Source organism: Galleria mellonella, unplaced genomic scaffold (assembly GCF_026898425.1).
Source record: "Galleria mellonella isolate WM207_F2 unplaced genomic scaffold, CSIRO_AGI_GalMel_v1 utg266, whole genome shotgun sequence".
NCBI lineage: Eukaryota > Metazoa > Arthropoda > Insecta > Lepidoptera > Pyralidae > Galleria > Galleria mellonella.
The window spans coordinates 2,373,256-2,607,919 of NW_026442061.1; the positions used below are offsets into that span (position 1 = coordinate 2,373,256).

General features: G+C 36.0%; 10 protein-coding genes and 1 non-coding gene across 15 annotated transcripts; 7 read left to right on the forward strand and 4 right to left on the reverse strand.

Moving 5' to 3' along the window:
- Positions 1-540: 540 nt before the first annotated feature.
- On the forward strand, positions 541-26,934 carry LOC116412913 (protein bicaudal C homolog 1). 3 transcript variants are annotated; one of them, XM_052895203.1, is made up of 20 exons: positions 541-820; positions 1,068-1,212; positions 1,712-1,755; positions 1,837-1,906; positions 2,594-2,673; positions 3,674-3,736; positions 4,273-4,422; positions 5,510-5,623; positions 6,666-6,791; positions 7,378-7,596; positions 8,360-8,528; positions 9,006-9,431; positions 11,120-11,205; positions 12,452-12,557; positions 15,961-16,089; positions 16,745-16,887; positions 19,489-19,611; positions 21,141-21,276; positions 21,763-21,882; positions 24,224-26,934. In XM_052895203.1, the coding sequence occupies exons 1-20, from the start codon at positions 740-742 to the stop codon at positions 24,322-24,324; spliced, it is 2,631 nt and encodes an 876-aa protein (XP_052751163.1). In that variant the 5' UTR covers positions 541-739; the 3' UTR covers positions 24,325-26,934. The 3 variants fall into 3 exon arrangements, with proteins under 3 accessions (XP_052751163.1, XP_052751164.1, XP_052751165.1); XM_052895204.1 differs by having other exon boundaries at positions 542-820; positions 15,982-16,089; XM_052895205.1 differs by having other exon boundaries at positions 542-820; positions 15,985-16,089.
- Positions 26,935-28,841: 1,907 nt separating this feature from the next.
- LOC113516134 (uncharacterized) lies at positions 28,842-30,031 on the forward strand. Its single transcript, XM_026900507.3, has 2 exons — positions 28,842-29,287; positions 29,423-30,031. The coding sequence occupies exons 1-2, from the start codon at positions 28,946-28,948 to the stop codon at positions 29,846-29,848; spliced, it is 768 nt and encodes a 255-aa protein (XP_026756308.1). The 5' UTR covers positions 28,842-28,945; the 3' UTR covers positions 29,849-30,031.
- A 971-nt stretch (positions 30,032-31,002) lies between these two features.
- On the forward strand, positions 31,003-33,932 carry LOC113516099 (uncharacterized). Its single transcript, XM_026900465.3, has 2 exons — positions 31,003-31,675; positions 32,039-33,932. The coding sequence occupies exons 1-2, from the start codon at positions 31,328-31,330 to the stop codon at positions 32,450-32,452; spliced, it is 762 nt and encodes a 253-aa protein (XP_026756266.1). The 5' UTR covers positions 31,003-31,327; the 3' UTR covers positions 32,453-33,932.
- Positions 33,933-34,702: 770 nt separating this feature from the next.
- On the reverse strand, positions 34,703-57,114 carry LOC113516254 (macoilin). The gene is made up of 12 exons (XM_052895206.1): positions 56,847-57,114; positions 54,401-54,542; positions 53,180-53,306; positions 50,904-51,184; positions 50,180-50,302; positions 48,633-48,756; positions 48,135-48,263; positions 47,902-48,050; positions 47,030-47,208; positions 45,938-46,190; positions 44,846-44,975; positions 34,703-41,722 (listed from the first exon to the last, which is right to left on the reverse strand). Exons 1-12 carry the CDS (start codon positions 56,924-56,926, stop codon positions 41,550-41,552), a joined length of 1,890 nt encoding a protein of 629 aa, XP_052751166.1. The 5' UTR covers positions 56,927-57,114; the 3' UTR covers positions 34,703-41,549.
- A 1,655-nt stretch (positions 57,115-58,769) lies between these two features.
- Positions 58,770-64,152, forward strand: LOC113516053 (recQ-mediated genome instability protein 1-like). Its single transcript, XM_026900398.3, has 7 exons — positions 58,770-59,027; positions 59,121-59,308; positions 59,780-59,876; positions 59,958-60,070; positions 60,204-60,338; positions 61,302-62,011; positions 63,979-64,152. The coding sequence occupies exons 1-7, from the start codon at positions 58,948-58,950 to the stop codon at positions 64,126-64,128; spliced, it is 1,473 nt and encodes a 490-aa protein (XP_026756199.2). The 5' UTR covers positions 58,770-58,947; the 3' UTR covers positions 64,129-64,152.
- Positions 64,153-65,027: 875 nt separating this feature from the next.
- On the reverse strand, positions 65,028-79,647 carry LOC113516297 (ubiquitin carboxyl-terminal hydrolase 16). 3 transcript variants are annotated; one of them, XM_031908728.2, is made up of 7 exons: positions 79,497-79,647; positions 78,401-79,318; positions 74,173-74,296; positions 73,347-73,497; positions 71,313-71,478; positions 70,858-70,956; positions 65,028-69,960 (listed from the first exon to the last, which is right to left on the reverse strand). In XM_031908728.2, the coding sequence occupies exons 2-7, from the start codon at positions 79,293-79,295 to the stop codon at positions 68,288-68,290; spliced, it is 3,108 nt and encodes a 1,035-aa protein (XP_031764588.1). In that variant the 5' UTR covers positions 79,296-79,318; positions 79,497-79,647; the 3' UTR covers positions 65,028-68,287. The 3 variants fall into 3 exon arrangements, with proteins under 3 accessions (XP_031764588.1, XP_026756497.1, XP_052751167.1); XM_026900696.3 differs by having other exon boundaries at positions 71,313-71,460; positions 79,497-79,646; XM_052895207.1 differs by lacking the exon at positions 70,858-70,956.
- A 1,293-nt stretch (positions 79,648-80,940) lies between these two features.
- Positions 80,941-120,364, forward strand: LOC113516258 (Golgi-specific brefeldin A-resistance guanine nucleotide exchange factor 1). Its single transcript, XM_052895208.1, has 30 exons — positions 80,941-81,490; positions 83,132-83,250; positions 84,914-85,022; positions 85,496-85,669; positions 91,072-91,171; positions 92,199-92,416; positions 93,496-93,676; positions 94,147-94,315; positions 95,331-95,963; positions 96,568-96,718; positions 97,207-97,442; positions 98,024-98,232; positions 100,255-100,417; positions 100,977-101,247; positions 101,879-102,027; positions 103,106-103,232; positions 103,589-103,713; positions 103,856-103,983; positions 104,399-104,645; positions 105,084-105,225; positions 105,772-105,878; positions 106,101-106,296; positions 109,501-109,622; positions 110,150-110,231; positions 110,663-110,748; positions 111,494-111,679; positions 112,198-112,944; positions 113,303-113,402; positions 114,621-115,036; positions 116,720-120,364. Exons 1-30 carry the CDS (start codon positions 81,190-81,192, stop codon positions 117,257-117,259), a joined length of 6,534 nt encoding a protein of 2,177 aa, XP_052751168.1. The 5' UTR covers positions 80,941-81,189; the 3' UTR covers positions 117,260-120,364.
- LOC113516316 (U11 spliceosomal RNA) lies at positions 88,619-88,749 on the forward strand. Its single transcript, XR_003402233.1, has one exon. It is a non-coding gene; the product is annotated as a U11 spliceosomal RNA (small nuclear RNA).
- A 2,361-nt stretch (positions 120,365-122,725) lies between the features above and the next one.
- Positions 122,726-157,339, reverse strand: LOC113516117 (frizzled-10). Its single transcript, XM_026900488.3, has 2 exons — positions 156,985-157,339; positions 122,726-124,247 (listed from the first exon to the last, which is right to left on the reverse strand). The coding sequence occupies exons 1-2, from the start codon at positions 157,159-157,161 to the stop codon at positions 122,868-122,870; spliced, it is 1,557 nt and encodes a 518-aa protein (XP_026756289.1). The 5' UTR covers positions 157,162-157,339; the 3' UTR covers positions 122,726-122,867.
- A 57,258-nt stretch (positions 157,340-214,597) lies between these two features.
- Positions 214,598-229,485, reverse strand: LOC113516001 (activating signal cointegrator 1 complex subunit 2). The gene is made up of 13 exons (XM_026900329.3): positions 229,269-229,485; positions 229,114-229,191; positions 228,202-228,353; positions 227,777-227,957; positions 226,971-227,168; positions 225,210-225,460; positions 224,509-224,676; positions 223,810-223,950; positions 221,960-222,273; positions 220,753-220,990; positions 219,297-219,459; positions 218,264-218,421; positions 214,598-217,678 (listed from the first exon to the last, which is right to left on the reverse strand). Exons 1-13 carry the CDS (start codon positions 229,290-229,292, stop codon positions 217,522-217,524), a joined length of 2,223 nt encoding a protein of 740 aa, XP_026756130.2. The 5' UTR covers positions 229,293-229,485; the 3' UTR covers positions 214,598-217,521.
- Positions 229,486-230,620: 1,135 nt separating this feature from the next.
- LOC113516150 (uncharacterized) lies at positions 230,621-231,857 on the forward strand. The gene is made up of 2 exons (XM_031908822.2): positions 230,621-231,130; positions 231,533-231,857. Exons 1-2 carry the CDS (start codon positions 230,846-230,848, stop codon positions 231,815-231,817), a joined length of 570 nt encoding a protein of 189 aa, XP_031764682.2. The 5' UTR covers positions 230,621-230,845; the 3' UTR covers positions 231,818-231,857.
- Positions 231,858-234,664: the final 2,807 nt, after the last annotated feature.

A 234,664-nucleotide genomic window follows, 5' to 3' on the forward strand; every position in this document is an offset into this window, starting at 1 on the left:
ATTATTACAGACATGTCTATGGTAATCATCAACAGATATATTTCTTCTGCTGAGCACTTTTACGAATACTGCGTATCTATATAAATATTATAATTAAATAAATATGTTATTTTGAATTTATAGTTAGTGATAAAAAAATCTATTTTATTTATTTGTACTTCATACATATTTAACCAAATATATATATTTTTTTTTAAATTATTAGCATTTAATGGGTTGGCGCCGTCTCGGCGGTAACATCTTTGGCGGGAAGAATACTCATTGGCTGAGAATAGACAGGCTTATAAATGCGTTTCGTTAGTACTAGAAACTAAAAAGATGTAGACAGGTATCTATGATATTCATAGTAATTACCTAATATGTATTATATTCCACATATTCGTATGATACAATTCTAGTATTTATATTAGTACATACAAGATATTTTGTGTTATATACAATATTTTTAATTAAGTGTAAAATATTTTCCCTTAGGGTAGTTGAGTGGTAATATAATGACATAAATTATGAGGTTTATATAAATCTACCCTCCCTTTTAAAGTTCATATTTGATTGCTTTCACCATTTTTCAATTTATTCGGATTCGGTAAAGCAATAAGTGAAGTTGTTCTGGTACCAACACATAGTAAATTTTTATTCATTTTATAATTATGTACAACATAATTCTATTTATTAATTAAAGAAATTTATAATAAATTTTATTGACTACAGCATTACATTATATATTTTATATTATATAATGTCTTCCACAAACTTTCTAACAGTGAAAACGCATTTATCGGAGTTCAAAAATAATTCGGACAAAGATACAGTTAGTGAGGTAACTTTTATCATTTTATTAATATCAGTAAAATAACTTTTCATCTAAACTCTAATACTAAAACAAAATTAATCAGTCTAACTATGTATAAGGTCGGCCATTTTGAAAAAATATTTGTCTTTAGAACTTATAGCAGCGTGGTGATAATAATTTTTAATATAAAAATAAAAGTACCTTGTCACATTTTCGTTTTCGCTGTAACTTATTATTTATTTTATGTGTTATTTAGATTTATTTATTATTTTAGGCGTCCGAAAGTGGAACTAGCAACTCTGTGACGTCAGCAGAAGATCTCCAAAAATTAGCGGTTATACTTGGTTTAAACAGCGCTGATGATGTATATCAAGAGCGATTTCGGGTTGATCGTCGCCGCTTGGAGACTATGCTTGCAGGTACTAATTATATCCATGGATAATAATCTATCAGATTTTAATGCGTGGGTACCTTCTCCTGGCTTCAAACAACTTCAAGTAGAACTGCTTAATACTTGTACATATATATCAAGTGTAAAAAAGTTCAGGAACGTGTCGGTAATATAAATGTTTGTAAATTAAGATCTTAGATGGTAGAATATATCGGCAACACAAGTGACACCACCCACCCCTGATGTAGCATGTTTTACTCTTTTTTTAATGGGTAAAAATGGAATGATAGCTCCACCAGCGCTATCGATATACGTGGCGGGAGGCAAGTGGAAGATGATACGTGAAGATTAATTACAGTGACTTCCAGGAGGATCCGCACGGAGATGTACTTGATAGGGTATATTGCTAGCAATGGGAGTGTTAAACTAATACTAATAATTCCTTGTGGGGGTCGACGACTTTTAACTTTAGACGAATGATATAATTTTTACATATATTTTTCTAATATTTTTGTTTTTATTTATAGAGAACTTGGAAGAATCACAGACGGCTCAAGCATTCTTTCATCAAGTAAGTATTATGTGTTTGCTATTGTAACTAAATAGATTTTACTTTATTTTTATTTAACGATGTATTTTATTTTAATTTAAGGTCATGACTGAAACTAATACCCTTGTGAATTGGCCCGCTCGCTTGAAAATTGGTGCACGTTCGAAAAAAGGTACTATTTATATAACTACACTAAAATCTACTTTGAAATTCTCAACTAACAAAATTACTCGTAATTCTTAAAATGGCTAAAGATTTATAAAAAATAACAATATGATATTTCACTGAAAATTCATCTTATACTTAAATGAAACAAAATTTAATATTTTATAATTTATACTTAAATTATACACTATAAAAACTTAAAAAAAAAATTGTTAATCTTTTTTTTATTAGGTACTTGGCAGTATTTAATTAAACAATCTGTCATGTTTTTTAATTAGCCATTTAAAAAGAACGCAGATAACATTAAACTTACATAAAAAATACCTATATATTTGTATTACAATCAGTGTGCAGCATGTTCAGGGTTAAACTTTGGCGCCAACGAGACTACGTTCGTAGGCGCCAGTTTGGCGCTCTTTCCAAATTTCGTATTTTGCGTCCGCATGTCCGTTACAAAAAGTACATGTTTGCTCTATATTTTGATATTTTGTATATATATAAACAGTTTACAATGGTTTTTACAGAATTTAATGATGATTTAGTGTACGACCTAATAAAAAAATTCAAATGTAATAAATTTATTGAAATCACAGATACACTAGGTGAGTTCGTAACTTTGTATTTTAGACGATACCGTTTTGCGAATCGAATCTTACTAAAAGTGTTTATCTAATTAAGTGCAAAATTGTGTTAGATCCCCACGTAAGAGTCGCTGGCCGACCTGACGATGTGAAACTAGCACGAGAGAAGATCATGCAGTTACTGGACACCAGGGTAAGTACTTAACATTATTTTCACTTCTTCTCGGAAATATTAGATGTAGGAGGGAAATAAACCAGTCAAATTTTACAGTTAAATTAATAAATAATATGTATTTAATAGAATCTTGTTTTGTTTTTTTATTGATAGATTTGATTTATAATTTTTGAGATATATCTATAAAGAGCAAAACTTTTTTTTGCAAAAGCAGTTTATATATATTAATTATTGAGTTATTGATGCTGTTTGTTTTCTTACAAAATTGGACGCATTAGAGCTATCCATATAAAAGCAAGTGCTATTAATATAATGATTAATAATGGCTACGGATTTATGGTTTTAATTCGAGTTTTTAGCTCTTTTGTCTTTTTTTTTTAGTTTTTGAATACACATTATGTTGTAACACAATATGCAGCGTCTTAGGTATAGCAACCTGATTCTCCTAGTCGTCAATAAATAACCATTGATGACTGATATTCCTATATAAAAGAAACCCTAAGACTGTCCGTGCTCCTTAGTAGGTGGATAGACTTAGACCTATTTTTCTATTTCTATGTGGTTTTTAAGAAGTGGTGGCAGAATGCGATGGAGAGGAAAAACTGATATGCATTGTTGTGCTTTGTTCAGAGGTGGAAGCATTTTAAGGAGATCATTACCGGGCAGTGGGATACCAACAAGCTATAAAATTAATAATAATAATAGGCTTGTAGTTTGTACATTATACTATTTCAATGTGGATTTATTGTATAAGCAATTTCAATAAATTGATAGTCATCGTCTAAGTCTATAATACCCACAGTAGCATCGAATTATAAAAAAAGTATTTATTGCTTTATCTATGATCGCACCCTAGTTCGCAATTTAAATATTTTAACATAAGTTGCGTATTCTTAGAAATGTAGACAGTACCTACTTGTTTTAAAAAACTATTGGCGATAGATAAATAGGTAGTGCATTAGGTGCTTGTAATAGTTTAACGACAGTAGTAGGTATTTTAACAATATCTTATTTACAGAGTAACCGTGTTACAATGAAGATCGATGTTAGCTACACAGACCACTCGCATATTATTGGAAAGGTAATTTTTTTACTAATCCCTGATGGTTCAGTACCGTTAGCCGTACTGTTATACGTCTTTCATAATAAAAGGTGACAGTTGCGATTTGTGCTAGATATTCTCACAGATAGTATTATTAGTAATGAATTTTTTTTTTTATTTAAATAAATTGTGACAATAAATATCTAAATACGTTATCTTACTATTATAACAAAATATATACTATACGATACCTGTACATGAGAATTAGGTATTTAAGAAAAAATATGGGGAATTTTATAAGACCAATAGATGCCAAAATAACTTTTTTTTTTTATTTTGTCTGTCTGTATGTTTGTTCCGGCATCACGCAAAAACTACTGCACTGAAATTGAAGGTCTAACTTACAAAATGGTGTGGGATTAATCTTGATACACCATTTAAAAGAGTTTTTTTTTTTTCATTGGTCCATATATACGATGTATTAGCCAAAAAGTATATAAAAAACAATAAATAAATAGGTTAAAATTATTCAGTATGCTAGATTTATTTTTTATTTTTAATTTATAACCCTGTAGGGTGGTCTTACAATCAAGCGTGTTATGGAGGATACCGGCTGCCACATCCATTTCCCAGACTCAAATAGAACCAGCACTGTGGAAAAAAGTAACCAGGTGTCCATAGCTGGTGATATGGAGCGCGTGGAAAGGGCTAGAGCTCGTGTTCGGGTATGAATTGCATTCTCACACCCTACAGTAGAATAGTGATGTTCTGAATTATGCCTGATTGTCTCAGCCAGATTAGTCTCTGATTACTGAAATCAACAATGTTGGCAACTACAGATTCCAGAACCACCTCAAATCCCAACTCTTCTGGTTAATGACCGGTCCGTTCAATCGACATCAGACTTTAGCAGATCGAAAGAAAAAAATCTAAATTTTAATTTTTGATTTTACGTTAAACTTCAGTTTAAGGTAGGAGAAGAGAACTTTTTGGTAGAGCAGAAGCTATAATCAAGTGACTCCGAAAAGTGAATCTGTCTAATTTTCTTGGCGCCTTTAATTTTAAGGCAGGGCATTGCCCCTCAATGCCCTCCCCCCCTAGCTACGGCCATGACTACGTGATTATTGCTATATCTTAAGACATAGCAATCTCTTGTGTCTAAGCGCTACCTACATAATGACACACGCTTTTGCACTTTAGTAATATATTATTTTGATTCAAAAACCAAAACACTGAACCGAATTTGATAAATATAATAGGTCCAATAGGAAATTCATTTTTCAGATAAAAATAGAATTTTCCAAATCGGTTTATAAATGACGAAGTTAGGAGGGTGAGGTAATAAACATAAAAATACAACCGAATTGAGAACTTCCTTAACTTTTGAAATCGGTTGAATAATTGAAACAGATCGGTGACAACCAGTTGTATATTGGCAATAGTATTTATATAAGAACATAAGATAACGAATTTCACTGGAAATAACCAAGAAAGTGTTGCGGGAAGAGTTGATACGACGAGATTGGTAGTGTACGTCACTATATATTTCGAATGATTAACAATTTTAATGCAATAGTTATTTTTAAATTTTCGCCTTGTTTACACATATTTTAAATACACTATCGGAAATTAACGTGATGAGAATTCGTCCTGTCGTGACCACGTCGTAGTGCAAACCACGTCGAAGCGTCGACAATAAAGAAGCAGGTATGTAGGTACTAATTTACCTGCAAAAAAATCTCATAGTGTTAAGTCCCAATAGTGTATTTGAAATTTTAATGCAGTCGAATGACAATGTATTTTAATATTTAGGCGCTCACACCTTTGATGTTCTGCTTCGAGCTGCCTATAGTGGCACCCTCTCAACCGTTGCCCGATATCACCTCACCCTACGTGCAGCAAATACAGGAACAGTATAATGTACAGGTTATTATCATATTATAATATATAAAAACTTTATAAACTTCTTCCGTTTTAAAATTATAGACTCAGAGGGAGACTTTGTATAAAAGTCGTTTGCTTGGCCACCTCTGTCCCATTCGTGTTTCTACCGTAAAGTAGTTGTGTTTCAGATTGAAAGGTTTTTTTTTTTTTGGTGGAAATGGTTACCCCGCCTGCGCTAACGGTATACGCTGGTCAGATTGAAGGGTGGGATATGACAGTGAATTTACAGGGTACAGAGGAATAACACCTGACTCCTCAGGAATGGCAACGTATGGGAGGTATCATGGGCGAAACAATGTACTCTGTTATGTCCATGGCACTGCTCATGTCTATAGGCGACGGTTACCACTTTCCATCAGGTGGGCCGTCAGCTTGTTTGCTATTCTAAGTTGTATAAAAAAAAACTTGACAATAACGTAACGGCAATTAATAATCCATCTAGAAATATAAAAGAAATATTTTTCAAAACTTTTAATATTTTCCATAATATTTAGGTACTCGCGATTGACAGTCATAAAAAAGTGTGCATTTATTGTTCTTTTTTTATATTACAAAAGTGACAAACAAGCATATGTACAGCCTGTCTGATGGTAAACGGTCACTGTAGCCTATGGACGCCTGTAACACTAGCAGTGTCACGTGCACGTGCGTTGCTGACCCTTTTTTTTAACGTCTGGAAAATGCTTTATGCAGACCCATACACCTTGTGGGAGGTGAATGGGTACTGTGGAAATCACCCCATAAGGTGGGAGTGTACCCACCAAAAAACCAGACGATATACCCTCGAGGTGCCTTTTTTTTCCTGCCATTATTACTATTGCTATCTTGATACAATACTACTCTAATTTCTTTAACCTGTCTTAATTCATCCTGTAAGTTATAATCTGCAATGGTGATTATTTTCTAGAGGTAGCCTGGCCGGTACTTAATAGGACGAATATTTACTCTCAAACATATATTTCCAAACTTTACTAAAGGTACACAGGTTTACAGACGATAATAATAATAATAAATTATAATGCAGGTGATGCTGCGTAACCGTCCAAAGCTGCACGCGAACCTGCTGGTGGTGAAGGGAGTTCAATGGGAGGTGCAGGCCACTATGGAGGCGACCAATCTGCTCATGAACTATATGTGCGGCCCGCTCGCTGTAAGGCCACATCTTATGTATATACTAACTAGCTGTTCTCGACTTTGTCCGCATGATTTACAATAAAAATTAGGTATTCTGTATTCAATCTTATTAATATTATAAATTTGACAATCTAAGATGTATTGATTGATCGGTATAGAAAAAAAAAGAAAGAAATATTTATTTAATGTTTAATTTCATACAATTATAAAATTATTTAACAATAAACAAAAATGATAAAAGGCACGCTGCCCGCTGATAATTAATGCTCCTCTCCACTCAGGGTTTGCTTGAAGAGAACTCTTACAGAGTTAAACTCTCCTGTTGTACATCTTTATTTAATATATATTATATGTTTGTATTTTTTTGTGTACAATAAAGAATAAATAAAAATAAATAAATAAAGAAAAAAAATGAAATAGAAAATAAAATGGTTTCACTCAGCTATATGCCATGTTCTTTCGTACACGACGATAAAAATCTTTCTATGACTATTTAAAATGGGAAAAGTATTCCAAATTTAATAATGTTTAGTTATATCGTTAAGGAGCAAGGAAAACACTGGCCATTTAAAAAAAAAAACTTTTTTATTTTTTACTACCAGAAGCAAACACTAGTGCAGATGACGTTGGAGATCTCGCCAATGCATCACAGCGTGGTGGTGGGGAGGAGTGCGGAGCAGCTGAAGGTGATCATGAAAGGCACCGGCACCCAGATCATGTTCCCGGACGCGGACGATCCCAACATCCCGATGATCAAGAAGAGCTGCGTCACCATCACCGGCCAGATCAAGGATGTGTACGCGGCGAGGCAACAGCTCGTTGTGAGTTCATCCACCAATATGTAGAATAGAAACCACTAATTGAAGGTTGCCTGGAAGAGATCGCTAAATCTAAGCTAATATAAAATAAGCTAATCTCTTCCAGGCAACATTGCCCATTGTTGCCTCTTTATATTGCTTTTAAATTAATTATTCATTATATTTGTGTACATATTGTTAATTTTTATAATCTATATCACTCTTTGAAGGATACAATAAAGAATTTTCATTGATCAGAAGGAGACTTCTTAGGTACCTCTGTCCCATTCCCTCTAACTCTACTCTGTCCTCAGGAATGCCAACGCAAAAGTATCATGGACTTCACTGTATATTCTGTGATTCCATGGTGCTATTCATATATATACATATATGGGTAGGCTGTGTAAATCTCATTTAAGACGTCATGAATATATTGCAAATGATTGTAATCGATAAACATTTATTCTATTCTATGCTATTCTATTCTATAGGCGATGGTTACCACTTTCCATCAACTACTTAGGTACTTACTTTGGTAGGTATCTTACCTATTTGTTATACTTCAAAATGACAAAAAAAAATATAATAAACCTTATAAACTAAACATTTTAAACGCACCCACCAGCAAAGTACAAGCAAATCCTTAGGTATTCATATTTTTCTATATAATTTAGTAGCCGCTTTTACCATAAAGTAGACAGTCCACTCGTTTGCCTTCCTAACATTAAAAAAAAACTATATTCGAGCAAAAATATTACCTCTGATTCTGAAGCCTGATTGACTACAGGGCAGCCTCCCCCTGGTGGTGATATTCGACGTGCCGGAGGAGTCGTGCCGCATCGACAACGACGCCGCGACCAAACTGATGCACAAACACAACGTGTACATCAACATACGTCGCAAGCCCAAGCAGGGCATCGCGTCCGTCGTCATCAAGGGCATCGAGAGGTGTGCCGGTGAGTTTTTTTTTAATTGATGACAGAGTGGTAACCCCGTCTACGCTATCAGTATACACTGGCGGGGCACCATTGAGAGATGAAAGGTGAGGATAAAAAACTTATATCAATCTAAAGAATCACATATAAAATGCTATAAAAGAACGATTAGTTGAATTTACTGGAATTTTATAAAAGTATTAGGTACGTTTTTTTTTTTTATATAACTTAGAATGGAAAACAAGCTGACGGTCCACCTGATGGTAAGTGGTAACCGTCGCCTATAGACATGAGCAGTACCATGGACATAACAGAGTATACTGTTTCGCCCATGATACCCCCATAAGTTGTCATTAATTAATTATCATTTAAGTATATAATACAATATAAGATCGGATTCATGAAGAGTTCCAATAGGAATGACATACGGGAACTACTTAGAAGCGGACAACGTCGCGGAAAATGGCTAGTGAATAAAATTAATTATTTCTCCAACAGGTGACGTCTACGAAGCGCGGCGCGAACTCCTCGGCGGGAAGGAACCGTCCGTCACCGCCGAGATACCGGAGTCGTACAACATTCCGGCCATAGCGAACAACGCGATGCCCAACTTCGGCGTGTTCAACCCGTTCTCGCCAACACACGCGGCCAACCTGGCCAACTCCCCGTGTTCCCCATACAACATACAGATAACTGATTTGACCAATTACGCAAACATTGGCAGCCCAATGTTTGGCCACAACCCGCCGACGCCCGGCGGGTACCCGAGTCCCATGTCTCCGGTGGCTCTCACGCCGCCGGTGTTCTCCAACACTTGGATGGTACCATCTCCTCAGCCAAGGTCCGGTCAATTTCACTACCCGAACATGAGTGTACCGAATCCGAATAGCATTATGTACAAGAACCAGGGTGGATCGTGGAACCGTAAGTTATTTTTTATTATTTTAGTTTAAAACTTTAAATTGGTTGGTATAATAAAGATAATTAACATTATGTCTTATAAAAAAAAAAAAACAATTTCAATTGTACCAATTTTGATTTAAAAACTAAACTACTGAGCCAATTTTCATAAAATATCTATGGAACTAATATAACTTGTGTGTAAGTATAACTTTTCAGATAAAAAAATATTTTTTTATACAACTTAGAATGGCAAACAAACTGACGGCCCACCTGATGGAAAGTGGTAACCGTCGCCCATAGACATGAGCAGTACTATGGACATAACAGAGTATATTGTTTCGCCCATGATACCCCCCTACGTTGCCATTCCTGAGGACTCAGGTGTTATTCCTCTGTACCTAGTAAATTCACGCCATATCCCACCCTTCAAACCGAAACACAGCCATGCAAACACAACTGCTTCACGGTTGAAACACGAATGGGACAGAGATACTCAAGCAATCGACTTTTGTACAAAGTCTCCCTCTGGTAAAGTCCTTGTCTTTTGCGAATTAATATTCTAACTTTTCACCTTTAACCAAAATATACAATCTCGCCTGATAACAGATAGATACCGCAGAGTTACGTATACTTACGATGTAACAATAATCACTCAAAATTTGCTATTGCAATAGATATTATTAATACTGTTTTTATTGGTAAGAAATTATTAAGATTTAGTGGTAAGCATACCTAGCTACTAGAAAAAAAGAAAAAATAATTAAATCAAAGAAGCATGCGACTCGCACAGTAGCACACAAAACAAGAACAAAAGAAAAAAAATAGTATACAAATAAAAAGCGTTTCCTGCTCAATTAAAGTCTAAACAAAATAATAAATAAATTAATAAAAAGTAGGACAACTCTCGAATTTAATATCGATATCAAACCGATATATTGCCAATGACAATTTAGTACTGCACTCATGAAACAACAATTAGGAATTAGGATCGATATGCAATAGTTTGTATTAGCAAATTATACTAATAGGTATCCATTAGAACAATGCTTTTTAACTACCAATATTTAATTTACAAGGCATGATAATAGACAATAAGTTAAACATTCAGGGTAATATTATTAAACATATGTATCTAAACACAGGGCCTACCATGAAATGTTTTTCGAAATTTCGGGGACGAACGAAACAGAAATTTGATGTTAAAATTACATAATACATGCCGTTTAAAATTATTAAAAATGTTAAATTATCATTCCTCTGGACTATTAGGATAGTATTTATGATGAACGAAATGTTAAGCTCCATTTACTGGCTCGATTTCGGAATACGAAATTGAGCCCGAAAATTCGGAATTTCATTTCATGGTAGACCACCAGGTTAAAATCTGTCAGTGAAATAGAACATTTAAAAAAAGAAAAAAAAAAAGAATTGAAATACGACAAAAAAATTTGATCTGTCCTATACTTATTTTTGCTTAAAATAAATAAATAAATAATCTTTTACCATCAGACAGACTGTGTGCATAAAAATATGCTCATGACTACAACCCTAAAGGACTAGTCAGTAGTATTGGTAAAATGTTATCGTCATTTGCTAAGTTTATTAATCCAACGTGGCAGGCAACGTCCATACACTTAACATTAGCAATAAAATACGAAACCCCCATAATCCTTATACCAAATTTTATTTAATCAACTTTTTCTATACAGCTATGAACAACGCGGAAATGAACAGCATGCCTCAGCCGGTGATGATGCAGCCGCCGTACCAAATGCCAGCCGATGGCAGAGCTGCTGTGAGTCATACATATTATTCTACTCATAATTTTTTTTTTAAATTTTTTTATACGACTTAGAATGGCAAACATGCTAACAGCCTACCTGATGGAAAGTGGTAACCGTCGCCTATAGACATGAGCAGTATCATGGACATAACAGAGTTTACTGTTTCGCCCATGATACCCCCATGCGTTGCCATTCCTGAGGACTCCAGGTGTTACTCGTCTTCCATTTCCATTTACCACTCTTCTCATAAGCTCCTGTACCTTACCATGTAGGTAGAGCATCTCAATATAGGTTCTAATTCCGAAATCTTGCGTTAGCGAACATATTTTGTTCTCCTACCCAACTCTTACAACGTTCTGCAAATGAAAAAAAGTGATGACATAATACACAGGCAATCACTACAAAATAAATAAATATGTACATGTATATATTACAGTAGGATCTCGATTATTCGAATATTCGATTATCCAGACTTTATTATTCACAGCCCTAATTACGTCTAAATGACGAATGTAAAACCTTTTAATAATGAAAAAAAAAATATTGTTCGATTTTACTTTGAAATCGATTATCCGGATTTTCGATTTTACGAAATACCCCCGATTTTGTTTGATTCAGATAACCAAGATTCTACTATATATTTATTCTATGCAATGCGGAAATAAATAAATAGGTATATACGTGGTGAAATTGATACTTAGCTAGCATTTAATTTTTTTATAATTATTTTTAAATGTAAATACACCGTTAAAAATACTATTTCATCCTATTTATTTTGAATTTCTTTATCAGAAGCCTTTTAAATAGCCTCTGGGTCTATAAACCACGAGCCTAATATTATTAGGTAAGGGGGGAAAGGGATTGTTGGTAATGCGGATTATCAGTCCCATTGCTAACAATATACCCTTACAGGTCGACCTCCCCGTGGTCCCTTCTGGAAACCATCGTGCTAAATTCTAAGTGTATTTATCACGATGGGCTAACTGGCCTGTCTTTTCATCCTCACCTATCATCCCTCACTGGTGCCCCGCCAGCGTATATCGTTAGCGGGTTTACCATTTCATTATCATATATAAAAAAAATATTAGGTAAACTGTATCTAGGCTCATCATGCCAGGGGGCAAGATAGTTAGTAATGGAGACTAGCAGCCCCATTGCTAGCAATATACCCTATCAGGTCGACCTCCAGGCGGTTCCCTCCTATAAACTTATGAGATGGACTTATAATAAAATTAACACCTGATTCATGTTTCCCAGCAAACGACGTTGAACCAGTTGCTGAACTGCAGCTCGCAGGCGAGCAGTGGGTACCAGAGCAACTTCACAGGCAGCTCTGTCTCACTCGACACGCAAAATCTTTCCGGTCAGTTTTACAACTCTAATATTGTCTACATACATACATAGGTACATGCATTGTAACGAACTTACTGTGTTACTTCATCTGGACACTTGTATATTGCATTTTTATGTATAGAATAGAATAGAAATCATTTATTCAAATAAACTTACATTGAAGCACTTTTGAAAAGTCATTACATTTTTTTTAATTTACCGCTCGTTCGGAAAGCTGTCTCATCACAAGAAGAACGAGCAAGAAACTTGCGTGATGCTCTTTTAAATAATTTTATTATTATTTTACATTTTTAAGTTTAATTGTGTGAATACAAACCACCAATTAGCACTAATTCAATTAAATACTCAAAAAGAAAAAAAAATTGAATACATAACCAACTGGTTAAACAATTAATAAGAGGAAATCAGTCATAGTGATTAGAGCAGACCAGTCCCTACAAGCAGCACCCGTTCACGAGTATGACGGATGAGCCAGCCATCACTGCGCTCGACCATATTTTAGGGAGCCCAATGACCCGGCCCACCACGCCGCCACAAGTCTGGACATTTTAGTGAGCATGACTACTCAAAACACTAGACCACGTCAAAGCTACTCACAATTGCCATCTGATAGTTATAGTATTCACATTTTACATAAGAATGCATGCGGCAATTAATACAAAAAACCGCTACGCTTTCATATTTCTAAAATTAATCAATTAAATCAAGAAAGCAATGAGAAAATAAAATTATAACGTTTTATGCTAATAAACTAATTATTTACTTGATATGTTGTCATCTATGAATTCGTCTATCCTGTAATAGGCTTTCTTACATAAAAATTGTTTAATATAAGATTTGAATTGCCTCTCTGTCAGATTTAATGCAGATTCCGGCAGTTTATTATAAAATCTTATGCAATTACCATAGAATGAATTACTGATTTTGTGCAGACGGCATTTAGGTAAAATAAGCTTATTTATATTGCGTAAGTTTCTACTTGTACAGTCTTTGAGTTTTTTAAAACTCGCTAAGTTCTTCCGTGTATACATAATATTTTCATAAATGTATTGTGAAGTAACTGTGAGGATATTTGAGTCTTTAAAGCACTGACGTAATGACTCTCTTGAACCCATACCATAAATAGAACGTACGGCTCTCTTTTGTAAAACAAATATAGTATTTATATCGGCTGCTTTACCCCACAGCAGTATGCCATAAGACATTATGCTATGGAAATAACTAAAATATACAAGTTTAGCCGTCGCCACGTCTGTTAATTGCCTAATTCTTCTAATTGCATATGCAGCAGAACTGAGTCTACTGGCCAATTTTGAAATATGGGGCCCCCATTGTAATTTCGAGTCCACTGTTATACCTAAAAAAACTGTATCATTAACAAAATTTACTATTTCGTCATTAAGCAATAACTGTGTATTTATTAGTCTTACATTAGGAAGTGTAAATTTTATACACTTTGTTTTGCTGGAATTTAATAATAGGTTATTACATGTAAACCAATTTAATATTGCAGACATAGCACAATTTACATCGTCTAATTGATTACTTTGACGTCCAATTTTAAACACTAACGAAGTATCATCCGCAAACAGCACTATATCTGCAATTTTCTCTACCATAAAGGGAAGGTCATTTATGTAGATTAAAAAGAGAAAGGGGCCTAAGATTGACCCTTGTGGAACGCCCATCTTAATATTAGCTCCCTTAGATTTTACACCGTCAATATCTACAGTTTGAACCCTATCCTCTAAATAAGTTCTCATTAATTTTAGATCATTATCTCTTATACCATAATGTTCGAGCTTGTACAAAAGCGTTTTATGATCCACACAATCAAATGCCTTTGATAGGTCACAAAAAACTCCGAGTGCATCCTGTGACCTATAAACTGAGGGCCTACCGTGAAATGTTTTCCGAAATTTCGGAGCCAAACGAAACAGAAATTTGATGTTAAAATTACATAATACATGCCGTTTGGAAATATTAAAAATGTTAAAATATTATTTCTTTGGACGTTTATGATAGGATGTATGACGAACGAAATGTTAAACTCCATTTATTGGTTCGATTTTGGCATAAACAAAAACACGAAATTGAGTCCGAAATTTCGGAATTTCATTTCATGGTAGACCCGCTGTATTATACACTTTTTCGAACTAATATATAGGTTATACCTATATATGTTGATTGTAAAAGTAAATAAATAAAAAAAAAACAAATATTATATCTTTGTAAACAATATAATAATTAAATACAACAACAAGCCTATCAAAACAATCGTATGACGAGTAGCGATCAATTTATTTAATGATTAAGGTCCACCAGTCATCTCTACTAATGATGGGCAATATTAGTTGTCTGATGATTCAAGATCAAGGACGCCGAACCTTGAACTAGGCGCGTGGATGCGGCATCATGATGAATTCATTTTTTTTTTCATTTAAGTAGGTTATTTATGAAATAAAGTATGTTTATTTGACACTTTAATAAGTAGTCTTTAGTAGTTAAATAATAATAATAATAATTTTTATTCAAGAAAGATACAGTTGCATAAGTTACAATTTACAATTTTTACAATTTATATTCAATGGGGAAATATCTGCATTACCATCAGTCCCAAAACTAGGCCAGACCTGTATCTTGGGGACTATGAACGCGATTACCAATTTAGTAAATTTTGATTACAAAAAAATAAATAAATAAATAAGGAAAACTATGTGATAATGTGAATGTGTGTGTGTGTGTGTCTCTGTGTGTGTGCTCGCGCATGTGTGTTGTGTATAAGTGAGTGAGTGCCTGAAAGTGAAGTGAAGAAATGAAGTCTTGGTGAAGTCCAGAAACTTCTAATATATAATAATAAGGGAGAATAATAATAATATAATAAGAAGGGAGATAATTAAAATCATAACAATCCAGGACTCGTTCCTTCAGAAGGTGATTTAGTCTACTAGTCAAGTGGCATAGTGGAGGATTTCCTTTTGAACTTGGCTTATGCAGTCAAGAAAGTCTTCTCTTACTCAAATAATGATAATGTTAGCTCAAACAGTGTCCTGAAGACAATTGCTGATAAAATGGACTGTCCCATCCTAAAATATTGGGTGGGACAGATTATCAATGTAAGAGCGTTATGACCGCTCATTTACTAACATAGGTTAAGTCAATTTGTAACTAACAAAATGGGCCTTATGTAGTCTAATTAAATAAATATTATTATTATTATTAAATACTATATGTAAACAAAATTTCATGAGAATTGATTGAGCCGTTATACTGCCAGGAGGCAACAAACTCATTAAGAATTTACTGCACTGATGCTTTATTCCTCTACTTGCTATTGTATGATGTACTCTCCCATGAATTCGGATTAGTATATTTTATTTCGCTAGTCCTGTACGACGTTGTGTAATGATTAGTGTTGACGGTGACGGTGGCAGCAGGTGGCGAGGGCAGCAGCGTGCCGAGCGTGGCGGCGAGCGTGGCGAGTCCGTCCGTGTCGCCCATCAGCGTCGGCCGCAGCCCCGCACAAGACGATAGACACCACGGTATGTCCGTGTATGACTCGCTACCAACGTAAAATAGTACGGGTTTTTTTTTAATGGATGATAATGGAATGGTAACCTCACCCGCGCTATCGGTATACACCGGCGGGGCACCAGTGAAGGATGATAGGTGAGGATATACTAGGTCAGTTAGCCCATCGTGACAAATTCAACAAGAATTGTTCACGATGGTTTCCAGGGGGAACCACGTGGAGGTCGACCTAATAAGGCATATTGCTAGCAATGGGGCCGTTAAACTCCTACTACTAAACAATCTCTTCGCATAAGACGGGGAAATAGTCCACCATTACCTTGCACAAGGTATAGAGTTTTATTTTGAGTTAAAGTTTTACAAAAACGTTCGCGTTTTGTTTTGTCTGTCTCACTTTTTTTTATTTATTATATTTACCGTTTATTGGCCACTGCTAAACATAGGTCTCTCCCAAAATGGAAGGTTTCGCTAGTAGTTACAACATTTGGCAAGCAGGTTGGTAACCACAGTTAGACTTTTGGTGATGTTTCAAGAGGAATGCTGTTGCCCACCCCTTGACCTTTTTGAAGTCCATCCCTCATACGACACACGGGTAAAGAAGAGGTGGCCCTTTCTCTGTCGAGATCACACAGCTTTATCACATAAAGTTTTTTTTTTTTTTTATAGAAATAACAGAACTGGCAAACATAATCTCCGACTTGCCGCTGTCGGAGCGCCGCGCTGTTGGCTGTGAGAAGAAAACTCTTGAGAATCTGAACAAGCTCTCTCCGCTCACTGAGTACAGGAAAATGAGAGCCGAAGCCAGTAAGGTATGCTTATGGTATTTTTCTATATATATATATATGTGATAAAGGCAATCCAGCTTATTGTCATACACATATTTATTTATTTATTTATAGGATTACTAACATAAAACACAGCTAAACATTTCGATACAATACACTGGTAGATTAGATCTAACTGTTCTTACATTTATAGGCGACCACAGCGTGCCTTGTGTTTGATAAACATTAAAATATAATTAAATTATTAAATGTCATTATATGAGTAAAGATATTAACAATATGAATAATAATATAATATAAATAATGGAAATTGCATTTAAATTATTATAAATTATAAACAAATACAATGTAATGGCTAGGTACATCAACATTTTAATTTAGCCAAGAACACAGAGGGACTATCGTTGTGAATATCAAGTTCGGGCTTGGTTTTTACAATATCGTGATACAGACGCGTTTTGCGGACGATAAATGATTCACGACCCACGTTTGTTTTTATATGGATAGATAAATATTCTTCACTGTTCCTTCCAAATACAATTATCAAAACGTTTATTATATCTAGATAGAAAAAAAACTTTAGAACAATGATAAGGACAATAAAGGGCCCTTGCCCATTAAGCAAACATTTATACAAAATAGAATCCACAGACAACCCTCTATGTAGAGGCTGTTTTGACGCCGAAGAAACGGCTGCTCACGTAATCCTAGAATGTGAAGCTGTGGCCCCTCAACGTTTAGAAAGTCTCGGAACGGTGAGGTCGCTCCGTAAGACCTGTGAAGATCCCAGGAAGCTTCTGTGCTTCTGGGCGGAGCTTGTTGGCTGTACTAGCCACGACTCATACGCACAACGGCCCAAATGAGAGGCTAAGCGCGGAAAAGAGTCCAATCTACATTACATTACGTTCCTTCCAGATGGTTACCGTAGTAAATGTTTTAAATACACTATCGGGACTTAACACTATAAAAAAATGAGAACCATGACCTTTGTCCTGTCGTAACCACGACGTGGTACAATCCACGTTAAAAAGTCGACAATAAAGGAGCAGGTATGTAGGTACTTACCTGCAAAAATTTTTTCATCGCTTTAAGTTCCGATAGTGTATTTAAAATATGTGTAAACAACACAAAAATTTAAAATTAACTACAGCAGTAACGTTTTTTTTTGTTTTTTTATACAACTTAGAATTTACTTAGAACTTACCGTCACCATCATCAGGACTTTTAATGGGCGTTAATATTTTTTTTTATACAACTTAGAATGACAAACAAGCTGACGGCCCACCTGATGGACAGTGGTAACCGTCGCCTATAGACATGAGCAGTGCCATGGACGTAACAAAGTATTCTGTTTTGCTGATGATACCCCCCGTGCGTTGCCATTCCTGAGGACTCAGGTGTTATTCCTCTGTACCCTGTAAATTCATGCCATATCCCACCCTTCAAACCGAAACACAGCCATGCAAACACAACTGCTTTACGGTTATCATAAACGCAAAAAAAAAAACAAAATAAGATCACACTTTGAGCTTCCCTTAATCAGTTTATCCCAGATTCAGTTAATCAATCCTGAGGATAAAAAGGGATCCATGATGATGATATGTTATATTATTACTCTGTCACTTCAGTGCACCAATATATTTTATGGGTATTAAGAAATTAAGAAATCTATCCAGATTTCTGAATTCCTGTGCCACAGATTTTTTATCTAGTTTAGAATCAAGTCTTCCACAAGTTTTACAGTATCATCTATGCATTTATACATATGTATATAGTAATATTGTTTTCATGTGGCTGATTTTATTCTGAAAAATTTGTGGAAAAAATAAATCTTATCTATAAAAAGATTTGTAAAATTATTAACAAGGAATTAAGATTGACAAAAGCGAGTTTAACCCTATTAAAATTTCTTCCAACAAACCAGCAAACTATGAGGTGAATTGTTAATAATTGTGGCGCGTGCATTAGACAAGCACTTGACCTAGCTATTGCGAAGCAGAGGTCGTAAAAAATAAAATATGGAAAACAGCAGGTCAGCAACTAAAGTTAATGAATCGAAATGTCCTACCTATACACCCTTGGCCTTAATGATAGGGCCAATTTTCCTCGAATGCACACTTGTTTGAATGCCGATTATTTATGTTTTCCTCTATACTTAATTTACAATTTCCGTAGCGCAATATTGGAATTTGGAATTGAACCAGTGAACCTTGTATGACCATTGTCTGTCAATATCAATCGAGTCTTTATCTAATTTTATTGGTAATATAAAATGCTAACTTCAAAGCATCAATTACTAGAGGGAGACTTTGTACAAAAGTCCTTTATCAAATGACAATCTCCTTGAATGTGGTCAACTTAGTCAAGTGTCTTCTCAATGTTTGAACGAACACTTTGGAGCAGCGATTATAAACTAAATATTATTTATAAGTAAAGATAAATTAATATACTAATATTCATTTATATGAAATAAACTAGAAGTAACAGATTTTCATGTCTATAGGCGACGGTTACCACTTTCCATCAGGTGGGCCGTCAGCTTATTTGCCATTCTAAGTTGTATAAAAAAAAATATTAACGCCCATTAAAAGTCCTGATGATGGTGACGGTATTGTACTTGTGCAGGCGATGCGCGAGACGGTGGGCAGTGGGTACCGCGTGCCGACGCCACGCTGGTCCGGCTACTACTTCAGCCACACCTCGCCCGGACCCATCAACTTGAAAGACGACACCGAAAACAACGCCACGGTGAGCCAATACACTTTGTACTAACTGGACAATATTGTTTTATTTTTTTACTAGGTTAAATATTTCAAAAACCAGAAAGTTTACAGCCCAGCTGATGAGGGGAGAAAGGGATTGTTAGTAATCACATCGACCTCCACGTGGTCCCCTATGGAAACCATCGTACTGAATTCCAGGTATATTCATTGCAATGGGCTAACTAACCTGCCTTTCCATTCTCACCTATCACCCCTCACTGGTGCCCTGCCAGCGTATACCGTTACCGTTACCATTCCATTATCATCCATTAAAAAAAAAACCCAGCTGATGAAGTGATAATCGTCGCCTGCAGACATGAACTGTACCATAAACATTCCCTTATACATTGTCATCCTGAGGTTTACTTAACCTTAGAAAATACGTAGAAAAAAACCTAAGAAAGTACTTAGCTTTCGATGGCTTAGAAATTAATTCTCTAAAGTGATGCGCAGCTAATATTTCACAGATAATATTTCATATTTCTTTATAAACCAATGTAACAGTTTTCGTCACACAATGGCAAATCAATATTTACATTTTAATTTTGAAATTAATAAAATAAATAATAACAATAATAATAACATTTGAATTGTAAAATAAAAATAACATTACAAATTAATTACAGTTAACATTATAAATTAGTTAATACATGTCAATATAGTGTTAACTATATACCAATAATGATGACTTCAATTTATAAAATTGGAATTGTCACACTTCTTACAGTTAAACATAAATAAATAATAATGCTATAATTTAATATTAGCATTTAGGTATTCGGTCACGTTGTAAAAAGAATGTTGTTCAAAATATATCTTTATTTTATTTTTAAATTTGTTTCTCTTATTAATATAATAAACCTTTCCACTAATTTTGTAAAAAAAATCTAGTACATTTATATATATTCTCGTATTTAGAGTTCTTAGTAAACTGACTTGCCTATTGCACTGTCAACATACAGTCCCAACTACGAGGTTAAGTGACTTAAAAATATGGGTATCTCTTATGAATACACAGACACACAGAGTTTTCGCATGATCACCTTGTAATGATAAACAATCCACCTATTTAAATTGCTTGACAAATACAAACCAATGCTCTCTACAAAGGTTTTTTTTTACCACACAGGGGGCAAACGAGCATGAGACTCACCTGGTGGTAAACGCCTTATGGCTTTATGTCAGCCATCTATACAACTTGTCACTTGTGTACGTGAAAATAAATAATACATACATACATATCTGTTACGCTTGTCTGCCATTAGGGTAGGCAGAAACAATGGAACGCCAAATGCTACGATTCAAACAAATAAGTAAATAAAAATTAAGAAACTGCTATAAAAAATATAGTTAATGTCACTTGTGACGCTGTACAGATTCTAACGACAGCCTCTATTCAATAATCCTAATTATTCAGGCATTTAGAAGTTATATTGGAATAAAGAAACTCACAAACGTGAATCCTAAAAACATTATACACTTTGAGCAGTTGTGTAAAAATAAAAATGTTTTCAGCCTGAAAAAGGTTGGAACAGACCGGAGCTAGTACGGCCTAACATAACGGAGCCATCGAAAACACCACCTAGCAAGCCCTGTCGCTACCAACAGCTGTACGATCTGCTGCGAGATATCGGCCTGCAAAAGTATATTGGTAAGTCGTATATGTAACCTTGTGTCTCCGTGTCCCGTTGCATGTGGTCCCAGCATAGAATATCCCGTGTGATCCCGGCAATGGAATAGGCCACCGCTACCTTTCACGTGAGTGTCGTAAGAGGCAACTAAGGGAGGGCGAGGGATGAACAGCAGCATCCCCCTTAAAACATCCAAAAAGCTTAATTTCCGTTGCTAATCCACCTGCCAAGCGTGGCAACTACTGTCAAAACCCCACTAGGGGAGGCTTATGTTCAGCAATGAGTAGTTAAGAGCTGATATAATGACATGTAACATTACCGTATAATTTGGTTGTGAGTTTGTCATATCGTATTACGTATTTACATCTGTCTATGGCGACATAAAATGAGCCACTACTTCCTTTCCCGGATGAAGGATGAGCAGCAGCGTCCCTCTTAGAACATCATACATACAAAATCTATAATACTTGTTATTATAAAAGAACTAATTAAAATGTGTTATTCAGATCTGTTCAAGAAACACGAGTTGGACATGTCGACGTTTGCATCGCTGAACGAGGCGGACCTCGTTGAAATCGGCATATCGGCTTTCGGCGCTCGCAGGAAGATGCTGCTCGTCATCTCTGGTGAGTTACTGGAGACTCCCTTAATGAGATTTTAACAGAGGGACGACATTAATATCGTGTACATGGGTATCTCTGTCCCACCTGTGGTCTACCGTAACACAGCATGCCTGTGTTGCAGTTTGAATTTTGTATGTATATCAATAATTAGTAGTACCGCATTCGAATGACACCTCCCTATGGTTGACTGGGAGAGAATGTTTTTAGCATTAAGGCCGCCATATACACATATTTGTACTAATGAATAAATAAATATATTTTTTTTTAATATCAAAAATTGTTGTTGGTTATGATAATTTTGTATTCGGAATAGATTTTATATATATATATATATATATATATATATATATATATATATATATATATATATATATATATATATATTTAATTTCCGTTTTTTTTACAATGTATAAAGTATCACACCTTAAAAGTGGGTATTGGCTATCCACACGAATATTAGAGATTGATTGATATTGATAGGCACTATAAATATTTTTCAAGTTAAGTGCCTTAACGAAGGGCGGAGTGGAGTATCTACGCAATACTGTGCATTCGTTATCATGGTATTACATATACCGACGTGAATTAATAAAAAAATACAGGTACTTGTTCAAAAAACATAGGCCTATAATGCAATACAAGTGGTACATCGTTCTTTATTTGTGAAGTATTGCATGGACAAGGTTACTTTATACGTGAATTTCAGAAGCAGAAAAACTAATAAAAGAAACTATTCATAGATGGCGTATCAAAATAAACATACACCAGATTTTAATATAAACCTTGAAGACTGCAACTGTGTAAACCATATTCAATTTGGCGCAGTCGTTTTTGCATAACACCGGAATATACAGACAAAATTTTTAAAACTAATTGTTTTAGCACCTATTTTTTTTAATGGGTGAAAATGGTATGGTAACCCCGTCTGCGCTAACGAGATACGCTGCCGGAGCACCAGTGAAGGGTGATAGATGAGAATGAAAACAGGCCAGTTAGCCCATCATGATGAATTCATCAGGAATTAACCATGATAATTTCCAGGGGGAACCAGGAGGAAGTCGACCTGGTTGGGTATATTGCTAGTAATGGGATTCTCAGTCTCCATTACTAACAATCCCTTTCCCCCCTTTTGGCACCTATTTGTCATATATTATATAAATTTTACTTAAATATCTCCCACGTACATAATTTGAGGTCCACGTACTCAATTATGCTTAAAAGATTAAGCGGATTTGATTAAATTTGGCGCAAGAATAGGTTCAATTCTTAAACATTTAAATTACCTACAAGAACAAAACCAAGGTAAATAGCTAGTTATGAATGAATGACTTATAGTATCTACATATATAGTGCACGGGAAGAGTATTCATTATCATATCAGCTTTGAACTGTCCACTGGTGAACATAAGCCTCCCCCTAGGGGGATTTGCCAGTAGTTGCCACGTTTGGCAGGCGGATTGGCAACCGCAGTTAGGGTTTGGAGATGTTTTAAGAGGGACGGTGCTGCTCATTACTAGCCATCCGTTAGTCGCCGTTTACGACACCCACGGGAAAGGAAGGGGTGGCGTATTCTATGCCGGGACCACACAGGAAGTGTATTAGTTTGATGAAAATTGTATAATCGGGTGCAAGTATGTATTTTACGGTCACATGACATAAATAATTTCATACACGTATTAAATTGTGTGATAAAAAATGTTGCCAACATTGTCCTACCTAAGACAATGAATAATTTGCATATAATATCGGTGTCGAGTTGACACAAGTGGCATTTTATTTTTGTACACAAACTTATACTTTATTTTTAAACGAACAATTACAGAATGGTAACCCCGCCTGCGCTATCAGTATACGCTGGCGGGGCACTAGTGAGGGATGATAGGTGAGGATGAAACCTTGGCATTTCATCATGACTAATTCAACAAGTCAAGCACGATGAACTCCAGGAGGAATCACGTGAAAATCCACCTGAAAGAATATATGGTATTGTTAGATAGAGTGTTAGGTTGACTGGAAGAAATCCCTTTTAGAGATAAGTTCGCCTTTGCTAACGTTATTACTGTTATTACTAACTTATTGTTGTTACTGTATGTTTTAGATATATATATATATATATATATATATATATATATATATATATATATATATATATATATATATATATATATATATATTATTGCAAAGGACTTTCTGCCATGTTGTTGTGTGTGTGGGCCTAATGCCCATAAGAACTAATTTTTAACACTAATTGGTAACCCTAATTCTCTAGTACATTGTATCGAAATTTACTCGCAAGTTGGTGATGCTTTAAATAAATAAATAAATTTTTATATATCTGTTACAGAACTGCAAAAACAATCGAACGCGTTCAAGAAGGCACCAGCGCCAGGCAAACTCATTAGTTCACCGCCATTCAACACCTCGCACGCACAGGACAAGTGGTAGTCAACCGTCGCCCGCAACCGCCCGCCAGCGAGCCGCACTTGAGCATTTGGGTTCTAGTAGGTATTATGTTAGATTGCTCGCCAAAACAGTTACTCGAAAATTGGTATAAACTACTTCTGAGACGAGTCAAGACAATATAGCACGTTCACTTAATGTATGACACTTCAGCGAGATAGGAAATACAGAAGAGGGCATGATAGTATCCCTTACAGTATTCACTTAGTGCCTGTACACCCTATGAAAAGCTGAAGACAAAGTGAACGAGCTATGCCACCTCAACTTACTTTATGTAAGACAAAGTACCTAAACAAATTACGAGCTAAACATTTTTCTGTGACAAATTTATGACAAATTCACGTCGTATTGATGCTAAAATCCTTGGGGAAACTACTAAAATACTTTTATACCTATTCAAGGCAGAAACCCATCGTCATAAAGTCGATAGAGCTGATTGAATTTCAAGAATAACACTTGACTCGCTGTTAGGTTTGGACTTGTAATGATTAACAAATACCTACACTGAAATGACCAGTGCTATTGGGCCTCACAAAAGTTATCGTAGCACGACACGGCACGATTTTACCATAGCGGAATGTATGTGTTAATTTACCGTCCACGGTGGGAAAAGCGTCCCCATATAATAAACATACATTTTACTTCACTATACTTAAATCATGTTGAACCGTGTTAAGATTAATTAAACGTAAATAGTTTATCAGAAAGGATAGAAAAATTACAAAATTAAAAAAAAAAAGGAAATTTTGGATTATTGAAAGATTGGGGATATACCAAAATTATGCGGATAGTTCGTATACCGTGTTGGTACTGTTGTGAAAAATTATGATGGATTAAGTCCTTTCTGCTAATCTACGTCCAATTGTAAAAGTCCAATTGTTTCCTTAATCTAGATCCTAATTGCTCACCTCGGTGTTCTAAGTCCGGAGATTTCAAGACTGATCATATCGAGCTCGTAAGACTGATCCGATGGCTCGAAAAGAGCAATGATCGTTAGCAAGCTAGAGTTTAAACTGAATGGATACTTTAATGAATAAGTCTATTCGAATAGCTACCATAAGACTGATACAAATAAATTTTATTTTTCAGTCACGTGTTCCCACTATCTTTACGGTCCATTCGCATCGAACGCGATGCGACGCGACTATTGTAATTCATAATAATAAATTTAAGTTTTCTTTTGTGTTTGGTAATAAGTAAACCGAGATTGCGTGGTCATTCGCGTCGCATCGCCGATGTGAACTGATCTTTGCTGTAAAATTATTGTAATAAGACTATTAAAATTATATTAACTCGTCCGGAACCGTGGCTGCAACGAATGAGCTTGATGCTATTATCGGTGATTCGTTAATTTTCTATGAGGTTTTTATAAAATGTAGTTATTAAGTTATTTTGTTTTGTTTGTTTTTTTTTAGAAACTTTTATGATATAGCTAAAAGCGATACGACGATTAGATCTCTATTTCAGACAATTGTTGAAGTAAACTGGCCGAGCGCCGTTAAAATTTATCTGTTATTTATCTTTATAGAATTTTAATCGTAGTTATTAAGGAGAGCATGTTTTATTTTTTGATTGTACAAAACTGAGCATTTTATGTGTAATTAACTCATCGGACAAGATATTATATATGTATGATTATTGTGATATTCGGCTTACCTTTTTATAATTTGATTATGGAGTTATTACAATGTCAGGTATTCCTACATTTACAATTTTTTTTTTTTTATAAATACACACATATTCGGCCAACCAACGTATTCCTTTTGCTGGCATATTTTTTATAATATGATTTATAAGGTAATAATTTGGTATTGGCGATTGACCTATTCATAAAAATCAGCACATCAAAATATATTTGTAAACTTTTGGACAGGCAATGAAAAGAACTTGAAATTTTTTGACTTGATTTTAAACACGACGAATTTACATTTTAGTTTACAGCTGTAGGTAATAATAACAAGAAGGGGAGACGTTTCGAACATAGTCACACTATTTACCTATAGCTGGATTATTTTAATCAGTTAACATTTTATATGAATATATAATATATATATATTAATATCACAAATCATATATGTTTTTGTATTTGATTATGAATTTTAGGTTTATTTTTTTTTGCTGCGTGTGCATTTTCGATTTTAACCCTATTAACATGCTAATTTATTGTGAATGCCCTATTGTAATATGTTATTGTAGTATTATTATTAGTGAGATTTCATTGTAAACTATTGGTACATAATATTTGTGATCGCTTGCTTTTTATAACCTGTTAGTTTTTACATCTCTATCAACCATGGAATTATGTATCAGTTTGTTTACTTTCTATCGTCTTTTAGGATCAGAAATGTATTTCTTTTTAATCATGAACTTGTGATTTTGATCAATCTTTTCTTTTTTTAAATTATGATTATGATTTACATAGACTTTTTAGTGATTATGAAATATTATCTGTAAGTGGAAATTAATTTAATGAGTTGGTCTAAAGTTAATGAGTTTTTAAAGCGTTTGCACTAGCGGTTTTGTTATTTTCTAAAAATATATAAGTGAGTTTTTGCACGTTTAAGTTTTTCTTGTACGATTAAATTTCAGAAATTTTCTACGTGTTTCATTTTTATGCCTTTCCCCACGATAGCAATTATTTTTGAAGAAATTGCCGCAAGGGAGACAATATTAATTTCTTTCCCAACACGATTCCTGGCTATGGCCCCCAGAGGTATGCCAGGTAATAACAGCTTTACATCATAATAGACCCATTTACATATCGATCAATGCTATATAAATTTATATGACGGCTAAATAATATGCTTCTATAGGGCAGTACTTACGTAATAAACTCTTAACTAATAACTATGAAAATCTTTTCGAAACAGGTTTGCATTGTAACCATACTTATCCGATACACTTCGTATACGTGCACCGTACTTACGTATTACTTAACCATAAATATCTAAAGAGGAGATGGATTATTGAATATTTTATATAGGAACAGAATGTCGCTACACTGTCATATGGCAGACAACAACAACTTAACACGACAATTTGATAATACACAGTCTTAGATTAGATAATCTCCAAACAAATGTTTCGAGAAAAATGGGTCAACTTTTTCATACAATTTTGCGTGATAAATAGTTATGAATATTTCCTTTATAACTTCTATATTTATTTTGTTTTATAATTTATTCATATTTTTAATGCGTAAATACAAACTTAAACAAACTTAGCCTAATTATGCCTAACAAATACGATTTCAGTGATCTAATTAAGCCAAATTGAACCAAACTTCATTAAATAAATTTAAAGCTGACCTAATTTAGCCAAATTTGTTTAAGCTACTGGACTCTACACTCAACTGAAATTAATTAAACTGACTTACTGATTTGGTCATGTCACATTGAACATAGAATTTAGTCGAATTTAGAGTTTAAAATTTAGAAAATTCACAAGTAGTTAAATTGGCAACACAAAATTATTCAAAAACGATATTCGTATCGAAAATTTGAAAATAGGAATACTCAAATTGAGAATCTCGTTTTAAAGTCGGTTAAATATAAATGTGATTGCCCTTGCGAATGACGAATGTGGCATAAAAACAGATTTCTAAGATTACTAAAATCCAGTAGATCTCACGCTGATGTTTTAGGGAGGACGCTACTGCCCATACCCCGAAATTAGTCGCTTACCCACAGAATAGACCAACACTTGAGAGTACACTACACGGTCAATATTTCCTAGTATTGGCCTATTCTATGTCGGGACCGTTATACACAATATTATACGGCCGTATAACCCTACCAAATACAGATATAACCTGCTTGCGTACATTCTACATAAACTATCGACACAGTATATTATCTAGTAATGTAAAATTTGTTATTGACAAATAATTAACGTATCAAACATTTTTTATACACTAGTCTGCTATGAATTGAGAAAAATAGCAACTTATATAGAAACATACGTATGTTTCGTCCTAATTTTACTAATTATATTTACATAAGAAGAAATTAGACAACCATATGATTTATAGTTTTTATTTTATCATCCCTTCTATATAATTCCTTGTTCTTAGATATTAAACATCGAACGTTTTTATTTAATCACTCTCGATACTAAAACTATTTTAACATTTAAATATAGAATCTTTTTTTATTAAAAATAGAATATAGAGTGAGATTTTGAATTCATCAGTAATAAAGGAGCTCTTGTTTTCATGAGTTATGTCTAGAAATAACTTTAAGCACCCTTTTACAAAAAAATAACTATATTAGAAATATTACGTAGCCTCTACTACGTCCTTCGCGGAATGTAGCTAGCATGTGTACACGACAGGGTAGGTCAATTCGCTGCTACATAAGTATCAAGCGTCATTCATTATTAGTTACCTTAAGTAATGTTGTTTGAAATAGTATCTGAAAAACGTTTTCAGATGCAAATACCTATAACCCAAAGACGTAACACCTTTTCTATTGCAGAAACGCTAAAAAAAAAACTGTCAAATGCAGTGTCAACCAATTGTCAGAAACTACCAATGAAAAAAATGAAATTGCAAAGCAAAATATTTGCAATAACATTTTGTATTTCATAAATAAACTAGTAAATAAAAATGCGTTGGAGTGAAGCAGTCACTTTAGAATTTGTGAAAATTTACTTAAAACATGAATGTTTGTGGAATCCGATGCATCCAGGTTACAAACTAAAATACCAAAGAGATAAAGCTTACACCGATATTTCTACTGAATTTAAAGCAACTGCAGGTAAAATACTTTCGATTCCAGAGGTAAAAATTAAAATTAAAAACCTACGTACAACATATGTTCAACAAATACACAAAATACTACAGAAATCGAGTCCAAACTCAATTTATGAGCCGTCGTTAATCTGGTTTAATGAAATGGATCGATGTTTGAAAAACATAACAACAAACAGACAGTCTTCTTATAGCAATGTAAGTAATTGAAATAAGTTGTTTAAAATTAATTACGTTCGTCAATTATATTTTAAACATTTTTATAAAATTCTCATACTTAAATATTATAAATTATTTCCTATATTGTATATTTATATATGTATCAAATTTCAGTCTCAGGAGTCTGCTGAAGTAGATTCTTCTTGCCAAATATGGGTGGACCAAGAACTGCAAAATGGGATTACAGAGGAAGTAAATCCTGATCCTTTAATATCACAAACTGATGATGAGTATGATTCTACAAAAGCAGATGATTCTTCAAAAGGTGATGATACTGTTCTCAAAATAAAAAAAGAGAGAAACACACTAGCAAGCTACAAAAAAAATAAAAAGAAAAAATTTAAGCACAGAAGCCCAGTTCAAGATTATTCCACAGATTCAAATTCAGAATGTGTGGCTAGAGAGGATGAATTTGATATATATGGCAAATATATTGCAACACAATTGAGAAAAATGGATTTACAGAAGGCTCTGAGACTTCAGCTTGAAATACAGAATCTTGTGAGTGAGGCCAGAATTGCTGACATATCTAGTGATTAAAAACAAAAATAATTGTTAATTTATTATCTAAGTCAATATTTTTCTATTGTTTAAAACAAAATATTTTCAGTATTATATTTGTTGTTAATTATAATTGTAATTATGTAATACTAAAAGCCAAAGATTGTCTTCGAGATGAATGTAAATTTTGTAAACTACAAAATTAAAATGCAATACTATTTACCTGATGGCATTTTGAATCATGGTATCATACAAAATCTTATAAATAAATGGTGTCAATGAATAAAATGTAGTACATGAATTCATATTCTTTTAAATGTCTATCCAAGTTTAATTCAGTGGTAAAAACTTGGATTACAGTATGATATTATTGATCTATATTCTGAATTTTATTTAAATACATTAGCATAATTGATTAACAAATCAAAACACTTGGAAACATTCAGATTAAAAGAAATCAGTTTTGTAAATCTATTGTTTACAATAATACCTTCTTCTTGCTTCTTTGAATTTTATTTTTAAATGGGTTATAGCTATATTTATTGTATTTATATTATTATTCTATATAAGAGTCCCCAATAAGTACTGACACGGTATTGCTGGCGTCTCTATAGACGTTACCATTTATCATTATCCGTATTAAATGTATAACGTGTTTTAATATTATTTAAAAGTAATAAGTGAACAACGGTCGATGCTGCCTCTGCATGATAATTTAGGAACTAAAATTATTATTTTTATTTAGTTCTAATTTTCCCAATAGATTGTAAATAGCGCTGTTTGTCGAAGAGAAGATTAAGAAGCAATCGTGCTGCATAATATTTCTTTTACAATTAGCGATAGTTTGTGAACGGCGATTGTTGATTGAAATGAATAATCTAAAAAATTAATCAATTGATTTTAAAAATGTTCACTTATAGAGGAGCCACTTTATCAACGAGTAACATAGGCTATATATTATCTTGGAAAATACTTCCCCTGTTAAGCCACGTTCTAGTTATAAATAATTTACGAGATTATTTGTAATTTCATTCAGGAAATTATTTTTTTAACAGTTTATGGTTAATAAATTCACGTGTTACAGAAACTAAAATCTTGCAAATGTAAACGTACCCATGTCTATTTGATAATAAATTTATACTCTGTGTATTATAATATGATGCGAAGTGCTAGTGACAGATGACATTGTAGTATATTTTGACACTTTCAGTAAATAAAATAATTTTACTTGTTAGAACCAAATTTAAAGTCGTACATTATATTAATACATTATCCTAATAAATATTTAATTGAATTTTAGAAACTTTCTTATGATTTTAGTATACTGTCACCCTTATCATACTATAACGCGCTGGGTATAAGATTTTGTGCATCTACTAAGTACTATACTACTAAACGTTCTACCTACTTAGCTGGCTAGGGTACTTGCTTTGCTTACATAGTATTTAATAATTGTGATTTGTTTTGATTCTGTTCCATAATAATAATAATTTACTATAATTGAAGAGAACATAAACAATGAGGTGGAGCGAAAATGAGACTTACCACTTTGTTAAAATATATTTGAGTCATGAATATTTGTGGAATCCAGATCACCCGTGTTATAGGATGAAAAATAAAAGGCAGAAGGCGTACAAAGATATAAGTACAGAATTTAACGCTGTTACGGGTCTAGTTCTCCACGAAATTGAAGTTAAAATGAAAATAAAAAATCTAAGATCAACATACGTACAAGAATTGGCTAAAATAAAAAATAGATCCTGTCCCGATTCGGTGTACACGCCGGCAATGAAATGGTTTGCAGAATGGCATAAACATTTTAGTGTTATGGGAAGAAGTAAATACGACGTCGATATACCCGTTAATGTAAGTAATATATGTGTCCAAACATCCTAAGTATTGTATACTCGACCTATAGTCTCTACTACAATTGCTGGGTTTTATATTATCATAATTCTATAAAAAGCTATCATACTAATTCCAATCCCAGTGAACAGTTTTGGCTTTTTTTTACAACAATAGAATACTATGGTACTTAATAAAATTAAAATGTATGAAGGTATAACACCTTAATAAAGTAGAATGACAACACTTGAATACTCAGTGATGACTTTATGGTACTGTTCATATTTGTAGGTGACAATTACTACTTGTAATCAGGTAAACTATTATTATTAATTACTATTTCAAATTGCATAAAAAATTATAACCTAAAATTTCTTAAAATAGGATGAAGATGAAACTCCAGATGACACGTCACAAAAAATATGGGTGTCTACCGGGGAAGACAATGAAGAAGAAACCAGTATTGACCCATTTTCTGCACAGAACCATGATGATTATGTGATTTTGTTAAAATCGGAACCAAAGGATGAGTATCAAAAGCATCAGTCCGATTTATGTGATCTTAACAATAAAAAAAAGAGCCGCAGAAGTCCTAGTGAAGATAACTCTGATAGAACTTATAGAGGTAGTTTAGATTCTAATTTAGATTCACACATCAGAGAGGATGAATTTGATATTTATGGAAAATACATTGCCACACAATTGAGGAAGATGGATTTACAAAAAGCTTTGAAGGTCCAATTAGAAATACAAAATATTGTCAGTGAAGCAAGATTATCTTGTTTAGCCAGTGAGTGAACAACAATGCCAGTTCACTGTTTTATTATTCTTCAATAATAATTTTCATGGTGATTAATTTTGAAAAACTATTCTACATTTGGCTTAACCAAAGAGAATTTTATTTTTATTTTATAGCATTTTCCATTATATTTTGTCAGACTTAAAAAATCCTAATGTATTATGACATCACATCTGATGTCATGAAAATAATGGAAATAACACTTTTATTAATTTATTTAAAACATTTTTTAGTATTTATAAGCAATAAATATCAAAAACAATTTTATTGTCCTTCAATATTGTCACTATGGTCACATGATCATGATCATGTTAATATGATAAGTTCAAAAACGAATTTCATATTTCTACCTATATCTATCTATAGGTAAAATATAATGTCATTTAACATTTAAAAAATATGTGACACTTAGCTGTTTAAATGATAAAGTTGGTTAAAAAATAGACTTTTTAATATATTATATATACATTCAAATTTTACACAAAAATAAGTTTAAAAAAAGGCATTGCAAAGTGATGCCCTTTTATAGAGGTATATAATTGTACAAAAATTAAAAAAAAAATGAAGTATAAGATTTTAATATAAAAATTAAAGAAAAAATATTTTCACTCTATTTAAATATTAAAATTCTTATGATAAGTATAAAATGTGTCATTTGCATTGTATTTTATGTGATCTGTACATATTTTGCGATGGGAACCTTTTATCTCCAAAGAAATACAAGAATGTAATATAAGAATGAATTTGTTTCTAATGTTAACTAATAACTAGCTGATGCAGCAAACATTGAGCTCCAAGTGTAGATATCAGAATATAATTTGAATGTGATTGTAATATCACTAGACTGGGAGGAAAATTGCCAGTTATGAGGTCCACAGAGCCCCATTGCTTGCAATTTATCTTATTAGGTTAACCTTCCACAGGGTCCTCAAACCATTGTGATTTCTTTGACCCTACTTTATCTTAACCTATCATCATTTACTGATACTATGCTAGCATATACCAACAGCGCAGATAGAGTTACTGTTCCATCTATAATTTTTTAAAAATAGATCCATTGTGTGAAAGGTAACAATTTTACTTACAAACCTGTTGCGCGGGGGGGGGGGGGAGAAAAGGGATTGTTAGTAATGGAGACTTAGAATCCCATTGCTAACAATATATCCAACCAGGTCGACCTCCTCGCGGTTCCCCCTGGAAACTATCATGATTAATTCCTGATGAATTCATCATGATGGGCTAATTGACCTGTTTTCATCCTCATCGATCACCCTTCACTGGTGCCCCGCCAGCGTATCCCATTAGCGCAGGTGGGGTTACCACTCCATATTCATACAATAAAAAAAAAATTGTTGCGCAAGCTTCATTCATTGTCTATGATTTTGTTTAAATTGTAAGTTGCAAACTTATAATATGTGTTATAGCAATAAGTAGGAGTGTAAATAAATAGATATAAGTGCAATAAAACGATATACACAAGTTTGATTTTTTTTTTATTGCTGTTACAGCATTTGTTTATAATTCAAACAAACATCGCTTACATTTCACTATTGAAAATTCAGATCGCTTGTACCAATAGTTCCATCATCGTCGCTTCACATCTGATCAGGATATATGAACCATGAAAAAATATATCTCTGTACTGCGGACACTTCAGTTGTGTTATTATGAGAAATAAAATCTTATGACATCGATATCTAAAGCTAAAATTAAGTACTTCGTTTAGGTTCAAAATAAAGGAAGTGCGACTTAAGTCGTCGGGGGCAATTTGATGAAATATACATGTCATATATAAATATTTTCAACGGCCGGTTATACTGCCTTGATGTAAATGCGCCTAGAGTTGCCGCCACCAGAGTTCGCTTGAAACAAGTTCTTATTAATATAATAAAATTGTAACTGGACCATGATTGTACATGGGAGATATTAAAAAAATGTAAAAAAAAAAACTAATATGTTCATAAATTAGAATGAGATAGCGACATCGATACTCTTGTTCTGTCACATGCGAGCGCTAATCGGAACTAATCATTAGATAGAAATACGTACTTCTAGGTAGTAGGTATAAAATAAAAATTGTTGGCAACGGGTTTGCTATTTGCTAGCAATTTACTGAAATGACTGAGCGTTGCTATAATATCATTCTTTCACATGTAAAATTACTCGACTCTTGTAAGCGGCAGCTCTAGGATACATTTGAATCTCACTCTATTTTACAATTCACGGCGTACATTATTTTTTATTTTTAATTTAATATAATTCTGGCACAAAACAGACTAACTTAAAAAATAATACAACAACCATAAAGGTCGATTCATGTCTCGCAGCGTAGACTGTAACCGAGTATCGACCTAGTTAATAGTAAGACTAGAGTGGACGACACTATTCGCTGTCGCAATATCAAACCAATACAAATCGTTCTCGTTACCATTTTCCGATACAATAGTGTGCGTCGTTTCGTATTCGTATTCTAAGTCATTGTGTACCAAACGGAAATATGCCCACCGCACTTTATTATTAAACAATGAACTGTATTTGTATTGCTTTAAAATATAAAATTCAATGCAGCCATCGTTTCTTCGTGCGTTTGCCTCGAGGCTATTTCCGTTTGGTATATGTTCCGTTTGAGCATTATTATAAAAAAAAAAGTTCCATGTAATATTTTCTGTAAACATAAAGGAAACTTGTAAGAAGACGTCATATATTTTAAACGTAATGATGCATTACACTCAAGTTGAACCTTTATTAATTAATATGTATGTTTGACAATTACAATATTATAAATTCATTTATTGAAAAAGAACCAAATTTTAAACTTTATCAGTTAATTCTGGATACTCCATAAAAATAATATAAATCAGCGTCTTCATTAAATATATACTATTTAATCATGAACGTACTAACGTAATAGGTTTTTAAAATATTTTAGTTGGAAATAACAAATTAATTAACTGTAGTTCTTTTATAATAAATTTATAATATCGTAGCAACCAAATATGCATAAAAAAGTACGCAGTATCAAACTCATTTCACACATATAAGTCCAGTACATTAAAGGTACATTAAAAAAAAAAAAATTACCAAGTCATATCAAACCACATGAGTTGAGTCGCTAGTGTGAGCTTGGATTTAGGTGACGACTTTTAAAGTAGTCAATATACATATTGCGGTCGATTCTGAGGCGTCATATCTCCAAAGTTTAGAGTGCAAACCTATTTCAAATTTCAATTTGATATCACAGCGACATCTTTAAAATTGTTATAATTTTAGTTTATGATGATCGATAAAAAAGTATGGCATTATATATATGAATTTGATCATAGAAGACTTATTTTCTTTTACCACCCATTATTGTCTACTTATGTGTCACAAAATTTACGAAACAGGACACACTCAGCCTAATACAGGAATCAATGTTAAACTTTGTGCATTTACATACTTTGTTAATAAATACATTTTTAGTTTAAATTAAATCAAAATAATAAGGTTAGAGATAAATTCATAGAAATTGCATATCAGAATCGGCCCCATTGTATATTGAAAACGTAGCTGCGCAGAGAGGAAAAGATTGTTAGAAACAGTATTATTAATGGGTATTGTTAGCAGTATACCGTCAGGTCGATATTGCGCCAATGTATACCGGAAACATAGGTACTAGGGTTGGATAACATATAGCAATATCTATATATTGGGGGGAGAAGGGATTGTTAGTAATGGGGATTAGTAGCCCCATTACTAGCAATATACTGTCAGGTCGACCTCCTCGTGGTTCCCTCTGGAAACCATCGTGATTGGTTTATTATTAGATTCGACACGATGGGCTAACTGACCTACTTCATCGTCACCTATCCTCCGTCACTGGTGCCCCGCCTGTGTATACCGATAGCGCTGGCGGGGTTACCATTCCATTATCATCCATAAAAAACATCTATATTATGACCCAATTAGGAATATGTTAAATCTCTGTTATCCAATATTTAATGTCGAAATTAAAAATCCGATAGAAATTTATATATATATATATATATATTCTTTTTCCGCCATCAATGTCCAAAACAACCCAATATATAGATATTGGAGCGGTACCAACAACATATATGCCTAATAGGCACCATTCTATCTTCATCCTTAACCTAGCTGCGCCTCTAGCGGATGGTATCGGAAACTGAGAATTTCATACAGACATGAATGCGACCGTAACATATTGCATACAACTCACATTAGCCACTCAGTGCTCCCATCGTATTATATCTAACACACACGCTATTTTAATTTACATGTCCATGTTTAAATTAAACATAAATAAATGCAAAAGTGAAATTATTTTTAAACATTTTTAAAACATACAGGGTTAGTTGTAACGTGTCAACCAACTAGAGACACCAGTGTTCATGACATTAAAAAACTTTCCTCAAGGAATATGAACAATTTTGAACCATTCGTTTTAACTGTATCATCGTGTGATCTGAATATATATATATATATATATATATACAGATCACACATGTGGAGACGTAAAGAAGAGACCTTTGCCCAGCAGTGGGACACGATATAAGCTAGTGAAACGTTCCTTGAGGGAATTTAGTTAAGTTATATTAAATATTTTACTGAACTAGATGTCGTTTTGCGAAAGTCCATATCACTAGTTAGTTAATTAGAATTATTTTGTTTATTTCCGCTACTATTGCGTATGCGTGTGACTGCCAACACTCGAAGATTGACTACTATTATTATTTACTAGAAGTTCTATAACTTTCCAAATTAGCTATCAATCTCCGACCGCCATTCAGTCCACGCACATTTTGCGACATAAATTTAACCTGTAAACGAGGCATCTTCCGATAAATTAATAGATTGGTGCTCAGAATCTAGCGTCCAAATATGTACTTTAACTAGTTATATTAAACTATTGCTTGATTTGAGATTGGTATGACGTTTCATTTAACCCTGTATAATCAATTCAACATAAAATTCCAATAGAAATAATTTCAAAACCGTTAATATTATAGGCAATTTATAGGTTATTCCAACAAACAACATATTAACAACATGAACACATTAAAATACTAAAGTACTCCGTCGTGTATGATACCATACACAGACTGGAATTATGTCATGGAGGATTAATGGTGTAACAGTAAATATTTTGTATGTGTAAACAACTCGCTAGAAAAAGTAATTTTATGATTGTTTCTTCTAAATATACAAATATAAAATAATTTGTCTCTGCTTTTAATTATAATGCCTAGAAATTTTTTATTTATTGAACAATTTATTTTAAGGTGGGGACAGACTATGAGCATGTACATGTTATAGAAATTAAGTTGTGGACATTACATACATTTCTGAACTGTCATACAATGCGAATGCTCTTGGTGAATACCCACCTTAATACCAAATGACAACGAAGACAAACGTGAGTGAAATATTGTAATAAGTCAACATAATTAAGTTTCCGGGTAAGTTTTATAGTAAGTTTGAAACGTTTTAGCGGTAGACTTGACAGCAAAAAAAAATTCTACACATTAAGTGGTATTTCCAAATACAAAAATGATCACTGATCTCATTTCAAAATATGTATAGGCTATAATTTTTTTTTTTTTGGGAGGCCTCTTATGGGTACGTTCAGACGTCTGTAATGTGTAATGCGACTCCTGCGAGCATTACATGTAATGTTCGTGACGATGTTCGCGCTCGTCGATTACATACACAAGTCCAGACACAGCTTAACATACTGGTAGGTAAAGCCGACATAAATCATTACAAATTCGGTAAATATAAATAAAAATTATCGACAAATAAATTCCATTACTACGTTTCTTTAATTTTTAATGAAGATTAATTCGAAAATATGTACACATAAAAACACGACGTAGTATGTGTCAAATTACACTCTTCCCATACTAACCATTGTCAAATTTAGTACAACAAAATAACAATGTCATGGAATTAACAACTATTAAGCTGCGTCCACACAAACATTTCGTCGTATTACAACATCGTAACCAATCTACAAATCTTTGCAAAAAAAAAGTTATTTTGAACTACTATACTATATATACTATACTAATGCTACAATATATATATATATATATATATATATATATATATATATATATATATATATATATATATATATTGTAGCATTAGTATTTATTATATTAATAAGTAGCTCTTCTTTCATCAAATTATTGACATTGAAGTATTTGCCTAGTACACATATCACAAGCTTTGTTTAGTTATATTTAGCTGGATAACGTTTAGTTTATCGTGTGGTTAAATAGTGCTGTAGATAGTAAATATGTAAGTTCAATTATTTATCACAAATTCAATATTTTTTTTTATATATATTTATCACAAAATATTTAGTTACGATTAAATTATATAAAATAAACAACGCGTACTGTAATATCATAATGTAACTATTACATTTTATTGACGTTACAATGTTACGACACGGCGACGTGTACATGTATGGACGCACCTTTAAGTTGGTTGTCAATTTAGTAAGTTTCAACAACAATTAAGCTAGGCGTCCCACTGGCATTATTAGCAACATTGATATTGTACATTAAGCTCGCTTTGCGACTGGTCAAAATTAACTTGAATGCTTGACCTATGGCCGCCGCGAAAAAGTTACTATTATAATAAAATTGTAACAAGACGATGTCTGTACATTGCAAATATAGAAGAAAAATTGATATGAGAAGTCTCAGTGAGCTCCGACGTCTGTCGACGTTTTCCCAAGAGACTACAGCATGGCGTTCTTCAAAAGGGCGGTGAAGAGAGTCGGCAACGCGCGCGTAATACCCCTGGCTACCATGACCGCTTACCATCAGGTGGGTCGTATGCTTGCTCGCCACCTCAGTGGTATAAAAAAAAAATCTTAATAAGATCAGCAGATGCCAAAACAAAATTTTTCTGTCTGTATATTTGTTTGGGCGTTACACAAAAATTACTGCACCAAATTGGATTCGGTTTTCACTATTGTGTTCCTGAAAGTCTAACTTAAAAATTGATGTATGTTTTATCTTGATCCATCAACTAGAACCGATCTATTTCTTTGGTTTTCATATTCTGAAATGGACGCGTACAAAGTACGAGATAAAAGGCTAATTTATAAATATATATTAATATAATAATGTAGTAAATTTAATAAAATTTAATTTTATTTGTATGATAAAGCAGTAAGAATTTGTAGAAGCGTTAATATCCTATTAGTTTCAATTATTGCATACGAATTTTACTTCACAGTCTATAAAATAACCGTATGTTGAAATACCATAAATAAAACAATAAGGTATTTACAAAATATTTCCGATAATCTCAGTATTTGTGGCTCCATCTATACGTAACAAGGAGTGAATTTGAACTCATCTCGGGCAACGTTAATGTGGGGGGCAGAGACTACTAAATTATTAATGAACAGTTTTGCTTAACTCAGTACCAAATGTTTCTTTATTTCAAGTAAACAGTTACATAGACAATAGATATTCTTAGTGCCGCGAAACTGCTTTGCAGTTTGTCACAAAACACATTAAATGTTTTGTCTTCAAAACATTCTATGTTATTACATGAACCAAGTATATATTATTTATTTATTTATTTAACTCTTTATTGCACAAAAAAAAACATAAAAATAAACAATGCCATATAAACAATTCAACTGAAATACTAAAACCAAGTATGTATTTGTATTGCTATCTCAAAAATACCATTTTAAAGTCTGTATTGTTCAAATTATATACTTTTTTGTATTAATTTGAAATTACGTACATATATCAATGTTGATATTATTACGTACGCGAGCCGCACGTGGCCCGGTGTGACGTCACGTTAAATATACCGATAAATTTCGACTAAAAACGTCAATAAAACTACAATTACTTAAGGAAGAAGACTCGTATCAGATCTTATTTTGTACAATTTATCACATAAATTTAAAAGAACACTCACAGGACTGTAGTAGCGATTCGTTACCCTCCATAGACAAGAATTAGGTTTTTTTTTTTTCTAGAATTCAACTCCTAATGCTGGTATAAGTGTTCGTATCAAAAGCTTATCGAAGTGTGGCAACATTGGAGGTAACTGTCAATTTTTAAAAACAATAAATAGGTTATTTGGATAAATACAAAAATATAGATGATATAGATAGCGCTTCATTAGGAGTTTATTAAAAAAAAAAAAAAAAAAAACAAAGAAACATATTAATCCATATATGAATGAGTAATTTCAACATTTGAAGAACTCTGATATATACAAAAACGAAAATAAAAACTTAATACCAGAAATTAAATGAAGACAATAGCTGTATAGGCTTAGACCTTGTACTTTCCCTATTGATAGGGAAAACAGAACCGAAAAAAAGTGATCTGACAGCGAACTAAAATGTTAATTGTAAAATAAGATTCTTATTAAACTCAGACTGAAAATAGAATTTTGATGGCTAAAGTTAATAGTATTTGAAAATTAACTGGTAATTCCGACGTCGTACACTTCGGTAAGCTTTCGTGCAAACGCCATTAAACAATGTTTGTATTGGAAATAAAATGTGTAAGTACCTATATAAACAGTTTCGAATACGTGTCACCTGCGAGTATTGAAAAACATGATGATTCAACACGTGAGAATTTGTTGGGGTGTTCATGTTTTCCCTACACTTGTATTACAAATATTTGTAGACACGTTCTAATCAATTGTTCACACCATTGTCCTTCTATACAAATCCGACTAGCTCTTTAATAAGGACCAGGTAGCTTATCATTGCAATTATTTTATATATGAAAAAATAAATGCTCTTTGTACGTAGACAGTTAAAAAACTATCATATATCTATGCAGGCAGTATCCCACCGACGTTTGTATGGACAATCCCACGTAGGAGCGCAGCAAGCGTAATCACAAAACCACATTAAAAAATAATAAATTAATTAAGAAAAAAAAAACGGGGAACACTGTCAGTTTGCGTTTTTAGAAAATAAATGAGATCAGAAAAACGCCCTTACGAGGACACTGTGTGTGGGGCGCGGGTGTCGTCCGGCGTCCGGCGTCCGGTATCCGCGGTCCGGATCCCGTCGTCCGTAGTCCGGTGTCCGGTTCATGCGTCGGAGCAGAGCTGCTTGGGCGTGTAGACAGAGGCGTTGGGGTCGAGCGGCGTGTCGAGCCGTAGCTTCGACACCGCGCCGCCCATCGACACATACTCTGTCGGCATCACGGCCAGCATTTGAGCTTTGAGTTCCTCGATTTCTTTCTCTTGTCTCGATATTGTGCCTGGAATAACGTACATATTGTCATGTGTGTTTGTCCAATGATTGGACACAAACCAAATGTTTGTATCAACTCAAAGATCAATGGATATAACTACACAGTAGGTACGGTTAATATTGGTACTGCTAATATTGGATTCTTTTGGATATTGATGGCGGGAAAAAGGTCACCCATTTTGATATCGGGGGTACCGGTCTATATTAATTTCGAACGGGTTCTTTATTTCGGCATTAAATATTGGATAATAAAGATTTAACATATTCCTTATTAGGCCAATATATAGGTATAGTACATTACTGCAGCGACCAGCAACTGAGATATTGATCGGACGATCTCGATGACTCGATCAAAGGACGATCTCGGACGACTTCAAGCAGTTTCACCGCGGCTTCGGCAATAGGTGGACGAAGAACACCGAGGGGTTTTAGCCGGTAAGAGTCCGGCAGTACCCAGATATCTCCTCCGAGGTATGTGGGTCTACATGAAGCATTTCCCCTCGACAAAAAAAAAAAAAGGGTTGGCGCGTACTTACCTTCCTGTATGAGCATGTGCCGCTTGGCGTCGCCGAGCGCGGACAGCAGGTCGAGCTTGACGCGCGTCTCGGCCGACAGCGCGCGCTCCAGCTGCCGCGCGCGCTGTCTATGGATATTGGCGCGTACTTACCTTCCTGTATGAGCTGTGCCGCTTGGCGTGAGCATCGAGCTTGACGCGCGTCTCGGCCGACAGCGCGCTTGCCGCGCGCGGCTATGGATATTCGCCGAGCGCGTCGAGCGCGGACAGCAGGTCGAGCTTGACGCGCGTCTCGGCCGACAGCGCGCGCTCCAGCTGCCGCGCGCGCTGTCTATGGATATTGGCGCGTACTTACCTTCCTGTATGAGCATGTGCCGCTTGGCGTCGCCGAGCGCGGACAGCAGGTCGAGCTTGACGCGCGTCTCGGCCGACAGCGCGCGCTCCAGCTGCCGCGCGCGCTGTCTATGGATATTGGCGCGTACTTACCTTCCTGTATGAGCATGTGCCGCTTGGCGTCGCCGAGCGCGGACAGCAGGTCGAGCTTGACGCGCGTCTCGGCCGACAGCGCGCGCTCCAGCTGCCGCGCGCGCTGTCTATGGATATTGGCGCGTACTTACCTTCCTGTATGAGCATGTGCCGCTTGGCGTCGCCGAGCGCGGACTTGACGCGCGTCTCGGCCGACAGCGCGCGCAGCTGCCGCGCGCGGTCTATGGATATTGGCGCGCTTGACGCGCGTCGCCGAGCGCGGACAGCAGGTCGAGCTTGACGCGCGTCTCGGCCGACAGCGCGCGCTCCAGCTGCCGCGCGCGCTGTCTATGGATATTGGCGCGTACTTACCTTCCTGTATGAGCATGTGCCGCTTGGCGTCGCCGAGCGCGGACAGCAGGTCGAGCTTGACGCGCGTCTCGGCCGACAGCGCGCGCTCCAGCTGCCGCGCGCGCTGTCTATGGATATTGGCGCGTACTTACCTTCCTGTATGAGCATGTGCCGCTTGGCGTCGCCGAGCGCGGACAGCAGGTCGAGCTTGACGCGCGTCTCGGCCGACAGCGCGCGCTCCAGCTGCCGCGCGCGCTGTCTATGGATATTGGCGCGTACTTACCTTCCTGTATGAGCATGTGCCGCTTGGCGTCGCCGAGCGCGGACAGCAGGTCGAGCTTGACGCGCGCGTCTCGGCCGACAGCGCGCGCTCCAGCTCGGTCGACAGCGCCGCGCGCGCTGTCTATGGATATTGGCGCGTACTTACCTTCCTGTATGAGCATGTGCCGCTTGGCGTCGCCGAGCGCGGACAGCAGGTCGAGCTTGACGCGCGTCTCGGCCGACAGCGCGCGCTCCAGCTGCCGCGCGCGCTGTCTATGGATATTGGCGCGTACTTACCTTCCTGTATGAGCATGTGCCGCTTGGCGTCGCCGAGCGCGGACAGCAGGTCGAGCTTGACGCGCGTCTCGGCCGACAGCGCGCGCTCCAGCTGCCGCGCGCGCTGTCTATGGATATTGGCGCGTACTTACCTTCCTGTATGAGCATGTGCCGCTTGGCGTCGCCGAGCGCGGACAGCAGGTCGAGCTTGACGCGCGTCTCGGCCGACAGCGCGCGCTCCAGCCGCCGCGCGCTGTCTATGGATATTGGCGCGTACTTACCTTCCTGTATGAGCATGTGCCGCTTGGCGTCGCCGAGCGCGGACAGCTTGACGCGCGTCGGCCGACAGCGCGCGCTCCAGCTGCCGCGCGCGAGCTATGGATATTGGCGCGACGCGCGTGGCGTCGCCGAGCCGACAGCTTGCGCGCGCTCGACAGCTGCCGCGCGCGCTGTCTATGGATATTGGCGCGTACTTACCTTCCTGTATGAGCATGTGCCGCTTGGCGTCGCCGAGCGCGGACAGCAGGTCGAGCTTGACGCGCGTCTCGGCCGACAGCGCGCGCTCCAGCTGCCGCGCGCGCTGTCTATGGATATTGGCGCGTACTTACCTTCCTGTATGAGCATGTGCCGCTTGGCGTCGCCGAGCGCGGACAGCAGGTCGAGCTTGACGCGCGTCTCGGCCGACAGCGCGCGCTCCAGCTGCCGCGCGCGCTGTCTATGGATATTGGCGCGTACTTACCTTCCTGTATGAGCATGTGCCGCTTGGCGTCGCCGAGCGCGGACAGCAGGTCGAGCTTGACGCGCGTCTCGGCCGACAGCGCGCGCTCCAGCTGCCGCGCGCGCTGTCTATGGATATTGGCGCGTACTTACCTTCCTGTATGAGCATGTGCCGCTTGGCGTCGCCGAGCGCGGACAGCAGGTCGAGCTTGACGCGCGTCTCGGCCGACAGCGCGCGCTCCAGCTGCCGCGCGCGCTGTCTATGGATATTGGCGCGTACTTACCTTCCTGTATGAGCATGTGCCGCTTGGCGTCGCCGAGCGCGGACAGCAGGTCGAGCTTGACGCGCGTCTCGGCCGACAGCGCGCGCTCCAGCTGCCGCGCGCGCTGTCTATGGATATTGGCGCGTACTTACCTTCCTGTATGAGCATGTGCCGCTTGGCGTCGCCGAGCGCGGACAGCAGGTCGAGCTTGACGCGCGTCTCGGCCGACAGCGCGCGCTCCAGCTGCCGCGCGCGCTGTCTATGGATATTGGCGCGTACTTACCTTCCTGTATGAGCATGTGCCGCTTGGCGTCGCCGAGCGCGGACAGCAGGTCGAGCTTGACGCGCGTCTCGGCCGACAGCGCGCGCTCCAGCTGCCGCGCGCGCTCCGCCGCCGCCTCCAGCGCGCGCGCCTGCGCACAAGCACGCAATCTCAACTCACCAATACTCTTGTTGATATTGTAAATGTAAAAGTGAGTTATGTTTGTTTGTTATATCTTAGAAATTTAACGGCTTATTTAATCATGGTGATATTCGGTATACATGGACTATATGAGATGAAGAAAGACACAGGCTCTTTATCTCAGTCAGTGTACATTATATTTTGATCATTCGAACGAAGTCAAGAATAATAGCCAGTTGTAATTTAGTAAATGTGGTATAGATGCAGAGGGAAATCTGGTTGTATTTAATGACAGATTAATTTTGGTTAAATTTTATTAATTTAATTAATATTTTAAACTGGATCTTCACTACAGTGTGAATGTCATTCCATTCTCAGACTAATAAAATATGATTACATAAGTAACAATGCATGTATTTACACAACAATTCAGTCTCATTCTGATCAAATTTGTACTGTGTGTAAATAAGCATATTGAATGCAAAACATGCTATAATGTAGATTTGACTTTAAATTAAACAACTCATTTTTCTAAATTTAAATATTTGTAATATGGAATTTATTCAACAAATAAAATCAAGTTACTAAAATAGCATAGTATATATAATCTGTGCCGTATAGTCCCGGCATAAAATAGGCTCGTCTCTTACAACACTCACAGGAAAGGAATGGGTATTCTTTTCCTGTGAGTGTTGTAAGAGATGAACTCAATGATCGAGGGATAAACAACAGCATTCTTTTTAAAACATTACCAAAGGCTAGCTGCGGTTGCCAAGCGTGACCTACTGGCGACACCTCCCTTGTGAAGGAGGCGTATTTTGAGTAGTTGTGAGTGGCGGGGTGGTTTATTTTTTATACAACTTAGAATGACCGTCGCGTATAGACATGAGCAGTAGCACGGACATAACAGAGTGTACTGTTTCGCCCATGACACCCCCAGGCGTTGCCACTCGTGAGGGCTGAGGCCGCTACCTGGTCGGTGTTGCGCGCGAGGTCGCGCTGCGCGAGCGCGAGCTGGTCGCGCGCGCGCTGCACGTCGCGCCGCAGCGCCGCGCCCTCCGCCTCCAGCGCCGCGCGCCGCGCCGCGCACCGCGCCGCCTCGCACTCGCCTGCGCCTGCGCCTGCGCCTGCGCCTGCGCCTGCACCGGCACCCGCACCACCACCTGCCATCCGCGCCCGCGCCGCCGGCTGCTCGCCCGCCGCGCTCGTCCGCCTCGACGACACCCTGCGCACGCGTACACTGTATATGATCCTTCGAGCCGGATAACACTATCTTCATATTCATATAAATATAATATATTTATTTATTTATTCATTAGTACAAATATGTGCACATGGCGGACTTAATGCTAAAAGCATTCTCTCCCACTCAACCATAGGGAAGCGTCAGAATACACGAATGCGGTACTACTAATAATATATATTATTATTTTTTTAATTTCTTCAATTTATCTCAATACTAATTCTTAATACTTGCATGTTATATTATAAATTTGTATGTGTAAACTTCTGTTGTATGGTGAATAAATAAAATAAAATAAATTAGTTAGTTTGATGGCTATGAAGAATTAATGCTCGCTCGTCAATTATTTCTACAAACGATCTGCTCGAATTTTATAGCCGATTGCAAAAAAAAAACTATAATAAAAGAAAAAAATATTAACCAAAGTTATCACCTCTAATCTGATAAATTACGAGCAATATGAAGTAATAAATATATAAATAAAAATAATCTATACTGTGTTGACGACCATCATCTAAAATGTAACAAATATTATATATAAAAATAACGTATTACAATGATCATTCGCACACAGTAAAATCTATTAATCAAATTTTATATTATTAACTTCGATTTCAAATAGTAAATATTTTTTAACTTGACAAAAATAAAATGGATGAAATGGGATAGTAGACAACGTTTTTCTAATCAGCTAACATTAAATAAAATAAACTAAAAAGCGTCTACATTATTATGATCCTTCAAATCGGATACATATTACATTTTCTCATAAAAAAACATTAAATACATTACAAAGTAAAAAATGAGTACTGAGCACTGACTTGTGCTGTAGCGCAGCATGCGCCTGGCGCAGCTGCGCGAGGTCGGCGCGGCGCTGGCGGTCGGCGGCGGCGGCGGCGGCCAGCGCGCGCCGCGCCTCCGCCTCGCTGCGCAGCGCCGTCGCCAGCTCCGCGCGGACCCGTTTCAGTTCTTCCGAACACTCGCGCGCTTCCCGCTCGCGCTGTGCAACATCACAACAATATAACTAGTGCACTATTCGACCGATCATTGGGTGCCGGAGGATCCACATAGAAAAACCAAATTGCATATATATAATTCAGTAGTCACAATACGCGGAACATCGACTATTTCGTCGATGAACCACTCGTGCCATATCACCAATCTCGAACAGCCGAACATAGCAGCTACATTCAATGTATCTTTGATCTTATGACTACATACAACGCGAGTTATCAATACAGACCATTGTCCACCGCGTCACATAAAATGCAATGCGATATTGTCCGTCTTCCGTTTAATGTCTGTTAAATGTCTACTGCTGAACACAAGCCTTCCTCATAAGGGGTCTTTTGCCAGTACTTGCCACGCTTGGCAATCTGGTTGGCAAGCACAGTTAAGCTTTTACAGATGTATTAAAAAAGACGCTGATGCCCATCCCTCCACCATAAGCTCCCTTTGTCGCCTCTTACGATACCCACGGGAAAAAAACGTGTGGTCCATTCTATGCCGGGACCTTCACTTAGATCTACATACTATGAAACACACATCGAGCGAGAATATTTTGCGGCGTCAACGTAATGACCGTTCTACGTACCGACAGTAGCAAATTATATGCAATTTGATATATTGGAGATCCGTCACAATGATTGTATCAATATGGAGCCTATATCTTTAGTCAGTATTCCCAACTTACCAACTCGCGTTCTCTTTCCCTTTCTCGCTCCCTTGTTTCTCGTTCTCTTTCTCTATCCCTTTCTCTTTCTTTCTCTTTATAACTATTACACTCTTTATTTTTTACACTTTCTTTTGTACTTTCTACTTCTTTAACTATTTGTTCTTTTGCTGAAATAGAATTTTAATATATTAATCAACAAGAACAATAATTAATTGTTTTATTCTACTATATAATTAATTAATACAACTCACTTTGTTCTGTACTCTTATGACTATCGCTACTTTCCTTATCTTTATCCTTATCTTTATTTTTACTTCTTCTTCTCTCTTCTTTTAATGTACTAGCCTCTTTTTTATCACACTTTGAAGATTTGGCACCACCTAGAAATTAAATTCTATATAAAAAATAAGTTGAGTTATATTTAAATACAATATAAATAAAAAATTTAATGTTGAGTAACAACTAGATCATAGAATTTACTAAGAAACCTATTTTAAAAGTGAAATTTGAGTACATGTTTAGAACATGCAGGTTAAAAAGTAAGAAGCAGGAAAATAAAAATTACAGGCTGATTCTAGAAGTAGAGGAGAAAGGAAGTTAAGGAGTTAGAGAGAAAAGGTGAGAGGAGTTAAGGTAGAAAGGAGGTACATGTTAAAGAGAAAAGATGGTAGAAATTATAGTGAAAGGTAAATAGTAGTTAGGGAGAAAGAATGGTAGAAGTTAGGGAGATAGAAGTGGCAGCAACTAACCGCGAGCGGGCTCGTGCCGCTCGTCGTCGGCGGCGGCTTGCGTGCCGCTGTGTGCGTGCGTGTTCGTGTGTGCGTGATTGTGCGTGTTCGCACTACACTTGTCTCGCGCCGACTGCTTTTCTACCTGCAGATATGATTACAAACAATATTTACTATTACAGTATTGATTTTAGTCAATATATTTTTGTATTTTTTTTTTATACAACTTAGAATGGCAAACAAGCCGACGGCCCACCTGATGGAAAGTGGTAACCGTCGCCTATAGACATGAGCAGTACCATGGACATAACAGGGTATACTGTTTCGCCCATGATACCCCCCATGCGTTGCCATTCCTGAGGACTCAGGTGTTATTCCTCTGTACCCTGTAAATTCACGCAAAAATAATAATCAATTTATTACAACAAATTAATAGTAAGTCCAGAGTGTAATGGCGTATTTATGATTATTTCCCGTGAGTCGCATGGCACTTTATGGAATCTTCGACATATCGTTGTTAATGAATGGAACAATTCTGGGTTGGGTATGGAAAATATGCGTATAGTGTAAGCAACTTATTCGTACCAGTCGTCCAATGGACACATTTAAACAGTCTAGACAAGACAAGCCCAAATTAAGGAATCCAAATCTTTGATTCACATATGACATTTTTGAACATAAGTGATTACTCAATATTTTTTTACCCTACCATTCGATGGTAGAGATTACTAGCAATACATCCTATCACGTCGGGGGGGGGGGGGGGGGGATTATTAGCAATGTAGACTACCAGTTCCATTGTTAGCAATATACTGTCAAGTTGATCTCCTCGTGGTCTTCTCTGGAAACCATCATGCTGAATTGCAGGTGTATTCATCACGATGGGCTAACTAACCTGTCTTTTCATTCTCATCTATCATCCCTCACTGGTGCTCCGCCAGCATATACTGTCAACCTTGTCATCTATCATTGGTGCCCAACTAGTTCATACCGACAGACAGGTTTTTTTAATAAATTGTTGTACTGTCTGGTTGGGTTTTTTTTAATGCTCGAAAATGGAATCGTAACCTGCCTGCGCCGTCGGTATACACCGGGGGGGCACCAGTGAGGGCTGCTAAGTGAAAATGAAAGAGCAGGTCAGTTAGCCCATCGTGATAAATACAGCACGATGGTTTCCAGGGGGACCATGTGAAGGTCGATCTGTCAGGGTATATTGTTAGCAATGGGACTGGTAGTCCACATTACTTACAACCCCCCCTCCCTATCTGTTTGGGTTATGCCAATCGTGTTGGAGCACTGATAGTTTTTTTTTTTTTAACGGATGATAATGGAATAGTAAACCCGCCTGCGCTAACGGTATATACTAGCAGGGCATCAGCGAGAGACGATAGGTGAGGATGAAAAGATAAGTCAGTTAGCTCATCGTGATAAATACACTTGGAATTCAGCACGATGGTTCAGCAGGGGGGAGCACGTGGAGGTTGAGTTGGTTGGGTATATTGGTCCATTATTAACAATCCCTCTCCCCCCCCCCCCTCCCCCCAGCAGTGAGAGTGCGCGGCGGCGACCTTAGCATGTTCCGGCGGGCAGTGTCCGTTGTGGTCGAGGCGCAGGCAGCGGCGGCGCGCGGCCGGGCCCGGGCTCTCCTGCTCGCAGCCGCCGCGCTCCGCCTCCTTCGGCTGCTGCTGGCTCTGCGGCCACCACACAAAACATTTCATTCACACTGTTGCGGTAACGTTGCAACTATTTATGAATTTTAAACGAGAAATACAAAAATCACACTTTTGAATTGAAATTTATTGTTATGTTAGAAAACTGCAAAATTCTAAGGAAATATATATATATATATATATATATATATATATATATATATATATATATATATTACAAACTTTAAAATTTGCTTAGATCATTATCAATAAAATCTACAAATATTGGTAGCAGAGCGTGAATACGACGTCGTATACACATAAAATATTCTATGTGTTAAGTTAGGATATAATCTACCCATATATCAACTTTCGTTTAAATCCGTTCAGTATTTTTTTTTTTCATTCATTCATCCATCCATTTATAAGAATCGGCGAGACGAGAATGCTTTTTTTATAATGGGTGATAATGAAATAGTAACCCCGCCTGCACTAACGGTATACGCTGACGGGGCACCAGTGAGAGAAGATAGATGAGGACGAAAGCAGGTCAGTTATTCCATCGTGAAGAATTCCACGAGAAGTAACCACGACGGTTTCCAGGGGGAACCTGTTTAGTAACAATCCCTTTCCCTGGGCGCACCTGGTCGAGCGCGGACTCGGGCAGCGCGTCGCGCATGAGCTGGAAGTAGAAGTCGTTCTCCTTGCGCACGTGGCGCTGGCGCCGCAGCCGCAGACGGTGGCCCACGTACGACTTGAGGCCGAAGCCCAGCGTGACGGCCGGGTAGCCGACGCAGTGCGCCGCCAGCGGCCGCCACGCCTCCAGCCCGGCCTCCGCGCCCGCGCGCGCGCGCAGCGCCGTCTCCACGTACACCACCAGGCAGCACATCGCCACCGTCGGCAGGCACACGCCCTTGTCTGCGACTGCAAACAGATCATATGTTTTTAATTGGATGATAATGGAATGGTAACCCCGCCCGCGCTATCGGTATACGCTGACGGGGCACCAGTGAGTGATTATAGGTAACGATGAAAGCAGGTCTGTCAGCCCATCGTGACGAATTCCACTAGAATTAACCACGATGGTTTCCAGGGGGAACCACGTGGAGGTCGACCTGATAGGATGTATTGTTGGCAATGGGTAACAATCCCTTTCCCCCCAACACCGATCATATTGTCTTCTCATTACACATTCCACGTTGTAGTGGAAGCAATTTATACGCAAGCAATTTCATTAAACCAAAGATTTCGAAATAGAATAGATGGAATGCATAATTCACATAGTGTGTTGCTTGTTGTATTTATGCCATTGCCAATGCGTTAGAGAGGGATAGACATAAAAACGCATCTACATTTTGACAAGTCTGTAGTAATCAAATTCATCAAGATATGTCGCTTGGTTTTATTGGCCGTATAACCCTACCAAATTCAAATACAACCAGCTTGCATACTTTCTACATAAACTGTGTCGAATATATAATTTAGTAATCTAGTAATATAAAATTTATTATTGACAAATTAATATGAACAAAAATTTTACATAAACTTTTTTTATTCATTAGCCTGCTATGAATTGAGAAAAATAGCAACTGATGGTGTATCTTTTGTCCTATTTTTAATAATTATATTTGCATAAGAAGATAGAAGACAACTATATGATTTGCAGTTTTTATCATTCCTTCTATGTAATTCCTTGTTCTTAGGATTAAAACTGATTTATTCATTAAAAGTATAAATAGAACAGATTGTTACTGGCCAGTACTTATAATATTATTAGTGGCCAGTACGTGAACATAATATATTACACACGTTTTGAGCACTCATCACATGTACACGTTCATCACCATAGAGAAGCGACAGTGAATGATTACTCGATACATTTCGTATGATACTATCTACACTAGTCAGTGAATGATTAGACATTTTAACCACAGACATTTAGATTAGATTACAATTGCATTAGAACCTTTAACGAGTTCATTATGACCACACTAAAATGTATGGAATACCATCTCTCGTCAGACTAATGGCGAGACAAATTAAAATTTGTCTGCCAACAAAATATCCATGACCTGCGCAAGCTACTAGTGACTTTCTACCGGAGAATACTTTCACCACCGATATTTATAATTGATAAAACTGTTTTATTTCTTACAGTTAATAAATCCTGGACAACAGAATATGGCCTTTACAACATGTCTACTTCATCATAGTCTACTAAAGGCCGTAAAGACAAAATCTGTTCCCTTCCAAGAGTGAAATTTTCCTTTATAAAATGATTCTTTTACTATTTGAGTCACTTTCTCTATAACAAAATAAATTCACGCTTCAACTCCTGTATACGATTTATTAAATTTTGGATGGAAAAACAGGGTTCGTATGTTCCTTCTGAATAAGATATATTAGGAAACTTGTCAAAAAATATATTAATATTTTTTGCTAATTAATTTTAAATAATTATGTATGTTATATACATTAACTTATTGTAGTTACTATATTTAAATATAAATTTCCCCATAATACTCAGGGGGGCTGAGACTGTGCCCCTTAGCATATTAAAGCCTATTAAATCACATCTTAACCTATTTAAAATTATAATCTTAATACTAGTACTGTGTAACTTATTTAAACTACAGTTATATTTTTTTACAAAAATAAATTTCTTTTCATTTTCATTATCATCTTTCTCACCCTTATTCCAATTATATTAATTTTGGTATCGGCGTAATATGTATCTATCCATATTACCTTTGGTTTTGGCCTTAAGCTTTACGATCGTACTACGATCTGTTTACATAAAGTAAAAATTATACTGTAGCTCATCAGTATGGAATAGCACTAATAAGATGAATTAAAAGGTAACAGTACTGATTATCACTTATCAGCCACTGGCCAATGTGTATGAGCTTTAATACTCACATGTGTACCAGACGTACTGTACCCATACATAGGTACTGGCTGCGAAGAATATATACTGCAGTGGTATGAAGAAGAAACATATCATGTCGGACGTGAGCGCTATGCATATGAAAAACACTGAGAATGCCTGAAACATAAGAAAAAAAAAAGACTATTTAAAAAGAATTTTACATCAAGCAAAATCGTGTTGATTATGACTATTTTGCTGCACCATTGTTTGTTTGTGAACCTTCCAAATATTTACAATAACTTATGGAAATATTACTGAAAAATGTATCTTAAATTGTAATATAAAAAGTTTAGTTTCACAAATAACATCGCCTTGCTGAATTTTGTATTGTTATACCTAATACTTCCATAACACTTGATACTTGTAATCAATCCAAATGTTTAAATAAACAATAACAGACAAACAAAACTCATATTCAAAGACTAATTTCATAGGAAAATTATATTATGTGATTTACATTCCAATAATTTTTTTTATTTTTGTATTTATTGGAACCATAAAAAAAATTACAATTGTAAGGGTAGTGTACGATAACAGCCACATTAGTTAAAAATAACTGTGTCGTGGCTGTCAATGCGCACCTCCTCGAGGCAGAGGCGCTAGCGTTTCAGTAGAATAAATAAAACTGTTAATTAAACAAAGAAAAAGCATGTACCTACATGTAGCACATATATATGTGCCCAACATACATATAAACATTTAGACATTTAGTTTTACATTTTATTATTTTATTCCAATATTTATTTCTAAATTGTATATATAATAACCATATTTTCATGTATAACGTTAGTAAGGAAGCTTGCGTTAATTTGGAAGCTTGCGTTAATTTGTAAGCTTGCGTGATTTATTATCATATCAGCAATTAATTGTCCACTGCTGGGCCTGCCCCTTAGGTTTTGCCAGTAGTTGCTATGCTTGACAGGCAGGCTGGCAACCGCAGTTAGGGTTTGGTGATATTTTAAAAAGGGACACTGCTGGTGGCTCTTTCTATGCCAGAACCCCAGGGCGGCTGCAATGATATATGACAAAGGTTGTCTGGAAGAGATTGCTTAGCGATAAGGCCGCCTTTTGTATCACTTCTCATTAATATTTACTGTATTTGTTATTTCTCTTTTTACTTGGTGCAATAAAGTGTAAATAAATAAATAAATATGGACTTCCATAAAATACTATACTATATAGTTCATTAAAATAATCTGTGTGCAACTTACAAGACCCTGATATTTGAATGAGTCATATACTGATCTCAACATCATCCAAAATGGCCAGAGGAATTCGAATCTGAACTCTAGCATGTAGTCTGCCATCACTACAGTTGCCCACAGCATCACGAACTTCAGGTACAGCATGGAACTGAAAGATTTTCAATGTATGGTATGTGAACATAAAAATAAATATACAAGTAGAATAGACACTCTTGTTCAATTCAATAATCCCATTATGAGTTTTGGTCAGAGTATGCAAGCAACAGATGATGCAGTGTATGTGTCTCTCTTACTGTCGCTAGTGTGGCATGAGTCAAGTCTTATCTTAAAAGTATTTGTCAAATGATAATCCTCATATCATATTGCTAGCATAATAAAAATAGCTAGCAATATACCCTATTAGTGGTCGACCTCCATGTGGTCCCCCCCTGGAAATCATCGTGCTAAATTCTAGGTCAGTTGGCCCACCGTGATGAATAATCACAGTGTCCATGGGTTAGTACACTCACTTTAAAATTTTGGGTACTTCTTTGGATCCCCAAGCAAATAAAACAAAATAAATTAACCACTTTTTTTTGCCATCTGATGAAAAAAATGGTAGTTGTCATTTATAGACATGAATATTATTATGGACATAACACAGTATACTGTGTCACCTATAATACCCCTCATGCATTATCACTACTGAGAACTAAGGTGTTATGCCTCTGTAATATTATATTAATTGTTTCATTTACTATATGAGTGGGTCAACACCACCTATAACTATTTCCAAATTTAGTTTGATAACATTTATTGTTGTTGAGATAGCACTGTGACAAATGGTTAATAGATTGCTATAACAAAGCTGCACCATAAGGGTTCTTTCATACCTTTTTGGTATGGAATCCAAAAAATGAACTTGTCCATTTTTGTATGAATGAAGAACTCACCGTTCATATCTCTTTATACCAGGGGTGGCCAACCAGTCGATTGTGATCAACCGATCAATTGTGACTATTACTTCAGTTAATCTTGGCAAGGCAATAAATATAATAGTTTGCTAATCTAGTGAAAGATGCTCAGACGCAATACTCATGCTAAGAATAATTTCAGTTTTATAATAATAATAATAATTTTTATTTCGGACTTTTTTGGTCCATTAAATATTTATTAGTAACAATATTCTTAAAACTAATGTAAGTAAATTTACAATACTTATGTTTTTGCTCTTAATAAAATAAAAAATACTACAATAGTATATAATTGTATACTGAACTATGTTGTTTCATTTGAGATTTTAAGAAGTATATAATTGGCAGATGGCATAGGGTTTTATTAGTAAACAGTAGATCTTGAATCTAGTCAAGTCGGCTACCCCTGCTTTATACCATGAATACATTTGTATCATCAACAAATGCACAAAAAAGGTTTAAAAATACCGAAAACCAAAGACATTATTATCAGCTCATTACATGTGTGATGTTTTATCTGCTAGCCAGCCCTCTAAACAAATCTTTTGATAGAATCGCTATCACTAATGAATCCATAAAATAGAAGGAGATGGTGACATATGAGCACTGATCAAAATTATTCTGTCGATAGATTCATTTATACCTTGTCTAGGGGAGCAGGTCCCCTACAGGATACATAATAATTATTATTATATCAATTATTAAAACAAACTGTATCCTATAGTTTTGTTTATGTCAACCACAGTAAGTTTATAGTGTTAATATAATTATGATCTATTTGTACACCAAATTTCACTGAAATACATTCAGATATCTCTTTTTAATTAATATAAATTTTAATTATTTACTTGAAGTGTACTTTATTCCTTAAAACTAGTGTTAGTATTCATTTATGGGGATAAAAAAAAAAACTTTTTTTACTAGTAAAAAATATGTCCTACGTGTTTTATATCCTTTGGCTTTTTTCAAATAACATTAAATATACTTGTAGTAGTATATGTTATTAACATTCTGTAAACAATATAATCAGTGTTTGTGTTCATTTTAATAAAAATAGTATTTATTGCATCATTACTGTGAAACTCTGTAAGAATTATTTACTAATTAAATTAAATCAGTAAATACCTGTTAATAGAAATGTGCTTAGAATAGATTCAGTGGAAGAAGTGTAAAATATCACAGTTGCAACAACACAATAATAAATGCTGTGTAAAGTGAAAATTTAGACCGTGGGAAACCAACACATTGCCGATGCTAGAATTATCAGTAGTAGAGATGTGAGCGAAAACACGTTTGATATACATTTTTAACGGGTTTTTACATGGGAAAAAACTAAATAAATAATCGAAATTAAGAACAGATGGTTCACACTACCTACACACATTTTATATCACAATTATACCATCACAGATCTTCAGACCTCTATGGAACATATCTAAAAAGCCGAACCGAATTAATAATCTATAATTACAACATAACAAAAATCCGTAACCACTCACTTTCCATACATTCCTTCCGTGATTTTTGTGCGCTTCAAGGGGCGCCGCATCTTGCCACTCTCGGCATTTCGTCTCTTCATATTTTTTCCTCCACTGTGTAAATCTCGATTATTGGTTCTCTGTTCTGAATATTTAATTACAAAGATACATTTATAACAACAATTTTCCACGAAATAAATAGTGTCTTTTGTTGTCAATCAACCTATAGGAGATTTAGAGGGAGATGGATAAATTTACCAGCGTGCGTACTTTCCTATATTCACTTCGCTTACGAATTATTTTTTAATAGTTGTGATCCGGCTTTAGATACTCGGTATATTTTTCTTACGAATAATATAAGTATTACCAGTATACAAAAAAAAACCTTGCCCAAGCAAGTGTTACCTATACGAGTTTTCATATGTTATAATTCATTGCCTGTTGATTTGTACATATACCCTACTATTTAGTGTTATAATTGTTGTAGGTATGGGCACATTAAAAACCAGTGTAGATCAATTCCACATTGATATAAGTGTGGTCAGACTTCAGAGCCACTCTGGAGAATCCTGTTCTATCCACGAAGAAGACTTTTACTGTTGTTTATGCCAAGGTGCTCACTAGATTCTCCTAAATTGTCCTCTCTATGACCATTCTGTTCTTTTCAATTCCCTCCTTTCCCTCCGTATTGCCTTACTTACTTCAGATTCAGCATTATTGTTTCTTAATAATTTAGAAGAATGTAATTTGATTTCCTCTTTTATTCTTATCAATAATATTAAGCTGTGAATTCTCTTAGCTTATGTACTTTAAATATACATATGTATTTATAAGATTAAATATATAATAATATAATTTCTGTTTAGGTATCTGTCAGTTTCCTTAAATTGAATAATGGATAATTTATTCAACTTTTCTGATCCTTATCCTAAATTCTGTTATTCAAAACTCCCTTTACTGAAATGCTTTTTCCCAAAGAACCGTGTCCCGTATAGTATCGGTTCTGGGCCATGGCGAGTACCGACATAGCTTATATATTATTAGATAGTGCATCACCTATATTGATAGAATATATCGTTCTTATGAGCGTATTTGGTGAGGATACCTCGTTAGCAAAAACGATAACTGCGTTATATTTGGGTGGCAGGAACCCATTTCATTTGTGAAAATATCGCCTATAACTTATCTGTGAAATATTATAGGTTGACCATTATCACCGTCAAAATTTAAACTTTGAGCGGCCAAGTCTCTGGAAATATTAACATATTTAGTCGTTATGGCAAGGAGATTTAGTGATTTAGTAAGTTCTAATATCTGCATAAATGGGCTCGAGCCGTAAGCTGTTGCGCTCACATAGCAACTATTATTTGGTGATTTGGGTATACAAGACATCTGACACAGCCAATAAAACTTACATCAACAGAAATAGAAGACATATTTTTAAAACTTCAATAGTTCTGATGAAGTATCTTCACAGAGATAAATTTAAATTAAGTCATCAATGTTGGGTTACTTATAAACATACGCCCACTTTGAATAACAATGAAACTATTTTTTCGTGACTGTACTCGTAAACCCCTAACCATTAGTATACTATTCAAATACAAGTCGAGTATACTATACTATAGCCCAAATCGGGACACGGTTCTTTTGTTTTTGGCGAATTCACTTTATGCCGTGCCATATGAAGAAAAAAAAACATCTATTCTGGATCAGACCCGCGTAGAATATTTTATGGATTATTAATAATTTACACTTCAGTTTATTAGAATTTTTATTCATATTGGTCCTTAGATTTTGCAGTCATATCAAATTGAAATGTAATTTTAGAGATAGGTTTAGAGAAATAGCGCCTCAGAATCGATCCCATTCTCTTTTCTTTCTCTTGCATAGACTGCATTCGCCAAAGCCCTTTCTCTTTCTATGATTCTGTAAAATGACATTTTTGATTTATCGCCGCTAGCTGTCAGCTTAGGCCAAAGGCTTAGGCTTAGGCTGTCAGTCGTTTTCGTTTCATTTTTGTATTTTACAAAATGTTCAATGGATTTGAATCTTTTTTTTTTTCATTAGTGATTATTTCCAATAATTAAATAAGTATTGTTAATAACAAGTGAATTCCAAAATGAATAGTGCTTTAGTGGATTTAGTACGTAATTATTTATCGTCACATTCTATGTTTGTTGACGATGACTGGATAACTGGGTAAGTTTTTTTTATTTAAAACTAGTTTATACTAAAATAATATTTAAAAAAAAAAATATTAAAATAATTCTTAATGATACGTATTGGTTACAGGTGTGTGGAATTTTTGTCAGGCAATAATTACAGTGACCAGGAGATAAAAAACTCGGCAAGAGAGCAGTGGCTGCTTAATGATTTAAAGGACATTTGCCCCGGTTGTTTGCCGCCCAATTTGAAGGATATGAAAAAAATACAATTAGATGGAAGATATGCATTACAAATTAATGCTGTTATAGACATAGGTAAAATATATGACTGCAAGTCATAGAAGAAAAATGTAACGTTTTTGTTTTTATTTACAATTTAAATGGAGAATATTATTATACTATTACCACACTGGCCAGGTGGTTTTTTTTAGGGCTCCATATTCAAAAAGCTACCTTATTTGAGATGGTGCTGACCAGGTGGTTTTTTTAGGGCTCCATATTAAACTGGTACAAAGAAGCTTCTTTATTTGAGATGGTATAACTTTGTTTATCTGTCACAGTGCTACATCACAGCAACTATTAATGCATTTTGATTTTAAATTTAGAATAGTTATTGGTTCACTTGAAATAGCAATCCAATAGCAGTAGTTTCCAGAGGTAACCGTATGGAGGTCGACCTGGTTGGGTATATTGCTAGCAATGGGATTCTCAGTCTCCATTACTAACAATCCCTTTTCCCCCATCTTAAATATTGTATACACCAAATAAAATTAAATCTTAATGTAGGTACACCAGCATACCAACAATATTTGAAACTACAAAAAGTTAACATGGAAAATATAGAAGCAACTATAAATAATGATGAGAAAATACCTAGTCATAGGTATGTGTTACATTTTCCATAAACATCTATTAGATTTGCATGTTTTTTTTTTTATATTTCATCTCATTTTCCAACTTTCAGGATGTTAAAATTATATCTGACGGATGGTGTGCAAGATATATCAGCCATAGAGTATAATCCGATGAGAAATTTGAGTTGTGATATTACACCGGGTTGTAAAATCTATGTAAAGGGTAGGTGTACATATATTATACTATCAGGAATTGCAGTTTAATTTTTTTTATACAACTTAAAATGGCAAACAAGCTGACAGCCCACCTGATGTAAAGTGGTAACCGTAAAAAATATGAAGTTTTATCATTTCAGGCCCAGTGGAATGTCGCCGCGGTGTGTTGCTATTGACAGAAAAGAACATAGAACTCCTCGGCGGCGAGGTGGACAGCATGGCTATAACCAATTCAGTGGCAGGCGTCATCACGTCCAAATTGGGTCTGGTAAATGGTAAGCATGTATACAGTTTACATCACCACCCGGATGTATTAACTTTACAAAGGTCGCAACTTGAAATCTGGGAAACACTGAAAAAATGGGTGTCAATTTATAATTTCTACTAACTCTCCACTGATAGAACACACTGATAAATAACTAACTCGTCCCCTGGTGGATTATGTACGGAAAAATTTTCATTGTTAAAAAAAGTTTGGATAAAAACGCTAATAGTTCAGAGCCATTGTGGTGACACAGTGGCTCTAACCTATTAGCGGTTTTATCAGAAATTTTTCTTCTTCTATTCAGCATATTGCTAATCTGTTCCTTTTTAAACAATAGACCAATGTACTATTTGGGGTGTCTATTTTTTTTTATTCCAGTTATGTTAAGATCTTGATCCATTGATTCAGTTCCTTGAATACCATGTCTTTTCAGTAATAAACTTATTAATTTACTTACCAGAGGGAGACTTTGTACAAAAGTCGTTTGCTTGGGCACCTTTATCCCATTTGTGTTTCTACCGTGAAGCATTTGTTTGTATGGCTGTGTTTCAGTTTGAAGGGTGGGATATGGCAGTGAATTTACAGGGTACAGAGGAATAACACCTGAGTCCTCAGGAATAGCAATGTATGGGAAGTATCATGGGCGAAACAGTATACTCTGTTATGTCCATAGTACTGCTCATGTCTATAGGCGACGGTTACCACTTTTAATCAGGTGGGTCGTCAGTTTGTTTGCCATTCAAAGTTGCATAAAAAAATTATATATACTGTAGCACATAAGGTTTAGAATTAGACATGTTTTCTAAATACATTGTTTTATTGCAAACTAAAATAACGTTTCTTTTTATAAGTACTTATAAAATATTAGGTGACGGCGTGTGGACTGTATGTTAGGATTACATATATTCCTTTCTTTATTTACCTTTATCAACAATATACCATAAATAGTTACAACACATTCTGTATGTTTTAGATACTGGACACACTACACAGAGTACCATAAGGAGTAATGCCACAAAAGTGCCTAACACAGCGTCACCTGTCAATGCAGTTAGAAACGAATTCCATCAGTCAACGTTTGATGCAGCTTCTACAGAAACGAGAACCGCTCCCCAAACCAACTTTATTGAAGACGACTTCGAAACAGATATATTATTAGCTGAAGTAGACGCACAGGTTATAGAACATTCAGGGAAAAGGCCATTGAATGGAGAAAATACTAATCCGGAGAAGAAAATAAAAATTGATTCTATACCGAATAGAAATGATGATTTTCCCGATGACAATGATATATTTTTCGATGAAGATCTAGATTACCTGAGAGATATGGAGGAGGAATTAGATGCAAGGGATAATGAGATTCAAGAAGTTAGACATAAAGGTCCTATTACTGTGTGTGCAGACCCGTTTGTTTATATAAAGCAGATAAACGAATTGAATGTAACAGAAAGGGCCGGTAGAGTTTTTCGGGTAAAGGCGCAAATTATAAAATTGTTGTCGAAACTGTCCGTCGGTAAGGAAGGCTGGAGTTTACGTTGTACCATTGTAGATGGTACAGGTTCGTTAGATGTGGACTTTGCCAGTAACGTACTGTCAGAATTAGTCGGATTCACTCCCGAGGAAATGCAATCGATTAAAAAACAAATCGCCACTAATCCTGAAATGAAAGAGAAAGCAGTTTCTGTAAGTATTATATTAGTTCTTAGTATTTTAAGCATTATAGAATAGAATAGAATAAATATTTATTGTAAGCTGTACATTACAATTTCTCGTAAGATGTTATTAATGTTTTAAAAGAAAAAATAGCCTACCAATACGTCGGGGGGGAAAGGGATTGTTAGTAATGGAGACTGAGAATCCTATTGCTAGCAATATACCCAACCAGGTCGACCTCCTCGCGGTTCTCCCTGGAAACTATCATGGTTAATTCCAGATGAATTCATCATGATGGGCTAACTGGCCAGTTAGGCCTGTTTTCATTCTCATCTATCACACTTCACTGATGCTCCGCCAGCGTATCCTGTTAGCGCAGGCGGGGTTACCATACCATTTTTATCCTTAAAAAAAACCATACATCGGGCATACAATAATTACAAAATTAATTACATAACATTAATTATTTTACAATCAGACAATAAAATCGTCAATAAAGTTGAAAACAAAATAAAGCACGTCAATCAACAGTCACAAACTAACTCATGGACACCATTATTAATGATAATTTTATATAGTAATTAAATTATTTATTATATATATATATACATATATATATATATATATATATATATATATATATATATATATATATACATATATATATATATATATATATATATACATATATATATATATATATATATATATATATATATATATATTCATATATATATCAAATTGTAAAAAGCATTTTCAAGTAGCCATTTTTTTTAATAAATTGTATGTTTTAAATTAAAATTATAATGAAGTAATCCTATCTAAATAAATCGCCGTGTGGTCCCAGCATAGAATGGACCACCTCTTCCTTAACCGTAGGTGTCATAAGAGGTGACTAAGGGAAATTAATGGTCGAGAGATAGGCAGCAGCGTTCCTATAAAAATCACCTAAAGCCTAATTACAATTGCCACGCCTGCCAAGTTTGGTAACTATTCAGCAGATAACAGTTAACGGCTGATATGATGATGATGATGATGATGATGTGCAGGTAATTACTTGATTATCACACTATTAATTAAACAGTTTTTTGGGTGTGCAATGTTTTTATATAATAAATTTTCTCCTTCTTGTGGGATAGAAGCAATAAGCGGCCATTGGATGATTAGTAAATTATAGTTACATCCTTAAATTATTTTACATTAAAGTAATAAAAAAATCATACAAAAAATATAAACTATCCCGTGACCTATGTGGCTGTGTTTCGGTTTGAAGGGTGGGATATGGCGTGAATTTACTGGGTACAGAGGAATAACACCTGAGTCCTCAGGAATGGCAACGCATGGGGGGTACCATGGGCGAAACAGTATACTCTGTTATGTCCATGGCACTACTCATGTCTATAGGCGACGGTTACCACTTTCCATCAGGTGGGCCGTCAGCTTGTTTGCCATTCTAAGTTGTATAAAACAAAAAAACACCATATTTAAGACTTTTTATTATATTTTCTTATATCAGCCGTTAACCGTCTGCTGTTGAACATAGGCCTTTTCCACAAGGTGGGGGGGGGGGGGGATTGGGTGACAACCGCAGTTAGGCTTTGGTGATATTTTAAGGGAAACTACTGCTTATCACTCGACCATTAGTCTCTATAATAAGCTATAGATAGAGAATTATAATTACACCAATACACAATATCAGTAATAATATAATATATAAAAATAAGACTTCATTTTATTACTGACTAGCGACCCGCCCCTTCGCACGGGTTGCATATTTCATCACATTAGATACCTCCATAATTATTAGTGTTCCTCTACTATATTATGCATGTATTATAATACATATGAACCTCTTGAATTACTCTATCTATTTAAAAAAACCCGCTTCAAAATCGGTTGCGTAGTTTTAAAGATTTAAGCATACATAGGGACGGACAGACAGCGACAGCGACTTTGTTTTATACTATCTAGTGATAAGAATTATTTATTCTTTTCAGGCTCTGCAAAAAGCGAAAGATACCCTTCAAGTCCTATACTGCATAATAGAGGTAACAATGCAAGAAGTGCCAAAAATCACATCATTAGTGCCATTTGAAAATTCTCATGTAGATTTGTTAATTAAAAGAATACAAGACAGTGGATTATAGTAACAGCATTTTAATTTGTATTTTTTAATCAACATTTGCAAACAAAGAAGTTTTAGGATCATAAATTCGTTTTATATATTATACATAGTTACACTCACTCCATTCTCCAATCTTTTGATTAACTTTTAGGTCACTACTTCATATGCGTTTATTTTAGAAGTAGAATCAACTAAATATGACACTTCTAGATGGCGTATCAAAAGGTAACATACACTAGTTTTTAAGTAATACGTTCCGGAGGTTTACCAGAGGGAGACTGTACAAAAGTCGATTGCTTTGGTACCTCTGTCCCATTTGTTTTAACCGCGAAGCAGTTGTGTTTGCATGGCTGTGTTTCGGTTTGAAAGGTGGGATATGGCGTGAATTTACTGGGTACAGAGGAATAATACCTGAGTCCTCAGGAATGGCAACGCATGGGGGGTATCATGGGCGAAACAGTATACTCTGTTATGTCCATGGTACTGCTCATGTCTATAGGCGACGGTTACCACTTTCCATCAAGTTGACCGTCAGCTTGTTTGCCATTCTAAGTTGTAAAACAAAAAATAAAAAAAAAACTGAAAACTACATCCAATTTCGTGAAGTAGTTTTTTCGTGACGTCGGAATAAATACAGATACAGCCTATTTTTCTAAAATTTTTTTGGCTCATATTGGCTTTACTAAGGACTTTCATATCTCTTTTTCTTTAATATGATGTCTGTCATCATGCAGTTACAATTTTATAAGGGCAATAAAAGCCAACATAGCAATTTTTATAAAATTCGTCTGTATGTTTGTTCTGGCATCACGTAAAAATTACTGGGTATCCAGTATAAATTATGTACAATAAAGATTCTACAATACAAATAACATTTTAGGGACGACGTCACGACGTCTGCTACTAAAGTAAAACACAATAGAAGTTTTAAAACTATATTTTATTTAATACACCTGTTCATAATACAATAATAGTGTTGAGTTTCAATGTACAAAAGTTATCAAATAATAATTAACACAGGCTAATTAACGATACAAGACGTATTACAATGACAAAATAAAAAGTTAAAAGAAACATCCTTTATAACGAAATGCTTAACAACATTGGTCGTTGCTGCTTTTACGAGAGTTCGCCATTAAAATATATTATTCGTTATGAGCTGATCGTAACCAATATCGTTTTAAAAATAATATCTTTCAAGTACGATATTGTTCATAAAACTTATGGTAAATTCGACTAATGACGCCGGCGTTTCGTTTCACAACGTGATTAGTTACACGCGGGCAAAGCAACTAAATTGAGCACTCACCATATATATATACATATATATATAAAAGAAAACGAAACACAATTTACATAATTAAAACTTAATTGAAAACAATAAAAGCCGGTCTATACTTATGATTCATTTTTGAGTAACAAGCAAGCGCATTTTAGTGCAATAATTCCTAAATTAGGAGGATTTTTCAGAAGGTTATTGTCGAGTGTGGTAACATTTTCTAGGCTGACCGTACATTGACTGTTGCAATTGAAATATACTTTAAGAATCTTATTTGGGGCACTGCTTGGACAATGAAACAGAACAGAATGGATGCTGGAGAGGCAAATTTATTGCGTTTACATTCATTAGCAATAGGTATTAAGAAGAAAGAAATATATTTAAAGTAGACTGGACTGTAAATTGTGTGATATTGAAAGTTAAAAATGTTAGACCAGTGATTCTCAACCACTGTGTCGCGGCACTTTTGTGTGCCGCCAAATTTTAGAAAATATTTAAAAATTTTGTCATAAACTATTTATGCAGTGTATCCCCTTAAATTGTAGTAAGTAAATATTTTTTTTTTCTTTTTCTTTGTGTGCCGCCAAATTTTGAAATCGTTAAATATGTGCCGCAACAGAAAAAAGGTTGAGAATCACTATGTTAGACAATATGCGATCAGCCTTAACTGAGGAATAAATGATACCTATGCAAATAACAGTAAATAATGTTCATCGATGACAATTAAATAAATAGATTTATGTACAATTACGTGATGGATTTTATAGTTAAATACACAACGATAATGCATTAGGTAAAATGTATTATATAGTATGTAGAGTACAGTAACTCATACTTCGTCAATATGGATCGTCACTTACACGTTAAAGGGAATCTCGTCTTCCCACAAATCTCGTGTTACGTTGCAGGAGCAACCGTACAAGAACTTGACGTGCTATACAAGTATACCATATTTACAAATAAATTTTGAATGTAGAATTCAAAATTGTATCACGGATTGAATAGGAACGCTTTAATGTAAAACAATACATTTAAATAAATATTAAAACAGCGTTGTTTAACTCTTTTTAATGTTTATTATTTAAATGGATGCGCTATCGACTGTCCTCACGTAAACCTTTCTAAAGTGATGTCTCATTAGTATACAATGGCCCAATTAAATGTATTATAATTATTAATAATAATGGCTTAGTTGAGAGTGAAAGTTTAATTTACAGTTGGGTGACATTTTCGATTTAATAAACATACCAATACAAAGGTTAAAGTTTAATCAATCTTTAATAAAAATGCATTAAATATTCGTTGCAACTTGTTTGCCATTGTGTTGTATAAAAAAAAAATGAGACAATAGAATTGAGAAACCTTTTTTCCTTTTATGTTCCGGCGATCAGACCGTGGGTGTGCCTTGTACTACTTCCACCCCTCCCCCCCGGCCCTTACATAAACCACCACTTCACAGAGCAGCCTAGGTACAGGCTGATTGTACACATGATTAATATTGAGGTAATATTATTTCAAGTGATTTGATTCAAACTGTATAGCACCATAGATAGGAAAAAGGAATCAATCAATCGTTTATGACCTACATATTTCACATTATGCTGTTGGCAGGGAAATGGAGTTTGACAAGACTGCCTAGACAAGTGCTGAATGGTACCAATTCTAAATACGTACACTTTCACATTAAAAACTGACACAGCTTTTAACGTGAAATGGCCTTTATGACTACAGAATGCCATATTGAATCGAATAATGTACAGTTATAGAGAGGAGCTTATCTCCAGAATTGACGTGCACGTATGAGACCAGTTATGAAAATAGATGAAGTAAAAAAAAGTTCTTAAGAATAATCTCCTTTCGTTCCCTATGTTTACATTATAACTGGTCTGACGTACAGGTAGAAGACAGAATCGGTTTAGCCTGCGTTAAAATGAACTAAATAAAATTGTGATGTTCTTTCTAGTTTCTAGCTTAGATGTAATAAAGTTTATTTTACCTTGACAGGACTGAAACACAATCATATTTAGATATATAATTAATTGTCAATTGACAAGCATAGCTGTACATTAAGTCTATTCATCGAATTCTCCTCATTGACACCGATTGGAAGACCACCAACCCTTGACATACTAAATCGCAACAACAAACGACAAACTTAATTATTGATCTAAACAAATAAATACATTAAAACAGAGCAAACTATACATACCGCGTGTTACATTTAAACTTATAAACATTCTATGTCATATTTATTAAATATGAGAATTAACTAAATGACCTAGAATACATTTTTGATACGATTACAAATCAACGTCCAAAAACACGTTACAGCTCCGATAAATAACGCGGTAAATGCAAATTTCATAATGGAAGCCATTGAACAGTGAATGCTTCACCAGTGACCTGACAATCAACTGGTGCATACGTAAAATGTATATTAGTAATGTCAATAAATACTTTGGAATATTGTTTTTACAGTGTTTATTAATATATAAATACATCTGCTATATTCATATTGAGAAACATTCATATCAACAATAACCAATTGTTTGATGAACAAAATCGACAAAACTATTAAAATGTTGAATTGAAATCCGATTTAATTATTCATTAATTGATCAACACAAAATAGACAATTCACAACAGCAGTTTTAGGGCCCAGTGTTTCAAATATAAATTAATTAATAAGGAAAAAAGCCAAGAAAAATTTAAGCTATTTACAGAGCTGCTAAAACATATAAATATATGACGTCATGCGAACTTAAATACATGTATTCCATCCTAAGCGTCAGTCTTCCACTTAAATGCCACTCCTCGAAAATAAAAACGGTTAGGCCACTCGGTCTGCAACTGGTCTCGGTCCCACGAATTAGTGTCACCCCGGAGACGGGAGCCCGGAGGCTCAGTAGATCCTCTCGTAGAACAACAGATACGCTTGCGCATTCAACACCTTGTCCTCGCTCACCTCGGTGACCATGCTGTCGGATACATAGTACCACTTGCCGGACGGCGGCTCGGCGGCGGAGGCGGGCCCCTCCCCGGACTCGTACCCGGACAGGTCGGACTCGGAGTCGCCATCGCCGTCACCGTTGCCCGCGGCCGCCGGGATGTTAGCGCTCTTGGGCAGGAACCACCAGCGCGGGTCCGAGGCCCGTACCGGCTGCCGTACCTTCACATAAGCGACGTAGTGGCCGCCATGCATGCCGCCCGAGTGCTCCACCACGCCGTACAGAGAGTACAGCAGCTCGTTCTGCCCACGGGCCACATTAGGTAGCTTCTTCAGCTTGTCCATCGCGCAGAACGGCGCCAGATCCAAAATCGTGGGGAAGTCGACGTGTTTCGACATCTTCCTGAACATGCACCGCGGCCCGATCTGGAACCTCTTGAGGTGCAGGATTAGGATCGCAGGCGGGCTCGACACGAGGAACCGCTTGGTAGCATTTGTGTACACCGTCTTACCGTCCTTGCCGTTAATCCTCTCGGTGCAGTTTTCGCAGCCGACCTTATTGTTGCCCGTGAGCAGTTCCAGTGCCGTAAACTGGCTCAGGCACGACTGGATGCTGCACTCGTCCTCGTCGCAAACGTATCGCGGTGAAGACGGAGTCTGCCGCGAGTACGGGAGGAAGTCCTTTTGTAGCGTCTTCTCTATCTCCACGTTGTAGACCTTGGGCCGCGGCGGCGGCGGAGGCTCTGGCACGGTCTCAGTGGACACTGGCGACGTCTGAGTCGGCTTCTTGGTTTTAGCATCGTCTATTATAAGTTTCAGCTCGTCTACCTTGTTCGCGATGTTTTGGTAGTAAGTATTTAAATCGTTCATGGCTGCATCCTGATTTTTGTTCTCTGGAAGCGACTCGTAACTACTCTCCCCGCTGTGTTCTAGTACGTTCTTGCATCCTTGCATGCTGATCCCTCTAGATACTACCTCATTGGAATACTCTGTAGTCAGTGATCTCCTAGAAGGCGGCCTCTCTAGTTCCGATCGCCTCGACACCGGCCTCTCGAATTCACACTTCACTGGGGACAGGTTGTTGTGCTGTGGACTAGAGAGGTCCAGATTGATCTCGCTCGACAGTGAACTATGGCTGCCCAGTTCCTTGCCATTGATGGGCGAGTCGACGTTATCGACCGTTTCGGTAGAATTATGCTTCGTCGCTTCCGGACTCGCCACCCCCGAGTCGGGATTCGATAAATTTTCTAATGATATTAAGGGTTTGTGGTCTAAAGGTGTAGCTAAAGTTGACGTGGACGAGTCTGCGAATTCGACTCGGTCTTTATTAGAATTTTCGGGAGTACTGTCCGTTTTCTCCTTATCTAACACAGAACTGTTGAAAGAATTTGAAAATGTTAGCGTTTTGACGGGTTCATAGGGTGATTCCATGTAGGTGGCGGCGAAGTTGGCGGCGGTTTGGGCAACGGCTGGCGTTGATGCTACGTGGTTCTCTTGTTGGCGGGGCATGTCCTCGAGGTTGTCTTCCACGTCAGCGTCCGATTGTTCTGAGGAAGACTTACCACCATCCTCCTTCGTAGCACCATTGGTTTCTGCGCTAGCGGTCTCTTCTTTGGATGCAGCGTTACCTGTAAAATGTGTTATTTTATTATTGTTATACCAGCTGTTAACTGTCCACTGCTGAACATAGACCTCCTAGAACCAGAACCCCTAAACAAGGGTTTTGCAAGTAGTCACCATACTTGGCAGACGGGTTGGCAACCGCAGTTAGACTTTGGTTATGTTTTTGTATGGGGGACACTGCTGGCCATCCCTTGACTGTTAAGTCCCCTTAGTCGCCTCTTACATCACGGGAAGGAAGGGATGGCTCATTCTATGCTGGAACTATACAGCAAGAAAAATATTATAGTTAATCTATTATTGTTAATTAATTAACATGAGAAAAATAATTTAATCTAGTATGTTTTCTATGACTAGAAAATAAATCCACTTTAATACATATAATAGACGCTCGGTACGATTGTAAATTAAGTTACCAAACTGTAATAACATTAACTATATAAATAAAATCTTAGTAATAATATGTTTAATTTATATGTTCCAGGGCTGACGGCCCACCTGATGGAAAGTGGTAACCGTCGCCTATAGACATGAGCAGTACCATGGACATGACAGAGTATACTGTTTCGTCCATGATACCCCCCATGCATTGCCATTCCTGAGGACTCAGGTGTTATTCCTCTGTACCCAGTAAATTCACGCCATATCCCACCCTTCAAACCGAAACACAGCCATGCAAACACAACTGCTTCACGGTTGAAACATGAATGGGACAGAGGTACCCAACTTTTGTACAAAGTCTCCCTCTGGTGATTTATTATTATTAATTATTATTTGAAAACCTCATGCAAAATATACTAGCTAATGCATCTGTGATTTACAATTGACACACAGGGTATTGATTTTTTTTATAAACATATAAATAATTCTTATATTATGTAATAACATGCAAATATTAGTACCACCTTTATTTTTCCGCGCGGCTTTCCTTGCTGCGTTTCTTTCTTTCTTCAATTGGTGTTTTGATGGTTTGTTTTCGTCTTGCATATTGTACATGTTATCCTCTGAAAATTATATCTCTTATGTAACTAACATTCACCTGATCATAAGACAGGTTTTGAATATGAGGTAAAATAAAAAAAAAATTACAATTAGTTTTTGGAATAGATATAATTTCAACTACACTTGAGTATTTTCAGAAACAGTAAAATAAAACGGCACGCAATTAACATTTAAAAAAAAATCTTTATTATTAGTTTATCTGATAACAGATAATAAAATGGGGTTCTTTAATGAGGAAACATACAAAAACAATCGGTTATTAGTATATCTGGTAAGAGATAACACAAAATAGATATCATTTTTAATGACAAACATACAAAAATGACACAATTATCTGCAATTATTTTATAGGACTAACCATTTGGCGCTTTCCTCCTGACGACGGCGGGCGGCTGCGGCCGACTAGCCGCCACCGGCAACGATAGGTCCAGGAAGTACTCGGCGCGGTCCGACTGGTTGTAGCAATCCTGGCATTCTAGCGTTGATACGAGGAAGCCGCGGAACACCTGTACAAACAAATCGGCCTATTTTTATATTTTATTTGTTTTAATGATATTTTAAGAGGCACGCTGCTGCCCATCTCTCGCCCTCCGGATACGGATTGTCTTCCATAATGCTAGGGAGGCAGATTTTTTTTTTATTTTACATATACGAATTTTCTGTCTTAATTAATTCTATAAATTAAGATATCTTTATGAATATGATGGTGCGATTTCATGTATACAACCAATAGACAATAACTATTAAAATCGGTTCACTTTCAGTGATTTTTTTTTATTTTTTAATATTTTAAGGGCTTTTACCTTCTTCAGGTATATCAGTCCTATTGTACCCTGAACTGATTTCTCCAACAAAACTTTATCTACCTTCCCTAGACGCGGAAAGAGAAGAATTAATGGGCATCAATAATTTACAGAGATGTTCAAAAATTTCTGGTTTAAGTTCAGCTAACATAGTTTGAATAAGACCAACATTCAATTTATTTAAGTTAAAGTGGCGCATGAATTCTTCTCATTCCTTCGTGTTAATACGTCACTCTAATAGAATATGATGCACATCATCGATGGTACTACAAGTTTGACAATGGGGTGACAAGGACTTTCCCATCATATGTACAAATTCATCACTTTCAGTGATGTAATTACCTTAACCTTCAAGGTCGCCAATTATTCTATTAGTGATAACAATTGTAAGCATACTATTATAATATTTTAATAGTATTATTATAATTCATTTATTTATTTAAACTTTAATTCACAGTGAAATTCTATGTACATTTGGCATACTTAACCCTTCATTGCATGATTTTTTTTATTGGTGAAATAATTCAAAGTGATTAAATTCATATTTAAAATTAAAGGAAAAATGGTTAAAAAATAAATTTAACAGCTATGTTTTTTTTTCTGCAATAGACATTAAAAGGTATCCAGACACGATCAATTTAAAGTGAACTTGTTCTTTTAAATAATTTTTGGGCATTCAATGTTATGATGGCAATTTCCACCATTATGCAAAGGGTTAACACCGGTCGATGTTCTTTACCAGTCAACTATTGGGCAAATTGAGAAATAAGTAGGCGATACATTATTGAATTGAGAAAACATAGGAAAAATTTATATATATATATATATATATATATATAATAAAACTGTAGTGGTCGAATGTTTGTACGTAGGGAAAAACGCTGAAAACCAAGTCAGAGTGATGTTAGAAGTTAAATAGAACACATCCAGAATTTTTTTAAATTTTTTGTTTCTCCGTCTGTTTCTACAGGCTAATCTCTGAAACTGTTGACCATTTTAAATGAACTTTTGCATGGTGGTACCTTATATTCCCAATAAACATTTTAGATACTTTTAAACATGGAAAATTAAAGAGTTCCCGTGGGATAGTTAAAAACCTATACCAGCTTATACAGCGTACACAACCTACTTAAGTAAAGTTATTTTGTCTTAAGGCAAAGAGTGAGAACGGCATGTCATTTGTTATTTTGGTCCAGTATTCCCGGACATAATAAATAGGCAAGTACATACATCGATACATACTAAACAGGAATAACATAAATAGTATGCGAACAAAGTCGTAGGCATCAGTTAATTCTTATAATATTCATTTGGGGGGAAAGGGATTGTTAGTAATGGAGACTGAGAATCCCATTGCTAGCAATATGCCTAACCAGGTCGACCTCCTCGCGGTTCTCCCCTGGAAACTATCATGGTTAATTCCTGATGAATTCATCATGATGGGCTAACTGGTCTGTTTTCATTCTCATCTATCACCCTTCACTGGTGCTCCGCAAGCGTATACTGTTAGCGCAGGCGGGGTTACCATACCATTTTCACCCATAAAAAAAATAATGTATTATAAACATATAATTAGACATATTACGTACCTGTTCCGGCCGTAGCATAGTATCAGAGGCCTGCTGTCCGTAAAACTTAACTTTCTGTTTGACCTCACCATCCACTTTGGCGGGATCCACCTTGGAGTTCATGCCCAGACTGCTCAGAATTACAGACTGATAACGACGTAGGTCTTCCGATCTGCAATTACATATTACAAATTATTGAGTTAACGTTGATATTTTATTTATTTATCCCTTTCAGACCTGAACGATACGGGCGTGAGTTGTAACTTTAAAAAATTCTAAAACCGCGCGCAATTCATTTTTCCGCACTAAACTAGCCAATAAGAAATCATTTTAGTCGAAAGAAGTTAAAAGAAAAGTTATTTCTTTAGAAACTAAAATCGAAATTTTGGATCGCTTACGAAAGGGAAATAGATGTTGCAAAATCATATAACATGAACGAAGCTACAATAAGAACAAATGAAGATTTTTATTTTTATTTCTGTGTACACCTAAAAATATTGAAAAAAATCACAATTGTTAAATAGCAAAATTATGCATTTTCTGCAAGCTTTTCGATTTACACGGTTTTGACTTGAAAATTTTTAATTTTAGATTTACACGTTTTTCTCAGGAACGTATCTACCGTGTAAATCGGGGGATAGGTGTATATATATTGTATATATAACAAACCTCAAAGCTTTTGAATTTCTGTAGGAAAATAAATAATGAATAACAGAGCGTACGCGAGGTTGCGCGCACAGAATAAATTTGATATTGTCATTCTTTAAAAATATATAGACGTTTAAACATTTGGTTGAATATTTTACTTACCCATTTCCCATAAATTTTATAAATCTGTAACGCATACCTGACAGCTTCGAGCAAATGCCGCAACAGCTCATGTGCATCGTGCTGATCACCACCATCGAACTGCGGCAGCTTGTTCACCAGCGCCGACAACAGTTTCCGGGGTGTGAACACGCCACCTTCGCCTGCAAATTTTTTTGGAAAAACAAAAATTATAATAATTACGGCCATTACATTACATCAGTAGTTACAACGAAATTTACATAATACACAAGCAATGAAATAAAACCTTTTTTGTTTCAATTTTATGGGGTTATATTGTGAACCTATTTTCAACATCAAGTAATTTCATTGACAATTGTAAATGTTAACGTTATAATGATATTTGGATATTCAGATGCGGGTTAATCAATGCCGATTAAACAGCTAGAGGTCAGACAGGTTTGAATGGCATTTGGTCACAAAGTACATTCTAAACTACAATTTTTTTTATTATTTTTTTATACAACTTAGAATAGCAAACAAGCTGACGGCCCACCTGATGGAAAGTGGTAACCGTCGCCTATAGACATGAGCAGTACCATGGACATAACAGAGTATACTGTTTCGTCTATGATACCCCCTATGCGTTGCCATTCCTGAGGATTAAGGTGTTATTCCTCTGTACCCTGTAAATTCACGCCATATACCACCCTTCAAACTGAAACACAGCCATGCAAACACAACTGCTTCACAGTAGAAACACGAATGGGACAAAGGTACCCAAGTAATCGACTTTTGTAAAGTCTCCCTCTGGTAATAGTATTATTATTATTCATTTATTTATTTAAATCCCTCTGGTAAAATATAAATTATAAAATACAATATAAAAACTGCATGAAACAAATAGTAATACTTTCGTGTATATAAATTAAAACAAAAACAAGACAAACAAGAAAAAAAATCGTAATAAAATTATGATTTTTTCAACAATCTGAGTTCTAGAAGATATAAAGAATATAATAAATACATCTATAAATATTATTCTATGATGCACTTTTGTTGCATTATCATAGGCTACTACAAAGCCCAGCCTAATATTGCATAATAACAACATAATTTCTCACTTTAATTATGACAAGATAAATTTAGTTTAGAAAACTTCAACAAAAATAGACTTTAATTAGCATACTTTAGGCAGTAATAATTAACTACTGACCTTGCGAGACGAGGCTATGATATGAAGTGTAATAATGCATAAAACAGCTTATCTACCTACTATAACTAAATTTAATGCAGTTTTATAACTAACTAGTGGCCCATCCCGGCTTTGCACGGGTGGACATTTTTGCATTTTAAAAAGTGGCCATTAAGGCTGCACACGCGACGTAAGCTTAAAAATGGAGTAACGTGTTCCGTTTTCCTAACATTTCCCTTCACTACTCTGCTCCTATTGATCGTAGCGTGATGAAACGTATACTATAATCTGCCCAGGAGTAAGAAAAATAATTGTACCAAGTTTCTTTAAAATCTGTCGAGTAGTTTTTGTTTCTATAACGAACATACAGACAGACAGACAGACAAAAATTTACTGATTGCATTTTTGGCATCAGTATTGATCAGTAATCACCCCCTGATAGTTATTTTGGAAATATATTTAATGTACAGAATTGAACTCTCTACAGATTTATTATAAACATAAATAGATATAGATAAGTGATGACCTGGGGTTTATAATAGTGTGAATTGAAGGTAATTATTTTTCATATAAACAGTAGGAACTTTCATTTACTCTATATTTGTCAAGTGTGGTGTCTAGTTTCTCAAAATTAATTTTATTGTTTATTATTATTAATAAATTTTGTAATATAATACTTAAATATTAATAGTTTAAAAAGAACATGTAATATATTGAGACAACTAATCTTTTATTTTTTATTGTTTTTTAAAATAATTAAATGTTAAAATATAATTTAATTACATCTATGGTCATTTAGTACAAATAGAAGTGATTAAAAGATCTAAAAGACAGGGAAATCATTTGGGGAATTTTGGAGCAAGTTCACATTGACATGAAAGTGGGTCACACTGAAATAAACATATGTAGGTTAGCTAAAAATTAATGGCACAGAAAAATATCTTTCTCAATGTCACATATATTGTTTAAAATCAATATTATGAGGAAATGCTATCAACACCATCAATATAATATTAATTAATATTAATATTTATAATAACTCTTTGTATTCTCTGTACAATTAATCTATGCTAATATCATAATTGTGAAAGTGAATTTATTTATCTGTTATCACTTAGCATTTTAATCAATCACGTGATCATTGAAAAATGGTATACACATACTGTACAAGGTGGAGAAGGACACAAGTTATTCTTGATGATGGTCAATGATAATATCCTTGTCTATGTGGAAGAAGTTCGCAGGTAAATTTATGCCTTTTCATACTTGTTTCTCCTTTTACTTATTATTATTTATTTATTTCAATTTCTACATAAAATAGCTATAACTATCGGTGAAAACTGTATTAAATTGAAGTTTAGTAAAGTTTCAACTGTCATTTAGATATTTGTTATAGAAGGTGCAAAACAATATGTAATAAGTTTCGTATAAACAGATATATATATAATGCTCAATAGGCAGAGTAACTAGTTTAAAAAAAAAAAGAAACAAAATGTAATAACATTTAATAAAACTTAATCATTTTTGTTGAGGCTGTATTATTTTATATTTAGTTATTTTAATAAAAATACATGGCACGATTAAACAATAATATTATGAAGATTAAGTTAAAAATTAAATGTAGCACTTGCAATCAAAAAAGGTTATCAATGTTTACACTATTGTGTAAACTAGATTTTTTTTTTTATTCTATCACATAACATTTTATTATAATCAAATAATAACAAAGTAGTATAGATAACAGAAATTGAAGTCCTTTGTGAGACAAAGGTCTTTGTAGTAAACAATGTTATTTCCTGAAATGCAGACTTTGTTTTAAATTTTATTTACATTACTGCAATCTGTCTTAAATGATGAGTATTTATGATAATGGTGAAGTCAGTTGATAGTTTGAGTTCAAACATCTTACAATTTGCTATTTTAAAATGTAGTGGGTAAAAAAACGAAACAAATAGTTTGGTAAAAAAAATTTGCTATTCAAGCCAAGTGTGTTTCCGTTTACCCATGGAAATAATACTATGAAATAGCAATTTTCTTCTGTTGTGTAATAATTATAAAAAAAATATATAAAATTCTAGTTGTATCCTGCGACTTCATCCATGTGAATCAGTATATAAAAAATTCTGTGTCAAGTTAGAATATAACCTACACATGTATAAAATTTCATTCAAATAAGTTCAGTAATATTGACATGAAAGAGTAATAAACATTTATTCATCTATCCATTGTTACAGATTTCAAATTTTAATATTAATAGGATTAAGGAGCTCTTCCCATATTAATATTCCTTTACACTAATTTTAAAAATCACTACACAATTTCAATGAATATTTGTAAATGTGTATTGTTTGCTGGGATGTGAGAATTTTTGTCACTGATAAGAAAAAATGAAGAGTTGTATGTTTGAAAACAATGTTTGCCCAGTCAGTCAGTTAATAATTACAAAAAAAAAAATTGTTCAAAAATCAGTCAATTTTGTAAATAATATTTTTTAAGTAAAATCCCTGTAATCAATTTATAATATGATAACACTTGCTAGCTTTAAAACCTGTGTTAAGTCCTATTGTTTCTCCCTTTAAGCACTGTTTTCTTATGTTTTTTCTTCACTTTCCTCTTATATGTGTGCTATTTACTATGTAGGTATGTTTATGTATATATTTATTTATTTATATGTGTGTATTTTAGTATATAATAGTGCATCACCTACTCTTTGTTCTTTTTCTTAACACCCTCTACTCAAAGGTCATCTGGAAGAGATTGCTTAAAGATAAGGCCACCTTTTGTATCATTTCACATTAAAATTTACTATGTTCATTATTTTTGTAATGGTGCAATAAGGTGTAAATTAATAAGAGAATTTATTTGAATCACTTAGTCTATCATATCAATAATTGAAGGTAACACACCAAAATATATCTATCGAGATAAAAAAGTAACATAACAATAACAAAGCCTATTTCACACATAAAATTAGCTGTTTGAAATTTTATCTCCTAAACAGATAATATTTTAAGCATACCTATATTAATACAAGAATAAACATAATATGTTATAGTATAAAATAAAACTTTCTTTTTAAGTAAGTGAAAGTAAATTAATATTCACAACATACCTGTTTGTAATTCAGCCAGTGTTTCAGCTAGTGTACGGGTCAAGTTACCCCATTCTGCTAACTGTCCAGTTATTGGTGGCAGATCTATCTCCTTCATCTCATCTCCTTCCCCTTTAATTTTTAACTTTCCACCAGGTAGTGTGAATCTTTCGCCTGGTGTGGCCATCTCTTGCAATACTTGCAATAAATATGGTGTTTGAACTAAACACTGCATCACCGAGTTAAAGAAACATGTATTACCTAAATTTGATAGCCCTCTTACACGGGGTAGATTCATTGCAGTCGCTTTGTCTTTAAGTTTATCAGATTTAAATCTGAAATCTGATTGAATCAATGAATCTGACTTCAATGGCTCTGAATTTAATATAGGCTCCACAGGCAATACTAAATCTACCTTTGGTCTACTTTCAAATGGCAGCTCTATGGGTGGTAAAGATTTTGTGTTTCCACTGGGCATTGCATGCTTTTTGAGGTACTCTATGCACTCATGGAGTTTTTTAGAGCTGGATGGTATCACTTCATTGTTGCAGTCGTAACAATGCACCTCCCATGTGGTGGTGTTGGCCGTGAGGGAGTGTGAGTCAGAGTGGGGCTTATTATAATGATTTAGAGCGTGCTTGTTGCGCGCTCGTCCGCACAGTTGTGATCCACATCGCAAACACATCCATAGTGTTAGGTCTTCCTCGAAATCTGGGTCGGTAACCTCTGTTTTGGAACTTGCCTTACATTCAGCGCATTCTTTCTCGAGCCCACTTGTTTTCAGTGTTTTCTTCAACCCCGTGAGAAGGACAGCTTTAGCGACGTGAGGACATGCGGATTTGACATTTTCATCACAAGATTCCGTAGATTCATCGCCATTCTCTGTTGGGTCGCTTTGTCTCTTTTTTTTAACCATGGTTGCGTTGACTCACAAATTGCCTGCAATACGTAATGAGATACGTGGTATAATAATAACTGCATGAACACAAAAAGAGAAAAGTGACAAATCTGTGTCGATAGCCATTGCACGCGTGACAACGCACATTCATCACTAAAAGCGTGCAGTAATCTAATATTGATGCCAATAATCTATAAATAAATTTTATTCGTTACTTACAATTACATACGACGACAAGGAACTACTTTAAGTGTCAAGAAATAAAGAAAAAATATAATAGTGAAATTTTGTCACAAAAGTAAACCACAGATGTCAGCCATCTTTAAATTATTAATGTTGCCAATATTTTCTTTATATTTGTCGTATAAAAATATAGGCACTTTCCATCTATGGTCTGAAAATATTCACTGCAAAGTGTAAACAAGACAAAAGAGAACGTTTAAACAAAAGTGTCTTATTTGCTAAATAAATTTAATATTAATTAATAATGTAGACTGAAAAAATTAAAACCTCAACTAAATAAACTCCAGTTGCTTACTCCACGTTCATTTACTGGCGCACTAAAAGTTGTTTAACGATTACTTAAATAACTCCTTAGTATAGTTTTAAAAAGTCCCTCTCAGAGTCAGTTAATGGTTTATAAGGGTTTGTTAATGACAATTACTTATTTTGTTAATATTTCAATCAACAATTTCAATTGTCACTGACTAATATCTTATTAATGTTAATTTAATGAACTTTAAATGCGACAGTTATTCTTTGTTATCATCACTAGGTATAATTATGAATATCGTAAAACGGGGTTAATAGAATAAGTGGGATTATTAGAAAAAAATTAAAATAAATTTAAAGTCTCTTTTGATGTTTGCTGTTCTTCCTATATACTATAAATGATATTTTAGTGCAGTAAACATTTTTTATATATTAAGGCAATAATTATCAAATGCCAAATATATTTCAGTCTATGTGAAAACGTTTTTGAAAATGGTAGTGCAAAATTTTTAAGTATTTTTCATTCCTTATAGCCATAATTTTTTGATGTATTGGATAGATATTGACTCTGAGAGGGTCTTTTTTAATCTAACTAAGGCGTTACTTAAGTAATTATTGTGATTTTACGAAATAAGACAATAAAGAATTATTTCCGTATTAACATATATTCCATACAAATTTTAGACCACTGAAAAAAACAAAAAAAGAACTATATTCGATTTGTTTTTTAATTAATAAATGACTCTGAGTGTGGCTCCAAGGGCTATCAAAACTATTATTATCAACTTAATAAAATCTTTCTAACAATACTTCTCTCGTTTCTATTCACGCTAACCTTTGAGTGTATAGAAAATGAACACATTTTAAAAAATTTCAAGAAATCCATTTCATTTTAATTTAGACTATTTAGTTAATAATATATAGTCCAATTTTAAAGATAATGGACCCGGATTGTATGCAGAATTATCAAACGTTACTATACAGATAAAATAATTTGAAGAAAATTGAAATGAACTTTCAAATTGTTCGTATTCATCCCTTTCTATGGTAGTAATCGAGAATACACATAGACTAAGAATAGTGCGTGCGGTCTAATAGCGATCTTACAGAATAGGTAACTAATCGTGTACCGCATAACGCCTTCTTGTGGTAACATTTGGAACTATATATTTGAAACGTCAACATGACATGATCCTGAGACGTGAATCGTCATGAAATCTGTTAATCAAATCGTGATTTTCCATTGATTTTTGTTTATTTTATAGTGTAATTAGTCGAAATAAATCTAGAAATAACGTCTATAAACTGTGACACTGCCTTTGGTGTTCATTCATAATGTAGTTTTGAGGAAAATCATTTGGAAATTAAACTTCTATGAACTGTTTTGATGTTAGTCAGTTCTAGTTAGAAAACCATCAGAATGTCGCTACCAGGCAATGGGATTTTTGTTGTCCAAGGCGAGATGTGGATGCTCGTTACCGCGATGCGGCGGAGTACTCGTTGGGGCTCTCACTCTTTTCCCAACGAAGAATATGATGTACTAATGAGAACATTTCAGGACCTGAAAACTATATTGAATCAAGTAGAAGACCTGAGGCTCTTAGATCCGGCGACTTACCTAAGTCCCTTTCTAGAAGTCATACGAAGCAAAGAGACCACTGGCCCTGTCACTAGTTTAGCACTCTCTGCTATCCATAAATTTTTATCTTATGGCTTGATAGGTAAGTTGCAATACAATATTGCTATATTTATCTAAGCTAAGCTACTAACAGATCCTACTTTCATACAAGAAGAGAGAGAGATCTATTAACTCTCTTATTAATAAAACCTATAATCATATTTTAATTATAAGACTGTTTTGTCACTTTCTTACAAATTAGGAATATAGTCCAAAAAAAGACTACTTCAACAGCTAAAATAGTTTAATCTTTTTTAAAAATTTTGTTTTTATATATTAATTTTTGTAATAAATTCTATTTAATCTTTTTATTACACATCAGTATAATAAATGGTACATTCTAATGATAGTAGGTAAGAAAATACACAAATTCAAACAGTTAACCTTTTGTATCCTTCAATATAGTATAGTATAGTACAGCACATGATTTGAACTTTCTTATAAACTAAAATAATATACAACACTTCAGATAACTAGAAATCCAACTCCAATTCAGAACTACCAAATAAATGTCAGCTATATATAGGTAAACTTCACTTTGCTCGGGCATTTATATCCTCATCATGCTGTCCATGAGATTAGACATTAATTAGTGACTTGATGCACCAGATAGTGACACTCTTATACTTATTAATTATTATATTAGGAAACATATTAAACAAACAAATATTTATGTGTTTAAAGCCCTGTTGTATGTTAATAATAATAAATAAAAGGAGCCTTTATTCAGATATTGCTAAATCCGTCCTCAAGCTATAGTGAATCATTTACAGTTCATGCAGCTAGACTATGGAATCTTTTTTACTGCATGTTCGTGAAGTCAATTGTTGAATATATTCAAGAGCAAATTAAAATTGGATCTTCTGTCCTCATGAACTTATCATGTTTGTTATGTATATGTATGTATTTTATATAGGTAGAGATATTTTATATCTATATTATATATAGATATACCCATATGTATTTTGAATGTAAAGTAATATAAGTTACTTTGTATATATGTAAACAAATTTATTATTTTGTAATAGAAATAACTAAACTGTTTCCCCCTCTTATTGTACACACACTGCCTGTTGGTAATTAATGCTCCTCTCCACTGAGGGTTTGCTGGAAAAGAACTCTTACAGAGTTAAGTTCGCCTGTTGTACATTTTTATTTAATATAATTTATATGTATGTAATTTTTTGTATAATAATAATATATGTAATTATAAATATATAAATAAATTATTACAAAACAGATATTTTTAGTAAGTATTACATTATAATACTAATAATAACCCTTTATTTTATTTATTATGCATATCACTGACATAAATTAGTTTTCTCTGTTTGCCACTTAGTGTAGGCCTCTTCTAACCTTTTTTAAATATACTATTGACTTAATGCAATGAAAAATTGCAGGTAAATAGTATCTACATACTCCATTGATTTTAGCAATAAATATCGGCATATAATGTCATAAAATTGTGTATTTAAAATATGTATTAGAAACCAGAAAATTTAAAATTAACTATGTCCTCAACATTTTCCATGTCTCTCTGTCCAGAGTGGTCCTGCACTTGTTCTCTCCAAATTGTTTTTCCTTCTCTTGTGTGGTGTACCTCTGCCGTTTTTTCCAGTTTTTGGTTGCTGGTGTTTTGAAAGTGAATAATTGTTATTAATCATTCATTTACTGATTACAGATCCAACACACCCCAGTGTGCCCGCCACTGTGGAGGACATAGCTGATGCTGTCACGCACGCGCGATTTGTGGGCACCGACCACTCTTCAGATGGGGTTGTTCTTATGAAAATATTACAAGTGAGTTCAAAGTTGTATCCTTAGTAGAATAAATAGCAGTTTACATACACTATTTATTCTATTTATGTAGGTCTTCCATCTTACTATAGTTTGTTTCAATAGATTTAATGAAAAAATAAACAAACCTATTAATGGATTGAATGTTTATATTTATTTAATAATTTCTTTTAGATAATGTTTCTGTGGTAATTTTATCAAAAAGCTATCTTTTCATTAAATTGTATTGAAAGAGTAAAAAAAAAGTGTGTAACAAAAGTTGAAAGTGTATTAATATTTTTAGAACATATTTAATTTTTAATTATTATTGTAATTGAAATAAATTATTATATTTATATATTTAAAGAAATTATTAATTATTATTCTAATAATAATTTACTTAAAACTTTATTCCACAAAAAGAACATTAAGCAAAACCAGTTAGTTATATTAGTTTAAAAAGTAAACCATTGAATCAATCTGGATAAAAATCAATTTGAGAGTATATCCTTATTATTACAAAAGAATTTCTGAAATTGGTTTATAAATAACATGCTTACAAGATAACAAACATAAAAAATATAACACAATTGAGAATCTCCTCCTTTTTTGAAGTCGGTTGAAAAGTAACTCATGTATCACTATCCATGTACAAAATGACATTCAAATCCATGTAACAATTTAGGCATCATTAACTAACAAAGATCTAAACATTTTCCCATCTCATTAATATAGGAAATGGGAAAAGACAATGGGGAGGACAAATCAAAATATGGGAGGATGATTTACCTAAAGGATGGAGAAAGTCAGCTAGGGATAGGGGAAAGTGGAAACAGTTGGGGGAGGCCTATGTCGACAGACAACCTGACCAACATAATGGTTGCTAGAAAGCTAGCTTAGTAATAAGTAGTATCTAAGTTAAAGTAAAAATGTCAGAGAATAAAGGCTTTATTATTAATATAGTAAAATTGTAATTTGACGATGTCTGTACATGAGAAATATTATATGAGAGGCCTTAATAAGAGCATTCTGGCTCTATGAACAATAATTTTTAGAAATTTTCTCTTGAGTATGTTTGTTACGTAAAAACTACTTGCTACCAAATTGGATGCGGTTTTCACAGTTATATTTCTGCACGTCTAACTTAAAATCTTTCATATGTTTCATCTTAATTTGCCATCGAGTAGTGGTCAAAATGATTATTTTTCCTGAAATTTACGCATATAAAATAGCGAGCAAAAGGCCAGTTCATAATAGTAGGATATTATAAAATTATATTCGAAATTCTACTAATTGCCTATAAACCAGTATTATAATAGACTTGCTGTGTGGTTTCGACATCGAATGGATCACCCCTTTCATTCCTGTAAATATTGGAGAGTCGAGAGAACAGCTGTTTATGGAGAGATGATGAATAATGGGATATTATAAAGTTATATATGAAATATGTAAATGCAGTGTATCCTTCACTAGATGGAGTGACAATCTCAAATGCATTGCAGGGAGTCAGTGGATGCAGGCGGCTCAGGACCGTTCTTTATGGCAGTTTATGGAGGAAGCCTATGTTCAGCAGTGGACATATAATGGCTGAGATGATGATGATGATGATGTTACGAAATTCTACCAATTGCCGATAAACTATTATCATAATTGACAAATTCTTATTTATATATACATTTTTATATAGGTTCTTCGCACATTAATGCTAAGCCCGGAAGGCGCCATGTTGACTGACGAGAGCGTCTGCGAGATAATGCTCAGCTGTTTTCGTATTTGCTTCGAAACCCGCCTAACAGGTGATTATTATAATCCTTTTATCGCAGTTTTATTTTCCATTAACAGCTTGCACAGTAAGGATAATGTTGGATTATATATTATCTTGGTTAGATAAGCTTTCATTTTATCATTTCTTTTTTTCGTAAAGATATAAAATTGCCATATTTAAAAATAAGGATGCTGTAGTAGTTTTTATTATGCGTCTGCTTTCTAAACATCTTTTACTGATTTAGGTGTTATCTTGCAGAAGTCTATATAACAGGGCATTTGATAAGAATTATTTTGTTTAATTCCAGTATAATAAATGTAATCAAGTAACCAGTTATAAATATCTGTCAATATTCTATTCTTAATATAAGAAAGGTGTACTGAAATAAAGGTAGTTTTATGATTAATTAAATTATTTTTAAATTATTTAAATAAGCCACTTATAGATCCAAATGGTTGATGAATAAACATTGAGTTTAATTAATTATTGTATTTACTTTTTCAGAATTACTCCGCCGCAATGCGGAGCAGTGTTTGCGGGACATGACGCAGCTGATCTTCATGAGATTGCCGCAGTTCCCACCAGAGGATGCCGGAGCTGCCAATTTCACCACAGTAGGACTCTCGCTTAAAAAGAGAGAGAAAACCAGCAAGAGAAAAAATATAAACACTGCAAGCAGTAAGTTTTTGTAAATAATATTATATTAGTTTAAAACCTTGTCATGTATCGCTAGGGAGAGAGTTAATTATTAATTATGTGGTCATTATCCATTACTGGACTAATATATAGATATTATAACTACAATATATAAATATTGCAATATATTACCCACCTGTACCTATATGTTAACTCACCATATGGGCCATCTATGTTTTCAGATTTTGTTTAATTCTGCACAACTAATAATTTTACAAATTTACGCATTATTAATACTGTTGTAAATAAGAAACTACTATTTTTATATAAATAGGAAACTATAGTTACATGGTTATTATTTGTAAAATAACTAGCTGACCCCGGCAAATGTTGTTCTGTCTTATAATTTTTTTCTGGATAGCAACATTCTAGTCACCTAGCGGTATAAAATATACTTTACGACCCATTCTCATAGGGGGGAAAGGGATTGTTAGTAATGGAGACTAAAAATCCCATTGCTAGCAATATACCCAACCAGGTCGACCTCCTCATGGTACCCCCTGGAAACTATCATGGTTAATTCCTGATGAATTCATCACGATGGGCTAACTGGCCTGTTTCCATTCTCATCGATCACCCTTCACTGGTGCTCCGGCAGCGTATCCCATTAGCGCAGGCGGGGTTACCATACCATTTTCACCCATCAAAAAAAAGACCCATTTTCATACCTACCAAATATAACAATCTACAAAAAAAACCGGTTGAGCCATTTCGTAGGAGTGCGACCGCAAATACTACTTTCACAAATATGAATACAAATATGAGATTTATAATTGCAGTTAATATATTGCATTACAATTAATATATATATTTGCAAAAAAAACAACAAACAGAAATACAGAAAATGTACAACACCATCTATTGTTGTGATTCTAAATTAAAATTAAAAAAATAACAAAAATATATATAATTACTTCAATAAAAGAGGCTGTTTGTAATATGTGTTGGTTCTTATATTATTTATTATATTATATTGTAAATAAAATTACCGTCTGTTGACTTGAAGTATATTATGTATTTTTTGTTCTATTTCAATTGTTTTTAAATATTCTTTTTTATAAAAAAACTACAATTGTCAAAGTATATAAAAAGGTTAATTTTGAACATATTCCACCTAGGAAAAGGTGTAAGAGAATTTAACAAATTATAAAAATACTTAAAATAAATTATTATCTACTAGAAATAAAAGTTAACAATAATATTTATACATATAAAATTAATTATCATGTGATGTCAAGTAGATCAGCTTATTAATATGTCTTAAAAAGGTACCTCCAATGGTTTTTTTTGAGGCAGGAGAAATCGATAGTTGAGATGTCTTCTTAATATAAGAATGAGGCATCGTATTATATGCATGAGTATACTTAGCTTTAAGACTTTTGAACGCATCTGATCTGTAGTTTGTCTGCTTAATTTCCATGCCATTCTTAGGGAACTCTCCATCTTAATTAAATATATCAATATTATTTCAAATATATCAACTTGCATCGCATTCAATGTATGTAATAATTGCTGTAATTCGCTGAGAAAATCCTTGATATAATCTCTCGCAGTCGTATTGTAGTTTAAAATTTTTTAATAGTGATTGACATTTAACATTTTATTTTCATATCGTTTCTCGAGTGTCATCCAAGCGATTTCAGAATTATCCTCCTTGATTGGTAACTTCTCCCTTTAGATAAGGTTTCAAATAGTAGAATTTCTCTTTTTCTGATAAAGTACTACTTTTGTCAATTACAGAGAGGGATAAATTTTTTAAATTATTTTGCTCTCTTACCTCACCACTATAACTTGGGATGATGTGTTGTGGTATGGCTACTTGTTTTACTGGATTTATTGAAAGAATGTCAGGATTCATGTTTGGAGTATTCCATGTCGTTATATTTGAGAATTCTAAATACAAGGCTGATGTTTCGTAATATTTTCTTTCAAAATTATCTATTTCTGTTGTATCAGATTCCTCACCTTGTAAAGTTTCTATGTCTATTTGAACTTCCATATAATCATCTAATAGTTTTTCTAAATTTTTATATCTAGATTTTATTTCATACAGCTTTTGTTGGTTGTTTATATCGCTGATGAATGTATAATGGCGCGTGAGAATGCCTTTTAGTGCTGTGCGTTTATCAAGTAATTTCTTTAAATCGGCCATATTTTTTTATTAATTGGTTATTATCGTATTGTATGTATTGTATATATAATGTAGGTTACTTACGATTGTGTGATCTATTGATCAAAGGTTTGTTGTTGGGATTGTTTTATTCTTCTGTTGATATTTTTTTAATTATTATTTATCCAATTACGTAGGCTATCGAAGGACCACTTATTTATTTTATTTATTTACACTTTATTGCACCAAGTAAAAAGAGAAATAACAAATACAGTAAATATTAATGAGAAGTGATACAAAAGGCGGTCTTATCGCTAAGCAATCTCTTCCAGACAACCTTTGGGTAGAGGACATTAAGAAAAAGACAAAGATTATTATTTATGTTTGTAAAATATGATGATCCTTATTATCATATATGTTATTATCTTTATTATTATTATTTATTATATTATATTGTAAATAAAATTACCGTCTGTTGACATGAAGTATATTATGTATTTTTTGTTCTATTTCAATTGTTTTTAAATATTCTTTTTTATAAAAAAACTACAATTGTCAAAGTATATAAAAAGGTTAATTTTGAACAGAGGCTTTAATTATTTAAAAAAAATTAATCACAAAAATTAAGCTCACATGTAATTTATCTTTTGATTATAATTAAAAATAAATATTAAACATTTTTTTCCAAACAGTTTTTGCTTCGATTTTTTTATTTGTAATTTAGAATCATAACACTAGATGGCGCTTTACAATTTCTGTATCGCGCTATCGTTGCTTTGTATTGAAATGTATTAGTATTATCTTAGAATTTTGCCAGTTCAAAAAAGGGTGTTTGCCTCTTCGATGGCACACGCACCGGCAACGGTGCGTGGGGTATGGTTATCAAGACATACTCAACATATTATTTTTTGATCAGAGAGGCAGTTGGCTATCCTTATGTACCGGCGCCTCCTATAATTTTCACATATCACTATCAAGTTTAGACTTCAATATTTTAGAATTAACAGGTCTTTTGTGAGAATGGATGTTAAGTGTTATATAAAGATATTTTGGATCCATCTTTTAATAAATTTAAAATTGTTTGTAAGAAATACTTATTAGAAACAACAGATAACTTGAATGACAAACATGCATTGTGTTAGTCGATCATGCTTGGGCTAAATGACCATGTTATTTTAGATATACTAGATTTAAATAAATGTATTTTTTTTAATGAATGATAATGGAATGGTCACCCTGGGTGCGCTTTCGGTATGCGCTGGCAGGGCACCAGTGAGGCATGAGAGGTGAGAATGAAGGCAGGTCAGTTAGCCCATCGTGATAAATTCCCAGGGGGAACCGCGTGGAGGTCGACCTGATAGGGTATATAGCTAGTATTGAAGCTGGTAAATCCCCATTACTAATAATCCCTTTACCTCTATACGTAATGTTAATAGAGATGTAATACATTGTAATTGTCAATTTTCAGCGTTTCTTATAGATTATTTAAAAAGTTCTCTGCTATCGAATTATATTTTTTTTATAATCTTCATTGAAAATTCGAATTTCGGTCTTAAAAATGTATTTGAAAAATGTTTAAATAAAATATGAAGTAGGTAGTCGAGATTCGTTCCGGATTTGAAGCTGAGAGTGTGTTGTTATTATTATGAAGAGAGCGTAGCATGTTTTGGCATATTTAAAATATTCTTTAATCACTCCTTTTAATCTTTAAAGTCAACTTATTAGATACCAATCACTCTAGCTTTATGCCACCACACAGTATTTGTCGGCCATTACCAGAATTCAATGAAATGTCAATATAAAATATATATATACGAGGTTTGTCCGGAAAGTACGTATAAAAGTTTTTTAAAAATTTTATTTTACAATTATTCAGGTAAATCAATTTTATCCCCTTCAAAGTACTCCCCCTGTGACATAATGCACTTGTGCCAACGCCGTTTCCACTGTGAGAAGGCTCCTTGAAAGTCCTCTGGTTGTAGGTTTCTCAGCTGCCCCGTCGTAGCTTTTTTTATCTCATTTATGTCCCCCAAATGCCGCCCCCGAAGTACCAATTTGGTTTTTGGGAACAAGAAGAAGTCACACGGGGCCAAATCCGGCGAATAGGGGGGTGTTCGGTCACCGTAATGGAATTTTTACTCAAAAACTCACGGAACGATCTTGGCGCAAATTTTTTTCATTTGAAGTTCGTTTCTTAGAACTTCGTGGACCACGGTTTTGCCCAAATTAAGCTCTTCAGCCACCTGTCTGACCGTTAAACGACGGTCCCCATTAACACAAGTTCGAATTCTTTCCACGTTTTCGTCGGAATGTGAAGTGGAAGGACGTCCTGAACGTGGGTCATCTTGAACGCTTTCTCGGCCCTCTCTGAATCTTTTTAGCCACTTGTGGACGGTTGGTTCCTTCACAGCATCATCCCCATAAACTGTTCTGAGATCGGCAAAAATTTCACGGCCATTCTTGCCGAGTTTCGAGAGAAACTTGATTACGACGCGCTGCTCTTCAACGGAAGCGGGCTCCATGCCGACGGGGTTTCGTTAAGAGGTAACTTCACAGATGGCGTGACAAGCCAGTTCGCACCGCACGGCGGTCAGACCAGAACTGAAGCATTGTTAGGGACATAAGGAAGGGGTCCTGCGCTTACCTGGCCTCCCCACTCCTCTTTCTCGCATTCCAGAACACTTTTATACGAACTTTCCGGACAGACCTCGTATATATATATATAATTTTTATCTAAGTGTGTCAAAAAAATTTTTGTCATAGATTGATATGCAATATATTTTAGGATTATTGTTTTATTTGCCATATGATATTTTCGAAATACTGCACTTTGTCTCACTGTATTATTTATTTTTTATGAAGTATTTTTTTTTTTATACAACTTAGAATGGCAAACAAGCTGATGGCTCACCTGATGTAAAGTGGTAACCGTCGCCTACAGACATACGCAGTACCATGGACATAACAGAGTATACTGTTTCGCCCATGATACCTTCCATGCATCGCCATTCCTGAGGACTCAGGTGTTTTTCCTCTGTACCCTGTAAATTCACGCCATATCCCACCCTTCAAACCGAAACACAGCCATGCAAACACAACTGCTTCACGGTTGAAACACAAATGGGACAGAGGTACCCAACCAATCGACTTTTGTACAAAGTCTCCCTCTGGTGAAAGAAGATCTCTCCCTCTGGTGAAGACACATGTGAAAGTAGCTTAAGGAATTTTGTTTCCTGCTTGTATTATGAATATTTTATATTGACTTCCATTTCAGATACAAATTCTCTGGAGAGGAAACCGTCGAATACAGATCAGCCAAGTGCGAGCGTTGCGGACAATGAGCAGGAAAGTGAGGGGAAAACCGAAAGACATAGGTAGTGGTAATACTTTTATTTTTTTATGCAACTTAGAATGGCAAACCAACTGACGGCTCACCTGATGGAAAGTGGTAACCGTCGCCTATAGACATGAGCAGTAACATGGACATAACAGAGTATACTGTGCCGTCCATGATAGCATTCATGATTAGAATAACCTGTTCTTAAATATTACTTGAAGTGACAATAAGTATATAGTGACAATAAACATATAGTGACAATGAACATATAGTGACAATAAGTATATATTTTTGACAGTAATACTATTTCTGAACCGATTTTTAGTTTTCTTTCTGCGATCGATAGAGTATAGTAATGTGTTGGTTGAAATCAAATGAAATATTATATATAGCTTAGTAACTACTTGCTCTGTGGTATGTAGGTGTATTGCTTGTTGCGAAGAAAAATCTATAAAAACGTGATTATATCTTTCTCAGTATGCGTCTATAAATCGCTTCGTTCTTTATCTCTTTCACACTCTCTCCCTCAGTCAGTCATAAATAAAGCGACTTTAAATGTAAACGCACAGATATACGGTTTTTAGTAATATTTTAATAATAATATATTCTTTATTGTGCACCATAGAGATGTATACAAGAAGTATTTATACAGAATGTGCATATACAAAAGGCGGCCTTATCGCTAAAAGTAATCTCTTACAGACAACCTGGCATAAAGAATGGATAAGTAAAGAGAGAACGGTAGATGGCACAAGTAAGACACAGTAAATACAAAAAAATAACCAAACAAAATACATAATATTCTAAATATAATTTACATAAAAATGAGATTACAATACATATGTTAAACATACGTATATAATATAAATAAGTTTTACGAGGTACGCTTCTGCCTATCCCTCGACCATAAAGTTCTCTTAGACGCCTCTTACGACACCTATGAGAAAAATGCCGGAAGCACATGACAGATGAATTGCTTATTAGAACATATTTACAAGACAGAAGTATATGAACTTATAATTCTCCTATATGAAATTATAATTACATTTTTATATAATGTTTAGCCAAGACAAGAACTTAATAAACGAAGCCGAAATCACGATCGAACCTGTGGACCAACTGGTCAAGAGTCCGGTGAAGAAACATGGAAGGCACTCATCCATGGATCTGGCAGCCAACGGTAACACTTCCATCACGCAACTGCTGGAGAAATGCGTAGCGGACAGCACGGAAACTCCTCAGCCAAGTGAAGAGAAGGAGGCGAAAGAGGAAGTCAAAGATGGTGAGTTGGTTTAGTTATTGGTATATGTTCAGAGAGCAAGCCACACATTATTTTTTATGTGACTTAGAATGACAAACAAGCTTACCTTTTTTATGCGACTTAGAATGGCAAACAAGCTTACTTTTTATGCGACTTAGAATGGCAAACAAGCTTACCTTTTTATGCGACTTAGAATGGCAAACAAGCTTACTTTTTATGCGACTTAGAATGGCAAACAAGCTTACTTTTTATGCGACTTAGAATGGCAAACAAGCTTACCTTTTTATGCGACTTAGAGTGACAAACAAGCTTACCTTTTTATACGACTTAGAATGGCAAACAAGCTTACTTTTTATGCGACTTAGAGTGACAAACAAGCTTACCTTTTTATACGACTTAGAATGGCAAACAAGCTTACTTTTTATGCGACTTAGAATGACAGCCAACCTTACTTTTTTGCTTAACAAACAAGCTGACGACCCACCTGAAGGAAAGTGGCAACTGTAGTCTATAGACTAGAGAGCATAGCTCTATGTACATCAAACATAGACTAATAAAATTGTCAATTTAACTTTTGTACAGTCTCTCACCAGAGGGAAACTTTGTACAAAAGTCGATTGCTTGGGGACCTCTGTCCCATTCGTGTTTCTACCATGAAGCAGTTATGTTTGCATGGCTGTTTCGGTTTGAAGGGTGGGATATGACGTGAATTTACAGGGTACAGAGAAATAACAACTGAGTCCTCAGGAATGGCAACGCATGGGGGGTATCATGGGTGAAACAGTATGTGTGTGTATTGCTATGTCCATGGTACTGCTCATGTCTATAGGCGACGGTTACCACTTTCCATCAGGTGGGCCGTCAGATTGTTTGCCATTCTGTCGTATATAAAAAAAAAAGTCTATGTACGATTTACAAGTATCAAAACTGTCAAATAAAATTATCCAAATTTCTCTAAGCTGCTAATAGACACGAACAGTACCATGGTCATAACAGAGTATACTGTGTCACCTATGATACCGTTCATAGTAATAAAGATACTTTATATGAACTACTCCATCTGGGAATAGTTTCAAACATACTTTACGTAATTATTGCAGCGGAAGTCCCAGAGCCTGAGGAGACACCTAGCAGCCAACAGGAGACAACCCCTCAACCAGCCGAGTCTGGTGATCAGAAGTTGGAGGAGTACGTGAACCACCGCGGCATCAGGTTCACGCCGCAAGAGGAGCCGCCGCTCCTGCAGCCGTACGGGCTGGTCTGCGTTCGTGAACTCTTCAGGTATATTTTTTTTTATAATACAGTAACTTTTTTGGCCACTGCCTCGTACGCGTTGATTTCAGAAGTAGAAAACATTATGAAATAGACTTTGTTCAAAATTAACCTTTTTATATATTGACAATTGTAGTTTTTTATAAAAAAAGAATATTTATAAACAATTGAAAAAGAACAAAAATAAAATACATATAATACTTGAAGTCAACAGACGGTAATTTTATTTACAATTAATATAAATAATAAATAATACCTATATACAACAAGAACCAGCACATTTTACAAACAGACTTCTTCTAGATGGCAGATAGATAATAAAAATGAGCTCCCTGCCGAGGTTTTCTTAATTTATTACATTAATTTTGGTGAAAAACAAATTGATGAAAAACTTATGAAAACAACTGTAAGTTAATTTCAACTTTATGTTAATAAAAATCTCTTTCCTTTACTGCTTGCTCACGTGCTATTATCCACAGGTTCCTCATATCCCTGTGCAACCCGCTGGACGCGCAGAATACGTCGGCCATGGTCCACCTGGGGCTGTGCCTGGTCGGCACCGCTCTCGAAGTGGGCGCCGACCAGATAGCCAACTATCCCTCCCTTTTGTACCTAGTCAAGGATCCGCTCTGCAGAAACCTGCTGAGTGTAAGTATTGAAGTTAACATGTGAATAGATAATAAAAAGTTTATATGTATGAATTGAAACATAATTATCCAATAAAAAAATTCTTTATTGCACCACTTAAAGAATAAATATATATTAAAAACAAATATTATATATGTATATTACAAAGATAAATATATATTCTACTTATGAAGTACAAAAGACAGTCTTATCGCTAAAGCAATTTTTTTCAGACAACCTTTGGATAAATTGGATCATTATAATAAGATGAATAAGTGTTAATATAAGAACTGAATCCAGTTTACAAAACAAAACAAAAAACAGAAAATTTGTATGATTTTTTATTTTTTATAAGAGAGATTTTCAATTTGTTTGCATTATTATTAATTTTTAAATTTTTTTTTTTTTATATAACTTAGAATGGCAAACTAGCTGACGGCCCACCTGATGGAAAGTGATGAAAAGTAACCATCGCCTATAGACATGTGCAGTACCATGAACATAACAGAGTATACTGTTTCGCCCATGATACCCCCCATGCGTTGCCATTCCTGAGGACTCGGGTGTTATTCCTCTGTACCCAGTAAATTCACGCCATATTCCACCCTTCAAACCGAAACACAGCCATGCAAACACAACTGCTTCACGGTAGAAACACGAATGGGACAGAGGTACCCAAGCAAACGACTTTGAATATTAAAATTAATAAAGTAGCAATAGGGAGATCATATGTTTTGCTTCAATTTTGCAATACAGCAACGTTTAGGGTACAAATTTAATTAATAAAAAAAAAATTAAAAATTAAATAAATTAATAAAATGTAAAAGTAAATTTTGTGTGTTTAAATTGATTATTAAGATTTTTTTTGTCATTGTCATTAATAGAGTTTATTCCTCTATTGATCCTGAATTTATTTTATCATCTATAGGGTCATTTATAAGGCTTAATCTTTTTTTATTATTCAGCATCCAATATTTGTCAAGATAAAACTATTTACAAAACGAAATTCAATGTAACTATGTTATATTTTTTACAGTTACTAGACACAGAGAGAATTTCAATATTCGCTCTCGACCTACAAGTCTCTTTCCTTCTCTTCGAAGCGCTCCGTTTCCATCTGAAATTCCAAATGGAGGCGTTCTTCAAAAAAATTATCGAAATCATATCGACAGACACCACAAAAGCTATATACGAGCTGAAGGAAATCCACCATTTAGCTTTGGAAAGTCTGGCCCAAATGTTTAGAATACCTGGACTGTGCGCTGAATTGTATTTAAACTACGACTGTGACATTTATTGTATGAATGTATTTGAGGAAATAACGAAATTGTTATCGAAAAATGTGGTGTCGTCGACGGCTTATAACATACATACGTTGTCTCTCGAAGCGTTGCTGACCATAATAGAGGCAATAGAGATCGGAAGCCAGGCGAAAGACGAGTGCGAGAGCGAGACGCAGATACAGATTCTTGAGGAGGAGAAAGAGAAGAAGTACGGGCGAGGAGGCCACGTGTCACTAGAGCTGGGGGGAATGGACGAGTCGGCTGGCAGCGAATACGCCGCCCACGATATCAGCGAATACTTTGTGGGGGGCAGGATGGGTCGACACAAGCCTTATACAGATCTGCCCACGGAGGCCGAGTTGGATAACATTAGGAATTTGAAGAAGGTGAGATTTCTTTATAATTTTTTTTTCAAGAAGTGCGACCAAGGAATTTGTATTTATGTGAATTGCTACACAAGTTGACTGCCCATCTGATGGAACGTGAGAACTGTCGCCTATAGACATAAGCAATACTGTGGACATAACAGAGTATACTGTTTCGCCCATGATACCCCTCATGCGTTGCCACATTAAAATACTATAAATACTTTTTTTTTTATACAACGTAGAATGGCAAACAAGCTGACGGCCCACCTGATGGAAAGTGGTAATCGTCGCCTATAGACATGAGCGGTGCCATGGACATAACAGAGTATACTGTTTCGCCCATGATACCCCCCATGCGTTGCCATTCCTGAGGACTCAGATATTATTCCTCTGTACCCTGTAAATTCACGCCTTATCCCACCCTTCATATCGAAACACGAGCCATGCAAACAACTGCTTCACGGTAGAAACACGAATGGTACAGACGCACCCAAGCAATCGACTTTTGTACAAAGTATCCCTTTGGTGACATTTACATTAAATAAGTATTTATTTAATTGTATAAATAAGGAATTAAGAATCAAAGGTTTATTACATAACATTATGGAACTCCTCCATCCAGTGGGTGACACAAGGCACTGAGCTGTTCAACCAGAAGCCGGAGCGCGGCATCGAGTTCCTGCAGGAGCACGGCGTACTCAAGACGCCGCTCGACCCGCGGGAGGTCGCGCTCTTCCTCAGGGAGAACCCCGATTTGGACAAGAAGATGATTGGTGAGTCGCTAATTGATACATCTTGGATCTTCATCATATCAGCTTTTAACTGGCCATTGCTGTACATTAGCATCCTTGGAGGGTTTCGCCAGTAGTTGCCACGCTTAGTTGGCGGATTGGCAACCGCATCCAGCACGCTAGATCGTAGTCGGTTATCTGTTTGTCCAAGGTCATGGCCACGACTGACACCCCTAGTATGCACACTTTATTATAAATGTACTTTTTTTTAATGGATGATAATGGAATGGTAACCCCGCCTGCGCTAACGGTATACACTATCGGGTCACCAATGAGGGATGATAGGTGAGGATGAAAAGATAGGTCAGTTAGTTCATCGTGGTGAATACACTTGGAATTCAGTAAAATGGTTTCCAGGGGGGGGAACATGTGGAGGTCCATCTGGTTGGGTATATTGCTAGCAATGGGGCTCTTAGTCTCCATTAATAACAATCCCCCGGAATATAAGCCGTGATTGTTTGTGCACCCAGGCGAGTACATCTGTAAGCGGTCGTCGCGCGGCGAGGCCGAGGCCGGCGAGGGTGGCGAGGCCGGCGAGGCCGAGGCGGAGGCGGCGCCGAGCGTGCTGGGCGCGTTCGCGGACAGCTTCGACTACACCGGCCTGCGCATCGACCAGGCGCTGCGGCTCTACCTCGAGACCTTCCGCCTGCCCGGCGAGGCGCCGCTCATCTTCCTCGTCATGGAGCGCTTCGCCGACCGCTGGCATGTGAGTCGCTCGCCTGCTGCTGCACACCCACAGTAGTGGCCTTACATTATGTACTCGTAGTGTAGTGACTCCATAGAAATGCTTCGAGAAAAACAGCTCTTTTTCATAAATTTTTTCGTGATAAATAGTTATGAGCGATTCCTTTATAATTTCTATATTTTGTCGTATAAATTTAATGCATCTTTTTAATGCGTAAATATTTATTTTATTTATTAAATAATACGTCAAGATGCATTTTGTACGTATATATATATATATATATATATATATATATATATATATATATATATATATATATATATATATATATATATATATATATATATAGGATACTGATAAAAAAAACAAGTCAGCTAATTTGAAAATTAGGTTATAAAATGTTGACCCGTTTTTGAGGCTCGATGCTCTGTTTATATAATCTAAGTTAGTAGTTTATATGTTTTTTTTTACACTGTTCTAGAGTATTCAATTATATAAACGCTTTTAATAATAATTAATTACTATATATTTATTGTCCCCCCAATGGGGAGGTCTATGTTCAGCAGTGGACACTTAACGGATATCATGATATTTACCTACAGAGCACAAACGGCGAGCCATTCGCGAACACGGACGCGGCGTTTCGTCTCGCGTACGCGGTGATCATGCTCAACATGGACCAGCACAACCACAACGCGAAGAAACTCAACGTGCCCATGACCGTCGACGACTTCGTGAAGAACCTCAGGGGGTGCAACGGCTCCGGCGACTTCGACCAGGCCATGCTGGAGGCGATCTTTCACTCCATAAAGTGAGTCGGTCGTTATGATATTTTATTTATTGTTTTAAAGTCGCTTTCAAGGTAGAGAATTTGCTGTTTTATTTATCACACTTTGAATCTCACACCAGAGGGAGACTTTGTACAAAAGTCGATTGCTTGGGTACCTCTGTCCCATTCGTGTTTCAACCGTGAAGGAATTGTGTTTGCATGGCTGTGTTTCGATTTGAAGGGTGGGATATGGCGTGAATTTACTAGGTACAGAGGGATAACACCTGAGTCCTCAGGAATGGCAATGCATGGGGGGTATCATGGGCGAAACAGTATACTCTGTTATGTCCATGATACTGCTCTTGTCTATAGGCGACGGTTACCACTTTCCATCAGGTGGGCTGTCAGCTTGTTTGTCATTCTAAGTTGTATATAAAAAAAATGAATTTGTTTATATTTTTTAATTTCAGTTTTTTTTTTTTGCTTTGATAAATTGATAGTTCACCTGATAGAAAATAATGTTATGTAAACAAAAATAGTATGAAATTCACAAAATTATAATATTATTAATAGTAGACTAATACATTGCCATTGAACAAGTTCTTATTCACATCCTTAAGAATAGATATGTTTTAACTTAGATTAGGTTTTGTTAAGAATTGTAGCTTTAATAAATTTCGCCTGGCAACAATATCGTAAAAAAAAGTCTTGTCTGTTGTTATCGAATGCGTCGGTAGAAAGTGCGTTCGTTGTCGTCGTTCCCGTTTTCGAATATTATCGCGCGCGTGCATATATTGCCGCGAATATCGTACAAATTAATATATATCGTTTCGTATCGCTTTTAATTATATCACACATAACCAAGAGGCTGATTGAGAGGAGGGCATTGCACTGCTGGTCGGTTCAAGGCGGTGGATAGGTAACCCGGATCTGAGGGTAAGTTCGAACGAGCCAGAAGTACTGGGAAGCCTGAAGCCAGAACCGAATCCTGCTAACTACAAAGCTTCAATTCAGTGGTCTCCACCTTCATTATTCTCTTGTGTTCATTATTTACCTACCATCATCGTAGTAACTACATACAGTCTATTGATAACCGTTGCCGGACGATTAATTTAAATTTGTAACATTTTATTAACAGGTTAACAGGTTTATTACAAAAACAATTAGAAAATACAATTAAAATACATTAGGATAAGGTATAAATTGAACTATGGACATACAGGTATAAAAGGCGGTCCTATTTCTGGGGCAATTTCTTACAGACAACCTTTGGTAAATGGAGGACAGAATAAATTGGGATAGAATAGAAATAATATAATTTAGATTGTTTTTCGCATGTAATTGTTGCATTGATGCTTGTAACTCTGTTGATACGCGGGTGGGTGTAAGTGGATCCGCATGGGGGCGTATCGCCTTATATTGGTGCGTAGTGTAGCGTGTCAGCGTTAACAAGTCTTAAGTCTAACTATTTATTGTATACCCAGTACTGTAGTTTTTATCATTTTTCATCCTAATCTAATATATAAAATTCTCGTGTCGCGGTGTTTGTTACCAAACTCCTCCGAAACGGCTTTACCGATATTTATGAATGTTTGTGTGCATATTGGGCAGGTCTGAGAATCGGCCAACATCTATTTTTCATACCCCTCAATGATAACAGTGACCCACCTCTAAATATTTTATTTTATGACATTTTTTTTTTATTTTTATTTTATTATGACTTAGCATTGAAAAACACATACAAATTCGATCAATCCCTGTCTTTTAATCGCGATTTTTATATGTCGCAATAGGGTTACAAGATGGCAATTGAATATAATAATTGCAGTAGGATAAATTTTCATGTATAGTTCTCGAAATAATGTATATGTTAAAACAACGTTTGCCGAGTCAGCTAGTAGTTATATAAAATATGAATACGCGTGTCGTGTCGGCCTTTAATTGAGGCAGAATTTTATAATACCCATTTATAGTAACCATATTATCGTTTAAGTAAATATAAATGTATGGTATGTTGGTTGGCCTTAAATAAATAAATAAACGATCGGCGGTGGTCGTGGGCAGGAACGAGGAGATGGTGATGCCGGCGGAGCGCGTGGGGCCGGTGCGCGAGGCGTACCTGTGGCGCGTGCTGCAGCGGCGCGGCGCCGCCGCCGGCCGCTACACGGCGGCGCCGCGCCGCCACCACCACCACGCGCGCCTCTTCGCCGTCGCCTGCCCGCCCACCGTACGTACCTCGCCCGCTCGCTCCGTACCTCGTCCGGCTCCTGCAGGACCAAATTGAAGCATTCGTATCTGTGATCAACTTACTAGTTGATCATAGATAGGAGTTATTTCCGTTTGTTTTTTTTATCAATGGAATGAAATGTCTTTATTTGCATTAAATAGTTAACGTTATTAACAGAAACTACGTAGTATTAAGTTTGGGACTTATTTAATTGCCTTAGACATTAGATAAATATGTAAATATTATTACATATTAAAAATTTAATTTATATTATATCGTTATATGCAAGGTCACTTGTATAATTTATATTTAGAATAATAATAAAGAAAAATAGTAAATAATAATTAAAATGTCAATTAAATGTATAACAAAGAACATAACAAAATTATGAATTAAGAAAACGTCAATTAAAGGGGTTAAATAATTGAAATGACAGAAATACTATATAAGATATTTCTTAGTATTATAAAAGAGTTTGTTTTGACATTTAATCGGTTAAATAATATGATAAAATGATAAAGAAGAAAGTGGGATGTGTGAAACAGAAATAATTGTGTAGGTGAGCGCGCTGTCGGCGGCGTTCGAGCGCGCGCCGCCGCCGCCGGCGGGCGAGGCGGCGGCGGCGGCGGCGGCGGCGGGGGAGGCGGCGGGCGGCGGTGGCGGCGGCGGGGAGGAGGGCGCGGCGCTGGCGGCGCTGCGCGGGCTGCAGCGCTGCGCGGCGCTGCAGGCGCGGCTGCCGTGCGACACGCTCACGCTCGACACGCTGCTGCTCACGCTCTGCAAGTTCTCCGGCCTGCTCGCGCACCACCACGCCTCCTACGTCGCCATAGGTCACCGCGCGCCTCGCCATATACACCTTGCATAAACATACCTCATTTCAATTCATTCTAATTAAATTGAAAGAGACTCCTTTGCATTTAGAAGCAGCGAGTCTACCATGAAATGAAATTCCGAAATTTTGGACTCAGTTTCGTGTTTTTGTTTATACTAAAATCGGACCAATAAATGCAGTTTAGCATTTCATTCGTCATACATCTTATCATAAAAATTCAAAGAAATAATATTTTAACATTTTAAATATTTCCAAACGGCATGTATTATGTAATTTTAACATCAAATTTCTTTTTCGTTTGGCTTCGAAATTTCGGAAAATATTTCATGGTAGGCCCCTTAAATCTCCAAATAATGAAAAGGCTTCATTAAGAAGGTGAGATGGGAAAAGTGAGACGAAGGCCCCCAGAGAGACATAATTGAAAACTAATTATTTAAAAAAAAAAGACAATTATTTCTGGCTGAAACAATAAAATATTTTAATTCCATTTAGTTTCTAAAAATGTCTATGGAGCCCTATTAAATATCACTATCACCAAGGGCCCATTTATTGGTATCGTTTGTCCCCCTTGATGAAGCGTATTTCCATTAGCGACGGTCAGTGTAGTGCAGCGTGTGTTTGCGGTGCAGGCGTGTCGCTGGGCCAGTCCGCGAAGGCGCAGCTGGCGCTGCAGCGCGCGTGCGCGGTGGCGGCGCGGCACGCCGACTGCGTGCGCAGCGCGTGGCGCCACCTGCTCGACATCCTCGCCGCGCTCTACGTCGCGCGCCTGCTGCCCAAGGTTACACCTGCACCTTCACTACTTCAACCACAACCACAACCATAACCACATATCTAATATATAAAATTCTCGTGTCGCGGTGTTTGTTACCGAACTCCTCCGAAACGGCATTACCGATTTTTATGAAACTTTATGTGCACATCGGGTAAGTCTGAGAATCGGCCAACATCTATTTCTCATACTCCTGTCTGATAAAGGTGACCCACCTCTAAATATTTTGTTTTTTTATCAAAATTTACTATTTTTATTTTATTATGGTTTAGCATTGGAAAAATACTTACAACCTAAAATTTTTACCCTTTTACGATCAACCCCTGTATCTAAATCGCGATTGTTATAAGCCGAAATAGGGTTGCAAGATGGCAATCGAATAATTGTGGTACGATAAATTTTCATGTATCATTCTAGAAATAATATATATGGTAAAACAACGTTTGCCGAGACAGCCAGTCGCTCTATAAAAAAAAAAAAAAACATTCAATCCTAAACGCACTTACACGCACGCCCATGCACAAACACACACGCAACCGCGCGTGCACACAGTGATCTCATTTTAATAGATGGGAGTAATATATAATTATATTGATAAATCGAGGTTCTATATACCTACTATTGTTACAATAATAAATATATTATATATTTATTATTGTAACAATAGTAGGTATATAGAGCTGTTTTTATTGTGTTATATATTCAATTTTTTTTTTACTGAGTATTATTTAGTTTATCTTTAATTGTACGGTTATTACCCTTATACATTCTACAGTTTTCTTTCAGCTTCTCAAAGGTTGACTGTAAGAGATCCCTTTATGGGATAAGTCCGCCATTGTATACTAAATCATTTACTAGTATTTAATCTGAGTTATGTACAATAAAGATTTTTACAATTACAATATTAAGTGTCGGTTATTCAATATATAAGATCGAAATAAATATAGATATCTTACTAGTATGGGCGATTTCAAAATGTGTAATGACTTTTCTGGTATTAATGTTCAGAAGAACCCAACATATAGATATCGGAACGATACCGATATTACCCATGCCTGAATGTTAATTCGTTTGTGTTGTACGGCAGTGCATGGTGGAAGTGGAGGATTATTTAGCGCCAGGCGGCCGCGTGGCGCTGATCCGCGCGACGCCGCGTGGATCGGACACCGGTCTGTTGTCCAGCATTTATTCGTACATTGCGCTCGGGGAGACAGGTACGTTACATATCATACTTATGCGAGGAGGGTGGCTACCTGGCCCAATTCCGATTTGCTGTACAATAAATTAAATAGAATTGTTAAAATTTCTCAGATGTATAATAAAAAGCTAGCACACTTTTATTTATATCATTAAATAAAAATTAGAATTTCTACTTCTGGCGTCGTGTTACATTTATTTTTATATTAGATTATTCAACACGACACTACTATGGCGATTACATTTTTGTTATCGCTAGATGGCGCTATATAATAAAAATTATCCAAGTTTATAGCACCAGGACATGAAAATAGACATGAAATAGGATGACTTTTTAGTTACAATACCATTCTTTATTATTATTTATCGACAGGCATACGAGCTCCAACGCCACACGAAAAAGCCCTAATAGAAATTGCCACAGAATGCGTCGCCAAATGTAACCTGCCTAGTCTACTAGTAACGGAGACGAAGTTCCTACAAGTAGAGAGCTTACAGGTACACAAATTACATGACATGTCTTTATTTTAAGTATAACATACATATGATGTTTTATAATATAACATAGCACAGCATATAATAGTGTCATTTTACACATTTCATATATTCCTCCCACACTCCACCAAAATTTTGTCACCAGGAACTTATTCGAGCCATGATAGCGGTGGGAACACCACCAGATCCAGAAAGTCTACAGATGAATCCACAGCTGGAAGAGATCACTATCTTCTTCCTAGAGTTATTGGGGCAGACACTTATACAAAATAGGTTAGTTTTACTGTATATCTTTAAATTCAAATTTGGAAGATCTATCTATCATTTTATTGTAAAGTTTGAAGCTCTTCTTTTATATTTTATCATTAACTAATGATTAAAGATCTTGAGATACCATTTTAATTTTCGACTTCTCTATGGTTCGTCTGCAAACCGTCGTGGTTAATTTCGGATGAATTTGTCACGAAGTGCTAACTAATCTGACCTCGTTTTTACTTATTATTCTTTAATAATCTGCAAGTCAAAATCAATAATCCAGACGCTGTTAGCATTCCTGTAACTAACTGTAAAGCTCACCCAGTTAATGAAATAAATAAATGAATTTAATTTTCATTCATAAAAAAAGCGCAACACGGCGGAAAGCTCTCTTTTCCATAAAAATACATGAATAAAAGTGATGTACGTGCAGGGATCGTTTACAAGCGACATGGGAGGAGGCGAGCGCGCACATTACGCGCGTGGTGTTGTGGGCGGCGACCGCGGCGGGCGGCGGCGGGGGAGGCGGGGGAGGCGAGGCGCTGCGGCGCGCGGTGACGGCGCTGCTGCGGACGGCGGCGCGGCTCATGCGCTGCGATCAAGCCGCTGCGCCCGCGCTGCACCACCTGCGCATACTCTTCCAGCTGCCCTACAAGCTCTTCTACCACCAGGCCGAAGTCGTATGTGTCGCTTTTATTGTACGCTGCTTAACTTATTGTCATATACTTTTCCATCGTTGTTTTTATGTAATATTTCTTAAATTGTTGTTTTTCCTAAGCATTGGAAAAGTAAACAATACGACGTATCACCACTCCTTTGCATTATGAGAATGTCACAAAAACAACCAGGAAGAAAGCATCAATGTAAAGAATGAAAACTTGTACCAAGTCACCCGGGCTAAATGGCTTGAATATGAATATTAAACCTGTGAAATAATAATATAATTAAATAGTAGTATATTATGTACGGACATAAACTCTTTATAACCGGTTATTAATAGACTTTTAAAACAAGTTCAAATGTACATACACAATTGTAAATAAATTTTCCATCTTCTGTATTATTTCTTATTTCTATTAGTGATTACAAATATGATAGCAAGGTTAGTTCATACACAGATATCTTGCGGCCTGTACGAGCTAGTGAAAACGTCGGCTCAGAACGTACACAGCGCGGCGGACTGGGATGTGGTGTTTGCACTGTTGTGTGCAGCCGGTGCCGGCGCTTGGCCGCGGGATGCTTCCACCTCGCTCAGCTCTGGTAATGGTTAATCGTTTTTCATTATTTCACACTAAAATCTTTAACTCTCCACTATTGAACATAGGCTTTTCCCTACAGGTGGGGGGGGGGGGGTAGTTATTACCCCAGTTAGGTATCAGTTATGTATTAAGAAGAACAATGCTTCCCATCCTTCGATCATTATGCTCCCTTAGTCGCCTCTAGAATATAGAAATAGAAATAGAGGAGTGGTTATTTCTGCCTAAACCATACGCCAAGAACTTTCCATAATTCAATTTCAAATTTACATAATGTACAATTGACTTCAAATTCTGTATTCTGCTACATGCCTCACTTGAGAAATCTATTTTAAAATATACCTTAATAGGTCTCAGAATTATTCTGGTCATACAGTCATATCATCTAAGTAGGTCCGAGAACTGTGCCTTGTAGTACACCACAAGTCCGAGAATTGTTCCCATTTGATACATCTTACTTGAACTCGAGAAATACTTATGATTCTTACGACTAGGTATAAATAGATTATTCTTTAAACACCAGTATATTAATAACAGAATATTTGTGCAGCATCAAGTCGCTCTGAAGATTCCGAAGACGAGAGTGAGAGGCGCCCGACGAGCATGTCCTCAGAGAGCGAATTGTCGCACTCGCCACAGACGCAGGGATGGATTCTAGTAAGTATATTGACAGATGATCTGTCATTTCGTTGACGTAACGCCGGGAACATGCGCCCGACATCTGTTAGGTCGGTGGTATGTCGGTCTCCGCTCGACGCAAAATCGGCACGCTGTTTGTATTGCACGTTGTCTTGTGTGACGCGCGACACTCGGCGGATGGTCAGCGCTGACTGCTCGCGTTTTGTCTCGATAGAACTGTATCGCGTGGTCTGTATTCAGGTGAAGAACGAGCCGGCGCTGGAGTGCGAGTCGCTGGAGGGCGAAGTCCGGCTGCGCGCGTGCAGCGGCGCGGCGCTGGCGCGGTGCTGCGAGGCGCTGGCGCTGGTGGTGCGCGACGTGGCGCACGTGACGCCGTACAACTGCCGCGCCGCCGTGCGCGCCGTGCGCCTGCTCGCCGCCGCCGCCGCCCGCGCCGGTACCCACCACTGCTCTCTCCTCACTGTACACTGCACTGTACACTGTACACTGTACACTGTACACTGTACACTGTACGCTGGCGCTGGTGGTGCGCGACGTGGCGCACGTGACGCCGTACAACTGCCGCGCCGCCGTGCGCGCCGTGCGCCTGCTCGCCGCCGCCGCCGCCCGCGCCGGTACCCACCACTGCTCTCTCCTCACTGTACACTGCACTGTACACTGTACACTGTACACTGTACACTGTACACTGTACGCTGGCGCTGGTGGTGCGCGACGTGGCGCACGTGACGCCGTACAACTGCCGCGCCGCCGTGCGCGCCGTGCGCCTGCTCGCCGCCGCCGCCGCCCGCGCCGGTACCCACCACTGCTCTCTCCTCACTGTACACTGCACTGTACACTGTACACTGTACACTGTACGCTGGCGCTGGTGGTGCGCGACGTGGCGCACGTGACGCCGTACAACTGCCGCGCCGCCGTGCGCGCCGTGTGCCTGCTCGCCGCCGCCGCCGCCCGCGCCGGTACCCACCACTGCTCTCTCCTCACTGTACACTGCTGTACACTGTACACTGTACGCTGGCGCTGGTGGTGCGCGACGTGGCGCACTGCCGCGCCGCCGTGCACGCCGTGCGCCTGCTCGCCGCCGCCGCCGCCCGCGCCGGTACCCACCACTGCTCTCTCCTCACTGTACACTGCACTGTACACTGTACACTGTACACTGTACACTGTACACTGTACGCTGGCGCTGGTGGTGCGCGACGTGGCGCACGTGACGCCGTACAACTGCCGCGCCGCCGTGCGCGCCGTGCGCCTGCTCGCCGCCGCCGCCGCCCGCGCCGGTACCCACCACTGCTCTCTCCTCACTGTACACTGCACTGTACACTGTACACTGTACACTGTACACTGTACACTGTACGCTGGCGCTGGTGGTGCGCGACGTGGCGCACGTGACGCCGTACAACTGCCGCGCCGCCGTGCGCGCCGTGCGCCTGCTCGCCGCCGCCGCCGCCCGCGCCGGTACCCACCACTGCTCTCTCCTCACTGTACACTGCACTGTACACTGTACACTGTACACTGTACACTGTACACTGTACGCTGGCGCTGGTGGTGCGCGACGTGGCGCACGTGACGCCGTACAACTGCCGCGCCGCCGTGCGCGCCGTGCGCCTGCTCGCCGCCGCCGCCGCCCGCGCCGGTACCCACCACTGCTCTCTCCTCACTGTATACTGCACTGTACACTGTACACTGTACGCTGGCGCTGGTGGTGCGCGACGTGGCGCACGTGACGCCGTACAACTGCCGCGCCGCCGTGCGCGCCGTGCGCCTGCTCGCCGCCGCCGCCGCCCGCGCCGGTACCCACCACTGCTCTCTCCTCACTGTATACTGCACTGTACACTGTACACTGTACGCTGGCGCTGGTGGTGCGCGACGTGGCGCACGTGACGCCGTACAACTGCCGCGCCGCCGTGCGCGCCGTGCGCCTGCTCGCCGCCGCCGCCGCCCGCGCCGGTACCCACCACTGCTCTCTCCTCACACTGTACACTGTACACTGTACACTGTACGCTGGCGCTGGTGGTGCGCGACGTGGCGCACGTGACGCCGTACAACTGCCGCGCCGCCGTGCGCGCCGTGCGCCTGCTCGCCGCCGCCGCCGCCCGCGCCGGTACCCACCACTGCTCTCTCCTCACTGTACACTGCACTGTACACTGTACACTGTACACTGTACACTGTACACTGTACGCTGGCGCTGGTGGTGCGCGACGTGGCGCACGTGACGCCGTACAACTGCCGCGCCGCCGTGCGCGCCGTGCGCCTGCTCGCCGCCGCCGCCGCCCGCGCCGGTACCCACCACTGCTCTCTCCTCACTGTACACTGCACTGTACACTGTACACTGTACACTGTACACTGTACACTGTACGCTGGCGCTGGTGGTGCGCGACGTGGCGCACGTGACGCCGTACAACTGCCGCGCCGCCGTGCGCGCCGTGCGCCTGCTCGCCGCCGCCGCCGCCCGCGCCGGTACCCACCACTGCTCTCTCCTCACTGTACACTGCACTGAACACTGTACACTGTACACTGTACACTGTACGCTGGCGCTGGTGGTGCGCGACGTGGCGCACGTGACGCCGTACAACTGCCGCGCCGCCGTGCGCGCCGGTACCCACCACGCTCTCTCGCCGCTGTACACTGTACGCTGGCGCTGGTGGTGCGCGCCGTCGCCGTGACGCCGTACAACTGCCGCGCCGCCGTGCGCGCCGCCTGCTCGCCGCCGCCGCCGCCCGCGCCGGTACCCACCACTGCTCTCTCCTCACTGTACACTCTCTCCTCACGCTGGCGCTGGTGTACGTGGCGCACGTGTACACTGTACACTGTACACTGTACGCTGGCGCTGGTGGTGCGCGACGTGGCGCACGTGACGCCGTACAACTGCCGCGCCGCCGTGCGCGCCGTGCGCCTGCTCGCCGCCGCCGCCGCCCGCGCCGGTACCCACCACTGCTCTCTCCTCACTGTACACTGCACTGTACACTGTACACTGTACACTGTACACTGTACACTGTACGCTGGCGCTGGTGGTGCGCGACGTGGCGCACGTGACGCCGTACAACTGCCGCGCCGCCGTGCGCGCCGTGCGCCTGCTCGCCGCCGCCGCCGCCCGCGCCGGTACCCACCACTGCTCTCTCCTCACTGTACACTGCACTGTACACTGTACACTGTACACTGTACACTGTACACTGTACGCTGGCGCTGGTGGTGCGCGACGTGGCGCACGTGACGCCGTACAACTGCCGCGCCGCCGTGCGCGCCGTGCGCCTGCTCGCCGCCGCCGCCGCCCGCGCCGGTACCCACCACTGCTCTCTCCTCACTGTACACTGCACTGTACACTGTACACTGTACACTGTACACTGTACACTGTACGCTGGCGCTGGTGGTGCGCGACGTGGCGCACGTGACGCCGTACAACTGCCGCGCCGCCGTGCGCGCCGTGCGCCTGCTCGCCGCCGCCGCCGCCCGCGCCGGTACCCACCACTGCTCTCTCCTCACTGTACACTGCACTGTACACTGTACACTGTACGCTGGTGTGCTCAACTATATTATGTCATTTATGGTGGTCACAAATATACGTGTCCATATATGTCATACTTGTCTTTCAGTTGGGGCCATTCCAAACGTTCTAAATCAAACAGACCTTTTTCGCTTCCTCTAGGTAAAAAAACCAAGTCACGAGACGGCAGAAAACAAAGGCCTAGTTCGGCGAAACGGCGCTACGATGACTCCAGCGACGAAGAACTCGACACGCTTGATCAATACCATTTAGTTAGCATACAGGTTAGTTCCACTATTGTTTTTAAATATTTAATGCAATTAACCATTACAAAGTTATTGCGATATCTCTGCCTATGATTCCGACATAGAAAGGGTCACCACTTGTTTTCCCATGGGTGTCATAAGAGGCGACTAAAGAAAGTTGTTAGTGGAGAGATGAGCAATAGTGTCCCTCTTAAAACATCACCAAAAGCCTAACTGTGGTTGTCAACCCGCCTGCCAAGTATGGCAACTACTGATAAAACCCTCCTCATGAGGGAGGTTTATGTTTATCAATGGACAATTAACGACTGATATGATGATGATGAATATATTATAGGATGATTAATGGTTTCTAGAAACTAACATTTTTTTTATTTAGTATGTGACAATGCTATTCTAAAATTCTCCGTGTAATTTTTGCTCTCAATTTTGCAATATTCGCTTCAACAATCACCGACAACTCTCCAGCGAGCTGTCCAAACGGTCCTTCGAGCCGGATAAGAAATGGCCACTTTTCATCAATTTTTTTTCATGCAATAATGTTTTAGCTGCTGGACCTAATGCACACGCTTCATAGTCGCACCGCCCAGATCTTCAAGTGGTGGCGTGATGAAGCCGACCAAGGACAAGGTATTGTGCACAATTACAGAGTACAGAGGCATAACACCTTAGTGATAATGCATAATAAATCTTTATTAACAAATTAGTTTTTTTGCCAGCTATTTCGTACGTTGTAGATTTCAGAAGTAAGAAAATTAATGAAATAGCCAGAACAAACATGCAGATGGACAAATTTTCAATAAAATATTGTTCTGGACTCTATTGATCCAATTAAGACCCTTCATATAAATCTTTATTAAATATATTAGAAAGATAGTGGGATACATCGTTACACATTTTGTCCCAATTTGTAACTGGTACCATTTACCATTAGGTGATCTATCCTTTTTTGCCATTTAAGGTTGCATATAAATATTCCGCATTTTGGGTAATTTACAACCTTTACAACAGACTTTAAAAAGAGTAAGGATTTCAATTTGTTTTTTTTTTTATTTATATAGGTGCGGAGGAATACGATCTGTGGGAGGTAGCGTGGATGCCACTCTTACAAGGCATCGCGGAGTTCTGTACTGACAGACGGAAACAGGTAAGGGATCTTGTTTTTAGACGACTTCAAAAAAGGACTAGGTTCAGAATTAAATTGTAATTTTTTTATCTTTAACAAATTTTAGAACTTCATTAATTATAAACCGAATTGGAATTTTTTTTTTATCTGAAAGGATATATTTTCTGTTTAGTCCAATAGAAATTTTATCATAATTGGTTTCGTAGTTTGGTGTTTAAATTAAAATAATCGATTCATGGTATGCTTAATTTAACGTCGTGTGGTCCCAGCATAGAATAGGCCAATATAGCAAAGGAAGGCCTTTCCCGTGGGTGTCGTAAGAGGTGACTAACGGAGGGCGAGGGATGGGCAGCAGCGTCTCTCATAAAACATCTCTAAAAACTTAACTGCGGTTGTTAACCCGCCTGCCAAGCGTGGCAACTACTGGCAAACTCCCCTTATGAGGAAGGCTCATGTCCAACAGTGGACAGTTAATGGCTGAAACAATAATGCTTAATTTAGTTTTGTTGCAGTTGAAGTTGTTACCGTGGTCGATGATCGGCCTGAGGCATATTTCCCCTTGACTGAGGGCTAGGGACTGAGTGAGGCTTTCAGCTACGCGCAAAGACATCTCTGGTCACGGCATATACGCCTTATCTTTGTGGCCAGGCGTTTTTTGAATTATTTTCTAAAAATTTAGAAAAAAATTATGTGGTACTAGCCTAAACTTTTGAAGGCATCCGGTAAAGAGTAACGCGAGTAAGGTCGTGATTCGATGGCGGTGCAGGTGGCGAACAGCGCGATCGCGTACCTGCAGCGCGCGCTGCTGGTGCCGGGGCTGGCGGGGCTGGCGGCGGGCGGCTGGGAGGCGTGCTTCCAGCGCGTGCTGTTCCCGCTGCTCGAGCGCCTGCTGCGCCGCCCGCCGCCCGCCGCGCCGCTGCTGCCCGCGCGCGCCAACACCATCATGTGCAAGGTACGCCCGCGATCCCCTGCACGTGCTGCCCGCCTCTCGCGCAACAATCTTCACAACTTCTTTACAGTATTATTAAAAAACTCTGCAGCTTTTCTATATTTAAAAGATTCTAAATTTAATGTCACGCGTGTTCGATATTCAAATTGATAATTAAAATTTTTTTCAGCCCAATTTCCCGCCACAAACTCTACATTTAATTAACTATAACATTCCAAATTTAATTTTATATTGAATATCGTACATGTTCGGTATTCAAATCAGTAATTCGAAAATAAAATCTTAATTATATAGATAGGGCATTGTGTGTAAAAATACATGCCAATATTTAGTCAGTTTGCCATTTGGCTAACTAAATTTGACTCATGTATATTTTAAATCAAAACAAAACGTGCCATTTTTTATATTACATGTACATTACATTTTTTTATAGTACATGTAACAAATAAATGCATATCTCGGCCGCGCATATCATACGTCGTAAATATTATATCGTGTGTCGTCGTCTGCCGTGGCGGCAGGTGTTCCTGCAGCACCTGGCGGCGCTGAGCGCGCGCGCGTCGTTCGCGGCGCTGTGGGCGCGCGTGCTGGAGCTGCAGCGCGCGCTGCTGGCGCCGCCCGCGCACGACGCGCTCACCGAGGCCGCGCTCGAGGCGCTCAAGAACATGCTGCTCGTCATGGACTCCGTCAAGGTCACTAGCTCACTACTCACTACTCACTACTCACTACTCACTACTCACTCGCACACCTACTCGTTCGCGGCGCTGTGGGCGCGCGTGCTGGAGCTGCAGCGCGCGCTGCTGGCGCCGCCCGCGCACGACGCGCTCACCGAGGCCGCGCTCGAGGCGCTCAAGAACATGCTGCTCGTCATGGACTCCGTCAAGGTCACTAGCTCACTACTCACTACTCACTACTCACTACTCACTACTCACTCGCACACCTACTCGTTCGCGGCGCTGTGGGCGCGCGTGCTGGAGCTGCAGCGCGCGCTGCTGGCGCCGCCCGCGCACGACGCGCTCACCGAGGCCGCGCTCGAGGCGCTCAAGAACATGCTGCTCGTCATGGACTCCGTCAAGGTCACTAGCTCACTACTCACTACTCACTACTCACTACTCACTACTCACTCGCACACCTACTCGTTCGCGGCGCTGTGGGCGCGCGTGCTGGAGCTGCAGCGCGCGCTGCTGGCGCCGCCCGCGCACGACGCGCTCACCGAGGCCGCGCTCGAGGCGCTCAAGAACATGCTGCTCGTCATGGACTCCGTCAAGGTCACTAGCTCACTACTCACTACTCACTACTCACTACTCACTACTCACTCGCACACCTACTCGTTCGCGGCGCTGTGGGCGCGCGTGCTGGAGCTGCAGGTCACTAGTTCACTCCGTCAAGGTCACTAGCTCACTACTCACTCGCACACTCGCTTGTGGGATAAAAATATAATGGTAACCCTCCTGTGCTATTGCTAAACACTGGCGGGATACCAGTGAGGAACGAATCTACCAAGAATTGATCGCGAGAAGATCGACAGAGTCTTCTGACAATAGGCCTGTTTGTCCCCTCGCAATATTTATTTCAATCAATAACCATATATAGGAATAAACAATAATTATATTTTTAATATTGTAGATATTCAGCAATGGAGATGGGTACAACGACCTTTGGTATTTAACGTGGGACAAGATTGGAGAGTTCCTGCCAAATTTGAAAGAAGAATTATTCCCCGAAGGTATTTATTTTATTCTGTATAAGGTCTTTAAAGCCCATCCAAGAATATAGAAATTCCCGCCATATTGCCATTTTTTTTTTAACTATTTTTTTCATAGCAAAGGAAACATTAAATTTATCGTTTACTTATCATGCAAGCATAACTATATTAGTTTTGTTTACATATGAATTTCGAAAATTACACAGGATTATAGTGTATTAGTTTATAGTTTTTTTTGTTTGATGGTCGAGGGATGGGCAGCAGCTTCCCTCTTTAAATATCAAAGTCTAACTGCGTTTGCCGACCCGTATGCTAAACGTGGTAACTGGCAAATCCCCCCCAAGGGGAGATCTATATTCAGCAGTGGACAGTTAATGGCTGACATAATGATAGAGTTTTAATTTTCATGGTTGGGATTTGTGACAATAACTATCGGTGTAAAAATCATTATTTAAAAATGATAAAAAACAATTACTGGCTGGAAACATAATTTGTTTTATTTTAAATTTAAATCACAGTTTCAAAATATGACCAAGTTTTTTAGTACTCAACTATTATAATTTTAAAATATATATCTTAAAATTAATTTTGTTGGTGTTTGGTTTTGTCACTTCGATAAAAAATCTCGCAAGCCAGTAGTAGAAGGTAAAAGAGATTTTTTTTTATACAACTTAGAATGGCAAACAAGCTGGTGGTCCAACAAAGTCTCCCTCTGGTAGATGTTAGTTAGTTTGTACAAAAGTCGATTGCTTGGGTACCTCTGTCCCATTCGTGTTTCTACCGTGAAGCAGTTGTGTTTGCATGGCTGTGTTTCGGTGTGAAGGGATATGGCGTGAATTTACAGGGTACAGAGGAATAACATCTGACTCCTCCGGAATGGCAATGCATAGGGGGTATCATGGGCGTATATATACAGTATATTCTGTTATGTCCATGGTACTGCTCATGTGTATAGGCGACAGTTACTACTTTCCATCAGGTGGGCCGTCAGCTTGTTTGCTATTCTAAGTTGTATATAAAAAAAAAAAAAAACTTTTTCTTAATATTATTTCTGAAGGTACTGGTTATATATAAGTTGTTTTTACTTATTGTTATTTTTTTCAGGCTTGAACATATATGTTCATAAGGACACCAGATACAGACATCGTATTAACTGAGCTATTTCCATACACTCTCCATTGTGTGGCATGATTTAGTTTTAGTAATGAATAAGCAATCTTTCTTTATTGCATATTCCAGCAAAGGATAACACCAAGCCGTCTGGACTGCCGAGTCACATGCAGCCAACGCTGCCGCCAACGTTACCAACATTGGTGCCAGTCGGACCCAGTACGCCCACCATTCTACCTGTTTCAACGCAAAGTTTGAGCCAACCTTTAAACCAACATTTGTCCCAACATTCCCACATTTTGACACCACCTACACAACCATCACACCAGAATGCGGGCCAACCTTTTGTCCAACCGTCCAGTCAGGCTCAGACACGTTCACAAAGTGTTCATTCTCCTATAAATCTAAGCCAAACTCCGCCGTCGGCGTCCAACACGTCAACGTTGGTGACGCCGACACCAATAAGCGGCATGGTACCTATCCGTAATCCTTTGTACGACCAAACCGGGTTGACTTCTTCTGTGCTCCTGCAGCCTTTAAATGAGGTGAGTTGTTAAGTTTACACATCGAGCGATTTTCGAACGATAAGATTGTTTTACAAAAAAAAAAAACCGACTTTAATTGTGGCAAAACTTGTTGTTTTTACTTAAAAACTAATCTACTGAATCGATTTTGATAAAATGTCTATAGGATATGTCCAATCTGTATTTATTTTTAGATAAAAAAAGAATTTTCCAAATCGGTTTACAACTAACGCAGCTGTGAGGTAACAAACAAAAAAAAGACAATCGAATTGAATATCTTATTTTTGAAGTCGCTTGAAGAGGAGCAGATTCCCAATTCGTCTATACTATTTTTGTGTGTATGCTACGCTATATCTTCGCTACATTTGATTTGAATTCTTATTAGCATTCGATTTCCTGTTGCTCCCATATTGCTTTTGTCACTTTCGAAGTGTAGCTGTTATTGTTTTGTGGAGCAAATCCTATTGGTAATTTGTGCTGGTCATGTCTGTAGATGATGGTAGCCGCTGTCCATGGCATCCTTACATCATTAAAGCTAAAGACTAAAGCTTACCCAGTTGATCGAGTAAATAAATTTGTCATTCCAAGTTGTACAAAAAACCAAATTCAACTTGACATCATAAATTTGATGAGTTCCTATCGCTTTGCTTTATGACACAACTGGACCGTTTATGGTAAATATCTTACTATAACTCACTCGGGCAAAGCCGTAGGATACAATCAGTTGTAAAATGTACAACACGAAACGAAGACTTTTACCAGAGGGAGACTTTGTACAATAGTTGTTTGCGTCGGTACCTCTGTCCCATTCGTGTTTCAACCGTAAAGCAGTTGTGTTCGCATAGCTGTGTTTCGGTTTGAAGGGTGGCGGAAGATATAGCGTGAATTTACAGGGTACAGAGGAATAACACCTGAGTCCTCAGGAATGGCAACGCATGCGGGGTATCATGGGCGAAACAGTATACTCTGTTATGTCCATGGTACTGCTCATGTTTATAGGCGACGGTTACCACTTTCCATCAGGTGGGCCGTCAGCTTGTTTGCGATTCTAAGTTGTATAAAAAAAAAAGGTGAGCTTATCTCCAAAAGAGATTTCTTCCAGCAAACCCAATGTGAGAAAAACTGACAGCATTTTAATGTCGCAAATACAGCAACAACGGAGTGCAAAGGGTTAATCGTGCTGCTAAACAGCATGCTTGCATGCTGTGTTTCCGTTTAAATGTTGAGATACGGCAGTGAAATTACTTAACACTGACTCATGAGTACGAAAACAGAAGATTTATTCTTCAAGAAGTGAAACACAGTGCTCGTCATACCTATAGGCGTTTACTTCTTTCTGTCAGGTGGTCGATTTTTTAATATGTGATAATGAGCTATCGGTATATACTAGCAGGGCACTAGTGAGAGGTGATAGGTAAGGATGAAAGCAGGTCAGGTAGTCCATCGTGACGAATTTCACAAGAATTAACCACGGTGGTATCCAGAGGGAGCCTCCTGGACGTCGTACAAGGATATACTTCAATCAATGGGGCTTTTAGACCCAGTTATTAACAATCCCCCCGCCCATCCCTGTTAGATGGACCGTCTATTTTGTTTGTCATTTCAAATTGTGTATAAAAAAATCTAACTACGTCACAGAAGGCAGTTAGAAATACACTCAATCGGGACATTAAATAAATTCCTGATATTTTTCTAATTTTCCAGATGATATCGACTCCTATCGGCATTTCAATACAGTCTCAAATACCAATACTGTACCCGCGAACGACGACAGAGCTCATACAGACGCAGCAGCAACCAGACCCGCTCAAAACTGAACCTACTGCCTACAACATAGAGCTTATATCACAAAATAAAGACCCGCAAGAAATTATAGTACCCAACGACAAGGACGTGCAGCACAGTGAATTGTACGCAGAATACTTAACAAATCCATATAATGATGTAAAGGAAGTGTCACCAAAAGAGGCAACCCTATATGACCCGGAAAGTTTGACCCCCACTGACCAAACTGTACCGGATTCGAACAAGGATGTACATAATCCCCTCCTGTCTGTACTAGATAAGCAAAAGTCGTTCAGTGCTAATACAACACCTATGCATAGCAGAAATAAGACACAATTTAGTTCAACAGACAATGTAAGAGCAGATTCAAGTATATTTAACTTCACCAGCTACTTTGGTTCGGTCAATGAAAAGAGTGCGGAAGTATTCGACGTGTTGATGTCATCGCAAGAGGGATAGCTCATTACAGAGTGTGACGTAGGTACGTGGTTGTAATTTAAAAATGGAACTGTATAATTTAAAATTGTATTTATAAAAAAAAAAAATTGTAGACACAAAGGAATCAATTTACAAAGCCAATCGGTATGTTTCAATTTTTGTTATCATCTTTTTTATATTTAATTCAGTATCTTAATTAAGGTAACCAATTTCTTAAAAACTAGTGTTAGTATTTATGGCGGGAAGTATAGATATGACGAACCCAGTATGTGCAGTGCTAAATTGGCAATTCTTCTCCTCTCTCTCTCTTCTCCTCTCTCTCTCTTCTCTCTTCTCCTCTTAATAACCTCTTAATAAATAAACTATTTTCTTACTGCACTGCACATACTAACATAGTTTTTATTACAAGGGACTAAAAAAATTAGGCAGCATGGTCTCCGACCTTAGCCTGTTCCACAACGGAACAAACGTGCTAAAAAAAATTAATATTGAGTATGTACATACCTCGTATTGTATAGTGTCGTTGGTACAGGTTTTTTTTTTCAAGAATTTTTTTTTAGTTTTTGGTAATATAAAAAATTTTTCTAAGAAAAAATAAATAGTCTTTTTTGACATCCTATTTATGAATTCTGACACTGGTTTTAAAAAATGGGTTATTTTAATTAACGTACAGTGTAGCTTATAATTTTAGTAAAACAATCCTAAAGACGTCAATTTACACAATACTAGTAAACTTTCACGATAGCAAGATGCCTCGAAAAAATAAAATAACAGAAATATGACTTGGCAATTAAATATCAATACTGTTAAAACCCATAGACAGAGAATGGACTGAGTGTGAGCAATAAATCCTTACTTATACATGTGAAAGTGAGTTTGTTTGTTTGTTAACTATTAGCACCTTAACGGCTTAACCAATGTGTTTGTATGGTTGCTTCGGTTTAAAGGGATATGGCAGTGAATTTCCAGGGTACAGAGGAATAACACCTGAGTCCATCAGGTGAGCCGCAAACTCCTTTACCCCTGTGTTAAAAAAAAATTTAATAATCAACTATATTTGAGCCATGTCTCTGGACTTTGTTAATTACCAGTGGGTTACCACTTACCATCAGGTGAACAGACTAAGTAAAAAAAAAATTAATTCGTCCCTCGAATTACTGAGAATGAATTTTTGTCATCAGTATACACTTACTAATATTATGGGAAAGTGTGTTTGTTTGTTACCTCATAACGCCTTAACAGCTTAAGCAATTACTATGAAATTTATTTACATGTACTATATGCGGTGGAGGAGGGCATAGACTACCTTTTGTCCCGGTCAATGTCGTGGACTGAGTCGCGAGTAAAAGTTACACAAAAAAAAACTACCATTATATGTCTTTAAATAACAACTGTGTTGCCATAAACTCATATAAAACTATTGATCAACTTAGTGCAATGAAATTACCACTTTTTTCCCTATATAATAAAGTTGTTATTATATTTTATGAAATATGTAGTTGTGTCGATACGTGTTACAAGATAATATGGCGTAGTTCTGACAGAGGTTTTGTCCAATAATGTATGTCTCAGTTGTGGTAAAGTCTATTTAGTGGGATTTTGTAAATTAAACTAACTAGAAATGTAACGGTGACTCTTAAATTATAATAACCAGATATTACTGAATACATTTAAGATCAATAATGGAAATACTGGATTAGTTTTACAAGGATAAAACGTGTTTATTAGTGGAAAAAAATAATAATTTGAAATACGTCTCAATATTGAATAGATTTATTTCTAACTATTGTGTATATAGGGTACGGTAACCGCTTACCATCAGGTGGGCCGTATGCTTGTTTGCCAACTCAGTGGTATAAAAAAAAAGTATTTACAACTTGTTAAATGTCATGAAATTATTGTTTTATATTTGACATCAACGTACATCTTACCATTAATGAGAATGTGAGTACTCTAATGAGTTTATTTTAATCTACTAGTCTTACCTCATTTTTCTTCAATCATATTGTTAGAATGAGACAAAATACTTTGTTTTATAAAATTGATTTTTAAAAAAATTATTAATTTCTTTTTATGAATAATTTATAAATTTAAATGTTAAACGGCCTACAAATAGATTGTATTTTATTATACGGATTACATCTATATTATGTTTACATTCCAGGCTATTTTTTTATGTATTTATTAATTTAATAACTATAATTGATTAGAGCATGTACACAGCGAAACTATATCGTACATTTCAATGTTATGTCTGGTACAGCATGAAAAGTCGATGACCACCTACATACTTCCAAAACCCAACCCTTGCATACGTAAATGGCACAATAAGTTTAGTGTACAATTTCAATGAACATCTTATAAAGTCAAAATTATATATATATATATATATATATATATATATATATATATATATATATATATATATATATATATATATATATATATATATATATATATATATATATATATATATATATGTATTTTATTAAATTATCTGTGGGTGTCCAAAAAGGTGACTAAGGGAATTTAATAAAACATCACCAAAACCTAACTACGGTGCTTGTCAATCGTAGCAATTGCTAGCAAATTCCCCTAATGGAAGTAGGCCTTTGTTCAGCAGTGGACAGTTACCGGTTGATGTGATGATGATGATGACGATGATGACGATGATGGGTTTAGAAAATGTTTACTTCTTGATCGACTTTTTATGCTACTTAAGTTTTATATATAAAACATTGGAGCCGATTCTGAGGTGCTATTTCTCTAAATTTTTACTCTTAATATTTTAACTATTTCTCAAAATAACCATTTTATGGACTATCAAAAGTTAAAATTATAATAAATTTGACTTAAATTAGAAAATTAGTTCACATTGGTCCTTAGAATATTTTCTTTTGTGATATCAAATTGAAATTTCAATTTTAAAAATAGAATTTAGAGCAATGGCGCCCCAGAATCATATTGTCACACTACAAAAGTTTCAGGGTTACTATTCTGTGTTAAATATAAGGGAAAACATGTAAATTGTGTAATTATTTTAATGTGTATAGAGAGATATATCAAACTATTGTAATAGCAGTGTAATATATGTTTAACATTGATTAATAAAACGTGTTTATCAAATTGGCGCATTTTTTTTATTAAATCTTTGTATTCTACCGCTTGTTTGGAGTAAGAATGAATATATATAGCGAGTCTTTATATATTTTTTTAATGCAACTTAGAATGGCAGACAAGCTGACCGCCCGCCTGATGGAAAGTGGTAACCGTCGCCTATAGACATGAGGAGTAACATGGACATAACAGAGTGTACTGTTTCACTCATGAATACCTCCATTACGTTGCTATTTCTGAGGACTCAGGTATTATTTCCTCTGTATCCGCTCCTCCTCCGTATGAGCTCCCTGCCGATGTTTTCCCTAGAGACTACAGTATGGGGTTCTTAAAAATGGTGCATTAAAGTTTTCATTAGTGTCGGCAATGCGCACGTGATAACCCTGGTGTTGCAGACATCCGTGATGGACCTCATATATATTTTCTTTAATTTAAATTACAGTTTTTCCTTATGTCTGTCAGTTTTTTATTATTTGATTCGTTTAACTATCTCTGTAGGGGGGAAAGGGATTGTTAGTAATGGAAACAGCATCCCATTGCTAGCAATATACCCAACCAGGTCGACCTCCTCGCGGTTCTCCCTGGAAACTATTATGGTTAATTCCTGATGAATTCATCATGATGGGCTAACTGGCCTGTTTTCATTCTCATCTATCACCCATCACTGGTGCTCCGCCAGCCTACCCCGTTAGCGCAGGCGGGGTTACCATACCATTTTCACCCATAAAAAAAAACTATCTCTGTATCGTTACTTGCATAGACTTAGTATACCATACTTTATAATTTAAGGTTATTTGGCTACCGAATATATTTTTTATAAGTCAATTTCTTGGTTCTCTGATGAATACTCTCAAAAATTATATATTATTTGCCACAGATTATATATAGTAATAATAATGTTTAATCAATAAATCACTAGGCAGTTTCTTTTTAAAGGCTGATAATTTTTATAGTTGGAAATGCATTTGTTCAGGTATTCCGTCTTCGCTATTTGATACGGGTGGCCGGATGCCTGCTCTAATGGGCATATAGAGTATATATATTTGGTGATAAAGTGCAAACTAGGGGGCATAAAGTACCATAGACGGTTTAAGACTGCTCCTGAGATAATAGAGTGGTCGTAATGGTAACCCCGACTGCGCTATGGGGATACGCTAGCGAGGCACCAGAATAGAATGGCAACCCCGCCTGCGCTATCGGTATACGCTTGCGGAGCACCAGTGAGGGATGATAGGTAATAATAAAAAGGCAAACCAGTTAGTCCATCGTGATAAATACACTTGGAATTCAGCGTGATGGTTTCCACGGGAGACCACCTGAAGACAAGGTATATTGCTAGTAATAGGACTGGTGTTCCGTATTACTAACAAGGGAAGGCCCCACAAATGACTATTTTTTTTTTTTGATGGGTGAAAATGGAATGGTAAACCCGCCTGCGCTAACGGGATACGCTGGCGGAGCACCAGTGAAGGGTGATAGATGAGAATGAAAACAAGCCAGTTAGCCCATCATAGAATTCATCAAGAATTAATCATGATAGTAATTTCATTGATAGTGATTAGGCGTGTGGTCCCGGTATAGAATGGGCCACCCCTTCATTTCCTGTGGGTGTCGTAAGAGGCGACTTAGGGAATTTAATGATCGAGGGTTAGTCAGCAATGTTCGTTTCAAAACATCATCAAAAACTGCCGTTGTCAACCCGCCTACCATGTGTGGCAACTACTAGTAAAATCTCCCAAGGGGGAGGTCTATGTTCAGCAGTCGACAGTTAACGACTGTGTCATCATCATCATGATTAAGGTGTTATGCCTTTGACCCTGTAATTTTATTGCTATATCCCATTTAATTTCTGTCATTATATAGTAATTGCACGTTTTACGTTATCAAAAGAACATGTAGAATGGCAAACAAGCTAACGCACACCTGATGGGCAGTATTAACCGTCGTCTATAGACATGATTATTTATTTTAAATATTTATAAATTGTGTAGTGTAAAGGAATAAAAATTCAAATAATTTATGAAAATATTACGTAAACTAATTTATCAATTAGTACTTATAATTTAAGAGAAGAACCTGTGGCACTATTAATGAAGAAGGAATATAAAAATGATCATTATTTATTTTAATACAAGATAGATTATAACCTTAAAAGGATATATTTGATCTTAGATCACAGATAAACTAAGTATATTGGAGATCTATCTTTAGACTACAGATAATCTATGATTCAGTGGTAACCTTCGTTTTGTAATGAGGAGTGCTATGATCTCGATTTACTCCTAGTATTAACTTGGGTATTCGCTTCAATCTGTGTTTTTGTAATAAGATGAAACAGGCCCGTAGAACGAGATGACAAATAAAACGGAATTTTGTATAAAAATCAACAGTATATTTTATATAAAATTACAATAATTATGTACATAGAACTATTTACAATCGAGAGCGCCTTCACAGAAGGCAGAGGCACCGTAAGGCACACGGGGTTACAGTCTCTGACACGTCACAGCGGTCACACCGCTGAGACGGGTAGCGGGCGCTTGTAGTAGGGGTGATGCGGGCGCAGCAGCGGCGGCTCGCAGCACGGAGCCTTGCGCGGCGGACACAGCGCGCGCGCCCACACCGCGCCCGACTTGCGCGACCACGCCCACGCGGCCGCCGCCGCGCCGCCGCCCGCCCACAGCCAAGCGCCCGCCGCCGCCGCCGCCGCCGCGCCGCCGCCCGCCGCGCCGCCGCCCGCCTCCCGCGCCGCCAGCAGCGCCAGCTCGCCCTGAGCGTGCCGAGCGCGCGCCTCCAGCACCCGCGCGGCGGTGCCGGCCGCCGCCACCGCCAGGTACAGCGCGCCCGCCGCCGCCGCGCGCGCCGCCAGCCTGCCCACCCTCTTCGCGCCCCTCGAGTCCAGCGCGCGCCGCACTCTCATTATACCAGGGCCTGCGCCCGCCGCGAGCGCCAGCGCCGTGACGAGCAGCGCGCCACGTGGTACGCCGATGAGAGCGGCGGCGGCCGCGTCCGCGACGCCGCAGGTGCCGGTGAGCTCGTCGGCGGCGACGCGGCGTAGCGCGAGTGCCGCTGCCGTCCAGGCGCCGGCCCAGCCCCACGCGACCGCGTGTAGGTAAGCCGCAGCACGCTCGAGCGCCTCGCCGGACCACTCGCTTGCCGCCGTCAAGTACCATGCGACGCACGCGTTCGCGAACCACGCGTCTGCAGCCAGCGTGAAGTAGTACGTGAGTGCGAAGAATGCGACGCACGTTGGCGCCGCGAGGCCGTCGACGGCGAGCGTATCACCAGCGCAGGACACTACTTTCGCGCCGAGCCAACTCCTCGCGACGTACGAGAGAGCCACTATTGTGTGGCACGCAGCCATCCAGACCACCGGTCTCTCCGGGTACCGGTATCTCGACGGTTCCGCACAGAATGTCAGCAGGGCGAAAGAAGTCGACAGGAGTGAGAACCAGGCGAGCGTCGTCATCCATATTTCGGCCGATCTCTTGTCGGCCTGGGTGTACCGAGCGTGTTGGCCGCACGCCGGCCAGCATTCCCCGGTCGGCGCTCTGGTGTACGCGGGTGGACATCCGTGTTCCCTTAGCTCGTGTTCCTGGAAAAACCATCGGGGCGGTGGCGGCGGTTCAGGTTCTAGCTCGCTCGCGTTAGGCGGTCTCATGCAGAGTTTTCTGTCGGCTCTGTTGGGGAAAACCGAGCAATCAAGTGTGATGCCGGGGTTCAGCAGTTTCAATTGTTCTTTGCAGTCGTCGACGACGGTATCGCAGAGCGCTCTGCAAGCGCTCACGGAGCCAGAGACCTGCTCGGTGCAGAGTGGGGTGAACGCAGAGCACAGCAGGAAGCGAGCGTGGACTGAACATCCGCTGGCCAAAATACCGGCAAACGCGACCATCTGGAACAAAGACAATAAAAATTTTAGATGATTTTTGAAAGTCGATAATTATAACTACGATTTTATTTACGTAAACTGCATTGTATTAATCCTTTTATATTCGAAGAAAAGTTTCTTAAATTACTACATTCATTCTTGTTTCATCAAATTTAGTTATAGCAATATTTTTATTTGTGAATCTGAACAATAACTTAATATTTTATAATATATTGCGTGTGTGCTAAATTGTATTGGACTTTGAACAGTAAACATTCACAAAGGGCAGGTTTCGAGCTTGGAACATTGAAATCGGAGGTGAAAACAAAAACTTGCAAATGACGGGTTGAGAGACAATGGCAAGGTCGATGCTGAGACTTGTTTTTTGGTTAAACGCTGACGGATGTCACGGAACAAAATAAAACATCAAGTTTGGTGGCCTCTAATTTGATTCTAACGAAATTATGTATGATAGATGTAATTGGAAGTTATTCGTTACGGAAGAGGTAACAGGTATATACCAATAGTCCTAATTAAAAGATAGATTACACGAGTCTTTTTGGTTTTAATAACATTTTTTTATGACTTCAGAAAGAAGTAAGTTCTCAATTCGGTCGTATTTTTTTGTTTGTTACCTTATAACTACGTCCGTTCTAAATTGATTTGGAAAAGTCTTTTTTATCTGAAAGGATAAACTTTTAGAAATATAGTCTAATATGTACTCGTACATATATTACCTGAACGATTAGTTTTGATTTTTTTTTATACAACTTAGAATGGCAAACAAGCTGACGGCCCACCTGATGGAAAATTTTGAAATATAGTCTTATATGTATATATATTGCCTAAACGATCAGTTTTGATTTTTTTTATGCAACTTAGAATGGCAAACAAGCTGACGACCCACCTGATGAAAATGGTAACCGTTGCCTATAGACATGAGCAGCATCGTGGACATAACAGGGTATACTGTTTCGCCCATGATACCCCCCCATGCGTTACCATTTCAGGACTCAGGTGTTATTCCTCTGTACCCAGTAAATTCACGCCATATCCCACCCTTCAAACCGAAACACAGCCATGCAAACACAACTATAATTTTTCACTATAATTTTTAATTTAACAACCCCGTCTATGCTACTAGTATATGTTAGCAGGGCACCAGTGAGATAGGTAAAGATTACAGTATGTTAGTCTATGGGGGAACCATAGATTGCCATAAAGAATGGTCTTGAGCTACTGTACTGACAATTGTTTAAAATTAACCATGACGGTTTCAAGAGAGAACCGCGTGAAGGTCAACCTTATAGAGTATATTGATAGCAGTTTAACCTCATTAGTAACAATCTCTTTTCACGCTATAATTTATTAGTATCAACTGCAAAGTACATACTTCCTTACAAGTACGTTTATTTTAATTCACTTCATGCCAAAGCTTCCCTATAAGGCCTTAACTTTTTCAATGGATGGTTGTTGGGTACTGTCGCGTATAATTGTCGAACGGTTGACGCCACAGGCCACAAAAACTATTCACAGAACCGGCCTTAGGATTACGAGTTTCGGCGTCCACTGAGACGAATTTGGTTTCGGTAAAAAATCTCTGGCCTTTCGATGTTCTGGTCAAGTTTATGGCGAGAAAAAGGATAATTGTGACAATTTACAGCAATCGTATAGTGTTAAATATGAATTTTGAAACTTTATTAAAGAAAAGCTCTTAATAATTATGGTAGAGTGACTAAGCATAAGTAAATTTCTGTATATTTTTATATTGCACCTACACATACTCTGCCAGCAATTTCTCCTTTCCATTTCAGGTTTGTAGGAAGAGAACTTCCTCAGAATTAAACTCGCCTGTAGTATGATCTGAGTCCTCGGGAATGGTAACGCATGGGGGGGTATCATGGGCGAAAAAGTATATTTTGTTATGTCCATCAGGTGGACCGTCAGCTTGTTTTCCATTCTAAATAGCATAAAAAGTATATCTATAATCAAAATTACTTATAACAATGTGATCTTTGTGTGCAATAAAATATAAATAAATAAATATATTTTCATTGTTACAAACGATCTCGGGACCTTCATGTCTTGCCCACATTTTATCAAGTGTATCCGTAGGAGATAGGTTCAGGGGCAAGCCCACTATTGTCAGTGTATCAGTCATCACTGTCAGATATGGTATCAGTCTGTAGCGTAGGCGGTAAGGTAGGATGTGAGTGCTCACGGTCAAAATATTTTTTTCGACAATATCTTCCTAGATACGTAATTGGTAGTAATTTTGGATTATTAGTAAAAGGAGCGAGATTCAAACTTAGGATCCCGATGATCTTAATCCGAATTCTAGCCTAAATCTTTGGATTTTTCATTTCAAAAATGGATAATCATTTAAATTTGGATAATCATTTAAAAAATGATTATCACTTGCTTCGTACTTCCGAGATTACGTAAAGCCTTCATCCGGTAGGCTACGTCGGCTTTTGTGTATAACGAATACAGTCTCTTCATACTAGAGAATGTCTGAATGGCTGATAATGGAATGGTAACCCCAGCTGTACTATCGGTATATTTTGATGATATGGACACCAATGAGGGATGATATGTGATGTCACCAGATCATTTGGTCCATCGGGACTTATTCCCCAAAAATTAACCAAGATGGTTACCAGGGAGAACTGTATGGAGGTCGACCTGATAACCCTATTATAAACCCAAATTGGTAGCAATAGAGCTATTAGATCCCCATTACAACAATCTATTCCCCTAAACTAGAGAATGCTCATCCTCACGGTTAGACGGGGCTAGGTTAATTTCTGTTTTTTTTTTTTTATTATAACACAGGATGCAAACGAATATGCGGCTCACCTGATGGTAAGTGACCACCGCAGCCTATAAGCACCCGCAATACCAAAGGCATCGCAGATGTGCTGCCAGGCTTTTAAAAAGGAGTATGCTTTTTTCTTGAAAGTTATGATGTTCAATACAATGTGCCAGTCGACCCTTCAACCTCAATTATCCTTCCCCGATATTCACCACGCAAATAGCTCAAGCGGGGTTACCATTACCGCCTTTATAAAACACTATAGCAGTAATAACGTTGTATATTAATGCATACTGACGTCAGTGTCTAGTTTCTATTTAATTTTCCATACTGATGGGTAGCATCCGTTTAAAAAACTAAAAGATTAGGATCAAAGAGTGACTAATCAGAGCGAAGGCCGGTTCAATTAAAATGTGTTTTTGAAAACACGGTTTATGTTACATTGCGCGTGTAACTCTTTGATCATTCAGCTCCCGGCCTTTGATGTAGTTTGGCCAATTAAGTTCACGGGAATCAAACTGAAATGTTTGATTTATAGTACATAATATCTTTATGAGAAATATTCTCGGTGAAATTTACTGTTTTATCTATGTAACCTAGTCGTTTGTAATGATACTTTTTAACGGATTTGAACAAAGACAGGACATTTCTTTTTTTTTTTTGTATATTACGCGGTATTTTTTATTTATTTATTCTTAATAGGCATGTGTAATATGGATACCCATCCAATGTGTATATATATATATATATATATATATATATATATATATATATATATATATATATATATATATATATATATATATATATATATATATGTATATATATAATTTAAATACAGTAGCCTACATGTTAATTTAAAAAAAAAAGTGTGTGCGTAAATGTGTGTCTGTGTTTGTGTGTGCGTGTGTGTGTGTGTGTGTATGTGTAATTGCTTGCAAATTTAAAATTAACCCAGTCGGACTTGAAGAATTTTATCTGTTAGTATTTTTTCCCGTTTACTTACTATTACTACATTTACACAGTAATAAAGTAGACACAAATAATAGAATGTAATATAATTGCTGTGTGGTCCCAGCATAGAATGGGCCACTCCTTCCTGTTCCGTGGGTGTCGTAAGAGGCAACTAAGGGAACTTAATAGTCGAGGCCAGCAGCGCTCCTTTTAAAACCAAAAACCAAACTGCGGTTGTCAAGCCGCCTGCTAAGCGTGGCAACTACTGGCAAAATCCCTCTAATGTGGTAAATTGCATTAAGAAACGGTCCTTATGACAGTCTATGGGGGAGGCCTACGTTCCCCATGATGATCAATGTATTTATTACATGAAATTAAAATTTTTAACCATTAATACCTATTTATAATTTTCAATACGCAGTTTAAAAAATATTTTTAAACTATACTCACTAAAAATCTATTAATGAAGAATATCTCCTGCAGACATAAGTATTTATTACTTTTTTTTACATTATAGATTGTTTTTTTTTTTTTAAATAAGGATTACTAAATACAACAAACAGTGTACCGGAGCTTAAATCCCATTATAGTACGGTAGATTGCGCACAACGTGAAGTTTTTTTTTTTTTTATATTTAAACGTGTCAGTTTCAAGCCAACAATTGTAAGTAAACAGTTGTGTTTGCGCTTTAGAAAGGTTTGGGCCCAGGTCGGCTCCACTTAAGATGTTTTTGTTAAGGGCAAGACGACTCAGACGTGTAATTTATATTTTTATTTATAATATAAATGTTACGAGTATAAATAATTTTATCAGTTTATCTATTAAATTAACCAAATAAATCCTTACTCCTCAAGAGTCCTCAGGAATGGCAACGCATGGGGGGTATCATGGGCGAAACAATATACTCTGTTATGTCCATGGTAGTGCTCGTGTCTACAGGCGACGGTTACCACTTTCAATCAGGTGGGCCGCCAGCTTGTTTGCCATTATAAGTTGCATAAAGAATTTACATAGTCATAATATGCTTATATATAAAATAACAACATAAACTACTTATATAAGATTAAGGTAAAAGTTGGTGTCGTGTCGTATAAAGAGGTGAAGAGACTTGCTGAAAATTGTAGTGAGTGGCAAGAGCGCAGCTCTTAAATAGAAAACGTGAAAAAATAAGTAAAAATTAGTGCAAATAAAAAAAATAAACGAAAAATAATCATTAAACGACTACCAATAAACGAGAAATATGACTAATTGATTAAATATTTGGACGGAATTAAATATTATTTATGATTATAAATACCTATTTGATTGTGCTATAAATTTTCCTAAGTAGATAATAAATCTTTATAACTACATAGATACCTACATGTTATTTGGTATGGATTTTATTAGTACTTATTTAAAATTAGTTGTATCCCGTGGCTTCGCCTGTGATCGCATCGTGATGTTAAATAGCCTTCAACCTTCGTCAAGAAGTGAGCTGACAAATGCAAAAAGTATTTTTTAAATCCGACGGATATTTCCAGAAATAAACGCATTCAAACAAACAATTTCGCTTTATTTTATTAGTTTTTACTATTTTATTTTGATTTTTAAATTAAACAACACAAATGATTTTGATTAAATTTCTGTAGGAACAATGGACTGAACTTGAGTTGCCTTAATCCATTAAAAAAAAAATAAGGCTAGACATATTTCTAAACGAAGTGCATCCCCTTAACAAACGTTTACACTCATAAGTGGTTTTGGATGCTTCGGATCACATACAAGGGTTCCATTGATACAAATATTCAGATAATCTGTACGTACAGAAATGTTGCTGGACAAAACTGTACCTTATAGCTTTGAAAATAAAAAAATAACAAATAAATCTTTATACAAACTATTTCTCTATCAATCTAAGATTTCGTTAAATAATTTTCGAACTTATTCCCACAGCACAAGGTTTCAAATGTGTAAACGCGTACATTTTTGTTTTTATTAAGATTGTTTACATTAGCTAATCCATTGAGTAAGTTCTCAGTAATGCTGGCATTATTCGATTAAATAAATATCCACTTCGGTTAATACTGATGCATATGTGTTTGCTACTTCAGTAGATTTTTTAACAATGTAATCTATTGTTTGGTTTTTTAAAACAATTTTTAACGACTTGTTACTATGGTATATAATAGGGTAATTTTCGTTTTAGGTCGAAAATAGCAATAAAATTACAGGATACTACATTATAGTCTTTAAGAATTTCAACGAATGAGCAGTACCATGGGCGTCACAGTGTATTCAATGATTTCCATGGTGCTGTTCATATTTATAGGCAATATTTTTTTTTAAAGGAAGATAATGGAAACCCCCCCACCCTGCGCTAACGATATACGCTGTCGGAGCACCAGTGAGGGTTGATAGGTGAGAATGAAAAGGCAGGTCACTTAGTCCATCGTGATAAATACACCTGAAATTCAGCAGCAGTTTCTAGGGGGACCACGTGGAGGTCGACCTGACAGGGTATACTTGTATTGCTGCCAGGCATTACTAACCACCGAGGCCATCAAACGATAAGTAAGTACTGTTTTGTAATAGTTTAATGACTTAATTATATAAAATTAGATAAATCCAGATAAGAATTGACACCGAATCGAATTAATAATAAACGGAATTTGTCCATTGGTCTGTATGTTTTAATTTTGTGGCTAATAGATAGTCAATAGTTGCTTACTATGATATTATGAGTTTCTACTTTTATAAGTTATTTCGAAGTGTTGCAAACTCCTCAGTTCTGTTACACATTTAATTTTTAATGTATTTTTTATATTTTTTTTTTTGTTTTTTACATTATCACTTTGCTCTTTTTCGCTGTCGTAGTCTGTCTTCCGTAATTTTCTTTTTTTTATTCATTAGTACAAATATGTGTACATGGCGGAGTTAATGCTAAAAGCATTCTCGCCCAGTCAACCATAGGGAAGTGTCAGAATACTCGAATGCGGTACTACTAATTATTGATATACATACATACTAAAATTAAATATATATGAATAACAAATATACTTACACATACATATATGACATATACTATATTATACACGAAATTGAGAATAATATAAAGCACTTACTGCTCGGATAAAGTAAAAAAGTGAGCGTGAACGTTTTTTTTTTAAGTAATTTTCTTTATTATAGTTATTTTCCTTAAAACCTATTGTTTAATTACATTAAATTCATCAACATACAGTGCATAATATCGGCCACATTAAGTAAGATATAAGATATAATAAGTTATATATTACATATTTATTTATACTTTATTTTACACACTAATAATACATACAGAAATATGAGAGAGGAAATCAAAAGTACAAACGTGAGCTTATATTGGCTTATATATGTATTATTATTTGCTATTGCGAATTAATATATTTGGGAAACTATACTTTCTTTGTTTTCCTCTTTAAGATTTTATATGTGTGTGACTACAGCTCACATATAAACGTTTATTATTATTTCTTAAACTTTTAGAAAATTCACATCTCTCTTAAGGAGAGGAGATGGCAAACTAGCACCCGGCAAAAGCACAGTCGGCCGGGGTTCAGGGCCCAGGGAGAGAAACCGGCGTACAATGCGGGCATAATCTAAGAGCACCGCTTTCTGCATCTTTCCCGGGAGTGAGCCGCCTCGGAATCCCAACCGTCTGAGATGTTGTTCCAGACTGGTTGGGATAAGACCGTTCACTGACAAAACGATTGGAATGATTTCAGTTTATTATTACTTTATTATTATGTCTAGGAATTTACATTTACACAGATCTCTTTCTTAGTATTTATACGTAAACATTAGGCTATCTTATTAGTGTCATGAATATGAAGCTGAAGTCATAATGTGAAAATTGACACTTATTCCAGTTAATCAATATGTCCTAATCATGCGGACGAAGTCGCGGGTAAAAGCTAGCGAAGTATAAAAACATCAGATTAAAAAAAGCCTGTAACGCAAGCGTCATAAACAACATTTATTATTACCCACTGTTCCTTGACAAGTCGAACAACAAAGGGCGACAGACGGACAAAAAAATCATTACAGAATGAAAATAGCCGGTACGCTGCGCCGGCGCAGCTTTGATGTCCGACACTGTCAAGTGAACTTGTGATGACCCATGAAGGGACAATGTCTTGTTATTTTTAACTAACTTCGTTCCACAGTACCGTTTCTGGATGCAAATAATATTTTTAGATTAGATAAAATTTTGACAATTTTTTTTTAAATGACGAATACACAATATTGTATGTATTATAAAAAAAAATCATTAAAATCGACAACTGATATCCGTACAAAATACGCTGAACATTCTTAATATATTTTTTTTCAAACTTTTGTTTGTATACGTATTGGACATTTATATTGGACTAAAATAACTTGGACGCGTTCAGGAATTAATTTAATAATACTTGTAAACTGTAAAGTTTCAAAGGGCGCCCTCCATGCTGTTCTCCTTGGAAACCGCCGTGGTTAATTTTTATTCAATTTGTTACGATGGGCCCCATGACCTGCTATCATTCACACCTATTAACACTCACTGGTGCCTCACCAGCATATCCCGATAGCGCAGGCGAGGTTACCATTTCATTTCCCTCTGTTAAAAAAACATACCTGTTTGGCAAACATGAGTTTTTTAATGGATGATAATGAAATGGTAACCCCGCCCTATCGGTATACACAGGCAGGGCACCAGTGAAGGATGATTGGTGAGGATGAAAAGACAGGTCAGTTAGTCTACCGTACTGAATTCAATAATAAATTAGTCATGATAGTTTCCAGGGAGAACCGCGTGGAGGTCGACCTGATAGGGTATTTTGATAGTAAAGAGGACTAACCTCCCCATTACTAACAATCCTTTCCCCCCAGCAAATATGTTTTTTTTTTATGGGTGAAAATGGTATGGTAACCCCGCCTGCGCTAACAAGATACGCTGGCGGAGCACCAGTGAAGGGTGATAGATGAGAATGAAAACAGGCCAGTTAGCTCATCATGATGAATTCATCAGAAATTAACCATGATAGTTTCCAGGGAGAACCGCGAGGAGGTCGACCTGGTTGGGTATATTGCTAGCAATAGGATTCTCAAGCAAATATGGATTGAACACAGGCACCTATGCAGATACCTTTTGTGGTCTTTTTCTGGTGAAATGATGATTCTATTGACATCATTAATCTATGCACCGTCCACTGCTGAAGTTATGCCTCCCTTATATTTCACAGATGCGGCTGTCAGTCAGTTTATTTATGAATGCAGGACAGATTCAAGTGCGCAACGACAAGTGATGTCAAACATCAAAGCGCCAAATATAGACGCCTTGTTGTGGCACGATCAAAGGAACCCTACCATCTGGTTATTAATTACCTCTTGGAGAATAAAAAGAGGGGCAAGCGTGAGTGGGACTCGCACTCCCGTGGGTTCTTTTCATTGCTACAATGTTCTGCAATTATATTATGACAAGAAACTGCCCGAAAATGGACGCCAATGGTTTTTCAGTGATGCCTTGGCATGAACGAAGTCTCCATGCTTATTTTGTTGTTTTTATTTATTGTAATTTTTCGAATATTCTTTTTGATTATTATTAAGTGACCTTGATAAGGAGAAAGCTCTTGAATTAATCTATATTTTTTTGGAAATGTTACGCTTTGTATTCGCCTATTTTTAAACTAATTTTGATGATTCTTTCACAATGTTGTAAGATACGATGCAATCCTTGCTAAGTTTACTACAATAACATTATAAATGTGAAAATGAGTTTATTTGTTGCCTTTTTGCGGCTTAATCAACCACTATGAAATTTGGTTTTGTTTGTTAAACACATACTATATGTTAGAATTATTACTTTTTATCCCTGTACGTGAATATATCACGGCAACACAGACGAAGTTGCGAGTAAAAACTAGTGTTGTATATTTTTGTGGATCGATACTCGTTCTGGCATATACACATATGTTATACACGTTTGTGTTTATGGCATTTAAATTTTCACGTTTCTTTTGATGCAGCATGGAACCCTAAAATGTCCGTCCATTAAATATGACAAAGTTTATCCTGTAGCACTCAACTGGAACTTGTCTATGTTAATTTGCTTCGTAAAGGAAATGGCCTATTAGAGGATATTGCTGTATCTTTGGTTTCAGTCGACTTGTTGGTCTGTTACACTAATTAATTTTTATATTAATTTTAACGCTTTTTACATGCATTTAAATTTATTTTTGGAACTGAATACGACGTGATTACAGGTAAATATAATATATACTTCTTTTTTTTAGGTTCATTATTTAAGTACTTAGTTTTTTAATGAATGAAAATGTGATCCTATCTGCGCTATTGTTATACGGTGACGAGGCATTAATGAAGGATGGTAGGGGAGGGTAACTACTAACCAACCTGCCTTTTCATCCTCACCTATCATCCCTCGCTGGTGCCCCGCCAGCGTATACCGATAGCGCAAACGGGATTACCATTTCATTATCATCAATTACAAAAAAAAAAAACTATTTACAATGTATCAGAAATGTAGTTGTATGAAATTTAAATATATAAATTGTATGAAATTGAACAAAAACTTTGACCACTTTCCATTAGAAGCATTAATACTTTATTTGTCATTCGCAGATTCACAACCACTCTTTGGAATCAACTTCCAGCAGCAGTATTTCCGAACCGATACGACAACATAACCTTCAAGAAAAGAGCATATTGCTTTCTAAAGGCCGGCAGCACACCTGCAATGCCGTTAGTGTTGTGGGTGATCATGGGCGGCGGTAGTCACTTACCACCAGGTGAGCCGCAAGTTCGTTTGGCCCCTGTGTTGTAAAAAAAAGATAGAAAATACCCGTAGTGTTATCAGTTGTCGACCGACTTGAAAAAGAAGGAGGTGCTCGATTCTATTGTATTTTTTTATTTTGTTACTTCATTACTTCGACATTTAAAATCGATTTGGAATATTAAGTTTTTTTTTTATTTGAATGGATATACTTATTAGGAAATTTTATCAAATACGGTGAAGCAGTTTAGTTTTGAAATTAAAATAACTGCTATAACCACGAATTAAGTGGGGGGAAAGGGATTGTTAGTAATGGAGACTGACAATCCCATTGCTAGCAATATACCCAACCAGGTCGACCTCCTCGCGGTTCCCCCTGAAAACTATCATGGTTAATTCCTGATGAATTCATCATGATGGGCTGACTGGCCTGTTTTCATTCTCATCGATCACCCTTCACTGGTGCACCGCCAGCGTATCCCGTTAGCGCAGGCCGGGTTACCATATCATTTTCACCCATTAAAAAAAAATGGTCTGTACCAGTCTCGTCTACTATCTCTATGAACGAAAATTCATCTCTACTTATCTCCACTGAACGCTTTTTGTTTACAAGTATACTTGAATGAATGAATGAGTATACTTTATTTGCATTATACAATATAGGAAATAAACAAGACAATTTACAAACACAACGATACAATTGTACAAGTACAGTAAGGCGGTCTTATTGCTGAGAGCAATCTTTTCAAGACAACCTTAAGGTGATGGACTAATTGTTGTACAAGTCCGTACTTTGTGTTTGTACACTTCTGTCACATCACAAGTTAACTGCAATTAGAGATACTCATATTCGCACGCCACTTAAATCAATTGAAATAACGTCTCGTATTATGACTATAGAATTAGAACTAATTGTTCGAATGACTTGTAAAAAAATAAAAACTACGAAAGAAAAATCGACTTCATTCGTGGTTTTTTTTTATGGGTGAAAATGTTATGGTAACCCCGCCTGCGCTAACGGGATACGCTGGCGGAGCACCAGTGAAGGGTGATAGATGAGAATGAAAACAGGCCAGTTAGCCCATCATGATGAATTCATCAGGAATTAACCATGATAGTTTCCAGGGGGAACCGCGAGGAGGTCGACCTGGCTGGGTATATTGCTAGCAATGGGATTTTTAGTCTCCATTACTAACAATCCCTTCCCCCTTGGTAAAGACCATTGGACACAGGTGGAATAAAATTTCTCTTGTACTCCCTAGTGGGGAAAGTGTTGGGACGTTGGGAGTGTGTAGGAACAAGTGGAACTGATCCTTTTAATCATCCATAAGCCTGTGTAGCATATTCATATTATTTGACCATATTATTAGATATAATAAATATGAGTAGCTGGAAAGAGGGAAAAGGATTGTTAGCAATAGAGTTTGACAGCCCCATTGCTAGCAATATACCTTATTAGGTCGACCTCCACGTGGTTCCCCCTGGAAACCATCGTGAACAATTCTTGTTGAATTCGTCACGACGGGCTAACTGACCTGCTTCATCCTCACCTATCATCCTTCACTGGTGCCCCGCCGGTGTATACCGATAGCGCGGGTGGGGTTATCATTCCATTATCATCCATTTAAAAAAAAATATATGAGTAGCTTCCGTTATGGACGGAGCAAAAGGTTATCGCACTTATTATGGAAGTTGACATTGTGTATTATCGAGCTTTTGTCTCGTATTTTCAATTACAAATCTCTTATCGTTTTGATACCCGTCAACTGGACATTCAACGCTGATATCGCACACAATTCAATTCTAATAGAAAATATTGTTAATGTTCTCAAACGTGAATATAGCGCTTCTTGGTACTTTTTTTAATGGATGATAATGGAAAACTGCATTTCGGTATACGGGGTACCAGTGGGAGATGATTAATGAGGATGAAATGGCATGCCAGTTATTTTATCGTGATGAATTTACCTGGAATTAAACATGATGATTGTCAGGGGGAACCGCGAGGAGGTCGACCTGACAGGATGTATTTGTAGCAATGGGGAAACTAGACCCATTAATAATAATCCCTTCCCCCCGATAAGAGCAGGTTAGTTGGCTGATAGTGACGAATTCTTGAAGAATTAACTAAAAACGAAACAGTATACTCTGTTATGACCATGGTACTGCTCATGTCTATAGGCGACGGTTATCACTTTCAATCAGGTGGGCCGTCAGCTTGTTTGACATTCTAAGTTGTATAAAAAAAAATCATCCCTCCCCCCCTTCCCATTCTCATCCCGCGCCCTCCCTTAGTCGCCTCTTACGACACCCACGGGATAGGAAGGGGTGGCCTATTCTATGCCAGGAACACACGATCAACTTTTAGTTATTACAGTATAATCCGGCAACCTTTCAAAGATCAATTTCAATAGTAAATCAATACACAAGTTTTAAAGAACAACATTATCGATCGCTAAGAACAGCCGAGCGTTGCTATAAATCAAATAATTTAAACAAACGCCGATATTGAATATCAAAGACGGCAAAAAAACAGCAGTGTGAAACCGCAACCGGCGTATGTTTACGCATAACCCATGTGTGTTATCATATTGAGCCGTTACCCAATTGTGGAATAAATCTTTTAATACGCAAACGAGCTGGCCTGATCTAAATCTTTCAGTACGCGCTTCCTACTCCAAACCGGCTGGCTCGCTGTAACTGATTTATTTTACGTCTCATAAAAGTATAGATTGAATCATGGAAGGGCCCCTTGTTCCCCATCGCTGTTTAATTGGAGGTTTATGATCGTACGAGAGTTGTTGCCACGATTTTTACGGCTTTCTTTTTAATCAACAGTTAACTTTTGAAGGTCCGATTGTAATCTTGGCAGGCTTTGACACGAATTGGATGTTGAATTGAAATGTACTTGTTCCTGTTGTGATAACGATGTAATATTGAAACATTTTTTTTTATACAACTTAGAATGGCAAACAAGCTGACGGCCCACATGATGGAAAGTGGTAACCGTAGTATAAATGTCAAGGTTACATTAACATCTACATAAAAAGGTCTACTGTCTCACCAGAGGGAGACTTTGTACAAAAGTCTTTTGCTTAGGCACTTCTCTCCCATTCGTGTTTCTACCGTAAAGCAGCTGTGTTGGCATGGCTGTGTTTCGGTTTGAAGGGTGGGATATGGCGTGAATTTACTGGGTACAGTGGAATAACACCTGAGTCCTCAGGAATGGCAACGCATGGAGGGTATCATGGGCGAAACTGTATACTCTGTTATGCACATGGTACTGCTTATGTCTATAGGCGACGGTTACCTCTTTCCATCAGGTGGGCCGTCAGCTTGTTTGCCATTATAAGTTGCATAAAAAAATATGATTTTAATTTATAACATCTAAAAATAAATCTAATTACCAACGCATCAAGAGCAAGCTTATAATAAATATATAATAAAATATAATATCGAAATTTCACAACGAACGGCTGTCGCTTCCTTTATCATACAGATTGTCAGATAAAACGGTTTAGAAATTCCAGCCTCCGACCGAAGCCAATTCATAATAATCGGAGCCACACTCGTGACCAATCCCGCAGCATCCCATTGAGGGTGTGTTACACAATTTTGAGCTTTATAGTGATACTATAGTGTTTTGATTTGGATGTGCTCATCTCAGCTTTATATATATTGGAATGGACGCAGCGGCTTCTAAAAGGCAAAACAATCGCGTATGATTACCGTAGTTTGGTTTAATGTGCGTTAATTTTTATTAATAGTAATAGATGCTAGAGAACGAAGTAATTGTTGAAGTCCTATATAGAAAATTCGTAGTAGCCTCATAAAAATGATGACACTTTGTCATAAATAAATATCACTTTACTTTACTTTAATACTTTATTGTACACATTAGTTATAAAAATATGACAGTGGTAAATAAAAGTACAAAGGCGAGCTTAACTCTGATAGAGTTTTCTTCCAGCAAACTCAAAGTGGAAAGGAGCATCAATGTCAGCGGATACAGCAGTGTACAATTTTTAAACAGACAAAATTTAATTAATTACATTATATTTTATCGTACAAATACACATATACATATACATAAATATATACCTACATCACTAATATACTTGATGAGGGGGGAAAGGGATTGTTAGTAATGAAGACTGAGAATCCCATTGCTAGCAATATACCCAACCAGGTTGATCTCCTCGCGGTTCTCCCTGGAAACTATCATGGTTAATTCCTGATGAATTCATCATGATGGGCTAACTGGCCTGTTTTCATTCTCATCTATCACCCTTCACTGGTGCTCCGCCAGCGTATCCCGTTAGCGCAGGCGGGGTTACCATAACATTTTCACCCAGCAAAAAAAAAAAAATACTTGATGACTTTCTGTAAAACCTTTCTGCATATGTCTCATCGCTTTCAATGTATCTTAAATATAACACCGTATTAGATATAAACCGGGCACAAGAGGCTGTATACTAATACCTTATATTATGTAGATAGAGCATCGAGCCTCAAAAACGGGTCAACTTTTTGTCAGCTAATTGTCAAATTAGCTGACTCGTTTTTTTTTATCAGTGTTCTATATACTTAAGCATAAAATGTATCTTGACGTATACAATTTAATAAATAAAATGAGTGTATACGCATTAAAAAATGCAGAAATTATAAGACAAAATAAATATGGAAGTTATAAAGGAATCACTCATAACTATTTATCGCGCAAAATTGTATGAAAAAGTTGTTTTTCTCAAAGCATTTCTATGGAGACACTATATCTATATAATCTAAGATGTTCATAGACATAGAAGTAAAACATTGGAGGGCGTGCCATGTTAACGTAGACAATCCAAAGAATTTGGATTAAGGTAAAAAATTACTATTTTTTACCTTAATCCAAAACCACTACATTTGATTTAAAGACTAGGAAACATTTAGAATGATAGTACAACTCAGAACACTGTGGCTATTAGTTCCAACCGCAATCAAATGGGGGGAAGGGATTGTTAGTAACGGGGAGGTTAGTCCCCATCGCTATCAATATACCTTATCAGGTCGACCTCCACGCGGTTTCCCCTGGAAACCATCGTAACTAATTTATCATTGAATTCGTCACGATGGGCTAACTGACCTGCCTTTTCATCCTCACCAATCATCTCTCACTGGTGCCCCGCTAGTGTATACCAATAGCGCAGGCGGGGTTACCATTCTATTATCATCCATAAAAAACCGCAATCAAATTGTAGGAAAGGGCCTCATTGCTAGTAATATACCCTATCAGGTCGACTTCCACGCGGTTCCCCCTAGTAACTATCATGGTTAATTCTTGTGGAATTCGTCACGATGGGCTTTCATTTTCACCTATCATCTCTCATTGGTGCCCCACCTGCGTATACCGATAGCGCAGGCGGGGTTACCATTGCATTATCATTAATAATCGCATTCAATATAAATAAAATAAAATAAAGATGTTAAATAAATAAATAAATGTAGGAAAGTTAGAAGTAATTACAGTATGAATATTTCCGTTTAACCACAGAAAAATAAATGTCTTTAAACACTTTTATTATCTGAGATTTTTCTTTCTTACATGTGATTTAGAATGCTAAAATAAATTTAACACAATATTATTTCAACTTTCTAACAACACTGAGCCAAAAAAAATGCTTTAATGTCGTGAATGGACGTATACCTATCGGTACACGCGTAGTTAACACGCCATAAACCGCGGTGTGAATTGTCCATTGCGTTGGCGCGATCTCGAAAGCCCCCCTTATCTTATAAATAGGGATTTTATTTTAAATAAAACATTTGTATATAAAAAATAACTACTATAAATTGAACATAATCAGATTAAATGTAAGAAATTGTTGGCCAAGATGCTGATGGAATTATCTCGTTGTATAGTCAAGTTAATAAATTGTCAGCAAACATGTAATATTTAAAGAAATTTTGCGCACTACATTTCCATGGTATCATCATGGAGAATATGCCATATATTGATTTCGAATAGAATTAAGGCGTATTCAAAGCCGATGATTTAAAAAAGAAATACCTGGTAGTTAATGGCTGAATTATAAATGCACAATCAAAACTATTGAAGTAATTAAAATGCTCAGAGTAATATAGAATTTTTATACAAAACTATGTATAAACATTTTCTAACAATTTTTTTTTATTATTATTATATATATATATATATACATATACATATATATATATATATATATATATATATATATATATATATATATATATATATATATATATATATATATATATATATATATATATATTAAGTAAACATGTTTCCCTAATGGTTTCTATTCAGACTTTTATCTAAAGTTTGTTATTTAAGATAACTATGAAATAAAATTTCTTATCTGTTACAAAAGGGATTTTATTTAATTATTTGTATTACTATTTTCTTTTATAGTCTTTACTACTATGTACCATATAATGCGATAAGTTACTAACCGGAGTTACGCTATAATGACGAAGTTGTACAAGGAATTAAGCATGTAAATACACTGTCTACATTCCACAACGCTGCATACAGTGAAAAGTTTCAACATTATCACATCCGAGGCTTTTAAAGTAGGAAAAAAAGAGATAATAATATCAACTGGCGGCATAAATAAGGGGCATTCACGTACCGTCTGTTAATTGCTTACGATTTCGATAATACATTGAATGAAAAGTAATATTATCAATTTGAAATAAAAAATTAAAGCAGTCTCAACAGCTTTCGAGTTAATTGGCAAAAATAAACCCAATATCCGCAATTTAAAATACAAAATGCAATTGTCAACAAATATGAAATACTTTGAGATATTTTTTTTTATGTATTCAACTTCCGTCATGTGAGAGTTTTGTGCGTCGTTCGCAGTGGTATAAGATAAGGAAATCAGCTGTCGATAAAAGTACTTTTGTTTAAATTTTGGAAAGATTATATGGATAAAACTGTAACAGGTAATATTGCAGACAGTAGAACACAATATAGACAGTCGCCTATAGCTATACATGAGCGGTGCCATGGACATAACAGAGTATACTGTTTCGCCCATGATACCCCCCATGCGTTGCCATTCCTGAGGACTCAGGTGTTATTCCTCTGTACCCAGTAAATTCACGCCATATCCCACCCTTCAAACCGAAACACAGCCATGCAAACACAACTGCTTTACAGTTGAAATACGAATGGGACAGAGGTACTCAATCAATCGACTTTGGTACAAAGTCTCCCTCTGGTTGATTCGTTCCTATGCCGTAGTTATGTTTTAGTTCCATACGGTTATTTTTTTAGAAAATTCAAAATTGTCGGTGCAAAAACTGTCGTAGCCTTTTGCGGATGTGTTAGTTTGTTCTTTCTTATTTAAATACCCAATGTCAACTCTTAACACAAAATTGTGAAAAATAAATATTATGAAACTTGACCCGAATCCACACCCTCGACTTTAGGCAAACGTTTGCAAACGTTTGCGCAAAGTCCACCAATATTTGCCGACCTTAAAATGTCACGAGATCATGTTTAACTGTGCAAATTATATTTTCCTCTGAGTGAACGTCAATGATGTTAGTTTTGTACTGTTTGTTAATCAATATTTCCTAACGACGATACATGAAAATTTTCCCACTGTTTTTTTTTTTTTTATCATTGAAAATTTAATCGAGTGCCAATTTTAAATGAAAAAAAGAATCGTATTAATGATTTATTTACTGTGGTAATTACAGGTTGGTAAATAGACATTATGATAAACAATACCTTCGACTTGCTAAGCCATTTTATGGTCTTAGTTTAGCCTTAGTGCATGAGTCGATTTGTTATTTGATTGTTTTTTTTTATATAAAATATGTGATTTCACTTCAATTTAGACTTTATGTAATTCATTATTGATTTCATATGCTATTTATTTTACGTGAAAAAAAGGAAAATAAAAATAGAAGTTTCTTTGACTTTTATTCGCAACTTCCTTCAGTACATGATTCGATTTGCCATTTATTTCGAATGGCTTTTTCTATAAAATAGGTAATTTCATACTGTTTTTTTATACATTAATTAAATAAAGCTTTTACCCGCGACTTTTGACAACGTAAACTTAGAGTGTGAATAATCACAAAGTATCTATTTTCATGTCAGATCCCTTACTGGATGGACAGTGAGAAATTAGAATTAAACGCAGTTTATTTTAGAATAAGAGCAGTACAGTATAAGCCTCTCCAAATACCTGTATCTTTCTACGTCCCCATTGTTTGCTTGTTTATTTATTCTTTTAAGACTTTCGTTTCACATGATTGAACTATTCAGCAGTGAACAATGAATGATTGAAATGATGATGATGATGATGAATGTTTATTTATTTATGTGGGTTATTATTAAGGTCGCGTCGGCGATACGTAATTGACAACAGAACGAGCCGACGTTGTCGTGCGCGCAGATAAACAGTTTTTAATGGTTATTTATGTGCGCCTGCGCAGCAATGATAGGGTTGCCGCCGGTAAATGGGACGGACAGTGTCCCGCGGGTCCACATGACTACAAAGAGGTATGTTAATTTTAAAGTCGACTTTATAATAGGGCTGCGTATGCATAGGGTTAATGAAATAAGGCATTCTTTACAATATTATATCTAAATTGAAATGAAGTTTAAGCTTAGTAAGTGTAATGCAAAAATGTGTAAACGATATTATACCTTTGTATGATAAACCGATTTCAGCGTCATTAACAATATTTTAGCAGTTTTGATTATATCGAATTAAAAATACAAACGCTTCCAAATGCAAATACTTATTTTGCATGTTTTAGCCTTGATGTGTAATAAAGCCTAATTTACGCATATTATACTTTTGTTTGAAGTCAATAAATGTATTAATAATCAAAGCGAATAGTAGCGATATACTTAGTTCTACTTGTAGTTTAGTTTTTAAAACAAAATAACCGATTTTGCCGTAACTGAAGTAATTTTTTCGACTATGTCGATAAAAATATAAATCGAATGTGAACGTTTAAGATGACACAAACGCATTAAAATAAAATAGTTAATAATTTCAGTAACGAGATGAGAAAAAGCAAATCTAGTTATGTATTGTCAACCCTAACGCGATTGGCACTTGAATTAAATACGTCCGTAATGTTGCCCTTTTGAGGGCTTTTTGCAGGTGCCATCTTTGTGCCCCGCGGTCAGGACTGGACCTTAGGTTTGTTATTGTAAATGTTATTACATGAAATGTATGTAACAATGTGTTTACTATGAAATCATCAGGTATGTTGCTACATTATTATCCAATTCAACATAAGTAGATCTATTTTTTAGTAGAAATACTTAAATATGTGGACGTAGTCATCAAGCAATTACCTAAATTTGTCTATTTTTTGATGGGTCAAGATGGTCGATTGCTTGGGTACCTCTGTCCCATTCGTGTTTCAACCGTAAAGCAGTTGTGTTTGCATAGCTGTGTTTCGGTTTGAAGGGTGGGATATGGTGTGAATTTACTGGGTACAGAGGAATAACACCTGAGTCCTCAGGAATGGCAACGTAGGGGGTATCATGGGCGAAACAGTATACTCTGTTATGTCCATAGTACTGCTCATGTCTATAGGCGACGGTTACCACTTTCCATTAGGTGGGCCGTCAGCTTGCTTGCCATTCTAAGTTGTATAAAAAAATCTAAATCCAAGGTAAATTTTCCTGCAATGTTGTTTGTTGTTGAAATCATCGTGTTGAATTCCAGGACTGACCTGCTTCATTGTTACCTATCATTCCTCACTGGTGCTCTGAAAAAAATTACCAAGATATCGCATAGCAAACAGAAAAAGATCAAAAAGCAGTCAAATTCAGACCCTCTTACTTCTAAGTCGGTTAATATCATTCAATTGAAACTGTTACGAAACGGCGTTGGTCACATTCTCACGTCGTTTCCGCTGATAACCGGGGCCATAATGCAATAAACCATTCCAACGTTACGGATCTGAGAATCAAATCCCGAGGAACGATATCCGTCTAATTGGGCAACATTCCACTCGCCTCCCACCGCTATAGGCCTTTATTCGGTATGACTATGCCATTTTTGATCGTTCACTAATTCATAGAACAGAGGGCCTATCATGAAATATTTTCCGAAATTTCGGAGACGAACGAAACATAAATTTTATGTTAAAATTACATAATACATACCGTTTAAAATTATTAAAAATGTTAAAATATTGTTCGTCTGGACTATTAGGATAGGATTTATGATGAACGAAGTGTTAAACTTCATTTAATGGGTCGATTTCGGTATGAACAAAAACACGAAATTGAGCCCGAAAATTCGGATTTTCATTTCATGGTAGACCACCTGTTTCTAGGTCAGAAACATTGAATTAGAAAAGACAGGATAGTGCTTTGCATATAAGGAAATATTGTGTTAAAATAAGGAAAAAATACCACTCATTTTTGAAAAGTATCATTCTTTTATGTAATTAAGTTTATATAATTAATAAATTTAGCATTAATATAAACATACGTGGTTTCTGAAAGCTAATGTAACATAATTTCTGTAACTCTGTATTTTTGTGATAATAAATAAAAAAAAATCTCTGTATACATTATGTTAATCTTTATAATCTGTATAATTTTTTGAAGGGTACAATAAAGAGTTTTCATTCATTCATTCATTCTTTTTTTGACAATGATAATTTTGATTTGTGACAATTCTTATGAAAATAATCTTCATTAATCCAGACAATTAGACTCCTATTCTAATACCTAATTTGAGTTAGTTTAACTCCAAAATCTAAATCTTCGTTAATTGTTCAACGTGTTATTTGACCATTAACAATACATATATTTATTTATTTGAAAATTACTCACCACACCTACAGTCTCCCAAAACGTGTAGTGAGCCATAGATTTATTTTACAAACTTACAAATTTTGTACAACATTTTAAAAATATATCCATTATGTCATTAAATATGTCAATATCTGGCTGCTGAGCAATCAGAGAATTGAGCAGAGAAATAGCCTGATAAGTGGGAGCAAACATAAATCCATTCAATATGTGTCAACAGTTTAAGTCTCAAGATTGTTGTCACTTTCATGTCTAATATGCGAATTACATGCAGGGATCACGAAACTTTAGAGATACATCCCTGTTAAAAATAAGGTACTTAAGGTAGATAAAAAATATTTTACTAACATATCTAAAAGAAATTTAACTGATAATTTTAAAGTTTTATTGTATGTTTGGGTAATAATCAAATGGAAGTAACACGAAGATAAAATTTTAATCGGCTTACTTCATTGTATTCCGAAATTATAAAATGTTCATTTAATTGTAACAAACACTGCTATGCTATGCGAGAAATGTCACAGCCATCAAATAGTTCAAACTAAAAAGTAGAGCCCTGAACACGTAAATGATTCACATAAATTATTGATTAACGTTCCCAACTGAACATAATCGATGCTTGTATTGAATAATCGGTTATTTATTGCGGCACAGCGTCCTTAATCCTCAAATTAATTATGATCATAAAAGGAAATTAACGAAAACTTAATGGCGACCAGTTCTAAGAAACAACGTTGAACAATCTATCTATATACTACATCGTGCAAATGCATCTCGATTCCCGATCGCATCGGGTCGACGCACCGAACGACGCAATAAAATAAGACCGAGATATGCGCGCGCGCATCATGCCGTAATCTCTCCGCTTTGATCTCGCCGCCATCAGCATCCATTCCCCTCAGTCCTCCCCCGTCTCACGTCTCCACAGATAATAACAACTTTATAACTTTAATTTGTGATTGTTACCTGTACAATTATAACGCACTTAAAATGGTTTATAAAACATATGTTCAAATAAGTACTTAATAACTGTGGCTGCTGTATTTGAAAATGAAGGTTCAGTCGATGCACTAGTGGCATTTTTATCGTTGCATTTAAACAATATATCTAATTATTCATATGCAAATTTGAAAAATCGACTACATTACGACCAATTGGTAATCAATAAATCACAAATAGCATATTAATTAGGTAAACGTGTTTTATTTCCGAATAGACTGAATGAAGATAGGTTGTGTTACGTAAAAAATACATGTGAACGGTAACATTTAATGTGTTATACATAACACTAAATGCAATGAAATCAAATAAAATCTCCACTACCTACTACATAATACTAAAACGGATCCAAAGGCATGGCATGCAGCGAGCAATGATATATGATATAATTCTAGTCCAACGCCGAGAATGTAACATGAGTAGTCACACGTTACAGACGAGCCCCGCGGCGCCTGCGCAGAAAACGGAAAAAATGCACGGAACCACACAAATTGCTACTCCTAATTACAGCAGGTAGGCGGCTGCACAAAGTGGCCGGGGTCTTCTAATAAAAAAGTGCTAAGTTATTTCAGAAAGAGGTTAGACATTACTAATGCGTTTTGGAGATGCTGATAAGACAATTTTGATACAAGTTATGATTACGATCATTCTGCGATTTATTGTTTATTAATAATTAATTGATAATTATTTATTAATTAATGGAAATTGCAATCAATCATTAATATTTTTTTATCTGTTTGATTTTGATTGTTGAATCTTTCTTGACATTACAGTTGATTATAGACATGTATTATTCATTCATGATTGAAGCAATTTTCTTTTACTTGATAGAGTGGTTTTTTATCGGAAAATAGTAATTTTTTATCATTTTGTTTATAATGATCTGCTTTTAAGATTTTAAAAGAAAATTATAAATAATACACTTATTATTTTTTTTATCTTTTTTAATGAGAATTGAAATTTTGGAGAAATTAATAAATAAATACTACATATTAGTATGAACTTCTTGATCTTTTTGTCACGATTATTGATTAATTTCCAATATCTTAGATTACTTGATTTTCAATGTCTAAAAATAAAAACCACTTGGTCTAAAATGATCTATACAATCTATGAGTCAAAAAAAAAAGCATTATATTCGAATGCATTATAAATTAAGCATTTGACCTTAAAAGCTGCACGATATTAAAAAATACCTCAAATTCAAAACGGGCACCGTTAAAACTTTCATTCGAACGAAACATCGGACCTTTTATAACTCCAAAACATCGGCACATACCTGCCCTAATGATATGGTGTTTTCAAAGAACAGCCACTTCTCAATAACGCCCCAGCGTTTTGTGCCTTTTGAAAGGACTACAGATAATACGAACAAAGGCGCCGACACAAATATGGAAATGGGTTATCGTAGTACACAACGCAATGTTTTATCTACTTTAATTGTTTTATGACGTTCAAGATATGGATTTGTAAAAAGTAGTATAGGCATAGGCCGAAAAATAAAGTCTATCGTGTAATACAACATCTTTTATAGTAGTAGGTTTGCGTAATTTTACCAGAGGAAAACTTTGTACAAAAGTCGATTGCTTGGATACCTCTGTCCCATTCGTGTTTCAACCGTGAAGCAGTTGTGTTTGCATGACTGTGTTTCGGTTTGAAGGGTGGGATATTGCGTAAATTTACAGGGTACAGAAGAATAACACCTGAGTCCTCAGGAATGGCAACGCGTGGGGGGTATTATGGGTAAAACAGTATATTCTGTTATGTCCATGGTACTGCTCATGTGTATAGGCGACGGTTACCACTTTCCATCAGGTGGGCCGTCAGCTTGTTTGTCATTTTAATTTGTATAAAAAAAAATTATAGGTGTACAACATTTGTTGTTTTCTCTTTGATGTTGTTGTACCGAAACAATGTTGGATCGACTCAACATGTTTTCATGTTTGGATATCACCTGATATCCCATATCTATCTGAAAATTTTAATCTTTAATTACGAGTATACATGGCTTGGGTAGTCCTTCTGGTGTTTAGGGATCTACGTAATTACCATTTATGTGGGCACAATCCTGATCCCAAATGTTTTTGATGATTTATAAATCAATCAAGTGTTTAATTCTACATTATTATTCAATTTATCATTATCATTTATGGGATTATAAATATGTATATACCAACCATTTATTGATGTATCTCGGCTAGATACTTTTATTTGTCGATGATTTAAAAGTATTAGCTTCAAGAATGTGGTTTTCATTTAGGAGAATCATAAATCTATAACGTATCAATATTTTTTGAGGAAAATTGATGTTTTAGTAAATAAATAAGGGAATTTCTAACGCACCGCGCGTAGACATATTATTTAGGTTTTCTGTTTGCTCTACACGGTGTTAATAGCGAAAGGCTAAGGTGTGAGGGCATTCTAAAATTGGCTCATTACCACCTCCAGAACTAAACGCCGGCCTTTGTTGGCCTTGGCTGTGTATATCCGTTTTTTGAGTTTAAAAAAAAAAATATGAACGTGGATCTTTCCATACCTAATATTCAGTTTAAAATGTTTTTAAATTTCGAATTTTAGAATTAGGTAAAAACTAAATAAGGTTGAGATATTTTTAATAAATTTATAATATTTTTTTGCATTTGCAATTAACGTAAAGAAAAAAAGTAAAGTTGAAGAAAGAAATAAGGGTGTATATTCGTATTTTTTTTTAAGAAAAAAAAGATGTCATTTCGTAATTTACACGCACGTGATTAAATTCAATAATGTACAAATTAATACGCCTATTGCACGCTACATCAAGCTTGATATATGTATTCTGCCTGTCTTATTGAGATGTTTTAATAATGATAACTTCAATACGTTCGCAAGATATCGTAAGTCCCTGCAATAAAGTATTGAGATACGAATGTTACAAATGATCGGCCCGAGACTCGCTTAATTGCCCAATCTAAAGGTGAACGGCCGAACGAAATTGTGGCCAAATCAGATGAGGTATTCGTGAATGGACCATCCCACTATAGAGCGAGTCCAAGATCTAAAAGATAGACGTCCAGTTACGTAGACTTAGAGAATTTTGTGAAATCTTTAAATAAAGGCATACTCTAATGTGAGATGTTAAAGTTCATTTTTACCAAGCAAACAGATAATAATGTTGCTATGAGATTAGGTAGGTAGATGAGGCTCGTTGAAGTCGTGTAATTTTAAAAGGAAACGGGATAAGGAATTATAAAAACGTGACCACATATGTAAAGTAATGTAGCAAACGTGAAATTTCATGTTCTAGGTCATAATTTGTCTGAACGCCATTAAAATCTTTTCAGTCGTGCATTCGTGACGGAGTGGTCATGGTGTTCATGAGTTAGTTGTGGATTGTTAATGAAGTCTTCCTTTGTTATTAAGTTCCTAGCAATGTCTCCACCTATTTATTTTCTTAAAAGTACCAGGCAATTCCAAAACGGACTGCTGAATGGTCGTTTTAATAAGACGAATACATAGTATTGGTAATTTACCGCGAGAATACTTGCCTTCTACTAATCCTTGGATAATTAGATAGTACAGTTACTGTTTCCAATGATATGGCTCGAGTAATTGGCATTAAATTATTGGAAGTAAGATAGGGTAATTCAAAGTATTTCATTTGCCGCTACGTGCCCTTTATAAATTACGGTTCTCTTGCTTGTAGCGTTACTTTTCTGCAGAGTGTGGTAGTTTCAGCAAATTGTAATGTTTTTTTTAAAGGATGACAATGGAGTTGTAACCCTGTCTGTGCTACCGGTATATTCTAGCGGGGCACAAATGAGTGATGATAGTTAAGGATGAAAGCAGGTCAGTTGGCCCATCATGATAAATTCAAAAAGAATTAACCAAAAAGGTTTTCATGGGGAACCGCGTGGATATCGACCTGATATATATATACCGACCGGACATTAATATATTGCGAATTTAGAAAACCAATTAATTTATTTTCTGGTTTTTTCTTATTTGGAATGAATTCTGAAATAGGATGTTTTACATGTGACACCTGTAAAATTTTGTTCACATTAGAGGTTATTAGCGGTTAAAGCCGTAATGCCACTGTTCTGACAGCGAGTGCTTCAGGTAAACACCATACCTTGCCAACCCATTAACATGGGGGAAAGGGTTTGTTAGTAATACGGAATACCAATTCCGTTGCTAATAATATACCCTGTCAGCTCGATCTCCACGCGGTCGCCCCTAGAAACCATCTTGGTTAATTCTTTTTGAATTCCTCTCGATGGACCAACTGATCTGCTTTCATTCTCACCTATCATCCCTTACTGGTGCCCCGTTAGTATATACCGGTAGCACAGGTGGGATTACCATTCCATTGTCATCCATTAAAAAAAAATCAGTTAACGGCCCACCGCTGGACCTGGCATTTTTCTCACCCTACCCATTTCAATAACAAACTTTTTGATGTCAACCTGTTATTTAGTTTACATGCACGTAGTCAACTTCAGCATGTAAATTCAATAAGTTACAGACGACTGTCAACAATATGTTTATCAGCTGAATTATATATAATACGTTTATATTGTACATTTATATTCGTTGTATGATTTAAAACGATGCCGGCGATAAAGCGGCATTAGTCGATACACATCGGCACTTAAGGCAAAGATACCGGCCTCTGAGGGCTCGATAACAGATATAAATAAATGGCTGCGCTGCGTAATAGCGCTATAGTGTTGTAAAGATACCGCTATCGAGAGCTCTTGATATTAAATGCAATAGTTTTTCGCCCCGGTGCCGCTTGCGTGGATAATTATTGATGGTTGGATAACGCAGCGCACTCGGATCGCGATGCGGTAAGATGGATGTGATAGTAGCTAATTTATTGGGTCGAATCATTTCTAGCTTCGAGTTACCGGTCGATTGGTCTGATTCTAGACGAAATAGATTAACATACACATTTATTTAAATGTATGGCACATTGCATTTTGTGTGTAATTTTTTTCGACATTTCTATAAAGTCGAAAGCGACTCTTTTCGAGCCTATGCTCGAAAAGAGTCGCTTTCGACTTTCGAATTCTACTTAAGATTTTACTTAACATCAAGTTTATCTATCTATCTATATAGATAGATAGATAGAAGTTTATCTATTTATCTAAAAAGTTTGTAATATTAAAAAAAAAATTGTGGATAATGTCTTTAAAAAAGTTGTAAAAAAGGGTCTGAAATTAGGGATTAAATAAGGGTTAGTAATGTAATTTTATAACAGCACGCATATTTAACAAATTGATAGATCGATGAAATATTATTTTTTATTATCTGAAATAGTTATAGTTATAGGTGGTTTTGAACTGTGATATCATAGTTTGGAAATGAGACATACTTATTCCATTTACTTTATCTACGTATTATGAGTCTATACCGAGCACTTATGATACTGACTTATCAATTTGATCTTTTGTCCATGTCCAAAGTTAACTATACCTATTTTCTATAATAAAAATATGAAAGTTATTTTTATTTATAATTTTATTTAGATTTTGTTAAGATATGTTTAACGGTTCTTATTTTTATATTTATTGTATTTTACATTTTCTTAATATCATAATATATTGAATATATTATTTAATTATGCTTTTCTCTCATTGGATATCCATTTAATTTTTCATTCATAATCAATTAATGGACGGCTTCTCTAATTACTGACCAGTTGTAAAAAACTTAATAAATTGATTCACTTCAGATTAGAATTGTCTATGATTTTTTTTATTCTGTAACACGACTTAAACTGGTTCGGAGTTTAGGTCTCTAGGGTTGCCAGCTCTTTGAATTTTTTTATTGATTTTAAAATTCGAAAATTGACATCTTTTTTCTATATTTCTAGTTAATAAATTATAGAGAAATATTCTTACTGTTGTGATTAATTTATTATATTTTAGTTGTGATAGGATATTTAAGGAATTTAATAATTTATTGCAAAAAATAAATCAACAGTGAAGAATTGGAACTATTGGAATTGGAATGACTGACCTACTCTGAAAGTACTTTTAATTAAAAATAGATATAAAAAATTAAATTACAATTCGTCTTCAGTCACAGTTCCTGAAGATATAATAATATGCGTAATAGACAAATAGTCGAAACGAGATACTCGTTTCAAAGTTTTGTTATTAGAAGTAAAATAGCAAAGCTAAACGACGAGAGCAAGCAACCCTAGATGACAGATTCGGCGGCTTTGATATGCGTCGTGTGATAAGCGGCTATTTGTTGATGTTATCGCGCATGGTTGTCGTAGTGTGTGCGCCCACGCACCGTACGGCAAACACACTTCGCCGTTTATGGAATTGCCACGTTTTACGAGCATCTTGATAATGTTATGTTGTTTACATCAATTTTTTTTTTGAGGGCAAATCTACAAAGTCGTGCACCGAAATGTTTATGTCAAATCAGGTGCCGGCCAAGATCTAATTTATTACGTACGACGTGACGGGGAGTTTTATGAGCCAGTCGACTTTATGCGTGTGCGAAATTTAAATATGGGTAAAGTTAAGATATGTTGTGTGTGATGTTAGTGGCAACAGCTACGGTCTGAGATCAAATCTCATCATCTTCATATCCTTATCCCAATTCCTTATTTAGGGTCGGCGTAATACATTTTTCTGTTTCATTCTTTTCTATTCGCAGTTATTCTCCTATTTACTCCCTTTTACCTATATCCTTCACACAATCCATTCTTGTCGTTTTAGGTCTTCCTCTCCCCTAATAATCATCCACATTCATACTTAATACTTTTCTTTACCAAGATCAAATCTCGTAATATTCGAATTTTAAAATTTTTTATTTGGGTCATTTAAAAAAGTTTGTTCTTTGGTTTGTGCTTCAAATAGCACGTAAAGGTATTCAACAAGCCACGCAACAACGGCGATGGGCTAGAAACTCTTAACACTAGAGGGCACTATAAACCTCCTTTTATCTTCCCACTGCTGGTCTTTCTCTATCCCTACCTAGATGTCATAACTTTAAAAATATTTAAAACAAAAATAACGTTGCCAGCCTCATTAGACAATAAAAGTACCAAGACCTCAGCGTGCGTAGGTGGCCGGTGTAATTAATTACTTCAAATATGGCTGTAATAACCATTACTAATGGCTATAAAAGAAAAACTTTAAGAAGTTCAGTTGTTGAAATGCAATTAGTGTCTATAAAATTGTTGCAAAGAATATTTATATATTCTTTATTGCGCTTAAACAATACATGCGTCGATTAGTTTAACAATTTGTTAGCAAGGGAGGACTTATCTCTGAAAGAGATCTCTTCCAGCTAACCCAGTGTAGTTAGAAAGAAAATAATTTAATTTGGGTAATCCAGTGCAGGAAAGGTACCGGTGAAAATAATGTAAATACAAAAAACACAAATTGTGAATAAATAAATAAATAAATACGTAAATAGATAAATATATATACTCGTACATATGTATAAGTGCATAGAATTATCATGTACAATTGGTTAAAAGGTGTTATTTCAGTCTTCTCTTGAAGGAAGTAATGGAAGGAATGATTATTTATTACTTAAGGCCATTTGCCACTTAGTTAGTTAGTTGGTTGCCGATAGAATTCAATGCATAATTAATATAATAATTGCAAGCCATAATGGAAGATAATAGGATACATTAATAAATGCCTCTTTAAATTTGTACCTTAAATAAATAGTATATGTATATTATTTTGCAAGCACAAATGAAAGTTTAGTATGTAAAAATATTTTTTTTGGGTCCTGAAACTAGGGAATTAATTGTAAGACCTTATAGATAGATAGATCGTTTATTTGTTTGTTACTAATCACACACAACATGTACATAAGAATAGATAATACATAAAACAACATAAGATTTATAATTGTGTTATTATGTGTGATCTGCAGCAATACAAAAAGGTCGAAGCTCAGCATGTAACATTGTTCAAGGAACAAAACACTGATTTTCAGCTTTAACCCATTTGAGGGTACGTGAAAATAATAAATAAAATAAATATAAAATAAAAAGAGTAATATTTTTGGTAATTGTCTGTGCGGTGTGTGTATAATAAAAATAATGTAAATAGTTCAAGAGTATAATTTGATATAATTTTAACTGAGTGGTAAGGATAAAGCGAAAAAAAAGAAAATATTAATAAGAGAAACATGGAAAAAAAATATTAAAAATCATTACATGAGTTTGCAACCGCTAGCCAAGAAATTTCTGTGGAATGCCTAAAATTTGTTTTTTTAATAAGTATTCTATGTGATGTTTTTTAAAACTTTGTACGGTAGTCAGATGCCTAAATGGTGGCCTAATGGTTATACAAGTTTAAAAAACTGTTACTCGAATAGCTATCAAGTTTTTTCACCTGTATGAGACATGAATTAAAGTTATAAGTATTAGGAATAGAAATAATTTAGCTGAATTTCCATAAATTTTTTTAACAAGATAAAATAATTATGTTTAGTTATTTTTAAATGATTTTAAAAGTACTTATAGATACAAATACATACATAATTTATATATTATATAAAGTTCTTTAAATATATTTATTTCATTATTATTCTAGACTCTATATTAGACTGTCATCTAATGTAGATGCATATCTAAAAAAAATGATAAAAAAAAAAGGTGTAAATTGATATTATTAAAAAAAAACTAGATTTCACACAAAGCCATCTCATGGGAGCCACCAACAGTCTATGGTAGACATAAAAAGATTTTCACAAACCCTACTAACAATACGGTAGCGTAAGTCAATAACGCTCTCCCCAACGTTATAGATAAAACAGACTACATAAACTAACCGTGTGTATTACAAATCCAATAACGCGGTAAATCATAAAAGCTATTCACCAAATTTGCTTGTAACAGAAGGGTGACTGCTATACACTACAGATTTCCCCTCACAAAACCATTAACAATGGCTGCTGACGATTTTTTCTGCCAATAATAAAATCTATGTGACATACGTACGTTAATTTTGTTTTAATACAATTCGTTTAATTTAGGTATATTAAAAAAAAGATATCAACGAAAATAATAATAGATAGATAGATACTCTTTATTGTTTCCTCCAAAAGATTACAATAGTAAACTTATTATAAATATAAATAATTACAAGAAATAATCACAATGAGAAAACAATGGGCGACCTTATCGATAAGAGCGATCTCTTCCATGCAACCTTTGGATGGAGAGGAGTAATTATAAACAATTTGGTGGGAGGCACTAATAATTTATTGTTAGATGAAATTTTACATACTGCTAAAATTTGCTAGTTTGCTAAAAATACTGGTAAGTAAATATTTTTCTTTTGAAATGCTTCTTAAACTATTTTCACCGTTAAATGAAATAATAATACCTAATTACTATTTGACGAGAGAAATCAATAGATACAACCTTGTAAACCTACAATGACGACGACCTCTATAAGTCTACATAAAGTTAATTTCTAATTATTTTTTCTTTTTATTTCTTTTATTTATTCATAAACAAAAATTTGTATTTGAATGTCATAGTAGATACAATAATTTCATACAGTACATAAAATATAAATTAAATTAAGCATAAAACAAATATTACAGTCACATGGAGTATATATATATACATATATATATATATATATATATATATATATATATATATATATATATATATATATATATATATATATATATATATATATATATATATATATATATATATATATATATATATATATATATATATATATATATTCAAATTTAATATATTTATAATTCGTCAATTGAGTACAGACACCTTTCTAGCAGTAACGACTTCAATTTTGTACTAAAGATCTTCGAATTATTAGTAATAAAGAAATGTCATACAAAACACTAATATCCTGGTGGTATCAGAAAACAGCCTTAGAGCACGCAGGACACACTTAAAAAATTTCATTTCATAAGTTGGCCCGATCGAAATTAAAATCTAGGGTCACAATTATGCAAAAAAATATTGAGATCATTGGATATCATGGGATATCCATAGATATCTAGGAATAATCCTAGCATGATTGTCTTTAAAGTAAACAAAGTTTTGTTTGAGAAATCAGTTCAGAGTACGATAGGACTGATATATCTGAAGAAGGTAAAAGCCCTTAAAATAATAATAATAAAAAAAGATTATATTGTATTAAAAAACAGTAACTAAGTAGTTACAAATTGTCTAGTCTTCAAAGTTAAGTTAGTAACCTTATGTTGATTATTAGCTCTTTGCAAGTTAATAATAAACTTTCTTGACGTTTAAATTCAAGAAAATTTAGTAAATATTAAAATCGAAACAGTCTCAGGATCAAACTTCAGAAGTGTTTAAGTAAAAAATATTATTTCGTACTAGATGTAATGGTTGTAATGGTATACTTACAGCTTCAGCTGCTTCTTTCTGGTCCTTGTGTCCCATCAAATTGGGCATCACAGTCCAGTTATATCTTAAATCCTGGCACAGTGGCAACTGGATCCTCTCGCATTTTCCACCTTCGCTCTCCTCCTGGGCAGCAGCCACTAGCCACGAACAGAGTAAAAGTAAAACAATTCGTGCCATTGTGATTAAATATTCACTGTATTATAACACTGTTTTTGTATGTCATAATAGCAGACTGTCACAATATCACTGTTAGTAAACACTGATAATTCGTAAACATATTTGTTCCTTTTTAATTCCAAGCGAACGTATTCACCCGTCTGTGGTTCGAAGCAGACTGATTCGAATTTCGAACGCGGTGCGGCATTACAAAGGCAAAAGAAGAAACCGGTCGACCGGCCGGTGCATTCAGAACATGCATATGTTCCGATAAAAGGTCTGAACGCATGAACAGGGCATTAAGAATAAAAAGAAAAAAAGAAAAAGGGCCTAATTCGTGTACAGCTCACTGCAATCAGTGGAAGTAATTTTAGCTATCTCGCTTTTGGACAGTTGAGAGAAAAGGACAGGAGAGACAATGAAGAACGTATAAAATTAAGTGTATCTGCCCATGGGGATGGATTTTATTTTACAAAATTGCTGCAATAAAAGTGTTGAGTAATTGAGAGGTTCGAAAGTTTTATTACATAGTTTTAGGACGGACGTATCTAAACCTACTCAAAATAATAGCATAGATCCTTATAGAAGACCATGGGAATTTAATCCAAAATCCAAAGAACATAAGTAAGAAACAAACTTAATTAACCTATGGTGTCTTATTTGAGGAATTTAGATTTTTTAGCTCCACCGATATTTAAAAACATGTAGTTTCGAATTTGTGACATTTATCACCAATGAACCTAGTTTTAGAGACACTAATTAATTATTTAACGTAATCTAAAGAAACCCGACCATTATTAGCACGTTTATATATTCATAAAACCCTATAAAGGAAAGTATGATTTTGTCTCTAATTTATTTACAAACGCTCACACACTACTACTAAATACAAAGTCCTATTTGATGGAATAACGAAATTGAACTCATATTTCAATGCCTTTAAGTTGAATATTGTTATCTGTGAAATGAGATATTTGAAATAGAATGTACTCGTAAAAATATAGAGGACTGAACTTGTAAGGCGCGATTCATAAGCTTTCACTTCTATCAAGGTCGATCAGTTACAGCAAAATTTTTCACAAGCGACTCTGTGTAAAGATTCTAAAAACTTAATATAGTAATTTATGAATTAATCAACAATTACATTGAATAATTAAGCATTGGATCATACTGTCTGATATGTCTGATGATCTGTGGTGATATCAAAATATATTTATAAAGATGATAAAGATAGGCATTTGGTGATCATCAAAATCTCGGTGCTCTTAGTAAACAATTGTTTACAGCCTTGTATAATGAACTTGATAATGATCTTTTGTCTCAAAATCACGCATATTAATAAAGGAACCGAAACAATACTATCTTTGCGTCACGCTACACTGAATATGCGAGTGAGATAACTGATAGGCCCTTCCGCTCGTGCTTTTATCTTTTGGTCCGGCATCCCAAGTAGAATACACAATTAGGCCCCTTCATTACATCACTCCAATAACACCTTTAATATCCATAACCCGACAAATCAATAGAAACCTTAAAGCTGCAAGCACAGAAGTTAAATTTGATGGTATCGTAATATATCTTTCTAAAATATCTTAACCATCGTAAGTTGGTCTCATGGATTAAGGGACGCCATTTGATATTGAAAGGAATCGAAAGTTCATCGTATATTGGAGAAATGGTATGAATAGTTGCATTGTAGGAGTGGGACGGAGCGAGCCGCCGTCAAAGACGCCGCTTGCAGTGCGCGTACGCAGGCCGGACGCCGGTGGAATGCCTAATTAAGGACGCATGCGTGGACTGTAGGGTGAAGTGGGTGGTACAGATATACGTCAAAAGCGGTATATTATGTTCAATCATTGCAAAAAAGTTGCTCTTAATCAACAATATAGAAAAAGAAATTACAAAAAGTAAAAACAAGTAAATACTCTAATAGAATTACCTACTATTGTACATTGATTAAATGGGAGATTGTGGAATAAAATGGATGAAAGAATTGAGGAAAACGGAAAAAGAGAGAAAAATGGAAAAAATCAAAATAATGTCTCAAAAACAAGAGTTGTTCGGAAATATTTTTGATGCATGGGAAAAGAAAATAGAAGCAGTTGCAAGTATGCAAAAAAGTGAGAAACAAAAGAAAAGGAAATTTGTTCAAAATCTAACAAAGAAGATTGCGAGGCGAGACGCTGTGACGTTAAAAGCTAAACGCTCCTTGAAGAAGACTTCCTCATGAAGTCGAAACAATTGTCGGAAACGACAAAAACGCAGCGAGTTCATTAATCTCCCGTATTTACATAAACTTTGACAAAAAAAAAAAAAAAACGAAAAAACTTTAATGTTCTTACATAGTATTGGTTTAGAATAAAAGTACTTAGCTCTTGTTTTTAGGGAATATTCAAATGACTTTTATGTCTTTGAGTTAGCGTCCGCTACCCGTCTGTCTTGAGACCACAATCCAACCATATACAATTCGGAATCGTAATTAAAACGTCAGATATCGCGTTTTGCGGGTACGATGGCCACTGACGCCACGACGATGCAAATTTTATATTGTTTTATACGTGAACCCAATATATATGAATAATCTGTGTGCATGAACCTGACCAACTTTGAATAATGATTGAAGAAGTCTCATTGATTCGCCGACTAATTGGCAGTCACTGTGATATGTCGTTGAGTTATTCTTGACTTCAAACAAAATGTGCGCTTATAGGTGATGTCATTTTAATAAAATAAAATAATTTATGGTTGGGAATGTAATGTTAAATATTGCACAATAGTAACTTTGGATGGGAATGAAATTAGAAATAAAATAATTTATGAATTAAATTTTAAATTATTTACCAGAGGGAGACTTTGTACAGAAGTCGTTTGCTTGGGTACCTCTATCCCACTCAAGAGCCTTTCTTTCCCATCGGTTGTCGATTCGTCGAGCTATATAAACAGCTAATTGCTACTTCGCCTTGCTTATCCTTGACCATTTATATATAAGTAAATTGCTAATGAAGGTTTAATGGAACTGACATGTCTTTCAAACACAGAAGCTCCTTAACTAAATTAATAGTAAAAATAAAAAAATAAAAACTTAGCGTCTTATATGTTTACTATTTTGTTCAATCCAAAGTCCAAGGTAATGTAAATTTGTTGTTTCCTGGTCACATCAAAATCATCCAATTTGTTCTATGTCTTAAGTTAATTAAGGTCCGGGTAATTAGTATTGAATTTCAAGTTGTCACATTTTTTGTAATAAATAATATACCTAGCATCTAGATACCTTACAAATTCTTCTGGACATGGATGGCGGAAAATGGTCATCACCTATTTCGATATCGCCTATATCGAAATAGGTGATGAAAATGTAGTATAACAGGTCATAGTTTACAATCCTACTAATTTAATAAAAGTTTGTAAATATATTCGAATATTTATATGTTTGTTACTAAATCACGCCGAAACACGTTTTGAACGGATTGGAATGAATTTTGGTAAACGGCTAGTCAATTATATCTCAACCTAATAATTAATAAACTGATTCGTGTGGGCAAAGCCATGGGAAATGACTAGTTTACAATGATAAATGATGTAGTCTACAATGACAATAACTAAGCTTAAAAAATTGTCTTTGAAAATTCATTATAAAAACTTGTTTGTTTGCCTCGAGCGTGTGGCTAATATAAATTGGCATTGTCATAATAAAAGGTCACGTAGGGATGAAATATTAGTTTTGTTGACGTTCTTAACATTACACGTATCATTAGGTGACAATAAACAGAGAGAATGACGGTTATTAAGTGTATGTACGTATTTGGAACATTAAACAGTGGTAATATTTATAAAGAAATGGATCTTACATTGAACAATGAGAAAAAAATGTTATTAGCACTTAGAGAATGCAACTGTTCAGAGTTCTGTAGGCCTACCATGAAATGATTTCCGAAATTTCGGAGACGAACGAAACAGAAATTTGATGTCAAAATTACATAATACATGCCGTTTAAAATTATTAAAAATGTTAAAATATCGTTCCCCTGGACTATTAGGATACAATATATGATGAACGAAATGTTAAGCTCCATTTACTGGCTCGATTTCGGTACGAACAAAAACACGAAATTGACCCGAAAATTCGGAACTTCATTTCATGGTAGACCACCTTAATACAGTAAAAATATGATTATACCTTGGAAATAATACAGTAGTAATTATAATATAATATATTAAATGTAACATCTTATAGTAAACAAATTCTTAATAATATTATAAATGATAAATAAAAAATTGTTAGCTTTTGGCGGATAACGACTTACAAGTTGTTACATATCGTCATGTAATTTGAAAGCGTCATAGGCTATTTTTTGACCCGGTCAGTATACCTATCTTGGTCATGCGAATAAAGTCAAGGGTAAAAACTAGTATATTAGTTCATTAGATTATAGTACATATCAAGAAATTTTTATTAGCTGTATTTCTTTCGTTTATATATGGAAGAAATGCAGCAAATTTATTTGGAACACGAGTAAATTACCAAATATCCGAATGTAAAAAATATCATTTTTTTTCAGTCGCTGCAGTTCGATGAATTAATCTATTTATTTATTCCTATATTGACATTAAAAAAAAAAGTTTGCTACAAAAGGCGGACTTATAGCATTCTCTCCCAGTCAACTTTTGGAAAAACAGAAATATGATTTATAAAAATTTACCTTTTTAGTTAATTTTTAACTTTCGCGTTGTTTAGACATATTTTAAACACACACAATCGGAACTCACACAATTTACCTTCTTATTTAAAAAAAAATTGCATCCTTCAAATCTATTTAAACTATTGTACTGCTTTGTTGCTTAGCAAACTTTATGTATTTTTCATAAGCATACACAATTTAAATCCGCGTATTAATTATTATTCTTGTAGTAAATTTTCCGAAGTATATCATACAGTCTCCACTTCATAAATTACAAAATTAGACAAAAAGAAAAACTAAATGTAAAATTTCACAGTAATTATTTATTTATTCGATAAAAATTCAATCCGATTATTTAAAATTCACATATTGTTACAACGGTGATATTTATAACTCGATGAGTTCGAAATGTTGAGTGATTTTCAATTAGGAATCACCTATTTTATGGACCTCTATTCAAAAATACGCAGTGTTGGTGGTCGCCGATCGCGTAGATAGGAATACTAATGGCCCAGTATATTAAATGTATACAGTGACTTCTTTGATGTGGGGAACACGTTGATACATATACTAATGGTGTTAATGGAATCGTAAGTTAAACAGAATAACAGTAATTCAGTTGTTACATTTCGAGTGTCAGACTGAGATAAGGTAATAGATAGATAGATAGATCGGTAGATTGATACTCTTTATTACAATGTGAACCGTTAACTGTCCACTGCTGAACATAGGCCAGAGGGAGACCTTGTATAAAAGTGCTTGAACACCTCTGTCCCATTCGTATTTCTACCGTGAAATAGTTGTGTTTACATGGCTGTGTTTCGGTTTGAAGAGTTTTTTTTAATGGATGAAAATGCCATGGTAACCCCGGCCGCGCTACCGGTATACACTGACGGAGTACCAGTGAAAGGTGATAGGTGAGAATGAAAAGGCAGGTCAGTTAGCCCATCGTGACGAATTCAACGGCAAATTAGTCACGATAGTTTCCAGGGGGAACCGCGTGGAAGTCGACCTGATAGGGTATATTGATAGCAATGGGGACTAATCGCCCTATTACTAATAATCCCTTGTACCCCATAGGCGACGGTTACCACTTTCCATCAGGTGGGCGGTTGAAGGGTGGGATGTGGCAGTGAATTTACAGGGTACAGAGGAATAACACTTGAGTCCACTTGAGTCCATTGAGAATGGCAACGCATGGGGGGTATCATGGGCGAAACAGTATACTCTGTTATGTCCATGCTACTGCTCATGTCTATAGGCGACGGTTACCACTTTCCATCAGGTGTCAAGCCGTCAGCTTCTTTACCATTCTAAGTTGAATAAAAAAAAACTACAGCGAACTATTTCTCCTATCATTAGTCGAATTTAGTATAAAGTAGTGTTGCCAGTGCAGTGGGCACAATTACCACGAGTCTGGGAGTCGTAGACACAATTAATTTAATTTGCCGCGTCCACAAAAACTACGCTCGGCCTTCTAAATACACTGTGACTATGCTTCTGAATTTTTAAGGATACCCAGAATGTTTCTTGGGTTTTCAATTAAATTTATGCCGTGTGTTCATTTAGTTTTGAATTAATTTTATTTATACAATTTTTTTTAACCGCCTTCAAAAGGAAGGATGTTCCCATTTCGGTTTTTTTTTATGGATGATAAAATAGTAACCCCACCCGCGCTATCGGTATACTATTGAAAATATTGGCCATTTATTTTATTGTCCTTATGAAAAATATTATTCACAAATAAAAATAATAATGTTCCAATTTCAAATTTCTATTTTTATTTTTTATTTAGATTTCATTGAAAAACTAAATACAACAGTAATTCCTTGTTCTTAGTTGAAAAATGAATAAATGCATCTGTAACATTTTGTGACATTATTGCACCATCCACTTTTGTAGGAAGAGGAACCCAAATACTATCCTTAATTTATGTATGTATTGTTATATTTAAATAAAACTTATTCAATTGCAAAGATATGTATATTTATTAACTTGAAAGAGAGTGAACAAAGGTGGGAAACCAACCGGAAAATCCGCTAGTACATACATGTCAACTAATGTTATCTGTCAATTGAGATGCGTTCCTTTTATACATATTTAAACAAGGTACGTTAATCTTACATGTATATCTCCATTAACATTTATACTTTATAATTATTTTTTTTAAAACACCAGTTTCTAATCTCTCATATTATATAATAAAATTGTAACTAGATGCTGTACAAAGGATATATTTAGGAAAAAATTATTTGAGAGGTCATAATAAGACTAAAAGATATCAAAACAAAAATATTTAGAAAAAAAAAATCTTCTCTTTCTCTTTATATATTTGTTTCGGCATCACACAGAAACTGCACCAAATTGGATGCGGTTTTCACAGTTGTGTTCCTGTAAGTCTAACACTTATTATTATTTCTTTAGTTTTTTTACTTCTGAATTTCATGCTTACTAAAAATTAGTAATATATACATATATAAATAATATGTATGTAACATTTTCTTATGGTTCTGTTTGTATTGCAATAACAATAAAAAAACTTCAAAATTTTAAGTGTCCACTTTTATAGGAAATCTTTAAATCGCTGTGCCCTCTACCTGTAAGTTTATTAGGCGCAATAAAATTATTTTTTCTACCACAATCAGTAGTCCCGCAAATATTTAACCGATGGTTGTCGCATAACGTCGGTGTAATTTGAGAGGAATGCCGTCGGCGAAGCGTTGTGAACACGCCGTGGAAAAAACTATGACGATCGCGCATTGCTGTCCCGCGCAAAAACGTCCCGTGTCCCGCCTTGCCGACCGGCAGAACCGCGGCGGAGATATTTTGTCCCAATTTGAGGTTTCACGAAATTTGTCGTTTCCGGACCTCTTTATCTCGTTATATGAAATTAAGTGTCATTAAATGAACACTGAGGGAGTCAGTGGACACAGGTAGCTCAGGACCGTTCCTTATGATAGTCTATGGGAGAGGCCTATGTCCAGCAATGGATGGATAATAATGGCTGAAATGATGATGTTGAAATGTACATTTAAATTTTATAAAATAGCACCCGTTAATCGATTAAAAGGCAAACGGCAGCATCAGTTTTTTAAATTTTAGCGAATAAATTTAAAAAATTTGTTCATCCGACAAACGTAGTGTCTAAGTTCAAATATTTTTTTTTTTAAATATTTTTAGAGAAAAAAAGTTTTTACTTGGAAGTTGATTTTGTAAAGAGCTTACTTATGTACTTTTTACTCGACTCCGATTTTGTTTTGTGTTTTGAAACCAAAAGGAAGTATTGTGTTTTTTAATACATAAACCGTTTGTCCTACATCTGTTTTATTTTAATTGTCCAACAATGTGATGTAGGTATATCTTAATTAAATCTATTCGTTACTAGCTGCCCGCCCCGGCTTCGCACGTGTGTATTATTTTCATACAAGTTTTAAAACGTTTTCTTTCATACAAATCATTTAAAAAAATCAATTACTCGTATTTAGATTTAAAAACTAATGAACCGATTTTGATAAAATTTCTTTGGGACCAAGCTGAAATTATATCTACTATCTCTTACCTATATTAATCTCTTACTACTTACTATCTCTTAATATGAAAATAAAGAAAGATGATTATTTAAAAAAAAAACAGTGTTTTTTATTTGACCCCTAAGTGGTAATTCATTCACACAGACAAACCTGTAAAATAAAGCTGGTATGGTTATAAAAAGTATATCTATGTACTTGTATGCGGCCAGTCAATCGATACACATCGTTGAACAGACAGACTAACATGCAGTAGGATGTCCAAATAAGGCAATTATGTGGCTCGTATAAAATACTACCGCCTAGTACAGTTAGCGACGCGTTTTTGCTAAATTACTTACACCCGAGTTACACTTGAATGGGTCCCGAGTTCTTGACACGTTCCACGCATAACCATTTTTCTCCTATTGAATTATTTACAACTCTTAGGGCTGTGCTTTATTCACAACAATTATATATTATATATATAATATTTTTGTTACAAAAATATAATACGGAAACGTTGTTACGTACGTTATTTTTTATGCAACTTTTTTATGGCAACCAAGCTGACGGTCCTCTTGATGGAAAGTAGTAACCGTCACCTATAGACATGAGCAGTACCATGGACATAACAGAGTATAACACCTGGGTCCTAAGGAATGGCAACGCATGGCACGCAACGCACGCATAACCACGATACCCCGTGGTCGAAACAGTATACTCTGTTATGTCCATGGTACTGCTCACGTCTATATGCGACGGTTACCACTTTCCATCAGGTGGGCCGTCAGCTTGTTTGCCATTCTAAGTTGTATAAAAAGTTTGTTATTCTAATCTTTTAGAGGAAACAATAAGGAGTAACTATTATTGCAGTTAATCATGGTCTCTTAGAGTTTTTTTTTTCTAGAAAAATTAAAAAAATTCTTAATAGTGTATACAATTATGGATTTATATAAAAAAATCTAAATATTACAGTAACACCAAGAAAGTTCTGTATAAGACATTTTAGAATTCTAATTTCCAAGTCCATTTTGAAATATGCATAAATATATAAGTATTTTTTTTTTATATTATAAAGAAAATTTACAACAATTCTATACCTATTTTAAATACAATATCGGGACGTAACGCGATGAAAAATTTGTGCAGGAAATTCGGTGCAATCCACATCGAAATATCGGCAATAAAGAAGCAGGTATGTAGATACTATATACCTTCAAATATTTTTCATCGCTTTAAGTCCTGATAGTGTATTTAAAATATGTGAAACAACACGAAAATTTATAATTAACAATTGTCTATCTACTTAATTAATATAATACATATCTACAAAGATATTAGAGGGAGCCCTAGTATTTAATTGCAAATACTGTTATTCACTAAGTTCTCCTTTCTAGAAGTATTTTTTCAATAAAAAAATATAACACTCGTGAGATTTATATAAGTATTTATTTATTCTAATAAAACGTCTATAATACTGACCGGATTGACAGATGCGCTATGGTAATGAATTAAAGATAGTTTTTACTGAATTAAGTTTAAGTTACGGAAGACCATATATATGACTTTCTAATCATACAAAAAGGCAATGTACTTATTTATTTTATTAGAAATTTTAAATTACCCTTCTGTTTATTAACCGAGTATTTTTGATTTTAATTTTTTTTATATTAAGGATTTTTAAAATTTATGAGTAAAGTAAGTACATAATAAGTGATTGGAGAGAGAGAGAGAGAGACTTTGTACAAAAGTCGATCACTTGGGTACCTCTGTCCCATTCGTGTTTCAACCGTGAAGCAGTCGTGTTTGCATGGCTGTGTTTCGGTTTGAAGGGTGGGATATGGCTTGAATTTTCAGGGTACAGAGGAATAACATTTGACTCCTCAGGAATGGCAATACATAGGGGGTATCTTGGGCGTAACAGTATACACTGTTATGTCCATGGCACTGCTCATGTCTATAGGCGACGGTTACCACTTTCCATCAGGTGGGCCGTCAGCTTGTTTGCCATTCAAAGTTGTATAAAAAAAATTCTTTGCATAACAGAATCCGGAATGAAGATATCCGCGAAAGAACCAAAGTGACCGAAATGGGCCGAAGAATAAGCAAGTTGAAGTGGCAATGGCCTGGTCACATAGCTAGAAGAAACGACAACCGATGGGGAGGAAAGGTTTTTGAGTGGCGAACCCGCACAGACAAACGTAGGGAGGACCTCCCACTAGGTGAAGTGACGTCGCGCAGGTGGCTCAGGACCGTTCCTTATGGCAGTCTATGGGGTAGGCTTATGTTCAGCAAATGGATGGAAGGATGGCTGAGATATTGATAATGATAATAACTGATTATTGTTAGTAATGGAGTTTGACAGCCCCATTGCTAGCAATATGCCCTATTAGGTCGACCTCCACGTGGTTCCCCCTGGAAACCATCGTGAACAATTCTTGTTGAATTCGTCACGATGGGCCAACTGACCTACTTCATCCTCATCTATCATCCTTCACTGGTGCCCCGCCGGTGTATGCCGATAGCGCGGGTGGGGTTACCATTCCATTATCACCCATTAAAAAAAAACTGATTATTAACGTAGATACGTTACGCTTGTCTATATCAATTACTATTTATTTATAACGATAAAATGTCTGAATAACCTTTCTTTAGGTTATTATTATAATTATCAGCTAATTATCACTCCAAAGACATCGTACCGATGATAACCGTTGTCTGGTGTAGCGATTAGATGTAGTAGATTATGTAGACTTAGATATGTAGACAACGTTAGAATAGCCGAAAATATAGGTACCTAAATTTGGCCTAGGGGGAGAAGGGATTGTTAGTAATAGGGATTTTTTTATGGGTGAAAATGGCATGGTAAACCCGCCTGTGCTGTCGGTATACACTGGCGGGGTACCAGTGAGAGGTGATAGGTGAGGATGAAAAGGCAGGTCAGTTAGCCCAATGTGATGAATTCAACGATAAATTTGTCACGATAATTTCCAGGGGGAACCGAGTGGAGGTGGACAATATAGGGTATATCAGGTCGACGTCCTTGTGGTTCCCCCTAGAAACCATCGTGATTGATTTATTGTTAGTTTCGTCACGGTGAGCTGACCTGTTACATCCTTACCTGTCATCCTTAACTGGGGCCCCGCCGGTATATACCGATAGCGCAGGTGGGGTTACCATTCCATTATCATCCATTAAAAAAAACTTGGCCGTGCGGGCCCGATATAGAATAAGTCACCCCTTCCTTTCCTGTAACTGTCGTAAGAGGCGACTAAGGGAGGGCGAGGGATGGGCAGCAGCATCCTTCTAAAACATCTCTAAAGTCTTACTGCGGTTGCCAAACCGCCTGCCAAGTATGGCAACTACAGGCAAAACCCCTCAAGGGGGAGACATGTTCAGCAGTGGACAGTAAAAATGATGATGATAGGTACCTAAACAACTATTATTAAAAACTCCTTTGAGATTTTAGAAAATAAATTACTATGATCTACGATACATAGACAATCTATGATATTGCGTTTTTTTTTTCTTTATCTTTTGTGTATTGGATAATAATTTATAGTGCTGAGAAGTAAAAGAAAAAGTTATTTGTGTGCGCGGTGCGGTACAGGGCGTCACGCTGTGCGAGTAGGTGTTAAATGCAGCCTCCCACTGCGCCCGCGCATAGCCGCGTCCATGGAGTATCCACCGATATAAACTACTGAAAAAATTGTTTTCTAAAAAAATATGTAATAATTTTAAAATATAAAAATCCCGTATCATAATGTTTTCTCACGCAAATCTATGAAACTATTCATTTTTTTTTTATACAGCTTAGAATGGCAATCAAGCTGACGGCCCACCTGATGGAAAGTGGTAACCGTCGCCTATAGACATGAGCAGTACTATGGACATAACAGAATATACTGTTTCGCCCATGATACCCCCATGCGTTGCCATTCCTGAGGACTCAGATGTTATTCCTTTGTACCCAGTAAATTCACGCCATATCCCACCCTTCAAACCGAAACACAGCCATGCAAACACAACTGTTTCACGGTTGAAACACGAATGGGACAGAGGTACCCAAGCAATCGACTTTTGTACAAAGTCTCCCTCGGGAGCAATTTTGTTCAAAATTTATAAATATGTATTGTTTATTCCAGCTTGAGAGATAAGATATTTTTTTTCAAAAACCAACTTTAACTGTGGCATAACCAGTTCTTCTGATTTAAAAACTAAAACTACTGAAGCGATTTTGATAAATTTTCTATGGAACCCATATGCGAGTATATATTTTCGGATAAAAAAATAATGATCTAAATCGGTTTACAGCTGACGGAGTAATGAGGTAACTAATATGAAAAAGAATAAGAACAACCGAATTGAAAATCGCCTTCTTTTTTAAACAAATCTCAAAATGTATCCAAATTTTAAAGGGAGAAAACGAAACTATTACCACCTTTTTAGGGAGCAGTTTACCAGTTAATATATTTCCTCTTTAATAATTTTTTATCCAATAAAAAATTCTGTACCTCTCATACAAATACAACGCATCGAACTATTTAGTTAGTGTAGGATCTAATTTTTCTCGTTTATGTTTTAATTATAAACCGATTTGAAAAATTCCTTTGTTATCTGAAAGGTTACATTTACACATTTACAGATAAATCCAATAGAAATAAAAAAAATCAATTAACTACTCAATAATTTTTTTTTTTTAATTATAATAACTGGTTTTACTATAATTGAAGTTGATTTTGTTTTGTGGCACACAATCTAATCATTAAGAGCTATATAAACAAACTATATTATAAATTCAGTTTGACAGAAGTTATTATTATGGTTAAAATTTTATTACTTCATATAAACTAATCTTCTCCATGCAACTGCTGTTCCCGTTTTGGGCCCAAAATCTTCGCTGTTCTCGTCCCACGGCTGGCGGTCGGCAGCGAGTTATTTAGACTTACAAATCGCGTCCCGCGTGACGTGGCGCCCTCTCCTGCTACAATATACAGCTGGGACAATGTGACGACGTGTCAAGCGTGCATTATTCATGCATTCGGAAGCCTGTTTGGTGAACTTATGCTACCAACATTGATATTAGACACTTTAACATTGAAATATGTAACCTTCTGCGACTGGTACTTTTGTCTCTGACTAGTGATGACATTTTCAATTTTTTTTTAACAGATGGTAATGGAATAGTGACTCCGCCTGTGCTAACGGTATACGCTGGTGGGGCATCAATGAGTAATGATAGGTGAGAATGAAATGGTAGTTCAGTTAGCCCATCGTAATGAAATCACTTGGATTTCTACACGATTTTGGAGGGAAGGTCACGTGGAAAAACGTAAAAAAAATAAAAAAAAAATATAATATTTAGAATTAGAATTATTTTAGACACTATGTACCTATGTGTACATAATTAAAAAAATAATATTGTTCAACCATTGTATTTTCCGAGATTCATATATTTAAAAATGCCGATTTTCCGATATAATTTTCCGAATATATTTACGCCATAAAAGACAATATTTTTTTATTTTTACGTTACAGCAAAGACTACCTGTGATGGGCTGCCTTAACAACCATATCAAAATACTTATGGGGGTATTACCTATATATTTTATATATAGAAACTCTATAAGGTCTAGAATCCTTTAAAGCGCGCCATCTGTTTATAGAAAATAGTCATCTATTCTTTTTCCTTCAAATCTAAATTGAATCCCTAAGAGTGCCATCGCAACATGCCATAAAACCTCCTCTCAGGTTTCACTTTATATATTTAGAACCCTTTTAACACCCTTCCGCTATTAAACACAAAAAACAACGTAATAAGTTCTCGATTGCTCAGTTTCCAAAATAATTATGTACTAAATACAACTTATTCCAATACGTTAAGGTTGAATATTGCTAGACAAAGAAATGGGTTTTATATTATAGTGTGTAATAAACTTTTAACATGACAACACGAAATTAAGAGTATTAAAACAACATGTGTGAGACAATAGGCGGCGGCACAAAGGGCGCGGTGCGTTTGATCTCGACATTTGCCTGTTAATTTTACACCGGTTGGGTGCCCACACCGACGGGCCGCATTGTGGGGTGCACGACAAAAAACGGTGCAGCTTTTGCGAAAGACTTGTACAAATTAACGTTTAAATACAATCAAAAAGTGATCCTTCATTTGTTCCGATTCAGTGTTTACCTTTATTGTTATACTTCATACATTTTACGGTATTTTTGTGAATGTAAATACTTCCTTTGTCTGTGAGATATTTTTTGGTAGGCGGTTCATTTTAATAGTCAAGGTATTTTTGTTGTTGTTGAAAGATAGAAATGTCATTAATTCAGAATGTTTATTACTGTAGAGCAAATAAACAATGGTCCCAATGTGCAACCCTGTGGAACACCAATGTAATATTAATTAAATTTAGGTGAACATTGCAGAACACGAGCTATTGTTTTTTTTTTTTTATAAAATCACTTAACTCGTCACTTAATATATAATCACTCAACTTTGATTGAAATATTATCAACAAAAGATACGGTTACCTATTAAAAAAAAAATTACAATTACCACATACATATTACTTCAATACTTCCATCGACACTGAAGAGAAACTCGGTCGAAGAAGTAGCATTGAAGACATAAAATAATCATTTATAGAATTCTCTTAGATAAAGTACTAGGTCAGTACTTTATCTAAGGGATATCTGTCTTTATCTACGAGTAATATTAGTATTCTTAGTAACTATGTATAAAGAGATCTGAATGTATTTTTTTATGCAACTTAGGCGAACAATCTGACGGTCCATCTGATAGAAAGTGGTATCCTTCGCATACGTGACATGAATAGTATATGAACAGTCGTAGTAATTTAGTAGTAGTATAAGCAGAAAAGAATATACTGCGTCGCCTATGACCCTTCATGTGTTGCCATTCCTGAACACTAAAATGTTTTGCCTCTATACCTTGTAATTTCATGGTACAAATACTATTTGTACTAAGGATATCGCTAATATCTAGTGAAATTCTGTCACCATAATTTAGTGAGCGTACACTGCGTTTCATTGGAAACAGCCAGCCCGCTGCAGTTATGTTATAAAGCCGCCATTACTGCTTCCTGCCCGCGGCGAGAATGCAGCGCGCACTGTTCCATGAAAACACTATCAATTGGCATACAGTTCACAACTCTAGCGTTTGTGCGGGATCGTCCGACTGAAACGTTTATTGCTGTAATAATAATATAAAACTGCCTATATTCCAACGTTTACGAGGTGTCAAATATTTTTGTGTACGTGCTGGAGTTTATGATCGAGAAAGTTTTTATAAAGTGTTACCTTAAGCTTACCAGAGGGAGACTTTGTACAAAAGTTGATTGCTTGGGTACCTCTGTCCCTTTTGTGTTTCAACCGTGAAGCAGTTGTGTTTGCATGGCTGTGTTTCGGTTTGAAGGGTGGGATATGGCGTGAATTTACTGGGTACAAAGGAATAACATCTGAGTCCTCAGGAATGGCAACGCATGGGAGGTATCATGGGCGAAACAGTATACTCTGTTATGTCCATGCTCATGTCTATAGGTGACGGTTACCACTTTCTATTAGGTGGGCCGTCAGCTTGTTTGTCATTTTAGGTTGTATAAAAAAAAAGCTTAATATCTTCTCGGCTAAGATCAAAGTACCTTATGCTTAAATAAGAGTACGTAGTAGTAGTAATAAAATAGTTTATTTTGGTGGGAAGGGATCGTTAGTAATGCGGGCTACTAGTCCCATTGCTAGCAATATGACAGAACCTGACAGGGTAGATCGACCTCCACGCGGTTCTCCCTGGAAACCATCGTGCTGAGTTCCAGGTGTATTCATCACGATGGGCTGACTGACCTGCCTTTTTTCATTATTCACCTATCATCCCTCACTGGTGCCCCGCCAGCGTATACCGATAGCGCATGCGGGGTTATCACTTCATTCATCATCCATTAAAAAAAAAAATAGTTTATTTTTATTATACCTACACATACTTCCTTTCCACTTTGGGTGTTGCTGTAAGAAAACTCTATTAGAGTTAAGCTCGCCTTACACTTTTGTTTACCTCTGTCATATTCTTATAACTGGTGTGTACAATAAAGAATTAAATAGTAAAAAAATAAATAACTTTTACCTGCGAGTTTTTCTGCGTGACCAAGATATATTTATTGACCAGGATAAAAAGTAATCTATGTCCTCCTCAATCCCATATACTATGCGTATACTAAACATAGAGATTGGTTAAACCGTTAAGGCACTACGAAGTAACCAACAAACAAACTCACTTTCACATTTACGATATGCATTAGTAAGGATATTATATTAACCGGCGTCATAACAAGAGTGTTTGTTTTCTGTTTTTGCCTTTAACTTTGTTCAACTTTTACTGCGCATTGTATTGAAAGAATTGTACATTATTTTGTGCATCGGCCAATCCATTGTTCTGTAATTAAACAATGTTCATTCTGGACTGTGGACCACCAGTGGCGTAACTGTTGAGATGTTTGGAGTAATTTTGGAAAGTCGTATAGTTTTTTGTTTTCTGTTGCTAAAACTATACCCTGTCGGGTCGGTAGCCACGCGGTTCTCCTTGGAGTCATCGTGGTTAGTATCTGGCAATTAGTCACTAGGGGCCAACTGACCTGAGATCATTCTCACTGATACCCTGCCATCATATACGAATAGAATAGCATTACAAAATTCGGAATTTACTTAACAATTTTAGGTAGAAAATTTTCTATGTTTGAATTTTAGGAGAAATGAAATTGTTAGAGAAACTTTTGGACAAATGTTAAACAGGCTTGGAGAAATGTAAAAATATATCAATGCAGGTAGTAAATCAGTGAATAAGAAAAGTAAAAGAGAAGGTAAAAATGGAAGGCAAAAAAGTAGGGCATTGCAAAAAATTTTTTTACAACACAGGGGGCATACGAGCATGCGGCTCACCTGATGGTAAGTGACTACCGCCGCCCATGATCACCCACAACACCAGCGGCATTGCAGGTGTACTACAGACCTTTTAAAATATGGTACAACTTTATTGATACAACTTTTTGTTTGGGTAAAAGTAAAGGAAATGGTATCGGTTTAGAGAGAGAAAAATATTTTACAATTAGGTAAAACTTCACCGTGTGGTCCCGATATAGAATGGACCAACCCTTCCTTTCCCGTCAGTGTGGTAAGAAGCCTAAGGGAACCTAAAGCTTGATGGATGGGCAGCAACATCCCTCTTAAAACATCACCAAAATGTAACTGCAATTGTGAACCTGCCTGCCAAGCGTGACAATATCTGGCAACCCCCCTGTGATACAATGATTACGATAAAGATAAAAATTAAAAATCGAATTTGACATTCCTGCCAATAGCGTAAGCGAAGTTACAATTCCATCTTTATCTATAAAAAAGTTTCAGCTTGAACAAAGTTGCAAACCAACAAAACGATGAATCCTTTTCAACTTAGCGTAATTTACCTCGACAACCTAATGGCGACAACATTACGAACGTTAATTCCCATTCCCTCATACGTGCAATAAAAAGCGGTGTTTCAAAAGCACTTTACCTATCTAAGAAGTAAAGCTTCACTTAATTAACCCCCCTCCGCCGACCACATGCGCGGGCGCAGCGCAGCGGCGTGCGTGACAAATTGCAGGCTCCGAGAAAAACCATTCTTAATGATAGCTTAATTGCACGTAATTGTGTACTGATGGTTGTACCCAAACCATCATAAGTTTACCCGCCCTGTCTCTTCATAATTGTCTATTTTACTAGGTGATACAGGGGTGAGCTGTGACCACTTACAGTTCAAGAAAGTTTGGTCGTTGTGCACGTAAGAGAATGTAGTCGCTGGACTCTCGAAGGCCCCACCACAGACGCAATATTTTTTATATTATTTTTAATCGCTTATATTTAAAAGCGTATGAATTAATGGTGTCGTTTGATTTTTTAATTCAATAATTGGTTCAGAGAATCTATAGATATTATATTATATTTTTAAATGTAAAGAATACAAAAGGTTTCTGCTCGTGTATATTTGTATATATAAGGTATCCTAATTGTTCAAGGTTTCTCAGGTATTCTTCGAAGTTCTTAAATGACAAGGCTGAGGGATAAATTCATCTACTATGGTGGCAACAAACAACAGGTAAGACATGTATTACCTGTTGTCCAATTAAGGTACCCATTATAAAATGGGTGCCTTAACTGGGCATATGTCGTCAAGGTATATACTGTGAGGGGAAAGGGATTGTTAGCAATGGAGTTTGACAGCCCCATTGCTAGCAATATGCCCTATTAGGTCGACCTCCACGTGGTTCCCCCTGGAAACCATCGTGAACAATTCTTGTTGAATTCATCACGATGGGCTAACTGACCTGCTTCATCCTCACCTATCATCCTTCACTGGTGCCCCGCCGGTGTATACCGATAGCGCGGGTGGGGTTACCATTCCATCATCACCCATAAAAATAAGGTATATACTGTACAAGGTGGGTCTATCTTCATACACTATGCAGATTGTGCAGTGAGGAATCGCATTGCATGGAAGGCCTGGTGTGCAACGATAACAACTTTGTTTCGTTGGCAAATATGCCTATGACCTTATTGGGAACAGTTTACCCAGAACCAGGAGACTGCAGATATCTTAAACCGTGAGTTATCATAAAGGTAACACATAAGATCTATAAAATGATAGTTTCTGGTAGAAGGAAGCACAAAAGATCCCAATGGGTCAACGTACAACGAGTTAGCTGACCCCATACGAAAATAAAAGATAAGATCCTATTTTTTTATTGGGGATATAAATGTATAATACATATTAAAATTACATACATTCCAATTCATTCAACCATTAACCGTAATAAAGTAATAAATATTTGATAAACTCTCTGTTTACTTCTATCACGATTTTAGCATCTTAAGATGATCAGCGCTAAAGGCATTTGGCGTTACCTGTTATTAAAAGGGTATCTGTTGTACGTAACATATTATAATTGGCATTGTATTAGAAAAGAAAATTATTTAATTAGGATGAAATTGAAATCGTTAGCACTATTCCAAGGGAGTATCCTAAAAACTGAACATTTTCACCAAAAAATTTATGTACTGTGTGTACAAAAAACAACGAAATACGTCGTATTTTGACGTGACGTGACGTGACACACGCGCACGCGCACGCGCACGCGCGCACGCCCGCACGCACGCACGCACGCACGCACGCACGCACGCACACACACACACACACGTTTTACACGTGCGCGTGTGTAAAACTAGGGTATGCTCCGTCTACGGTTTCTTTTATGGGTGAAAATGGAATGGTAACTCCGCCTGCGCTAACTGGATACGCTGGCGGAGCACCAGTGAAGGGTGATAGATGAAAATGAAAACAGGTCAGTTAGCCCATCATGATGAATCCATCAGGAATTAACCATGATAATGTTTCCAGGGGGAACCGCGAGGAGGTCGACCTGGTTAGGTATATAGCTAGCAATGGGATTCTCAGTCTCCATTACTAACAATCCCTTTCCCCCCAGTATTCCGTCTACGGTTAAGAATCATTTCATAAGGACCTCTAATACTTAGTTTTCAAACATAAGTCCTCCACCATTTTTCATGTAAACATTATGTTGTGTAACATACAACCTTAAAACATATAATTACGTTTAATTCCGAGACATTAGGTTTAAAGTTTCACTCTAATAGGTAAAACCTTATTTGAAATCCAGTAAAAATTAAAATCAAGCTCAAATGGAGTGGCTATCGTTGGACAGGTCGTAACTCGAAATTAGCAATTAAGCGGCCGCGTGGGAGGATCGACGGGCTAATGGCTAGCAGTGATAAAAGCAAGTAATTAACGTATCAATTCGATTACGGCTGGCTTTGTACCGCCCGTGTAGTGCAGGGGCCGTGGGACACTTAACAAAATTTTTAACAAACCTTTAATGAGTTTTTGAAATAACATATTCTAAGGTAAAGCGCGATCATAATAACAGTTAGTTTTTTTTTTTTTTGTTTGTGCCCTTTTATTTATTTATTTATTCTTTATTATTTATTCTTCATTACAAAAAATGTCTGGTATAAAAGGCGGACTTAATACTAATATAGTGTTCTCTCCCAGTCAACCTTTAGGAAAACAGAAATTTAATTATATTGTATTTGTTGTCCCTCGTAGATTTTTTCTGCATGCGACTCAGTATACAAAATATCCTATATGAATTAGAATACAGCAAATACATGTACTAAATTTAATTGAAATCCGTTAGATGGATAAATTGATATATAATTTATTTGCATTACTTACAGCACACAAATAATAACAAACATAGATAGAGATGCAAAAAAAAGAGAGAATAAATAAAAAAAAAATTGAAATACACAAAGTAAATAACGTGATTATCTTTTTCTTTTCGTGCGTATGCCACAGTAATAAAAAATAGTTACAACTCAATTTATTGATTTACCCTCAAAAGGACAAATACTGATTTTCTGTTGTGACCAAAAGCAGGTCGTAAAACCGTTTAAACATGATTGAGTAACAAATATTTAAACATTCAAATATTGTTACAAGTTTTCACATTTTTAATATCAGTTACTAACTAATGATTATCCGCATATGTGTATTTCAAAAGGTTGCCAGTAAACAAATAGCGCCCATATTTATTTACTGGCAACCTTCGTCTCACTGTGCTACAGCGAAAATATGACAATTACTGTTTACTTAGAAATAATTACCAACGATAAAAGTTGTGTACGATTCGTAATTACCCACAACGACAATATACGATCGATAATTATAATAATTAGTTCCCACAGTTCCATGTCTCCTAGAGTCAGTGAATGCTGACTTTTAACTTAATAAAGCTGTTGGGGTACTTTGTAGAAATAAATAGGTATTTGTTATCAAATTTCGGTCGACATGTAAAGGGTTCCATTTTAATAAATTTGGTTAAAACAATTTCGAAACAGAAGAACTATTGGGACTCTTATATTAATTTTTTTTTCTGATTGGAATCAAAGAATTATATCAAATATTAATAGTTGTAGCACTTCAGCTACCCGCTAACAACATGCTTACTAACTGCATTTACCACTTTCCATCAGGTGAGCCGTCAGCTTGTTTGCCATTCGAAACTGTATAAAAAAATATATATATTCTTTTTTTAAAGGCATGCAGCACCTGCAAATCTTCCAGTGTTGCGAGTGTTCATGGATCGCGGTAGATCTTTACCATCAAGTTAAAAGCATTCTTATTTGCCACGCTGTGTTAGTTTTGTTATAATTTTCTATGGAACCAGCAGTATACAAATCCGTTTCGAATTCTTTACATTCGTAATAATATATCGGTTTCACTAATAGTTTATTAAACGGTCACTTACCTATATGTAGAGCATTTTTCTAATAGACGTTGGATCGCGCGTGCGTGCACGCAGCGTGGTTGTCATTAGCACATGATGTTATGCGATGTTGTCTTTAAAATATAACGTGAAATATACTTATTCCTTTTTTGAACTCAGAATAAATGAAGTCTCAAATTCTATTTCTATTAATTATCGGATATACCAATTAATATACGTCCTTTCTAAATTATTTTGAATATGGATATTTAATTAATTAAAATGTGTTTTAATATTGATTTCTAATAGAATCGACCGACTTATTTACCGATAATACCGATTAACTTAGCCTCTATCCCACTATCCTATCTTTCATTAAATCTTTATTCGTCATCCTTTATCCTTCACACGATCCCCCAGATGCATTTCTCACCCATCTTCAATATTTAGCGTATTTAGTTACAGAGACCAGATGTAATACCCTTCCCCCCACTGAGAATCCCATTGCTAGCAATATACCCAACCATCCTCGCGGTTCTCCCTGGAAACTATCATGGTTAATTCCTGATAAATTCATCATGATGGGCTAACTGGCCTATTTTCATTCTCATCTATCACCTTTCACTGGTGCTCCGCCAGCGTATCCCGTTAGCGCAGGCGGGGTTACCATACCATTTTCACCCATAAAAAAAAATACCCTTCCCCCGGACTCTAAATCAGTTAGGTATTTATTAATTACATGACTCTCTTTCTCCTCTGAATTCTGATTATCTTTTTCTCTCTCTACTAAGAGAGATGAGGAGGGAGACGAGGCTTTTATATCAAATGAGTACTAAACTAAAGAAAAACTTTACAAAGTTTTTGTAATTTATACATATATGTACATACATATTTAGAGTTCTAGTATGAACTCTTGTCTATTAACAGTGATTTAAAAATACTATTTAATAGCATAAATTCTTGAGTTACAGTTTAAAAATAAAATTAATCTAATTATAATAGTATAGAAAATGTATTGTATTATTGTTATATATTTTTTTCATGAGTACGAATGGACCCTGGCCCCTGGAGTGGAGCGGTGGAGTTGGTCGGACAGACAAATCTTTTTATTGGCCAACCCAAGGAGCCATTAAACTTTATACTGAGCTTCGAGATAACTCCAATGCTTATTGACATTTTGTCCTCACAAATGCAGTTTTAACTCAACTTTAACGTCCCTCTCGCATAATGAGATCATTAATTGTCGACATGTCTTTGCGTTTATCGAATTTATAAAATCATTCCGCGATAAAACCTCTAAAATATGTATATTCAAATATTTCCTTTTTGTTTTTACTGTTACCGATCACGCTATTAATAATGGCTGTGATTTTGCGTGGTTTCTGATTAAAGCTTCCATGTTTATGCGGTATAATGAATTTAATTAAACAGGTTTGTCTCGGATGAAAAACATATATATATATATTTTTTATTGTTAGAAAGGCAAAGCAGCAAAACAGACTGTCTACCTGATAGAAAGCGGCTACCGTCGCTCACGAACACTGGCAACACGAGAGGAATTGCTTGTGCGTTGCCGGCCTTTTAAATATTTGTAGGCATGTTTTATATATGTACTATATTTATATATATTATACTACTTCTACTATCTATAACATCCTAATAGGTCACCCCTTCATTTCCCATGGGTGTCGTAAGAATAGATCAAGGGCAGCAGCGTCCCTCTTAAAACATCTCTAAAGCCTAACTGCGGTTGCCAATCTGCCTGCCAAGCGTGGCAACTACTGGCAAAACCCCCAAGGGGAAAGTTTATGTTCAGCAGTGGACAGTTAAAGGCTGATATGATGATGATAACATGCTATAAATATTTAATAAGAATTAAATATTATAATTATAAATGGCTTTATATTTTTTAAGGGTAAAGATATTGGTTACTCTTTCATGCATAAATTACTGAACAGTTTTGAATAAAATTTGGTACATGGATGGGTTATATACTAACTTATTACATAAGACACTTTAAGTACTTACTGATTCACGCGGGCGAAGCCGCGGCATAGCAAAAATATATATAAGCCTTTCCCGTACTACATTATTATTTTCAAAGGACAGGATGAACTCGGAAATTCAGATAGCTTTCTGGGTGATTTATAGACATATATATATATATATATATATATATATATATATATATATATATATATATATATATATATATATATATATATATATATATATATATATATATATATATACATATATACTATATTTAATGATTTTTTCGACAACAAATCTCTAGTAAAATAAGTTAAACAAGTGCCGGCATAACTTTAATAATACATTTAATAGTCTGTCCCTGGCGCGTCACTATGTTGCGGCGAGATGCGCGCGCGCATACGAAACCTATCATCAAGACAACAATCGTGGTGCATTAGCGGCGGGGCACGCCCCCGCGGCGCCTGCGCAGCGCCGCCACAGACCGACAATTAAATATTTATTATAGCCCGCGGAGATGATTTTAAGGTTTCAGACTTGAATAGAATTTACTGTCGACAACTTCTTCAAATGTATAACATAGTTCACGATATTCCGCTGCTAGGATTTGGCTTTCTTCCATTATCGTAATTAAAGGGGACAGAGGTTTCTTTAGGGTTGGCAACGCGCGTGTAATGTCCCTGGTATTACAGGTGTTTATAGGCTACGGTAACCGCTTATCATCAGATGGACCATATTCTTGTTAGCTATCTCAGATTATTTTTCTGGAGTGATCTGGATTTGTAACAAAACACAGTACTTCCAAATATGTGTTTGCAAAAAGCTGAAAGATCTGCACGCATCCAGTATAATGGGAAACAAACAATTCTGCATGGCTCTTATCTCTGTTTCCACACCGCCAAACAGCAGCTGTGCTTTAAATGGCTGACATATGCGAGGTACGGTATCTATAGTAAGTTTACTAATGTAATCTTTTTGGACGAAACAATAAAGAGTATCTATCTATCTATGGAAACGAAACCATAACCTCCAGGACATAGCAACACATGATTTTTTTTATATACAACTTAGAATGGCAAACAAGCTGACGGCCCACCTGATGGAAAGTGGTAACCGTCGCCTAGAGTTGGTGTAGTTATAGATCAAACATTAAACTTCAGAGCTCATATTGATATCTTGGTATCTAAACTTCGCAAACTTATTTACATCTTTAAGAACTTAAGGCATGTGGCTAATCGCCGTGTTATTAAAATGGTATACTTTGCGTTATGCCAGTCTTTGATTCAGTACTGTATTTCTTCTTGGGGAGGTGCTGCTAGGACTCATCTTCTGGAGGCCGAAAAAGCACAGAGATTGATATTAAAAGTTGCAGGTGCACTCCCATCTACATTCATTTCTCTCCATTCTACTACAGAATTATATAAGAAATGGGACGTGCTAACAGTTAGGCAAACATTTATAATATCAACAGTACTAAAAAAACATTCACAGATGTTGTTTGATCCAAATTTGAAGAGGCATAAACGTCGTAAAAATTCTGTTTGTTCTACTAAAGCATTTAAAAAATGCTTCTCAAAAAATTTTTATTGTTTTCTAAGTAGTTACTTATATAATAAAATCAACGCTCAGTTGTCAATCTACCGACATCATAGGTACGCTTGTAAAAAGCTCATATCCAATTGGTTAAAATCACTTGACTATGATGCTACAGAGGCCTTACTTATCCCACAGATGTGAGAAAATAACTAACTACCTTAATTTTTATATGAATGCGTACAAACACAAATACACACAGCGAGAGACACGCACATACACACACACACACACGCGCGCGCGCGTACACACCCACGCACACACACGAACGCGCACACACACACACACACACACACACACACACACACACACACACACACACACACACACACACAACTTCCAGATTAAATTATAATTAAATATCTCTTTCTATAAATTATATTTATTATATTGAATTTTTTTTATTGTATTACAAGTGCTTAGTAAGTAACCCTGCGGAGTGAGGCCCTGGTGACCTGTAATACAGGTATTCTTATACCTATCTCAAGCACCAGTCTCTCACAATTATATTTATAATTTGTTTAATATAAGCATTGTATTTCACTGTAATGAATTGTGAAGAGAAATAAATCTGTTTATTATTATTTATTTATTTAGAGACCATGGACATAACAGAGTAAACTGTTTCGCCCATGATACCCCCCATGCGTTGCCATTCCTGAGGACTCAGGTGTTATTCCTCTGTACCCAGTAAATTCACGCCTTATCCCACCCTTCAAACCGAAACACAGCCATGCAAACACAACTGCTTCACAGTTGTAACACGAATGGGACAGAGATACTCAAGCAATCGACTTTTGTACAAAGTCTCCCTCTAGTATACATACATACATACATGATGTACTACGGATATCATTTGTACACTCTGATTCCATCCATAACTATTATGCTATTTATATATGCTGGTAATGAATTATTATCATCACCTTTATCTGCCCACTGGTGAACGTAGGCCTCTCCCATAAACTGCCATAAGTAACGGTCCTGAGCTACTGCATCCTGGGAACGATTACCACCTCCATATTAAAGAAATCATGGTATAAAAAATTTGAGGCCAATACAGTGTACTTATCCGTATATTGGAATTGAAAATAAAAAGGAGCACAGAGAGAAAAGGATTTTCAAAATTCCCATGGTATTAAGGAATAAAGGCTATTTCCCGCTCATTCTTCGTCTTCATTTTATTCTAAATCCTTTAAAGTCCAAGCAGTTGTGGAACTCACTACTTGCATCTATTCGGTGCGCTCAAACTCTCGCTAGCTTCAAAACCACTGTTAAATCCTACTACCTCTCACTTTAGTACTAAATTCTTCGTTTTCTCTTTAAAATCTCGTTAAAATTTTAATGTAATAATTAATAAATAACAATTTACTTATAATAGTAAAATTAGGTAATTAGAATGAATTTACTATCCCAGACGCTATTACCACAGATAATATTGCTAGCTATTACAATCGTGCGGACTGAGAAATAAAGGAAACTATTATATGTTCAGATGTAATAAAGTGATTATTAAATACTCAAACGGCCCCTGTAATGTAACACAATGTATTGCCAAACGGCAACAGTATTTAGATCGACAATTTGCAATTAACTTTTATTGCACACCGAACGAGATAATGTCAGATGTTTTACTAGTATATACTACTTTTACTATTGCGTAACTTAATGACTGATCGAATAATTTGGAATTAATGTTTAGACTTAAATAATGAATAAATTATGATACTGTTGATAGATCAACAATATCAAGACAGTATATGTAAAAATGTCTGTACGTCTCTACAAATAGACCAAAATTGCATGTATGTATGTATATGTATTTGCTATTTTTATAACAATTTTTATAATTCATAGCAGGTTAGCGTATAGAAAATTTTATACGGCCGTATAACCCTACCAAATTCAAGTACAATCTGCTTGCATACTTTCTACATAAACTGTATCGAATATATAATGTAGTAATGTAAAGTTTGTTATTGACAAATAAATGCATATCAATATGTACAAAAATTTTACATACACATTTTATATTCACTAGCCTCCTATAAATTGAGAAAAATAGGAACTGATGGTGTATCTTTCGTCCTCTTTTTACTAATTATATCTGCCTAAGAAGAAAGGAGGCAACCATATGATTTACAGTTTTTATTTAATCATTCCTTCTATGTAATTCCTTGTTCTTAGGTAGATATATTATATTAAAATGGTTACTGACATGCAGACAGAATAATATATTTTAACAATCATTGTAATTCAAGTGAAACTAGGTTACTTAATCTAAACTCTAAACTGGTTCATGTTACATATGCTTCAAACAGCTGGCGAGCTTCCGCCTAAGTTTCGCGACTGACGATGAACGGTACTTCAGCATTAGATATTACGAAGTGCTTAATAACTAGATACCAATAAACAGTTACTACCAACTATTGATTAAGAAAAATTTAATAAAACACATTCTCATATACGTAAAACATATATATATAATAATAATAATAATATAATATAATTTATTTGCTGAAAAACACGGTATACATATGTTAGCAATAATATGTTAGGAACAGGCGTGTTTTGCCAAAACAATGGCATGCAAAATTTTAATATTTATGGTAACTTCTTTTCTACTAAATACTAGTACTACTAATACTATCAACAAAATATTATTTATGTGTTTATAAAGTAGAATTATTCTTTAGTCCAACAAGTCCTTAATTGAGTAATAACATTTGTCCAAAAGCCATTTGTACAGTGTGTCCTTAAATTTTGTCAGTGTTTTTATATTTATAATATCTTCGGGTATATTATTAAAAATTCTTATACACATATTATAACAATTTTTTTGATAAATCGTAGTCTTAGGAATTCTGTTTAATACTAGTCTATTTGGATTTCTTCTATTTCGCGGATAATGTTCTTTGGCAGTAATAAAGCTGTTTATATTTTTCTTAACAAATACAGCTGCTTCATAAATATACATGCAAGCTAGTGGAAGTATTTTATATTTTTTAAATAGTGGTCGGCAAGACTTCCATGGTGGGAGGCCGCAAAGAGCACGGATACATTTCTTCTGTACCAAGAAAGCCTTATTAATATCTGTGGAATTACCCCATACTATTAAGCCATATCGCAATTGTGAGGCTACATATCCGTGATATGCCATCAGGGTTGTTTTCTCATCAGTAGTTTTACTTAATCTTCTAAGGACATATACAAATTTATTTATTTTGTTACAGACCTTATCTATTTGGGCTTTCCAGTTGCAATTATAGTCCATTTTGACTCCAAGAAATGAGGTTTCATGAAGTGACTTGATGCTTTCGCTGTTATATTTTATATTTAGTCCAAGTTCAGTTTCACCTTTGTTTCTAAATTGAATATATCCAGTTTTATCAAGATTCACAGTAAGATTATTTTCTTTAAGCCATTGTATGATGGAATTAACTGTTAGATTAATCTCATCTTCAAAACTTCCCAAGTTCTCTGAGTCACATGTAATAGTAACAGAAATGTCATCAGCGAATAATACACATTCATGTTTTGTAACCTTAGGTAAATCATTTATATAAGTAAGAAATAATAAAGGCCCCAAAATACTTCCTTGAGGTACACCGTAGCCATTGTGCTTACTACTTGATTTATATGATGTTAATACTGATTTTTTATCCAGACGAATAATTTCCACATGTTGATATCTATTCGCCAGATAACTCTCTAACCAACTATAAGCTGGCCCCCGAATACCATAGGAGTACAGTTTGCTTAAAAGTACTTTATGAGATACACAGTCAAATGCTTTTTTCATGTCAAAGAAAAGTATTACAGTTTTATTTTTACTATCTATGTTGTCAATTATATTCCTTGTCAAGTTATAAATAGCCAATTCTGTCGATTTATTTTTTTGAAAACCATGTTGTGCATTTATTATTACTTTGAATTTTTCGAAAAATACTGTGAGTCTGTTATGCATAGCTTTTTCAAATATTTTTGCTAAGATAGTAATAAGAGTAATAGGACGATAATTATGTATAAGCAGTGGATCATCCTTTTTGTAAATAGGTTTTACAACAGAATACTTTAATCGAGTCGGGAACTGTCCTTGTTCAAATGAAAGATTTATTAAATACGTCAATATAGGTGATATTTCTTCAGCACAATCTTTTATCACTTTCGTACATATCTCGTCATATCCCTCCGAACTTGTGTTATTTAAAGATTTTATAATGTTATAAATTTCAAACACAACGTATGGTTTTAAAAATAGAGTGTTGCTAAGTGTTGTGTTCTGCATTTTAATAAAATTTTGGTCAGTCTTATCATTTCCATTGTTTTGATTTTTATATGTCAAATCAGTATAATAATCATTGAATATATTAGCAATTTCTTTCGAGTCAGTGATAATTTTTTCGTCAAATTTTATTTCGTTTATATAATTATTATTAATAACAGAGTCAATTTTATTCTGTATGATTTTCCAAGCCGTGAGACATTTATTCCTAGATTGTTTTATGTATTTATTATTTGTAATTTTTTTTGATACAGCTATGCATTTTTTAAGTTTTTTTACATAAGACATATATTTAATTTTGTTCTCTTGATTGCTGTTTCTATAGTATTCATATCGCAATGTTCTCTTTGTTTTGCAACTCTTTCTGAGACCCTTAGTAATCCACCGTGGTGTTCTATTACTATTTGTTATTTTTATAATTTTTTTAGGAAAATTTGATTCATATAGTAACTTGAATGTATCATGAAAATTATTAAATGCCTGATTAATATCATTTTCACAAAATACGTCTGAAAATGAGAGGCTGCTGAGATGATGGCGAAACTTAGCAATGTTGTCCTGGTTATATTCTCTGTAATATTTATACCAGACTATAGGAGTCCTCTTATGGTTAGTCGGAAAAGCTAACATTTGCGCAGTTTCGTGATCTGATATATCCAGGTATAACAAGTTACTTGTACTGTTATGTATATTGCTAAATATGTGATCAATGCACGAATTTTTCCTTGTCGGCCCCGTGATGTGTTGTATTAAGTTATAATTTTTTATTATTATTATTATTATTTATATTTTATATATATATATATATATATATATATATATATATATATATATATATATATATATATATATATATATATATATATATATTTCAATCTCTAATTAGAATTGTTCTCATTTATTTTACATGCATGTGTCCCACATAAGACACAAGGGTTTTCAAAATAAAAATTAGTTGCTTCGTATTACTATATATTTAAAACATTTCTTAAAATTACAATTAATGGCACACAATTTTGAATTTACTGGGTACAGAGGAATAACACCTGAGTCCTCAGGAATGGCAACGCATGGGGGGGTATCATGGGCGAAACAGTATACTCTGTTATGTCCATGGTACTGCTCATGTCTATAGGCGACGGTTATCACTTTCCATCAGGTGGACCGTCAGCTTGTTTGTCATTCTAAGTTGAAATAAAAAAAAAAACACCGTAGCAAGAATAAATGTAATCTTTTTTTTTTAGTACGTTTGTTCCGTTGTGGAACAGGCTAAGGTCGGAGACCATGCTGCCTAGTCTTCAATGAATGTAATCTTTTCAATCTGGCAATCTTACTCACTCATGCACATTCGTTCATTCTCGTTCATTATACGTTCCGTTACAACAAATATTGAACGCATTAAAATATTTCCTACATGTATTGTTTGATTCAAATATAGATACAATGATTTGTAAAATATATAATACTTATTATTGTAGTTTAGATTTCTGTTTTGCACTACTGCTGCCTACTCACTACTTCCTATGCCACTGTGTTAGGTTGACTGGTTAAGATCTATAAAAACAAATTCAGTTCATCTTGGTATACAATTATATCCGTACAGTTCTACGATTTAGTTCTATCACAGTACAGGCAGTAGAACAAAACGGAATTTTTCGTCCGTTTAATTGTTTGTAATTGTTATTATTACTGTATGTTTTAGTGCAATAAAGAATATTAAACATTCCAGAGTTAAAATTAAAAAAAAAAATAGTTATTAGCCTTTACGCTAATAAAAGTTACGCTAAAAAAATAAAATGAGATACTAATTATATTTTTTTGGGATTTTCAAACGACTTCAATAAAAGCAAAAGGTTCTCATTTCGGTTGTTTTTTTTTTTTATATTTGTTACCTCATAACTCTGTCATTCATAAACCGATTTGGAAAATCTTTTTTTTTTTTTTATTTAAAAGGATATACTTTCGGATTGATCCCATAAAAATTGAATCAAAATTAATTCAGTAGTTTGGTTATTACGAATAAATCAAAATAACTGGTTTTGCTACAATTGAATTCAACTTCCAGCAGCAGTATTTTCGAACCGATACGACAACATAACCTTCAAGAAAAGAGTATATTCCTTTTTAAAAGGCCGGCAGCACACCTGCAATGCCGCTGGTGTTGTGGGTGATCATGGGCGGCGGTAGTCACTTACCATCAGGTGAGCCGCATGTTCGTTTGCCCCAAGCGTTGTAAAAAAAAAAAAATAAAAAAAAAATGTTTTTTTTATGGAACAAAATCTATTATGTTTGAAGAAATTATTTATTTACAACTAAACGATTATAGCAGCTCTATTAGGATGGCGCTCGGAATAGAGTCCTCCATGCAGAGGGGACGGGTCACTCAAATGAAGGGATCGCCACAGATCCCTCTAATATTAAAATCGATTATATCTAATTATATAGAGCTCAAGAGGAAAAAGTTCTTTGTAGAATACCAAATGGAAAGTGGTAACCGTCGCCTATAGACATGAGCAGTACCATGGACATAACAAAGTTTACTGTTAATAATAATATAATAATAATAATAATAATCATTTATTTACAAAATATTGGTGATTGCCAGTAGCAGATCTTAAGTTATTGTTAAGTAATTGTTCAGCAATATTTACCATTTCGGTGCGTAAATGTTTTTTTTTTTTATAATATCCAAAATAAGTCAAATTAACATTCAAATTACAATTACTAATAAGCTTTTACAATGTCAAGTATCACAAATTACATCTATTCAAAAAGTCTTTCACAGAATAGAAACAACCATCAATTAAGTAGTCAAACAATCTTCTCCTAAACTGTGTGTTGGTCAAATTTTTAACATTATTAGACAATTTATTATATATTTTAATAGCCATGCAATAACTATTTCTTTGAAACATGTTAAGTCTCTGTGTCGGTATTTCTAATTTATTTTGAAGTCTTTGACTTCTATTTGTGGATTTAATTACAAACAATTCAATATGTTTTCGGATGAACAAGCAAATTTCATATATGTAAAGAGCTGGTAACGGTAAAATCTTTTTCTTTAAACAATGGTTTACAACTATCCAGGAAATAAGCCCCGCACAATGATCTGACACATTTTTTTTGTGCTCTGAATATTTTTATAATATCGACAGAGTTTCCCCATAGTATTAAACCATAGCGTAATTGTGAAGCAACATATCCATGGTATGCTAACATTGCTGCTTTTTCGGAAACCACTTTCCTTAGACGATTTAATACAAACACAAACGAATCAAGTTTTTTACTTAGGTTGTGAACGTGGTTTTTCCAATTACAAAATTTATCTATATATATTCCTAGAAATTTTGTTGAATCTATTTCTTTAATTATTATATTCTTATAATTTATATTTAAATTTATATGTTTACTATTGTATGTTTGAAATTGTATTAATTGTGTCTTAGTTATGTTTATAGTCAAATTATTAGCTTCTAGCCAATTAACGGCTCTTTGTAATGCTTCATTTATGTCATTTTCAAAAGTCGATGCATTTTTACATTTAACAATAATTGTTGTATCATCTGCAAAAAGCATCGTTTCATGATTTATCGCCTCTGGTAAATCATTTATGTATAGTATGACCAAAAGAGGCCCTAGAATACTACCTTGAGGAACACCACACGCATGTTTCTCCCATGATACCCCCCCCCCCCCCATGCGTTGCCATTCCTGAGGACTCAGGTATTATTCCTCTGTAAATTCACGCCATGCTGCCCATTGTATTTACTGCCCACAGGTCGCGTCCTATATAGTCTATTGGTAATATAAACGTTGTCAGATTGGATATTTTTTTCGCAATTTTGACAAAAAACTTTTTATTAGCAAAATTTTGGAGAAATTAAATTCTTGGAGAAAAGTGAAATGGGCTTGTAGGAATTTGGGTATTTTTTTGGAAATTTTGAATAATACTTTTAGTACTTGTGAACTCTGTACGGGTATATAAGGTACATAATTGCAATAAAATATATGACTGAAGGTATATAAAGGAAAGAGAAGAGGGGAAAGTATAAACAGAAGGATTAATTTTTTTTTCGTGTTTTATTTTGGGACACTGGACAAAATGTAGTGAAGAACGATACAACTTTTCAATAGGGTAAATATCCTGAAAATCATATCGATTTGGAGAAAAAATATATGATATTTGGGTAAAAATCAAAATTCGCATCTGGCAACCCTGAATAATTTTATTATTAGGTAATAATGGAAATACTATTCCATACCCAGCCTGCATTATCAGTGCACACTGGCCAATTAGTCCATTAAGCATGATGGTTGCCAAGGGAAACCGCGTTGAGATCAACCTGACAGGATGAAGCAATCAGACTTTAGTACCCTTTCCCTCCAATATGTCAATGTTGATAAATCTCGCCCTGTATCGATATATAACTGAGAAAGGCCATGAATCTCAATTCTCATCTGAGCTGCATGTGAATGGCCGCCGGGGTACTATCTCCATTATTTCGATCGCAATTAAACTTAATCGATACAGAATCTATTTGAACGAGGAGTAATAAAAATTAACAAATCGACATTTGAATCGAATCGATTGCCTTTCGCCGCATCGCAGCTTGATTGCTACATTGCGCAACCAACGCGCAGGTGGATAAGAAAATGTTCTTAATTATTAAAAAAAAATACGAATAAAAAATTATTACAGTTATATTTAATTGTTCTAGTTTTTTAGAGTTTTGCGGTGGAATTATTAGATGGGTAAGGTTTGAATTTCCCATAAATTGATTTTTAAGTGGCGTAAAGGCATACACAGACACAAACACAGTGTAGGATTACCCTCACTAGATGGAGTGACGACCTCAAATGTATTACAGGAAGTTAGTGGATGCAAGTGGCTCAGGACTATTCCTTATGGCAGTCTATGAGGGAGATTATGTTCTACAGTGGGCAGATAATGGCTAAAATAATAATGAGAAGATGGTTATCTAATGTTTTAGTAAAACATGTCTGGTCAGGTCGATCTCCACGTGGTCTCTTTTGAAACTTATCCAGGGTAATTTCTAGGAAATTTGTCACAATAAGTCAATGAGTTAACTGGCCTAACTTTATCATCGCGGATGGAAATTGTTAGTAACGATGTCTAACAGTCACATTGCTAGTAATACACCCTATCAGATCGACCTCCATGCGGTTTCTCCTGGAAACCATTGTGGTTAATTCTTGTCGAATTAATATAACTGACCTTATCATTTCTCATTGGTGCCCTGCTAGCGTATACCGATAGCGCAGGCGAGATTACCATTCCATATTCAGCCATTAAAAAACTTCGTTCTCGCCACCACTGATATCTTACCAACTTAAACCACAGGAGAAATCGTGACCATCCAGTACCCATAGTACAATGCCGTGTGGTCCCGGCATAGAATGGGCCACCCTTTCTCTTTTCGTGAATGTTGCAAGAGGCTACTAAGAGAAGAGGGTTGGGCAGCAGCGCCCCTCTTAAAACACCATAAAAGCTTAACTGCGGTTGCCAATCCGCCTGCCAAGCGTGGTAACTACTGGCAAAATCCTCGAAGGGGGAGGAAGGAGGAGCAGTAAACAGTTAACGGCTGATGTGACGATGATGACACATAGATGATGAATCATAAGCTCTGCTTGGTTTGGAAATAATTGGCAATAATACTGCTTAGATTATATATAGAGTTTTTTTTTTGTTGGATAAAAATGGATTGGTAACCCCGCCCGCGCTAACGGGATACGTTGGCGGAGCACCAGTGAAGGGTGATCGATGAGAATGAAAACAGGCCAGTTAGCCTATCATGATGAATTCATCATGTTTCCAGGGGGAACCGCGTGGAGGTCGACCTAGTTAGGTTAGGTTATAGTGCTAGCAATGGGATTTTTATATATAGAGTATCGAGCCTAAAAAAACGGGTCAACTTTTTGTCAGCTAATTGTCAAATTAGCTGACTCGTTTGTTTTTATCAGTGTTCTATATACTTAAGCATAAAATGTATCTTGACGTATTATTTAGTAAATAAAATGAGTGTTAAAAAGCACGCATTAAAAAGATGCAAAAATAATAAGATAAAATAAATACAGAAGTTATAAAGGAATCACTCATAACTACATATTTATCATGCAAAATTGTATGAAACAATTTACTCGTTTTTCTCGAAGCATTTGTATGGAGACTATCTATATAAAGTAAGGTATACTATTATTTTTTATTATTAGAAAAAAAATTATTTTTAATCAATATGAAGTAAAAGGCGATTTCTATTGTGCAAGCTATATAAGATCTCGAGAGAGATAGAGAGAGGGAGAGTTCATCAGACTCGTGTACCAGAAATAAAAAATATCCTCACAAAGCCACAGTCTGCGGTCATGTCGACGCGGGAATCGAACGGGCCCACCGCGAACTCTTCAGAATCGATTGGTCACAGCCCGCCGCGCGCCGAAAGCAAATTGCCTCTCAGATACCAATGAAAAAATATAATGACGTTCTCAGAATATAGATGTACCGGTCGGTCTGTGTGTCGAATCATTCAAATCGTACAACAGCGCAGCGAAAGGTGGGTTATGATTTTGTATGTCTATTTGGTATGTCCGGCCATTATTTTCTTTCCTCTATATTCACTATATAGGTTATAATAATATTTTTAGCAAGAAATACATTTTGTAATAATTTAGTTTTATGTTCCACAAAAAAAAACCGACTTCAATTGTGCCAATATCAGTTATTTTCATTTAAAAACTAAACTACTTAATCGATTTCGATAAAATTTCTACAAGACTAATCTGCAAGTATATCCTTTCAGATAAAAAAAGAAAGAATTTTCCAAATCGGTTTACAATTGACGGAATAATGAGGAAAAAAATATAAAAAAATACAACCGAATTGAGTACCTCCTTCTTTTTAAAAGTCGGTTTAACAGCTTCATTCCACTTAAACCTTTCTGCGTTGTTAGTATACGCTAAACTGACGAGGTATCTGTAAGAGGTGATAGATGAGAAGGAAGTGAAGTCATTTAGGCCATTGTGATGAATTCATCAGAAAGTAACAACGGTGGTTTCTGTAGGGGTCTGCGTGTACAGTTTTTTTTTTTTTTTTTTTTTGATGGGTGAAAATGTTATGCCCCCCCCCCCCCCGCCTGCGCTAACGGGATACGCTGGCGGAGCACCAGTGAAGGGTGATAGATGAGATTGAAAGCAGGCCAGTTAGCCCATCATGATGAATCAGGAATTAACCATGATAGTTTCCAGAGGGAACCGCGAGGAGGTCGACCTGGTTGGGTATATTGCTAGCAATGGGATTCTCAGTCTCCCTTGCTAATAATCCCTTTTCCCCCCGTGTACTGGTTTAGCAGCAATGGATTTGCTAGATCCCATTATTAACAATCTTTTCCCGTCTAGGAGTGAGCAATATAAAGCTATATATTTTAGATACCTAAGCTATATATTTTAGTTACAATACCTATATACTAATCCAAACGAACGATTCTGTTATCCAATATTATTTTTTGGATAACAGACTTTTAACATACCTGAAAATAGATATCCAACCGATATGGGTAAAAGTAAAATGGGTGATTACCTTTTTCCCACTATCAAAGTCTAGAAAAACCCAATACATAGATCGGTATCCATATAACTCATGCCTACTGCCGTCCTTTCTGTCGTCACAAAGTAGTCGAAAAGTTTTTGGTATCGGCCAGATTCTAACTTACGAGCTTTGCAGTACATTAAATCCGGATAGTGCTACACTACGTAGTATGTACATATATAATTTATAAGCCTCGGCACTCTCATTGAAGATTTAATGGACCATAAAATTTAGAAATCAATTTAGCATCAATAAATGACTTTGAAAATGATAAGTTTTGCTTGAATAAATTAACAAATCAACAGCGCAGTAGGTCGTTATAATTAAGCTGTATTACATACACCACGATAAGGACTTTATTAATCCACCAGTGACAGTGAAAAATGTTTTAATTCAATATCCATTTGGGTGTAAGCATAATGTAAAAGCTACATTCCCGTGTGATTCCCGCATAGAATAGGCCACCCCTTTCTTTCTCGTGGGTGTCGTAAGAGGCGACTAAGAGAGAACGAGGCATGGGCAGCAGCGTCCCTCATAAAATATCTCCAAAGCCTACCTGAGGTTGCCAACTCGCTCGCCAAATATGGCAACTACTGGCAAAACCCCAAGCTAATGTTCAGCAGTGGACGGATAGGGGCTGATATGATGGTGCTGATGAAAAGCTACATTGAATATCAGCTTAAAACTCGTTTTAAAAAATATTACAAACTTACTCCACCTATTTATAGCTGATCTTGCGAGATAATGTCCTAATATTATAATTGTAAGTGTTTATTATAATATATATTTATAGTTTGTTAATAATCGCCCGCGGACGGAGCATCCAACAACCATGGTGTGTTATTAAATTAATAGATTTGCTTGTGGTGTAGCACTGTTCTTTTACGTGTACGTCGGAAACATATAGAAGACATTAAAGATCATTGACAAATCGAATTGTCTCTGCATGTATTTTGTCTAACTTTTTCAGCGTTTATATATAATTTCTTTTAAATTCATTTTATTATTATTACTTTAGCCTTTAATTGTCCACCGCTGAACATAAGCCTTCCCCCATAAGGGGAGTTTTGGGATAATTAAATTCATTTACTAATATTAAACTTAGCGAAGGCACTCAAATTTCGTGATTTTAGGACGGACTAAGGATAATCATTATTATCATCATAGTCCACTGCTGAACACGCGGTTTTGCCAGTAGTTGCTACGCTTGGCAAGCGGGCTGGCAATGGCAGTTAAGTTTTTGATAATGTTTCAAGAAAGACACTGCTACCCGTCCCTTGACCATTCCATAGCACAAGCGGGGTTACAATTCCATTATCGTCCATCCTTTGATCACTAAATTCCCAAAGTCGCCTCTTACGACACCTATGGGAAAAGTAGGGGTGGCCCATTCTATGCCGCAACCACACGGCCACTGCTTCATATATTGGTACAAACAAAAAAAAAAATTTTTTTTACTTTATCTATTATTTTTTTACTTGCCCTACAGTGTGTAACTTCTGACGAGCGAGAAATTGTGGACAAACTTGCAATTTCTTTTAAATTCGGTGCATTTGACACTAAGGAATTTAACGATATTTGATCAGATAAACTCTCTGGCTCTTTTATTTTACAAAGCGCCCACAAACCATGCTTTTTATGGCCCATAGAGCATGAAGAGCATGGGAAGGCACGCATAATTACAAAACAAAACTGCAAACCATAGTTGGTAGATTAATTCGGCCCGAGTGAGCTTTCAATGACGACTAATGAATGTCCCAGTTTTTTTCTTATTAGGATTGGATTTAATATATTTCTACATGGATATATAATAACTAGATATGACATCTTTATTGTTATTATTAACTAGCAAGTAGTTGACGGTTTTGACTCATTATTGTTACATATGTACCTACTATAATTTGTCTCCAAGCTCTCAAAACTCCTAAACTCCTGATGAGGGGCTAGTTCTCTTTGCGCGGAAGCGTGGAAGTTTGTAGGTACGTATAACTGAATGCGTTTCGAGAAATTATTTGTTTTAGAACACCCGTATGCCTTCTTTTATCTTCGTGTTGCTTTCCATCCTTATTCAAGGAATTGACCTAAATGGTTATGCAATGTTCTGGAACCGCATTTCCAGCGGAGTGATTTGTGACAGTTGCAACTTATTGATAATACAGTTTTTTTTTAAGTAATAAAGTGAAGTTAGTGCAACGTACTCGTAATGGGGGGAGAAGGATTGTTAGTAACAGGGGCATTAATCCCCATTTCTAGCAATATACCACCCTGTTAGGTCGACCTCCACGCGTTTCCTCCTGGAAACCATCGTGATTAATTCTTGTCGGATCCGTCAGCGTATACCAATAGCGCAGACAGGGTAACCATTCCAGTATCACTCGTTTAAAAACGTACTCGTTGTTGTAAATCTTGATTTACGTTACATTGGAGACTTGAAACTGATTGAACATACAATACCAGAGGGAGACTTTGTACAAAAGTCAATTGCTTCGGTACCTCTGTACCATTCGTGTTTCAACCGTGAATCAGTTGTATTTGCATGGCTGTGTTTCGGTTTAAAGTTGAAGTTTTCATTCTCATCTACCACTCTTCATTAATGCCCCGCCAGCGTATACCGTTAGCGCAGACAGGGTCACCATTCTATTATCCACTATTCTTCTTCTTTTCATTTAAGAGTTTCCTCTTGTCGGTGCAACTAATTCGTGCATCTATTAAATAAAAAAACCTATTAAGAAACATATTTGTCATATCCACCTCTACATAATCCGTGGTGAACGTAGTGACGCCAGCATGTTTTTTTCTTATCGATAAAAAACATCTCGGATACTTTTAATATCGATATCTGGACTTAAATAATTGGAGGCTATGAAAGCCGTTTTTGCTACACTCTGAGAACTAATCGAGAGGCCGAACAAAAGGTATTTCTTTGATATTAAGTTCCGGATGTATGTATCTTTTTAATATTTGAGACTTAGACATTTGGCGGATGTTGAAACTCAATTTTAAAACACAAGGTTTAATACAAAGTATTATTATATCAGCCGATAACTCTCCATTTTTGAGCATAGGGCTTCCGCTATTGGGATGTTTTGCTAGTAGTTGCCACGTTTGGCAACCCGCTTGGTTGGCAATCGCAGTTAGGCTTTAGAGATGTTTTAAGAGGGACGCTGCTGCTCATTCCTGGACCGTTAAGTTCCCTTAGTCGCCTCTTACGACACCCAGGGAAAAGGTTGGCTTATTCTATGCCGGGTAAAGTATAATTTAATCTGCACACCTAATCTTATTTTATTGGAAGAGACAAGAGATTGTTAGTAATGGGGACTAGTGGCCCCATTACTAAGACAGCTCAATTGGTCCATCGATTGTGACGAATTTTTGAGGCAATAACCACAATGGTTTCCAAGGAAGACTGCGCGTAGGGTACTTTGTATATGACTAATGTTAGTGCCAGGGGGAAAGGATTGTTATCAATGAGGTCTAACAGCCCCATTACTAACAATATACCCTTTGAAGTCGACCCCATGGAAAACATCGTGTTGAATTCCAGGTGTATTCCGCACGATGGGCTAACTAACCTACCTTTCATTCTCACCTTTCATCTCTTACTGGTGCTCCGCCAGTGTTTATCTGTTTTAATTATTCTGTTACCGTCCATTCCCGGCTTCGCACGGATGGATATTTTTACATTAAAAAAGTGGCCATTAAGGCTGCACACGCGACGGAAGTTTAAAAATGGAGTAACTTCTCTCGTTTTCCCAACGTTTCCCTTCACTGCTCTGCTCCTATTGATCGTAGCGTGATGAAAAGTATACTATAACCTGCCCAGGAGTGTGAAGAATAATTGTACCAAGTTTTGTTAAAATCCGTCGAGTAGTTTTTGTTTCTATAACGAACATACATTTTTGGCATCAGTATCGATCACTAATCACCCGCTGATAGTTATTTTGGAAATATATTTCATGTACAGAATTGATCTCTCTACAGATTTATTATAAGTATAGATATTTTTGTACCTATTACCTTATATTTTTCCAAATGCTTATCATAAATCATTGGGCGTTCGCTCCTCTATTTTTAGCCGCCAGCGAAAAACAATTTACATGGTTACAAATTGCGTGCTCACAGAAATTTTATCAAAACATAATTTTTGGTATCGACAATTTTATATTTGAACATGATAAATTCTATGTCTAAGGAACGACGTTTCCGTGCCATATTTGTGTCTAATCTTTAGTTCAGTTCCCGCGGAAGGTGTCTGCAGCAATCAACCGTACACTGTAATCAAATTGAAGCCACAAAAAATATCAAAATCATTGGATAATGTGAGGAACCGGCGCGGGGCGGGGCGCTCTACCTCTCGTCTTTTGCTTCAAGACACGTTCGGATACTCACTATACTTGTCTATTCGTATTTAATATTAAAATCTACAGGTTGTGTTCCACAAAAAAATTACTTCATTTTTTTTATGCGCTTAGAATGGCAAACAAGCTGACGGCCAACCTGATGGACAGTGATAACTGTCGCCTATAGACATAAGCAGTACCATGGACATAACAGAGTATACTGTTTCGCCCATAATACTCCCCATGCATTGCCATTCTTGAAGACTCAGTTGTTATTCCTCTGTACCCTGTAAACTCACTGCCATATCGTGCTTTTTAAACCGAACCACAGCAATGCAAACATAACTACTTCATGGTAGAAACACGAGTGGGACAGAGGCGCCCATACAAAGAACTTGTGTACAAAGTTTCTCTCTAGTTTCTCTCTACTTCATCACTACGGTTTCATATTGTTTTGCAATTTATCTATTGAAATAAGAATCATAAATATTGGTTTAAAATCGGCGGCAATATTGGGTGACAAAAAAAAAACAGATAAATTAAAAACCTTTTTTTTAAAAGTCGCTTAATTAATAACATGATGGTACTATTATATTTCAAATTTTCATGAAAGAAACCTAATATCCAGGCGTTTGCTTAGGGTTTCAAGTAGCTGTACAGCTACAGTATCCTACTATCAGTACAGCTGATAAAATCCACTTTTGAAACAAATTCTTAAAAATACAAATCCTTCAAGAATTTAACCGTTTATGTAAAATTCTTAATTGAAATCAAGTTTAATTACAAACTTGAAATTCTAAAATTTTACTTGAAACAAGGATACAGAGTAGAGACAAATAAAAAACAAAAAGATGACTTGTCGTCCATAATACCTCCTTAATATTTTAAATCTTGTAAAGCAATCATTACAGTTATTCCGCTATTAAAAGATATCTATAATCGTATTTTTATGAGTATATTGATAGGCATCGAATATATTAGAATAGAATAGAAAACATGTTTATTTCTATAGATTTGTTTTTGTTGTGATTAACATTGGATTTGGATTGTTGTTGTTTTCTGCAAGAAAATCATATAATGTGCCATTTGCAATTTACAAGGTATTACGTATTAATATCACAAATAATGTGTATTGTAGTCATAATGTAAGAACAATTATTCACTACCATTGCCTTGCCTTTGTCCCATTATTATTGTAATAAAAAAAACCACAGCCAAAATAATGGTTGCTAAACTATTTCAAAACTAAATATCTAACATCATCTGTATCGGAACGCATCACGATTCCGAGACATCAACGCATAAAAAAAAAGTAAAATAAAAAACAAAATGGAGGCATCGAGCTTTGTGGCGGGCCGCCATTACCGAGGTCCATTACGCTGGTCGTAATTACGAGTCATTAGAGACTGGCTCGCTCGCTCCCGTGAGGGAAATTAATGCGGCCACAAGAGATATTGCCTTTTAATACTTCCACATTGGCATTCTGATGACGATGCCTTCGCCTTCGTTTGATTTTTATATCATTTAAATGTTTCACACTAAGTTTGATCTTTGATTGATTTAGATAGGGTAAGGAGTAGGTAAATATATCTTTCACTATTTTATAATTAGTTGACTTTGCACTAAATAAAGTTTTATATTAAGGTATAATTATTACATTGCGTATAAATAATAAAACAACTAGTAGTTTTTTTTAAGTACGTTTGTTTCGTTGTGGAATAGGCTAAGATCGGAGACCATGCTGCCTACAACTAGTAGTACCATTTAATCCACAGATTAATAAAACACATTAGTTTATATTCCTTTTTAAGTAATTTTAATAAAATTAAATTGAAATCTGCAGGCCTACTCTTGATTTTAACATCAACATCAATTTAATCTAATATCAATGACAATTTTGTACTACACTCATAAAATAACAATTAGGAATTAAGTAAAATTTAAGATAGGTTTGCAATAGCTTGCATCAGCAAGTTGCAGCCATATACATCAGTCAGAACAGTATGGAACTTCAATTCCAATATCGGTTTATTGGAATTTATTTCAAGAGTAACCTCACTGATCTTATTTATTTCCTCCTTTAATAATTAATTAACAACATTTGTATAGTAAATCACAATTATATGTATAAATTACACGGTCTAAGCTTGAGAAATTAGGCAACGAACATCTAAGATTCCAATGCCTTTTGCTTGATCTTGACATATGGTTCCATATTGTTCTGATAGATGCATATTAGTGTAAATAGTCAATATATGGATACCATCATTCATTATTTCAGCCGTTAACTGCTTAACATAAGCCTTCGCCATAAGAAGAGTTTTGCCAATAGTTACCACGCTTGGCAGGCGGGTTGGCAGCTGCAGTTAGGCTTTGGAGATGTTTAGGAGGACGCTGCTGTCCAACCCTCATCCTTCATTAGTTGCCTCTTACGACACCCACCGGAAAGGAAGGGGTGGCCTATTCTATGCCAGGACCACACGACCATATATACCTACCAATATATATAGGCCAATATGGACACCAATTCTAACCAAATTCCTAAATGTTGTTTCATGAGTGCATTTCAAAATTATTACTGGCAATAGACCAGAGGGAGACTTTTGTACAAAAGTCGATTGCTTGGGTACCTCTGTCCCATTCGTGTTTCTACCGTGAAGCAGTTGTGTTTGCATGGCTGTGTTTCGGTTTGAAGGGTGAGGTATGGCGTGAATTTACAGGGTACAGAGGAATAACACCTGAGTCCTCAGGAATGGCAACGCATGGGGGGTATCATGGGCGAAACAGTATGTGTGTGTACTGTTATGTCCATGGTACTGCTCATGTCTATAGGCGACGATTACCACTTTCCATCAGGTGGGCCGTCAGCTTGTTTGCCATTCTAAGTCGTATATATATATATGGAATTAACATATATATTATATTCAAGAGTAGACCTGCAAATGAAACTGCCCTATGACCACGACACTTACGCATAGCAGCGAGGAAATAGGTATTTATGGAATGATCAATGCGTCTCCTACTTCACCGTAATTATCGTTAAGCGGCGAAGTAATTTAAGGTTACCAGTAACGTAACATCGTCGAGACGAATTTGTAGTTATTATGTGTCATCAAAGCGGGCTAAAGGTTTGGCGGCTCTAAAAAAATAATTAGCTGTTTGTCCTTCACTTTGCCGACAGCCTCGTGCATTTAGTTCGTACGATTCGATTTCAAATATATATATAAGCTTCTTTGCTTCACAAAGTTGTAAACACCTTGTTGTGTTGTCAAGAAATATTCTTTTAGGAAGTATTTTTTATTAGAAATAATAAAATTCCGGGTTGCCTTTGCAATTTTTTAAGAGTAACCCTATGTCACATTATATAGAAAAAAAAACTTTCGTTTAGTGTAGGTTTTATCAAAAAAAAAAACAATTCCCTGTAACTATAAGACCTAAATCTAGAACATTAGACGTAGCCAACCCTTACTTGTACCCATTTTTCATAGGTCATATGAATTATATTTTCTAAAATTTTTAACTATTTTTACCTGGCAACCCTAAGTTGCGGCTAACTGAGAACATGCAACCCGGATGCATTGTATTATATTTTCGCTCTACTTTCATTTCATTAAAAGTTTATAGCATCAGAATTCAGCGGTGGGATCTTGGGTTATTAGTGTTTGGCTTTCAAAATCATATGAAGAAAGTTAAGATACTTAATAATAACAAAAGGGGGGTAAAGAGGTTTCTTCAGGGTCGGCAACGCGCGCGTGATACCTCTGGTATTGCAGGTATTCATAGGCTACGGTAACCACTTACCATCAGGTGGGCCGTATGCTTGTTTGCCACCTCAGTGGTATAAAAAGAAATTGCTAATGAAATTCCAGGGGTCGGCTTAATGTAGGGAACTAGTTTTTATAAATACATTTCCCTATTACATAACATAATACCTTTTTTAAAAACCAGTCATTTAATGTAATTGTGTGGTACTTAGTTAGGTATAATATTTATTTATTTAAATAACGTTATTGACCAAAAGAAAATATGGTACAAAAGGCGAACTTAAGCTAGTTGCATTCTCTACAAGTCAACCTTTGGGATGTACAGTGAATAATATTCCCAATTATTGAATTAAAAATGATTTTTATCAAATACCCACTCTCGATACAATACTTTGGAAATTGATAATTTTTAAAGATCTTTTAAAAGAAGTAACTAATTTTCAGAAAATACTATGTGTTTCATCAATCAATCAATACTAAAGTTTCATCCCAATCATCTGGACGATGATTTGGATGATTTGGCACTTTCTTCCACGCACAACCATTCTTTGGAATCAAATTCTAGCAGCAGTATTCCCGAACCGATACGACGCCATAACCTTCAAAAGAAGAGTATATTCCTTTTTAAAAGGCCGGCAGCACACCTTCAATGCCGCTGGTGTTGTGAGTGATAATGGGCGGCGGTAGTCACTTACCATCAGGTGAGCCGCATGCACGTTTGCCCCCTTTGTTGTAAAAAAAAATATGTGACAAATCGTGTCGTGGCCGTCTCGCTGTTACAAAACAGTAATGCGACGATTATAGCTGTAATTTGGTCAGGATTCTACTTTTTGTAGGCGGATTGTCATTCCCGGACGGGATTTCCAGATAAATAGGCGATGTCAAACGTTTTTGTACATAGATGACATATCTGGAGATATTTAATGAAGGAATGGTGTTACAAAAATTTAAAAATTGGTCTCTTTTAAAACTGCTCAATGTCGAATGTGTTTGTGTATATGGATTATTCGTATTATAATATTATATATATGTATATTTTTACTTTTTGTAAGTTTAAGAATGGGATATGGTAATAAATTTAAAGGTTACAAAGAAATAACACTTTAGCCCTTAGGAATGGCAACGCATGGGGTATCATGCTATCATGGGCGAAACAGTATACTCTGTTACGTCCATGTTACTGCTCATGTTAAACATATTATTGTTTATATACATTTTATGATTCCGTTTTTAATAATACAAAACTACTGGTGTACCGATATGACTTTGTAATCAGTAAAAGCGTCGTAAAAGTAGAAGAAGAGATTGTTAGTAAAAGTAATTAGCAATCCCTTTGCTAGCAATACATATCAGATCGATCTCCACGCAGTTCCTCCTGAAAATCATCGTGATTGATTTATTGTTGAATTTGTCACGATAGGCCAACCTGACCTGCTCATCCTCACCTATCATCCCTCACTGGTGCCCCGTCAGTGTATACCGATGGCACAGGCGGGGTTACCATTCCATTATCATCCATTAATTAAGAAAAAATAGCATCGTATGCACCTATTTATTTATTTATTCTTTATTGTAACCAAAAAATTACAACCTATATATATATATATATATATATATATATATATATATATATATATATATATATATATATATATATATATAAAATAAAGATGTACAACAGGCGAGCTTAACTCTGTAAGAGTTCTCTTCCAACAAACCCTGAGTGGAAAGGAGTATTAATTATTATAAATGTACAAAATTTGTGGCATGTTATATTATTATTTATAAATATGAATTCTTATATAAATTATTAAAAAACTACTAGAGCAATAAATTTTGTGCAGCTGCCAAGGAAATGGCGGTGTTTCATAATTTTATACGCGATAATTGGCACCACGATAAAATCGGCATCCGTCTGTGTGTCAGTTCGCGCGTACAACATCCTGCCATGTTGGTTTATGCCCCGTATACGTCGGTACGGGTAGACAGACAACTATCGTCTATTTAAAGCGTTTATTTATATTTTAATAAATAGATTGTTAATTTATTTGCATTACTTACAGCACATAAATAACTGATATAAGATACATACGGAAAAAAAAAAGAAATAAAAAAATACATATAAAAATACAAAAAAGGAAAGGAAAATACATTCGTGCGTGTGCCACAGCAACACAAAATGGTCACAACTCAGCTTATTGCTTTGCCCTCAAAAGAGCAAAACACTGATATTCTGTTGTGCATTTTTATTTAGCTAAATTTTCGCTTTTTTAAGCAAATTACAGATGTTTAGAACTGACACATTTATATGGTAGGGGCATTTCCATTTTGAATTTTTTTTATACGACGGCAAACAAGCTGACGGCCCACCTGATGGAAAGTGGTAACCGTCGTTTATAGACATGAGCAGTATCATGGACATAACAGAGTATACTGTTTCACCCATGATACCCCCCATGCGTTGCCATTCATAAGGACTCAGATGTTATTCCTCTGTACCCTGTAAATTCATGCCATATCCCACCCTTCAAACCGAAACATAGCCATGCAAACATAACTGCTTCACGGTATAAACACGAATGGGACAGAGGTACCCAAGCAATCGACTTTTGTACAAAGTCTCCCTTTGGTCTATTGCCAGTAACAATTTTGAAATACACTCATGAAACAACAATTAGGAATTTGGTTAGAATTGGTGTCCGTATTGGCCTATATATATATATATTGGTAGGCATATACGGCCGTGCGGTCCCGGCATAGAATATGTTACCTAAAATACCCACTTGCCAAACTTCGCAAGTGGGTTGGCAACCGCAGTTAGGTCTTTGAGGATGTTTTAAGAGGGACTCTACTGGTCATCCCTCGCCCTTCCTTAGTCGCCTCTTACGACACACACGGGAAAGGAAGGGGTGGCCTATTCTATGCTGGGACCACATAGTATCTAATATATGTATATAATGTAGTAAATATGTCAGCCTTGAATGCATCTAATACAATTGTATCGCTTTAACAATTGGCTGGAACATATGGCGTACCGAATATGATAATAGCAGGGTTGTCACTCGTACAATTTTTGTTTTTTTTTTAACATCTGATATCTATCATTGTTTTTTTTTTAATGGTGAAAATGGTATGGTAACCCCGCCTGCGCTAACGGGATACGCTGGCGAAGCACCAGTGAAGGGTGATAGATGTGAATTAAAACAGGCCAGTTAGCCCATCATGATGAATTCATCAGGAATTAACCATGATAGTTTCCAGGGAGAAGCGCGAGGAGGCGCGACCTGGTTGGGTATATTGCTAGCAATAGGATTCTCAGTCTCCATTACTAACAATCCCTTTCCCCCCTCTATCATTGTTTGGAATCACAAATTAATCTTAATATAATTCAACATCAGTGATTTCAATTTAAAGATGGACGCTTTTGATAAAATGTACATGAGACCAATCTGTAAGTACATTCTTTTAGATAAAAAAAGAATTCTCCAAATCGATTTAGAATTGACGGAGTTATGAGGTAAAATACATAAAAAAATACAAACAAATTGAGAGCCACCTTTTTTTGAAGTCGGTTAAAAATATATACATATTTACATGTACTATGCTATTTGATTACCTAATTGTTTTTCTATATTTAATTAATACACGGTGCGAACTATCAGCGAACAACGTAGACGTATTACTAACGAATCTAATGTCATCTAATTTTTTAACCGATTTCATAAACGGAGGAGGTTTTCAAATCGGTTGTATTTTTTTTTATATCTGTTACCTAATAACCCGTCAGTTGTACACCAATTTGTAAAATTATTTTTTTATCTAAAGAGATAAACTTACAGACGGGGTAACCATTTCATTATCACCCATAAAACAGATTATATATCTTATCAGGTCGACCTCCGCGTGGTTCCCCCTGGAAACCGTCGTGGTAGCATAGTAAACGCGGGAAAATCAAACGTCAATTTTGACATTTCATGTTTCGTTCACAATTCTACATTAGTGTACCATTCCGCCCTGTAATTTAGTAATCAAACGATATTACGATGTAACAGAGAAATAAATTGCGGCAATTATCCTCTTAAATGAAGACTGAATTGTTTTAATTGTTCTATCAATTTTGTACAAGCAGTGCATCAATATGTGAAAAATACCGGCCAAGTGCAAGTCGGAAATGCATGTAACGATAAATTATAATTATAAATTTACAGTTTTCAGATTTTTCTTTATCTTCCACTGTACGAGTTTGCTTCTTGCCAAATTTCATGATACTAGGTCAACGGAAAGTTCTCTTTAGGTTTGATTCTCTTGCAAATTTCAAAATATTCGCTATAAACGTTATTCTGTTTATTTCCACTACCTGCTATTAGTATGTGTGTGACTGCCAACACTCAAAGATTGACTACCCCATTTGGTAATATAGTCATGAGCATATAAAAAATAATATATATTTTTTTGATGGGTGAAAATAGTATGGTAACCCCGCCTGCGCTAACGGGATACACTGGCGGAGCACCAGTAAAGGTTAATAGATGAGAATGAAAACAGGCCAGTCATGATGAATTAACGTCAGGAATTAACCATGATAGTTTCCAGGGAGAAGCGCGAGGAGGTCGACCTGGTTGGGTATATTGCTAGCAATAGGATTCTCAGTCTCCATTACTAACAATCCCTTTCCTCCCAATAATATATATTACAAACAGGAAAAAAAATTTTTTTTATTTGTAATGGATAAATTCAAAAAATGCTTAATAATTTAAAAAAAAATTTCACGTATAGACGTACTTTTTATAAGAATTTTATGTTTCTTTACCTATATCAACGACATAGGCTGTACTTTATTACCAAAATAACCATGCAAAACCGGGGCAGCTGGCTAGTCTTATATATTCACCAGATGAGCTTTTCCTATTATGATTACATCACTCGTCTATTCTATTTCTCTGAGAATTAACTATTCTCAGAAATATACCGTCATCTGCCCTTCGGGCCTATAATTTGTGTGGTCACTGGAAAAGCGCGCTTTGTTTCACTTCCGCTGTTAAAAATATTGTTCTCTCTTTCCTGTATACAGGTTTTTGGTGCAACTATCTCGCTCCGTTTTAGATCAAAGAAGGCTAAGGCCACACAAGTTTTTGTGAAATGATGAAGCAAATTTTAATACCAATTCTTAATTCAACGAGATTCCGGCAGACTGTCACATGTTTTAGAATAGAATAGAAAACATTTATTGCCAGTAAACACACAATTACAGTATAAAATATAGATAACATATACAAAAAATGGCCCATACTAGGCATACCGAACCGATACGACAACATAACCTTCAAGAAAAGAGCATATTCCTTTTTAAAACACCGGCAGCACACCTGCAATGCCGTTAGTGTTGTGGGTGATCATGGGCGGCGGTAGTCACTTACCACCAGGTGAGCCGCATCCTCGTTTGCCCCTGTGTTGTAAAAAAAAAAACTAGGCAAAAGGAACCGGCTCAACTGACGCTGTGAGTGTCCCAGCGCAACGTGAATAGCTGCACAGCGCTGGTTTTCAGCCAGTCCCTTTCTTAACAAACAAGGTAAATTGCTTCTTACAAGAATTATATTATATTTGTAAAAGGTGATAATGTAATAGTAACTCCGCCAATTACCGCCATTAACCAAGCCAATGAAGCTAAATGGGGGAAGAGATTGTTAGTAATGCGGACTATCAGTCCCATTGCTAGCAATATGCCCCATATATATAAGGTCGACCGGAAACCATCGTGCTGAATTTCTGGTGTATTCATCACGATGGGGTAATTAACCTGTCTTTTCATTTTCACCTATCACTCCTCACTGGTGCCCCGCCAGTGTATACCGTTAGCGTAGGTGGGGTAACCATCAATTAAAAAAAATCATGCTATATGTATTAAGCAGTTATACATATATAAAAAAGTCGTCACAAGTTATTTTTAAGTGATTTTTACAATGTTTAGCCTGCGTTTACACATTTATTAATTATCTACTCTGTAAGTCATTACAAATTTCGTTAACTATATATATGTGGTTTTTTTAATTCACCAGAGGGAGACTTTGTACAAAAGTCGATTACTTGGGTATCTATTCGTGTCCCATTCCTGTTTCAACCGTGAAGTTGTGTTTGCATGGCTGTGTTTCGGTTTGAAGGGTGGGATTTGGCGTGAATTTACTGGGTACAGAGGAATAACACCTGAGTTCTCAAGAATGGCAACGCATAAGGAGTATCAAGAGCAAAACAATATACACTGTTATGTCCATGGTACTGCTCATGTCTATAGGTGACGGTTACCACTTTTCATCAGGAGGGCCATCAGCTTGTTTGCCATTCTAAGTTGTATAAAAAAAATTTGCTTATTATTTGTAATATATTATTAATTATTAAGTTTAATTATAGCTTCCCTCAAAAATATAAATAAATATTATAATATTTACATGTACAAACGAATAATAAAATCAACTTATTGTATTCTTGCATTAAAATTATAAGCAGCTGAAATATTCTGACATAAGATTTACGGCACCGATTAAACGCCTATGAAATGATAAGACGCGACAGTGTTCCATCTCGCGTATGTGTATGCATTTTATGCGCCGGCGCACCGTCGGCTTCGTTTCGTGGAACAATAATAATAATCGGCGCATGTACACTGAATGGGAAATAAATTACACATGTCGTCCCCCGGCGCGGTTAGGGGTGCCTGGTATATATCGATATCGAGATTCGTTTTATCGATAGTTTTTTTTTTTTATATGGGTGAATATTGAATGGTTACTCCTGACGGGGCAACGGTGAGAGATGATAGATTAATTACAGATAAATAGATAGAATTCATCGCAATAATTTCTAGAGGAGACCGCGCGGAGATTTGATACGACTTTAACATATTATTGAAAAAATATCTAAGTGTTATTTAGTGTGATTTACCTATGAATAAACTTGATGCTTTCTTCGAATGCTTTCCGTTTTGAATTGGCAATTTTTTTTTTTTTTGTTTGAAAATAGAATTTCGACACGACAATATTTGTCCGATCAGCTAATATTTTAGTGCGATTGAAAAAAATAAGTCAAAATGGGCCGTCATAGACGATTATTTTCAAGATAGTATTGAAACATATACATACTTCTCTATTTTTAAACTTTTACATATTTATTAAATTACTGAACTAGTATAATTACACTAATTTTGTTATTATATGAGTATTGTTTATATTTTTAAGTTTACTATTGCAATCTTTTGGAGGAAACAATAAAGAGTAGCTATCTATCTATCTATATAAAACCGTAGCTGCAATGAGATGTCCAACTCTACCCGCGCCCGGGGCCCGGGGCTGCGCGTACGCACCATCGATATTCCGAGCCTCAAAGTTCCAAGCATTCAAGCCGGTCGCTTATTAAATCCTTCCGCCCCGCCTTAATGTCCACCATTACAGGTAATGTAATAAAACAACGAACCATGCTGATTTTATCGATGCGCTCCCGTGCAAGTGGCTTTAGTTGACATTGATTGCTTGAAATTAAACTAATTAAGCGGTGACAGCTCAGGTTTACTGCTTGAGTGCAATACAGAGGTCTAAAGTTCGATTCCCGGGTCGAAATTTCGAATTTTATTTTTTATATACAGCTGGATGTAAACAAACAAATTGACGGTCCACATGATGGACAGTGGTAGCTGTTAATTGCAGATCTGAACAGGTCCTTGGACTTCACAGAATACAATATTGTTTGGATCTATATACAATAGAATGTAATGGTACCTAATTATTCCAGCTTTAACAAACTTATACAAGTATGTATAACAAAGAAAAATGACAAGATACAAAACTTGAATTGATGTTCAAAGGAATTTGTTCTAGTCAGTCTTGAGAACCAGAAAGGAAAAAATTGTCTAACGGACATGTTAAATATGTTCCGTATGGCCTATTTTTATTAAAAATTCAAAAGATTTGTCACTAAAAATTGTTTGCTTGGGTACCTCTGTCCCATTCGTGTTTCAACCATAAAGCAGTTGTTTGCATGACTGTGTTTCGGTCTGAAGAGTGCAATATAGCAGTGAATTTACAGGGTGCAGAGCCGTAACACCTGAGTCCTCAGGAATGGTAACGCATGGGGGGCATCATGGGCGAAACAGTATACTCTGTTATGTCTATAGTACTGCTAATGTCTATAGGCGACGGTTACCACTTTCTATCAGGTGGGCTTTCAGCTTGTTTGCCATTCTATGTAGCACAAAAAATTATTGACTAAAAATTACAAGTGTAAAAACTATATGCATATTTTTATTATGTACGTAAATAAATAGGTACCTTAGTACGTAGATAAATAGTGAAACTATTCGCTTTTCTCTTTAATAAATAGTAATTACTGTCCCTAGGCCGGGAACTGTCTTACGGAGAGATATGAGTTACACGCCATTATGCGGCCAGTATTATATTATGAAGACCTAAGTACGGGCACGGCTTGCAGTGACGCTTTTACGAGCGGCGGTACATCTTTGAAGTACCTATATAGTGTATGCTGTGAGTTTAGTGACTCACTTAGCGATTTCCATGGGCGTATTAAAAAGAGCCGGGTACGCTGTGCCCACCCCAAAGCAGAGATCCCGATCTCACGATGCGAGCGGTGTTTCCAGCTGTGAATATTTGTAAAACCTTATCTGACAATACATATGCCAGGGGGAGAGAATTGTTAGTGATGCGGACTATCAGTCCCATTGCTAGCAATATATCAGATCGACCTCCACGACCTCCAGGAGGGACCCCCTGGAAATCGCACTGATCGTGTGAATATAGGTGTATTTATCACGATGGGCTAACTGACCTGCTTTTTCATTCTCACCTATTAACCCTCACTAGTGCCCCGCTAGCGTATAACGTTAGGGCAGGTGAGGTTCCATTATCATCCATTAAAAAAATACATTTACCTCTTTTTTAAAAGCACAAGCCTTGGAAAGTAATTTTAAATCAGCCAATAGCGATTTCCATTTGCAATTTACTCAGCGAGCTATCAAAAGAGTGTGTTTTTTATGCAACTTAGAATGGCAAACAAGCTGACGGCCCACCTGATGGAAAGTGGTAACATTCGCCTATAGACATGAGCAGTACCTGGGCATAACAGAGTATACTGTTTCCCCCATGATACCCCCCATGCGTTACTGAGGACTCAAGTGTTACTCCTCTGTACCCTATAAATTCACTGCCATATCGCACCCTTCAAATCGAAACACAGCCATGTAAACACAACTGTTTCACGGTGGAAACACGAATAGGACAGAAGTGTCTAAGCAAACGAATTTTGTACAAAGTATTCCGCTCTAAGATTTAAATAGTGTGCTTTTTTTTTATGAATGATAATGAAATGGTAACCCCGCTTGCGTTAACGGTATACGCTGGCGGGGCACCAGTAAGGGATGATAGGTGAGGATGAAAATACAGGCCAATTAGCCCATCGTGATAAATACACTTAGAATTCAGCACGATGGTTTCCAGGGGGGACCACGGGGAGGTCGACCTGTAAGGGTATATTGTTAGCAATGGGACTGATAATCCGCATTACTAACAATCCCTTTCCCCCCTAATAGTGTACGTTTAAGGACTGTTATAGTAATATTAAAACAAAATGAATTGTCCTCAAATAAACCGCTCCGCCCGTGAGCACGTGCTCGCCGCAGCCTAGGCTGCACGCGGCGGTGGACTATCACAGAGATGAGATATAGCTATTCTGAACACGCACACGCGATTTAGCTCACGCTCGCCTATTCAAGTATTCACAACCGACATTTTGCACTGACCTCTCTATTCCACGAACTTACGTAGGTATCTGCTGCAATTTTAGACACGGTTCCGTATATCATTGCGTTGCATTGCGTTTGCGGTGGCATACGAATATGTACTATGGTAGCTTACATTATATAGATAAAGTGTCTTCATACAAATGCTTCGAGAAAAGCGGGTCAACTTTATCATACAATTTTACGTGATAAATAGTTAGAGTACGGAGTGTTTTGTTTATAACTTCTATATTTAATTTGGTTTATAATTTTTGCAACTTTTTATTACGTCAGAAAACATATTTTATTTATTAAATAATTAAATATAGATATGTCAAGATACATTATATGCATAAGTGTATATTACAGAGCACTCATAAAAAAACAAATCAGCTAATTTGATAATTGATGGCAAACAAGCTGACGGCCCACCTGATGGAAAGTGGTAACCGTCGCCTATAGACATGAGCAGTACCATGGACATAACAGTGTATACTGTTTCGCCCATGATACCCCCCATGCGTTGCCATTCCTGAGGACTGAGATGTTATTCTTCTGTACCCTGTAAATTCACGCCATATCCCACCCTTCAAACCAAAACACAGCCACGCAAACACAACTGCTTCACGGTTGAAACACGAATGGAACAGAGGTTCCCAAGCAATCGACTTTTGTACAAAGTCTCCCTCTGGTAATTGTAGTAAATTGAAATAGTATAGACACTACTGGGTCACTACCCTCTCCAACTCTAAAAGCACATCGTACATCATTATTAACCCATACAGAACCCGACTAATAAATCGTCATCGCCGGCAATGCCGCCTTAATGACAATTGCGCGAATGTTTAACAGCTTCTGAGATGTGCGCCGAATAGATAACTAAAACATATATACCTACGTACTTAGAATTATGTACTATAACTCATACCTGTGCAAGTACTAAGAGTTACCAACATAGAAAGCATCCGATACACTGTTGCCATTGAATTTGAAATTTATTTTCGTGCTATTATGCGACATGTTTATTAAAGGTGATAGTCGTAAATATATTAAAATAAAAAAAAACTGTATTTTGCTACTAAAAAAAAAGAAGGAATTTAATCATAAACACAATGAACGACGTTTTATAGACACAACATTAAAAGTATTTGAATTTAGAATATGATTGAAAGCAGACAGGATTATATTTAAAAATGGAATACTTTTTCTCTTAAAAAAAGAACATGTGCGCAAAATGATTACGACAAGGCGGCGTTATTGTTAAGAGTAACTTTCTCAAAACAATGGAGTGTGATGGGTTTAAATAAAATCATTGTGCAGCAATAAAAACAATTTATTCATGGTAAATACATTTCAATAAAATGTGTAAATAATATAAACAATTATAGATACATCGATTACTGATCATTTTCAAAATATAATAATTGTAATCTTTTGTCATATAATAATTTTATAAATTAACATAAAATTTAAAACTAACTGTTCCCGTGTCTGACATTTGACTGTAACCAATCATTTTGGATTATCTTCTAGCCAACTACTGTGCGGTGTTCTCTCAGTTCATATTCCAAAACCTCTTTTTTTTTTTTAAAGAAATCATACTTGTCAAAATTTTAATTTAAAAACAGTAAGTGAATAAAAAGTTGTGAGATTTCTTTTATTTACATTTACCTGATGATTTTCCACAAAAAAAATCAACATCAGGGGATTAAAAAGCTCCTCTTACACGAATTATAATAGGAGATGCTGTATAATTGAATATAATAAGTTATCCATACTGTGTTAATAATATGCGTTTGGAAAAAAAGGAATCCATTCGTGACTTAGGTATTATATTTGACTCAAAATTGTCATTTATACAACACTATGATTATTTGGTTGCAAAAGCAAATAGAACTCTAGGGTTTATCTTTAGAACAACTAGACCTTTTAAAAACTCGCATACTATCTTGTCACTCTATACATCACTAGTTAGAAGTTCACTTGAGTACTGTTCTGTTATTTGGTCTCCTTTTTATCAGAACCACATTGACAGAATAGAAGCAATTCAAAAACGCTTTGTTAGATTCTTGAGCACTAAGTTTGGTCTGAGAAGGAAACTTCATTCGTATGAATTAAGACTTAATCACTTTAACATTAATTCTCTTATAAATAGAAGATCTATGTCTGATTTCATTACTCTTTATAAAATAATAAATTATAAATGGGACAGTAGCACATTGTTGAGCCTTGTTTCATTTCGTACAGGTAATAAAAGAATACAAAAATTATTTTATATACCGATTTGTAATAATAATGTATCGTATCACAATCCAATTATCCGCATGTGCAGAAAATATAACAATGTATGCAAGGACCTTGATATCTTCCAACAGTCCTTGCAATGTTACATTAAGGCTGCCAATTTGTTACTTTAAATTTATAGCCGTCATTCTTTTAATGTATATAATATCGAATGTTATGCAGAGCAGTTATTGGAGTGCAAATTTAATGATGTTTTATGTAATATTTATTTTATAAATGTATTAATTTGTAATCTGTTGCCTTGCTATAAATAAATAAATAAATAAATAAATAATATCCCGTCAATTTTTTTATGCAACTTAGAATGTCAAACAAGCTGACGGCCCACCTGATGGAAAGTAGTAACCGTCGCCTATAGACATGAGCAGTACCATGGTCATAACAGAGTATACTGTTTCGCCCATGATACCCCCCATGCGTTGCCATTCCTGAGGACTCGGGTGTTATTCCTCTGTACAAATTAATAGACCTTTTGCATTGAGGGCGTTATAGTGAGGGGTTATACATAAAGCAATTTCTATTGAGAATCGTGTAATCTGGACTTTATACCTCCAGATCTCGGTGTATTTTGTCACAGATAATGTAACACTATCCCAGTATGTCCTGTGATGTAATAACCCTGTGATGTTATGAAATACTATTAAAACCGGTTATCAAATCTTGTTATGTGGTAGCACCACAATAATCACATTCTGCCAAACTACATATTCTACATATATCTTCACTCCCAGTCCCTTACTGGGTAGGCAGTAACGAATGCCAAAGATCTTTATCCTAAATAAAAGTGTCCTTCTTTCATTCCATTTTATTTTCATTCTAACCTTGCATACAGCTCTTATTTCATCATTTCATGGTCTCATGTGGGGACGTCCAAGTATTACGTAAGGCATTTGGGGGGGTAAATCGTTACGATAAAGGAGGGAGGAGGGATTGTTAGTGATGGAGACTGGGAATCCCATTGCTAGCAATATACCCAATCAGGTCGACCTCCTCGCGGTTCCCCCTGGAAACTATTATGGTTAATTCCTGATGAATTCATCATGATGGGCTAACTGGCCTGTTTTCATCCTCATCTATCACCCATCACTGGTGCTCCGCCAGCGTATCCCGTTAGCGCAGGCGGGGTTACCATACCATTTTCACTCATCAAAAAAAAAATCGTTATAAAAGCTTTACAGTAGCGGAAGGGTGATTTTTTTTTTCTTTCCATTTAAATAACTAACTAAGGAATTAAAATCCCCCAAGTTGGCAACATTTCCACAACTGCATTATATGTAATTTTTTATTATGTTTTCGTTGTTAGTATTCGTTAATGTTGTAACTTTTTTAATTATAAATATAAAATTGTATGACATATATAAATGGTCACTCGATGTGTATAGAAAAATGTTACGACACAGGGAGGAGAAATCTTCAAAAATTCCATTACCTAATACTTGGAACGTATAAAATACCCCATGGTTTCTGTATATCCCATGGGTTGCATACATTAACTTATACAAACATTAAGTTACCGGTGAATTCTATACTATAATATAAAACATATTTATTTACATTAGTATTAAATACTTATTATTATATTTACAACTATTCGTACATTTTATTTTATTATTAAATTAATAATATTAATTTATATTTCTAGAAATTACGACTTACATTACAGAGTATCGTGCTTGAGAGTGGACTCTCGCACTGCATCAATTTCTTATTGTTTTGTGTAAAATTGTGGCCCATTATGGAGCCAACTAAAACACAGACTTCAATTGTGATAAAATTAGTTATTTTGGTCTAAAAATTAAACCACTGAATCGAATTTAATAAAATTTCTATAGAACTAATCTGTAAGTAAATCGTTTAAGGTAAAAGAAGGAAGATTGAACGGTTAAAACACTAAGCGAGACACCAAGCAGCGATCTCATAATTTGTCTGAATATGCCTCGTTTAGAGGTGAAACACTTGTAGCAAAACGTGCGTGGACGAAATGGCAGTCGGAGATTTGTGGCTGACATGGAAAGGTGTGGAACTTCTAGTAGTAAGTGGTGATCATTCTTCGAGTGTTTGCAGTCAAACAAAATATTTAAAATTAATTCTAATCAATAATAACCAGTGATATGGACTTCCGCAAGATAACACCTAGTTGAGTAAAATATACACAGCCATGCATTAAATACAATAATGTGTCATACACATATTTTATGAAAATAAAATTAATGTCAAGAGAGCTCATAACTTTTGCTCAACTAAGTGTGGCAACGTTGCAGTCGACTGTCAATTTTGAAAAACAAAGAATTTTCAACTTTTCTAATTGATTACTTAAAAACTGTTTTGCTAGAGAACTTAAGAATATTAATATAGAATATACTAGCGGCCCGTCCCGGCTTCGCACGGGTGGACATTTTTACATTTTAAAAAGTGGCCATTAAGGCTGCACACGCGACGGAAGCTTAAAAATGGAGTAACTTCTCCCGTTTTCCCAACATTTCCCTTCACCGTTCTGTTCCTATTGATCGTAGCGTAATGAAAAGTATACTATAACCTGCCCGGGAGTATGAAGAATAATTGTATCAAGTTTTGATAAAATCCGTCGAGTATTTTTTGTTTCTATAACGAACATACAGACAGACAGACAGACAGACAAAAATTTTACCTGTGTATTTCGCGGGTCACTTTTGGCCACAACAGAATATCAGTGTTTTGCTCTTTTAAGGGCAAAGCAATAAACTGAGCTGTGGCCATTTTGTGTTACTATGGCACACGCATGAAGGAAGGGAAAGAAAGAAGATTGTTAGTTTATATATTTTGTTTTTTTTTTTTTATTTGTGCTTTTTTATTTTCATTCTTTTATCTCTTTTGCTGTGTATTATGTGTATTATTATTTTTTATTGTAATTTGTGTGCTATAAGTAATGTAAATAAATTATCTATCTATCTATCTAGAAGCTATATCGACTTTTACGTGAAAAATATTCAAACGCGATTATTCTCAGAATCTGTTTTTGTAGCTAATGAATTTTCGCTGCACAACGACGATATAACACCTTAATCTATGCATATAACAACGAAAATTCAAAAATACGACATATCACCTTCATCCACTCGTGTCTTCCGTTATGTTGCTATGATTAATTTTTCACAGAATAATAAATTTCTTGGGGCACAATCCAGTACATGAACAGGGAACAACACTGAGATAACACAGTCCTATGAGGGTACAAGTCCTTGGGTCCGCTTCCACTGCGCCCCCTGCCGTCGATTGTGGTTGGCGCGCGACGACTTGTGCTTCTCTTTTTTGTCTCGGTTGTGTAACACCTCCTTCTCTTGACCTTGGCCCTTGGGTTTACCCACCACGTCCACGTTTCTAGAAAAAATAAAGCCATGAGGTCCCTGTTGAGCTTTCATGATATAATCATGAGACAGCATGGGGTTTTTTACAATGGTGTATTGAAGATTTTTCAGAGTTGACAACTCACTTGCCATCAATGGTAACATACCTTATTAGATAGAGAAAAACATTATTAATACCTTATAGGCTCATTTCTAGGAAAATACTTCATCAGATCAACATCCATGCCGTCTCCTGGGGAACCTTTGTTGTTACCGTCAACACCATATTAGCTACTAACTGTTCAATGCTGAACATAAGCCTCCCCCTTGGGGGGTTTCGCCAGTCTTTGCCACACTTGACAGGCGGGTTGGCAACTGCAGTTAATCTTTGGTGATATTTTAGGAGGGATGACCATCCCATGACCATTATATTATTTTTTTTTATATACAACTTAGAATGGCAAACAAGCTGACAGCCCACCTGATGGAAAGCGGTAACCGTCGCCTATAAACATGTAGCCACTTTATTACTATATATATTTACTATAGCCTCTTTCCATCAGGTGGGCCGTCGTTGTATAAAAAAAAAAAAGATAAAAAATAGATAACTATCTTTTACCTTGGAGGTGGTGGCCTGTATCCCTTCCCTCTCCTAGCTTGGAAGTTAGCTTCTCTCCTCGCGCGAACCTCCTCTGGGTTCGAGCAAAAGTCCAATCTGTTTCTTTCACTACTGCTTGGTTTTTCTTCTTCCACCTCTGACTCTTCCTCAGATTCCTCCTGTAAGAATATGAATTCTGATGTCAGTATATTTTGCATTATTTATTATTTTGAAAAAGGTGAATCATTTGGATCAATTGATAATCAAAACCGTATACAAAAAAAAAGCCTTGGATTTTAAAAGGTTCCTCATTCCTCAGGTGGACCTTCACGCGGTTCGCCTTGGATACCATTATAGTTAATTCTTGTTGAATTCATCACGAATCAGGATGGACTAACTGATCTAGTTTATCCTACCTATCATCCTTCACTGGTTCATTAAATCGTTCATTGGTTGTTTCATCAAAAAAAAAAAACAAACTCATCACTTATCACCGATATCCACATCATGCAAACGACTTGTTTCACTCTATTCCTTTTATGGGTGATAATTAAACTTTAACCCCGGCCACGCTATCGGTATATGCTGGCGGGGCACCAGTGAGAGATTACAGGTGAAGATGAAAGCAGGTCAGTTAGCCTACCGTGACGAATTCCATAAAAATAACCATGATGATTTCCAAAGGGAACCGCGTGGAGGTCAACCTGATTGGGTGTATTGCCAGTAATGGAGCTGGTAAATTCCTATTACTAACAATCCCCTTTTCCCCTCCTCAACAACATAAAGACATGTAAGTGTGCCATCATAAGATATTTTCTAATGCATGTGTTAGACATTTATTTTATGCTTCATTTCTATTTATTACTAAGAGGCTTACAACCTTTATATTGCTAAAGCATATATATCATATACCATGTAAAGTAGGATTACATAGTTAAATTACTATGAAAACATATTACGCTATATTATATATATTATAAATAAAGTATATATAATAATATATCTCAAATAAAAAGCATTTTTTTTTATTTGAGAATATATATATATGCTTCACCTGCGGCCGCCGGCGCGCGGCCTGCAGCACGCGCGGCGCCACGAACGGCCGCCGCTCGTCGTCGGGCTCGGCTCCCGGCGGCGCCTCCACGCCGTCCGCGCCGTCCGCGTCGTACGTGTCGTCGTACTCGTCCGAGTACATCGCCGTCTCCTCGCACACCAGGCTGCCGACGACCAAGTATAATGAAATTAACTCTTTATGGCACACAATTTTGAATTTACTGGGTACAGAGGAATAACACCTGAGTCCTCAGGAATGGCAACGCATGGGGGTATCATGGGCGAAACAGTATACTCTGTTACGTCCATGGTACTGCTCACGTCTATAGGCGACGGTTACCACTTTCCATCAGGTGGGCCGTCAGCTTGTTTGCTGTTCTAAGTTGCATGAAAAAAACATTGTAATATGATTGAATTTTCGTGGAACCGAAAAAACCCCCGCATATGAAATGTGAACCCCGATTTTTTGGTCACGCCAACGTAGACTTCTGTCGAGTCTCTCGTGGATCTTTGTAGATCTACCTGAACCACTTTGAGAACTAAGGGTTACCATTCCTGAGGACTCAGGTGTTATTTTTGTACCTTGTAAATTCACTGTCACATCCCACACTTCAAACCAAAACACAGCCATGCAAACACAACTGCTTACAACAATTGCACAACGATTGAAACACGAATGGGACAGTGGTGCTCAAGCAAATGACTTGCACAATCTCCCTCTGGTAATTCCTAGTATTGTGAGTAGATGCCAAAAAGTAAAGTTGGATGGAATCACTTTTTTGATTGGCCAGTTTTTCTTTTTCGACATCCACTCACAGTACAATCAATTAAATAATTAACCAATCAATTCCAACTTTTTTTTTCGAAAACTAATAATTCGTGGTTGGAACTCAGCCGCAATGCAAATTTCCATAGTTAGATCTAATCTTCACATTTTTTGTCGAGTTTTGGGAATATGGTAGAAATATAGCTGCAGAGGGTCTACCGGAGCTAGCAAAATTTTGAAAATGATCTGTGAGAAAAAGGCTGGAAAGCTCTGATGTAAACAAACAGCACACAAGACAGTTCTCAAGTTCTCTTCTATTCTCTCTAGAACATGAATGTTTTCATAAAAACAACAAGGGAGTATATTTTAATGCAGAGCTGGACAAAATATTTTTGTGGATAGAGAACGTAATAGGCTTTCTGTATCCCGATCACGTGGAAGAAGTCATAGGCAAAAACTAGTATGAATATATATTTGCTACTCACTTGTGAACATTATAATAGAAGGTAAGATAGAAGGAAGGAGGGGAAGAGGGAGACCGAGGCATAGTTACATCAGGCAGATCAAGGAAGGAGTTAGTGTCGTGTCGTATCAAGAGGTGAAGAGACTCGCTGAAAATCGTAGTGAGTGGCAAGAGCCCCACTGACAAGAGCGTAGCTTTTAAATAGGATAGATAGAAAGATAGACTCACTTGTATTTGCTATATATATCAATCCTCTGCTTCACGTCCATTTTATCGTCCAACATCTCTTTAAGGTCCTTGTACTTGGACTTCTTCTTGCCTACGTGTATCCTGGACAGGTCGACGTCGTCGCGGGTCATAATGTCGAACTCGTCGCCGTCGAACACGTTCAGACGCTGTATGCCCGTCTCCAGGAAGTGGTTGTCGAGTGGATCCTCCGGCACTATTGGTAGAGATTGGTCTAATTCTAGGAAGAGAATATGGGATTAAAAATAAGTAGATTTTTTATAGAATTTAGAACAGCAATTAAGCTGACCTTAACCGTCGTCCTTAGACATAAATGGCATCAAAAACACCACAGATGGCACTGTGGTACCCATGGCGTACCCCTGATATAACTAATCTCTATACTAAATACATACATTTATGTACATTAATATCGTCATCATATCAGCCGTTAAGTGTCTACTGCTAGATATAAGCCTCCCCCATAGGGGGGGGGGGGGTAGAGTTAATGGATGGTAATGGAATGGTAACCCCATCCGCGTTATCGGTATACACCAGCGGGGCACCAGTGAAGGATGATAGGTGAAGATGAAGTAGGTCAGTTAGCCCATCGTGACGAATTCAACAAGAATTGCTCACGATGGTTTCCAGGGGTAACCACGTGGAGGTCGACCTGATAGGATATATTGTTAGTAATGGGGCTGTTAGAGCCCATTATTAACAATCCCTTCCCCCGGGTAGGGGCTTGCCAGTAGTTACCATTCTTGGCAGGTGGATTGTCAAACGCAATTAGGCTGGTGATATTTTAAGAGGAACGCTGCTGCCCATGCCTCGAGCAATAAGTTCCCTTTGTCGTCTCTTTCGACACTCACGGGAAAGAAAGGGATGGCCAAATCTATGCCAGGACCACACAGTAAATTTATTATATCATTTATGTACATGTATAGTGAAAAACTAATATACAAAAATAAATGAACGTCGCGAAAAATTCCCTTATACGCATACATTTATATACATAAATTTTTAATAGTATTTATATGAAAACTGTTCTATAAATGATGTTTTAATTCGCTATTAAAGCATTTTTTAATAATCGATCAGAAATATTGAAATTCTTTTTTCAAAATTTTTAATATTTTTTAAAACTGACAAACAATTTTAATGTTGCCACACTTCCCTATACAATAATAATATATAATTAATTACTTACTTTTCAAATGCTCTGCCAAATTATCTTCCAGTATACTATTTATAACTCTCTCAGAATTAAAACCGTAGTGTTCCAAACATTTCAATATGAAGCCATCGCCTAAATGTGGTAAAATATCTTTCACTTCACTTATCAAAGAGTCCTGTCTAATATTGTCCGGTATTTCGTTGTCTGTGGAAGGGCCGGCCTCTTGATTCTCTATGGTTTCAATACGGCCGTTTGATAGGGCCTCGTTGTGCTTAACAGTTTCAGGTATAGGCTCGTCGAGGTTAGAATAAATTGCTTGTAATATAAAATCAGTCTTCACGGAATCACTGTGATTTTGTTCAGGAAATCAAAGAAATATGGAATTTTAGACTCAATCTAAATATGTTATTTTTTTTTATACAACTTAGTGTGACAAACAGTTTATTGGGAACGACAGTTAAGTAGTGTTTTTTTTTTATACAACTTAGAATAGCAAACAAGCTGACGGCCCACTTGATGGAAAGTGGTAACCGTCGCCTATAGACATGAGCAGTACCAGACCTAACAGAGTATACTGTTTCACCCATGATACCCCCCATGTGTTGCCATTCCTGAGGAATCAGGTGTTATTCCTCTGTACCCAGTACGTTCACGCCATATCCCACCCTTAAAAACGAAACACAGCCATGCAAACACAACTGCTTCAGGGTTGAAACACGAATGGGACAGAGGTGTTATAGTGAGGTGGGAGTGATACATCACTAACAGTATCAAAAAGTATAACTACATGTAATAAATAAATTAATAAAAATAATTTTCATTCAAGTAAACTCGATAATAAGCATTTGTTTTTTTTTTTTTAATCTACCAGTTCGGAATGCAATTTTAGTTGAGAAGAACTGACAGATTCACAGCTGTTGTTTTTTTTTTTTCAAATAAGAGCTATAACAAAAAAAATTACTGGATAAAATGACTATCACAAACATTGTATTGTTAAAAGAAGAATATATAATTTGATATAGAATATGTATAATAAAAATAAATAAAAGAGGTGCCTCATGACATGAATGAAATAAGTACTTATTTAACAGCACATTTCAATAAGGTAACACTCAATTTAGTGTAAGAATTTTCTTAACAAAGTTGTGACCCTTATACAATTATTCCTCAATAAAATCTAAATGGATTTTAAAACTTCTTTCACTTATAGAAACCTGAATTATCAGAGAGTAACATAGGCAATATATTATTTTCAAAAACATTAAGAGATCCTCACGAAAATAAAAAAATAACCTAAGGTATCAAAAATTTGCCTATTAAAGCTAATTTTATTGTTAAAAGATTTGTAATCAGATCCAGAACTCGACTAGTTTCAGGATCAATTCGTGCTCCTTAGTCATGAGCGACTGTGACGCGATCACGAGCTTGACTGCGTGCTTCATCCAGCTGAAATTTAGCTATACACCGTGAGCACTGTATGTACACGACGGTTTACCAACACAACTAGTGGCAATAACACTGCAGACGAGGTGGATGACTATGGAGACCAGCCGTTCACATTCGAAGAGTTCCAAACGCCCTCATTCTTATCTGTGACGATGCCGCAAGCGACTACAGCTCGCGCTAAGCGAGTTGAGGCACAAAGGCTCGTGCTCGCGTCACAGTCACTCATGACTAAGGATCACGAATTGATTACGAAACTAGTCAAGCTTTTTCGATCTAATTACACTACACGTAAGTTAAACCGGTATTATTATATAAAAATATTAAAGCTAATATAAAATATAACACGAATTTATCTTTCTACTTTCTATTATCTAACCGGGCGAAGTCAGGGCGGACGGCAACTAACATACATTTATATTTTGGTATTGTAAGGATACATATCAGGGTACACCTGCCGCAGCATCTCCAAGTCCTCGTGCACCGGGTAGCAGGCGTGGTAGTCGCGGATGAGCAGCTTCTCCGACAGCCCGTCCATCATCACCGCCAGAAAATCCTCCACGTGTGTCGATACGTTGCTTCTGTCAACAAAGTTGATCTTGTGCATTAAATCCTGTTCAAGAACTGCTCTCTTATCAAATGAGCTCTTGCCGCTCGCTAAAATTTTCAACGAGTCTCTTTATCTCTTGATACGACACGACACCAAATTTTTCCTTGATCTGCCTGATGTAACTTCACCTAGTAAGGGGCCTCCCCTTCTCCTCTTTCTTTCTATCTTACCTTCTATTATGTTAGATAAATACTCTTCATTATTTCCTCCAAAAGATTACAATAGTAAACTTATTATAAAAATAAATAATTACAAGAAATAACCACAATGAGAAAACAATGGGCGACTTTATCTATAAAAGCAATCTCTTCCAGATAACCTTTGGATGGAGAGGAATAATTATAAACAGTTTGGTAAGTTCATAAGTTCGTCGTGTCGTATCAAGTGTCCCGACATTTTGTAATTTCTGATCTCAATGGTTTCTATAATTTGTCGCTTTTCCTGAACCCTAAGTGGGACTACTTCATACGCAACTTAAGAACAATACTTATTGTATTGTTCTTAAGTTGCGTTAAAGGTTGAAACTCACTCGTCACTAAATATAGCGCTCTTGTAGATGGCCAACATTTCCCGGAAACAGTCGACGAGCTCGGCACGGGCTGCGTCTACGTACGAGGACACCTCCTGCGTTTCCCCGCCGACCTCCTGCAACCGCTCGTACAACAGCGGCACTCCATACTCGTACAATTGGACTATACTACAAGCAAATAGTCATAGTTATATATATTAATTTGTGTGTGAATATACATAGATACGTCTCTATATACCCAAAACAATTTTCAATACTTCTCACAGCATAATTCAGGGCCGTAGTTAGACCCAATATTAAGGTAGGGCAAAAAAACTTTTTGGTGGGGCGGAAGCCACAATTTTCATGGGACCCCTCACTAGCTACGGCCATGACGTAATATTCCTGTTTTTCCAAAAATTTACTGGCAAAAATGGAATAGAATTAAGTCCTTTTATACATGTTTTTTTGTAATGTGTTCAATAAAGAATAAATCTATACGATGAAAGATTTAATTCAACTCAACTGATTTAAAAAAAAAATTCACTTATACGAGCTGCAAATAATATAGGCTATATATTAATTATTTTTTAAAATCCAATCTAACTATTCGAAGCCAGGCCATAAACAAAAATAATAAAAAAAAATCCTTAATACACCAGGACTAAGTACCAGGCGCTAATAAATTAAAAAGAGTAATCGTAATCGCATAATAACCTCACCTAATTACAAAATTCGTTTTCCTAAATATTTTAACACACTTTGGGTAGACCTCCAGGAATATCCTCAGCGTCATCGCAGTGTCCAACAAATGCATTACCAGATCCTTTATCATATCTAATGTGAGCTTATCCTGGCTCCTTGAGTTTGTTGGCCGCCTTATCTCGCTGAACCCTTTGAATGTTTCAGGCAAGTTGGGAGGGTCATCGCTGTCATAGTCTTTGTTGACTTGTAGGATTATGTATTTGAAGGTCTGTAAAAAAATAATTATGCATATTAATGATGCATGCTCTGTTTTGAGATTCGATGACACTGTACATTCAAAGAACTAGTCAGATATGTTTGAAGAAACTCTAAAAAAAATTAATTTATCCTTAAAATCTTTTTAAGCTACTTCCAAACGAAATGTACAATTTTTCACACAAACCATGCAAACACGTAACGGATTAAATATTAAAAATTTAATTTTTATTCGAGTATTGATGAACCAAATTAATTTAATAATCCAGATGTTAAGACAAATATTCGATCTTACATATACCGTAGGATTGATTAAAACTTTGTCAATAATTTAGAGACACGCGACTTGTAGTAAGCACTGAACATACATGCCACAACGGCGAGTACAAGATATGAATGATGTATGCTAAATGGATGGATTAATACTGCAATGTGAAAACCATGGTTACAAAAAAGAAATTTAGCAACAAAAATAGTGAAACAAAAATAATTCCAAGTTTCTGCCATTAATTATACTTCCATAGGTGTGTTTGTTTGGAAGAAATGATAAGGCAGTAAAATTACAAAGTATGGAGGTATACCATATTAGTTGTCAAAAATTACAATGCACCAGGAATACCATGGACATCACTGTGTATTCTGCAATGTCCGTAGCACTATTGATATTTATCGGTGACTGTTGCCACTTTTCTACAGGTGGATAATATATTTTTTTTATACAACTTAGAATGGCAAACAAGCTGACGACCCACCTGATGGAAAGTGGTAACCGTCGCCTATAGACATGAGTAGTACTATGGACATAACAGAGTATACTGTTTCGCCCATGATACCACCCATGCGTTGCCATTCCTGAGGACTCAGGTGTTATTCCTCTGTACCCAGTAAATTCACGTCATATCCTACCCATTAAACCAAATAGCAAAATCTATATACTTTAGTTACAATATATATATACTAGTCCAATAATGCATATGTCAAAAGTCTGTTATCCAAAAAATAATATTGGATAACAGGCTTTTAACATATTGGAAAATAGACATCGGACTGTAATAAGTGACAACTTTTATTCCACTATCAAAGTCCAGAGATACCCAATATATAGTTATCAGATCGGTATCCATATTTTTTTTTTAATGGATGATAATGGAATGGTAACCCCATCCGCGTTATCGGTATACACCAGCGGGGCACCAGTGAAGGATGATAGGTGAAGATAAAGTAGGTCAGTTAGCCCATCGTGACGAATTCAACAAGAATTGCTCACGATGGTTTCCAGGAGGAACAACGTGGAGGTCGACCTAATAAGACATATTGCTAGCAATGGGGCTGTCAAACTCCATTACTAACAATTCCTTTCCACCCAATACAGTATTCATATTACTTATGCCTACACTTTTTGTGAGGTAACCATTTGTTTGCTACTTTAAGTATTATTAAAAAAAAAAGTCGTGCAGTACCTGTAATGTCCACAGTTACCTACCTACTTACCTAGTAAAAAAAAAAGAGAAAAAAAAAGTTACCTCATTCACAAACGCGACCGCAGCAGTGGCATCACCTTCATACCTGGGCTGCACTGCGAACACACTCTCGAGCACACGCGACACGTGCCGACTGTTGTCCACGCCGTACGTCAGACAGATGTCCCATATAATTGGTATTGTAAATATAAAATTGTTGTACAATATGTCCGCCATGTATTCCTTGGTCATCCATTGTGTCTGAAACATTATTTAGTTATTACTAGCAAAATAAATATTTCTTGTTTGTAACTGATACATATCCGAATGTATGTATGCATTTAGTAGTAAAAATATTAAAATTTAACATTAAAGAAAATTTTATTATTATTATCTTATATATTTTTTTTATTATCTTATAATAATAATTAAAAAAATATTATTATCATAAAATAATATATTACTATTATTAAATATAATTTTAAATAAAAAACCTGCCAATGCTAATACAAACGGCCCACCTTATGGTAAGTGGTAATTATAGCATATAATACCAGGCGAATTGTCAACTTTAAAATGCAATTTGTAGCATAGTATTGACAGCATAAAAAATAAATGACAGCAGCCTACTGTGACATAGAAGTGGCTAACCATAAAGGAAGAGATTGTTCGTAATATGGACTACCAGTCTCATTGCTAGCAATATGGCTACATTATCCACCTCCATGTGGTCACCGCTGGAAACCATTGTGCTGAATTCCATGTATATGCATCACGATAGGCTAACTGATCTGAACATTATACACATATCATATTCAACGTCATACAGCTATTGCAATATAAAAAAAACATACTTTTTTTTTCATTACCTTGCTCTCTTTGTTTGTAACAAGTCTGCTAAATACAATAAGCACTAGTCTCCTTACATCTTCATATAACTTTTGCACTTCCCTATTATCATGCATTGGTATGTATGGAGGGTTAGCCTCCTGTAAAAATGACACTAAGCTATCCATACATTGGGGATGATACAGGACTGTACTCCAAAACCTGAAAAAAAAAATCAATGAAAACCTGATAGACCATTTACAGGGTTCATTATTTAAAATTTTACTGAACAATTATTTACTGGTATATTACAAATTATTATTGAATAAATACAAAATATTATCATAGAGAATAGCACACATATCAATAAATAAATTAATATTGATTTAATAATTGCTTATGTGCAATTTTATATGCCAAATAAAAAAAAATATTATATGAGGCTACAAGCTTTAGTACAACTTACCTATGATGTTCTAAACTAAGCAACCATTTCAAATTATCTAAAAACACTTTCATCTTTGTACTCCATGCTGAAATAGCTCCCAACACTATAGCATTGCCTGACGGTGGATTCTCATACAATATCAGCTCCCTTTTCTCCACCCAATATGGATCCTGTGACAGAGTTTCAATAGAAACATATTAACTAAATAATAAGTAATTTTTGTGCAAATATTTCATTTTTTATTAACAGAATAGGTAATTACTCTATCTGAATATATATAATAGAATAATTAACTAGCTACAATTGAAAAGAGCATTAGCAGCAAGTTTGCTGGGTGATCAAGAATGTTAGTAGACATTACCACAATTAATATCGTAAGTAAATATAATCTATTAATGTTACAAAATTAAAATTATATTTTAATAATTTTTTTATATGTTTAATTGATCGACGTTAAGTCCAAATTTCAAATAATCAATAAAAAATAAAAAAATAAATTTCGATGTTTGAATGTTTGTTATATAATAGCTGAATTAGTTGCACTGACAAGAGGAAACTCTTAAATGAAAAGAAGAAGAGCTAAATGGATTTGAACAAAAGCTGTGTTTCAAAATAAATCTATATTAGTGCAATTCATTTAAATCTTCAACTGCTTCAAATATGACTGAATTGAAAACATCCAAACACTTTTATAGATTTTTAGAATTATTATAACAAAAGTAGAATGTTAATAGGCATTTACAGTTCAGGCAAATAAAAGACATTTTTTGTCTGTCTGATATGATATATTGGAATAATTTAATATTAATAATTAGCCTACTAGCAGTAAAAGAAATTAATATAACAATTAAATAAATAAGATTATTTTATTTTCGCATAACTACAGTCAACATATTGCTCAACATTATGATATAAATAAAGAAATATTACCAGTGCTTTGATTTGTTGTATAATACCCGCATTTGTAACCGCAATACTTAATAGCTCCACTGGCAAGCACTCAGGATTCTGAACAATAGAAATTTATATACATTTTAAAGGTTTCTAATAGAAATAAATATGACATTTTAACAAATTATTCTCACCGTGAACACACAATTACTCGACATACTTTAACGACTTAAAATATATCTTGAGGTTCTATATTAAAATGTATAAACCCTACAACATTTAATAAATGATGTTAAATTTGACTATTAATAAAAAGTTTACTAAATAATTAATTAAATATTAAAATTTAAAGTTGGATAAAATTAAAAACAAAAGTCACAGACACAGAGTAATTAATCACTAAGTTATGAGAGTTGGCACCGGCCTTCTATTAATGGAACCTGGAAAAAAATATTTGCATGTTACCTTTTCGAAGTTACAACACAATGAAATTTATAAAAAAGAAAGTAAATGAATATCCACAATGTTGTACCACTATCTATATATGCTTCCGATATATCGATATTTCTCTCAATTTTTTTATACAACTTAGAATAGCAAACAAGCTGACAGCTCACCTGATGAAAAGTGGTAACCGTCGTGTATAGACATGAGCAGTACCATAGACATAACAGAGTATACTGTTTCGCCCGTGATACCCCCCATGCGTTACCATTCCTGAGGACTCAGGTGTTATTCCTCTGTACCCAGTAAATTCACGCCATGTCCTATCCTTCAAACCGAAACACAACTGCTTCACGGTTAAAACACGAATGGGACAGAGGTATCCAAGCAGTCGACTTTTGTACAAAATCTCCCTTTCTCAATTTATAGTAGGCTAGTGTATAGAAAATGTTATACGACTGTATCAAATTAGGATACAAGTTGCTTGCATACTTTCTGCATAAACTGTATTGAATATATAATTTAATAATGTATATGAACAAAAATTTTACATACATATTTTAATACACTAGCCTACTATGAATTGAGAAAAATAGCAACTGATAGTGTGTCTTTCGTCCTCTTTTTACTAATTGTATTTGTATAAATAGAAAGGAGCCAACCATATAATTCACAGTTTTTACTTTATCATTCCTTCCATGTAATTCCTTGTTCTTAGGTAACGATTGACAGATTTAATTTGACTTGGGAATTACCAAATAAAAATACGTGATCATAGACTAAAAATACTTACTTAGTTACCTTTTCTTTTTTATGACATTTTTCAAAATATTTGGATATAATGAATTGTTGTGTCTTGAAACGAAGAAGTCATATGCTTTATAGATGGTTTACAATTTAAAGAAGCAAGAATTAATTGTCATGCATTGCAACATGTAACTATAAGGAATAAGAACTTCTTTATCTCTTGTATGTAAAAGATACGTACTTACTTAACTCGACTTTTAACTATTACTATTATGCATAATTATTTTTATGTTTTTACTCCAATTTTCTTCATAGATTTATGAATACCTTGTATTATTTCTACAATTATTTATAATTCTTTTTTTTAAGTTTCAGAGGCTGAAGTCAGTGACCATGCTGCCTGTGTACTGTCTATCTGTTGACTCAATGTCAAAATGTCAAGTTGACATTGACATTTATTTATTTACTATTTAACCACCGATCTGTATCTACCTACCGGCTCAATTTTTATTTTGTATTATTATAAAATTTATTTATATTTTTATCTAGATTTCTGCCATCATTTCGTTCTACGTTGATTATGAATAAACTTGGGACAGATACTAAAGTAAAAAAAAGTCTGGTAAGAAATTATGAACAGAAAGTACGTCATTCATCACGAAATCAAGTTATTTACGATGTGGCTTGCTCTTCAAAAGAGTTGGAGAAAACTGAACAATCCTCACAAAAGGAAAATGAACTAAGCCAGCCCTCATTATGTTCTAGTGAAGCATTAGCAAATTACTTATCTGATGTGAAAAATTCATTGCCAGCACCGCTTACTATTGAAGATATCAATGTAGAAAAAGGCGAAATTGCCTCTAAAGTAAGTAATTTTTTCTTAATTGGTTAAAAATCGAATCCTTGTCTTACTGCATTATTTTTAGATATTTGTTTTAAGATCATATTGGTTCTTTTGATAAGTTGCATATGACTGTGCTCTTAGATATGTCTTTACTAAGTTTATCAACTTTGGGTCAAAGTTAAAAACTCCGAGTCTGATCCTGGGGTGGACATTCTGAATTGTGACAGTCCACCCTCCTCCCCTCTGAAGTATATCTCTACTAATAATGAAGTGATTGCTCCACCTGCGCTATTGGGGTGCTAAATACAACCTACAACCTGTTGTTCTCTCAGTTTTGATTGTATGAACTTCACATAATTTTCATCTAAATCAAGCATTATAGAAATAATATGAAATACATACTTCATTCACATCTATTTTCAGCTTACCAAGAAATTAAATTTCCATATCAATGACAGAATATATAAAAATTTAATAGAATTAAATGCAAATGTGAGTGATTTGAAAACAAAGAAGAATAAAAGATCTACAAGTGCTATGAACCAGGTCAAACGGGATTTAGAACCTAACATTGAAGACTTCTATCAGGACGAAGAAGAGATTGACTTACCTCCAAGTATACCAATAATAAAACCAAAATTCAAACCAGTCAAGAAAATTGATGATGGACATTTACATAGACTGATGGCCGCATTTGAAACTTTATGACAATTTATGTTAAACACAATCAATAAAATAATAGAATATATTTGTATTTTTTCTGAAAAATATAGTTAAAAATCAACAATACCCCCTTCCCCAAATCACATTAATTTAATGTTGAATTTAATTTGGTACCATAGAAATAGTTTTTTTTAATGGGTGAAAATGGAATGGTAACCCTGCCCGTGCTATTGGTATATACCGACGAGGCACCAATGGAAGATGATAGGTGAGAATGAATGCAGGTTATTTGGCCCACCATGATGAATTCAACAAGAATTAAACATGATGGTTTCCAGGGGGAACGGCATGGAGGTCAACTTGAGAGGGTATATTGCTAGTAATGGGGTTATTAGACCTCATTACTAACAATCCCTTCCCTCCCCCATAGAAATAGTTGAAAGCACTAATGTGAGGACCCTGAAAGAACTACTATTTTTTATTAGAGGAAGATTGTACAAAAGTCATTTGCTTGGGGACCTCTGTCCCATTCGTGTTTCTGTTGTGAAGAAGTTGTGTTTGCATGGATATTTTGGTTTGAAAGGTGTAATATAGTAATGAAATTACAGGGGACGATGACCTCAGTCTTCAAAAATGGCAACACGTGAGGGGTATCATGGGCGACAAAGTAAACTCCGTTATGTCCATGGTGCTGTTCATGTCTATAGGCGACAGTTATCACGTTCCATCAGGTGGAACGTCACTTTGTTTGCCATTCTAAATTGCATAAAAAAACTGCCAAAGAGTTACGTAACTTTTACACTACTTCATTGTGTTTTTGAACTATGGGATACTAATCGATAACACATAATGAGTACTTACTACCAGGTACTGTTTACAGAAGGGTCATTGCAGTAATCCCTTTAAATAAAAAGCGACTCTTACTAATATAGTGTAAGGTACAATTTAGCTTGCACGCTGCTATCGTCCTACTGGGTATCTCAAAACACTACGTGAGCATATCTTCCTCAATTGTTAGCAGACAGTCTTAAGAGAAGAGGTCGAGTGGCATCAAGAGCACCACCGAGGTTCAAGGGACGCCAGGAGCCACAAGTACACTATCAGGTCGACCTCTGCATGGTTTCTTCTAGAAACATGATAAAATCGCGATGTACCAACTGATGTGACGTCATTCTCATCTATCATCATTTACTAGTACCCCGCCAGTGTATACCGATATCCCAAGCGGGGTTATCATTACATTATTATCTATTAAAAAAAAAACCCACAGACAAGAAGTATCTAAGTATATTAAAATTAAACAACTTTATCGATTAATTATGTTTTAATACGTGTCATTTATTTATTGTTTTAGAACATTTACTATGATAAATAGGAGTTCGCGCTTTAGGCCTATATCAGTGATATGAACTTTGCACTTTGAGTAAATGTTACTCTTCTAAAAATAAGTTATTAGTTTTTTTTTTTTAATAGAAAGAACAGGCGGGAAAGGGATTATTAGTAATGAAGTCTAATAGCCTCATTGCTAATATAACTTGTAAAGTCGACCTGCTCACGGTTCCCCTTAGAAACCACCATGGTTAATTGTCGAATTCATCATGGTGGACTAACTGATCTGCATTTATTGTCATCTATCATCTTCCACGGGTGCCCCGCCGGAGTATAGCGTATATAGAGTAATAGCGTGGTTGTGGTAACCATTTCATTTTCACCCATTAAAAAAAAATAGGAAGAATATAATTTATTTATTTATTCATTAAAAATAATTATAACATTATAACAGCAAAAGCTAAATTAATGTTATATTAATAACATTAGCTGAAAATTATATAAATAATCAATATTAGGATTTATTCTTATATAGAAATTCAGGTATAATTTCTACCCTAGACTGGGATTACATACTTATTTTGCTGTTATATTTACTATTTTTTTATTTTACCTAAATATGAAAATAACATTGTCATGTCGCTCTACAGTTGGTTAACCCCGATGGGCCAACTGACCTGTTTTTATAGTTCATACTCACCTGTCTCACCCTGTCAGGTCGACCTCCTCGCGGTTCCCCATTGGAAACCATTGTGTTCTATTCTTAGTGAATTCAATACGATGGGCTAACTGACCTACCTTTTCATTCTTACCTTTCATGCTCCCTGCTAGCCTATATCGTTAGCGTAGGCGGGTTTACCATTCCATTATCATCCATTTAAAAAACTCACCTGTCTGACCTGCTATCCGTTATTGGTGATATGGTGTCCCGCCAGCATATATCGATAGCGCAGGCAAAAAGCAATAAGTGGCAAAGTACATTTGTCGATAAACATGATTTCCCTTCATACATATGAGTTAAAATAAGATGCCGGGCTTTTTTGCTATCTCTTTCGACCTAAGGCACACGGTGGCGATAAAGTATTTATTTATTCACTACTATAAGATAGGTAGATAGTATTTTTTTTTTATGGGTGAAAATGGTATGGTAACCCCGCCTGCGCTAACGGGATAAGCTGGCGGAGCACCAGTGAAGGGTGATAGATGAGAATGAAAACAGGCCAGTTAGCCCATCATGATGAATTCATCACAATCCTTTTCCCCTCGGTAGGTAGTATTTTGTTTAGGCTTTTTATCGGATCTGGCTCTTTATTAGGTATGGGTGACGAGATGCCTTTTATACACACACAATTATTAGGGGGAGGTCATAATTCAAGAATGAGCGACTAGGGACTGTTAGTAAGATGGCTTGTGGTCGTCTTCCAGCGAACAACCTCCGTTCTCTGCCGATTGTCTGCTTGAAGAACGATCGGTCGCCGATCGTCATGTGTTATCTGTCATGTTATGATCATTAAAATGCTATAAATAGCATAGTAAAAATGTCAGAGTAAACCATCGTGTCTA

Coding starts and splice junctions, on each gene's coding strand:
- LOC116412913 (XM_052895203.1), top strand. CDS start 740: ATGTCTTCCACAAACTTTCTAACAGTGAAAACGCATTTATCGGAGTTC. Junction 1,213..1,711: donor CTTGGAGACTATGCTTGCAG/GTACTAATTATA, acceptor TTTTATTTATAG/AGAACTTGGAAGAATCACAG. Junction 9,432..11,119: donor CCAGGGTGGATCGTGGAACC/GTAAGTTATTTT, acceptor TTTTCTATACAG/CTATGAACAACGCGGAAATG.
- LOC113516134 (XM_026900507.3), top strand. CDS start 28,946: ATGCGTTGGAGTGAAGCAGTCACTTTAGAATTTGTGAAAATTTACTTA. Junction 29,288..29,422: donor GACAGTCTTCTTATAGCAAT/GTAAGTAATTGA, acceptor ATCAAATTTCAG/TCTCAGGAGTCTGCTGAAGT.
- LOC113516099 (XM_026900465.3), top strand. CDS start 31,328: ATGAGGTGGAGCGAAAATGAGACTTACCACTTTGTTAAAATATATTTG. Junction 31,676..32,038: donor ACGTCGATATACCCGTTAAT/GTAAGTAATATA, acceptor TTCTTAAAATAG/GATGAAGATGAAACTCCAGA.
- LOC113516254 (XM_052895206.1), bottom strand. CDS start 56,926: ATGAAGAGACGAAATGCCGAGAGTGGCAAGATGCGGCGCCCCTTGAAG. Junction 54,543..56,846: donor ACGGAAGGAATGTATGGAAA/GTGAGTGGTTAC, acceptor AAAATCTTTCAG/TTCCATGCTGTACCTGAAGT. Junction 48,051..48,134: donor TCATAAGAGTACAGAACAAA/GTGAGTTGTATT, acceptor ATTCTATTTCAG/CAAAAGAACAAATAGTTAAA.
- LOC113516053 (XM_026900398.3), top strand. CDS start 58,948: ATGAATAGTGCTTTAGTGGATTTAGTACGTAATTATTTATCGTCACAT. Junction 59,028..59,120: donor GACGATGACTGGATAACTGG/GTAAGTTTTTTT, acceptor TATTGGTTACAG/GTGTGTGGAATTTTTGTCAG. Junction 62,012..63,978: donor TGAAAGAGAAAGCAGTTTCT/GTAAGTATTATA, acceptor TATTCTTTTCAG/GCTCTGCAAAAAGCGAAAGA.
- LOC113516297 (XM_031908728.2), bottom strand. CDS start 79,295: ATGGTTAAAAAAAAGAGACAAAGCGACCCAACAGAGAATGGCGATGAA. Junction 74,297..78,400: donor ACTGGCTGAATTACAAACAG/GTATGTTGTGAA, acceptor AAAAATTTGCAG/GCGAAGGTGGCGTGTTCACA. Junction 69,961..70,857: donor AGCCGCGCGGAAAAATAAAG/GTGGTACTAATA, acceptor CACATTTTACAG/GTAACGCTGCATCCAAAGAA.
- LOC113516258 (XM_052895208.1), top strand. CDS start 81,190: ATGTCGCTACCAGGCAATGGGATTTTTGTTGTCCAAGGCGAGATGTGG. Junction 97,443..98,023: donor GCTTCGCCGACCGCTGGCAT/GTGAGTCGCTCG, acceptor ATTTACCTACAG/AGCACAAACGGCGAGCCATT. Junction 105,226..105,771: donor TTCCACCTCGCTCAGCTCTG/GTAATGGTTAAT, acceptor ATATTTGTGCAG/CATCAAGTCGCTCTGAAGAT.
- LOC113516117 (XM_026900488.3), bottom strand. CDS start 157,161: ATGGCACGAATTGTTTTACTTTTACTCTGTTCGTGGCTAGTGGCTGCT. Junction 124,248..156,984: donor AGAAAGAAGCAGCTGAAGCT/GTAAGTATACCA, acceptor TCTTTGTTCCAG/ATGGTCGCGTTTGCCGGTAT.
- LOC113516001 (XM_026900329.3), bottom strand. CDS start 229,292: ATGTCGAGTAATTGTGTGTTCACG. Junction 223,951..224,508: donor AGCGCTATATTTAGTGACGA/GTGAGTTTCAAC, acceptor CTTTGTTGACAG/AAGCAACGTATCGACACACG. Junction 218,422..219,296: donor CCGCGCGCCGGCGGCCGCAG/GTGAAGCATATA, acceptor ATATTCTTACAG/GAGGAATCTGAGGAAGAGTC.
- LOC113516150 (XM_031908822.2), top strand. CDS start 230,846: ATGAATAAACTTGGGACAGATACTAAAGTAAAAAAAAGTCTGGTAAGA. Junction 231,131..231,532: donor AAGGCGAAATTGCCTCTAAA/GTAAGTAATTTT, acceptor ATCTATTTTCAG/CTTACCAAGAAATTAAATTT.